Here is a 277792-nt window from a genome sequence, read left to right as displayed (position 1 = left end):
TTTCTCATCACTGAAATACATCCACAGGCCGGATCCTGGCCTGCAGGCCATATGTTGGACAACCCTGATTTAGACTCAAGTGGGGAGAGAAGGTTTATCTCTGCCATTAAAATGAACAGTTTACCAAATAGAAAATATTACTTGACTTATCCACAAAATTAGAAATGCTTTGAAACATTTTGCCTACAGTGGTATGTTCCTCTTGGGACCTTGGTGCTAGAGTTCGAAATTTCACCTGGGTCTGGGGTGCTGAGGATTTGCAGCTCCAGTTGACAAATTGTGGGAGGCATTGCAGGATTTGAAGATTTTTAAATGGCCCTTATGAAATTACAATGTCATGGCAACTTGGCAGATCATTCTCAAAGGGAATCAAAAATAAAAACAATTTTTTATTGATTTTATGTTGTTTAAATCATTAAATGTCTTAGCTAATGATGTTTGTAAGGAGTTCTCATTGTTTGTGCCCGATCCGAGGAGGGATTTTGAGCTGTATTGATGTGCAGCTTGGACGTTGGATGAAGTGAGTTGCTCAAGTGAATGTTCAAGATGTTTGTCATTGGAAAGTCGGTAATGGGAAACCCTTATGCAGTGTTATGTCAATGACTTCTTCAACAAGGAAAACAAAACCATTGCAGGAAGTAAGGGGGGGGGGGGGGGGGGTGGGGGGAGACAGTATATATTTGATCTTGTAAATAACAAATGGGTAAAGGAGGTTTTGGGGTGGCAAGAAAAGTTGTTTTTGTAAAGCAACAGTTAAACATATTTGAGATGCTTCTGTCAGTATCGCAAGTTGTGTAATATTTTTACTCTGGGTTATACATTGGTTGAGTAAGTTTGCTATATTCTGGCATTGGGTGGACTGCTTTTGCATTTAGATTGCAGCAGGACTGGTAAATATCAAATTGCACCCCAAGTCCCAAGCTTCCTGTAAACACCATGGGAAATGTATTAATCTTCACTATGATCCCTCTTCCCCCACCACCTCTCTCTACCCCCTGCCCCCCGCCCCTCGCAACAGCCCCAAAAACTCACCAGAAGTAAAAATAAAACCAGTTTTCTCCTAATCGGGATCTTCCTGGCAGTTTACCTTTGTGCATTTTATAAAATGTGTTACTGTAGCTGACCGTTAGCTTGTTAGTTGCCATTTGTGACATGATGGTGAAATGTGTGAATGAACTAGGAATGCCATGGAATATTCAGCAGCAGTGTGTACTTGGATACAAGACCATCTAATTTTTTTTAAAAATTAAGATTTTATTTAAATTTCATAAGTGTCTCTCTTCAGATACTGGTTTTGGTTTGAAAATGGTTGTGCAATAAGCCACCTGTGTGTCAAAAGGGAATTTATTATTAAACCATAACCACTACAGTTTTAGTTTTATTTGTATGTTCAACAGATTTTTTCCTCATGTCTTTTGAAAAAGACATGTTAAGAACCATCAATACATATGGAAATGTTCTGTATCCAAATGCTAACTTGCATCTAGTTTAGTGTGAGAACTGTTGTTGCACTGGACTGTTCCTTTTGATATCGCATACATAATCAACAGAAAAACACTAATCTTCCATTATATGTTCAGGTTTATATTTTCACAAGTCTTTTAGATTTGACTCCTCCTTAATGGACAATTAACTTGTTTAAATAGAACGGAATCACATGTAAAACACTTGAGCAAATTATTTTAAAGCATTTTAATTTTGAATTTTTGCATCTGTATGGCATTTTCCATACCCCATTGTAATTACTTTTTTTGGGGATGACATCATGCTGTTGTACATTGACATTTTCCTGCTATTAAATGGGTGCTGATCAATTGATTTCAGCATTGTACTGTTACGACCAGGTGAGAAAGGGGTCTAGGGGTTCCCTCTCAGCCTTTTCCTGGTTTGACCGTAACAGGGTTTAATTTTTAAAATATCATGTTTTAAGCTTCTCCTCAGTGAATCCTTGTTCACTGCTCTCCAATTGTAATGGCAACGAAATTAACCAGATAGATTTTCTTAGATTTAAACAAGAAAGGTGTAAGTTTATTGACCTTAAAACTCTAATTCTTTTAAAAGTACTAAAAATACACGACGCGACCACGCTAACATGCATAGCGATAACCACACACAGATAGAGACAGAAAAGGAGAAAGAATCAAGGGGAAAGGATTGAAGCAATAGCTGGAGTTCATTTACTGTCTTTTGAGTTCGATATAAAATCTTTGATTGCAGTTAAATCTTGCAGTTTTATTGGGGCCCAGGGCACTCTTTCAAACTTGTTTCGATGGTTTTCTGGCTTAGCTTAATTTCTTCCGTGGGTCCCTGTCTTTGCGTGAGAGGAAGAGAGGGATGCTGTCTTCTTGAAATCCAGTTGCAGTCTCTGCTTTCTGTGAGTGAGAGAGACAGGGAGAGATGCTCTCTCCAAGTTCAGTTGCAGTCTAACTTCAAACTTCTGTGAACACAATTCAAACCAAACCTGTGCCAGCAGGCCAGTCATGCAACTAGCTTTTTTAAACAAACTGCCTGGCGAGGTTTTGTGGATTCTTTCAATCTTAGACATCCTCAGTAGGGAGCTGGAGTGCTGGATTTCACACAGTCAATGTCTTGTGATCAAAATCCATTTGGTAATTGAGTCAGGGAGCAGTTCCATTGTCTTCTCCAGGCAACTGTCTCTTAGAATGCAAATGTTTCCAGCCACTGTCCTTTTAGAATGCAGGTGCAGCCATGTTTTCAGTCCAGTAAGAGTTTAAAATTAATGTTCCTTATGATGAAATTAACTTGCCTCATTCTTGGCAGGTATGGTTTTCATCACAGTACCCATTCTGATTTTTGTGTATGGTGCAAGAGAGTTTATGGAAAGGGAGTGGGGTACAAAATTTTAAACGCAAAGCCTTCAGAGATGTATGTCTTATTTAATGTCATGAACAGTGACTGCAGATGTTCAAAGAATTTCTCTTTCTTCCCCACCATTCTTGCTCGTAATCAAATGGTTTTACATGGATGGGGGAAAAACTCTTGAATCACAAAATCAGGATGTCTTGAAACAAGACTAGCCATTCACAGTGATCCATAGTTGCCTGTTTGTATGCCCACCTACCTGTGTATATTTTCAGGAAAGAAGCAATCTTTGGCTACAACTCCCAGAATGCAGTTTTGGTGTCACATGCATACTGGCAGTGGTGCATTGTGGGAATTGTGACCTGCAGAGTAACAATGCTGCATTCCAAGAGTTTGCAGAAGCTCTTCATTCGGGGCCTGGAGTGTTCCGGGTGGTGCATTAAGATGGCAAAAGCCTTTATTTGCATGCATTGACATCAGCAGTCATGTGTACAGCAAGCCAAAGTGTACAAAAATATTTATCCAAGGGTCCCCATTTCATAAAAAAATTGAATGCAAAATTGTTTGCAAATTAATCCACATACATGAGTTACTTTGAAAGTCAAATTTTGTAATTTCCTGTTTTTCAAAAAAATCAGCGATATATTTTGATTGCGATAAAATGGTCCAGAGTTTCTCTCAATCCTTAAAAGCGTTCTGGGATTTTTATGGCACGTTTGCGAGTTGTTGGTTGGTGCCTTGCTGTTTCCTTGGATCAAGTTGCTGCTGTGGTGAGTTTTGCTGCTGATCTGTTGTGCTTGTTGGAGTACTGTTGACCTCTGGGACTGATGGTCATTCAGTTCAGTGTTCAATTGGCAAAATCAGATCTGTCTCGTCCGATGTTTTGATGTGAAGGAGCAGCTTCTCCAGTTGAGTGTAGATGTTTGCGGTTGTGATGACAGATCTGGTCATTCACCTTAACCCTGCACGATCGATGTGACAACTTCCCCATGCAAGTCCCAAGTGGGCAGATTTTTCTTTAGTGTGTTGAATGTTTGCACTCTGACCGGCTCTCCAATTGTCAGCTCTGGCAATGTTTTGGCAGTTTTATCAAAGTGAAATTTGGCTATCTGTCTTTTTACTTTGATCTTGTTACTCACTCCTACTACTACTTCTGGCTTCAGTAGTTTTTTTGCTGTTGGAAGAATAGTCTGGGTGCAGCGTGACATTCGTTTCTGGACTGGAATACTTCCTATGCCTTCAGTAGGTGTGTTTCTCCACTCTAAGATTGCCTTGTACGCACCTGTGCTGAATCTAGTAGATTTTTTGATGATCCTTTTGGCATTTTTTACTGCGCCCTTCGCCTTTCCATTTGACTGGGAATAGTGTGATGTTGTGTAGTGCTGAATTTCCCAATCATTTGTGAAGTGTTTGAGCTCTTCACTTGTGAACTGAGGGCCATTGTCACTCATCACAATGCCAGGAATGCCATGACAAACTGAAGTGTGCTTCCAGGCATTCTATGATCTCAATAGTAGTTGTTGAAATCAGCTGCCCTTGCCCTGCGTAAAGTGGCGGCAGAGGCAGGAGCAGGTCAGGAAGGGCCCCCGAGCCTCCCAATCCATTTTATGGCACCCTCCCCCCACCCCCCCCACTACCACCTTCCCGCTCTTTGGGGCGGCGTAAAATTCAGCCCCATGTTCCATGTGGTGCATCAAAATGGCAAAAGCCTTTATTTGCATATATTGCCATCAGAGGTCACATGTATGGCAGGTCACATGTATGGCAAGCCAACGTGCACAACAGTATTTATCCAACATGGAGAATGCAATAAAACCCAAGCCTCATACCTCTGAAACAGAGACAGACAATCAGCCAACTGAAAAGTTCATAGAGACAATTAAAATACACAAAGAAACTGGGTGCAATTTTAATGCTATGAATAGTTTTTTTAAAGATTTTTTTTAGTACAATAATCTCTGGTTACTGAAAATAAGATGATGGTTAGATTGACAGATTTTTTTTAAAGATTCTGTGGCATCATTGGTTCCCCTTTTTGTAGCTGCTTTATTGGCAGCTAATAATTTTTGATAAATTTTTATACTTTGTTGATACTTTAGTTTTTATTCTTGCATGCAACTTTTTCACTGGCACATTTCCAACCTAAATTCTCTACCACAGAAAGCAGTTGAGGCCAAAACATTGCATGTTTTCAAGAAGGAGTTAGCTATAGCTCTCGGGTCTAAAGGGATCAAAGGGTATGGGGCAAAAGCGGGAACAGGTTACTGAGTTGGATGATCAGCCATGATCATAATGAATGGCGGAGCAGGCTCGTAGGGCCGAGTGGCCTACTCCTGCTCCTATTTTCTATGTTTCTATAGAAGTAAACAGCACAGAAGGCCAAGCAGCTCATCATACCCATGCCTGTACTCTGAAAAGAGTTATCCATATTGTTCTATTTCCTGCCTTTTTCCTATATCTTATATTTTTATTTAATATTTATCTACTCCTCTTTTTAAAAACTCTTCTGCATCCACTGTTGCTTCTGGTCGGTCATTCCATACCCTAACAACCTTCTCTAAGAAAAACAAAATTAGTCTTGACCTCTCCCTCCATTCTTTTAGCAGTTACCTTAAATTTGTGCCCTCTAGTTCCTGACTTACTGACCAGTTTTTACCTCATTTTCCTTTCGCAATTGAGAATTGATGAATACCTCAATCAGATTTCTTTTTAACTTTCTCTGTTCTACTATCTGCTCAGTTGTGACTTGGAGTGTTAGGAAAATTAAACTTGGCCCTGATTGGTTCAAATACATGTTATTTGCAGGACCTTTATGTATATCATTTACTAATGGGACCATGTGTTTCTCCCCTTGTCTGGGATATTGCACCAAGATAAGCTGGCCAGTTTTCCAGTGGCCAGTGGTTGAGCATAAACTTTTATTTTAAAATCTGATGCCAAAGTTTTACCAGAAAGAGGTATTGTCTTTGTGAAAGCATGCTTGGCGTATAATTTACAACTTTATAAACATGTTTCATTTTGTTCAATAATGCTCCTGTGAAGCACCTTGGGATGTTTTACTACATTAAAAGGTGCTTTGTAAATACAAGTTGTTAGTTCCTGATTCACCATCCAGAAGTGCAATGTAAACAAAGGTCCATCACTTCTCAAATTCATCCTCAGAAATTGGTTGCCTATTGTACTCACTACACTCAATCCAGGAGCCTACTCAAGACTTAACGAAACATTCTGTTGGTGTAAGCACATGGAATGACTGGCAGATCTGTCTATTTGAATCATGACTACCTCATTTAGAACAGAGCACTTGTACTCCTGCAACTAGCATAGTATAAATGAAGGTGCCATTTTAGAAATCTAATTTTCTCAATAATTTCTGCAACCTTTTTTTAAAAATCCCTTTTATTGGCTACATTTTATTGCTAATGGAAGAAATTATACTCCTAATGCACTGTGCTGTGGAGCAATAAGGATACCAATTTTACCCAAATAACAAATTCATGATCCTGGTAATGTTGCAATAAGGGAGGCACCAAGCAAAGACTTTATTCGAGGAAGTGAGGAGAAAGATCTGTCTCTTAATATTGTTGTACTTAACCTCAGCTCAAAAATATAATTACTTGCACATTTAATGCTGCATGTCACACAAAATGATGCTAAGAAAATTTTTGGGTGTAAGTAACATTACATTTAAATTAAAGTAGAAATTCACCCAATTCGCAGCAACTGCACTTTCAAAGCAATTCAATGTATGTGAAACGCTTTGGGGCTTTTCTGAGAGATCATAGAATCATAGTTATGATAAGGTTTTACAAAAATACATGTTCATTCTTTCTAACTCTTAAACTCAGTTGATCTTGTTTTAAAAAGTGATTCTGCAATATTATAAAAGGCCAAGATAAATATTAGCAGACAATGTGTAATTACTAGTTACTTGAATTGTGTTTCCTGTTATCTTGTTCTGCTCCCATTTTCCCCATTATAACTAACTGAAGTTTTAATTTTTGTTATGTTTTAGTTTCTTTGCTAATTTCCTCAGGCAATAACTTGACCATTTCCATAAACAGAACAAATCTCCTAGGAACTGAACCTTGAGTACTTATCCTCTTATTAGTTTAGTTTAGAGATACAGCACTGAAACAGGCCCTTCGGCCCACCGAGTCTGTGCTGACCATCAACCACCCGTTTACACTAATCCTACACTAATCCCATATTCCTATCACATCCCCACCTATCCCTATATATTTCCCTACCATCTACCTATACTAGGGGCAATTTCGAATGGCCAATTTACCTATCAACCTGCAAGTCTTTGGCATGTGGGAGGAAACCCACGCAGACACAGGGAGAACTTGCAAACTCCACACAGGCAGTACCCGGAATTGAACCCGGGTCGCTGGAGCTGTGAGGCTGCGGTGCTAACCACTGCGCCGTCTCTTATTCTGGCAGTTAACCCTGATTGTAGTAAATTATTTACTGGCAAATATATAGGGTGCCTACTATATCCTATCAATTCAGATGACAGAAAATGTCACACCATTAGCCCACTTTCTATAAGCTAATGTACTGCCCAGCTTTATTTACAACTACAAATAATTCCAGGAAGCAAAATAGAGATCATAGAACAGTTACAGCACAGAAGGAGGCCATTCAGCCTGTCGTGTCCGTGCTGGATCTCTGCAAGAGCAACTCCTAGTCCCACTCCCCCACCTTATCCCTGTACCCCTGAAAATTTATTCCCTTCAGATAATTATCCAATTCCCTTTTGAAAGGGATGATTGACTTTGCCTCCACCATATTCCCAGGCAATGCAATCCAGATCCTAACCACTCGCTGCATAAAAACAAGATTTTCCTCATGGCGTCGATGCTTCTTTTGCCAATTACCTTAAATCGGTGTCCTTTGGTTCTGGATCCTGCAGCCAATGGGAAGTTTCACCCTACTTACTCTGTCCAGACTCCTCATGATTTTAACATCTCTATCAAATCTCCTCTCCAAGGAGAACAGCCACAGTTTCTCCAATCTATCCACGTAACTGAAGTTCCTCACCCTGGAACCATTCTCGTGAATCTTTTCTGCACCCTCTCTAATGCCTTCACATCCTTCCTAAAGTGTGGAGCCCAGAACTGGACACACTATTCCAGTTGAGGCTGAACCAGTATTTTCTATGGATTTATCATAACTTCCTTGCTTTTGTACTCTATGCCCCTATTTATAAGGCCCAGGATCCCAAATGTTTTATTAACCACTTTCTCAACCTGCCCTGCCACCTTCAATGATTTGTGCACATATACCCCCAGGCCCCTCTACTCTTGCACCCCCTTTAGAATTGTTTCCTTTATTTTATATTGCCTCTCCTGGTTTCTCCTACCACACTGAATCACTTCACGCTTCTCTGTGTTAAATTTCATCTGCCACTTGTCTGCCCATTCCACCAGCCTGTCTATATCCTCTTGAAGTTTTTCATTCTCCTGCTCACAGTTCACAACACTTCCAAGTTTTGTGTCATCTGCAAATTTTGAAATTGTGCCCTGAACATCCAAGTCGAGGTCAGTAATATAAATCAGAAAAAGCAGGAGTCCTAATACTGACTTCTGGGGAACCCCACTGGACCTTCCTCCAGTCCAGAAAAAAACATTCACAACTACTCTTTCCTGTCACTCAGCCAATTTCGTCTCTATGCTGCTACCATTCCTTTTATTCCATGGATTCTATAGTGACTATTACATGGCACTTTATCAAATGCCGTTTGGAAGTTCATGTAAACCACATCAACCACATTACCCTCATCAACCCTCTCTGCTACCTCATTTTTGAAAAGAGTGTAATATTTGTAATTCTCTAATCCTCTGGTACCACACCTGTATCTAAGGAGGACTGGAAGATTATGGATAATGCCTCTGCAATTTCCACCCTTATTTCTCTCAGAATGCTTGAATGCATCTCATCCTGCCCTGGTGCCCTATCACCTTTAAATACAGCCAGTTTATCTAATACCTCATCCAGTGTTTCAACTACCTCCTCTTTCACTATGACTTGGGCAGCATTTTCTTCCTTGGTAAAGACAGATGCAAAGTACTCATTTCGTACCTCTGCCATGCTCCCTGCCTCCAAGCGTAAATCCCCTTTTCAGTCCCTAATCAGTCCCACTCCTCCTTTTACCACCCTTTTACTATTTATATGCCTATAGAAGACTTCTAGTTTCTCTTTTATGTTAGCTGCCAGTTTCTTCTCAAACTTTCTCTTTGCTTCTCTTATTTGTTCTTTCACCTACAATTGAGAACCAAGCTCAAAACAATTATCCACCTGACATCTGTCAAATACACCCTTTTTCAGCTTCATCTTATTGTCTATATTTTCTGTCATCCAGAGAGTTCTGGGTTTGTTTGCCCTACCTTTTCCACTCGTGGGAATGTACCTTGACTGTACTCTCCTCTTTAAGGGCAGCCCATTGTTCCATTATAGCTTTGCCTGCCAATCTTTGATTCCAACTTATCTGGGCCAGATCCATTCTCATTCCATTGACGTTGGACCTTCCCCAAATAATTATTTTTACTCTGGATTGTTCCTTGATCTTTTTTCATAGCCAACCTAAATCTTATGATACTATGATCATTGCCCCCTAAATGTTTCCCTACTGACAATTGATCCACTTGACCCACCTCATTTCCCAGAACCAGATCCAAAAATGCCTCCTTCCTCATTGGACTGGATACATGCTGATGCAGAAAATTCTCCTGAACACACTTTAGAAACTCTTGCTCCTCTCTGCCCTGTAAACTATTACTACCTTCTCAGTCTATATGAGGATAATTAAAGTTCACCCATTATAACTACTCTATAATTCTTGCACCTGTGTAATTTCCTTGCAAATTTGTACCTCTATATCTTTCCCACTAATTGGTAGCTTATAGAATACATCCAGTACAATCATTGCATAAGAGAACTGGAACCACCAGTCCACAAGGCATGCAGATTGCTTCCATGGAGCTGAACAGTTCTTTTAGATTGGAGGATGGAAAGAGCTTACAATTAAATAGCACCTCATCGTGTCCTGAGGATCTCTCACCACCTTCAGAGCTAATGAATTACATTTGAAGTGGAATCACAGTCATTATTTCGACCGATATATCAGATAGGTGCCTGTTATTCCTTGGTAAACAGTATCAAGTTTTGCAATGGAAATTTTTGAGGATGAAATGGTGAACGTTGAATACAGGAGCCTCAAATACCGACAGAGTTTAGTACATCCTTGCCATAAATGGTGACCACTGAAAAAATATCAGGTTTTAGACCATTTTTCTTTGAAAGACAGTGCTCAAAGGAACAATTGCTCAAATGTGACACCATCAAAACACAACCGTAATGATGATTACATGAAATGCCAATGAACAGCTAAAAACAGATTGTTTGAGACCAATCCAACATCTGCTATATTCCTTATAGTATACAATTCAGTCCGTGCCTAAATCAAAGCACCTTTCCCTTAACTGATTCCTGACCAAAACGAATCTGCCCTTTCAGCTTGAGGGTCTCCCATCTCCATTTTGCACTTAGCATTTCAAATGCTAAGTATTTGAAATCTATATTGTCAAAGACAGAAATGTCAATTTTAACACTGAGCTTGACACTTTTAGCTTGAGCTATAGCCTAGCTAGACCTAAAAAGTTAACATTTTTATTCTCCCTCATCAGTACCCACTTTATCCATATATCCCATTAAAATATCCTGACGTGTAACTCATTAGCAGATACAAAAATTGTTTTCTTCTGGATTATTGAGAAGTGTTTGGCAACACACAAACACTTACACTGTTGACCATGCTTGGCATATGTTATTTTTGTTCTTTCTGGCAAATAATGCATATGTTGCCTGTCTGTCTATTTGAGTAAGATCCAGTGTATGATTCCATCTGTTTAAGGTGATAAGCCATTCTGAGCAGGCATTTAAAAAAAAAATCTTTTCAATAGACCCATAAGTCTGTCCATTCAAATCATTCAGTGTTTGTGTTTCTAGCTAAGCTTATCAAATGCCTTTCAAATGGGACAGGAACTGAGTCACATCTTACTACAATTAATATTGAAGCTGTGAGGTGGGGGGAGGGTAATTACAGGTAAATTAACAAGAGTTTACACATCTAAATTAGAAATGAGCATCTGTCCTTTTCATTGTCATCTTGCCGTGTGATTTTTTTTTCACATTGAACTGCCATATCAGAAAACGTTTGCTCAGAAACATTTGTTGAGTGGCAAGTTCGGTGAAGGGGGAGGAAGTGCTCCTTATACCTACTTTTTTTCCTATTTTTTTTTTTTACCCTCCAGCATTTGGTTCTTGCTTCAGTGCTGTGGAAGGAGCTGGTTATCTATTCTACTTACAATAAATAGTCTGTAAAGTTAAGGTATAGCAGGGCAGCTCTGCTGAGTGGAATGTACAGCCTGTGGCATATGGGAAATCATGGACGCACCATGTGTCCTAGACAAAAACTTCTGCAGGGTGTGTCACCGGTTTTGGAACTTGAGCGGTGGCTGGAGTCACTGTTGTGCATCCGCAAAGCAGAGGACTATGTGGATAGCATGTTTAGGAAGGTAGTCACACTGCAGGTTCGGAGGATGCAGGCAGATAGGAAATGGGTGACTGCCAGGCAGTCTAAGAGAACCAGGCAGGTAGTGCATGAGTCCCCTGATATGATCTCAATCACTAACCGGTTTTCCATTTTGGATACTGGTGAGGGTGATGGCTCCTCAGAAGAGTGCAGTCAAAGCCAGGTGGCTCAGCTGCAGAGGAGGTAAGGAAGAAGAGTGGAAGAGCTGTAGTGATAGCGGATTCGTTAGTTAGGGGAACAGACAGGCGTTTCTGTGGCAGGAAATGTAAATCCAGGATGGTGTGTTGCCTCCCTGGTGCAAGGGTCAAGGATGTCACTGAGCACCTGCAGGATATTCTTCTGGGGGAGGGTGAACAGCCAGAGGTCGTGGCCCATGTTGGCACCAATGACATGGGGATGAAGTTGTGAAAGCAGATTTTAGGGAGCTAGGAAGGAGATTAAAAAGCAGGACCTCAAAAGCAGTAATCTCAGGATTACTCCCAGTCTCACGTGCAAGTAAGCATAGGAATAGGAGAATTGAGTGATTTAACATGTGGCTGGAGAACTGGTGTAGGAGGGAGGACATCAGATTTCTGGGGCAGGCGGGACTTGTACAAGATGGACGGGATTTCATCTTAGCAGGACGGGGACGAATATCCTTGCAGGGAGATTTGCTTGTGCTGTTGGGAGGGTTTAAACTAAATTGTCAGGGGGATGAGAACCTGAAAGGGAGCATAGATTGGAGGGAAGCAAAACTGGTAACTTGTCAGGAGTGTAGGAACCAGGAGCAAGTATCAGAAAGGAATACCAAGGTGCACAGAAAACTGGGGGAGATAGATAGCACTAGAGTAGGGAATAGTAAGTTATTAGGTGGGATCAGAGTAAGGGAGAAAGTAATAAAGTCTAAATCAGGGTTAATGTGCATGTATGTGAATGCATGCAGTGTGGTTAGTAAGACTGATAAGGTACAGGCGCAGATTGCCATGTGGAAATATGATGATGTGGCTATAACAGAGACCTGGCTCAAAGAAGGGCAGGACTGGGTGTTAAATATTCTTGGATACAAGGTGTTCATAAACATAGGAAAGGAAAAAAAGGGGGAGGTATTGATTAAGGAGAGCCTTGCCGTGCTGGAGAAAAAGGATGTACCGGAGGGGTAGAGGACAGAATTAATTTGACTAGAGCGAAGAAACAAAAAAGGTGCGGTTACATTGCTCGGCGTTGACTATTGGCTAGTGGGAAGGACGTGGAGGAACAAATTTACAAGGAAATTACAGAGAGGTGCAAAAATTATAGGGTAGTTATAATGGGGGACTTGATTTATCCAAATATAGACTGGGATAGTAGTAGTGTAAAGGGCAATGAGGGGCAAGAGTTCCTAGAGTGTGTTCAGGAAAATTTTCTACAACAGTATGTTTCTAGTCCAACGAGAAAGGAGACACTGCTGGACCTGGTTCTTGGGAATGAGGTGGGCCAAGTGGATTAAATATCAGTAGGAGAACATTTAGGGGATAGTGATCATTATATCATAAGGTTTAGGCTGACGATGGAAAAGGACAAAGAGAAATCCAGGGTAAGAATAATTAACTGGGGTAAGAATGGAGTTGCGGTGAATAAATTGGAGTCAAAAGCTGGCAGGAAAACTGGTCAATGAACAATGGGCTACCTTCAAAGAGGAGATAATTCGGGCACAGTCAAGGTATATTCCCTCGAAGGGGAAAAGTAGGGCAAACAAATTCAGAGCTCCCTGGATGACAAAAGAGGTAGAGAATGAAATAAAGAAGAAAAAGTGTGCTTATGACAGATGCCAGGTCAAAAATACTATTGAGAACCAGACTGAATATCGAAAGTCCAGAGGGGAAGTGAAAAAGCAAAGAAGAGAAGCAAAGAGAGAGCATGAAAATAGACTGGCAGCGAGCATTAAATGAAATCCAAAGTTTTCTATCGGCATATAAATAGTAAAAGGGCAGTAAAAGGAAGAATGGGGCCGATTAGGGACCAGAAAGGGGATTTACACATGGAGACAGAGGACATAGCTGAGGTATTAAATGAACACTTTGCATCTGTCTTTACCAAGGAAGAAGATGCAACCCAGGCAATGTTGAAAGAGGAGGTAAGTCAGACACTAGAGGGGTTTAAAATTGATAAAGAGGAAGTATTAGATGGGCTGTCTGCACTTACAGTGGATAAAGCATCAGGGCCAGATGAGATGCATCCAAGGATACTGAGGGAAGTGAGAGTGGAAATCGCAGAGGCACTGGCCAGAATCTTTCAGTCTTCCTCAGACTCGGGTGGTGCCAGAGGATTGGAGAATTGCAAGCATTTTACACCCTCGTTCAAAAAAGGGTGCAAGGATAAGCCCAGCAACCACAGGCCAGTCAGTTTAACTTCGGTGGTGAGAAAACTTCTGGAAAAAATAATTTGGGACAAAATCAACAGTCACATAGACAAATGCAAGTTAATTAAGGAAAGCCAGCATGGATTTCTTAAGGAAAAATCATGTTTAACTAACTTGCTGGAGTTTTTTGAATGGTTTCCATCCGAGGGTGTTAAAGGAAGTAGGGGAGCACATTGTAGATGCCCTAACTATAGTCTTTCAGAGTTCCCTAGATTCAGGAGTGGTCCCTCTGGATTGGAAAGTTGCACATGTCACTCCACTTTTTAAGAAGGGTGAAAGGGGGAACCAAGGAAATTACAGACCAGTAAGCCTGACATCAGTGGTGGGCAAGTTGCTGGAGTCTATAATCAAGGATAGGGTGACTGAACACCTAGAAAAATTTCAGTTAATCAGGGACAGCCAGCATGGATTCATGACGGGATGGTCATGCCTGACAAATAAAGAACAGTACAGCACAGGAACAGGCCATTCGGCCCTCCAAGCCTGCGCCAATCTTGATGCCTGCCTAAACTAATACCTTCTGCACTTCCGGGGACCGTATCCATCTATCTCCATCCTATTCATGTATTTGTCAAAATGCCTCTTAAACGTCGCTATCGTACCTGCTTCCACCACCTCCCCCGGCAGCAAGTTCCAGGCACTCACCACCCTCTGTGTAAAGAACTTGCCTCGCACATCCCGCACATGGAGAGTATATTTCCACTGGCAGGTGAAGCTAGGACAAGAGGGCATAGCCTCAAGATTAGAGGGAGCAGATTTAGGACTGAATTAAGAAGGAACTTCTTCACCCAGAGGGTTGTTAATCTATGGAATTCCTTGACCAGTGAAGTAGTTGACGCTTCTTCAGTAAACGTTTTTAAAGCTAAGGTAGATATCTTTTTGAATAATAAAGGAATTAAGGGATACGGTGAGAACGCGGGTAAGTGGATCTGAGTCCACGAAAAGATCAGCCATGATCTTATTGAATGGCGGAGCAGGCTCGAGGGGCCGGACGGCCTACTCCTGCTCCTACTTCTTATGATCCCCTCTAAACTTTGCCCCTCGCACCTTAAACCTACGTCCCCTAGTAACTGACTCTTCCACCCTGGGAAAAAGCTTCTGACTATCCACTCTGTCCATGCCGCTCATAACTTTGTAAACCTCTATCATGTCGCCCCTCCACCTCCGTCGTTCCAGTGAAAACAATCTGAGTTTATCCAACCTCTCCTCATAGCTAATGCCCTCCAGACCAGGCAACATCCTGGTAAACCTCTTCTGTACCCTCTCCAAAGCCTCCACGTCCTTCTGGTAGTGTGGCGACCAGAATGGCACGCAATATCCTAAGTGTGGCCTAACTAAAGTTCTGTACAGCTGCAGCATGACTTGCCAATTTTTATACTCTATGCCCCGACCGATGAAGGCAAGCATGCCGTATGCCTTCTTGACTACCTTATCCACCTGCGTTGCCACTTTGTGACCTGTGGACCTGTACGCCCAGATCTCTCTGCCTGTCAATACTCCTAAGAGTTCTGCCATTTACTGTATACTTCCCACCTGCATTAGACCTTCCAAAATGCATTACCTCACATTTGTCCGGATTAAACTCCATCTGCCATTTCTCCGCCCAAGTCTCCAACTGATCTATATCCTGCTGTATCCTCTGACAATCCTCATCACTGTCCACATCTCCACCAACCTTTGTCGTCCGCAAACTTACTAATCAGACCAGCTACATTTTCCTCCAAATATATACTACAAAGAGCAAAGATCCCAGCACTGATCCCTGTGGAACACCACTAGTCACATCCCTCCATTCAGAAAAGCACACTTCCACTGCTACCCTCTGTCTTCTACGACTGAGCCAGTTCTGTATCCATCTCACTGATTTTTTTGAAGAGGTGACTAAGGTAGTGGACAGGGGAATGTCTATGGATGTTATTTATGTGGACTTCCAGAAGGCATTTGATAAAATCCCACATAAGAGACTGTTGTAGAAGCCCATGGAGTTGAGGGCAAATTATTGACATGGTTAGGAAGTTGGTTGAGCGGTAGGGACAATGGGCAAGTACTCCGATTGGCAGGATGTGACGAGCGGTGTCCCGCGGGGATCGGTGTTGGGGCCTCAATTATTCACATTCATTAACGACTTGGATGATGGCATAGCAAGTCATATATCCAAATTTGCTGATGATACAAAGTTAATCTAGATGATAGCATAAAATTGCAAAGAGATATTGACAGACTAGGTGAGTGGGTAAAATTGTGGCAGATGGATTTCAATGCAGGCAAGTGTGAGCTTATCCATTTTGGACCAAAAAAGGATAGAGCAGGGTACTTTCCAAATGGGAAGAGGTTAAGTACAGTGGATGTCCAAAGAGACTTGGGGGTTCAGGTGCATAGACCTTTAAAGTGCCACGAGCAAGTACAGAAAATAATCAAAAAGGCTAATGGAATACTAGCCTTTATATCTAGAGGATTGGAGTATAAAGATACAGAGGTTATGCTGCAGCTGTATTAAACCTCGGTTAGACCCCACTTGGAGTACTGTGAGCAGTTCTGGGCACCACACCTTAGGAAGGATATATTGGCCTTGGAGGGAGTGCAACGTAGGTTTACAAGAATGATATCTGGACTACAGGGGTTAAGTTATGAGGAGCGATTACACAAATTAGGCCTGTTTTTGCTAGAATTTAGAAAGTTAAGGGGTGATCTGATCGAAGTCTTCAAGATATTAACAGGAAAAGACAGGCTAGATAAAGATAAACTATTTCCACTGGTTGGAGATTCTAAAACTCGGGGGCATAGTCTAAAAATTAGGACCAGACCGTTCAGGAGAGATGTTAGGAAGCACTTCTTCACGCAAAGGGTGGTAGAGGTTTGGAACTCTCTCCCACAAATAGCAGTTGAAGCTAGAACAGTTGTTAATTTAAAATCTGAGATAAATAGATTTTTGTTAAGTAAAGATATTAAGGGATATGGGCCAAAGGCCATATCAGCCATGATCTCATTGAATGGCGGGACAGGCTCGAGGGGCTGAATGGCCTACTCCTGTTCCTATCTTCCTATGTAATACAGAGGGCAATGCTGTTGAAATAGTGTACATGGACTTTCAAAAGGCATTTGATACAGTGCCACAGAACAGACCTGTGAGCAAACTTGTAGCTCATGGAATAAAAGGAATGGTAGCAACATGGATACAAAATTGGCTTTCCTGCTGAGTATTTCCAGCAGTTTCAGTTTTCCAGCATCTGCAGTATTTTGCTTTTATTATACTGTTGATTTTGTTTCGTTTGTCATAGTGACAGGAAACAAAGAGTAGTGGTTAATGGATGTTTTTCGGGCTGGAGTAAGGTTTATAGCGGAGTTCCCTAGGGATCAGCGTTGGTACCCTTGCTATATATATTAACGACCTAGATCTTGGTGTACAGGTCACAATTTCAAAGTTTGCAGATGATACGAAACTTGGAAGCAATGTGAATTGTGAGGAAGATAATGCAGAACTTCAAAAGGACATAGACAAGTTGGTGGAATGGGCAAACAGGTGGCAGATGAAGTTCAATGCAGAGAAATGTGAAGTGATTCATTTTGGTAGGAAGAACATGGAGAGACAATATAAAATAAAGGATACAATTCTAAAGGGGGTGCAGGAGCAGAGGGACCTAGGTGTATGTGTGCATAAGTCATTGAAGGTGACAAGACAGGTTGAGAGAGCGGTTAATAAAGCATATAGTATCTTGCCTTTATTAAGAGGGATGTAGAGTACAAGAGCAAGGAAATTATAAGACTCTAGTTCAGCCTCAGCTGGAGTATTGCATCCAATTCTGGGCACTGCACTTTAGGAAAGACTTGAGGGCATTGGAGAGATTCAGAAAAGATTCATGAGAATTATTCCAGGGATGAGGAACTTCAGTTATGGCAACAGATTGGAGAAGTTAGGACTGTTTTCCTTGGAGAGGAGAAGCTGAGAGGTGATTTGATGGAGTTAATCAAAATCATGAGGGGTCTGGACAGAGTAGACAGAGAAAACTGTTCCCATTTTTGAAAGGATCACGAACAAGAGGGCACAGATTTAAAGTATTTGGTAAGAGAAGCCAAAGTGAGATGAGGAAAACTTTTTCATGCAGCGAGTGGTTAAGGTCTGGAATGCGTTGCCTGAGAACATGGTGGAGGCAGGTTCAATTGAAGCATTCAAAAGGGAATTAGACAGTTATATGAAAAGGAAGCATGTGCAGGGTTACGGGGAGAAGGTGGGGGAATGGAACTGAGGGAGTTGCTCTTTTGGAGAGCCAGTGTGGACACGATGGGCCGAATGGCCTCCTGCACTGTAACAATTCTGTGATTCTGAAAGTCTTATGGGTGATAAAGTGACATACTGTTGATTTTAAAAATGAAGTGCTGGAAGAACTCAGCAGGTCAGGCAGCATTTGTGCAGAAAGAAACGGAGTTAACGTTTCAGGCCTGTGACCTTTCATCAGAACTGGCAAAGGTAAGAAAAGTATTAGGTTTTAAGCAAGTGAAGTGGGGGGTGGTGGTGGAATAATGAGCAGCTCTGCCATTCACACTGTCTCTGAACTAATGCTTTGTTTTTCACCACAACCATTAACACACTCTTTGCCTTTGAACCATGACAGCTTTTTTATTTAATCTCTCCTGTCCTCTGCACTACCACACAACTGCCTTTTTGTTCTCTTCCCCATCCTTTTCATTGCTTAAAGCCTAATACTTTTCTTATCTTTGCCAATTCTGATGAAAGGTCACAGACCCGAAATGATAACTCTGTTTCTCTCTCCACAGTTGCTCCCTGTCCTGCTGAGTATTTCCAGCACTTTCTGTTTTCCAGCATCTGCAGTATATTGCTTTTATTATGCTGTTGATTTTGTTTAGTTTGTAGAATTGTACCAATTTTGGGAATCCAATTTTAAGCTCTGGCAGGTGTGAAAGCTGCTGCCTTTGCTACTTAGCACTGAATAGTCCCACCACTCCCGCTTTCTGCCAATTTTCTACCTTCTTCTTTATCCCCTATCAAAACTAATTGACGATTTTTCATACTATGCTTCCACAATCACAAAGCACCTAGCCAGTTCCTTGCCTAACTGGGCATTCTTCATTTGTCAGCCAGGATCACCAGGTTATTACCAGGCTAAGCAACTACAGGGACACTACAGCAAAGCCTGATTCTGATCCCATCTACTCTCCACACATGTACACTTCCAGCAGAGGACAGTGGAAAGCTATCGAGTGGGAACCCTCTCTCCCCAACCTAAAAACACTGAAGTGCCTCTGCTGACCCGGCCACCTCTCCCCAAAAACAGACTAAATCAGCACAAATCAGGGATTGAATCTGAACCCATCTGATCCGTATGACTCAGCTATTCTTGATAGGTACCAATGGAGCCATTTAGGAAGTTTCACACAATCTTTACATATCATAATCGAATGTTGAAATTTGCTCCTTTTTTCCTACAGCTAAATGCCCTCCCTTATTGCATTCTCATGACAGTAACTCCTGTTAAGCCAAATATAAATTACTACTCAATTTATTTTCTAGTAGTCTGCTGCTGAAAAAAGTCTGGTAATAATATGTAAGTGACCTACCGTGATTATCTGCCTGTTCCACAACAATTGAAAATCATTATAATTTTTTAAAAATCTTTTGAAGAACAACAGCTGGCACCAAACTGCCTTTGCGGTTTATGATATTATCATGACTGTTCAAATGAGTTATTGCTTTGTACCTAACTGCCATCTATCTATTACCCTATATTTATTGCCCTAATATAGTTGAGCAAATACTGAATGTGGTACTGCACATTTAAGTCTTGGGACAAGACCAAACATAGCTTAACCACAGTAGGTTGCCAAGTGTTTTATACGTGTCGGGAAAATTTTTATTTGATTTCTTCGGGAATATTAACAGAAGATAGTTGTACAAACCACCTGCTGCAGTTAGTGTGCATGTGTTACTGATGGCACTCTTTGTCCTTATACAACAGGTGCTAGACAGTAATATCTTGGACAGTTCCCCTGCTTTGAAGGTAGTCTGTGGGAAGTGTACATGTTCACAACAACAGCAAGCCACTGTGACCTTTGTACTGTACAGATTTATTATCCTTCCATTTTATCACCTGATCCACACTGCAGAATTCCAAACCAATTTCTCTATGACATTCTATTTTCTGGCATAAAAGAACCATTTAGTGTTATAAATGCTTCGAGCTTAAAGCATAGCATATACAGCTATTGATGTATACTTTCCTTTCATTAAATAATTGCTTGGCATCACTTGGAAATGGTGGATATTGGCCTCCAGCAATGCATAATAAGTCTTTTTAAAAACTTAAATTTCTTACCCTCGCCTCCAGTTTCCCTCCTGTGCTAGAGGCACTAGTTCATCCTGCCTATGTTGAAATATGCATCTGGTGGCAGGTTATTGGGCTGTACACGGCATCTAAGCCGAGCTCTATTCTTTCTTTATCAGGCATCCATACATTTTTTTCCAACAAGGATCACTGATTTGTGATCTTAAACAGGAACCCTGGCTCAATTTTTCTCTTTCATATCCTCAGTATGCTAAAATCAGGTAATTAAGCAGATCCAGTCTGGTCTGTATTACCTGCTGTATTTACTAATTGAGCCACTGAGGAAAATGTTTAAGTGCTGAAATTTTAATATTAACAAAACCTCATGTGGCACTACTATATTCCCATTCTATCTCTGTCGATTCTTCTGCCTAGTTGGTCAATTCTTTCCCCATCAACAGAAATTTCACTGACAGCCAGAGGCTGTTGAATAAAATTCATTCTGTTCTCCTTTCCCAACAGTGATGGGAATGGACAGTATAACAGCAGCCACTGGCTGTGGAAAAATATATGAACCTTTTACACCTTGTCACGCTTACAAGAAGTGCAACGATGAAAAAATACAGACTCAAACTGCAGTCATAAAAAATTGACTTTACCTTTTTAAAAAATGGACAATTCTGTAAAAGACGGTCACGTGTATTTGAACATTGCTTAGAACATTGTTTAGAACAAAGAATGCCTAACCAGGTTGAGAAGTGTCAATTACACCCATCCTGAAACATTCCTGAATTGAATGGGTTCTACTGAAATAAAGATGATACGAAGTGGAAACATCATAATCGGGCCATTGTGTGATCACCACGGGGGAGAGACCAAGGCGTCACCTACCAGAATCTGATGCGACAGACTTTTTAGCTTAAAAAGGCAGTCCTCAAGGCAGAGAGAAAGAGACACCCAGAAAGAAGCATCACCAAAAGGCTTGTCCAGCTAAGAGCTGGGAAAAAATCCAGCAAACCAGAAGGGAAGGCACCCTGCTCTAAATTCTACATTTTCAACGTATGCAGCAGTGGATTGGAAGTGATCCTCTGTCTTCAAACTGAACTTGGAGCCAAGAGAGAAATCTACAAACACCTCAGGCCTGCAACAGAGAGAACTTGACTTCCAAGAGAATTCAACAGGTTTACCATGAACCCTGAAACCCTACTCCACCTATCCCATTTCCTCTTTATCTGTCTCTTCCTGTGTGTGCATGCGAGTGAATGCATGAGTGGATGCGGTTACGACAATTTTGGGATATGACATATCGCTCAACTGATAATGAATCTTCTGTTTTAGACCTACAAGAAAACCTGTCGCTGTCTGTTTATTTGACAAATAAAACACTGAGATTAAATCCTAATAACAAAAAACATTTTCTGCAGTCAGGTGGGGGTTGAACAGTGGGAATCACCCACACCCCTCACCATGTGGACGTAACAACAACAGGGGAACTGTTTAAGTACAAACCCCAGTAAAGCATTAGAATTGTCTTGACCACTAACAGTATTCCTTAACCTCTGTGTCCAGTTCTTGCAACCACAAAGTGAATAACTGTAACCAGTGTTTTCATCATGGGAGTACTCCTGGTGATCTACAGATATTGACAAGTTAGCATGCACCCCTGTCCTAAATTCCCAGAAGTAACCTCAAGTACCTAAAAGAAAACATTTATTAGCATATAGTAACAGAAATAAAGAACTGGTAAGTTAGCAAGTACAGAAAAGGCAGAAGTCAGATGGCAAAACAGACAGAAGTCTGACACTTCTACAGATCTGTGAAGACTTTTAGGAACATAAGAGCAGGACATTCAGCCCCTTGAACCTGCTCTGCCACTCAATTGGATCAGGGCTGATTTGTATTTATCTCCATTTTCCATCTTGGTTCCATATCTCTTCATATCCTTAACCTCACAAAAATCCATCAATTTCAGTTTTTGGAATTTTTAATTGACCTAGCCTCGACAACCTTTCGGGAGTGTTCCAGGCTTCCACAATCCTTTGTGTAAGAAGTTCTTCCTGATTTCACCTCTGAACAGCCTAATTCTAATTTTAAGGTTATACTCCCTTGTTCTGGACTCTCCAACTTTACTGTTTTTGGCAGAAAACAGTTCAGCATTGTGATGATTTGAAGCAGAGTGCTCTCATGTTGACTTCCTACCATTTCTGGTGGTATAGGTTATTTACTTTGGATGCTGTCACCATTGGAAACAACTTGGACACTTGCCCAAGGCAGCTTTCTCGTTGCCAGAATGCTTTTATCCTTTAACACATGTTATGCAACATTTGTGTAAGCATCTTTTTGTTTTCTTTTTCTTCCTTTCCAGTTAATTTTGGTATTCCACATTAGGTTCTTCCGAGACAAAGGAAAATGGTTTTGAGAGGGAGGAGGGAAGAATAAACAAATAAATACATTGCTTGGATCTTAAGTAAATGCTGCAAATCCACAGGGCCTGGTATCGGAAAAAAATGCAACTGGAAATAGGATGTTTGGGGAAAAGAACCATCCTTAATAAATGAATCATGAATTGTTTTTAAGTGGAAGTTAAATTGTATTACAAGTAATGTAATATCTTAGGGTTGTATCTTTCAGCGCCAGTAAGATGTATAATATTTTTAACCTATGCTAGTCATGGGATACATTGCTCTGATGAAACCCGAAACATTAACACTGTTTCTCTCTCCACAGATGCTGCCAGACCTGCTGAGTATTTCCAATATTCTTTGTTTTTATATTTGAGACATTGCTTCAGTAAATTTGCTTTACTCAAATAGGAAAATTTCTTAAGTTGTAGTGGAACTACAGTTAACATTAGAAACTGCATGGCATATCCTGGGCTACCCACCTGCAATGGCAGCAGAGATAAATTAGGAATGACCTATTAGACCATTTTGTTTTAGCTTGCTCCTGTCCCAATGCACTGATTTCCTTTCATCATGATACTTACTTTATTCCTTTGTCCAGTCTCTACCCACTTCCATCTGTAACTCCTAATGCCCTCTATCACTTCAGATGTCAGCTTTAGCTCAGTGATAGCACTCTCGCCTCCAAGTCAGAAGGCTGTGGGTTCAAGCCCACTTCACAGACTTAAGTGCATAACCTAGCCTGGCATTTTTGTGTAGTGCTGAGAGAGTGCTGAACTGTTGGAGGTGTTATCTTTCACACGAAATGTTAAACTAAATTCACAAATAGCTTCTCAGGAGGATGTACAAGATCCCATGGCACTATTTCAAGAAGAGCAGGGGAGTTGTTTCCAATGTCCTGGCCAAAAGTTATCCCTTAACAAAAACTTAAAACAGATTGTCTGGCCATTTACTACATTACTGTTTATCAGAATCACAGAATTGTTACAGCACAGATGGGCTCTCGCAGGGCACTGTTTCCTACATTATTGGTTGCCACATTTCCTACATTACAACATTGACTACGTTTTATTTCAGTGGCTGTAAAATGCCTTGGGACATCTTGAGTGTGTGAAAGGTGCTATATAAATGCAAGTCTTCCTTTCTCTTTCTCTGCCACTTTAATGATTTCAGACTCTCCACCCCTCACCAGGAAATCCTGGCAGCCTTTGCTTCTCCTTTGAATATGGCACAACCAATCCCCAAACACCAACACCATCTTCCTCTGTCTGGTTGAACTTGTTCTGCTCTTGAACAACTTCTCTTTTAACTTCCCTCACTTCTTCCAGATGATAGGTGTGACTATAGGTAACTTCATGAGTCCTAGCAATGCCTATCCTTTCATAAGATAAGTTGAACATTCTTTGTTCCAATCCTACCCAAGCCTCCTCCCAGACTACTACTTCTGTTACACTGTTAAATGAGTGGCTGCTGCTTCTTGCTCACACACCGATCTTGAGAACCTTGTTCACTTTGCTTCCAATTCTCATCATCTCACACCTTCTCATTGTCTATGACTCCGCCCTGCAATTTCTGGATTTCTCTTGCTCTTTCTCCAGTGAGATGGGATTTCCATGGACATCTATTACAAGCTCATTTACTCCCCCAACTAACTACAGTATGTTACTTCCCAACAAGCGTCCTGTAAGGTTCTGTTGTCCCAGTTTCTCTGTATCATGCAGGCCTCTGCCTACCAAGAATGAGGCACACATTATTTTGCCACATGAACATTAAAACTTAAAATTGCTGCTGGGAGGAAAAGAGGGCCTATCACAAGGAATTGCTAGGCCCCTTGCCAGAAAGACCTTTTTTTGCATACTAGCAGACATTGTTGGAACAAAGGACCCAGTCCCTGATTCCCCAATACACAGAAGACCTGGTCAGACCAGTTTAGTCACATGACTAACTAGCGGTTGGAGTTTTTTGAATTTGAACTTGCCCGGAGTTTTAAAACTCAAAGCCGTTTGCTCCTGGACTGAAAAGACCTCTCTCCTGTGTGCTCCCATCTCTTTCTCATGGAATTGAAGATGCATTGAGGACAGATGAATCCCAAGAGAGAAAAGTCTCCTACAATGAACAAGATTTAAGAAGAATACTGGGCCCCAATGAAAAGCAAGACTACCTACAAAAGGACTACAGTAAGCTCGAAGCACAGTAACAAGAAACTCTTCTGATATTGCCTCAAACCTCTCTATTTTTTCTCCTGTTCTTTTCTGTCTCTAATTTGCCCGTGCGTATTGTGTATGCATGCTAGGGTGGGGCGTGGTGTGTATCCGTAGGCATTAACTGAATTAGAGTTTAAGTTGTAATAAATTTCACTTTTCTTCTTTAACCCTGAGAAAACCTGCATGTGCTAATTTCTTTACCTTATAATTGGAAAGTAGTGAACAAAGATTCACCAAGTGGGAGTACAAAACATGGTGTGTTTACAAATTAAAACCCTGTTACAATAAGACCAGGTGAAGACAGTAAAAGATCGCTAGACACCTTTCTCATCTGGTTTAACACTCTTTCTGTAGAATCTGCACCGATGGCTGTAGCTTTCGCACCAGAGCTTCGGAATTTTTTTCTTTCATCTGTTATGGTCAACAGGACCCTTGACAAGATCTAAAATAAAAACAAGAAAGGCTGGAAATACTCAGCAGGTCTGGCAGCATCTGTGGAGAGAGAAGCAAGTTAACGTTTCAGGTCAGTGACCCTTCTTCAGAACAAGCAGATATTAGAAATGTGAAAGGTTTTAAGCAAGCATAGCAGGGGTGGGGCAAGAGATAATAAAGGAGAAGGTATAGATAGGACAAGGTCACAGATAATAACCGACCAGAAGGTCATGGAGCAAAGGCAAACAATATGTTAATGGTGTGTTGAAAGACAAAGCATTAGTACAGATAGGGTGTTAATGGACTGAAAACTGAACAGCCACAGCACAAACATGAAAAAAGTGGGTAGGCAAACTGAACAAACTAAGATAAAATAAACACAAAAAAAGAGAAAATAATAACTAAAAATAAAAGTAAAATGGGGGGCCCGTCATGCTCTGACATGATTGAACTCAATGTTCAGTCCGGCAGGCTGTAGTGCGCCTAATCGGTAAATGAGATGAAGTTCCTCGAGCTTGCGTTGATGTTCACTGGAACACTGCAGCAATCCCAGGATAGAGATGTGAGCATGAGAGCAGGGGGGAATGTTGAAATGGCAAGCAACCGGAAGCTTGGGGTCATGCTTTCGGACCGAGCAGAGGTGTTCCGCAAAGTGGTCACCCAGTCTATGTTTGGTCTCTCCAATGTAGAGGAGACCACATTGTGAGCAGCGAATACGGTATAATAAATTGAAAGAAGTACAAGTAAATCACTGCTTCCCCTGAAAGGAGTGTTTGGGGCCTGGGATAGTGAGGAGAGAGGAGGTAAATGGGCAGGTATTACACCTCCTGCGACTGCAGGGGAAGGTGCCATGGGAAGGGGATGAGGTGGTGGGGGTAATGGAGGAGTGGACCAGGGTGTTGCGGAGGGCACGATTCCTTCGGAATGCTGACGGGAAGGGAGGAGAAGATGTGGTTGGTAGTGGCATCACGCTGGAGGTGGCGGAAATGACAGAGGATGATCCTTTGGATATGGAGGCTGATGGGGTGGAAAGTGAGGACAAGGGGAACCCTGTCACGGTTCTGGGAGGGAGGGGAAGGGGTGAGGGTAGAGGTGTGGGAAATGGGCCGGACTGAGGGCCCTGTCAACCACAGTGGGGCGGGGGAAATCCTCGGTTGAGGAAAAAGGAAGACAAATCAGAAGCGCTGTCATGGAAGATAGCATCATCAGAGTAGATAAATTGGAGACTGAGAAACTGGGAGAATGGAATGGAATCCTTACAGGAGGCAGGGTGTGAAGAAGTGTAGTCGAGGTAGCTGTGGGATTCGGTGGGCTTATAATGGATATTAGTAGACAGCCTATCGCCAGAGATGGAGACAGAGAAGTCGAGGAAGGGAAGGGAAGTGTCGGAGATGGACCATGTAACGGTGCGAGATGGGTGGAAATTAGACAGGATCTATACCCTTTCCCATGCTACTGCCTTAATCCTTTCCCCTTCCTCTCAACTGTCATGTTGTCCCCAGGCCTCACCTTCCACCCAACCAGTCTCCACATTTACCAGACCTTTCTCATCGTTTCTGCCACCTACATGATTCCTCCATCCAACAGATCTTCTCTTCCACTTTCTGGTGGGACAGTTCTTTCTGTGACATCCTAGGCCACTCTTCCATCACCCTACTTCCAGCTGCCCTTCCCTGGAACCTACCCATGCAAGCACAGGTGAATCAACATTTGCTCGTTCACCTTCTCCCACACAGTTGTCTAAGGCCATAAATACTCTTTCTATGTAAAACAGAAATTTACATGTACTTCCTCTAATCTAGTATATGGTATTCATTGCTCACGCTGTGGTCAACACTACACTGGGAAAACCAAATGCAAATTAAGTGTAATAAAAAATAGAAAATGCTGGTAAACACTGCAGGATAGGCAGAATCTGCAGAGAGAGAAACATTTCAGGTCAATGACCTTTTGTCAGAATTGGATAAAGTTAGGGATGTAAAAGGTTTTAAGTGAATACAGAGGCAGGGAAGGTGGAGTGTGGGTGGGTGGGTGGGTGGGGGGGGGGGGGGGGGGGGGGTCAAAGATCAAAGAGAAGGCCTGTGATAGGGTGGAAAAGGGATGATGGTGCAAGGCAAAAGGAGATGGTATTGGGCAATGTTCCCTCTAACGTCTGTTTGCTGTGTGCAGCCAGCTTGTTGCACTTAGTGCACACCTTGAAGGGAACATTGCTTGTGTGCGGCCTATTTGTTTCCTTTGTGGCACGTTCCAGATTGCTGCATGGCCATGCCCTTGCACAGCTTAGAGGGAACATTGGTAATGGGGCAAGTAAAGAAACAAAAGTTGGGTCTAGAGGAGGCGTAAATGGGGATAGCAGAATCATTATTAACAGCTGTTGTCTGAAAAATGGGGGCAGAGGTTATGATCTGAAATTGTTGAACTCAGTATCGAGTCCGGAAGGCTGCAAAGTGCTGTTTCTCGAGTTTGTTGAGCTTTATTGGAATAATTTTGGAAGCTGAAGAGAGGGAGGTCCGAGTGGGAGTGGGTCAGAAAATTGAAATCATTCTTACAAGCAGGTGACTACATAGTGAACACTTATGTTCCATCTGCAATGTGACCTTCAAGCTACCTTTAACTTGCATTTCCACTCCCACTGTGATGGGGCTTCAAGAACACTATCTCATGGGATACATTCCTTTATTAGCTGAGACATTGAGTATAAGAACAGTGAGGTTATGCTAGAACTGTGTGAAACACTAGTTAGTTTGCAGCTAGAGTACTGCATACAGCTCTGGTCACTGCATTCCAGGAAGAATGCAATCGTAATAGAGAGGGCAGAGAGGAGATTTATGAGGATGTTGCCAGGAATGGAGAATTTTAGTTATGTGGAAAGACTGAATAGACTGGGGTTATTTTCTTTAGAATACAGGAGGCTGAGGGGAGATTTAATTGCGGTGTATAAAATTATGAGGGACCTAGATAGAGTGGATAGGAAGGACCTATTTCCGTCAGCAGAGAGGTAAATAACCGGGGGCAGAGATTTAATTGGTGGAAGGATTAGAAGAGAATGGATAATTTTTTTCACCTAGAGGGTGAATAGGAGTTTGGAACTCACTCCCTGAAAGGGTGGTCGTGGCAGAAACTCTCATCGAATCTTAAAAAATTACTTGGATATAGAGTTGGAGTGCCGTAACCTACAGGACTATGGACCAAGAGCTGCAAAGTGGGATTAGGCTGGATACTATTTTTTCAGTCAGCACAGACACGATGGGCTGAATGGCCTCCTTCTGTGCCGTAAATTGTCCATGTACCCTTGGTACCCTGCAACCCTCTGGTCTGAACACTGACTTCAGAGTTATTTTTAAACCTGTTTTAATTTCATAACTGACCCATGGGTTTTCCCATCTCCCATTTTCTCACACTTCCCTTAGCCTCCCACTTCTTTAACTGTTTACATACCTTTTTCTATAATGTCTTATTGCTTCTATCTGTATTACTTGACTGAGAGGGTTTGCTCCCTCATTTCATTCAAGATTCCTCTCTTTTATATACTCATCACTTTTTCTGACTGCATTACTACATCGGTTGGCCCTTTACTTTTCATTTCTGAGGCTCTGCACCCAATAAACATGAACTTTTATCTATTCTCTCCATAGAGTAATGGCCTGTGTGTTTCGAGCATGTTTCTGATTTTCAGCCTCTGCAGCATAAAATCATAACACAGAAGGTGGTCATTTGGCCAGTTGTGTCTGAGTTTGTTCTCTGAAGGAGCAAAGAACCTAGTGCTACACCCCACCTTCTCCCCTTGGTCCTGCACAGTCTTTCCTCTCAGATAATAATCCAATTCCCTCTTGAATGCTTTGATTGAACCTGTCTCCACACATTCTCAGGCAGTGCATTCCAGATCCTAACCACTCGTTGCGTGAAAAAGTTTTTCCTCATGTCTCCATTGCTTCTTTTGCCAATTACCTTAAATCTCTGCCTTAAATCTTGTTCTCAAACTTTCTACCAGTGGGAACAGTTTCTCTCTATCTACTCTGTCCAGACCCCTCATGATTTTGAATACCTCTATCAAATTTCCTCTCAACCTTCTCTTCTCCCAGGAAAACAGTCCCAACTTCTCCAATCTAATAACGTAACTAAAGTTTCATTCCCTGGAATGATTCTCGTGAATCTTTTCTGCACTCTCTCTAATGCCTTCACATCTTTCCTAAAGTGTGGTGCCCAGAACTGGACGCAATATGGAGAGAGAGCGAGAGTTCACTCAGCGAGTGGGAAACAGCAAGAGCGGAGCTGGAGCACAAAGAGACTGGGAGAGAGAGTTCACACAGCGAACGGGGAACAGCGAGAGCGGAGCCAGAGCACAAAGAGAGCGAGAGTTCACTCAGCAAGCCGGCTTACCTTCCGGGAGCAGTCCAGGCACGCCAGAGTTTGAAAACAAAGTGAGCAATGACAACACAGGAAAGCTGCAAGGTGATTGGTTGGTGAGTAACAGCTGTTAGGGAATAACTCTAAATAGCTCGGTAAGTAACTAAAGTAAAGAGAAAGGTCTACAGTTCTTTCTAATATAGTAGGTAGTGTTTTTTGGGGGGGAACCAAGGTACCTAGTGTAAATCTAATTTTTGGGTAATTTAAGGGAGTAAAACAGAGTGGAAAAAAAAGAGTGACATCACAGGAAAACCATAAGTTCATTGGTTGGTAAGTAACTACTAATTTGAATTACCTATTCTAAGTTGATTTCAGATTAAAGGTGAATAGGAGAAATATTTTACAGATTAAAAACTAAAGAATAGTCAGAAATTAAAAAAAACTAATTAAAATCTAATTAAATAAAATAGAGATGCAGGGCAAGGCGATGTGTTGTACCTGCATGATGTGGGAGCTGGTGGACCCCATTGTGGTTTGTAGTGACCACATCTGTAGCAAGCATTGGCTACTCAAGGAACCGCGGCTCAGAGTTGATGAGCTGGAGTCTGAGCTTCGGACACTGCGATACATCAGGGAGGGGGAGAGTTACCTGGACACTGTGTTTCAGGAGGCAGTCACACCCCTTAGATTAACTACCGTGAATTTGGCCAGTGGTCAGGGACAGGAGGGTGTGACTATGAGTGAGGCAGGTAGAGGGATCCAGGAGGTAGTGCTGCAGGAGCCTCAGCCATTGTCCTTGTCCAACAGGTTCGAGATTCTTACTCCCTGTGTGGACGAGAGCAGAGACTGTAGGGAGGATGAGCAAACTGACCACAGCACCGTGGTAGGGAGCCATTCAAGTGGGGGGAGAAAAGAGAAATGTAGTTGTAATCAGGGATAGTATAGTTAGGGGCATAGACACTGTTCTCTGTGGCAAGGATCGAGAGTCCCGAAGGCTCTGTTGCCTACCTGGTGCCAGGGTTCAGGATATCTCATCTGGGCTGCACAGGAACTTGGTGTGGGAAGGGAAAGATCCAGTTGTCATGGTCCACGTCGGTACCAACGATATAGGTAGAACAAGGTTTGAGGTTCTGCTGAGGGAATATGAGCAGCTGGGGGCTAAATTAAAAAGCAGAACCAAAAAGGTGGTAATCTCCGGATTACTACCTGAGCCACAAGCAAATTGGCAAAGAGTCAATTAGATTAAAGAGGTAAATGCGTGGCTCAAAGATTGATGTGGGAGAAATGGGTTCGAATTCGTGGGACATTGGCACCAGTACTGGGGAAGGAGGGAACTGTTCCGATGGGATGGGCTCCACCTGAATCATGCTGGGACCAGAGTCCTGGTGAATTGTATGACTAGGGCTGTAGATAGGGCTTTAAACTAAATAATGGGGGGTGGGGGGGGGAGTGTTCAATTGCATGGAAAAACAGGAAGTTAAAGGAGAAGGTAGGAGTGCAGGTTAGTGATGAGGATGATTGTTACCAAACTGCAAGAAGTATACTGGTTAAACCAGAAGAGAGAAATAATAAACAGGCGAATAAAGCATCAGTGCTGAGGGACAGGTTAGGGGGTATAGCCCAAATAAGAGTTCTATATACAAATGCATGGAGTGTAAGAAATAAACTAGATGAACTGCAGGTGCAAATTCAAATGGAAAATTATGATGTGGCCATTGCGGAGATGTGGCTGCAGGATGGTCGGGACTGGGAACTAAATATACCTGGTTATAAAGTTTACAGGAGGGACAGGGAAAATGGCAGAGGGGGTGGAGTAGCCTTACTTATTAGAAATACTATCACCTCATGGGTGAGGGAGGATATAATGAGGGGAAAGCATCCAATGGAGACCTTATGGGTGGAATTGAGGAACAGAAAAGGACCTAAAACTGTAATAGGTGTAGTGTATAGACCCCCTGGTAGCAGTTCTGAGGTGTTAGATTGTATAAATGCACAAATTAGGCAAGTGTGTAACAAAGGCAGAGTAGTATTAATGGAGGATTTTAACTTACACAAAGATTGTGAGAGGCAGACTAGCACCTGTCAGAAAGGTAGTGAATTTCTGGAATGTGTCCGGGATAGTTTCATTTTTATTTAGAGATACAGCACTGAAACAGGCCCTTCGGCCCACCGAGTCTGTGCCGACCAACAACCACCCATTTATACTAACCCTGCAGTAATCCCATATTCCCTACCACCTACCGACACACTAGGGGCAATTTACAATGGCCAATTTACCTATCAACCCGCAAGTCTTTGGCTGTGGGAGGAAACCGGAGCACCCAGCGAAAACCCATGCGGTCACAGGGAGAACTTGCAAACTCCGCACAGGCAGTACCCAGAATTGAACCCGGGTCCCTGGAGCTGTGAGGCTGCGGTGCTAACCACTGCGCCGCCCCTACAGCAATATGTCCTAGATGTAACAAGGGGACAGGCAATATTAGATTTAGTTATGAGTAATGAGCCAAATTTAATTAGTAGCCTAACTGTGCGTGAACATTTATCAAATAGTGATCACAACATGATCGAATTCAAGGTAGCGTTTGAAAGTGAAAAGCACGAATCAGCCATTAGAATTTTACACTTGGGTAAGGCTGACTTTACTGGGATCAGACAGACACTGTCCACGGTAAACTGGGAAGATCTGTTCATGGGTCAAATGACTGAAGAACAATGGAGAATATTTAAAGAAACATTTAATGAAATACAGAGCGAGTATATACCCCTGAGAGGAAAAAGCTCCACTTCACAGAAAAAACAGCCATGGACAACTAAAGAGATTAGGGATAGCATAAAACAAAAAGAAATAGCTTATAAAAATGCAAAACCCAGCACAGATCCGGCCGAATGGGATCGATACAAAGACCAGCAAAGGGTCACAAAGCAGCTTTATAAGAGCTACTAAAAGAGATTATGAAAGGAAACTTGCAAGGGACATCAAAATCAATAAGAAGAAATTTTATAGTTACATAAAGGGAAAACGGGTGGTCAAGAGCAATGTAGACCCACTAAAAGCTGAAACTGGAGATATTGTCATTGATAATGGGGAAATGGCAGACATGTTGAACAATTACTTTGCCTCAGTATTTACAGTTGAAAAGGAGGATAACTTGCCGGAAGTCCCGAAAAAATTAATAGCCGATAGGGGACAGGGATTTAATACAATTAACGTAAGTAAAACATCAGTAACAAGGAAATTAATGGAACTAAAGAGTGAGAAATCCCCAGGACCTGACGGTTTCCATCCGAGGATGTTAAAGGAAGTAGGGGAGAACATTGTAGATGCCCTAACTATAGTCTTTCAGAGTTCCCTAGATTCAGGAGTGGTCCCTCTGGATTGGAAAATTGCACGTCACTCCACTTTTTAAGAAGGGTGAAAGGGGGAACCAAGGAAATTACAGACCAGTAAGCCTGACATCTGTGGTGGGCAAGTTGCTGGAGTCTATAATCAAGGATAGGGTGACTGAACACCTAGAAAAATTTCAGTTAATCAGGGACAGCCAGCTTGGATTCATGACGGGAAGGTCATGCCTGACAAATCTCATTGAATTTTTTGAAGAGGTGACTAAGGTAGTGGACAGGGGAATGTATATGGATGTTATTTATGTGGACTTCCAGAAGGCATTTGATATAGGCCCACATAAGAGACTGTTAACTAAGGTAGAAGCCCATGGAGTTGAGGGCAAATTATTGACATGGTTAGAACATTGGTTGCGTGGTAGGCGACAGAGAGTGGGGATAATGGGTAAGTACTCCGATTGGCAGGATGTAACTAGTGGTGTCCTGCAGGGATCTGTGTTGGGGCCTCAATTATTCACATTATTCATTAACGACTTGGATGATGGCATAGTAAGTCATATATCCAAATTTGCTGATGATAGATGATAGCATAAAATTGCAAAGAGATATTGACAAACTAGGTGAGTGGGCAAAACTGTGGCAGATGGATTTCAATGCGGGCAAGTGTGAGCTTATCCATTTTGGACCAAAAAAAGAAATGGGAAGAGGTTAAGTACAGTGGATGTCCAAAGAGACTTGGGGGTTCAGCTGCATAGATCTTTAAAATGCCACGAACAAGTGCAGAAAATAATCAAAAAGGCTAATGGAATGCTCGCCTTTATATCCAGAGGATTGGAGTATAAAGACACAGAGGTTAAGCTGCAGCTGTACAAAACCTCGGTTAGACCCCACTTGGAGTACTGTGAGCAGTTCTGGGCACCACACCTTAGGAAGGATATATTGGCCTTGGAGGGAGTGCAACGTAGGTTTACAAGAATGATACCTGGACTACAGGGGTTAAGCTACGAGGAGAGATTACACAAATTAGGCCTGTTTTCGCTAGAATTTAGAAAGTTAAGGGGTGATCTGTTCCTATTTTCCTATAATACTCCAGTTGAGGCCAAACCAGTGTTGTATTGAACTTTAACATAACTTCCTTGCTTTTGTACTCTAAGCCCTCATTAATAAAGCCTAAGATGCTATATGCTTTATTAACTGCTCTCTCAACCTGTCCTGCCACCTTCAATGATTTATACACATTTACACCCAGGTCCCTCTGCTCCTGCACCCCCTTTAGAATTGTACCCTTTATTTTATATTGTCTCTCCACATCCTTCCGACCAAAATGAATCACTTTCCACTTCTCTGCAGAAGATTTCATTGGCCACTTGTCTGCCCATTTCACCAACTTGTCTAAGTCCTTTTGAAGTTCTACACTATCCTTCTCACAGTTCACAATGCTTCCAAGTTTCGTGCCATCTGCAAATTTTGAAATTGTGTCCTGTACACCAAGGTTTAGGACATTAATATATATCAGGAAGAACAAGGGTCCTAACACCAACCCCTGGGGAACTCCACCACAAACTTTCCTCCAGTCCAAAAAACATCCATTAACCACTACTCTTTGTTTCCTGCCACTTGGACAATTTCGCATCCATGTTGCTACCATCCCTTTTATTCCATGAGCTATAACTTTGCTCTCAAGTCTGTTGTGCGGCACTGCATCAAACGTCTTCTGGAAGTCCATGGTACACCACATCAACAGCATTGCCCTCATCAGCCTTCTCTGTTTTATTTTTTCAAAAACAGGAAATACCAAGTTCCAAGGCAAAGCTACACCTCCAAGCCACAGATGCCCCATTGCAAAATTCAAGGATTAAAGTGTGAGAAACATGAAGAATGGGCATGAGGCGATGAAAAAAAGGCGTCAAATTAAGACTGGACTCACCTGGAAAAAAACGAGACTGCAGGTAGGTGGAGGGGGGAGGGCGCGCATGCGCGCGCGGTACCATGGATCCAGGGAGCGCGCTGCCGTGCATGCGCAGGCAGGTGGCACGCGCTCTGGGTTTCGGTAGCAGCGCAACGCTGGAAACAATGGCACGGGGCTGCATCTGATAGCCAACAAGCGGAGCTACGCAGGACAAGGGGAAATATATATATATATATATAGAATCAACAACACCGTCCCAAAAAGTACTCTCCCAATTTCCAGTTTTTTTTGTAACCCTCCCATATTAAATTAGTACCTTTTTCAAACAAAAAAGGAGCAAATCCGAGGCAATGGATTAAACAGTTGTTAAAAATATATATTTCCCCCACCCTCTCCCTTATTTCTGAATGGCGTGTATTTGCCTTGGCGCCGTGTGAAAGGAAAAGATGTGAGAGAGAGAGAGAGGAGAAGAGGGGAGAGAGGGGGGGTGGAAGGGGGTGGGTTTGGGAAAAGCCTTGCCTGCATCCGAGAGAGAGGCGCGACACCTGCACTAGAAAAACCAGGCGTGGAAGGAGAGAAAAACTGGAGCTTGGACAGTGCCACAGGCCTTCCCCCTCCTCACAGATAGCCCCCCCTCTAAAAAAAAAAACACAGTGCACCCTGCTAAGTGGGAATGCTGCATTCGGATCTACAGGTATGGCAGTTCTCTTCTGGTTTGCAATGTCTGTGTAGCTATCAGCGAATCCTGTGTTTCCACCTTCCCTTCTGCATTTAACATTGTAGCAATCTTTGTTAAAGCGAGTGGATCATTCAATAAGGTTACATGTTCAGGCCTGAGGGAGTGACTGTGTGGAGATGCCAATTGTAGCAATCAGAGAGTGTTTTGCAACCGGATGAAAGGTGTCTTGTCCGCACGTTAAAATGCAGCAGATTTCCTTTTCGACATGCTTTCTCGTCTCGAAGCGATGAATTTGCAACTGCAGCGCGCGCGTGTGTGTGTGTGTTACGTTTGCTTTAGTTGTGTAGTGGATGGCCTGCAGCAGATATGAATGGGGTGTGAGAAGGGGGCAAAAAAAAAGAGGAAATGTTGGAGCATATCCTACAGTAAATTAGTGCAGTAGCCTGCAATGGAGTTTTAATGTGAGATCTGGGAATAGGCAATAAATCTGCATATCACTGATTTATTGGGCCATTAATGAATTTCAGTTTGCTATGAAAATATTTTCAGAAATAGTGACAGCCATTCTAATTAAATTAAAAACAGCCATTGTATTTTTCCCGTCTTATTCTGTTGCTGCAGGTTGGGGGAGGGGAGAGCCCAAGAATGACAGGTTACTGTAGTTACACAAAAAATCATGTGTTTTTTTTAATGTATGGTATGGCAGTCATTAATTCACAGATCTAGAAAAGATCATGTTGACTGCAGTGTGGAGACAAAGACCAAAAATATAGTAGATTTAGGAAATAGCATCCTTTCATTTTGCGTGGAATCATGCCAGATGTTCAAAGCCTGTTTACTATATCCTTAAGAAATACAGTAATATTTATCCTTAAAAAAATCTCTTGCTCCTGTTGAAAGGGATACCATTCCAACACTGACTCACTGCGCAGTATGAATATTGAAGTTGTACTTTTCTGGACAACAATAATATTTAATAGTTTTTTTGTTTCCATTCAAATCAAATCAACTGCAATTAACAGTATTTTTGAAAAGAAATACAAGAATTGTTAAAGGATACCCATTTTGTGTAAAACAACTGTGAATGCTATTATGTATTCTGTTGCAAAGTCAAGATTTATATGGTACACCTTAATTTTTAGGCTTGTTCTTTTGGAAAATGTAAAAGTTGCACCAGCCAAGTCATTTTCCTACATTTTCCCAGTTTTACCTCCTATGTACTTTGATTTATTTTTGTATGCGTTGATATTTTTACAGTTCTTAAAATACCAAGGTGGCATGTTGATTGATTTTTATTTCAAATGAAACTTTACCTTAAAAAAAAGTTGAAGATTCCTAGTTTTATTAAGTGTTTTAAGTGGAAAATAAAGTAGTGCAGTGGTTATACCAGCAGCATCTCGCAAGTGTTTTTTTCTTTATATTTGTGCAACACATCTGTGTTGAGAAATATAGTCTGAGGTTATTTATGGTTTTAAAATGTGTTTAAACTAGTGTTTTTTATTTGTGGCTTAACATATTTGTGAGGCAGTGCCTTGGGATTCAGTGGAACAATTGGGCTTTGAGGTGTGCTTGTTCATGTTGTGGAACTCTAGTGAGAGAAGAGGCCTAAATAGGGTGAGGTCGAACACATGGGTATAAGGGGGAGGGGGAAGGGGCAGGGAAGACGAGCCAGTAGAAAGTGGGGAGAAGCATAAATATGCTGTGTTGTAATAAATATTAATATTTTGGTCTGCATCAAACAATCACAAATCTCTAGTGCTGAGCATACTTTAAAAGCTGTAAAGCATCTGGGAGCAAGTCACCTGCTGTCATTCTCTTTCTAGGGGTCATAGAACTTATGCAATTTTGGCTCATGAAGTTCTCTGCACAAGCAGGTTGAATTAAAATCTTGTAGCTTTGGGTTTTTTTAATCGTGGAAAAGAAGCAAATTTATTTTGCTTACTTCTCTCCCCCTTCTCTCCTGAAGGTGTTGACTCTTGCTCTGAAATTTCATGGGTGGCTTGTACTCTCTGGTACCTCAGCAAAGTGGTCATTTTTCATGTGTCAGCATTGACAGTGAGTACTGGCAGACCTTTCAGCTGCAAGGAGCTTCACATCCAAGCTTTCTTCTGTTTTCGCTTAACATTGAGTGATATAATGGCAAGTTCAGAACTGGGAATACCACACATCGTATGTACAATTTATTTTCTAGAGCAGTGCTGACCAAATTATATATGCGCAGGACAATATTGACAATTCCAGGAGCACCTGTAAGTTTGGTTTACTTGGGACCCTTATCCTGCCTTCTGAAGGAAAGCAGTATCATTTGTTGAGAGCATTCTTTTATTAGTATATATGCAATAGAAGTTGGTCGCCAAACAGACAGATATGGAATGGAGAATTCTAGAAACATGTCTGGGAATAGACAAGTCTTGATGACCTCTTGGAATTCCTGGGATTCCCCCTCCTGGATTCTCTCTGAGCTATGGACCCCATATTGAGAAGTTGTGCTCTGGGGCATGTCCAATTCCCTTCCCAAGCAAGCTTTAATCTTTGATATTTATTTGGTGCATTTCAGAACAGACTTTTTGTATGTACTTAAATGTTTTTGGTTGTGTATGCTTCATATGAGAGAATATACCCCCTAATCTGGACAAAAACAACTGTATGCATGCTGACACAATCTGTTGTTATCTCTTATCTGTGTGCAAGCTACAAGCAGCTGATTGACATCCAGTGTATTACGCCATGCTGCTTTGTAACCAAACATCTATAAACATGTTGCTGTAGGCTAATACCAGGCTTTTTAATAATATAAGAGCAGGTAGCATTCATTCATTTATTTTATTAAAAGAGCACTCTTGCCTCTCCTTATCCTCCCAACATAAGAATGTAGAAATGAGAGAAGATTATGCAAGCTATTCTAGCACATCTTTTCTTTTACTTAACCCAGTCGCCCTCAGACCTCTTGTTTTGGCAAAATTTGCATATAATTTGTTCTATATTATATTCAAAGCTCAGGTCTTGCAATATGGGGTGAAAGCTGGGGAGTGGGGCTGATTTGGACAGCTTTTTCAAAGAGACGAAACAGGCTCGATGAGCTGAATGCCCTCTTTCTGTGCGGTAAGATTCTTTTTTAGCTGATTTATTAAAATGATAAACAAAGACCCAACAACACATTAGGTATTTCAGAAGTGTACTTGGGCCTGAATTGAAATCCTCAAAATGTGTCCTCCAAGGTAACAGGGACTTAATTTGAGGAACTTTTACCTTTCTGCAGCGCGAGTGGCTTCCAACATGCCGTTGTCCAAAATGACACATGCTTATCTTTGAAAATGAAGCGTATACTCTGTGTAACAACATATATCCTACATCCCTGTGGATGACTAAGTGCATCTAATTACAGGGGTCACTGGATAATGTTCAAGCGTGAGAACTCTGGCTAATTTTCTCTAACCAACCCAGAGGCACTAAGGCCAATTGCAGCATCCCTGCTGCCACACTAGCTGAATGCAGCTAACTTAGCGATAGTGGGGGTTGAACCTGGGAGTCTGTACTGCTCAGCCAGTCACCGGATAAGTTGCTGAGTCATCAAATTATGAAACAAGAAATGTTTTATTTTCTCATCTTTTTGCATTGCCCTGGCAAGGAAATCTTTGCAGGACTACGGGGAAAGAGCAGGGAAATTGGTCTAATTAGCAGCTCTCTCAGAGGGGAGGCACAGGCACAGTGGACCAAATGGCCTTCTGTGTTCTATTGTTCTAATTCAGAGGATGGTCAGCTAATGTGACCTTGGCGTCTGTCACTTCAGTTGTGCAGCAGAAGATATGTGACACTCTAGCTTTCATTTTTTCCTTCACTTAATGGACCTTGGACTCTGGTCTTACCTCCCCATAGCAGCTAGAAGGATCCTAGTGGGTTTGAGAAGGATCAAAGCTTGTTCCATGGCAGTCCAGATTGGTGTTCTGAAGAACAAGTAAGAGTTCGTTATCCTGCATTTATTTGTAATTATTATACTCTTAGAACTACAGTAACAAACTGCACCACAGCAACTTATTTATAGAATAAAAGCAAAATACCACGGATGCTGGAAATCTGAAATAAAAACAAGAATTGCTGGAAATACTCAGCAGGTCTGGCAGCATCTGTGGAGAGAGAAGCAGAGTTCACGTTTCATGTCAGTGACTTTTCATCAGAAGTGGCAAAGGTTAGAAATGTTTTAAGCAAATAAAACGGGGGTGGGACAAGAGATCACAAAAGAGAAGGTGTTGATAGGACAGGGTCACAGAGAATAACTGACCAGAAGGTCATGGAGCAAAGGCAAAGCGTTAGTGCAGAGAGGATGTTAATTGACAGAAAAATGAGTAGTCCTTAAAGCCTGGCTACCCGACCCGAACTCACCAAACCCGACTACATGTGTTGGGTTTGGGTCGGGTCTGTATTCTATGTCCAGCATTCAGGCTCGGGTTGGGTTGGGCTGGACTGTACTGTTCTGTTTCATAATGTTTTCATTTTAATCTACAATTTTTTTCTGTTTCAATAATATGTTTGTTATTTTCAGGTCGGTCGGGCCTTTAAAAAAATTAAAGGGGTTGGGATCGGGTTGGCTGTTGTCAGGTTGGGCCCAGGTCGGGTTTTAATTTTACAGCCGAGCCAGGCTTTAATAGCCCTGGCCCAAATCACAAACATGAAAAAAAAAACAGTGATTAAAAAAAATGAATGATGAAACAAACTAAAATAAAATAAACAAATAAAAAAGAAATAAGAAAAAATAACTCAAAATAAAAAAGGGGGCCTGTCATGTTCTGAAATTATTGAACTCAGTGTTCAGTCCGGCAGGCTGTAGTGTGCCTAATCAGTAAACGAGATGCTGTTCCTCGAGCTTGCATTGATGTTCACTGGAACACTGCAGCAAGCCCAGAACAGATATGTGGGCATGAGAGCAGGGGGGGGGTGTTGAAATGGCAAGCAACTGGAAGCTCGGGGTCATGCTTTCAGACTGAGCGGAGGTGTTCTGCAAAGCGATCACACAATCTGCATTTGGTCTCCCCAGTGTAGAGGAGACCACATTGTGAGCAGCAAACACAGTATACTAAATTGAGAAGTACAAGTAAATCGCTGCTTCACCTGAAAGGAGTGTTTGGGGCCTTGAATAGTGAGGAGAAAGGAGGTAAAAGGGCAGGTATTACACCTCCTGCGATTGTATGGGAAGGTGCCGTGGGAAGGGGATGAGGTGTTGGGGGTAATGGAGGAGTGGACCAGGGTGTCGTGGAGGGAGCAGTCTCTTCGGAATGCTGACGGGAGGGGAGGGGAAAATGCATTTGGTAGTGGCATCACGCTGGAGGTGGCGGAAATGGCGGAGGATGATCCTTTGGATGTGGAGGCTGGTGGGGTGGAAAATGAGGAACACGTGGAACCCTGTCACGGTTCTGGGAGGGAGGGGAAGGGGTGAGGGTCGAGGTGCGGGAAATGGGACGGACACGGTTGAGAGCCCTGTCAACTACAGTGGGGGGAATCTTTGGTTGAGGAAAAAGGAAGACACATCAGAAGCCCTGTTGTGGAAAGTTGCGTCATCAGAGCAGATGCGTCAGAGACGGAAAAACTGGGAGAATGGAATGGAGTCCTTGCAGGAGGCAGGGTGTGAAGAAGTGTAGTCGAGGTAGCTGTGGGAGCTGGTGGGCTTATAATGGATATTAGTAGATAGCCTATCCCCCAGAGCTGGAGACAGAGAAGTTGAGGAAGGCAAGGGAAGTTTTAGTTTTTAGTTTTAGAGATACAGCACTGAAACAGGCCCTTCGGCCCACCGAGTCTGTGCCGACCATCAACCACCCATTTATACTAATCCTACACTAATTCCATATTCCTACCACATCCCCACCTGTCCCTATGTATTTCCCTACCACCTACCTATACTAGGGGCAATTGCTAATGGCCAATTTACCTGCCAACCTGCAAGTCTTTGGCATGTGGGAGGAAACCGGAGGAAACCCACGCAGACACAGGGAGAACTTGCAAACTCCACACAGGCAGTACCCAGAATTGAACCCGGGTCGCTGGAGTTGTGAGGCTGCGGTGCTAACCACTGCGCCACTGTGCAAGTGTTGGAGATGGACCATGTAAAGGTGAGAGAAGGGTGGAAATTGAAAGCAAAGTTGATAATGTTTTCCAGTTCGGGGAGATATCTTATTTGTATAGCACCTTTAATGTGATAAAATGTCCCAAGGTGCTTCACAGGAATGTTATAAAACAGAATATGGCACCGAGCAATGTACCCTCTAATTTTTTTTGTAGTGTGTGGGCGATATGTTTCAGTGCGTGGCCCCTTTAAATTTTTTTCCTCACCTGTGCACGCGCAGTAATTTAAAAATTCTAATTTGTGCGCAGCCTGTCCGGGAGCTTTTGGATTGCTGCACAGCTGTAAGAGAACATTGACACCAAGTCACATAAGATGCTAGGTCAGATGACCAAAAGCTTATTAAAGAGGTCGATTTTAAGGCGTGTCTTCAAGGAGAAAAGTGAGTTAGAGAAGTGTAGGGACGGAATTCCAGAGCTTGGGCCTAGGCAACTGAAGGCACGGCCACCAATGGTGGAGAGATTAAAATCGGGGATGCTCAAAGGCCAGAATTGAGCACAAATGTCTTGGAGGGTTGTGGGATTGGAGATAACAGAAATAGAGAAGGTGAAGCCATGGAGGGATTTGAAAACAAGGATGAGAATTTTAAAATCAAGATGTTGCTTGACTGGGAGCCAATGTAGGTCAGCGAGCACAGGGTGATAGGTGAACAGGACTTAAGCGGGTTAAGACATGGGCAGCAGAGTTTTGGATGACCTCAAGTATACGGAGAGTAGAATGTGAGAGACCAGCCAGGAGTGTAGTGGAATAGGTCTGGGGGTAACAAAATCACATTGAAAAATAATTAATTTAATTTTGGACTTAGAGTTTTTTGCTCTCACTATACAGTGAATTGATGCCTGTGGTGTTCTTTCTAAATTCTTTCCAGAATTTTATTATTTTTAATTACAATAAGATTATAATATTACGTCATCCCACTTGTTTCTAAATCTAGAATACTCTTTAGATCTGGACTGTTCATATTCTAACTCTCAGTCAACCACAACCATTCTTCATTGGCAAGTTTTACTAGGTCTTGACCCAGTCTCTCTGTTAGACTACTGTGCACATAAGTGAAATGCTCAATGTATTTTAGTTTGGGGGAGGATGTCTGGGGAGGAAGACCTGCTGGACCAATGGGACGATTCTTAGCTAGCATTGCATCCAAGTTGATGGCAGCTGCAGAAAAATGCACGACCAAGACTCTGTGAAGCAAGGTGCTAGAAGGCACTGCAAAAGAGATCATGGAGAAATATGTCATGTAAAACTGATTTGTAAAGCTAAAGGACTTTAGGAACAGGAAAAGGCAATTAGGTTCAATAAGCTGCTGCCTTTTTCTATAGATTATTTATTTAGAGACACAGCACTGAAACAGGCCCTTCGGCCCACCGAGTCTGTGCTGACCATCAACCACCCATTTATACTAATCCTACACTAATCCCATATTCCTACCACATCCCCACCTGTCCCTATATTCCCCTACCACCTACCTATACTAGGGGCAATTTATAATGGCCAATTTACCTATAAACCTGCAAGTCTTTGGCTGTGGGAGGAAACCGGAATTCCCACCTACCCCCTTTTGTACCATGTTTCTCACGCCCTTCTCTCTCCAGGAACAAGTATGTCCCTTAATGCGTTTAAACTGTGGTCTTTCCTGGTAACTTCACCCAGAATACTATAGGTACTTCTATATTTTGAATGTTGTTAAATGGTAATGTCTCCTGCAGTTCTTGGCACGCCAGAGATAGAAGTGATAGGTCAAGACCCAGCAGCAGCATAGACTTTCAATTTTCAGAGGTTTAACTTCCTGCAGCCAAAACAAAGCCATGGTTGTGCTTCTGAACATACCAAGCTGATTCACCATGATTGTATTCTGATGTGATACCAGCAAGCATGTTACACTGAATCTGTGCCTAATCCTAGGCCAGCAATACCAATTTTTTTTTTTTTAAAGCACAAATTCAGTGCTACCTGTAGGGGAATTAGTGAGGAGCTTGTTGGCTCCTGGTATTGCAATACTTTCTCCCTTCAGTCCAAAGTGTACAGACTTGAAAGTATATGGCACATAACCTAACAGCATTATGAGAGCACCATCTCCACAAGGACTGCAGTGATTCAAATAGGTAGACCTATCACATTCTTGAGGGCAACTCAACAGGGGCAATAAATACTAGGCTTGCCAATGACACCCACATCCCAAGAATTTTAAAACAAAACTGGTCTGGTAATTCATTGCCAAATCTGGCTGGATCATGTCAAGCACAACTGGATCATGTTTTCACTACTCCAGGATTAACCTGGAATGCACAGATAACTCCCAGCTTCTTTTCTTTGCTACCAACCATCTCCTTGAACCCTTTTCCCTTGTCCACCTTTCCTCACCTCAAACAACTAGAGCGAGGAGCTCATGAAGGCCTTTGTCACTAAGTTTGAGATAATCTGTTCAGCTGAGTTGTCTGCATCCCTCCCTTCCCTGTGCTCACCAAGCCAAGCTTCCCCTCCTACCTGGGGAAGACCAAAGCCATTAGGCAGGATTTTATCCTGCCCTTGGAGACAGGAATGGAGGTGGGTGGGCACACAAAATGGCAAGGGGGACATCTGGCAGCATGCCCGACGTTGTCCTGATCCCCTGCTGTTTTGTCCGAGGTGGGGAAGGCCGAGAGCAGCCTTCCCGTCCCAGGCCAAATGTGGCCTGTCCACTTAAGGGCAGTTTCCTGCCCCCGCTCTGATTTTATTGAAGTCAGAGGGGTCTGCCGCTGCATGGAGGCATCGCCAGGTGAGATCTCACGGCGTCCTAGCAGGCTCGGTGGGGGGTGGTGTCCCTCCTCTGGGGACAATCCATGGCCCCTGGAGGGCACCTCCGCCCCCTCCTTCCCCCTCAGCAGTGTTGGTCACCCCTGCAGCAAGACCTTGCCAACCCCCCATTGACAGGATAAAATCCTAGTCATTTTCTTTGGCCCTGCCACCAATTCTGTTTCCTTGCCACGGATCTCCCCCTCGCCCCCCCCCCCCCCCCCCACCAAAACCCCCAACCCCTCTCCTCCCCAAAGGCACCTATCTCAGGCTGAACTGGACTGTTCGCAACCTTGAACTTCTGTTTGACCCTAATCCAAGTTTGATTCCCATATCCACGCTGTCATAAAGACCACCTACTTCCACCTCTAGCATTGTTCGTTTCTGCCCCACTTCAGCTCATCTGCTGCTGCAGCCTGCGTTCATGCTTTTATTACCTCCAGGCTTGATTATTCCAATGCTCTCCTGTTTCACTGTGAATTAGTTACGCATGAATTTCCTCAGAAAAAGGTGACAATGCCACACTGATGCTGTAGTCAATTTGAAAAGTTCCAGGAAATTCTGAACCCATTAAAATGCTTTACACCCAAATTACCTTGAAATTTCTTGGGTGAAAATTTTCCACCTGATTTTGCTTCTGTTTGTTTTCTACATATTAACAAAGTTTTTTCATTGGTATAAACCTCCATGTAACCAGTTTAAATGCAGAATTTTTGATCACCTGGGAAGAACCATGATGCGCTCTGTTCACATGATAGAGGTTCTTTCATATATGTAATCGCAGTCTAGCATTAAATACTATTTTAGAATTTCTTTCAGGTCATACATAGGGTCTATTGTCGTTTCAACAGGAACACCAAAGCTATAGGTTCCAGAATTCTGATACAAATGTGATTGATTGAAAGAGTTAAAAAGGCATACGATATGATCATTCCTTTTGTGCAATCTGTAGAATGCCACAAATAATGGTAAATTTAATGAATACAAAACTCTGTGCGAAATATGTCTTTGAATAAAAACTGACAAATTCAGGGAAAGTCATAAAGGCAACTGAATTTTAACCCCTTCTCTGTGTTTTCGGAGGCAATGCACACTGAAAGAAAGAACTCTCATTTCTGTGGTGCCCATCATAACCTCAATGTTTCACAGCCCATTACTTTTATGGTCTAGTCACTTTTTTTAATGCCAATTTGTGCACTGCCTACAAACTGCAATATGATGAATGATCAGTTAATCTGTTTTGGTGGTGTTGCTTGAAGGATTGTCCAAGATACCAGAAGAATTTTAAGGAGTCAGGAAGTGAGTCTGTTGTTGCAGAGAACCCAGCCCCAGGCCTGCTTGTGTTGCCATGATATTGATATGGCTGTTCCAGTTAAGCTTCCGGTCAGTGGTGACCACAAAGACGTTGATCGTATTAATCCCTCAGCGAAGGTGATGCTGTTGGGGATCGGGTCAAGGGGGTTGCGGGTGGGGAGGCTTTCTCTAGTTTGTGTTGGTCAATAGCTGGTAGTAAATGGTGCAAATGCTAGTTGTACATGCCTGGATGTTGTCAGCCTACCGCAGGATTTGGACATGAGCTGCTTTATTATTGCAGGAGTTGTCAGTGGAGTTGAACACTGGATTCATCAGCAAACAGCCCTACCCCTGACCTTGTGAAGGGGAAGCTATTGATGAAGCAGCTGAAGATGGTTTCGCCAAAGATGCTTCCAAGAAGAACTCTTCCAACGATGTCCTGGGGCTGTGATGATTGGCCTCTGACTAACATCTTCCTTTGTATTGGGTATGACACCAGCTAGCCAGGATATGCAGGTCTTCAACACCATCGCCTGAGCAGTGTCCAGTGCATTCTACTGTGTTACGTCAAGTGGAGTGAACCAAATTGACTGGACATTGGTAGCTATGATGTTGGGGACCTCAGGAAGAGGCCAAGTCCACAATATTTTTGGTTGAAAATGCAAAAATATTTCACATCTTTTGCATTTGCATGCTGGGCTCTACAGCGGTTAAGGACAGGAATGTTCCTGGAGCTGCCTCCTCCTCCTGTTAGTTTCTTAGTTGTCCACCATAATTCTTGACTGGATATGGAAGATTCTGATCCATTGGTTGTGAAACCTCCTAGCTATGTCTATAGCCTGCTGCTTTTTGTCTCTAGCAAGAAGGTACCCTTGTGTGGTAGTTGATATGTCATTTGTCCTCATCCTTATATTGCTCAAGACATGCCCTCTATACACCCCATCAATCCAGGATTGGTTTCCTGGTTTGATGATGATTGAGGAGTGAGGGAAATGCTGGGTCATGCAGTTACAGATTGTGATGGTATACAATTCTGTTACAGGCCCACTGTGCCCCAGGGATGCCAACTTAGCATGATGGTCGTGCCACATTACACAGTGGATGATGTCCTTTAGCGACACACTAAGTAAACCCTAGAAGATATAGTAACAGCTGTGATGTGGCAGTGTGACAAATTAATTAATATTCCTAATGTTTGCACCTTCAATTGCACCCTTGCTACTGAATTCCTAATCTTGGCCTTGCCACTGAGGGAAAATCCTAAACAGAAGATAAATAATCCCCACCTCCACTTACAACAGAGAAGGGTGAAGGGAAAACCTGAAGGGTATTCATAACCAAACTACTTTCTGGTAGCTGGTTCAAAGCAGCTACTGCTGGCAAATATTGAGGTGATCATGCTTTACATTGCTTTTGATCAAATTCGTTTTCACTATAACTGCTTATAATAATGGCAGTTTTTGGTTGCAGTAATTTTTTATTAATACAGCAGAGTGCAGGAGGGGGTAGATCTTACTAATAGCAAATGCATCCATGCTTTGTGAGTGGTCCGTACTTGCTGTCAATCATGAAAATCATTAACAAATGCTGAGATGTGTAGATTGTTAATCTGTTTAGTCTCCTGTTCCGGGAACCTGTGTGACAGGAAACATTGTTTGTATTTTCTGTTTTGGAAAAACTTCTTTTAGATGGTTAAATTTATTCAGTTTCTTGTAAATTTCATATTTTTTTAATGTTAGAAACTAACTGTAGAAAGTGCTCAATTTGATGAGCCCAAGATGTCAGTTGAAAAGGTTTTAAAAGGTGTTTAGAATTTTTATTTGCCTTCATTTTTATTACTGACTGTTGTTAACGATTCATTGGTGAGCTTCATGAATGGTAATTTTCATTCCAGCTTCTTACTTGCTGATTGCACGACCATTCTAACCAGTTGTGATTTGTTACTGTTCAGCTCAAATTTCATATTCAGAAGTCAGGTACAAATGACGCAGATTTTCATATAGACTAGTCTCATGGACAAAGCCCATGCTAGACACACCATTTCTAAATACTAGTGGATCTTCCTTCGCTTTGCAAAAGGTGACTTAGAGGTTATGCCGTTTCACAGGATGTGCCCGTCTCTCAAGTGAAGTAATTTTTAAAAATAAGTCTGTAAGACGTCTACTCAGGAACAGTGAAGCAAGCATTTTTAATTTAGTTCCTGGAAAATAAATAAATGTTTTCCTTATCCATACCTTATTAAATACGATATTAACAGGTAGCAGCACTTTATTATCCATCTATTTAGAGTGTGGCTTTTCAAATCAAAATAATTTTAATTTTCTTATTTGTATTTCTCAATGAATGTATCTGCAATAGTATTTAATGAATTTAAGCAAAATCTGTTTGTAAAAGATTTTCAATTAAAGACCTTAACTCCAAATTTGCTTCAAACTTGAATAATGGTACAGTTCTTCCATGTTTTGTTTTGTAACACATTAAATGACATGAAGTTGTTCTATTTGTATGGTAGATATGAACTAAACTTGTCACAGAAAGTTTAAATCTTGTCCATTCCATTCTAAGTACCCTTTTAAACATCTATGTGTTAGTTACTACCAATCAACTTCTCTGCTACTGAAAATTAGCAGTTAAAAGTATGGCATCTCAATTCTTCAGGTATTAATTGTTGTTGGAGATTTTAAAAATGTAAATTAAATTTTTTTACTTTTCCTTTGACTTTTTATTCTCTCAATCCAATTTTCTTTCCGTCTTTTTATTTCTCTTTCTGTACATGATTTGGCAATGAATTCACATTCTAATTTACATATCCTTCACAGTCCTTGCACTGTTAATTTCACAATCCTTCAATCTGATTGGTTAAGGTGATACACAGTTGCTTGCCCTGTTCATTCTGGTCCCAGATGCCCAGTTTTCTTCACACCATTATCAGTTTGCATTTACAGCATCTTGCATTTCAAAACATTATAAATCTAATCAAGTCTAACAGCAGACACCATGAAATGCCCTGCTACAGCAAAATTAGGCCCATTATAAAATTTGACATTCAAATGTAAGTAATCCTTGAATATAGTAACCTAAATTGTCTTTGTTTTCAGGAATGTTATCCCCGAATAAATTGAAGAGCTCGTGCTGTACTTTGTCTTGGAAACTTGAGCCATAAAAAACACTTTGGTTATTTTGTACTGTGCTAAAAATGGTTCCCTGGGAACCCTGTAAACAGTGTTTTCCATTGCAGGAACTTGGGCTTACAAACAGCAAGTCCTGGCACACATTGTAAATGGCTAATGTTAAAACATTCCAGCAGTTGTCTGCATGGATTCATGCTGGGAGCTGTAGCTCCAACTGACATCAATAGTTCTGGGAACCTGCATGAATTGACTCTAGCTTCATACATAGGCACAGGCCTCTGACAGAAAACATTATTACAATCATTTCAAATGCAGAAAATGCTATTTTATAGGTATATTTAATAATTTCATATATACTTGTAATTTATATCTATTACGTTACAAAAGATCTCCGCTTAGATGTATGGATTTTGAAAAATCAAAATTTAAATAATTTAATTGCACCAAACTGCCTCTAAGGTTTCCCCGCTCTAACCCTGAACTCTCAACTTTCACTAGTTTCTTTCCTATCTCCCCTCATGCCCTCTCTGAGCTCATTTTGTCCACGATGACTCTAGCTTCTTGCACAGGCCTCTGACAGAAAACATTATTACAATCATTTCAAATGCAGAAAATGCTATTTTATAGGTATATTTAATAATTTCAACTTGGGAGAGGTGGCATAGTGGTAATGTCACTAGACTAGTAACCCAGAACCCCAGGCTAATGCTCTGGGGACATGGGTTCAAATCCCACCATGGCAGATGGTGAAATTTGAATTCAATTAATCTTGAATTAAAAAGCTAGTCTGGTCATGAAACCATTTCAATTGTTGTAAAAACCCATCTCATTCACTAATGTCCTTTATGGAAGGAAATCTGCTATCCTTACCTGGTCTGGTCTACATGTGACTCCAGACCCACAGCAATGTGGTTGGACTCATAAATGCCCTCTGAAATGGCCTAGCAAACCACTTAGAAAAGGAATGAAACTGTACAGACCACCCAGCATCAACCTAGGCATTGGAAATGCCAACGGCAAACCCAGCCCTGTCGATCCTGCAAAGTCCTCCTTACTAACATCTGGGGGCTTGTACCAAAATTGGGAGAACTAACCCACAGACCAGTCAAGCAACAGGCTGACATAGTGGTACTCATGGAATCATAAATTGCAGACAATGTCCCAGACACCACCCCATCCCTGGGTATGTCCTGTCCCACAGGCAGGACAGACCCACCAGAGGTGGCGGCCAGTGGTATACAGTCGGAAGGGAGTTGCCCTGAGAGCCCTCAACATTGACTCTGGATCCCACAAAGTCTCATGGCATCAGGTCAGACATGGGCAAGGAAACCTCCTGCTGATTACCACCTACCGCTCCCCCTCGTCTGATGAATCAATGCTTCTCCATGTTGAACACCAATTGGAAGAAACACTGAGGGTAGCAAGGGCACAAAATGCACTCTGGGTGAGGGACTTCAATGTCCAAGAGTGGAACGGTAGCACCACTACTGACTGAGCTGGCCGAGTCCTAAAGGTCATAGCTGTTAGACTGGGTCTGTGGCAGGTGGTGAGGAAACCAACAAGAGAGAAAACCTACTTGACCTTGTCCTCACCAATCTATCAGATCCATCTGTCTAGTATTGGTAGGAGAGACCACCACACAGTCCTTGTGGAGATGAAGTCCCATCTTTAGGATCACAGAATCACGGAATAATACAGTGCAGAAGAGGCCCTTCGGCCCATCAAGTCTGCACCGATGCATTAAAGACACCTGACCTGTCTGCCTAATCCCATTTGCCAGCACTTGGCATGTTATGAATGTTATGATGTGCCAAGTGCTCATCCAGGTACTTTTTAAAGGATGTGAGGCAACCCGCCTCTACCCCCCTCCCAGGCAGTGCATTCCAGACTGTCACCGCCCTCTGGGTAAAAAAGTTCTTCCTCAAATCCCCCTTAAACCTCCTGCCCCTCACCTTAAACTTGTGACCCCTCGTAACTGACCCTTCAACTAAGGGGAACAGCTGCTCCCTATCCACCCTGTCCATGCCCCTCATAATCTTGTAGACCTCGATCAGGTCATCCCTCAGTCTTCTCTGCTCCAGCGAAGGGTACCCTACATTGTGTTGTGTGGCACTACCACAGTGCTAAATGGGATAGATTTTGAACAGATATAGCAACTCAAAACTGGGCATTCATGAGGTGGTGTGGGCCATCAGCAGCAGCAGAATTGTATTCAACCACAATCTGTAATCACATGGCATGGCCTAGCCCCCACTCTAACATTATAATCAAGTTGGGGGACCAGCACGGATCAGATCTAAGCTCTGCAGTTTTGCCACATCCGGTCATGACAGGTGGTGGACAATTAAACAACTGACAGGAGGAGGTGGTTCCACAAACATCCCCATCCTCAATGATGGGGGAGCCCAGCACATCAGTGCAAAAGAGAAGGCTGAAGCATTTGCATCCATCTTCAGCCAGAAGTGCAGAGTAGATGATCCATCTCAGCCTCCTCCTGAGGTCCCCAGCATCACAGATGCCAGTGGTCAGCCAATTTGATTCACTCCATGTGATATCAAGAAACGACTGAAGGCACTGGATACTGCAACATTCCGGCAGTAGTACTGAAGACTTATCTCCAGAACTAGCTGCGCTCCCTCACCAACTGTTCCAGTACAGCTACAACACTGGCATCTACCCGGCAATATGGAAAATTGCCCCAGTATGTCCTATGCACAAAAAGCAGGACAAATCCAACCCAGCCAATTAGCACCCTATCAGTCTACACTCAGCATCTTCCATCACTTTGCTGATGATTATCAGGCGGCACTTGCTTAGCAATAACCTGCTTACTGATGCTCGGTTTGGATCTGCCAGGGCCACTCAGCTCCTGACCTCATTACAGCTGAACTCCAGAGGTGAGGTGAGAGTGACTGCCCTTGACATCAAGGCAGCATTTGACCAAGTATGGCATCAAGGACCTCTAACAAAACTGGAGTCAATGGGAATCAGGAGGAAACTCTCTGCTGGTTGGAGTCATACGTAGCACAAAGGAAGATGGTTGTGGTTGTTGGAGGTCAATCATTTCAATCCCAGGACATTACTGCAGGAGTTCTTCAGGGTAGTGCCCTCGGCCCAACCATCTTCAGCTGCGTCATCAATGACCTTCCCTCCATAAGGTCAGAAGTGGGGTTGATTTTCGCTGATGATTGCACAATGTTCAGCACCATTTGCGACTCTTCAGATATTGAAGCAGTCTGTGTCCACATGCAGCAAGAACTGGACAACATCCAGACTTGGGCTGATAAGTGGCAAGTAACATGCGAGCCACACAATTGTCAGGCAATGACCATCTCGAACAAGATGTTCAATGGCATTACCATCACTGAATCTCCCACTATCCACCTCCTGTGGGTCACCATTGACCAGAAACTGAACTGGCTGTGGCTGCAAGAACAAGTCAGAGACTGTGAATTCTGCAGCGAGTAACTCACCTCCTGTAACCCCAAAGCCTGTCCACCATCTACAAGGCACAAATCAGGAGTGCGATAGAATACTCTCCACTTACCTGGATGGGTGCAGCTCCAACAACACTGAAGAAGCTCGACACCATCCAGGATAAAGCAGCCCACTTGATTGGCACCCCATTCACAACCTTCAACATTTACTCCCTCCACCACCATTGCACAGTGGCTGCAGTGTGTACCATCTACAAGATGCACTGCAGCAACTCACCAAGGCTCCTTTGACAGCACCTTCCAAACCTGCGACCTCTACTGCCTAGAAGGACAAGGGCAGCAGATGCATGGGAACATCACCACTAGCAAGTTCTCCTCCAAGCTACACACCATCCTGACTTGGAACTATATCGCCGTTCCTTCACTGTCGCTGGGTCAAAATCCTGGAACTCCCTACCAACACTGGTGTACCTACACCCCAAGGACTGCAGCTCACCACCACATTCTCAAGGGCAATTAGGGATGGGCAATAAATGCTGGCATAGCCAGCAAAGCCCACATGCCTCGAACAAATAAAAAAAAGACAGCGACTTCCTGCTCCCTTGACCCTATTCCCACTAAACTGCTGACCACCCAGTTTCTTTTCCTGACTTGCATCTCAGCTGATATTTGTTATCTTTCCTCTCTCCATAGGCAATGTCCCTCTCTCCTTTTAATCTGCCCTATCGCTCCTCTCCTCAAAAGACCAATCCATGACCCATCTGTCCGTGCAAACTACTGCCCATCTTCAACCTCCCTTTCCCAAGTTCCTTAAACATGTTGCCTCCCAAATCCTTTCCCAACTTTTCTGTAACTCCATGTTTGAATCCCTCCAATCAGGTTTCCACCCCTGCCATAGTAACAAAATGGCTCTTATCAAAGTCACAAAGAACATCTTGTGTGACTGTGACAAAGGTAAGCTATCCCTCCTTGTCCTTTTTGAGCTGTCTTCAACCTTTGACATAGTTGATCACGTCATCCTCCTCCAACGCCTTTCCACTATCGTCTGGCTAGGTGGAACTGCATTCATCTGGTTCCATTCTTACCCATCCAATCATAGCCAGAGAATCACCTGCAATGGCTTCTCTTCCCATTCCTGCACAGTTACCTTTGGTGTCCCCAAGGATCTGTCCTTGGCCCCCTCCTATTTCTCATCGACATGCTGCTTGTTGCTGCCATCATTCAAAAGCATAACGTTAGTTTCCACGCGTACAATGATGACACCCAGCTCTACCTCATCACCATCTCCTTCAACCCCTCCACCGTCGCTAAACTGTCAGACTGCTTGTCCGACATCCGAGAACTAGATGCGCAGGAATTTCCTCCAGCTAAATATTGGGAAGACCAAAGCCAATTTCTTCAGGCCTCGCCGCAAACTCCATTCTGTACTCACCTACTCCATCCCTTTCCCTAGCAACTGTCTGAGGCTGAATCAGAGAGTTCACAACCTTGGTGACCCTGAGTTGAGCTCTTGACCACCCATCTGCACCATTACTAAGACCTCCTATATACACCTCAATAATATTGTCCCTGCCTCAGCTCATCTGCTGCTGAAACCCTCATCCATGCCTTTGTTACCTCTAGACTTGACTGTTCCAATGCATTTCTAGCTGGCCTCCCACTTTCTACCCCTGTGTAAACGTGTAAAATTCAAGCTCTGCTGCCCGTGTCTGCAGTGGGTGGCGCAGTGGTTAGCACCGCAGCCTCACAGCTCCAGCGACCCGGGTTCAATTCTGGGTACTGCCTGTGCGGAATTTGCAAGTTCTCCCTGTGACCGCGTGGATTTTCGCCGGGTGCTCCGGTTTCCTCCCACAGCCAAAGACTTGCAGGTTGATAGGTAAATTGGCCATTATAAATTGCCCCTAGTATAGGTAGATGGTAGGGGAATGGAGGGAAGGTGGGGATGTGGTAGGAATATGGGATAAATGTAGGATTAGTATAAATGGGTGGTTGATGGTCGGCACAGACTTGGTGGGCCGAAGGGACTGTTTCAGTGCTGTATCTCTAAATAAATAAAAAAATAAATAAACTCACACCAAGTCCCTTTCCCCTGTCACTCCTGTGTTCGCTCACCTACATTGGCTCCCAGTTAAACACCTCGATTTTAAAATTCTTACTCTTATTTTAGCACTATGGGTGTACCTACCCAACATGGACTGCAGCAGTTCAGGAAGGCAGTTCACCACCACCTTCTCAAACGCAATTAGTGATGGGCAATAAATGCTGGCCTAGCCAGCGACGCCCACAACCCATGAACGAATAAAAGTAAAAGATCCTTCCAGGGCCTTGACCATCCTAACTTTGTAATCTTTTTCAGTCCCACAACCCTCACACATCTGCGCTGCTCCAATTCTGGTTTCTTGAGCATCCCTGACTTTAATCGCGCCACCATTTTGGCACCCCATTCGCCACCTTCAACATTCACTCCCTTCACCATCGACGCACAGTGGCAGCAGTGTGTACCATCTACAAGATGCACTGCAGCAACTCACCAAGGTTCCTTCAACATTACTTTCCAAACCTGCGACCTCTACCACCTAGAAGAACAGGGCAGCTGATGCATGGGAACACCACCACCTGAAAGTTCTCCTCCAAGCCACACACCATGCTGACTTGGAATTATATCACCGTTTCTTCACTCTTGCTGGGTCAAAATCCTGGAACTCCCTCCCTGACAGCACTGTGGGTGTACCTACAGCCCAAGGACTGCAGCAGTTCAAGAAGGCAGTTCACCACCACCTTCTGAAGGGCAATTAGGGATAGGCAATGAATGCTGACCCAACCAGTGATGTCCACATCCCATGAACAAATCAAAAAAAAAAAAATTGGAGGCCTTGCCTTCAGCTGCCAAGGCCTTAGGCTCTGGAGTTCCCTCTCTATCTTTGTTTCTTCCTTTTTTAGACACTCCTCAAAACCTCTCTCTCTGACCAAGATTTTGTCCCCTGTCCTGATATTTCCTTATGGGGTTAGGTATCAAATTTTGTTTGCTAACACTCCTGTGAAATGCCTTGTGATGTTTTATTATGTTAAAGGTGCTATGTAAGTACAAGTTATTACTGCTTTGTGTGCCGCCTTTTATTGGGAACTATCATTATTGCCTATTTTTGATTTGTAACTTATAAAATTAATGAATAGTAGTTTTCATTCCTGCTTGCTACTTGCCAATTGGTAGGTTTCCTACCTGTTGATTTGCGACTTCCTGCTTTTTTTTTAGTGAATACAAAATTAGAGCCAATCAGCTGGAAACAATTTGCATATGATACAGTAATACAGGTATGTTCAAAATGTGACAGACAGACATAAATGCATGCAGTTATACCATTTTGTTACATAGTGGAATAGGCATGGATTTGTAATAGCGTATTTTTTACTATCCAAAGTCAAAATAAAGCATGTTGGATCTTGCGATGAGCCTGTTTTAGGTTCTGTTGAGTATGCAGAAATTGGTTTTAAAACTGGTGTCAATGTAGCCACGAATGAAGACTTGGTCTACTCTACAATGTCATGCACAATACTATGCTCATTCATTCCTATTATGTATTGCCTACAGTTGGGAGATCTGTGCATCTGCTAATTTTTCTTTTTCAAGTACCTCTACATGCATAAGAGCAACTGGGTGTTGTCGCATTAGTGTCATAGTGTCATCGAATGATGAAACACAGAGGCTGCATTTCCAATTTCCACCCTTATTTCCCTCAGCAACCTAGGATGCAACCCATTTGGACCAGGTAACTTTTCTACTTTGAACGCTGCCACCCTTTTTATCTATTTCTATCCAATCCAATTACTCTACTACCACCTCCTTTACTGTCACATTGGCAACATTCTCGTCTTTAGTGAAAACAGACACAAATCACTCATTTAGTACCCTCCACAAGAAGATCTTCTTTTTGATTCTTAACTAGCCCCATCCTTTTACTATTTGTACATTTATGAAAGACTTCGGGTTCCCTTTTATTTTTCCTGCTAATCTATTCTCACTCTCTCTTTGCTCTTATTTCCTTTTTTCGTTCTCCCCGCACATTTATATATTCCGCCTTGTTCTCTACTCCACTATAAATCTGATATTTTTCATTAGCTTTCTTTTTCTGTTTCATTTTAATTTCTATATCTTCAGTCGTCCAGAGATCTCTAGCTATGGATTCCCTTCTTTTCATCCATATGTGCATGTGTCTAGTTTGCACTCTGTACTCTTTGAAGGCCTCCCATTGCTCAAATACTGTTTTACCTGTGAATCTTTGATTCCAATCCACCTGGGCCAGGTCCCTTTTCTCCTCCCTAATCGTCCTCCAGTTGAATATTTTCACATTTGATTTTTCCTTGTCCTTTTCCGTAACTACTCTAAACTTAATTATATTAGGATCATCGTTTTCCCAAATGCTGCCCCACTGAAATATGCTTCATTTGCTCCACTTCATTCTCAGAACTAGATCCTTCTTTATTAGGCTGGAAAAAATTCTCTAGTACCGATTTCAAGAATGTCTCTCCCTCTTGCCCTTGATAGTGCTATTTTCCCAGACATTGCATTTTGCCTGCAAATTTACTCCTCTGTCTCCTTCCCACTATTTGCTGGGCTATAGTATACACCCAGCAGCGCATCCTGATGGTATGCCCTGAAAAGTGTTGGGAAATAATTGCCTCCATTTTAGCCTGAAGATTTCCAGAGAGAACCTGTTGACCAGACCAGATCACGTGACCAGACCTGCCCACCACCACTGCTGCACAAAAAAGTTAATTCTCCACTTATGATCTGCACAGGATTTAAAAAACCATGAAGTGCTACAGATTGATGCTGTTTTCATCCTTGAGGACCCCAGCAGAGTTTTAAAACTTGAGCTTTGTATTGCACTGCATTAAAATCAAACTTTGGATGTGTGTTCTCGAATCCAGACTTGTCCCTTTACTGTAACTTGCTATTGTAATGGAGTAGGAACAAGAAAAGTATTGGTTTGAAGCAGAAATTGTTTTTAATTTCTGTTTAAAACATTTTCATTTCCTACCAAATTATTTTTTAAATTGATGAAGTACGTTAATCCTAGACCCGATTTAAATAGAGTGAAGTTTGCAGGTGCATAAATGATGATCTGATCCTTCTGTTATCCACAAGGTCATGATGATTAGAACAGTTTTATTCTCTACGCCTTTGTACATGGAAATTGCATGTTCATAATAGCGCTGCCTCACTAATCCTAAAACTGCTCATGTTCACCAATTCCTGCTAGTGTTATCTTACACATTTAATCACTTTCCTATAAGTAATTGAGTGTATTCCTTTCAGTATCTGAACAGACCATTGTGGATTCAACAAAGCAAATAGAAACTATACAGTTTGCATTAATGTGACTTTACATGTAACATGGAACCCCATAAGTAAAGCTGAATCAATATTGTGACAGAAACCACACCTGTCAAAATGAGACACATTAATTTCGTCATATGCAACATTATTATTTGAATGTTTACTGGACATTGAAATAACTTGTTTAAAAAGACCATAGAATAGTGGCTGAAAACATGGCTGCACATTTGCATTGTAAAGGACAGTTGCATGGAGAGACAATGGGAGTTCTCTCTGATCCAGTTAGCCTGATGGGTTTTGGCAATAGTGATGATCAAGAAACATTGAGGGTCATTGTCCAAGAGCCAGCATTCCACCCCCTACTGAGTGTGTTTGCTAAGCTTGGAGGAATCCACAAACCTTGCAGGAGAGCCTGGTTCAAACTGGGAGCTAGTCACATGACTAACCTGCTAACGAATCTGGAGTCAATTGAATTGTGCTCACAGAACAGTTTTGGAAGAGACTGCAATTAAACTTCAAGGAGGAAGGTCTCCCTCTCTCCGTCTCTCTCACGCAAAGTTTCAGGGACCCACGGAAGTAGCTTAAGCCTCAAGACAGAAGACCAGTGAAACAAGTTTGAAAGTGTGCACTGGGCCTCAATGAGAACCGCAAGACTTGACTTCAATTAAAGACTTTACATCAGACTCAAAACCAGTAATTGAACTCCATCTATTACTTCAAACCTTTCCCCTTTAATTCTTTCTTCTCCTCTGTCTCCATTTGCGTGTGTGTTTATCGCGTATGCATGCTAGTGTGGTCACATCGCGTATTTTTAATAGTTTTAATTGAATTAGAGTTTAAAGGTTAATAAACTTGCACCTTTCTTGTTTAAATTTGAGAAAATCTGTCTGGTTGATTTCTTTGCAATCACAATTAGAGAGCAGTGAGCAAGGACTCACTGAGGGGAAGCTAAAAACACTGTTTTAAAAGTTAAGCCCTGTTACAGCCAAACCAGGAAAAGGCTGATAGGGAGCCCTCGACCCATTCTTCACAAAATAATGAAATAATTAAAAATTGTGGTTCAGAATTGCTCATTGAATCTATTGCTAATGTCAGTGTGTTTTCGTGGAATTGCTTTTTTTTTTGCAATATTGCAGTTTGCTTTTTACTAGATAAGATGAATGTCACCTTTGATACCAGACTTAGCTGTGCTTTATGGTATAGCGAACCATTTAAACGCAATTTGCCAATTTTTCCTTTACCATTTTTTTCCTCTACTCTCTTAAGAGCATTGGTTTTTTGCTGGCATATGGTACCAGTCACGGAACTTCCCTTATTTGCATAAATGGCCATTATTTACATGTGAACCGTGGCAGCAAGCACCTTTAGGCTGTTTCCTGAGGGTAGAGAAACCCAATCAAGCTTGACCTTGTCTTTGCCTGACGTCCACATAAGCAGATACTTGTTTCCGCCTGTCATCCACCCTTCCTTTGACAGTAGCTGGGAGGACAAAATAAATGGTGGCCTAGTTGATTTTATTTCCCCTTTGCCCTCCCTGACAGGATTGCTGAGGTCTTCTGTTAATTGTATATCAATTTTTTAAAATTATATTGGTGGCGGGCATTAATTGGGATCTTTCTTCAGCACATATAAAGGAAACTCTCACTGAAACTGGTGGGTGGATTAGGATAGGATAGGAGGTATATGCTTGTAATTGTTCACTCTGTAAATAAATATAAGATTGAGTAAAGATTGGCTCCAGTATCATCCTTCACCAACTGCCTTTCTGGACTATAACACCAGCTGTGTTCTGCGACCACCCTGAAAAAGATGAGGAAAGCCATTTGCTCACTGGATGAAGCCATTATGCCATCAGCAGAGGAATATAAACCATTTGTATTCTGTATTTTGAAAATGTTCAAGTTGATTTTTAAAAAAATTGATTGTGATTGGAAATTATAAGATTATATATGGTGCCAATTGAATGTACAGTGCAAAAACAGGCCATTCAACCCAACTGGTCTGTGCTGCTCTTTATGCTATGCACAAGCCTTCTCCTATCTTACTTTACACCTCACCCCACCACTATATCCTTCAATTCCTTTCTCAGTCATGTACTTATCTAACTTCCCTGTTATCTCCCTCAGTCGCTCCAGGTGGTAGCAAGTTCCACAACCTCATCACTCTGTGTAAAGAAGTTTCTCTTAAATTCCTTACTTGATTTAGTAGGGGCTATCTTATATTCATGACCTCTAGTTTAGGACTCCCTCATAAGTGGAAACATTTTCTCTATATTTACCCTATTCAACTCCTTTATAATTTTAAAGACTTCTCTCTATTAAGTCACCCCTCAAACCTTTTTTCTGGAGGTAAGAGCCCCAACCTGTTTAGTACACGTTTGCTTAAATAAGTTGCAAAACTGTAAAACTATATTTTTTTTATGTTTTACCTCAATGCTGCTATACTTTCTCTTCTGAATTTAAAAAAAAGCCTGATTCAAATAACATTATGATGTGGTGAGAACAGAAAATTCAAAGCCATAGTGATCCTCTAGGTTACACATGTTGTTAATTACTATCAGCTGTACTGAGAATGATAAATTGTTGATCAAATATGATTTTTCTGAGCTGAGTGAGTGCACTGTAGACCTACAGCAAAGGTTTGAGATATCTATGTTAAAGTAATCTAAATTATCCCATTTCACAATATTTGATAGAGTTACCATTTAGTTTTTTAAATCAGTGCTATAACTTGTTATATGTCTCAGTATGCTAATAAAAATATGATCTATTTTAACCTCTAATTTGAAACTCCCAGCTATTATTAATTAATATTTTTAATATGCAACAATGAAGGGATCTGAGCAGCATTCTCTTTGTCAGCATAAGTGGTGTTGTCTGTTCTCCAAAGACTATACATGTTTCTTTGCAGAATTTCACTTAATGGTTTTAATCACTTTAAATTTGAAACTTGTTACTGTGCTGAAAAACTGTCACTATCTACTGAAATAGACTGGTCAGATACTACCTTGATGCCTTGGCCTGCAGTTACACAGCAGTACTTGTACAAAACAGCAGAAATAGAATGGACACCGAGTCAACACTCAACCTAGCAAACTGCACCTGTTTGCAGATGGTACTGCACCCATCAGCATACATTTGGGATACGTTGAGCTAAGTGCTGCTTCCAATACCTTGTTCTTGTATTTGAGTTTTTTTATATCTAAAACTTGATGTGTGGAGGGGAGATTGGTAATGCTGCACTTCTACAAAGACTTTCTCTTCTGCTTTCTTTCAATGAAAATATTCAAAATTAAAGTAAGAAAAGCTACTTGCTGATCAACATAGGTGCTCATTCATTCCCTGTAAGGTAGGTTTTTCTTCTTCCTCTCCTTTCTTGGACTTCCAGTCCTCATGCCTTGCCCTTCCCTATTCAACTTGTTTGTGACCAGGTGACTTTTCCCAGTACTCTGCCAAAGATGGTCAGACACCTTTGCATTATAGTGGTGCCATCAGTCCCCAATGTGCATGTGGCAGGCAGTCCACGACAGTGTCAAATATAAACTCTGAGCTCACATTTCGCTATAGTGGAGATCCAGGTCTTCCGAAGTGCTCTTCACTACCTTTTAAATGTGCTGAGCTACTTCAGCATGCTTGCATCACACTGCATTCACGCTGATGCACAGCACCAACTCAGTGGCAGGTTGGTTTGTGTTGTTGAGTTTAAAACATTTGCATATGCGCAGTACTTGAGCTGTGATTGCCAATTGAAGGTGCCAGTGCTTGCGCAAAATAGCAGGTTTCTGTTTCGGCAGCCAGCTTACAGGGAGGCCAGCTCCATTTTACAGCATAAATGTGTGAGAGTACAAGAAGAATGTTGCTTTCCCAAGGCCCAAGTGGGGACTGACAGACCAAATATAAAGTTAATATCTGCCTTAAGATGAGCCTAATGCTGTCTGGGGCTGCTTCCTATAATATCTTTTATTTTCACTCTGCTGTTTAGAAGTGCATTGCCTCAGCTTTATGCCTTGGTGCAACTGAGATTTAGCACTCAGCATCTGGAGGGATTGCAGGCAGGAATCAATCTTCAGCAGTAGCAGAGGATATACTGAGTATACCCACTTTTTATTTTTGGATGCAAAGGTAGGATTGAGGATTAAACATAGTCTTCAGAAACCTATGTTTCACCTTCATTCCTGATCCACATTATCGTTGCATATAATGTGCAATCCGTGTGTACGTGCATTTCCCATTGAATGCCATGCTTAATCTTCATTTAAATATATTCAGTTTTTTCATGACACAAAATATTTTCCCTTTGTAAACCTAATTGTTATTAATAAGGGCTGATAAGGAATCCCTATTCTACTATTAACTGGGTAGTTAGGAATTGTTTATGGCCCATAAGTTGATTTATGCCTATCTATTGCTCAAATGAGACATCTGAGCGATTATTTGGATACAGCTCTTCCTTGACTTCCAAGGAGGGCTGATGTGGTTAAGGCTCTGATTATTTGAGTTTTTCATATGAAACTATGTAGCATTACTCCGTGAACTCTTTGATCCTTTTTAATTTTGATCAAACCCAACTTTAAAAATTCTGCCGGTCCTACTCCTCCTATTTCCTATGTTCCTATTCTAGATAATACAGATATCAAGGGATAGTGCAGGAAAATGGCATTAAGGTAGAAGATCAGCCATGATCTAGTTGAATGGCAGAGCAGGCTGGAGGGGTTGAATGGCTTATTCCTATTTCCCATGTTCCTATAAAGGTGCAGAATTTTTATCTCTGGCTGTTAAGACAAATGAGTAGAAATTCATGGGCTGGTGAGCATAGGAGTAAAATAAATCCCCCATAATATTGCAAGCAATAATTCCTAGACTCAAGAACACTGTGTCTAGAAAGCAGTGTTTTTGTGTGAATAATAATATATGACTCTCCATTATAATTTTTGGACCAGCTGAGTGGAGTCTATTTTCTCCTACAAAATAATGCACAGATCAAAGGACTTCAAAATGCTGGAAAAAGCACTAAAAGAGGTATTAGAAATGAGAACTTTCTGGGGATCATGTCCCTGAATGCCTAGAAAATAAGTTCCAACGATAATGTACAGTTTACCCACTTTAACAATTTTGACTACACCACTTCCAGCTTCCCACCGTACTGTCCATAGTAGCACATTGTGTATTAAGTTCTGAGCTGTGCTCTTTTTTGTTTAACAAAAGGAAGTAAGCATGCGAGGTCTCAAAGTGATCAGGGAAAGGTGTGAAAAAAGGTATATGAGTGGCAATGTGTAATACATGATTGGTAGTTAATGTGAAAAAGTGACTTTTTTTATTTCAGCAATTTTTCAAGTGTAAAATCTAGTGTTTTCTAAGACTTTTACTGTTCTGTTTCTGCCAGTTTACTGCTTCGATTTTTTTTGTCCTCATTTTCAGTAGGGATATGTATGAATTTAAATTTGTAATCGGAATCATTTTCGGCTAATTTGGAAATATTTTAATTTGACCCAATACAGATCTATGTGCCCAACTTCTGTTAAAGACACATTTATATGCTGATGGACAGATGTTGCTTCCTGCATTTATAATGTGCACATCTTTGCCGTTTTGTAGTTTTGGCATTAATTTCTTGTAATCATTGCCAAAACTGCAATGCCAAATGATAAGTGATACATTTTAGACCCAAGGGAATTCAGTTCCTGGTAGCCTGGTGATGGAACATGTATCTGAGGCCATCTAGGGAGTGCTTATGAATCCAGTCGCTAGTACTCTTAGTGATGGTATTGCTTCAGCTTTATGCTTAGTCATGGTCTGAATTTTGGACTGCATGCTAACTCACTTCTGCATTATCCAGGATACTGGCCAGCATGTATTCCTGTACAACGTAGGATGATTTGAATTTGGTGCTTTCAAGATACTAGCATTGCTGCTGCTTTAGAATCATTGACAGCCACTGGAAGGAGCAAATTAATTGTGCCAGGGATGAGTATTTTCAGTCCAGTTTCCCATCTGTCTGTGGCCGGCACAGACACGATGGGCCGAAGGGCCTGTTTGTGTGCTGTATAACTCTATGACTCTATTCTCTTCCTTCAAACTAGAGTACTTTTGCTGGTTTGTGGTACTATGTTGATTAGATTATCATCGGCTATTATGGCAGACTTTTAAGAATTGCTCGTCACTGTGAGTGCTTTGACAGTAACTTTCAGCCAAATAAAATGACCGTGCAGTGAAATCTGAGAGGTTTCAGGGTGATTGCAGGCCTGAGCTTTGTTAGTGCGTGGACATACAATTATAAGTTAGCAGCTAGAAATGCTTGTGTAGGTTTGTCAATTGCACCTTGCCTCAGCTTAAAGTGTGTTGCTTTTAAGAGTCTGGTTCTAGTTTTGCACTGAGGCAAATTGATTAACTTGGCGGGTTGATTATTGTTATCACTATTATAGTTTAGAGGTTATCCTTATGGAATGCAGTCTTTTAAAATAAAAGATCACCATACATTCATTCATTCATCCTTCCCAGTGGGTGAAGATTTTCATTGCATTCACTGTTTAAAAAGCACTGTTCTCTTTCAAAATTCTGCTATTCCATGAAAAAACTCCCTTGACACAGTCCACATAAGATACTTGAAACTAATAAAGCAGCTTGTTCTGAATTGCAGTGATAGACACATTTGTGGTATGCAGCAATTTAATAAAGTCTTGCTTTAAATAAACTTCAATAATGTAGGATAAGTCGGCACGAAGGTTATACAGCCTTCACACTATCTCATACTCTTGATTTATTCTTTCCCGGGACCTCAATAGTGTGGAACTCCTTGCATCCATCAGTCTTCCCTTTTGCTCAAAGTCATTAGTATATATAGTGAAAACCTGAGGCCCCTAGTAAAGATTTCTGGAAGGATCTGTATTGGGGCCTCAGATTGTCACAAATCAGTGATTCTCAAACCTTTTTCGTTGAAGGACCCTTTTTCAAATAGATTAGTAATTATGGACCCCACATCTAAATTTCTTTTGGGCCTCCTTATCTCGAGAGACAATGGATACGCGCCTGGAGGTGGTCAGTGGTTTGTGAAGCAGCGCCTGGAGTGGCTATAAAGGCCAATTCTGGAGTAACAGGCTCTTCCACAGGTGCTGCAGAGAAATTTGTTTGTTGGGGCTGTTGCACAGTTGGCTCTCCCCTTGCGCCTCTGTCTTTTTTCCTGCCAACTACTAAGTCTCTTCGACTCGCCACAATTTAGCCCTGTCTTTATGGCTGCCCGCCAGCTCTGGCGAATGCTGGCAACTGACTCCCACGACTTGTGATCAATGTCACATGATTTCATGTCGCGTTTGCAGACGTCTTTATAACGGAGACATGGACGGCCGGTGGGTCTGATACCAGTGGCGAGCTCGCTGTACAATGTGTCTTTGGGGATCCTGCCATCTTCCATGCGGCTCACATGGCCAAGCCATCTCAAGCGCCGCTGACTCAGTAGTGTGTATAAGCTGGGGATGTTGGCCGCTTCAAGGACTTCTGTGTTGGAGATATAGTCCTGCCACCTGATGCCAAGTATTCTCCGAAGGCAGCGAAGATGGAATGAATTGAGACGTCGCTCTTGGCTGGCATACGTTGTCCAGGCCTCGCTGCCGTAGAGCAAGGTACTGAGGACACAGGCCTGATACACTCGGACTTTTGTGTTCCGTGTCAGTGCGCCATTTTCCCACACTCTCTTGGCCAGTCTGAACATAGCAGTGGAAGCCTTACCCATGCGCTTGTTGATTTCTGCATCTAGAGACAGGTTACTGGTGATAGTTGAGCCTAGGTAGGTGAACTCTTGAACCACTTCCAGAGCGTGGTCGCCAATATTGATGGATGGAGCATTTCTGACATCCTGCCCCATGATGTTCGTTTTCTTGAGGCTGATGGTTAGGCCAAATTCATTGCAGGCAGACGCAAACCTGTCGATGAGACTCTGCAGGCATTCTTCAGTGTGAGATGTTAAAGCAGCATCGTCAGCAAAGAGGAGTTCTCTGATGAGGACTTTCCGTACTTTGGACTTCGCTCTTAGACGGGCAAGGTTGAACAACCTGCCCCCTGATCTTGTGTGGAGGAAAATTCCTTCTTCAGAGGATTTGAACGCATGTGAAAGCAGCAGGGAGAAGAAAATCCCAAAAAGTGTGGGTGCGAGAACACAGCCCTGTTTCACACCACTCAGGATAGGAAAGGGCTCTGATGAGGAGCCACCATGTTGAATTGTGCCTTTCATATTGTCATGGAATGAGGTGATGATACTTAGTAGCTTTGGTGGACATCCGATCTTTTCTAGTAGTCTGAAGAGACCACGTCTGCTGACGAGGTCAAAGGCTTTGGTGAGATCAATGAAAGCAATGTAGAGGGGCATCTGTTGTTCACGGCATTTCTCCTGTATCTGACGAAGGGAGAACAGCATGTCAATAGTCGATCTCTCTGCACGAAAGCCACACTGTGCCTCAGGGTAGACGCGCTCGGCCAGCTTCTGGAGCCTGTTCAGAGCGACTCGAGCAAAGACTTTCCCCACTATGCTGAGCAGGGAGATTCCACGGTAGTTGTTGCAGTCACCGCGGTCACCTTTGTTTTTATAGAGGGTGATGATGTTGGCATCGCGCATGTCCTGGGGTACTGCTCCCTCGTCCCAGCACAGGCATAGCAGTTCATGTAGTGCTGAGAGTATAGCAGGCTTGGCACTCTTGATTATTTCAGGGGTAATGCTGTCCTTCCCAGGGGCTTTTCCGCTGGCTAGGGAATCAATGGCATCACTGAGTTCCGATTTGGTTGGCTGTATGTCCAGCTCATCCATGACTGGTAGAGGCTGGGCTGCATTGAGGGCAGTCTCAGTGACAGCATTCTCCCTGGAGTACAGTTCTAGGTAGTGCTCAACCCAGCGGTCCATCTGTTTGCGTTGGTCAGTGATTATGTCCCCCGATTTAGATTTGAGGGGGGTGATCTTCTTGATGGTTGGCCCAAGAGCTCTCTTCATGCCATCATACATTCCTCTGATGTTTCCGGTGTCTGAGGCCAGCTGAATATGACTGCATAGGTGTTGCCAGTAGTCGTTTGCGCAACGCCTAGCTGTTCTTTGTGCAGTACTTCTGGCTGCTTTAAGTGCTGGCTGCTTTAAGTAATTATGGACCCCACATCTAAATTATCACACTGAATAATACTTGTGATACGAGGGCAAACTTGTATAATGGCACCCTTTCTTATATTAAGAGAACACTCCTCTTCCTTGAACAAAGCTGAACTCACCTGGTGTCCACCACCAGCCTTGGTAACTGTGAGTCTACCTGCCGATCTTCCTGTTGTTCTCATTATTCTCCATGTGCACTCCCCTAGTGGGTGAGAGCCAGCCCACTGCCCCGAACATGTGGCAGCTGCACTCAATTCCTGCTTCCCGACTCTCACCAAGCCCGACTCCATCCACCGTTCATTCCTGTACTGTTCAGCTATTTCGCAGGCACGCTGGAAAGTCTCTGCGGACCCAGCTTGAGAAACACCGCATATACATATAGGTGTCAGTCATGGCTTAGTGGGTAGCTGTATTGCCTCTGAGTCAAAAGGTTGTGGGTTCATGTCCCACTTTAGAGGCTTGAGCACAAAATCTCGCCTGATGCACCAGTGCAGGAAGGAGGGAGTGGTGCACTCTTGAAGGTGCAGTCTTTCAGATGAGATGTTAAACTGAGGCCCTGTCTGCCTTTCAGGTGGATGTAAAAGGTCCCCTGGTGCTATTTTGAAGAAGAGCAGGGGAGTTTTCCCTGGTATCCTGGCCAATATTTATCCCTCAACCAACATCACTTAAAAAAACATTATCTGGTCATTATCACATTGCTGTTTGTAGGGCCTTGATGTGTGTAAATTGGCTGCTGTGTTTGCTACATTAGGGCCTCAAACACTTCTTGTGATAGTGAGTTCCACATTCTAACCACTCTCTGAATAAATAGATTTCTCCTTAGTTTCCTATAGGGTTTATTAGTAACTATCTTATACTGATGGTATAAAACTCTAGTTTTGGATTTTCCCAACAAGTGGAAATATTCTCTCCACATCTACCTTGCCCAAACCCATTCATAATTTTGAAGACCTCTATCAGGTCATCTCTAAATCTTCTCCTTTCTAAAGAAAAAAAACCCTCCATTCTGTTCAATTTTTCCCAATAGCTGTAATCTCTCAGTTTTGGCACCATCCTTGTAAATCCTTTTTGCACTTTCCTCATTGTCCTTTTTATATAGTATGGAGACCAGAGCTGTGCACAGTACTCTAAGTGGGGCCTGACCAGGGTCCTGTACAAGTTTAACGTAACTTCACTCCTTGTGAATTCTACACTCCAGTGCTTTGTCAGCATTTTAAATTGCTTTGCTAGCCTATGATGTTGCCTTTAATGATTTGTTCACCTGTATCCCTGGATCCTTTGGTTTTTCTCCAATTAGTTTCTTATATTCTGAAGTATAGGTGATATTTCTATTTTTCCTATCAAACCACATCACCTCATGTTTATCGGATTGGCGTAGGGTAAATAAAATTAGAGAGTTCAATGCATGGCTGAAAAATTAGTGTATGAGAAATTAGTTTCGATTCATGGGGCACTGGCACCAGTCCTGGGAAAAGTGGGAACTTTACCAATGGAACGATCTTAACCTGAACAGTGCTGGGACCAGTGTTCTGGTGAGTCATATAACTAGGGCGGTAGAGAGGGCTTTAAACTATATATAGGTGAGGGAGATGTGGCAAATTAAGTTGAAGGACAAGGCAATAGAGCAGGGTAGTGATTATGGGTAATGATAACCAGAGTGTGGCAGTAAAGGACAGAGTGTATAAACTGAAGAGTGCGCCAGCAGATATGGCCAGAGTTTGCAAGAATGGTAAGACAACAGAATTATAAGCTCTGGATCTAAATGTGCGCAGCATATGTAATGAATTTGATGAATTGCTAGCACAAATAGAAATAAATATGTATGGCCTGATAGCCATTTCAGAGATGTAGTTGAAGGTAACCACACTGGGACCCAAATATTAAGGTTATTTGACAATTCAGAAGGACAAGAAACTAGGGAAGGTGGTGGGGTAGTGCTGTTAATTAAGTATGACAGTACAGTAGTGAGAGATGACCTTAGTTCGGAAGATCAAGATGTAGAATCAGTTTGGGTAGAGATAAGAAATAGCAAAGTTAAGATAAAAGCAAAATACTGCGGATGCTGGAAATCTGAAATAAAAACAAGAAATGCTGGAACCACTCAGCAGGTCTGGCAGCATCTGTGGAAAGAGAAGCAGAGTTAACGTTTCGGGTCAGTGACCCTTCATCGGAACGGAAAGTTAAGAAGTCACTTGTGGGAGTAGATTATAGGCTCCTAATAGTAGCTACACTGTAGGACAGAGTATACAGGAATGAATAATGGGGGCTTGTAACAAAGGTACTGCATTAATCATGGATGATTTTAATCTTCATAGATTGGACGAAAAAGATTGGCAATGGTGGCCTGGAAGATGAGGTCATTGCGTGTATGCGGGGCATTTTCTTAGAGCAATACATTCTCATGTCAACCAGGGAACAGGCTATTTTAGACCTGGTAATGTGCAATGAGACTGGATTAATTAATAACCTCATAGTAAAGAAGCCTCTAGGAAATAATCACAACATGATAGAATTTCACATTCGGTTTGGGGGTGAGAAGTGTGGGCCTAAGACTAGTGTCTTAAACATAAATAAAGGAAATTACAAGGGTATGAGGATAGAGTTGGCTAAAGTGAACTGAGAAATAGATTAAAAGGTAGGACAGTAGAGAAGTTCAAGAAGCTCGACGCCATCCAGGACAAAGCAGCCCGCTTGATTGGTACCCCATCCAGAAACATTCACTCCCTCCACCATCGACGCACAGTGGCAGCAGTGTGTACCATCTACAAGATGCACTGCAGCAATGCAGCAAGGCTGCTTAGACAGCACCTTCCAAACTCATGACCTCTACCAACTAGAAGGACAAGAGCAGCAAATGCATGGGAACACCACCACCTGCAAAACCCCTCCAAGTCACACGTCATCCTGACTTGGAACTATATTGCCGTTTCTTCACTGTTGCTAGAACTCCCTTCCTAACAGCACTGTGGGTGTACCTACCTCACATGGACTTCAGCGGTTCAAGAAGGCAGCTCACCACCACCCTCTCAAGGGCAATTAGGGATGGGCAATAAATGCTGGCCTAGCCAGTGACGCCCACATCCCATGAATGAATAAAATAAAAGTAGTGGCAGACTTGAAAGAGATATTTCATAACTCTCAGCAAAGATATGTTCCATTGAGAAAGAAAGACTCTGAGAAGGATGCCCCAAGCGTGGCTAACTAAAGAAGTTGAGCATAGTATCAAATTGAAAGAAAAAGTGTAGAATACTGCAAAGATTAGTGGTAGATCAGAAGATTGGGCAGATTTTAGAAACCAGCAAGGAATGACTTAAAAAAAAAGGGAAATATTAGAGCGTGAGAGAAAGCTAGCTAGAAATATAAAAACAGGTAGTAACAGTTTCTACAAGTATTTAAAAAGGAAAAGAGTAACTAAAATGAGTGTTGGTCCCTTAGAGAGTGAGATGTGGAATTAATAATGGGAAACAAGGAAATGGCAGAAGAGTTGAACAGGAATTTGGTGTCTGTCTTCACTGTAGAAGACATCCCAAGAATACTTGAAAATCAAGAGGTAAAAAGGAGGGAAGAACTTAAAACAATCACAATCATTAGGGAAAAGGTACTAGGAAAACGATTAGAACTAAAGGCTGACAGGTGCCATGGACCTGATGGCTTGCATCCTAGGATCTTAAAAGAAGTGGCTGTAGGGATATTAGATGCATTTGTTGTGGGCTTCCAAAATTCCCTAGATTCTGGAAAGGTCCCAGCAGATTGGAAATTCGCAAATGTAACACCTGGATTCAAGAAAGGAGGGAGACAAAGCAGGAAACTATAGGCTAGTTAGCCTAACTTCAGTCATAGGAAAAATGCTAGAATCCATTATTAAGGAGGTAATAGCAGGATATTTGGAAAATCATAATACAATCTGGGAGAGCCAACATGGTTTTGTGAAAGGGAAATGGTGTTTGACTAATTAATTAGAGTTCTTTGAGGAAGTAAACATGTAAGGTGGATAAGGGGGAATCTGCAGATGTGTACTTGAACTTCCAAAAGACATTCAATAAGGTGCTACATCTCAGGAGGTTAAGCATAGTAAGGTACCACATGGCATGGTATTAATCAGGAGATTAGAGAAGCATGTAGCATGGGTAATACAGTAATCTTGGGTGACTTCACTTTGCATATAGACTGGGTAAACCTAATGAGCACTAATGTTGTGGAGGACGAGTTTCTGGATTGAGTTAGGGATGGTTTTCTAGAGCAGTATGTTGAGGAACCAACTAGAGAACAGGCTATTTTATATCTAGTATTATGTAATGAGAAAGGGCTAATTAATAATCTTATTGTAAAAGAAACTTAATGTGATAGAATTTTGCATTATGTTTGAAAGTGAGGTAGTGCAATCTGAAGCCAGGGTTTTAAATTTGAACAAAGGAAATTATGAAGGTATGAGGGCAAATTGGCTGAGGTAGATTGGGAAAATACATTGAAAGATATGACAGTACCTAGGAATGGATAGTCTTTGAAGAATTACTACATAGTTTACAGCAACTATACATTCCTTCAAGGCACAAAAACCCAAAAGAAAAGGCAGTCAACTGTGGCTGACAAAGGAAGTTAAGGATTATATAAGATTAAAAGGCCTATAAAGTTGCCATAAATAGTAGTAAACCCGAGGATTGGGAGGATTTTAGAATACAGCAAAGGAGGACCAAGAAACTGATAAAGAAAGGGAGAATAGAATATGAATGTAAACTAGCAAAAAACATAAAAATGTACTGGAAAAGCTTCTATAGGTAAGTAAAAAGGAAACCTTTGGCTAAGATAAACGTGGGTCCATTACAGGCAGAGTCAGGAGAATTTATAATGGGGAATAGAGAAATGGCAGAGAAGCTAAATGATTACTCTGTGTCTGTCTTCAATGAGGAAGATACAAGAAATGTCCCAGAATTAGAGATCTAAGGGACTAGGGAGAATGAGGAATTGAAGGAAATTAGTATTAGTAAGAAGGTTGTATTAGAGAAATTAATGGGGCTGAAGGTTGATCAGCCCCCGGGACCTGATATTCTACATCCCAGAGCGTTGAAAGAGGTAGCTGTGGAGATAGTGGATACATTGGTGATAATCTTCCAAAATTCTATAGATTCTGGAACGGTTCCTGCAGATTGGAAGGTAGCAAATGTCAGCCCACTATTTAAGAAGGGAGGGAAAGAGAAAACAGGGAATTACAGACCTGTCAGTCTTACATCAGTAGTAGGGAAAATGTTGGCATCTATTCTAAAGGATGTGATGAATGGACACTTGGATAATAATGATCTGATTGGGCATAGTCAACATGGATTTATGAATGAGAAATCATGTTTGATGAACCTGTTGCAGTTTTTGAGGATGTTACTAACAGAATTGATAAAGGGGAGTTGGTGGACGTAGTATACTTGGATTTTCAGAAGGCTTTTGATAAAGTTCCCCCACAGGGGTTGGTTGGCAAAATTAAAGCACATGGGATAGGAGGTAATATACTGGCATGGATTAGGATTGGTTAACAGGCAGAAAACAGAGAGTAGGAATAAATGGGTCTTTCTCACGTTGAGAGGCTGTGACTAGTGGGGTACTGCAAGGATCAGTAGGTGGGCCCCAGCTGTTCGCAATATATATCAACAATTTGAATGAGAGGACCAAATGTAATATTTCCAAGCCTGCTGATGACACAAAACTAGGTGGGAATGTGTGCTGTGAAGAAGGTGCATAGTGGCTTCAAGGTGATTTGGACAGACTTAGTGAGTGGGCAAGAGCATGGCAGATGGAATATAGTGTGGAAAAGTGTGAGGTTATCCACTTTGGTGGGAGGAATAGATGTGCAGAGTATTTCTTAAATTGTAAGAGATTAGAAAGTGTAGATGTACAAAGGGACCTTGGGTGTCGTTGTCAATAAGTCACTGAAAGGTAACATGCCAGTGCAGCAAGCAATTAAGAAGGCTAATGGTATGTTCGCCTTTATTGCAAGAGAATTTGAGTACAGGAGTAGCGAAGTCTTGCTTCGATTATATAGAACCTTGGTTAGACCTCACCTGGAGTACTGTGTGCAGTTTTTGTTGCCTTACCTTAAGAAGGATATTATTGCCATAGAGGGAGTGCAACGAAGGTTCACCATATTTGTTCCTGGTATGGCGGGATTGTCCTATGAAGAGAGATTGAGGAAACTGGGCCTGTATTCTCTAGAGTTTTGAAGAATGAGAGGTGCTCTCATTAAAACCTACAAAATACTTAAAGGGATAGACAGGGTAGATGCAGGTCAGATGTTTTCCCCTGGTTGGGGAGTCTAGAAACAGGGGACACAATTTCAAAATACGGGGGAAGCCACTTAGGATAGAGATAAGGAGAAATTTCTTTACTCAGAGGGTTGTGATTCTTTGGAATTGTTTACCCCAGAGGGCTGTGGAAGCTCAGTCATTGTTTATGTTTAAAGCAGTGATTGAAAGATTTCTAAATACCAATGACGTAAAGGGATATGGGGATAGTGTGGGGAAAAAGGCATTGAAGTGGAAGATCAGCCATGATCATATTGAATGGCAGAGTAGGCTCGATGGGCTGAATGGCCTACACCTGCTTCTATGTTACTATCAAAGGTTACTACATATAATAAGAGCTCATGGTGTGGGGCTAACATGAATAAAGGATTGGTTAGCTAACAGGAATCGGAGAAGGGCAAATGGGTCATTTTTGGGTTGGCAAGCCATTACTAGTAGAGTACTGCAGTGATCAGTGCTGGGGCCTCAACTATTTACAATCTATATCAATGACTTGGATGAAGGGACTGAATGAATGGTAGCTAAATTTGCTGATGACACAAAGATAGGTAGGAAAGTAAGCTGCAAGAGGACATAAAGAGTTTACAAAGGGATTTAGATAGGTTAGGTGAGTGGGCAAAAGTTTGTCAGATGCAGTATAATGTGGGAAAATGTGAACTTGTCCACTTTGGCAGGAAGAATAGAAAAGCAGTGTATTATTTGAATGGAGAGAGACTATAGAACGCTATGGTATAGAGGGATCTGGGTGTCCTGGTACATGAATCACAAAACGTTAGCATGCAGGTACAGCAAGTGATTAGGAAGGCAAATGGAATGTTGGCATTTATTGCAAGGGGAATCACGTATAAAAGTAGGCAAGTGTTGCTACAGCCATACAGGGCCTTGGTTAGACCGCATTTGGGGTACTGTGTACAGTTTTGGTCTCCTTACTTAAAGGATATAATTGCAATAGAAGCATTTCAGAGAAGGTTCAATCAACTGATTCCTGGGACGAAGGGGTTATCTTATGTGGAAAGGTTGAGCCTATACCCATTGGAGTTTGGAAGAATGAGAGGTGATCATATTGAAACATAAAAGATCCTGAAGGGACTTGAACGGGTGGATGCTCAGAGGATGTTTCCTCTTGTGGGGGAGTCTAGAACTAGGGGTTAAAAGACAGTTTATAAATTAGGGGTCTCCCATTTAAGATTGAGATGAGGAGAAATTTCTTCTCTCAGAGAGTCGTTAATCTTTGGAATTCTCTTCCCCAGAGAGCCTTGGAGGTTGGGTCATTGAATATATTAGGTTTTTGATCCACAAGGGAGTCCAGGGGGGGAGATAGGAAAATGGATTTGAGGCCACAATCGGATCAGCCATATTCTTATCGAATGGCGGAGTAGGCTCAGGGGACCAAATGGCCTATTCCTCCTCCTTGTTCTTGTGTTCTTGAGTTATCGATGTTAAGTTTAATTTGCCGCTTAATGGCCCAGTCACTTTTCTAATGTTGCCTTTTATTATGTTGCGTTCTTCCTCTGTTAGATTTGGTATCATCTGCAAATTGTGATAGAGTTACTTGTTCCGAAGTCCAAATCATTCATGTAAATTATGAATAACAGTGGTCTCAGCACTGATCCTTGTGGAACACCATTTTCTACAATCCACCAATCTGAATAACTTCCCTTTACTCATACTCTCTGCTTTCTATTTTTAGCTGATTTGCTATCCATTCAGCTATTTGTCCCTTAGCTTTGTCAAGAGCCTACCAAGTGACACCTCAGTGAAGGCATTTTGAAAATTATTTTATTAATGGAGAGAGGTGAGGAACTGTGGAGGAACAAAGGGTGTCAATGTACACATATCACTATAAACTAGTTCTGAATTTGTTCAAATATGTGTTTGGTAGTGAAGGCCTGCTCGAGTCTACAAATGAGACCCAACTCGAGCCCGACCCGGCTCAAGTCTTTCCATTTTTTTCCTGCACCCGACCCGACCATCAGTTAACCTACCTTCCATTTTTCACTTTGTTCCTTACCTGCACAAGCTTAAAATAACTGTAACAAAACCACCTTTAAAGTCCAAATAGTAAATTAACATTCGAATCACTTACCTGAGGTGGTGATAGAGTATGTCCGATCTGGCCCGACCCGACCTGAGCCCAAATGCCGGACCCGGAAATGCGACCTGACCCGACCCAAACCCGACATATCGTCAGGTCCCGTCTGGTTCGGGTCGGGTAGCAGGCCTTTATTTGGTAGCACTTTGCTGAATTTAGAAGACAGTTAAATAAATCTGCTCAATCCTAGTCATGTTTTAGAAGATACTTGTCAACCTGTCTTTCTCTCTTTGAAAGCTTCAGAGAAACTATTTGATTTGAACAAAACCAGCTAGCCTCCACAGACAGTGAGGGAAAACAATACTACTTATCACTTCGTGCACCAGTTGTGAGCTGTTCATTAGTTATTAAGCTTAACTAATTAAAGTAGTAAAAGTACTGTAAAACTATGTTGTGTTACTGCTAACATTCACTTTTTTCTTAACTATTTGACATTTGTTTGGTAGTTAAAGCACAAGTGCAGGTCTAGTGTTCAGTTTCTTTCTGAAGACTAAGGGAGTCACATGTTAAAACTTGTAGTTGAAAACTGAAGTGGCTTCTTTGTTCATTCAATAAGCAAACTATGAACTTACCTAGCTGTCTGGGCGAGTAAAAAAAAAAAACTTCAGATCTGAAATATGGAGGGCCAGGGCTCGCCTACAAGAGCAGTCTGAAAGACAGAAGTCAGATAAAATACAAGTTGAAAAAAAAGACTGAAAAATGGAAGTTGTGCATTATTTATTTGTATTCAAGGAGGTATAAGTTAGTAATTCTGTATCCAAGTGAAATTTGCTGTATTGAAGTTATGCTACTGTTTAGCTTTCAATAAAGTTGATTGGTAGCTTGTAGCCTCAGTCATATGATGGAATAGTATCTTTGTTCTTCTGCTATCTGAAGACTGGGGAATACCAGACAACGAGTGCCAATTTCAGAAATCGATTACAGTAACTGGAGTTTGGTTTGCTTCCTGGGCAATGCTACATTACCCAGATATTGTGCGTATAACCTGGCACTCAGAGGGATCAGAGACTGGGTTAGCTGGGAGAAGTATCTGGACCATAGCCTAAACACATGCCATCCATTTCCTAATTTTGTCAATGCCATCAGGACGATGATGTAGCAAGTCTCCTGGGAAAGAGAAGCTAGACAGAGAATCGTTTTGGATCCACTTTCTCACCCAGCACCTCAATAGCAGCATTGCCTGACATCTGGAATCAGGATATGTTTCTCATGCTTTTCCTGGGGCTGGTGATTGCATCATGAGGCCATAAATATGACAGAAAATTAATTGAAACTTCATCGGACAGGGGAAATTTAAAAAATAGCTATTTTGTTAGACGATAAAGTAGCTATTTAATTCATCTCTGGCAGATTTAGGTACTTTTCCACAATGTCAAAACTTTAGAATTCCTTTTAAAAGCAAGCTAGGTGCCACTTAATCGCTATTTTTTCTTTATCGTGTGGTCAGTAATATGCTTTTAAAACTAGGTGATATTCTGGACTGTGGATGGAACTTTACATTCACCTCTGTTTCTCAATTTTTAAAGAATATGCCATTTACTTGCTCCCCCAAGAAAGACATACAGTATGTTACCGTGTAGATATATTGACACTTGTGACAGTTAATAAGGCTAGACTAGGATAGATAGTTAGACTGCAGGTTGATTTTTGATCAGTCAGACTATTAACCCCACCTTAATACATGCGCAAATATGTTCTCATTTTATTGTACCTTCAGGCATTGATGAAAACTCCTCCTTTTGGTACAGAAACTGATTGTGGTTGCATGTTCAAAATGAAGTTGTCTTCCCCTCTGGCTAGAGCAAAGCAGAGCTCAGCATGTCTTGCAAGGGTATTCTCAAACATTTTGAGGTATCCCAGTTGGCTCAATACTATCCTTTCAAATTCAATCAGAACATGAGATTGTACTGATCAGAGAGGGATTTGATAAGACTTCAAGTGCTGCAGTTCTGTCAGGTCATCTTGCTTGAGGTCAACAAATTAGCATATGTCAATACTATATGATGAAATATGCATTGCTTGAAATAAAATTGCTATACTGCATACATTTATATAAAAATGTAATCAATATTAGACAGGACGTATTGAGTAGTCAAGTGGAACTGGAATTCAACAATGGAATTGAATTAGCGATATAATTTGTACTTTTTATTGTAATTTTCTATATGTAATACTTTGAAACAAATGATTCTTTTGAATGGATGGGCATGAGAGAGAAAATTTCAAGAAGTCAAAACAAAATGCAGTTTAAAAAAAAAATTCTTTGTTTCTGATGCAACTTTGCTGTTGTGTTGAATATTAACCATGTCTATTAAATAACAAAAAGACTATTAATATAGCTACAGCATCTCTTCTGTGAGTAAATCTGCTTGACAGTGCTAATCTAAAATGGGTCCATCATGGCAAATTAGCATGTTGAGAGCGGATCTGACTTTTAATCTTGAAATTATACCTGTGTGAACAAAGGCAAGTGATAATTCCAAAATTTCAATATTTACCTGAGGTTACAAATAGAGTGTTACAAATAAGATAGAATCATTGACCCCAATATTTACAGGATTGCATGTTCGGAGCGGGGGAGAGGGAGTTATGGACGGGAACCTGGAAGAATATCGCAGGGAGGGATGAGGGGAGCAGACGGATCACTGGGATATACAGGTTTACTTGTTGGGCTTGGAGGAAATCCTCCTAGCTCACAAGCAGTGCTGCAAAAGCCCTTACCTTATAGATCAGGGCCTTTTCGTCTCCTTCGCCCATGTGGGTTTCCTGATGCCAGTGAAACCTGACCGACAGCTGGAAATAAAGAGCTGGCTCAGATGGAGGCATGTAACCTTTTAAAAGATTTTACAGACTGACCTGCCTCCTGAGAGTGGATTGGTCACCCCCTGCCCCCCCCCCCTTGCCATCACATCTTCATTAACACTGGAGGTTGGTGGGTTTGAGGCGATTGGGGTCTGCTTTGAAATTTTTACAATTTTAACCTCTCACCCAATCCAAACCCACCTGTTTTTGAGATTAAAATTATGCCCCTTGCCACTGAACAACACAGACCAGATTGAATCCTTGGTCTCTGCTCAGTCACTAATCTCTAAAGGTAATAAGGGATTGGGGAAAGGAAAATCACCCCATGTTCTTGTTGACCCTAAGCCAGTGAGCTCAGCTAGAAAGTGTACATGTGGACATTGAATGATGACAGGAATGAGATATCTTCTAACGTTGAATACTCACACTTGACCAAGTTAGTGGAGGGTGGCCACTGCCTGTGGGACCATACCCCAGAAACGGGGTCATGGCCTTTGGGAGCAGAGCTGTGGGGAAAAAGTTGGAAGGATTCTTTTTCAAGAGTTACTATGACTTAAAGGAGTTGCCATTTATGTGAAGTGACTTGGAATATTTCCACATTTGTAAACTAAAATGTACAATGATGTCAATGTTTAATTGACTATATTAGCTGGTAAAGTTTTAGTTTATTAATTGCATGCAACTCCCTTTGGCTAGATAAGGGAAGAACCACCGAGTATTTGCATTTCTGATCCCTAGTTGATGCCTTCAGGGTAAGGATAGGATGGGACTCAGCTGTGATGCTCTACACAATAAAAGAGATTGTCTAGACAGAATATCTAGCCTCTTGAGAAGAATGGCCACTTGGGTGAGGCACCAGAGGGTTGCTGACACCAATGGAACATTGTCTCAGAAATGGTCTGGCTCTAGGAGAGAAGGGGGAAACATTGGGAAGGTAAGATATCGCACCTGCTACAACTCAGACCTTCTCCAACAGCCATCACTGTGGCTCTGAAATAGAGTTTCTCTCACGAAATGATTCAGCAGCCAAGTCTGTCGGAAGTTTTCCTCAAATTGTAATAGCGGATTTAAAATCTATTTAAGGGAATGAGCAGAGGCCATGAGGAGCCGGACAAGCTGTTGAAAGAGGGAAGAGGTGGGGAAGAAGGGCTCTCAGCAGGAAGACTATATTCACCCAGGGTATTCCAAGAACAATTCTCCTACTTGGACCTCAGCGAGAAACAACGTGCGAGACATCTGCACTTCGGAAAGGATGTCCTCACTGAGATCTACCACCTGTGCAGCCACAACAACAACTTCAAAAGGGCAAGGACTGCATTGCTAGTGACTGTGAAGGGAACTGTATGAACTTTTCAGCTCCAGCCTGGAAGGAGCCAGATGCATAAGATATTTGCAACATCTTGCAGTTTGCCAGCCATCAAAAAGAGCTAACTACATTTCATTCTCCCTTTCCAGAGGTGAGCAGGTGGATTGAGCATGCAACTTCGAGGATTTCAGGTTTCCAAATGATGCAAGGTGCCACTGACTGCACGTACGTTACTTTGTGGGCGCCGCATGCCAACTCTGCCCTATGCAGAAAGCAAAAGGGAATCCAATCACTCAACGTCCAACTGATGTTGGGCCATAGGCTGCGAATCATGCAGGTCAGTGCCCGGTATCCTGGCAGCAGGTATGATGTCTTCATCTGCCGCAGTCTGCTATGCCAATTGCATTTCAGGCACCACGACAAACCAAGGGGTAGCTACTGAACGACCAGGGCAATCCATAGATGACGTGACTGATGTCTCTGGTGTGCAACCCACACACACGTGTGCAGCAGGCATACGTTGAAAGCCATGCTGCCACACAAAGTGTGATGGGGCAGACCATTGGCACGCTGACACAATGCTTCCGCTGCCTTGACCACTCTGGAGGAGCCCTGCGATACTCAGCAGAATGGGTGTCACGATTCTTGATGATCTGTTGCATGCTGCACAACATCGCCATCGTGAGGGCACAGCTCTTTCCACCAGTTGTATGGTGAGGAGGAAGAGGTAGGGAGGAGGCAACCTGGAATGCCCCTTTCTGGTCAGACTGCCCATGAAGAACTCATCTGAGTGCGATACCAGTAGCCACAAACCCAATTCCCCATTCGCCAACAGTCTCACGTCTCATCTTTCACTATCACTGCATCTACTTGACCACAAAGCAAAAGTAAAGGCCACTACAAAATAAACATTCTAAACCAAATTTAGAAATCAAACAACCATGCCATATTGCAAACAAACATCAACTAATCACCCATGTGTATTCCCTTAGTGCCTATCTTCTGTGTGCCTTTGCCTGTCCTAGTGTTCCTAAAGAGTGCTGCCCAAGTGTCTGCAGCATAGCTGGTGGAAGGCTGCTGACTTTCAGAGGAAGAGATTGCAGATGGTTTTGGCGGATGAGCTTGAGCAGCTCTGGACCTAGAAAGCCCGGCTGCGGACTGCACCAATTTGGCATGGGCGGCTATGGTCTGGGCTGGCTGCTAGACAACAGCAAGGATACTGGCAAGTGGTGAATGCTGTCTTCCTGAGAGAGGACAACAGCTTTGTACTACATGGAGCCACTGGCAGTTCCCTGGGGTGGTGCCTCAACAATCCTAACAGTCAGTTGGAGGACAGATTGCTGAGCTGCTGTGACACCTTCAAGCCCCTTTCCACACTCTAATCCACAGCTATGATGGCAGCAGGCTGAGCTTGCATGAGCTTCCACTGCAGCACTCAGATGTTGTATGGCTGCTGCTTGGATTGCAATAGAAGCTGAGGCGTCGGCTATTGGACAGTGCATCATGGTTGGGTTCACAAGTATACGAATGGGTTTGGCCGCCACTTCCGCTTCCATGCTGGAAAGAATGGACTTCAAGCTCTGTGCCAAGTTGGTGCTGGAGACTCCCATGCACATTGACATTGATTCCAGGCTTTTGAGCAGGCTTCCCAAAGCACCAAGCATTTCGTTGTGTGTACCCATCAGCGTTTTTCTGTAGGCTGCCCCATCAAAATCTGAGTACTCTGCAATGGAACCTCTGTGCAACATCACACTGTGGCAAGCTGGCTCCTGCACTATCCTTTTCCCTGCCCTGGCTACAGTGCACTAATTCCCACTGTCTCACTCTACGCAGATTCTGCCTTTAATCTATCCTCTAAGATATGTGCAGTATCAGTATCTGAGCTGGTGGCTACGAGTGTGAAATCAAGTGACGGTGCTTGTCATCTTCTCTGTGTTCCTTGGTGACCCTCCACTGCCCAGCCAGGTTGCACCTCTTGGATATCAGAAAGGGTAAAAGGCACAAGGGTAAGGTTGTGGTGTGGGGATTAGGGGGGGAAGTAAGGTATACATGCTTACACCATCTGCAGCTTGTAAGTTAGATCTTGTAAGATTGTGGGATGAGAAGGAGGTTGGATGTGCTAAGGAGGATTAGGTATGAGGATGCCCTCATTGTCGATGATTTCTTCAGCATTAGCCATTCCAAAAATGGCCAGCAGTTTCGTCCATAGGGTTAGGACCTACAGGTGTGCCTGTTGCCTGCCAGTTAGCTCCAGATGCCTTTCCTTGTGCACCAACCTATCCTGCAAGAGATAAGGAAGTGTGTCAGTGAGTGTCGTGCAGTCTCTTTGGGTAATGTGGGTGTCATGGCTGAATAGCTGTCAGTGCGTGCAAGCTGTGAGATGTGGGTGTGAGGCTTACAGCAGTGCTATGCATGTGACGTGAAGCATATGAATGTTAGCTATGATTCATAATTAATAGAGATTGTTAGGTAATCATGGGGGTGTGGTGAATTGAGCAGTGTCTGAGGCTAGTGGTGCAGGTGGCAAGATATGACCTTTGAAGATGCATTCACTGATCTTGACCAGTCATGTGAGGTCATTGAACTACTTGTGGCACTCCATTCCAGGTCCTCGGGGCTTGACCCCTGACATTGACTTCCGTGGCTATCTTCTCCCATGCCTTTTGACTGTATGTGTCGAGAGGGCCTCCTGCCCCCCTGCTGATACAGGACATTGCTCCTCCTTTCCACCTCCTCCACTAAGACCTCCAGTTCAGCTTCTGAAAACTTGGTGCCCGTTCTCTCCCCTGTTATGCCATCCTCCACTAATTCCAACATCAGTTTCTTTTCAGCTGTGGCTCTCAACAATTGTTTATGCCACAATGCACCTCACCTTTAAGCAGTACAGGCTAGCTTTTAAGTGCTGCTAGCCACACACAATATTGACCCCCACTGATGCGTCCAGCCAATGAACAGCGCACTTAGTTTTTGTGTCCAGCCGGTGCTATTAAAATGAGCCCCAAATATGAAATTGGTGTGCTGCCTGTGTTTTAATCAACGGTTGCAGATTAATCACACACTGAGATCCCTGTGCCCGTTTTTAGGGGCTATCCAATTTAGCTGTCATAATCCTGGATGGCACTTGCTCAATATGAAGCTGTATTGTTAAAGATTCTGTTTTTCAGATGCAACATTAAAGTGATCACACATCTACCTGTTCACATCCCATTATATTATTCAAAGAAGAGCAGGGAAATTAGGTCCTCATTTATTTAATTGCTGTGTGCACATTGACTGCTGTGTTTTCCTATAGAACAACAATGACTACCACAACAAAATTAATTGGCTGTTAAGATTTTTGTTAGGTGTTCAGGGTTATGGAATTAATCTGTGGAGATGGAGTTAAGATCCAGATCAGCCATGATCTAATTGAATAGTGGAACAGGCTTGAGGGGCTGAATGGTGTACTCCTGTCCCTATGTTCCTTCCTAAGTGTTTTGGGACATCCTGAGGATGAGAAAGGTGATATATAAATGTAAGTTATTTCTTTTGTGCATAACACTTTTTACATCCTCAGATACATCAAAACACTTTTTCTTTGCACCTTGCTTATCTTGAGATATTATGTTAAAGATGTTACGTAAATGCAAGTTGTTGTAAGTTGGTTACTACGGTAAGTTTCTCCCTACCAGGATGATGAGATATATGGTTCTTTAAAAAGCACATTTACTGTGCATCTTTTTGTTTCCCTCATCTTACTGTTCATCGCAAAGGAATGATGTTAATACTTTTAATATAACATAATGCTGCTACTATAGTTCATGGTATTTCATTGGCAGATGCCTGTTGTTCTTGATAAACATGTGATTAGCCTTCAAAATGTCACTTTTGCGAGATAAGTAGGAATAGGGAGGGGAAATTGCAGATAAAGAAACTTGCCGATGATAATGGCTACTTAAAAGAGGAATTCTGACCACAAAGCTCATTGTTGTTTTTTGTCAAGGTTGGAGGGAATGATGTCGATGCTGTTATTGTGCAGTGCTAGTAACAGAACCAGTCTAGCAAAGTTGTGAACTAGCCAATCTTTCAGAGGAAATTTCATTAGAGCAAGACAAGGCATAGTGGTCCCCAAAGAACTTGAGGTTTGATTCCTTAAATCTCATTTTATATTGTAAGCTGTGAAATTTCCAGAACCCTTTGTTTATTGTACTGTGGTAGAAGTGTTTGAAATAGCTCTGTCAACCTTGTGCAAAGAACAAAATTGTTCCGTAATTGCTTTTGTGAAATAATTTAATGACCTATTTTATTTTTCATAAGCATGCTTCATTTTTTCTATGTATGTATAGAATATGATCAGTTAAAGATTTAATGTAAATTTTAGGAACCAGCAAACTGTTTTTGCATATAGAGTCCTGCAGGAAGGATAGACTGCACATAGTATAGAGTTGGCCAGGGTATGGTTCCAAGTGTGCCAGCAACACTCTAACACCCTGCTATAATGGTCATTTTTCACTTGGGCGGTAATTGTTAGCAGGCAATTAATCCATAGAACTAAACACAAACTGGGGACCAAATCAGGAACCTTCCTTGTCTGTATGGCTTATTACCGCAACAGGCAGTGCCATTGGAAAAGCCTATGGCTTCTTTCCTGATTTTTCTGCTTTTATGCCATGCATCATTCCCTAAGCAAGAGGATGGTTGGGCAGCCTAGTTTCATTGCTCTGCCAGTTAACCATCCATCAGCTGTGCACAAGAATAGCCAATGGTAGTTCATCTTTATTCCAACAATGTTGTCCCCTTTTTGAAAGGAAAGGACAAAATGTCACCCTTTTTGTATTTCCTGAGTTGATCCAGCTCTGATTGGAAAGTGACCAAAAAACCCAAAAGATTAACGCCTCAGCAGCTGCAGAATCTGCAGTAAAGGCTTGCGTATGGAGGTAGGGAAATCCTGGAGCATCATCAAGATTTAGCCACCTGGGAGTGAAGGTTACCCATTAACTCCCCAGTGCAGTCACATCAGTTCCGTAATCTTTAATTCTCAATACATCCACCAAATGTATCAAGCTGCAAGTCCTTGTTCAGTATCATTTTCTCAGCTTTTTTTTTGGCATAGATTATAACTACTTTCTTTTGGGCCTCCTTATCTCGAGAGACAATGGATACGCGCCTGGAGGTGGTCAGTGGTTTGTGAAGCAGCGCCTGGAGTGGCTATAAAGGCCAATTCTGGAGTGACAGGCTCTTCCACAGGTGCTGCAGAGAAATTTGTTTGTTGGGGCTGTTGCACAGTTGGCTCTCCCCTTGCGCCTCTGTCTTTTTTCCTGCCAACTACTAAGTCTCTTCGACTCGCCACAATTTAGCCCTGTCTTTATGGCTGCCCGCCAGCTCTGGCGAATGCTGGCAACTGACTCCCACGACTTGTGATCAATGTCACACGATTTCATGTCGCGTTTGCAGACGTCTTTATAACGGAGACATGGACGGCCGGTGGGTCTGATACCAGTGGCGAGCTCGCTGTACAATGTGTCTTTGGGGATCCTGCCATCTTCCATGCGGCTCACATGGCCAAGCCATCTCAAGCGCCGCTGACTCAGTAGTGTGTATAAGCTGGGGGTGTTGGCCGCTTCAAGGACTTCTGTGTTGGAGATATAGTCCTGCCACCTGATGCCAAGTATTCTCCGAAGGCAGCGAAGATGGAATGAATTGAGACGTCGCTCTTGGCTGGCATACGTTGTCCAGGCCTCGCTGCCGTAGAGCAAGGTACTGAGGACACAGGCCTGATACACTCGGACTTTTGTGTTCCGTGTCAGTGCGCCATTTTCCCACACTCTCTTGGCCAGTCTGGACATAGCAGTGGAAGCCTTACCCATGCGCTTGTTGATTTCTGCATCTAGAGACAGGTTACTGGTGATAGTTGAGCCTAGGTAGGTGAACTCTTGAACCACTTCCAGAGCGTGGTCGCCAATATTGATGGATGGAGCATTTCTGACATCCTGCCCCATGATGTTCGTTTTCTTGAGGCTGATGGTTAGGCCAAATTCATTGCAGGCAGACGCAAACCTGTCGATGAGACTCTGCAGGCATTCTTCAGTGTGAGATGTTAAAGCAGCATCGTCAGCAAAGAGGAGTTCTCTGATGAGGACTTTCCGTACTTTGGACTTCGCTCTTAGACGGGCAAGGTTGAACAACCTGCCCCCTGATCTTGTGTGGAGGAAAATTCCTTCTTCAGAGGATTTGAACGCATGTGAAAGCAGCAGGGAGAAGAAAATCCCAAAAAGTGTGGGTGCGAGAACACAGCCCTGTTTCACACCACTCAGGATAGGAAAGGGCTCTGATGAGGAGCCACCATGTTGAATTGTGCCTTTCATATTGTCATGGAATGAGGTGATGATACTTAGTAGCTTTGGTGGACATCCGATCTTTTCTAGTAGTCTGAAGAGACCACGTCTGCTGACGAGGTCAAAGGCTTTGGTGAGATCAATGAAAGCAATGTAGAGGGGCATCTGTTGTTCACGGCATTTCTCCTGTATCTGACGAATGGAGAACAGCATGTCAATAGTCGATCTCTCTGCACGAAAGCCACACTGTGCCTCAGGGTAGACGCGCTCGGCCAGCTTCTGGAGCCTGTTCAGAGCGACTCGAGCAAAGACTTTCCCCACTATGCTGAGCAGGGAGATTCCACGGTAGTTGTTGCAGTCACCGCGGTCACCTTTGTTTTTATAGAGGGTGATGATGTTGGCATCGCGCATGTCCTGGGGTACTGCTCCCTCGTCCCAGCACAGGCATAGCAGTTCATGTAGTGCTGAGAGTATAGCAGGCTTGGCACTCTTGATTATTTCAGGGGTAATGCTGTCCTTCCCAGGGGCTTTTCCGCTGGCTAGGGAATCAATGGCATCACTGAGTTCCGATTTGGTTGGCTGTATGTCCAGCTCATCCATGACTGGTAGAGGCTGGGCTGCATTGAGGGCAGTCTCAGTGACAGCATTCTCCCTGGAGTACAGTTCTAGGTAGTGCTCAACCCAGCGGTCCATCTGTTTGCGTTGGTCAGTGATTATGTCCCCCGATTTAGATTTAGATACTAATAATCTTAAATCATTTATAGTGCCACAAAATGAGCTCTCATTTAAGGTACTGTTACGACCAGGCGAGAAAGGTGTCTAGGGGTCCCACTCAGCCTTCACCTGATCTTACTGTAACAGGGATTAATTTTAAACACACTGTTTTTAGCTCCCGCTTGGTGAATCCTTGTTCACCGCTTTCCAATTATAAGGCAAAGAAACCAGCACAAACAGGTTTTCTTAGGTTTAAAGAAAAGAAGGTTGAAATTTGTAAAACTTAAACTCTAATTCAGTTGACGCCCACAGGTACATAACGTGCCCACGCTAGCATGCATATGCGGTACACACATGCAAATAGAAACAGAAAAGAGCAGAAGAAATAAAGTGGAAAAAGTTTGAGGCAATATCTGAAGAGTTTTTGTTACGGGTTCTTTGAGGTCACAGTAGTGTCCTTGATTGTAGGTAGATCTTGCTTTTCATTGGGGCCCAGTATTCTTCTTAAACCTTGTTCGCTGTAGGAGACTTTTCTCTCTTGGGGTTCATGTGTCTTCAGTGGATTCAGAGGCTTGTGAGAAAGAGATGTGAGCAGACAGGGGAGATCTCAGTCCAGGAGCAAACAGCCTTTGAGTTCAAACACTCTGTGGCTAGTTCAGAACCCTGGAACAGACAGTTATGATTGTATCACCTTAGCAGTCTTTGGAATGCTCCTCTTAACACAATACCTGATGATCAAGGTCCATTGTGGGTTGAATGTATCAGGGAATGGTCCTTTGTCCTTCCAAGCACAATCTGATAATATGCAAATTTATTTTCCAGCTGCAGTGGATCTGTTTAATGAGTCATTTCCTCGCTCCAACAACAGTTAAAAATCAATTTTCATTACAAAATTAATGTGCCTCATTTTTGACAGGTGGGGGCCTAGTACCGTGTGATTGTCCATCAATGAAAACATGTTCAGCAATGGAATGGGTAAATAACTGCTGGCTTTGCTGCAGTTACATGTAAAGTCCTGGTAGAATAAACAAATTGCTTAGTGTTATGTTGCTGCTTTACAGGGAGGGGTAGTATTCTCTGTTGCAGGCAGCAAAATTGGGGTGACGTTGAGCTGTGGAGGAGCAAAAGGATTTAGGTGTCCATGTATGCGAATTAGTCAATGCACAGGTATAAAAAGTTATTAAAAAAGTTAATGGAATCTTGGCCTTCATCTGAAAGGAATTGAAATGCAAAAGTGATGACATTATATGTGGTTGTACACAGCCTTGCTCAGACTTCATCTGGAGTACTGTGTTCAGTTTTGGGGATTGAACCTCAGGAAGGATATACTGGCCTTGCAGGGGGAGTAGTGCAGATTTGCCAGATACTGGGGCTTAAAGCGTTAATTTATAAGGACAAGTTGCATCAACTTGGTTTGTATTCCCTCGATGAAGTAAGTACAGAGCAGACATCCAGGCCCACAAAACTCAAACAAGGACATTGAGAAATATGAGGGAAGACGCAACAGAGTGACCTGGATTTCGAAATTTCCTGCACTAGACTGTGGGGTGGCAGTGGAGATAGGAATGGGGTAGATACAGGGTAACTATTTCCTCTGACAGGGGAATCAAGATCAAGGGGCATAATCTTAAAGTTAGAGCTAGGCCAGTTAGTGAAATCAGGAAGCATTCTTTTCACATAGGGTAATGAAAATCTGTAATCTGAAGGCCGTAGGTGTTGGGTTAGTTGAAATTTTCAAGACTGAAATGGATAGATTTTTGTTAGAGAAGGATATCAAGGAATGTGGGGAAAAGGCTGGTATAAAGTATTGTGGTACAGATTAGCCATGATCTCATAAAATGGTAGGGCAGGCTCGAGGGGCTGAATGACCTACTCCTGCTCCTATGTTCATCAGTAATTTACAGATGTTTTTAAAGCCTAAGCTCAGCACCACCTAATTACCTTATATTCTCTCCAATAGATTCTTGCAGCAACATTATACTGTACAGTTGGCCAGGGTATGATTACAAGGGACCCAGTGGCACTCTAATACCCTGCCTTAATGGTCATTTTACACATGTGAGCTTGGATGGTAAATGTTGGCAAGCTATTAATCCATGGAACTGAACACAAACTATGTATCAAACTGGGACTTTCCTTCTCTATAATGGCTTTTTACCACAACAGGTGGTGCCATTGGAGGAACCTATGACTTCTTTCCTGGTTCTTCTGCATATCTTTTACGTTATGCACCATTCCCTATATCCCGGTGGAATAAACAAATTGCTTTTTGTTACATTGCTGCTTTACAGGGAGGGTCAGTGCCTGCAGCTGCAGGCAGCGAATCAGGGAGGGGGGAGCTTTAAAAATCCTGAGTGCATCCGCGTCAATCTAGGCACAGTTACTATTTATTTTCTCATCAGGTGGCCTTGGCAAGAGATGGGTGGAAAAGCACAATACAAAGCGCACAATTTCAGTAGCACTAGGTATTGTTATGCAGCTCCCATGATGATTTTTCTAGTTAAAATTGGAGCCTTTTTTAAAAAAAAAGTGGAGTGTTATGCTCAGGCTCTTTAAAAAAAATTCCCATTTAGTGAGCTGGTAACCTTGATGTTGCATCACCTTACTTTCCACTTAGATTGTGTGTTTTGGGTCCTAGTGATGCTGGTTCAGTGGAAAGAAAATTGTCTTAACCTCTCTATGCAGTGCAGCATCAATCTAGCTTGTGAATTTCCACCTCAAATGGTGGGAGAGGACACTAATTTGGTTGTTGTTACCTATTGAAGCATCACATTATTAATTATATCATCGAATTATGTAATGATAAGTCCATTCTGCGCTGTCTCCCCTCCAAATGGGGGGAAAATTACAAAAATATACTTGTGGGGAAGGAGAAAGTCAAAACTTTAGTTTTCCTTAAAATGCCAGTTCAGTTCTATCCACCATCTCTTTTTATGTTTGCAATCCCAAGAGTTGGTACTTTTCCAGAAGTTGAAGATTATATTTTGAATTACTGGATACTTCAGTGAATACCTTTTCAGAACTCCATCAGGTACCTGGGGTTGAGAAAGGTTATTGGAGTTGATTGTTGTTGACCTACTGCTAGTAGCTTGTGACAACAGCTTTTGCACGAAAGATGAAATATCCTGAATGCACATTAATTAAATTGTAGGAAAATTGATTACCCTTCTCATTACTTGCTGTCTTTGACTGTTTACTAGCAACCCACTGCTGCTTATACTCAGCTGAAACATTGGGTACTAGTTTTAGCCTGTACTACCTTAAAGTAACATGGGGCTGACAGATCCAAGTGATATACTCCTCATAGTTCTGTTTGTGAATACACATATGAAGTGCTCTACATCCAAATTCCAATTAAATAATAACACCAAGGAGTCAACAGCAGGTCTTTACCATCATTAATATGAAAATGAAGTTTCAAAAAAAATTCCCTGGGTGGCTGGAAACTTTTTAAAAGTTTGCATCATACTGGTTTAGTTATATCTCCTTGACGTGGTCTTAAACCACTTCAACATTACCTAAATTCAACATAATTGGCATTGTACCACATATTCCTGTGAATCTGAATCCATTTCTATCGACACAAATTATACGACTAGCCTCTAATTTAATTGAATCAGCTCAAATCATAGAGCTTTTAAAGTTTAACATCCACAGAAAAGGCATCATTGTTTAACTCTATTTTTCCAGAACTATTTTTTTTAAAGTTCAAAAGTCGCCAAATTAACAAAGAAAAATCCATCAACTAACATCAAGGGAGAGGACGGGGGAAAATAATAACATTTTGCATGGTCCACTGGAATGCAAAGATGCTGTTGGTTAAGCACATTGTGCAACCTTCAGAACCTATCGCTAATTTTTATTTTTTATTTTCTCCCCCTTTTCTCTTGAAAGCCTTAATTCTTGCATTGTTAGTTTCCCTGGACACTATGGGCATCTGGCACTTTACTACAGTGGTTCTTCATGTGAGTCACACAGTAAGTACAGGCAGGCCATTTGCCTACAGGCGCATCAGAGTTCAGTGCAATCTGAAATGCACATTATATAGGTTGTAGAGAAGGTAATCAATTCTCGCTGTATATCGCGCAAACTTATGAACGGGCCTGTGCAGTCATTTTAGGCCCTGAAAAGTGCCCAGTCTACCTCAGATTACCCTGGAAGCGTAATATATCCCAAAAATTTGAGCAACCGATGTAACTAGCTGTTTCGTGCTGCTACTATGCAGTAGCAACATGTGTGGTGTTCGCCACTAACAGGATGCTGCCGTCAAGCCAGAAGGCATTCTGCCTATCTCACAAATGAGTAATGTGGTATATGAATTTCAATGCCAGTGCGATGCTAGGTATACAGCCCTGTTACAACCAGGTGAGAAAGAAGTCTAGGGTTCCCTTTCGGCCTTCACCTGGTCTTACTGTAACAGGGTTTAATTTTAAACACACCGTGTTTTTAACTCCCCCTTGGTGAATCCTTGTTCGCCGCTTTCCATATATAAGGCAAAGAAACCAGCACAAACAGGCTTTCTTAGGTTTAAAGAAGAAAGGTTGAAATTTATTAAACTTAAACCCTATTTCAGCTGATGCCTAAGGATACACGATGCGCCCACACTAGCATGCATACATGATGCACACATGCAAGTAGAGACAAAAAAGAGCAGAAGAAACAAATAAAGTGAAAAGTTTGAGGCAATATCTGAAGAGTTTTTTTTACGGTTCTTCGAGCTCACTGTAGAATCCTTGATTGTAGGTAGTTCTTGCTTTTCGTTGGGGCCCAGTATTCTTCTTAAACCTTGTTTTCTGTAGGAGGCTTTTCTCTCTTGAGGTCATATGTCTTCAGTGGATTCAGAGGCTTGTGAGAAAGAGATGAGAGCGATCTCAGTCCAGGAGCAAAAGTCTTTGAGTTCCAACTGTTTGTACAATTCAGAAAACCCCGGGTTGCCAAGCAGGTTAGTCATGTGACTAACTGGTCTGACCACGTCTTGGATTGTATCACCTTAGCAGTCTCTGGAATGCTGCTCTTACTCACAATACCTTGTGATCGAGATCCATTGTGAGTTGAATGTGTCAGGGAAAGGTCCTTTACCTTCCAAGCACTATCTGTTAATATGCAAATGTATTTTCCAGCCACGGTTAATCTGTTTAACAAGTCCTTTCTTCACTTCAGTAACAGTTTAAAATCAATGTTCATGACAAAATTAATTCTTGGCAGGTGGGGGCCAAGCATGACAGGCTGAACATCCCAAAGACTGGCCGATCATATCAAACAGCATGTCCCTTCCGCTGTTCGCAACGGGCAAGTTACAGACCGTACCCAACCAGCCCGTGCTTGCAAAACTCAAAACACAGTGTCCAACATCAGATGCGATTCCGCGATTGGACAACATTTGCTAAATAATCCTCAGTATGCCAAGAATTATGCTGACAACCAATTTAAGCTTGTCAATCGGGCTCGCAGTGTGGCGCATTTGCGCATACTGGAAGTTACATATATTTATACACAAGGCCCTATTCTTTACAGACAGAAAGAACATCTACAAACATTGTGCCTGGTTCAGCTAAACAAAATAAGTGACAACCATTCGCTGGTTCATTCTTCAGGGCAATGCCTTGACCAATCAGATTCAAACTGCCTGGTTTAAATTTCAAACAAAGCTTAGCAGTTAACTGTCAGTCACCATAAACTGGTGCATTTTCCATGGCAACATCTCTACCAATCAGTCCACTTGTACTCTTTTCTCATACAGTATAAATTTCTTGCTTTCCCTTACAAAGGTATTCTTGCGAATTGTCCTGATGCATGCAAGACGAAAAGCTTCGGCAAAATGTCTCTGTTTTTAGCAATACTCAGGTTCTGTACTACCACACGACTATTAACATATTTTTGTTGTTCTTTGTCCCTGTGTACTAACAAGCTCACTTCTACTCAAGGGTGCAGTTATGCAACATGCGCTGGTTTGAGCTGGTACCAATTACAGTAACATGAGGCCAGCTAACCTGAATGATAGGCTCCACAACATTCTGATACACTTCCACCAGTGAAAATTAGAGCATGTTGGCAGAGGCTTGCATCACCTCCATATTCTTATTAGTTCTGAGTAGTCTGTGGCGTGAAGAGGGCATTTCAGCGGTGCAGGAGAAAATATCACAAAAAGTGAATCTTGCTTAATAATTGTAACAGAAATAACCACTAGGTTAAAAAGGTGGGATGGAGATTAATGGTCAGTATAAGAGCATGGGTTATCTGTAGAACTGGCAAAATTACTGATTTTGACAGCATGGGAATTTTGTACATTAGTCCTTTCATTAGTTGCATTATTTTTCATATCAGGATACAAGCGACTAATATAGTTTAGTTGAGAGGTATGTTTTGAGGACAGTAACAATTTTAGATTGCTCCTTGGGGAAGTTTCAAATCAGCGAAGTGGAAGTTTGATCACTGACATTCTGCCACAGAATTATAGAGCACAGATTCAAACCATGTGATTTCCTAGTCTGAGCTGCTGCCTTCTGTTGACAGGAGGTTGGGGGAGATGGGGTGCGGGAACTCAGAGATAGAATCAACCTGTGTCACTTTCTCACACATTCAGCCTTTTGAATAATTCAGAAAAGCATAAACAGGGATTTAGAAGCTTTTTTTTTTACACAAGAAACTAGATGAAGGTCGAAAACTCAGTACAGGATACAAGAGTAATAGAGAAAAAGTAAAGAATCTCACAGTTTCGGAGGTTATGGAAAAGAATGATTGGAACAGGAGACAGTGCAGTGATCCTGTCCATTAGAGGGGGAAAATAATTGAGTAACTGGATGCAATATAAAAAAAGCTATGCATATTTTACACTTGACAGTTGTGCTTTAATCCTAGACTTTATTTTAAAACATACAATGGGAAAAATTCATTTGCATAGCACTACACAGACTTACACCAATTCCCCAGGAGCAGGCACCACTGCAGGCCGCTATCTGCACAACCAGTGTGGCTTTCTTCATTGATATCATTGAAGAACACTGAGCGGCTTGTGTAGGTAGTGGCCCGTGGCACTGTCTGCCACGGTGAATTGACGCAAGTTTGTGTAGCGCCACTTAGAAGAGGTACTACACAAACTAATTTCTCCCCCAGAGTCTATCCTGTGATCAAATTCATGTTGTTTTTGGGTCGGGGAAAATTCTATAAAGTTACATGCCTTTCACTTGACATCCCGCGAACAGTGTTAGAAAGAGGTTTCAGTTAATGTGACCTGGATGTGGTCAGCGGTGAAGGAACAGGGCTTGCTGTTCAGCTATTTGACGGCTGCCTACAAAGCTTTTGTGGCTTTAGAGAGCAAAGTTGCTCTAGACGGTTGCCCACCTTCTCCTGGAATGTGTCTTTGCAAAGCAGGTGTGGAAAAAGATGCAGTGGTTTTTGTCGAGGTTCATCCCAAGCAGCTCTGTAACACAGGAGTGTGTGCTCTACGGGCTGTTCCCAGGGACGCACACCGAGACAAACATCAACTGCTGCTGGAGGACTATCAATTCGGTGAAAGACGCCCTTTGGTCTGCCCGAAACTTGCTGGTCTTCCAGCGCAAAGAGTTGTCCACGACCGAATGTTGCAGACTGGCACATTCCAAGGTCCAGGACTATGTGCTGAGGGACGCACTAAAGCTTGGGGCAGCCACAGCAAAGGCTCAATGGGGAAAGACCACTGTGTAAGGTTCCCCCCACCAAGCTGAACTGAGGGGCTGGATTCATGGGAAACCCCTCGAACTGTATCGGGAAAATTTTTTGTGCTGTAAATGTAAAAATGTATATGGCTTGACAATGAAATGGAAGGGTTGTGAGGCAACTCAAAATTGTATAGAAGGAAACTGATCACCTTTGCACTGTTTGTATTTTTTGACTTAATGCTGTTTTAAACTGTTTGGGAATGTAATTTTTACAGATTTTTAAGAATAAAGTATATTTTGGAAATAAAAAAAAAAGTTGCTCTAGACTGTCACTTACAGGACGACCAGCGGGTTGGCAGGGGGATACGGAAGCTCAATGCTACATTGCTAACCCCAGAGATCGTTGAGGAACTCAAAAGGGATTACAAAGGTTGGAGGACCATGAAACCCCTCTTTGAGTCTCCAGCTCACTGGTGGGAGACGATCAAGGAGAACATCAAGAGGTTCTTTATCTTCAAAGGTGTTCAGAGGGCGAGAGAGAGACAGAGAAAAATGTCCCGACTCCAGAAAAGTATACAAAATCTGCTCCGGCTGCAGACGATGGGGGTCGAGGTCAAGGAGGACCTCCATGAGGTGAAGAGCCAGCAGGCTTCACTCTTTGCCACAGAGGCCTCTGAGATCATCTTCCGGTCCAGAGTCCGCTCCATTGAGCAGGATGAGAAGTGCTCGCGTTACTTCTTCCAAAAGGTACACAGAGAGAGCTCTGTTATCAGCAGCCTGAAGGAAGAGGATGGCTCGGTAACGTCTTCGTAGCCCGACATACTAAGGATCAGCAAATCCTTTTATGCTGGGCTGTATGACGCGAAGCCCACAGACAACAGAGCCTCCCAGTCCTTCCTGTCATCTTTCACAGAGGTCTTGGATGACAGCATGAGGGAGAGACTGGACAAGTCGCTAACTCTGGACGAGCTGACAAAGGCCGTCGAGTCCTTCGAGACGAGTAAAACTGCCGGAAGCGATGTCTTACCGGTTGAGTTGTACTCGGCCCTGTGGGACTGGGTCGGCCCGAACCTGCTGGAAGTATATGAGAGTATGCTCCTGGCCGGCAGCATGTCAGAATCCATGAGGAAAGGCATCATCACACTCGTCCACAAGCGGAAGGGGGAGAGGGCAGAAATCAGAAATTGGCAGCCCATCTCACTGCTTAATGCTGACTACAAGATTCTGTCCAAAGTCATAGCCAGTTGAGTCAAGTCTGCTCTGGAGTTGGTGATCCACCCTGATCAGACCAGTACTATACCCGGCAGGAAGATCTCTGATAATCTCGCGCTACTCAAGGATACGATCGCCTATGTATGGGACAGGAGGGTGGACACCTGCCTCATCAGCATGGACCAGGAGAAGGCTTTTGACAGGGTATCACACACCTACATGATGGACGTGCTTTCCAAAATGGGGTTTGGGGAGGGAATCTGCAATTGGATCAAACTGCTCTACACCAACATCAGTAGCGCAGTCTCAATCAATGGGTGGGAATCAGAAAGTTTCCCGATCCAATCTGGAGTCAGACAGGGCTCTCCTCTCTCCCCTGTCTTGTTTGTTTGCTGTATTGAACGCTTTGCTGAGTCTATTAGGAAGGATGCGAGCATAAGAGGGGTGACAATCCCAGGCAGTGGAGGCACTCAGGTTAAAACCTCCCTGTACATGGATGACGTCGCCATCTTCTGCTCAGACCCGCTGTCCGTTCACAGACTGATGAGCATCTGCGACCAGTTCAAACTGGCCTCGGGAGCCAAAGTTAACCACGGCAAGAACGAGGCCATGTTCTTTGGGAACTGGGCTGACCAATCCTTTGTCTCCTTCACCGTCAGGTCAGGCTACCTGAAGGTGCTGGGGATATTGTTTGGAAGGGCTGGGGCGTGCACCAAAACCTGGGAGGAGCGAGTAGCCAGGGTACAACACAAGCTGAGCATGTGGGAGCAGCGATCTCTCTCCATTATGGGTAAGAACCTGGTCATCATATGCAAGGCGCTTGCGTTGTTGCTGTACGTGGCGCAGGTCTGGCCCATACCCCACTCCTGCGCTGTGGCGGTCACCCAAGCTATTTTCCGCTTCATCTGGGGATCCAAAATGGACCAGGTCCGGAGGGACACGATGTTCAAACCTCTGGATAACGGCGGGAAAAATGTACCCAACATCGCCCTCATCCTGATGACTACCTTCGTGTGCGGCTGCATCAAGCTGTGTGTAGACCTCCAGTACGCAAACTCCAAGTATCACTACGTTCTGAGGTTCTATCTGTCCCTGGTGTTGCGAAGGATGGGCCTGGTCACATTGCCACGGAACGCTCCATCCAGTTGGACTGTGCCGTACCACCTATCCTTCGTGGAACAGTTTCTGCGGAAAAACACCTTTGACCTCCAATCCATCAGGCAGTGGTCTGCACGGAATGTCCTCAAGGCCCTACGGGAAAAGGAGGTGGTGGATCCTGTCTGATGGTTCCCCGAGCAGACAGCCAAAGTCATTTGGCAGAATGCCTCCTCACCAGAACTTTCAAACAAGCACCAAGATGTAGCTTGGCTGGTGGTGAGAAGAGCCCTCCCCGTCAGATCCTTCCTGCATGCCCGAAGTCTCACCCCATCGGCACAATGCCCTCGAGGTTGCTGTGGCAGGGAAGAGACGGTTGCCCACCTCCTTCTGGAATGTGTCTTTGCAAAGCAGGTGTGGAAAGAGATGCAGTGGTTTTTGTCGAGCTTCATCCCAAGCAGCTCTGTAACACAGGAGTGTGTGCTCTACGGGCTGTTTCCAGGGACGCACACCGAGATAAACATCTACTGCTGCTGGAGGACTATCAATTCGGTGAAAGACGCCTTTTGGTCTGCCCGAAACTTGCTGGTCTTCCAGTGCAAAGAGTTATCCTCAACCGAATGTTGCAGACTGGCACATTCCGAGGTCCAGGACTACGTGCTGAGGGACGCACTAAAGCTTGGGGCAGCTGCGGCAAAGGCTCAATGGGGAAAGACCACTCTGTAAGGTCCCCCCACCAAGCTGAACTGAGGGGCTGGATCCATGGAAAACCCCTCGAACTGTATCGGGAAATTTTTATTTTCTGTAAAATGTATATGGCATGAAAAATGAAATGGAAGAGTTGTGAGGCAACTCACTCCTATATTGAAGGAAACTGACCTCCTTTGCACTGTTTGTATGTTTTGACTTGGTGCTGTTTAGAACTGTTTTGTCATGTATTTTTTGCAGATTTATATGAATAAAGTATATTTTGGAAATAAAAAAAAGTTGCTTTAATCTGTTGTTTGTTTCAACATCATGCCCTCTACAGGGGACCTGTGGCATCTTTGAACAGGGCAAAAAAACAGCAAGACTTTTTAACTAATCAGATTGAAGAGACACTGGCCGGAATTTTATGTTCAGGCTGTGGCCCCACCCACTGGCTAAAAAGTCGGCGGAGAGCCTGCCTCCGCCAGGCCTGAAAGTCATGCAGCAAGTTTGCGTGGCCCAGGCCCTTAATTGGTCCCGGTCAAGGTTTCCGCTCCTCTGGGGCAGGAAGTCCCGCCTGCAAGAACTGTATCCTTCCGAAGATGCATTATACCAAGACCCTTCCTGCCTGTTCAAGTGAGCATTAACTATCCTGCGGGACTGTTTGAAGAGAAGCAAGTAGTGGTCCTGGCCAATTTTTTTCCTTCAAACTACCACCTCCAAAATTAGATTAACTGGTCATTCACCTTAGTGCTGTATGTGGGATCTTGCTGTGTGCACAATGGTTGTAACGTTCATCTACATAGCAATAGTGGCTGCACCTCAGAGTAATTTGTTGTATGTGAAGTGCTGAGTGGAGTGATAAAGCACTACATAAATATAAGTTCCTTTTACTTTCATCCACACACCCCCCCCCCCCAAAAATCTTGTCAGTCAAGTGCTTCTGCCATCAGCAACGTGTCCCAGCTGGGGTGAGCAAGAATTACAAAGTTAATAGCAGACGTCAGCGTGTCCTTCGCTCAAATGACACAGGCGCACAGTAATGTGAAATACTGATTGATACTGGTATATTTTCGACCTTATTTGGTTCAATGCAATTTGTGGAAAAGCTTAGATGCCAAGTTGGATTCATTGTCAATTGTACAGCCCTCCAATTCAGTTTCTGTAACATTCGTCCCAAAATATTTTAATAACATTTCAAAGCTAAACAGAAAATGCTGACAATACGGGACAGAGTTAACATTTCAAGTTGATGACGTTTTGTCAGAACTCTTGGAACTCTCAAAGCAGTTTGTAGCGTTCTGACAGAAGGTTATGACATGAAGTGTTAATTCAGTTTTCTCTCCATAGAAGCTGCCTGATCTTGCGATATTTCCAGCATTTTCTGTTTTTAATTTCAGATTTCTTACATTCGCAGTTTCAATTGTCCTCCCAATTTGTAATGTTTTTCTGTTCTTAGTTTCAGATGCTTTATTTTTGTTTTGCAATCATGCCCTACTAATTGGCAATGTCGGTGAGGGCTAAAATCTTGGCACAGGAGACCCTGACCGAGGGAATGCAAATGATCAGAGGAGGCTTCAGAAATTCTTTTTCATCTGTCGGTTTCAGGAGTGAAGGCACTTAGCAACCAGGATTTAAGATTGGTGTGAACCTCAGTTGATAGGTGAATCAAGGCCAGGTGGAGTACTGATATCTTTTCATTGCATTCCAGTCTTTCTGCATTCCATGTCGATCTCCATGAATGGTTTCATCTCCTAAGATAAAATAGTCACCTGTGTTATTCCCCAGGCCTCCATTTCCACTTCCCTCCTTGTCATCATCGCCATGCTACTCTTTCGTGACGTTATCTGCAAAACTAGGTATGCTGAGGAACATCCCCATCACTGACTCCTATCTCCCAGTGTATCAATTTCAAGGTCTTTTTTTCTGATTCTTGCTCACCCTTAACCCTTGTTACCTAAATGAAGTCCTTCTGCTAAGTGTCCAAACATATATCCTCTCTTTAGGATTGTCAACCTTCCAGCATTGCCCATGAGTCTCCGGGAATTGGATAATTTCTTTTGAAAGCTTCCATTTCATAGTAATAAAAATATTGGACATGGGGGGAAAAGGCTGTTTTACTGGGGAGGGCAATTGAAGGCAGAAAGAAGGTCATGTGATGAAACCTCCAGGAATATGTCCAACCACCTTTGTTCCTCCAACTCGGGCTTATGGCTTATTCCCCACTTTGTCTGTTTTATCGTAAGCCACTGTGCTTTTTTACTTCTCTTACTTTATTTGAAAGCAGTGTTTTTCATCCTAGACCCCTTAATTTCTTTCATTTCTGCTGTTTCCTTTTTCTTTCACTGTTAAACATCCTGACACGTTATCCCACAAGGATGTCACCATTTATGTTTAAGTTATTGTTATTGAAGACTCCAAATGCTCCAAATGGGTGTTGGATCTGACAGAACTAGCATTTGAATCCAGGTTAGTTTTGTAAACTAAATGGAAGCATCTCAGTGTTAGAAGGCTCAAATAATAGGGCCTATTTACAGAAGATTCTTCTTTACTGTGAACATGAGAAAGGATAGTTGGGAGAGATCCTGAGTTGTTACATCTGTTTTCAAAAAGGCCACAAAACATAAATACAAACCCTGCTGGTCTAGCATCGATAGAGAACATCGAATTACATTGCAGAGTGTTACAACATAGAAGCAGATTTTGTTCAACCCATCAAGTTTGTGCCAGTGTTTCTCTTCATATGCGCCACCTAGCCTTATCCCACTCTTCTGCTTTTTTTTCCCCATATCCTATTATTTAAGCAACCTTTCCATTTTGACAGTGTCCAAATTCTGACTTCCCTCTATGTAAAGATTTCTTTCCTAATCTCCCCTCGATTCTTTTTATGATTACCTTTGAATTGTGTTACTGTCTTAATACTTACTGTCTTACTGACTAACCTAATCACTATTTACCATATTGTAACTCTTCATAATCTCTAAGGTCAACCTTTAACTTTGTCAGCTCAAGTGGCAAAAGCCCTAACTTCTCAGAGAAATAGTGATATATTATTGAAATAATTCTTAATATTTTCTGAAGCTTGAGGGAGGCTGTGTAAAGTAAATTAAAATTAACTTTGAATTGTTGAAAGACTCCTGTATATAAAACCCCATCAAAGCCTGCGGGAGAGGGAAGCAACTGGAATTCTGACTTTGCACCGACACCCTTCATTGTGTATATTTGCTTTGTCTTCTATTACCTGAATAGGGATGTGCACACATCTATTAAAATTCAACATCCTACATCTTGTATGCAATCTTGGTTTAAAAAAAATCCATAGCTATAAAAGGCAGAGTTATGCACGTTCTTGCTAAACTTAATGGAGTGCATTATAAAAGCTTTGCAGCTGCTTTAAAAAGAATATATTTAATAAACAGTTACTAATGATAGGAATGATTTGTGGCAGGTTACATTTAATGTTAACTTGCATCAATTTTCAAGATTGATCACTGTGGGGCACAGTAACGGGTTATTGCCATAGGGTCCAAGCCTCCACTGCCTGCACCAATTGTCTGCTGTTGTGTAGTTGTCTACTACAAGAGTAAAACAGTGTCCACCCAGCAAATTAATTTTAGAACCTGCTTGCTGGAATCACTGTTTTAAGTATTTTTTGTGCTTCTAACAACAGCTAGGGCTAGCTTTGTGAGCCATCTGTACCACTACAGGCTGTACCCTGTTGTGGGTCTATTAAGATTTAAAAAATAATCACTGTAATTGCAGCATCCATTTTGTATGTAAAAGCAGTTTAGGCATTCAGTGTTGCGAAGATTAGTGGTAGGCCAGAACATTGGGAAAATTTTAGAAACTAGCAACGGATGATGAAAAAAAAATTAAAGAGAAAAAATAGATTGAGAGTAAACTAGCAAGAAATATAAAAACAGACAGTAAGAGCTTTTACACATTTCTAAAAAGGAAGAGAGTAGCTAAAGTAAATGTTGGTCCCTTAGAGGATGAGACTGGGGAATTAATAATGGGAAACAAAGAAATGGCAGAGATGTTGAACAAATAGTTTGTATCTGTCTTCACAGTAGAGGACAATAAAATCATCCTAGTAGAAAATCAGGAGGAGAAAAGGAGGAACTTAAAACAATCATTATCACTGGAGAAAAAGTACTAGGCAAATTAATGGGATAAAAGACTAGATCTGATGGCCTGGATCCTAGAATCTTAAAAGAAGTGACTGCAGAGATGGTGAATGCATTGAGTGTAATCTTTCAAAAGTCCCTTGATTCTGGAAAGGTCCCAGAAGATTGGAAATCTGCAAATGTAACACTCCTATTCAAGAAAGGAGGGAGGCAGAAAACAGGAAACTATAGGCCAGTTAGCCTAATATCTGTCGTTGGAAAAATGCTGGATGTTACTGGCAGGACATTTAGAAAATCAAAATACAATCAAGCAGAGTCAACATGGTTTTATGAAAGGAAAATCATGTTTAACAAATTTACTAGAGTTCCTTGAGGCTGTAATGAGTAGGGTGGATAAAGGGAAACTAGTAGATGCAGTGTATTTGGATTTCCAAAAGGCATTCGATAAGTTATCACATAAAAGGTTACTGCACAAGATAAGAGCTCATGGTGTTGGGTTAATATATTAGCAAGGATAGAGGATTTGCTAACAGAAAACAGTGCATTCGGTTGGGTCATTTTCAGGTTGGCAAGCTTGAAAAGAGACTGGCAACTAGCATTAAAGGAAATCCCAAAGTTTTCTATAGGCATATAAATAGTAAAAGGTTGGTAAAAGGATGAGTGGGGCTGATTAGGGACCAGAAAGGGGATTTCCACATGGAGGCAGAGGGAATAGCTGAGGTATTAAATGAATACTTGGCATCTGTCTTTACCAAGGAAGAAGGTGCAACCCAGGCAGTGTTGAAAGAGGAGGTAAGTCAGACACCAGAAAGGTTTAAAATTGATAGAGGATGTATTAGATAGGCTGTCTGTACTTAAAAGTGAATAAAGACCAGGACCAGATGAGATGCATTTGAGGGTACTGGGGGAAGTGAGGGTGGGAATCGCAGAGGCACTGGCCATAATTTTTCAGTCTTCCTTAGACTCGGGGGTTGTACCAGAGGACTGGAGAATTGCAAGCGTTACACCCCTGTTCAAAAAGGGTGTAAAGATAAGCCCAGCAACTATAGGCCAATCAGTTTAACTTCGGGTGGTGGGAAAACTTCTAGAAAAAATAATTTGGGACAAAATCAATAGTCACATGGACAAATGCGAATTAATTAAGGAAAGTCAGCATGGATTTCCCAAGGGAAAATCATGTTTAACTAACTTACTGGAGTTTTTTGAGGAGGAAACAGAAGGCTGATGAGGGCAATGCTGTTGATGTGATGTACATGGACTTTCAAAAGACATTTGATGCAGTGCCACACAACAGACTTGTGAGCAAACTTGTGGAATAAAAGGGACGGTAGCAACATGGATACAAAATTAGCTGTGTGACAGGAAAAAAAGAGTAGTGGTTAATGGATGATTTTTGGGCTGGAGGAAGGTGTGTAGTGGAGTTCCCCAGGGATCAGTGTTGGGACCCTTGCCTTTCCTGATGTATATTAATGACCTAGACCTTGGTGTACAGAGCATTATTTCAAAGTTTGCAGATGACACGAAACCTGGAAGCATTGTGAACTGTGAAGAGGATAGTGTAGAACTTCAAAAGGACATAGACAAGTTGGTGGAATGGGCAAACAGGTGGCAGATGAAGTTCAATGCAGAGAAATGTGAAGTGATTAATTTTGGTAGGAAGAACATGGAGAGACAATATAAAATAAAGGATACAATTCTAAAGGGGGTGCAGGAGCAGAGGGACCAAGGTGTATATGTGCATAAGTCATTGAAGGTAGCAGGACAGGTTGAGAGCGCGGTTAGTAAAGCGTAGAGTATCCTGGGCTTTCTTAATAGGGGCATAGAGTACAAGTGCAAGGAAGTTATGTTGAACTTGTATAAACACTAGTTCGTCCTCAGTTGGAGTATTGCGTCCTGTTCTGGGCGCCGCAGTTTAGGAAAGACGCGAGGGCATTGGCGAGAGTGCAGAAAAGATTCACGAGAATGGTTCCAGAGATGAGGAATTTCAGTTCTGAAGATAGATTGGAGAAGTTAGGACTGTTTTCCTTGGAGAAGAGAAGGCAGAGAGGTGATTTGATAGAGATATTCAAAATCTGGACAGAGTAGATGGAGAGAAACTGTTCCCACTCGTGAAAGGATCAAGAATGAGAGGGCACAGATTTAAAGTATTTGGTAAGAGAAGCAAAAGTGACATGAGGAAAAACTTTTTCACACAGCAGTTAGTTAAGGTCTGGAATGCGCTGCCTGACAATATGGTGGAGGCAGGTTCAATTGAAGCATTGAAAAGGGAATTGGACAGTTATGTGAAAAGGAAAAATGTGCAGTGTTAGAGGGCGAAGGCAGGGGAATGGAACTGAGGGAATTGCTCTTTCAGAGAGCTAGTGTAGACATGATGGACCGAGAGGCTTCCTTCTGTACTGTGATGGTTCTGTGAAGTTGTCACTAGTGGGGTGCCACAGGGATCAGTGGGTCCTCAACTATTTACAATCTGTATTAATGACTTGGATGAATGGACCGAGTGTATTGTGGCCAAATTTGATGACGTTGCACAGATTGGGAAAGCAAGAGGACACAGAGTTTGTAAAGGGATTATAGATAGGTTAAGTGAGTGGGCAAAAATTTGGCAGATGGAATATAATGTGGGAAAATGTGAGGTTATCCATTTTGGTTGGAAGAATAGAAAAGCAAAATATTGTTTACATGGAGAAAGACTACAGAATGTTGTGCAGAGGAATCTGGGTGTCTTCGTACATGAAACATAAAAAGTTAGCATGCAGGTACAGAAAGTAATTTGAAAGGCAAATGAAATGTTGGCCATTGTTGCAAGGGGGTGGAGTATAAGTGTAAGGAAGTCTTGCTACAGCTGTACAGGACGTTGGTAAGACCGTACCTAGAGTCCTGCATACAGTTTTGGTCTCCCTATTGAAGGAGGGATATACTTGCACTGGAGGCAATTCAGAGAAGTTTCACTAGATTGATTCCAGGGAAAAAGCGGTTGTCTTATTAGGAAAGGTTGAGCAAGTAGGGTCGTTACTCATTGGGGTTTAGAAGAATGAGAGGTGGTCTTATTGAAACATACAAGATTCTGAGAGGGCTTGACAGGGTAGATGCTGAGAGAATGTTTCACCCTGTGGGGGAATCTAGAACTAGGGAGCATTGTTTCAGAATAGGGGATGACCCATTTAAGATGGAGATGAGGAGAAATTTCTTCTGACGGTTGTGAATCTTTGGAATTTTCTACCTCAAATAGCTGTGGAGGCTAAATCATTGAATATATTCAAGGCTGAGATAGACAGATTTTTGAACTACAGAGGAGTCAGGGGTTATGGGGAACAGCCAGGAAAGTGGAGTTAAGGCCAAGATCACATCAGCCCTGATCTTATTGAATGGTGGAGCAAGCTCATGGGGCTGTATGATCTACTGCTGCTCCTCTTTCTTATGTTCTGATGAAAGGTCAGTGACCTGAAATATTACCTCTGTTTCTCTCTCCACAGATGCCGCCTGACTTGGAGAGTATTTCGAGCATTTTCTATTCTTATTTCAGATGATCAGCATCCAAAGTATTTTGTTTAGGTCATAGAGTTAGTGTTGTTATATTGTGAATGGTCAGCTGTGGCTCAATGGCAACATACTTGCCTCTGAGTCAGAAGGTTGTGAGTTCCAGTCCCCCTCCAGACACCTGAGAACAAATTCTAGGCTGACACTGCAGTGTAGTGCTAAGGGAGTCCTGTGCTGTTGTAGGTGTTTTTTCCCCATCCTTGTCTACCTTCTAGGGTGAATGTAAAAGATGCCTGATGTAAAAGAAGATCAGGGAGTTCTCCCTGTTTATCCCTCCACCGGCTTCACTAAAAAACAATTATTTGGTCATTTACTCATTGCTGTTTGTGAAACCTTGCTGTATACAAATTGACTGCCACGTTTCCTACATTGATGCAGTCACTACACTTCAAAAGTAATTCATTGGCTGTAAAGTGCTTTGACGTCCTGAGGTGGTGAAAGGTGCTATATTAATGCAAATCTTATTCCTTTGTTCTTTCATTTTAAATACATTTGTATCAAATATACTGCACAGGGTTGTGCAGAGCCATACAGATAATAAAGGTGTTTGACAAAGTTCCTGGTCTCACCAAAGTTAGGTAATCTCAGCTGGGTTGTGTCCTGCTTGCCATTGATTTCAGCATCCCTGTGCCAGGGTCTTGCACACTATCTGGTGGGCAAGATACTAGGGAATTAGGGATACTAGTAGAATTAGGGATACAAGGGATACTAGTAGAATTGTAGACTGGCATAAATTAGCAGCTTCAAAGAGAATTAGAAAAATAAATATCACTTATATTTACATGCCAGCAGTAAAGTAAATGTAAAGTAGATGCAACATTTTCAATTTATTTTTGAAAGAGCCTCCCTCCTGTCCAGAATGCAGGACACAAACTTGATGTGCATGTGTATTTGGTGTAAATTGCGATAACGCAAATTAAAACTTCAGTGAAATAATTTCAATATGTGTGGGTTTTGTAGAAGAAAATAATCTTTAGTTTTGAAAGTGGTTTCATTAAACCACTATTAAACTTCCTATTATGAATCCATGATGATTCCCATCCAAAGGGGAATACATTCTTCATTCACGAAGTTCTGTTAGGCATTCTGATGCAGGACTATCATGTTGCCATCTTGTTTGGGAGAATGAAAGACTTTTGACTTTATTGGTCATGGAAATGGCCACTCATCAGACCATGCTAGGCCTCACATACATTATAATAATGATGCTTAATAATATAATGCTTAATCTTCACTGTAATCGCTTTTGAAATTTACCAAGATTTTGTTAAATAAAAGTAATTAGTTGAAATTTGCTGTCATAATAAAATAAACATGTTTCTCAAATCTCACCACGGCATCTGGGAGAATTTAAATTCAGTTAATTAATCTAGAATAAAATAATAGTTTCATTAATAATGATCATGAAAATACCGGATTGACGCAAGAGCCCATCTGGTTCACTAATGTCCTTCAGGGGAGGAAATCTGCTGTCCTTACCTGGTCTGGCCTGTATGGTACTCCAGACCCACAGCAATGTGGTTGACTCTTAACTGCCCTCTGAAATGGCCTAGCAAGCCACTAAGTTGTATCAAACCGCTACAGAAAAGTCAAATAAGTATAAAACCGAATAGACCACCTGACATCGATCTAGGCACCGGAAACAACAAAACACATCCTGTCCAGTCGACCCTGCAAATACTCCCCACTAACATCTAGGGACTTGTGCCAAAGTTGGGAGAAATGTCCCACAGATGAGTCCAGCAACCGCCTGACATAGCTATATGTGCTGAATCTCACTTTCCAGCCAAAATCCCAGACTCCTCCATTACTAGAGATGGCAGCACAGTGGTATACAGTCAGGAGGGAGTAGCTCTGGGAGACCTCAACCTTGTCTCCAGACCCATGAAATCTCATGCCATCAGGTCAAACATGGGTAAGGAAACCCCTTGCTGATTACCACCTACTGCATTCCCTCAACTGATGAATCAGTACTCCTCCATGTTGAACACCACTTGGATGAAGCACTGAGGTTAGCAAGGGCACAGAATGCACTCTGGGTGGGAAACTTCAATGTCCATCACCAAGATTGGCACCACGATTGACTGACAACTGGCCAAATCCTGAAGGACGTGTCTGCCAGACTGGGTCTGCACCATGTGGCAAGGGGACCAACAAGCAGGAAAAACCTACTTGACCTTATTTTCACAAATCTACCTGTTGAAGATGCATCTGTTCATTACAGCTATGGTAGGAGTGACCACGGTATAATCCTTATGGAGATGAAGTCCCAACTTTACACTGAGGGCATCCTCCATCGTGTTGTGTGGTACTACCACCATGCGAAATGGGTTAGACTCGGAACAAATCTAGCAGCTCAAAACTGGTATCCATGAGATACTGTAGGCCATCAGTAGCAGCAGAATTGTATTCAACCACAATCTGTACCCACATGGCCAGGCATATCCCTCACTCTGCCATTACTATCAAGCCGGATGATTAATCCTGGTTCAATGAGGAGTGCAGGACAGTATGCCAGGAGCAGCAACAGGCATACCTAAAAATGAGTTGCCGACCTGGTGAATCTACAACACACGACTACATGCATGCCAAACAGTGGAAGCAGCATGCTACAGGCAGAGCTAATTGATCCCACAACAAATGGATCAGATCAAAGCTCTGCAGTCCTGCCACATCCAGTTAGAATGGTGGTGGACAATTAAACAACTAACAGAAGGAGGAGGCTCCAAGAACATTCCCATCCTCAATGATGGGGTAACCCAGCAAGTCAGTGCAAAAGACGAGGCTGAAGTGTTTACAACCATCTTCAGCCAGAAGTGCCGAGTGGATGATCCATCTCGGCCTCCTGAGGTCCCCAGCATCATAGATGCCAGTCTTCAGATACTTTGATTCATTCCACGTAATATCAGGAAATGGCTGAAGGCACTGGATACAGCAAAAGCTCTGAGCCCTGAAAACATACCAGCTGTAGTACTGAAGACTTTCCTCTAGAACTAGACCCCCCCCCCCCCCCCCCCCCCACCTCCACTCCTAGCCAAGCTGTTCCAGGGCATCAACAAAACAGGCATCTACCCAACAATGCGGAAAATGACCCAAGTATATCCCGTCCACAAAAAGCAGGATAAATCCAATCCAGCCAATTACTGCCCATCAGTCTGCTCTCAATCCTCAACAAAGTGATGGAAGATGTTGTCAACTGTGCTGTCAAGTGGCACTTACTCAGCAACAACCTGCTCACTGATGCTCAGTTGGCTAGGCATATCCCTCACTCTGCCATTACCATCATGGACAAAAGAGCTGAATTCCAGAGGTGAGGTGAGAGTGACTGCCCTTCACGTTAATGCAGCATTTGACTGAGTATGGCATCAAGGAGCCCTAGTAAATTTGAAATCAATGGGAATCATGGAGAAAATTCTCCACTGGTTGAAATCATATTGATTATCAAGCAATTTGGTTGTGGTTGTTGGAAGCCAGTCATCTCAGCTGTAGGATATCGCTGCAGGAGTTCCTCAGGGTAGTGTCCTAGGCCCAACCATCTTCAGCTGCTTCATCAATGATCTTCGCTCCAACGTAAGGTCCGAAGTGGGGATGTTTGGGCTTGACTACACAGTGCTTAGTGCCATTTGCAACTTCTCAGATACTGAAGCAGTCCATGCCTGCATGCAGCAAGTCCTGGACAACATGCAGGCTTGGGCTGATGAGTGGCAAGTAACATTCACGCCACACAAGTGCCAGGCAATGGCCATCTCCAACATTAGAGAATCTAATCCTCTTCCCTTGACATTCAACGGCATTATTGTCGCTGAATTTCCCACCATTAACATCCTGGGAGTTAAAATTGAACAGAAACTTAACCGGACAAGCCGTGTAAATACTGAGGTTACAAGATAAGGCATAGGCTGGGAATTCTGCGATGAGTAACTCACCTGACTCCCCAGAGGCTATCCCTCATCTACAAGGCACAAATCAGGAGTGTGATGGAATGCTTTCCACTTGCCAGGATGGGTGCAGCTCCAACAACACTCAAGAAGCTCCAAGACAAAGCAGCCCCCATTCACCACCTTAAACTTTCATACTGTGACGAACAGGTAAGCAATGTGTCTAGGGGTCTCTATCTGTCTTCATCTGGTCTTATTGTAACAGGGTTTAATTTTTAAACAGTGTTTTGAGCTCCCCCTTTGTGAATCATTGTTCACAGTTTCCAATTATAAGGTAAAGAACTGAGCACAAACAGGCTTTCTTTCGCTTAAAGCAGAAAGAGGAAATTTATTCAAACCTTAAACTAAACTCTAATATGGTTCACGCCTATGGATATACAATGTGCTCACACTATCATGCACCCGCAATATAAACATGGAAAAATAGGGACAGAAAAGAGCAGAAGAAAAGATAAGTAGAACAGTTTGAGGCAATATCTTGTTACTGTTTCTCGAGCTTGCTGTAGTCGTTGATTGAAGATATGGTTTTGCGATTCGTTGGGGCCCAGTAATCATCATAAAACTTTATTCACGTGGCAAACCCTTCCCTCTTTGAGTTTCACGTGTCTTCCATGGTTTCAGTTCCTTGAGAGATGAGCAGACAGGCAGGCGAGGAGATGTTCTTGCTTCAATTCCAGGAGCACACTGCATTCTGCCTCAAATCCCTTTGTCTGAGGTTCAAATTCAAAAAAATCTCCCAAGTTGCCCAGCAGGCTAGTCATGTGACTAGCTGCTTATATGGTCTGACCACTTCTGTGTATTGGGAAGCAACTGCTGGGGCCCCCTTTGTTTCAACATTGTCTGATAATATGCAAATAATTTTCCACTTGGGAGGGCTTGCAATTTTAAGTTTTTGTTCATGTGGTGAAATAATCTGTGCCTCAGTCTTGGCAGGTGGGGGTTTGCCTGACAATACCCTCCACTACCAGCACACAGTGACAGCAGTGTGTACCATCTACAAGATGCACTGCAGCAACTCGCCAAGACTCCTTCAGCACGTTCCAAACCTGCGATCTCTACCATGTAGAAGGACGTGGGAAAGATATACATGGCAGCACCAGCACTTGCAAGTTCCCCTCCATCCTGACTTGGAACTATATTGCCATTCCTTCGCTGTCACTAGGTCAAAATCCTGGAACTCCCTCACAGCCTGTGGGTATATCTACACCACATAGATTGCATTGGTTCCCCACCACCTTCTAAAGAGCAGTTAGGGGTGGGCAATAAGTGCTGACCTTGCCAACGACGCCCACACCCCAAGAACAAATAAAAAAGAAACAGCAATAATGTTGGTTGAGGGAGGAATGTTAGCTAAGCACCGATAGATGTCCCTGCACTTCAAATGGTACTATGGGATCTTTGCTGTCCATTTGAACTGCCAGAACTGGTCTTCATCCAAACAACACCATAATACTGCATAAAGTATTAGTCTACATTATGTGCTCAAGTCCTGGAATGGGCCTTGAACTCAAAATCTATGATTCGGAAACCAGGGTGCTGTCAACTGAGCCTAGAAGACACTTAAAGATCTAGTTAATAGGGGAATGATTACCTGGCAAATGATGTTTGAGAAATATTTGGCCAAAATCATCTTTTCTCCAGGAGAGCCTGAGGGAGAAGAGCTGTCCAGTATTTTTATCACGGTGACACCCGCAAGTGATATAATAAAGCACTTCAATGCAATTTACATTGTTTGTCTATAAATGTGCAAGAAAAGGTTTGCCAAACAATTTCCGTGAAGAAAGTCTCCTTTTAATTGTAATTTTTGGCTGTGAAGAGGTGCATCAAACAATTTGTTTATGAAATATAGCAAAAAGATCAATCTTTTAAAGGAATTTAGGTTACTTGAACATAATGCTTGGAATTGACTGGGAAGGATTATGTACTCGTGTTGTAATCATTCAGACTTCCATAGAAACATCGAAAATAGGAGCAGGAGTAGGCCATTTGGCCCTTCGAGCCTGCTCCTCCATTCATTATGATCATGGCTGATCATGCACTTCAGTAACCTGTTCCGGCTTTCCCCCCATACCTTTTGATCCCTTTAGACCCAAGAGCTATATCTAACTCCTTCTTGAAAACATTCAGTGTTTTGGCCTCAACTGGCTTACCACTCTGGGCGAAGAAATTTCTCCTCATCTCAGTCCTGAAAGGTTTACCCCTTATCCTTAGACTATGACCCCTGGTTCTGGACTCCCCCACCATCGGGAACATCCTTCCTGCATCTACCCTGTCAAGTCCTGTTAGAATTTTATAGGTTTCTATGAGATCCCCCCCTCACTCTTCTGAACTCCAGCGAATATAATCCTAACCGACTCAATCTCTCCTCATATGTCAGTCCCGCCATCCCAGGAATCAGTCTGGTAAACATGTACATATACTTCCATATGTTAGTAATGGCGCTTGTTGTGTGCGGTGAGGAATGTGCAAAATATGGCAGAATTGCTAACCTTTGTTATTTGATACTTGAAAAATTAAATTCAGTCTGTTAACCTGAAGATATGGTGATTTCATTTCTTTCCCTCCTATCCGAGCAATCTACTCCATTAAATTCCCATCATCTAACAGTGACAATGTTGAAAATGAATCCTTCCACAAAGTTATAAATATAAACTCTTGTCTTTTATGTAAAAAGTGATGAAAGTAACTGCATCTAGGAGTTCGTTCTTCCAGTTTCTGACTCCTTTTGAATAGTTAATGAAATTATTTTCTGATAATCTCCCAAACTCTCTATTTTTCAGCTATCTTTTTCATTTATTCACCTGTCACTCCTCCTTAAAGCTGCAGTCATAGCTTTCTTTGTACTGGTTTGAAAGTGAAGTAGTTAGAATGTGGAACCTGCTACCATGTGGAGTAATTGAGGCGAATAGCACAGATGCATTTTAGGGGAATCTAGGTAAGTACATTAGGGAAAAAGGAATAAAAGCTTATGCTGCTAGATTGAGATGAAGTAGGGTGGGAGGAGGCTGATGTGGAGCGTAACCACCTGCATAGACCTTTTGAACTGAATGGCCTGTTTCTGCTGTAATTTCTATGTAATTCTACATATGTAATAGCTTTAACAACAAAAAATGAGAGTGTCTTATTTATTTCACACCAGTCAGCCGGCCTATATGTTTGGCATGTGGTGTATTTTTTCCGCTGAGTTGTGTGAAGCTCTGGAAAGTTAATGAAGGGCCCATGATTTGTACAGAAATCTTCCAACTTCTATATGTAAAACTTGTGTATAAATCAGCATGTCCCCTGACTTTGTTGAGCTTCAGCTACTCTGGGTAAAATGCACAGCATGAAAAGCATACAGACCTGAACATTCAGTTGTTTTAACTGAAAACATTAATACCATAATCAGTTTTACAGTTCTGTCTGAATAAATTCAGATATTGTGATGCAGTGATTAGTTTGAAATACTGGAAATGAACCTGGCTGCAGAAGGATCTAAATCACAAAATCACTGATTCTTTGGCACAGAACATGATTGATGTACAGATGTCAAATGCAGACAGATTACCCCATAACAACAAACAGTGTCTATTGATTTTGGAGTCAGCACCCTAAAAATGATAAATGCTTTGTTGTGTAAGGACGCTGCTGCTTTAGTATAAGATTTTATTTTTACTTTCTTCCTTTTTCTGATGCAGCCTCTTTATATGTCTCTCTCTTTCTTGTCTGTGTGGTTTCTGTCTCCCTTCATCTTTTGCATGCTTTTCTTCCATCCTCTGTCTCTGCCTTGATCAGTCTGTCTCTATTTTACTTGGTGTGTGTCACCCTCTTACATAGATGCTTGTTTCTCTCAGGCTGCCTTTCTCTGTACATATCTTACTTAAACTCACGCTCTCTTGCCTTTACATGGGCCACATCTCCACGGATGGTACATGGGCAACTTGCCAGAAAGCATTTTTTAATTCGTTTTTCGGATGTGGGCATATCTGGCTAAGCCAGCATTTATTGCCCATCCTCATTGCTCTTGAGAAGGTGGTGAGCTGCCTTCTTGAACTGCTGCAGTCCTTGGGTTATAGATACACCCACAGTGCTGTTAGGAAGGGAGTTCCAGGATTTTGAACCTGCGACAGTGAAGGAGTGCTGATATATTTCCAAGTCAGGATGGTGTATGGCTTGGAGGGGAAATTGTAGGTGATGGTGTTCCCTTGCATTTGCTGCCCTTGTCCTTTTAGGTGGTAGAGGTCACGGGCTTGGATAGTGCTGTCAAAGGAGCCTTGGTGAGTTGCTGCAGTGCATATTGTAGATGGTACACACTGCTGCCACTGTGCACTGGTGGTGATGGTGGTGGATGGGTTGCCAATCAAGTGGGCTGCTTTGTCCTGGATGGTGTTGAGCTTCTTGAGTGTTATTGGAGCTGCACCCATCCAGGCAAGTGGAGAATATTCCATTACACTCCTGACTTGTGCCTTGTAGATTGTGGACAGGCATTGGGGAGACAGGAGATGAGTTACTTGCCGCAGTATTCCCAGCCTCTGACCTGCTTTTGTAGCCACAGCATTTATGTGGCTGGTCCAGTTCAGTTTCTGGTCAATGGTGACCCCCAGGATGTTGATAGTGGAGGATTCAACAATGGTAATGCCATTGCACATCAAGGGCAGATGGTTAGATTCTCCCTTGTTTGAGATGGTCATTGCCTGGCACTTGTGTGGTGCGAATGTTACTTGCCACTTTCAGCTCAAGCCTGGATGTTGTCCAGGTCTTGCTGCATATGGACACTGGCTGCTTCATTATCTGAGGAGTCGCAAATGGTGTTGAACATTGTGCAATCATCAGCGAACATCCCCACTTCTGACCTTATGATGGAGGGAAGGCCATTGATGAAGCAGCTGAAGATGGTTGGGACTATGACACTACCCTGAGGAACTCCTGTCGTGATGTCTTGGAGCTGAGATGATTGACCTCCAACAACCACAACCATCTTCCTTTGTGCTAGGTATGACTCCAGCCAGTGGAGAGTTTTCCCCTGATTCCCATTGACTCCAGTTTTGCTAGGGCTCCTTGATGCCATACTCGGTCTAATTCTGCCTTGATGTTAAGGACAGTCACTCTCACCTCACTTCACCTTGCTTGCTTGACTGATGTGGGAAATCTAACCCCCTTCCCCTTTTATCTCAAAAAATAACAAGGCACTGGGTCAAGGCTGGTGTGTTCACTCAGCTCTCCTACTTGGGAGTCAAACACTCCAGCAGAGCTGCCAGCTTTAAGATAAATATATTCACCTTTAGCTATTCACTTCACTGGAAACAACTAAGTTGTCTGCTAAATGCTTTGCCATTGCAAATGATTCCAGAAGCAACATAAGCAGTACATGAGCTCCTGCTGTTCCTGAGCCTCTGCAGTTTACTTACAGTATGTTGCTTTGCATTATTATTCAGAACAAATGGTAAGATATTTCATGCTGATGGACTGCAGGGCATTCTTTGCTCTTTTCTAACCTCTGTGGGAGGTCCCAGTCATTCAGGTTTGAAAAGAGACAAACCAGTAACAATATCTGTATTCTAACTGAGGGACACAGAAGGGTGTAGTGTTTGCAAAGGAACGTAAGCTTACTGTGGCAAGCCTACACATACCGTCTTGCTGCAGAGCTGGCCACAGACCTTTCCTGAAAGAGCTTATTGATTTGTATTTGATAAAAAGCCAAGTAGTAAGTGTTCTGTGTCAGTTGCTGAATGGTTGGCTGCTGCACTTGTAGTAGGTTGGAGGCTTTATCATTAACTTTGTGAAAGGAAATCGTGAGCTGTTCGAAACATGTACTTGATAAGTACCAGCAGCTGCTGCAGAGAAGGGAAAAAAGCTGCATTGGAAGGAGCTGTTGTCTTGATAGCAAGTGCTGCAGTATGGCCACTCCTACCATCTGAGACATTTAGCAAATATGCACTGTGACAGTGAATTTGTGCACAGTAGGTAGGCCAATGAGAGCCCTCAGCAGAAAGAATACTGTGGGTGTTTATTAGAACAGGTGTTGATGGAGTGCTTTAACATGAGAATTAATTGGGGTACATAACATAATTTTTTTGTTTCACAGGCAATTAGGTAATTGACATGGAGGGTTACATCCTTCCTTTGTTTCATGAATGTTGCTGCGTCTGTTTCAGCAGCCTTATTGTGTGGACTTTATTTAAAATCTATTTACAGTTAAATGTACCTTGGTGTCATTTGCACACAATTTGTACAGAATTTTCTGCATTGTTTTCTGAAACAAATGGAATGTACTGTATTCTGTACTGTGGATACAATATAAACTCGAATGTAAGTACAATATATCCTTACTGTGGCACTGCACAGTAATGTAATTGTTTCCATCCCTTGCGAACCCATGTACTCTCTTGCCTTTCTGTTCAGAATTGTTTCTATTTGATGCGTTTACATTTCAGGGCATCAGTAACAAAACAGAAAAAAAAAACTGCACACAAATTGATAACATTAATTTTCTGCCTGTGGACCTTCTTGGGGACAGACCAACAAAGCAATAAAATACTGCCAGTCTAGACTGACTGCACAACCCACCAATGGACAGAGAAATGTGGTCATAGGCATTTGTATTTACTGACAGCATCACTGCTGCCTCTGGAAGTGCTTTGGAATACCACTCCCTGAAGTGGTTTTTGGCTCCTCCAGGAGTAACACTGCCACCTTATTTGACAACAATCTAATAAACGGAAGTCAACATGGTTTTAAAGGGGAATATCCTGCCTTACTAATTTCCTTGACTTCTTTTGAGGAAGTGACAAACCAGGTGAACTGTGGTAAACCCTTCCAAAAGTCATTTGATAAAGTTTTTTTTAGATTTAGAGTTAGAGATACAGCACTGAAACAGGCCTACGGCCCACCGAGTCTGTTCCGACCATTAACCACCCATTTATACTAATCCTACACTAATCCCATATTCCTACCACATCCTCAACTGTCCCTATATTCCCCTACCACCTACCTATACTAGGGGCAATTTATAATGGCCAATTTACCTATCAACCTGCAAGTCTTTTGGCTGTGGGAGGAAACCGGAGCACCCGGAGGAAACCCACGCAGACACAGGGAGAACTTGCAAACTCCACACAGGCAGTACCCAGAATTGAACCAAGGTTGCTGGAGCTGTGAGGCTGCAGTGCTAACCACTGTGCCACTGTGCCGCATGAAAGATTTTTTTCTTCCATACACAAATATATAATATTTATTCATTCTTGGGATATGGGCGTCACTGCAGCATTCATTGCTTCTCTTTGGTGGACCTTCTTGAATCACTGATGCCGTGTGGTGAAAGTACTCCCAAAATGATCCAGGATTTTGACCCAGCAATGATGAAAGAACAGCGATATATGTCTAAGTCAGTGAGACTTGGAGGAGAACTTGTTGGTGATGGTGTTCGCACACACCTGCTGCCATTGCCCGTCCAGGTGGTGGAGGTTATGGATTTGGGAGGAACTGTTGAAGAAACATTGGAAAATTACCCCAGTGCATGCTTTATGTAGTGCAACTGAAGCCACGGTACGCTGGTGTGGATGTTTAGGCTAGTGGATGAGGGGCTGATAAAGCAGATAGCTTTGTCCTGTATGTGTTGAACTACTTGAGTGTTGTTGCAGCTGCATTCATTCAGGCAAGTGGAGAATATTCCATCACACTGCTGACTTGTGCTTTGTAAGTGATAGAGAGACTTTGGGGAATCAGGATATGAGCTATTTGCCACAGAATACCCAGCCTGTGACATGTTTGATAGCCATGGCATTTATGTAGTTGATCCAGTTGAGTTTCTGATCAGTGGTGACCCTCCCGATGTAGATGGTGGGGGACTTCGTGATGGTAATGTCATTTAATGTCAAAGGAATGTTATTATGGTCTCTCTTGTTGGAGCTGGTCATTGCCTGCCACTTGTGTGATGTGGATTTTACTTGCCATTTATCAGTCCAAGGCTGGATGTTGTCCAGATCTTGCTGCACATGGGCATGGGTTGAGACATTAGCTTTGAGGAGTTGCAAATGGAACTGTACACTCTATGATCATCAGCGAATGGCCCCACTCCTGACCTTTTGATGGGGGGAAGGTTTTTTTTAAATTCGTTCATGGGTTGTGGGGGTTGTTGGCTAGACCAGCATTTATTGCTCATTCCTAATTGCCCTCGAGAAGGTGGTGGTGAGCTGCCTTCTTGAACCACTGCAGTCCTTGGGGTGTAGGTACATCAACAGTGCTGTTAGGAAGGGAGTTCCAGGATCTGGACCCAGCAACAGTGAAGGAATGGCGGTATAGTTCCAAGTCAGGGTGGTGTGTAGCTTGGAGGGGAACTTGCAGGTGGTGATGTTCCCATGCATCTGCCCTTGTCCTTCTCGGTGGTAGAGGTTGCTGGTTTGGAAGGTGCTGTTGAAGGAGCCATTGGTGAGTTGCTGCAGTGCATCTTGCAGATGATATGCACTGCTGCAACTGTGCGTCGGTGGTGAAGGGAGTGATTGTTGAAGGTTGTGAATGGGATGCCAATCAAGCGGGGTGTTGAGCTTCTTATGTGTTATTGGAGCTGCACCCATCCAGGCAAGTGGAGAGCATTCTATCACACTCCTGACCTATGCCTTGTAGATGGTGGACAGGCTTTGGGGAGACAGGAGGCGAGTTACTCGATGCAGAATTCCTAGCCTCTGGCCTGCTTTTGCTGCCACAGCATTTATGCGGCTGGTCCATTTCAGTTTCTGGTCAATGGTGACCTCCAGGATGTTAGTGGGGGATTCAACATTGGTAATGCCATTGAACATCAAAGGGAGATGGTTAGATTCTCTCTTGTTTGAGATGGTTATTGCCTGGCACTTGTGTGGTGCGAATGTTACTTACCAATTACCAGTCAAAGCCTGGATGTTGTCCAGGTCTTGCTGCATGTGGACATGGGCTGCTGCAGTATCTGAGGAATCACGCATGGTGCTGAACATTGTGCAATCATCAGCGAACATCCCCACTTCTGACCTTATGATTGAAGGAAGGTCATTGATAAAGCAGCTGAATATGGTTGGTTCCAGGACACTACCCTGAGGAACTCCTGCAGTGATGTCCTGGGACTGAGATGACCGACCTCCAACAACCACAACCATCTTCCTTTGTGCTAGGTATGACTCCAACCAGCGGAGAGTTTTCCCCTGATTCCCATTGACTCCAGTTTTGCTAGGGCTCCTTGATGCCATACTCGGTCAAATGCTGCCTTGATGTCAAGGGTAGTCACTCTCACCTCACCTCTGAGTTGAGCTCTTTTGTCAATGTTTGGACCAAGGCTGTAATGAGGTCAGGAGCTGAGTGTGCTGGCCCAACCCAAACTGAGCATCAGTGAGCAGGTTATTGCTGAGCAAGTGCCGCTTGATAGCACTGTTGACAACCCCTCCATCACTTTGCTGATGATTGGGAGTAAACGAATAGGGCAGTAATTGGCTTGGTTGGAATTGACCTTCTTTTAGTTCCTAGGACATACCTGGGCAATTTTCCACATTGCTGGGTAGATGCCAGTGTTGTGGTTATACTGGAACAGCTTGGCTAGGGGCACGGCTAGTTCTGGAGCACAAGCCTTCAGTACTATTGCTGGATTGTTGTCAGACCCATAGCCTTTGCAGTATCCAGTGTCTTCAGCCATTTCTTGATATCACGTGGAGTGACTCGGACTGGCTGAAGACTGGCATCTGTGATGCTGGGGACCTCGGGAAGAGGCTGAGATGGATCATCCACTCGACACTTCTGCCTGAAGATGGATGCAAATGCTTCAACCTTGTCTTTTGCACAGATGTGTTGCTGCTTCTGCTGTTTGGCATGCAAGTAGTCCTGTGTTGTAACTTCAGCAGGCTGACATCGCATTTTTAGGTATTCCTGGTGCTGCTCCTGGCATGCCCTCCTGCTCATTGAATCAGGGTTGGTCCCCCCCACCTTGTGGTAATGGTAAAGTGGGGGTTCTGCCGGGCCATGAGGTTACAGATTGTGGTTGAATACAATTCTGCTGCTGCTGATGGCCACAGCGCCTCATGGATGCCCAGTTTTGAGTTGTTAGATCTGTTTGAAATTTATCCCATTTAGCACGGTGGTCGTGCCACACAATATGACACCCTCAGTGTGAAGACGGGACTTTGTCTTCACAAGGACTGTGCGGTGGTCACTCCTACCAATACTGTCATGGACAGATGCATCTGTGACAGGTAGATTGGTGAGGACCAGGTCAAGTCGGTTTTTCCCTCTTGTTGGTTCCCTCACCACCTGCCGCAGACCCAGCCAAGCAGCTATGTCCTTTCGGACTCGGCCAGCTGTGGTGCTACCAAGCCACTCTTGGTGATGAACATTGAACTCCCCCACCCAGAGAACACTTTGTGCCCTTGCTACCCTCAGTGCTTCTTCCAATTGGTGTTCAACTCATCAACCGAGGGTTGGGGGGGGGATGGTAATCAGCAGGAGCTTTCCTTGCCCATGTTTGACCTGATGCCATGAGATTTCATGGGGTCCAGAGTCAATGTTGAGGACTCCCAGGGCAACTCCCTCCTGACTGTATACCACTGTGCCAGTGGGACAGGACATACCCAGGGATGGTGAAGGTGGTGTCTGGAACATTGTCTGCAAGGTATGATTCCGTGAGTATGATGTATCAGACTGTTGCTTGACTAGTCTGTGGGACAGCTCTCCCAATTTTCGCACAATTTTCCAGATGTTGGTAAGAAAGACTTTTTATTTATTTATTTAGAGATACAGCACTGAAACAGGCTCTTCGGCCCACCGAGCCTGTGCCGATCATCAACCACCCATTTATACTAATCCTATACTCCTACCACATCCCCACCTGTCCCTATATTCCCCTACCACCTACCTACACTAGGGGCAATTTATAATGGCCAATTTACCTATCAACCTGCAAGTCTTTGGCTGTGGGAGGAAACCGGAGCACCCGGCGAAAACCCACGCGGCCACAGGGAGAACTTGCAAACTCTGCACAGGCAGTACCCAGAATTGAACCCTGGTCGCTGGAGCTGTGAGGCTGCGGTGCTAACCACTGCGCCACTGTGCTGCCCTGACTTTGCAGAGTCAACAGGGCTGGATTTGCCGTTGTTGTTTCCGGTGCCTAGATTGATGCCGAGTGGTGCATCCGGTTTCATTCCTTCTCTTAGACTTTGTAACGGTTAGTACAACTGAATGGTTTGCTAGGGCATTTAAGAGTCAACCACATTACTGTCGATCTGGAGTCGGATGTAAGGCAGACAAGGTAAGGATGGCAGATTTCCTTCCCTAAAGAACATTAGTGAACAAGATGAGTTTTTAGAACAATTGACAATGGTTTCATGACCACCACAACTAGCTTTTTAATTCCAGATTTATTAATTGAATTCAAGTTCCGCCATCTGTTGTGGTGTGATTCAAACCCATGTGCCCAGAGCATTAGCCTGGGGCTCTGGGTTACTTGTCTAGTGACATTACCACTACGCCACCGCCTCCCCATTCAGATAGCAGCTGAAGGTGCTTGGGCCTGGGATACTGCCCTTAGGACTTCCTGCAGCAATGTTTTGGGGCTGAGATGATTGCCTTCCAAAAACCACAACCATATTCAATTTATGTCAGGTATGATTCCAGCCAGTGCAAAGTTTTCCCCATTAACTTCTGTTTTACTAAAGCTCCTTGATTCCTCATTCTCTGTGAAATTCAGCTCTGTACCCTGGGGAAAGGCTTTGAAGAGGTCTGGAGTTGATGTCCTGGTGGAATGCAAAATGGGCATCAATGAGCATATTATTGGTAAGTGTTACTTGATAGTATTGTTGATGACTCCTTCCACCACTTTGCTGATGATTGGGAATAGGCTGATGGGACGATAATTTGTCCACCTCATTAGTGAAACAGGAGTGCTGGCATGACAGTAAGCACCAGGAATACTCTTAGAACAGATTCACTTCTTACCACTGCTGGGATCAGTGTAAGTGGTTTATTTTTGGACGAATTAACAGCCGGCAGCTTTTGCTTTATGTGCAAGTAGGTAAGACACCAGAGTAATCCTCTCGCCACTGCTCTCCATCCAGCTATTTGAAACTCAGGTAAACCCGCACCCCCCCCCCCGCCCCCCCCATCCCCACATATAGATTTATATATTGTGGCCTGGAACTCAAATACACCTTCCAGCAAGTGAGTTGTGGAGGTTCCCTGCCAGGTCACTAAGTGGAGGGTTGGTCAGTGGTAGATGCTGCACCTTGTGACTGATGTATTAAGTGTAATTTGTATACGTCTGTTATATTGGCTGATTTACAAAGTGCATTGATCTGATTCCTGGAATAGTCTGGATTTTATTTAAGCACAGCACAGAAAAGACAAGTCTCTTTACCGTGGAAAATTACTGAGGGCCATAAGTTCCTATTCTTAGCTGATGCCCACACAGCATACTTACCAGCAGGAGCCACTGGATGCAGTGTACGAACAGGACCTCCAACAGACTTTTCCTTGCCTTCACCTTAACTCGGGGCACCTTACACCTGAGCTAAAATCAATTGGTTCAGTACCTTGGATGTACCTGGGATCTTTCTTGTCTGTATGGCTCAGTTTGCACAAAAAGCAATCTATTTTTCAATGGAACGATTACAAGAGTCCTAATATATATCTATTTAACTGAAATTCAGTTTTCTCAATATAATTAATGTTTAAATTCTACAGTTAAACTGGTGGTTCAGAGACCTGAATTACTGCTGGACCACACTAATGTATACCAGATGATCCTGGAGCAGCACTTAATACTGTCAAACAAGGTGAAGTGGTGACAGGACCCTTTCTTTGATACTATTGTTGCTTGTATGGATGACACAAAATGATTACAAATAAAATCACTGCAATAATCAGAACATTTGAAAGGATTTCTTCAACCTTAACTATTAAGTATGTTGGGAAAGTGCTATACGGTGTTTTGAGAATTCTACTTCACATTGCTGTTACTTTTTATTTATAAGTTATTGGGTTTTAACGTTAATTTACATAGATTGTACATGTAGAATCATAGAGTCATAGTCATTTACGGCACAGAAGGAGGCCATTTGGCCCATCAAGTCCATGCTGGCTCTCCATGGAGCCATGCTGTCAGTCCCACTCCCCGGCTCGATCCCTGTAGCCCTGCAAGTCTGTTTCTCTCAGGTGGCCATCCATCTTCCTCTTGAAGTCATTGATCGTCTCCGCTTCCACCACCCTTATGGGCAGTGAGTTCCTGGTCATTAATACCTGCTGTGTAAAAAAAGTGCTTCCTCATATTCCCCCTTTTGCCACAAACTTTCAATCTGTGTCTCTTAGTCCAAAGTACCATTTTTCTAAGCTTGTCATAATCTTGTACACTTCTATTGAATCTCCCCTCAATCTCCTTTGTTCTAAGGAGAACAAATCCAGCTTTTCCAACCTAACCTAAATAAAATCCTCCATCCCTGGTTAGCACCGCAGCCTCACAGCTCCAGGGACCCAGGTTTGATTCTGGGTACTGCCTGTGTGGAGTTTGCAAGTTCTCCCTGTGACCGCGTGTGTTTTAGCTGGGTGCTCCGGTTTCCTCCCACCGCCAAAGACTTGCAGGTGATAGGTAAATTGGCTGTTGTAAATTGGCCCTAGTGTAGGTGGTAATGAATATGGGATTACTGTAGGGTTAGTATAAATGGGTGGTTGTTGGTCGGCCCAGACTCGGTGGGCCGAAGGGCCTGCTTCAGTGCTGTATCTCTAAATAAATAAATAAATCTCCTGCACCCTCTCAAGGACCCTCACATCCTTTCTGAAGTGTGGAGACCAGAATTGGACACAAGACTCCAGTTGGGGCCTAGCCAGAGCTTTTTAAAGGTTCAGCTTTTGTACTCACTGCCTCTATTTATGAAGGTCAAGATCGCATATGCTTTACTAACCACATTCTCAATATGTCCTCCACCTTCAAAGATCTATACACATGCACCCCCTGGTCCCTCTGTTCCTGCGCACGCTTTAGAACTGTGCCATTTAGTATATATTGCCTCTCCCTAGTCCTTCTGCCAAAATGCATCACCTCATGCTTGTCAGTACTAAATTCTATCTGCCACCTCTTTGCCTGTTTTGCTAACCTATCTGTGTCCTGTTGCAGGCAGTTCACATCATCCTCCGTGTTTGCCGCACTTCCAAGTTTGGAGTCGTCAGCAAATTTTGAGATGCTACTCTGTATCCCAAGATCCAAGTCATTTATATATAGAAAAAAAAACAGGTCCCAGCACTGACCCTTGGGGAACACCACTGTCTATCATCCTGCAGTCTGAAAAGCAACCCATTTACTGCGGCTTGCTGTTTTCTGTCCTTTAGCCAATTTTTTTTATCCATTTGGACACTGACCCTCCTATTCCATGAGCCTCAATTTTGTTACCCAGCCTTTTAAGTGGTACCTTATCAAATGCTTTCTTAAAATCCATATAAACAACATCCACTACATTCCCTTCATCAACATTTTCTGTTACTTCATCAAAAAATTCAATTAGATTAGTCAAGCATAATCTCCCTTTTACAATTCCATGTTGGCTCTCCTTAATTAACTCGAACCTTGCTAAGTGTCCGTTGATATTTTCCCTGATTATTGTTTCTAAAATCTTACCCACCACTAATGTTAAACTAACTGGCCTGTAATTGCAAGGACTCTTCTTACACCCTTTCTTGGATACAGGTGTCATATTTGCCACTCTGCAATCCTCTGGCATCTCCCCCATATCCAGGGAAAATTGGAAGATTATGACAAGCCCTTCCGCTATCTCCATCCCCATTTCCTTTAGCATCTTGGGATGGAAGCCATCCAGACCAGGTGACTTATCTACCCTAAGCATAGCCAACCTTTTAATACCAACCCCCTCTCAATTTTTATCCTACCCATTGCCTCCATTGTCTCTGCTTCTACTGATATTTTGTCAGCCTCCATTTCCTTAGTGAACACTGATACAAAGTACTCATTAAGTAAATTAGCCTTGCCCTGTGCCTCTACCCTCTGTGTACCTAATAGGCCTCATTCCTCCTCTTGCTACTCGCTTGCTTGAAGAACTTTGGGTTCCTTTTTATGCTGATTGCCATTCTATTTTTATATTCTCTCTTTGCCAGTCTTATTTTCCTCTTCACCTCTCCTCTCAACTTATTGTATATGGCCTGGTTTTCACTTGATGAGTTCATCTGACATGCATCATACACCCTCTTTTTTTTTTGTGTCATCATATTCTCTATTGCCTTCATCATCCAAGGAGCCCTGGCTTTGGTTCTCTTATCTTTTTGCCCTTGTTGGAATGTACCTAACCTGTACCTGAAACATATTTTCCTTAAAGGATCACTCATTGGTTCGTTAGTTATTCCTGTCAATCTTTGCTTCCACTTTACCTCGGCTAAATCCCCTTTCATCCCATTGAAGTTAGCTCTCTTCCAATTTAGAAGTTCTGCTTCAGATTGTTCCTTGCTCTTCATTACTAATCTAAACCTTATGATACAATGGTCACTCTTGCCCAGGTGTTCCCTCACAGATACTGGGTCCACTTGGCCCACCTCATTCCCCAGGACCAGATCCAGCAATACCTCCTTCCTGGCTGGACCAAGAATATACTGGTCAAAGAAGTTCTCCTGACACATTTCAGAAATTCCTCCCCCACCTTACCCTTTACTCTAACATTATCCCAATCGATATTTGGGTAATGAAGTCCCTCAATATCAGCACTCTGTAGTTCTTGCCCATCTCTGTGATTTCCCTGCAGATTTGCTCCTCTATTTGTCCCTATTAGGAGGCCTGTAGAATGTCCCCAGTAATGTGATCATCCCCTTTTTGCTTCACAAATCCAACCAAATGGATTCTGTCATTGCCCCCTCAAGAACATCCTTTCTTTCCAACACTACAATGTCTTCTCTAATCTTTATGGCCACTCCACCTCCCCTTTTTCTTCCCTACCTTTTCTGAACACTTTGATTTGGATAAGGTTGACAAAGAAAAGTGGTCCCCATTAGCTGCTGGTACCAGGACAAGGGGGCACAGATTTAAGGTTATGGGCAGGAGAAGAAATTTTACACGTAGTGAGTGGTAATAACCTGGAACTCACTGCCTACAAGGGTGGTGGAAGCGGAGAGGATGAAAGATCTCAAAATGAAATTGGATGGGCACTTGAGGGAAATAAACATACACAGGGCTTTGGGGATAGTGCCAGGAAATGGGACCAATTGAATTGCTCTATAGAGAGCCAATATGGACTTGATGGGCCAAATGATGTCCTCCTGTGCTGTTACGAGACTATGCCTCCATGCAGCACTCACTCAGTACTTCACTGAAATGAAGGTCAGGAAGTCTCTGTGTGGTGAAAGTAAGGTTGCAACCATCTGGTACATCTTGTTGGTAAACCCACCCCACTCCAAGTTCAGGCCATCAGCCATTTTTAGAAATTCAGTAACACACACTTTACACCATTTACGATTATATACTTGTTTAATGTGGAGCCAGTTTTTGAAGTCAGTCTGTCAACTTGCTTGTGATTCTCTAACCTTAATAAATAAGTTTATTCATTAACTGACTGTGGGATATGCCACAGGCACTTTGCCAGTATATAATAAAGTGAGAATTCGGATTAAATTTAGCATGTTGGCTAAAAAGTGTTGCTGTTAAAGACAGCAATAAGGATGGTATAAAAACAAGAAATGCTGGAACCACTCAGCAGGTCTGACAGCATCTGTGAAAACAGAAGCAGAGTTAACGTTTTGGGTCAGTGACCCTTCTTCGGAACTGACAAATATTAGAAAATTCACAGGTTATAAGCAAGTGAGGTGGGGGTGGGGCAAGAAATAACAAAGGAGGTGTAGATTGGACCATGCCACATAGCTGACCAAAAGGTCATGGAGCAAAGGCAAACAATATGTTAATGGTGTGTTGAAAGACAAAGCATTAGTACAGATTAGGTGTTAATGCACTGAATATTGAACAGCAGCAAGTGCAAACCTGAAAATAAAAAACAGTGGGCAAGCAAACTGAACAAACTAAGATGAAATAAATGCAAAAAAAAAGATTGTAAAAAATGTAAAAAAGAATGTAAAAAAAAAAAGAAGAAAAAATAACTAAAAATGAAAGTAAAATGGGGGGCTGTCATGCTCTGAAATTATTGAACTCAATGTTCAGTCCGGCAGGCTGTAGTGTGCCTAATCAGTAGATGAGATGCTGTTCCTCGAGCTTGCGTTGATGTTCACTGGAACACTGCAGCAATCCCAGGACAGAGATGTGAGCATGAGAGCAGGGGGGAGTGTTGAAATGGTAAGCAACCGGAAGCTCAGGGTCCTGCTTGCGGACTGAGCGGAGATGTTCCGCAAAGCGGTCACCCAGTCTGCGCTTGGTCTCCCCAATGTAGAGGAGACCACACTGTGAGCAGCGAATACAGTATACTACATTGAAAGAAGTACCAGTAAATCGCTGCTTCACCTGAAAGGAGTGTTCGGGGCCTGGGATAGTGAGGAGAGAGGAGGTAAATGGGCAGGTATTGCACCTCCTGCGATTGCAGGGGAAGGTGCCATGGGACGGGGACGAGGTGGTGGGGGTAATGGAGGAGTGGACCAGGGTGTCGCGGAGGGAACGATCCCTTCGGAATGCTGACAGGGGAAGGGAGGGGAAGATGCGACTGGTAGTGGCATCACGCTGGAGGTGGCGAAAATGGCGGAGGATGATCCTTTGGATATGGAGGCTGATGGGGTGGAAAGTGAGGACAAGGAGAACCCTGTCACTGTTCTGGGAGGGAGGGGAAGGGGTGAGGGTAGAGGTGCAGGGAATGGGCCGGACACGGTTGAGGGCCCTGTCAACCACAGTGGGGGGAAATCCTTGGTTGAGGAAAAAGGAGGTCATATCAGAAGCACCATCATGGAAGGTAGCATCATCAGAGCAGATGCGTCGGAGACGGAGAAACTGGGAGAATGGAATGGAGTCCTTACAGGAGGTAGGGTGTGAAGAAGTGTAGTCGAGGTAGCTGTGGGAGTCGGTGGGCTTATAATGGATATTAGTAGACAACCTATCCCCAGAGATGGAGACAGAGAAGTCGAGGAAGGGAAGGGAATAAGGATGGTATGCCAACCCATATAGCTCGGGTTCAATCTGTAGTATTTACTGAGTTATCTGACCTAAGCTGGAATGACAGTAGTGGCCCTGCAATTGATCCTGGGCTGAGGAAGGGATAGTGTCAGCCAAAGTGCAAATTCTGAATTTTCATCTCGTGACTCTTGCCAGAAAGTGCATGTGGAGATACAGGTGAGGTAAAAGACCAGCTCAGCTGTGATGACTGAAACTTGTAAATGAAGACTGTGAAAATTGAGTACCAAAGGACTGCTAGTGTCCATGGAATTCTACACATCCTTCAGGGGGAAAAGGGACAGAAATTTTGAAAAAAAAGAATAATGTACATTTTTGTAAAGCTCCCCAATGACCAAGTACAATAGTTAAAAATAGCCTGTTCAGAATGGTAATCTTATAACATGGGTAAGTAATTTTCTTTCTATTAAAGTAAATAAAATGGTGATTTAAGTCTTTTCCATATGCAGAGAACATAAAATGGTTTTTCTGACAACCAAATCATTAAGAATGCTCATGAGACCTTTTTAAAGAAGATTGAATAATAAGGTTAATTTTCCTTGAATATTTTGGCTTAAACTGGTTTTCCTACCCAATAATTGTATTACACTTTGAATCTCATTAACTCTTATCTGGTAGCTGCATTGGTTTCTCAGATCTAATCACTTTATTGGTCATTTGGCAGGTTGTGCAGGAATTTTGAAAATAAATTATTCTCAGGATATTGGTGTCATGTGCACTTCACTTCTTGTCTATTCCCGAGTGGCTTGTTAGGTATTAGTGCTCTAACTTTAACCTAACCTGTCCGTTAGGATCCGATGCTCATTTGCTACCCCAAGCAAGGAGAATAGGAAGTAAAATTGGGCATTCAACCCAAACCTGCTCCATTCCCAATGAATGGGTTAGGATAAAATCGGGACCTCAGAGTCAATGATGGGACTTGAGCCTTGCTTCGGCCAGATCTGGCTGGGGCAGTAGTTTCTCTTCTCTGAAGGGTATTGGTAAACCAGTTAGGTTTTGTGACAATCCAGCAGCTTTAATGGTCAACTTGCTGGTGCCAGTCCTCAAAATTACCCTATTTACTCAGTTACAGAACTTCTTGTGATGGGATTCAATCTCTGGGCCGATAATCCATGACTGCTACAATGCCGCCAGAGGAAAAATTAAACTGAACAATGTAACATAAGCGCATACCCTTCTCATGAAGAATCAGACAATTGACTGAGCTTCCAGTCGTCTTTGGCACAATACCAAGGTCCAAGATGTAACATTTTAGGCCCAGACTTCATGTCTGTAATGACAGCAAAGCTGTCAGTATTACTCTGTGAAACTGACAGCAACTTCTGGCATCCGCACCGGCAGCATTCAATGCAGAAATCCGGATGTCACTGTCAGGGATATCCTGTTCCTTCACAGGCTGCGTTGTTGCAGTCTTCACAGATGAACCAGTGATTTGTTGTGAACTTCAATTTTTTATGTCCTATTCTCAATGTAAAAACCATTGAGAATGTGAATGCCTTAATGAAGTGTAACTGAGTTTTTAACAGCATACTAAGCCATAATTATTGCTGAACAACCTCTCTGGCACTGAAAAACTAATTTTAGAAGTCGAGAGTGTTATTTTCTCCATTCTATGATGAAAATTCCATAGATTTTTAAAATGATGAAATTTTTTTAAAAAGTGTGTTTGATATTTCAGCTTCTACCTTAATTCCATGTGTATGTCCCAATCTTTATTTCACTCTTTGTAAAATGATTAAAAAGTGAGTGGTAATCATCAGTTTTTACTTCCTGGTTTGCTGTCTGAGAATTCTTCAACCTAATTGGCCGCTCAGCCTGTTTGATAACTTTACTGCTCCTGGATGCCATAGTTCCCCTGTAGCTGGAGCCAGAATTAAATTGGCGTCGTAGTAAGGGAAATCAACACCACAAAGCTTGCATAATCTTTGTGGCCAGCTTTCTTCAAAGCCAGCAGCAACACCGTTACTTCACTACTGACCTCAAAATCTGGGCCTTGCTCTTCTGAAGCTGTGCTTAATTTAACTTTAGTGAAGTGAGAGAGGCCTTGCAGAACCTTTCCTGAGGAGTTTGGAAATAAGCTGAATGGCCATTGATATAAATATTCAAAGCTCTTGTTGGTTGAGCAGCATAATTCTCAGGAAATTATAACATGCTACTGTTTCCAGCAAAGATATGTGATTTGAAAGGATAATGCTGTGAATATAGGTTTGTATTTTCCTCCTAATTTTTTGAGCTTGAGGTTTAAGCCTGGATCTTCCAGTGAGGCTTAAAGTATTGTAACCTTCAAGATATCTACATGTTCCCAGGAATGAAATGACATTCTCAGCCAAAACGACCTTTGTAGTAGGAGAACCTAGTGAGAGAAATGCAAGGCAGTGACTGTTTTTGCCAGAAACATGTGAATTGGACAGCTTGGCCTGCCTAAGGACTAATAGTCAAGTGTTGGCACTATTTGAGTGGGAACAAAAGAGAATTAGTTTAAGAAAATGAGAGAAAACTTGGAACACCCATGCTGTACATTAGTAGAGAAAACCTATTGGACAGTCACAGTCTGCATAATGTTGTTCTAAGATGCACAGAAAGCAGATCTATACAGATTCTATTATCTCATTACTTTCCATTAAATATTAAAACATTTTCTCAATTATTTCTAGTAACTGATTTTTTCTGCATTTTTTCAGTGATGTATATTTAATTAAATATTAAGTAATACTAGTAATATTAATATTAGTATATGTGAGCTCAGATCTCTTTTCATCACTCCCTCATTGTCCCTCCAGTCTGGTGGATGGAATTTGGATATTTGTGCAGATAGTGTCAAAATTGGCCCAGAATTTCCTGATGATTTGCGACATTGGAATGGTACAACTATTGTGTTGGTTTTGTTTTACATCATAGAAGTCTTCGGAACTTATGGCGTAAGTGAGTTGTGCCACTAATTACGTTACACCATAATTTTCTGGGACTTCTGTGCCGCTCTGTAAACACCCTCACTTGAAACAATGCCGAATTGATCATCATTAACTTCATCACCCCAGTTGCCAACCCCTACACAGGTCACTGGCAATTGCAAATTTTCTGATTTATGCCAATTCTCTAACTGCACCCAGTTAAACTGAAAAATAGGAACAACCTGGAGTGTGATTGGGGCCATGAGTTCCAGACCTTGGAACACATCACATCAGCCTGCCCACAGATCTGTTGTAGGAGGCACCTCATTTCTCCACTCGGCATCCAGGAGGCCATCAAACGGATAGCCAAACTTGATATCCCATTGTAAGCTTTTCCTGTCATATGCAAGAAAAAAGAAAAATAATTGTGCAGGTTGAATGTATTTAAATTCCTGAGTTCAAAATAAATGATCAAAGTAAAATAAAATTTCAGCTCTTTCTAGATAGATATTAGCTAATTAAAAGTATCAAAATGATTCTTCATTGTATGTTAGGCTTAGTATGTATTATGTGCATGGTGTGGAACGCTGAAGTGCCTGCATTGATGCAAATGAGAGTAGGGGATGAAGTTTGTTTAAGAAAATAAGAAATAGGAGCAAGAGCAGCCTATTTGGCGCCTGAAGCCTGCTTCCGCCATTCAGTACAATCATGACTGATCTTCTGCCTCAACTCCACTTGCCTGCCCACTCCCCATATCCCTTGATTTCCTGAGAGACCAAAAATGTATCAATCTCAGCCTTAAATATACTCAACACTGGAGCATTCACAACCATCTGGGGGAGAGAATTTCAAAGATTCACAATCCTTTGAGTGAAGAAGTTTCTTCTCATCTCAATCCTAAATGATCGATCCCTTATCCTGAGACTGTGCCCCCATGTTCTAGATCCCCCAGTCAGGGGAAGCAGCCTCTCAGTATCTACCCTATCAAGCCCCTTCAGAATCTTGTATGTTTCAATGAGATTACCTCTCATTCTTCTAAACTAGAGAGCGTATAGACCCAATTTACACAGCCACTCATCATAGGACAACCCTCTCATTCCAGGAACCAATCTAGTGAACCTTGGCTGTACCGCCTGCAAGGCAAGTATATCCTTTCTTAAATGTGGAGACCAAAACTGCACATAGTACTTCCGATGTGGTCTCACCAAAACCCTGTACAATTGTAGTAAGACTAACTTATTCTTGTACTCCAATCACCTTGCAATAAAAGCCCAACATACCATTTGGCTTCCTAATTGCTTGCTATACTTGCATGCTAATTTTGTGTTACTTGTACATGTACAATCAAGTCTCTCTGAACATCAACATTTACAAGTTTCACACCTTTTAAAAATATTCTGCTTTTCTGTTCTTACTACCAAAAATTATTACACACAACCCCACATTATACTCCATCTGCCCCCTTTTTGCCCATTCACTTAACCTGTGTATATCGCTCTTTAGAGCTATTCCCAGGCACAAAATGGTCAGTGTACTCCCACCTTATGCCAGAAGTTGAGCTCATTCAAAATGAAGCCTCAGGCTTCCTCTGAATAATCTTGGCGAATGAACCTTATTCCTGTTTAAGGCAGCGGCAAGGGATATATAAATATCACCTGAACCAATATTGTTGGATGTATTTCAGGAGTCCTTACATGTAATCCCTGAAATTGGATCTTTTTTTAGCTGATTTTGCATGTGATACAGGGTGGGTGGGGGGGGGGCAAAAGAAGACCTCGTTTTGCCCCCCTGTTCTGAGAATTTTTCAGTGGCTTAAATAACTAACATCATCTTTTGAATAAATCGCAAAAGAAACCTGTAATTTGGCACTTCCTGAAAACAGTACTGTTGTTGAGTGTCTAACTCAAACATGTGTTTTGGAAGTGATCATGTTCAGCATAATGAGCTGATTTGAAATTCAAAATTCAATGATCAGGTCATGACAGTATTGATCTGCTTAATTAGTTCATTGATGCAGTTGGAGTAAGCCATTGGCTGGGATGCTTCTGAGGCCCCTGATCTGTGGTGTATTCAAATTGCTTTTCCAGGAAATTTTGGAATAAATTTGCAACAGGAATCTCCAGACACGAAACTGTACTCTAAAGACCTCTTCCCACCCTTTCCCCATGTACCAACTCGAAACAGGTCATAAACCTACCGACTGTAGAGTAAGCAAAAAGTTAGATTTTTAACCTAAGCCTTCTGAATGAATGTATTGCTTTACCTCTGAAGCTACTGGACCATCTCATATTTCACAATAATGGTGCAATAGGACACTCGAGTCTCAACATGCTGGCCCATAAAACTGGTCAAGGTCCTGATTGTGGCTATACCATTTTAGATACAGGCCAGTTATTTCCTTAGTGTGAAGGAGGGACAATGAGTCACCTTGGCCAACTTGCATGCAACTCAGTAGTCAGTTTTGGAGCAGTTTTGGTACATGCTTGGAACTAGATCACTTCACTACCCTCTTACCTAGAACTGCTGTGTAGTAATGGGAGATCAAAGTAAGAGAAAAAGCAAAAAATACTTTTTTCTTACATGTTCTGCCCTTTTTTGAAAATTAAAACAATGGGTATTACAATAAATTTGTGATAATGGAGAGTTTGAAATATTTTGTCTGCTTTAGCAAATTCCTGCCATTGCTAGAATTTTACACCAGAAGTAGTACCAGATTGCATTGAGAATTGGAGTATGGGAAATATCTGACATTTTTTTTTAAATGTAGAAATTTAGGTGGAAGGAAAGGATCCATAGAGTAGAACATTACCAATAGCACCAGTGGTGGAGAAATATATGCACAACAAATTTGGTGGTTTCGTGGGCAAGTTTCAAAGCTGTTTGATTACCTCCCTCAGTTTCTTGGGAAAAGTGAAGTCGTTTCACATGCATTAAAGGAGTGCATGGTGCATCAGTCAAAATGATAGACTTATAACTCCTGCTCCTTAACTGGTGAAATGTGTAACCTTTATGGAGCTGCTTTAACTATACTAAGAAATATTGAATGGAAAGAAGCTTTATATAAGAGAAGTTGTGCTTTATACAAATAATTGCTGATTAAAAAAATACAAAATTTGCATGAAGATTATAATTTGTGCATGTTGCAATCCATGTTCCCATCAGCTCTTTAAGTTCCACCCAAGCCTGAATGGCGGGGCAGGCTTGAGGGGCCGAATGGCCTACTCCTGCTATTTCTTATGTACTTGTGTTCAAACGAAAAGCTGATGAAATTGCTGTTACTCCTGAAAATAAATTAAAATAAAATTATAGTAAGCAGTAGGTAGAAGCATTGAATATCCTAATTAGGAAATACCTAATAGAGGCTACAATATGAGCTCCATTATTCCAAGCTACCATAGACAGTGGAGAATCTATATCACAAAAGTCACTCTCAATACAAATGTCAGGCTTCTTTAAAGCTGAAGATGTATAATTCATTTTTTCCTACTTTTTTTTCAAAGCTGTTATTGGGCAATGCTGTTGTACATTAAACTGACAAGCGTGCTACCCAATCGCCAACTGCTGAGCTGCCAGAACACCTGCACAGATAATTAGGCACAAAATTCCTTTAATTAAAAAGACAAAGTAAGACTTGAAATCGCTCGGCTGAATGGAGGTTGAAAAAATTATGTTGCTGACAGCACTACTGATGTCTTTTGCAACCAGAGCTTTTACAGGTCCTGCTGATACCCCGTCACACTGATTGTTTGGAGCCTAGAGCATAATCTTTTTGGATTTTCTGAAGGCATTCAATAAGGTGTCACGCAAGTGGTTGTTATGCAATTGGGGCTCGTGGGGTTGGGGATGGTATATTACCATGGATTGAGGATTGGTTAATGGACAGAAAACAGAGAGTAGGAGTTAATGGGCCTTTTTCGGGGTGGCAGGGTTTAACTAGTGGAGTGCTGCAAGGATCAATGCTTGGGCCTCAGCTACTTGCAGTCTATATCAATGACTTAGATGAGAGGGACCGAGTGTAATATATCCAGGTTTGCAGATAATACAAAGCGAGCTGTGAAAGTCAGCTGTACAGAGGATGCAAAGGGACATGGACAGGTTAAGTTGATTGGACAGGAAGGTGGAAGATAAAATATAATGTGTGGAGCTGTGAATTGATTCACTTTGCTAGGAAGAATGGAAAAGCAGAATATTTTGTAAAAGGTCAGAGACCGTATTCAGAGGGTTTTGGGCCCTTGTTCACAAATCACAGAACATTAACATGCAGATACAGCAAGCAATTAAGAAGACAAAAATGGTATGTTAGCCTTTATTATAAGGAGGTTGAAGTACAAGAGTAAAGAGGTCTTGCTGCAACTATATAGGGTTTTGGTGAAGCCACACCTGAATAGTGTGCAGTTTCTGTGTACCTAAGGAAGGATATACTTGCCTTGGAGGGGGTGTAACAAAGGTTCATGAGATTGATTGCTGGGATGAGAGTACTTACTTAAGCGAAAAGATTAAATAAAGTGGACCAATATTCTCTGGAGTTTAGAAAAATGAGAGGTGATCACATTAAGTTGTATAAAATGCTTAAGAGGGTTTGACAGGGTAGATGCTGAAAGGCTGTTTCCCCTGGCTGGAGTATCTAGAACTAGGGGTCACAGTGTGAGGGTAAGGGATCAGTATTAAGAATGAGATGAGATATTACTTCAGTCAGAGGGTTGTGAATCTTTGGAATTCTCAACCCCAAAGGGCTGTGGATGCTCAGTCATTGAGCATGTACAAGACTGAGAATCGATAAATATTTGGGCACTAAGGAAATCAAGTGATGTGGGGATATGGTAGGAAGATGGAGTTGATGCAGAAGTTAAGCCATGATCTTATTGAATGACGGAGCAGACTTGAGGGGCCATATGGCCTACCCCTGCTCCTATTTCTTATGTTCTAATCAGGGAGTTCAGATGGTATTATGATGCATGGAACAGATTTCTTTAAGGATGCTGAACCCCACATCAGTCATATTTTAATCTGTCTTTACAGTATTCAAACTTTTGGTATTTACTTGGCAAAAATCAGTTGAAACAATCATCACTTTTTTTGATAAGTTTGGAATCTTTTTTCACTCACACACAGCCTTACTGATCTCAGTCATAAATATGCACTGCCTATCCAGTAAGTCACAGCGGTGATAGGCAGATAATACAAGTGTTGTTCCAAATCTTACCAAACTGTAGGTCTGCCAAAATCCACTGGCAGTCTGAATTATTTGTGATGTAACTGAAACTTCCTGCTGCTTGGAAACAAACATTTTATGTACTTTGCAAACATTGTTTTAAAATGATCTCTTCAGAAATGGGGAAGTGAGATTAAAATAGGTTATTTAAAATAAAATGAGCTTTTTCAGAGCACAGCATTATTAAGGTTATTTTTTTGGGGGGGAGGGGTTATTTGTGTTAATCATTGAAAACAGAAATAATCCCATTGGACATGAATGTTATGCTGCATTCCTACACCATCGTGCTGCATAGTAACAAAGTTCATATTCCTTTTTGTTGCTGCAAAAAAGGATGAAGTTCTCAGCCAGTTCTGGACCTAAAACTCTTGACAGTTTCATATTGAAGGCAAAAAATTATGATCATCTGTACCACCCTCGGAGATTTGGATAGTGGCGCAGTGGTTAGCACCGCAGCCTCACAGCTCCAGGGACCCGGGTTCAATTCTGGGTACTGCCTGTGTGGAGTTTGCAAGTTCTCCCTGTGTCTGCGTGGGTTTTCTCCGGGTGCTCCGGTTTCCTCCCACAAGCCAAAAGACTTGCAGGTTGATAGGTAAATTGGCCATTATAAATTGTCACTAGTATAGGTAGGTGGTAGGGAAATATAGGGACAGGTGGGGATGTTTGGTAGGAATATGAATATGGGATTAGTGTAGGATTAGTATAAATGGGTGGTTGATGTTCGGCACAGACTCGGTGGGCCGAAGGGCCTGTTTCAGTGCTGTATCTCTAATCTAATCTAATCTAAAGGGGCTGGTCATCAACCATGAAGATACTTATTCACATTTCACCATTAGAGAACAGCATTTCTGAGGCATAGTGTCCAATGAAAGAGCTCACAATACATAGCCTTCCCAATACTTTGCCCTTTTTTTTTAATGAGACCATTTGGCCCCTTGAGCCTGATGTACCATTCAATCAGATCATGACAGATCTTACAAGTCAGCTCCACTTTCTCACACAATTCCCTTAGTGTCTAATAATATGGCACCAATAATGTAGAAAAAATGCCCGATGGCACTTCAGATCTCTATCTAACCCATTTTTCCATTTTTCTTTTTTTTTCTAACCCCGTGCTGTACCTGTTCTGGGAGTGTTTGATGGGACAGTGCAGAGGGAGCTTTATTCTGTATCTAATCCATTTTTTTTTAGGGTGGCATCAGAGTTTTTTATATATATATTATAACTAATGCTGTAGCTGCTTTGGGAGTGTTTGATGGGACAGGGTAGAGGGATCTTTACTCTGTATCTAATCCGTTTTTTTTTTAGGTGGCCTTTATACCCCAGGCCCTTTTATATATTTTGTGTCGAGGGGGCCTTTATTCCTCAGGCCCCCTTTATATACATTTTAAAAATAGCTATTAAAATCAAATAAATAAACCAAAAACTCAAATTAAAATGGCATTCTTGGCATCAATGATGCACTCCAGTCCCTGCGGTGCCCACCAGTCACGGAAGGCCTCAAGCGTACCGGTGGACACCGCATGCTCCTTCTCCAGGGACACCCGGGCGCGAACGTAACTGCGGAAGAGGGGCAGGCAATCGGGGAGGACGGACCCCTTGACAGCCCGCAGCCTGGACCTGTGAATTGCCACCTTGGCCAGGCCCAGGTGCAGACCGACAAGGACATCCTCCTCCCGGCCCACGCCCCTCCTCACTGGGTTCCCAAAGATCAGGAGCGTGGGACTGAAGTGCAGCCAGAACTTGAGGAGCAGCCCCTTCAAATACTCAAATGGGGCTGCAACCTCGCACACTCCATATATACATGGAACACGGACTTGTCCAGGTCGCAGAAAGTACAGGCGGCCTGGGAGTCCGTGGACCTACTTAAAAGTCTATTGCACGGGACTGCCCTGTGCAACACCCTCCACCCCAGGTCCCCGATGTAAAGGGGGAGGACTCCCGCATAGAGAGACCTCCATCGGGGATTCCCCTCGCCGCCAGATGGCAACGCAGACCGCCAGGGCGTGTCCAGCCAGCTGACAAGGGCGAAGAAGTGGAGAGAGTGCAGGAACAGCCCATACAGGAAACCCCTCTGCGCCGATTGGAATGGCACGGAGGGCATTTCCAAGAGGCTGCTCGGGTTGTGCGGGACTGGCTCCCGAGGAGGGTTTCGTGGCCTGGGTCCGATGAGCAGTTCCGGCCGAGTGGGGGTCAGCTCGGCCGGGAGCACTCCGTTCTCCCGAGCCCCCTCGCCACCCGCAGTGAGAGGCGTCCTGGGGGCTTCGGCTACTCCTCCGCCCGCCGGTCCATCCCTGGAGTTGGCCGCCTGGACAGCCGAGGCGCTCTCCTCCGCTGGCGGGGGAGCGCCCTGACTGGAGGCGACCATGTTCTAGACTCGGAATAAATCCCAGAAAAAGACAGGCAACTCCCTCAGAGAGGCGTGGCTAATGGTCTCCGCCGGGAGCTGCATGTTGTCTTGAAAGCAGTGACACTGGCGGAAAAAATACGTTTCCAGCACACTTTGTCCTTGTTTACAGCAGTCTTTACTATGTACCTATCAGTGTCAGCAGCTGCACTATGATTGAGAAATTTTCTAGACAGCCTGTTTGAGGAGACCAGTTTTCTCATGAGCTGAACAAAGACCCAGGTGTAACCTTTGATGTCTCCAACCTTAAGGCTTTTGAGAATCATATGACAATTAACCTTCTCAAAACTGAAATCTAGGCAGATTATAATCTGAGGATTTCAAGGGTGATTTAACATATAAGATGGGTTTCAGTACCCGTGACCTCTACCACCTGGAAGAATCAGGGCAGCATGTACAGAGGAGTACACCACCACCTCCCAATTAACATACCATTCTGACTTCGAAATACATCGCCGTTCCTCTGCTGCTGCTGGGTCAAAATCTTGGAGCTCCCTCCCTAACAGTACTTGGGAGTATCTTCACTATACAGACTGCAGTGGTTCAAGAATTGGGCTCACCACCATCTTCTCAAGGGCAACTAGGATGGGCAATAAATGTTGGCCTTGCTAAAGATGTCCATATTCCAAGAATGAGTAAAACAAAAGTTAAGTCTTTTTGCTCATTAGTATCTTCCATTTATCTCTGTTTAGAAGGCACTGTTGGTTAACAAAGGTTTTAAAAGCAACAGTAGCACAGAATCCTAAATAGATTGAAGTCCAAACTGATGCCCTCTTTTTAATGTCAACATATCTGTAGCAGGATGGAGTACACTTTATCAAAGCAGCTGGCCACAGGGTCTGGCAACTGAATCGAAATTGCACATAAACAAATAAAGTAACTAGATCGTGTTTCCAATCCCTTTGTGTTGATTCTCATGACTTAAAGTAATGAATTCCATATTAATCTCCCATAATGCACCTAACGATAAATATGGTAAAGTGTGCTTCTAAATTGTTTTGTTTATTTTAACAAAACACTCGAGAAAAGGGGTCTGGGTAGTGCAGTATGTTAGCAGACTGTATATTCAGACTAATGAAATAAGGTCATCTCACTATTCTGGCTGTCAGTGCCCTAAACGAAATGAGTTTGGGCACAGACCCCAGTTCTTAGTGGCTGTGGGTGCACAACACTAAGATTGCCTCTGATTTTGACGCTGAATTGGCAATATCACTGAGAGGGCACATAGTGTGGGAGAAGGAAATGTCAAATGACACAATGGGGGTGCTGTTCCAGATTAGGCTCAGGTGCTGTTTGAAAAGAGTAGAGGGAGCATTGCTTTGCTGCTGACGCTATTGTGCCAGATCTAGGAGTGTTGCTTCGTTAATAGATGCCTGGAATGGGAACTTGCTACATTTTCCATACACTAAGTTCCATAATCCTGTTGAGCACAAAAAACTCAAGAAAAATTATTTTTCTTTTGAATTCAACTAGCTGTCTTTTCTAGTACAAGATCTAGAGAGCAAGCCAAGGTTGCTTTATGGAGGTGTTGTACGTGGGATCGTCATTTGTCCTAATAGTGACATCAAGAAACATGATTTTCTTCACTACCATAGTTGTGGATGATAACTTCATTCCATCAGTCCAGAATACTGTGCTGAGTTAGATGATGTGCCTCTGCTAAAGTTACCGAGAACAGGTATTAATTATATTTTTTTCCATTATGTAATATGCAGTGTCAGGTACTGACTTGTAGTGAAGTGATAGTTATTCCTTATTAAGTGCTACTGAGCTGCTGAATTTGAAGAAAATTTGTGTCTCTTGGGAAGAGCTTTCATAGAGAATAATTGGGGCTGCTGAAACACAAATGCGTATCATGCACAGGATAGGTGAGCATTAGGTCTGTCAATGTACAGTATTTTGTCTATTCTCTAAACAGCAGGAGATTGTTTTTTGGAATACATTACTGTTATTGTAAAACCTTTCCTTAAATAGGTAAAGAAATGTTATATCTGTTGATCGTGATTTTTCTGCCATAAGCAATGCTATGTAAACAGCTGGAAGCTCGGGCCAAATATTAAAGTTATACAGATGTTACATCATCTTTTGTTTTTTATCCCAGATGTAGATCTCACAGCCTATTGTATATCTGAAAAGGTATATGGACATGTGGTGCCCATTTAGTTTGAGCATGGGAGGAGAGAGGCAACTTGGGTAGGCAGCTGTAATGTATGCTGCTATAATTTGGGGTGGCGCAGTGGTTAGCACCGCAGCCTCACAGCTCCAGCGACCCGGGTTCGATTCTGGGTACTGCCTGTGCGGAGTTTGCAAGTTCTCCCTGTGACCGCGTGGGTTTTCGTCGGGTGCTCCGGTTTCCTCCCACAGCCAAAGACTTGCAGGTTAATAGGTAAATTGGCCATTGTAAATTGTCCCTAATGTAGGTAGGTGGTAGGGGAATTGAGGGAAGGTGGGGATGGGGTAGGAATATGGGATTAATGTAGGATTAGTATAAATGGGTGGTTGATGGTCGGCACAGACTCGGTGGGCCGAAGGACCTGTTTCAGTGCTGTATCTCTAAATAAAATAATAAATAAATAATAAAAATAAATAATTCTCACATAATTAAAAATGAATCAGTAGGCAGTAGAGGTGAGTAAGAGACAACAATTGAGGAACCCACATACCCAAGAAAAAACAATCTTAATACCTGTAAACTATGTCATGTGGTATATCTGTGATTTATATCAACCAATAAAGATTGTATCAGTCCATAAGAACTAATATTTTCTTCAGGGCATCATTCTTTCTGAGTTCAATACACTGGGATATGAGGTATGTACCGGGTGAGGAAATGTTACATTCTGCGACAGGCCGTAGATATTGCTTTTGCCTGGTCAAAAATGAGCTGAAGGTATGGTGAACAATCTGCAGTATATATTCCCTATCAGTCAGTCTCTGGATAGAACACTGTCAATTCAGGCAGATCAAAAACAATGGTCAGGCAGTTCTCGCATTCCATGTAGATCAGCAAATGACTCCCATCCACTTTACCCAGGTATCACTTGTGCTTTAAACAATACATAGCTGGACTTCTGTTTCAGAACAAAGCTAATATTGATAACTCAGCCATTAAAGAAAGTGGCCTTAACAATCTACGAAGGCTGCTTCATGCTGTAACTACTGGGATGTGCCCATCTACAGCTGTTGCCATTAACCACACCAAAGCTGGTGAAGCTGCAGTTGGGGATATATCTGGATGCACTCATTGACATAAGTGATTTGCTTATAGAGAGAGGGCACCTCTCTCCAAAAATAAATACAGCATCCCCATGTGGCTATTTTGATAAGGGAACCAATTTTAATTTAGTTGCCCTCTTGAGAGACTCGGGTCTTGAACCTGGTCTGGAACCCCAATGTGCTACCATCCATGCAATCAGGCAGGAGTAAGAACAATCACAATTTTGACTTGTGTGCTGTGGAGCTCAAGCCGCTTTCAGGCTTGTTAAAGTCTAAATCAAAATATCATCCTCACTAACACTAGGTTGAACAGTTTCTTTTTCCATCTCAGATCTCTATAGATTTCCTGGCCTTTCCGAAATGTTATACCTTTGAAGGTTTGCTGTTGATATTACTAGTAAATACCTGAAATTGCAACCTTTGCAGCTTGGTGATGTTCCAGAGAGTGTTGCAATGTTGTTGTGTTTCAAATGTTAAGACAAAATGGTGTTTGCCTTTGCACAATATGCTGGAAGCTAGGAAAAGAGATTCAGTGATATTGTACTTTACGTCTTTGCATTTCCCTAATTACATATTATGTTTCACTTCATGGGAGGCACAGGTTCAAAATAAGGGGGCTCCATTTTAAAGCTGAGCTGAGGAGGAATTTCTTCTCTCTGAGGGTCATTAATCTTTGGAATTCTCTTCCCCAGAGAGCAGTGGAGGCTGGGTCATTGAATATGTTCAAGCCTGAGTTCAACATATTTTTGATCTCCAAGGGAGTCGAGGGTTATGCAGGGCAGGCAGAAAGTGGAGTTAAGGCCACAATCAGATCAGCCATGATCTTATTGAATGGCAGAGCAGGCTCGAGGGGCCGAATGGCCTACTCCTGTTCCTACTTCTTATGATGTTATGTATTTCCATAATTTACCTGTTTGAATGTTACATTCTGGAAAGAAATTGCCTGGCTGCTCAGTTGTGCAATGGGATGAAAGGATGTAAAGAACAGTGGAAAAGACTAAAATACTGACATATAACACTTTAATTTTTAAGTAAGATTTAAAATTGAAGTTACTAAAATATGCAACTTTATGGCAGAAAACAACCCAATCTAAATTCAGTACGAGTAATATAAATGCCTAAAGATGGTTGTCTGTAAACCATTCAACACTGACCTTAGACTGTGTGTGTGATTGAGGTCTACCCTGCCAATACCAGTGTTACTATGTGTTAAATGGAAGACTGCAGAAAAATGATGGTTCATGAGATGGTAATGTATATTTGTGTGTTGTACTTGTCCAAACCACCTTTTAATCTTATGTGCAAGGAGGCAACTGATGCCTCAATATGCTGCTGCTGTAACAACTTTCATTCCTGATCCCACTGAGAGATCCCCTAATAGCAAAGAAGCACCTCGACCTGATTACCTCAGTGTCAATTTGTTCCTTGGTTCTACCTTCAAGAAATGGGTGCCATGTAGTTTAGGCACAATGAAAGTGTGTGTTTTTGTGTATAAAAGGACTGTGGTTGTGCACGGTGTTTGAAGTTGTACCTTCCAGAGGCGACAAGAGTTGCCAACTTGGGTGTTCACCATTTCAATGTACCAACGGGAAATGTACTCTCATGTTTAGCTTCGTTGCTGAAAGTTGCACATTTGCAGCCACGTGCGAGAGTTGGGTGGATTTATTAACTCAGTTGACAAACTCCTTCCATGCACCTGTGCTTTTACTGGAAGGTGGCTTTTAGTCCGAAGTAGCATTACCCATCTTTGGTGTACCCTGAGACCTCCAACATTTCAGCATCAGAGGGGGCAATGTTGTCCACAGGACTCTGCTGTGCCTTTGTGTACAATTAGTCAACTTTCTGGTGAGGAGAAATCTTTTGAGAGTCGCTCATTACCAGATATTTTGCTCCCTAGCCAAATGTTTTACAGGCCAAGCTCTGGACTCCTTTCCTTTTGGCCACCTTGTCTCAAGAGACAATAGGTAAACGCCTAGAGGTGGTCAGTGGAGCAGCGCCTGGAGTGGCTATAAAGGCCGATTCTAGAGTGACAGACTCTTCCACAGGCGCTGCAGGTAAAGTTGGTTGTTGGGGCTGTTACACAGTTGGCTCTCCTTACACTGCTATCACTTTTTCTGCCAACTGCTGAGTCTCTTCGACTCGCCTCTGTTCAGCCCCGCCTTTATAGTTGTCCACCACCTCTGGCAATCACTGGCAACTGGCTGCCACGACTTGTGGTCAATGTCGCAAGCCTTCATGTCGCGTTTGCAAGCTTCTTTAAAGCGGAGACATGGATGGCCGATGGGTCTGATACCAGTGACGAGCTCGCCGTACAATACATCCTTGGGGATCCGGCCATCTTCCATGCGGCTCACATGGCCAAGCCATCTCCAGCACTGCTGGCTCAGTAGGGCATACATGCTGGGGATGTTGGCTGCCTTGAGGACTTCTGCATTGGAGATATGGTCCTGCCACCTGATGCCAAGGATTCTCTGGAGACCATGAAGATGGAATGCGTTGAGATATCACTCTTGGCTGACATACGTTGTCCAGGCCTCACTGCCATAGAGCAAGGTATTGAGGACACAGGCTTGAAACACTCGGATTTTTGTGTTCCATTTCAGTGCGCCATTTTCCCACACCCTCTTGGCCCATCTGGACATAGCAGCAGATGCCTTTCCCATGCGCTTGTTGATTCTGCATCGAGAGACAGGTTGCTGGTAATGGTTGAGCCCAAGTAGGTGAACTCTTGAACCACTTCCAGAGTGTGGTTGCCAATATTGATGGATGGAGCATTTCTGATGTCCTATCCCATGATGTTTGTTTTCTTGAAACTGATGGTTAGGCCAGATTCGTTGCAGGTAGCCACAAGCCTGTCGATGAGTCTCTGCAGACACTCTTCCGTGTGGGATTTTAATGCAGCATCGTCAGCAAAGAGGAGTTCCCTAATGAGGACCTTCCGTACCTTGGTCTTTGCTCTATGACAGGCAAGGTTGAACAACCTGCCATCTGATCTTGTGTGGATGAAAATTCCTTCTTCTGAAGACTTAAACACGTGAGAGAGCAGCAGTGAGAAGAAGATCCCAAACAGTGTAGGTGTGAGAACACAGCCCTGTTTCATGCCACTCAGGATGGGAAAGGAGTCTGATGAGGCACCGCTATGCTGAATTGTGCCTTTCATATCGTCATGGAATGAGGTGATGATACTTAGTAGCTTTGGTGGACATCCGATCTTTGCTAGTAGTCTGAAGAGACCACGTCTGCTGACGAGGTCAAAGGCTTTGGTGAGAGCAATGCAGGCAACGTAGAGGGGCATCCGTTCGCAGCATTTCTCCTGTCTGAAGGGAGAACAGCATATCAAAAGTGGATCTCTCTGCTCAAAAGCCGCACTGTGCTTCAGGGTAGACACGCTCAGCCAGCTTCTGGAATCTGTTTAAAATTCCTCGAGCAAAGGCTTTCCCCACTGTGCTGAGCAGGGAGATTCCATGGTAATTGTTGCAGTCACCGCGGTCACCCTTGTTCTTATAGAGGATGATGATATTGGCATCGTGCATGTCCTGTGGTACTGCTCCCTCACCCCAGCACAGGCAAAGCAGTTCATGGAGTGCTGAGAGTATAGGAGGCTTGGCGCACTTGATTATTTCAGGGGGAATGCCATCCTTTCCAGGGGCTTTTCTGGTGGCTAGAGAATCGATGGCGTTACTGAGCTCCGATTTTGTTGGCTGTTCATCCAGCTCATCCATGACTGGCAGAGACTGGGCTGCATTGAGGGCGGTATCAGTGACATCATTTTCCCTGGAATACAGTTCTAGGTAGCGCTTCCCCCAGTGGTCTGTTTGCTTGCTTTTGTTAGTGATAGTTTCCCCTGATTTAGACTTGAGGGGGTGGGGGAGCGATCTTCTTGATGGTTGGCCCAAAAGCTCTCTTAATGCCATCATACATTCCTCTGGTGTTTCCAATGTTGGAAGCCAGCTGAATACGACTGCATAGGCATTGCCAGTAATCATTTGCACAGCGCCTGGCTGTTCTTTGCACGGTGCTTCTGGCGGCTTTAAGTGCTAAGGATGTTAACTCACTGGAGGCTTTCTTGTAGTTCAATAGTGCAGTGCGCTTAGCGGCTATGACAGGTTCCAGCTCTTCAATGTGAGATTGAAACCAGTCTACATTGTGCTTCTCATGTTTGCCAAAAGGTGGCCATTGCTGAGTCATAGATGGCGTCTCTGATGTGGACCCACTTGGTCTCTGCATCCCCTGCAGGTGTGTTTTGAAGGGCTTTTTCAAATGAATTTAGAAACTTATGTAACAGCTGTGGGTAAGAAATTCTGTTAGTGTTGCTGCACGGGTGCCATTCTGCTTGGAGTGATGTAACTTCTTTGGTCTCATTCTAACTTTGCTGCACACCAGGGAGTGTTCGGTGTCGCAGTTCGCACTGTGGAAGCTGCATGTGATTTGAACACTGTTTGTAGAGGCTGGCCTTGTAACGATGACACAGCTGGTGCCGACGACATGACCTTGGGTGTCTCCATGAAACCTGGTGACAGAGTTTAGTTTGAAAGAATGAGTTGGTAATGCAGAGGTTGTGATAGGTACACAACTCCAGCAGTCTCTATTCATTCATCCTTCCAGTGCCATAGTGCCCAAGGCAGGAGGGCCATGAGTCATGGTCGGCCCCAACCCTGGCGTTAAAGTCCCCCAGCAGGAACAAATGTTCAGTATTAGGAATGCTACTAATATTATGGAGTTCCTCATAGAACTGATCTTTAACTTCAGGTGAGGAGCAGAGTGTTGGAGCTTAGATGCTGAGTAGGTGTACTGGACCAGAGGCGGTGAGCAGTCGGATGGACAGTATGCGTTCTGAGCCATTTGTAGGTGGCTCTATCATGCTGAGCAAAGACTTTCTGATGGCGAAGCCCACTCCGTGCTGTCTTGGTTCTTCAGGATCCCTACCCTGCCAGTAGAAGGTATAGTCTTACTCCCTTAGTGATCTGCTCGCAGGGAGGCGTGTCTCCTGAAGTGCTGCAATGTCCACATTGAGTCTACTGAGCTTGTTGTTAACGATGGCAGTCTTCCGAGAGTCGTCGATTTATGTAAGATCTTCCGACAGGCCAGGACACATAGTTCTAACATTCCAGCTTGCAAAACGAAGGGCTGGTACCTTCTTTCCTTTTTTTGTCGTGCTGTTTGGTGCAGTATTACAGTCCACTTGTCGGGCAGTGACCCTGAGCTCCAAGCACCCATTGAAACAGGTGGACTGTGGTGGGACAGAAACTTTCTGACCAGGGGCTGCCCGGTTTGAGGCATGTGGTAGCTGTCCAATGAGATGCGACAACCTGTCCCACCGACAAAGGCAACCCGTGGTGCCCAATCTCGATGCCAATTGAACTGGGCTTAAAATCCGTAACTGCTGCCATCCGTGTTGTTTTGGTCGCTATGAGGCGACTATGGAGTGACCTCTCCATGGCGCATGCCATGTATGGAGTTTGTGAGTTGCCCAAGCGTCAAAATCCCCCTCTCGGCCTTCCTAGTGGGGTCCAAAGGAGTGCAGAGCACAACGATTGGCACCAGTTTGGCTGCAGGAACTGCCGGAAACATGCCAAAGGTGACACATGACCGACTTAGGTGCTCCACTCCAGATTTTCTGTTGGGATTTACTTCTTTAACCTTAGTCTCTCCAGGACGCCAACAAGGTAGTGAGGTTGTTGGCTCGTATCCCTGAGCAGGGGCCCTAACAAGTAGAGTACACACTTTATGTTGAGATAGAGTGAACTAGCTTTGTGTAAACTACTTGTTTTTTCCCCATGAGTTTGTAATCACAGGGTTTGTATGAGGCAGTGATTGCAAGGCTGCAGTCTTCATCTTGATATCCTGATAGTGGCCTGAGCTCTGAGTTTAATTTACAACCTTGCAATCACTCCATTGCATTGATTAGGATTTTGAATAATTACTGGATATTGCAGAAGGTTTTCCCATTTTTGCTGATGGCCTTGTGCATAGGTGCGTTGTAAGGAAATGATCTTGGGACACATATTATACAACTGCTGCTGTTTTAAAATTATTCTATGTATCTAGTCTGTGGATAAAATATCACTATCCTATAAAGCATTATTCTTTAGTTAGCCTGCTTGCAATTATACAGCACAATACTAATAATTATTGCTGTTCATTAATTAAGCTTCTGTTTGAGCCATTTCTTTGTTTCCAGATCCTTTTGAGCTGTCAAAATAAATGTTTCCATTGCTGAAGGATGTGGCCCTCAGTTGAGACTGAACATGGGGCTCATAAGTTTAGAATGTGTTATTTTTAGACATAAAATGCATACCTTTTGACCCATTTACAAAAAAATAAGAACCTCGATGAGGAACACTCTTTTCAAAGCACCCAGCATATTTCTCTTAAATTATCCTTTAGTTTTCTGCCTTCTGGAGAGCGGTCTGCTTGCCAGCTGAGCTGGTCCAGCTTTTTATCCTAGATCGTTTTCACTCGTTTTAATAGAGCATGGCCAGGAGCTGACCCAGAACTAACCATTGCAAAATAATGGGATTGTTTATCAGGAGTACATGTGAAGATTTTCTGTACAACAACACCCTTGTTAGAGCAGTCAGCATGGCTTTAGATGGGGAAGGTCCTGTCTGGCCAACTTAATTTCTTTGAAGAAGTGGCAAACTAGATTGGCAGTGGTTAACCTATAAATTGTGCACTTAGCACTTCCAAAAGGTATTGGACAAAGTTCTACATTAGCAATTATTAATGAAGCTCAATGCTGTAGTAATTCAGGGCAAAACTTCGGAAGAAATAGGAAATTGACTAAAGGATAGTCAATTAATGTCAGGGTTAATGTCAGGATGAGTGCCTCAGACCTCGGTGTACTGTTTCTAACTTAGATCAATGACATAGATTCTAAAACTCCATGCAAATTAGTTAATTTTGTACTAAACTAGAAAGGGAGGCGGTATCAAAGGAGACTGCCCATAAACTATAGAATGAGCCAAACAAGACAGAGTGGCCGAAAGATAGAAGATAAAATTTAATGTAGGTGAAAGTCTGGCTACCTAACCCGTACCTGACTAGACCCAACTACACCTGACTACATGTGTTGGGTTCGGGTCAGGTCGAAATTCCGAGTCCAGCATTCGGGCTCAGCTCGGATCGGGTCGGTCACTGCTTCCGGGAGGTCATGGGATCAGCCTTACCCATAATTCCCCACAACTCCAGCTGCAGGAATAGCCTGCTGCCGGAACAGATGAAGGATATTCTTGTCAGGTCAGGCGCGAAAACAAATTAAAGGGCTCGGGCTTTGGTCGGGTTCGGGTTGGCTGTGGTCGGTCGGGCCCGGCTCGGGTTTTAATTTTATATCCGAGCCAGGCTTGAATGCAGACCAGTATAATGCATTGTACATGGGAAGAAAAAATGGGCAACGTACATACTACAGGATGGTGTTGAAATAATGATAAAGTTGAATGAAAACTAGGAACCTTGGTAGACGCAACACTTCACATGTCCAATGAATGCAGAGCATAAATTGTTACGACTGCGGTGGGAGCAACGCACTGTCCATTCAGTCCCACCACTCCACAGGCTACAACATACTATTAAAGTTTTTTTTCCACCTAACCGGAAAACAGCCAAATTAAACACTCTAGTAACTCTCAGAATAAAACTGACCATACCAGGTATCTTTAATCAACAACAAATTAACTATTTATTTAAAAAACTAAATCTTAAACACTATCAAGATAAAAAGGGTTAGTTCCTCTTTAGGCAATTAATTTGGCCTTTAGCTCCTTGGAGAATTTCTGCTGAGGGAGAATGGACAGCTCTTTCTCTTCAGTACGCTTTGCTGGTGAGTCTGGTTTAGACTGGTATTCTGCTAGTTTTACGCACAGTCAAATCGAAATACCATACCATGTGACCTTTCCTGTTGCCGAGGATAACCAGTGCAGCTGGCACACTGTCTCAGAAAATCCAAACTTCTCTCCCTGTCTTAAAGGTGCACTGTTTTTAACAGTCTTAAAAGGCACACTGTTTTATTCCAAGGAGAAAAATTATACAAGTCCGTGACAAAATCAACAAAGCCAGTAAAATATTGAACTAAATAACTAAAACAGAATTTAGAGTTAGAGAAAGCCATGATCAAACTGTACAGACCAAACCTTGAGTACTGTGCAGGGGCAGAAGATATTGGTATGGTTCTTAATGAATACATTGCGTCTATCTTCACAAAAGAGGGGGACAATGCAGATATTGTAGTTAAGGAGGAAGAGTGTGAAGTATTGGACATGATAAACATAGGGAGAAAGGAGCTATTAATGGGATTAGCATCCTTGAAAGTTGAAAAATCACCAGGGACAGATGAAATGTATCCCAGGCTGTTGAAAGAAACGAGAGGAAATAGCAGCAGGTCTGACCATCATTTTCCAGTTCTCACTGGATGCAGGTCTGGTGCCAGACGATTGGAGAACTGCTAACGTTGCACCTCTGTTTAAAAAGGGAGCAAAGGATAGACCGAATAATTACAGGCCAGTCAGTCTAACCTCAGTAGTGGGCAAATTATTGGAATCTATTCTGAGACACAGGGTATACTGTCACTTAAAAGGGCACAGGTTAATCAAGGATAGTCAGCATGGATTTGTTAAGGGAAGATCTTGTTTGACCAACTTGATTGAATTTTTTGAAGAAGTAGCAAGGAAGATAGATGAGGGTAGTGCAGTTGATGTGGTCTACATAGATTTCAGCAAAGCTTTTGACAAGGTCCCACATGGCAGACTGGTTAAAAAAATTAAATCCCATGGGTTCCAGGGAAATGCAGCAAGATGGATACAAAATTTGTTTAGTGGCAGGAAACAAAGGGTAATTGTTGACAGGTGTTTTAGTGACTTGGAGGGCTGTTTCCAGTGACGTTCCAAGGGCTCAGTACTGGATCCCCTGCTTTTTGTGGTATATATTAACCATTTGGACGTAAATGTAGGGGGCATGATCAAGAAGTTTTCCGACAACACAAAGATTGGTCATGTGGTAGATCGCGAGGAGGATTGCTGTCAGCTGCAGGAAGATATTGATGGTCTGGTCAGATGGGCAGAAAAATGGCAAATGGAATTCAACTTGGAGAAGTGTGAGGTGATGCATTTGGGGAGGTCAAACAAGGCAAAGGAATACCCGATTAATGGGACAGCACTGAGAAGTATAGAGGAAGTAAGGGACCTTGGAGTGAATGTGCACAGATCTCTGAAGGTAGCAGGACAGGTTGATAAGGTGGTTAAGAAGGCATATGGAACCCTTTCATTTATTAGTGAGGTATAGAATATCTACAGGAAGAGCCTGTCACTCCAGAATTGGCCTGTATAGCCACTCCAGGCGCTGCTTCACAAACCACTGACCACCTCCAGGCGCGTATCCATTGTCTCTCGAGATAAGGAGGCCCAAAAGAAAGAAAGAATACAAGAGCAGGAAGGTTATTCTGGAACTATATAAATCATTGGTTAGGCCACAACTTGAGTACTGTGTGCAGTTCTGGTCACCTCATTACAGAAAGGATGTAATTGTACTAGAGAGGGTACAGAGGAGATTTATGAGTATGTTGCCAGGACTGGAAAAATGCAGCTATGAGGAAAAATTGGATAGGCTGGGGCTGTTTTCCTTGGAACAGAGAAGGCTGAGAGGAGATCTGATTGAAATGTACAAAATTTTGAGGGGCCTGGATAGAGTGGAGTTGAAGGGTCTATTCACCTTAGCAGAGAGGTCAGTGACGAGGGGGCATAGATTTAAAGTGATTGGTAGAAAAATTAGAGGGGAGATGTTTTACCCAGAGGGTGATGGGGGTCTGGAACTCCCTGCCTGAAGGGGTAGTTGAGGCAGAGACCCTCAACTCATTCAAAAGGAGTCTGGATATGCACCTCAAGTGCCGTAATCTGCAGGGCTACAGACCAAATGCTGGAAGGTGGGATCAGAATAGGTGGATCGTTTTTTGGCCGGCACAGACATGATGGGCCAAGTAGCCTCTTTCTGTGCTTTAAACTTTCCTTGATTCTACTGTCTCCAGTTCTGATCCCCGCAAAACAGATACTCAAGTGCTGGAGACAGAACGGAGAGGAGCATCAAGGCACAAAAAAAGCTGTCCTGGAAATATCAATAGAAGCTGCTGTACATAGCATCTTTAACATTATAAAATGTCCCAGGGTGCTTTAGGAGCATTATAAAGCAAAATTTGACACCATGCCATATAAGGAGATATTAAGGCAGTTGACCAATGGCTTGGTTAAAGAAACGGGTTTCAAGGCGTATCTTAAAGGAGGAAAGCGAGGTAGGAAAGTGGAGAGGTTTAGCGAGGGAATTCTAGAGTTTTAGAGCCTTGGCAGCTGAAAGGCGCAGCCACCAATGGTGGAGCAATTAAAATTGGAAATGCTGAAGAGGCCAAAATTAGGGGAGTGTAGATATCTGAGAGTTGTAGGGTTGGAGGAGATTACAGTTATAGGGATGGGCCAGGCCATGGAGGGATTTGAAACCAAAGATGAGAAGCTTAAAGTCGAGGCTTTGCTTAACTGGGAGCCAATGAGGGTCAGAGAGCATAGGGGTGATGGATGAATGGGACTTGTTGTGAGTTATGATATGGGCAGCAGAGTTTTGAATGACCTCAAGTTTATGGAAGGTAGAATGGCCAGGTGTGCATTGGAATAGTCAAGCCTACAGGTAACAAAGGCATGGATGAAGATTTCAGCACCAGATGAGTTGAGGCAGGGTGGAGTCGGGCAGTGTTACGGCAGTGGAAATAGGTGATCTTAGTGAGGGTGCAGTTATGTGTCGATAGCTCATTTCTGGATCAAATATGACACACAGACAATATAAGATAGTAAATGATGTGAAAGAGGTGAATCTAGAATACCACTTTAGATTAAACTGTAAAGTAAGGAAAGGAGACACAGGTTTAAACTAGTAAAAGATAACTTTGGAACTTAGAGGTTCTTCACACAGATGGCAAACAACACATGACATGGACTCTTGGATAGAGTGGTGAAGGTGAAAGACCTGGAATCATCTAAGAAACAATCAGATGCAGTATTGAGTGGGTGTTGAATGTAAATAGCTTGAATGACTTTCATGATCTGTAAGTATCTTGTGAATTCTTGCAGTAGCTCTTCAGGTGGCAGCAAATTTAGTAATATGGAAGTAGCCAGCTCATAGTCTGCCTGGATTAGCTCTCAGTTTTGCTTTTCCCTTTAATATTACCATAATATTGTTCGATATTTTACTACACAATGTACAGCAGCTGCATATGGAATAGTTTTGGTTGACGGTGACGTAGTGGTGATGTCACTGGACTAGTAATCCAAAGGCCCAGGCTAATGCCCTGGGGACACTGGTTCAAATTCCACCATCGCAACTGATGGAATTTAAATATAACTAATTAATAAAATTCAATTAATTAATGGAAATCTGGAATTGAAAGCCAGTCTCAGTAATGGTGCCATGAAACTATCATCGATCGAACCCATCTGGTTCCCCAATGTCCTTTAGGGAAGGAAGTCTGCTGTCCTTACTCAGTCTGGCCTGCTGTGAGTCCAGACCCACAGCAATGTGGTTGTCTCTTAACTGCCCTCTGAAATGGCCTAGCAAGCCACTGAGTTCAAGGGAAATTTGGGATGCGCAACAAATGCTGGCCTTGCCAGCGACACCCACATCATTGAGAGAATAAAAACGTTATACACATAAAAGCTAATGTATAGACAAGGGAATCAAGAATTATTGGGGGTAGATGGGAGTGTGGAAATCAAAACAAACAGATCAGCCATGGGCTTATTGAATGGCGGAGTGGGCTCGAGGGGCCGAATGCTCCTAATTCCTATGTTCGTTTGTTCGTATTAATATTTGGTAAGGTGTATAGATAATCCTACTTTTTTTTTTGCAAATGCAGCAAACGCCTTTCCCTTTGCATTTCAACCTCCCCAATCCCAGAGATTTAATGGTTCAGTTTGTAAGAGAAGTATAACCTGCTCAGGCTGAACTTTGTGCTACAAAATAATGCTTTTTAAGTTGTGGCATTTTTTCTTTTATTTGTATATTTCCTTTATTGGATAGCCTATAAATCGATCAGTAGTTTGAACATTTAGCATTGTGCATGATCTGTATTGAGATGGGGAAGTTTCTAATTAATGAATGATATTTCTGCTTACTTTATAATAGTAATGACAGGCTAAAGTAATGCTCAATCTCAGGTTTTTAAACATCCAGGAGACTAACACACCTCTGGTTAGAGATTTGATTACAGTGTAGATCAGCATCCAATAGAGGAAGTATGAAGCAGCTTCTAGGAAAAGCAACAGTTTGCCCAGAAGAAATGCTTGCAAGGAGTTAGTCCATGAATCAACACCAGCTCAATATTGGAAGCCAAAATTTTACCCAATATAAATTTCGTCTATTTAAATCCAAAAATATACTTACTGGAAAGCTCTGTTTCCTGTAATGACTCATGCCGCGTTGGTGTTTCACAATTGCTGGTAGCCTTCTGGTTGTCTCACCCAAATAGGCATTCTTCATGACATTCTGGACAGAGACTACTTGGCAGGGCCATTACAGTTGAGCCCAATCCTGTTATCACCCAATGTCCACATATATATATTTTTCAGTAGCATGGATCACCTGGATACCATTGGGGCGGGTTTTATATTCTCCCCCTCGAGACCAGTGGCACTGATGTCAATGATAACATTCCTACTAACACCTGGTTACCGGACTCGTAATCTAGAGAACATGAGTTCAAATTGGCAATTTGAGAATTTGAATTTAGTTTTTAAAAAATTTGGAAATAAAAAGCTGATATCAGGCACAAATATAGCCTTGATATCGGATTGTTGTAAAAACTCAACTGGTTCACTAATCATCTTTAGGAAAGGAAACCTGCCATCCTAATCCAGTCCCACATGCCAACATATTGGCAAGCTCATTGATAAATAACAACCTGCAGGTTATAACCTGCAGATTTGCTGAAGGGAGGCTCTTTAAAGCATTTGTCAAATGGGGTAGTGGGAAGAAGTGGTGGAAAAATCTAGAAACGAAAGGTTTGAATAATTGCCTTTAATTATCTGATAAAGGCTGGTGGGGCTGGGACAGGGGGGTGGTCTGAGGAGGAGAGCGAGAGAGAGGAAATGAAGGGGTGCATGAAAGTATTGCATTCACAAGGGGGGAATAAAGCTCTTCGCAAGTGCTTGTCATTTGATAACAAGATGCTTGGAAGACTGCCAAGGCTATTTTACTTAAGTACGTTTTAACATTTTGAATTTCCACTGAAAAATGATGTACCTCCATTTGGCAGAAACACAAGGGAGTTTCCAGTAAGATATTGTTAATAGAGAGGTGGTGAAAGAAATATCAAGGGACCAGAACTAATCTGTCAGGCCATTGTCATTCTTTCTGACAGGTGTGGTGAGCTGAATTGAATGGTGAACGCTGACCAACAGCAACATGAGTGGAAAGCTATCAATGCTGTTAGGGCAGAAAATTTGTTTGAAAACCAATTTATTGTTTAAATTTGTTTTGAGTACTGTGTCTGAGGAGAGCTGACATCTTGTTCTATTTGAAAGATGTGACAACACTCTAACTATTCCTACATTACAGGTAGTATAATAAATACCATTGGCCAGCAAGAAGCAATTAGTACAATTATATGTAATTGATTCTGCAAAGACTGATTACTTACTGCATTTTAAGTTAAGCCCTAATAAGTGGATCTGAGTGCTGACCAATCTATTTGTTTGCCTCAGCTATGATTTCTATTGGACTTGCAGCAAGTGGGAAATGTTTTTTTTTAAAAAAAGCAAATAATGAGTGGTGGAATGTGTTACAAAGTTGCAACACAACTAGGGAGGGATTCAACTGGTTAAAACTGTGATGTTCTCATGAAGGCACCTGAACCCTGAGATTGTGTCAAAGTCTTATTATATTGAGATTGTGTGTTGTTAAGCCACGGAAATAACCTGATATCGTGTGAGGTTCCATGTTACAAGTCACACCATGTTAAAGCTCTCATCCCTGAATAAATAAACTTTTTTTTTAAAAAACCAATCTACATGTAACTTAGTAATAATTGGATAGTGGTCAGTGAATTACAAATAATCTAATCTTGGAGTTCAGCTGGTCATCTCTACCTGTTGATTGGTTTTCAGCTATGTAGTTATGCAGTATAATAATTACTGATCATAGTATTTCCAATACAAAATAGAAGAGCTTGTGAATTTCATCATCTCTAAGATTGAAAAAAATTGCATGACAGAGGCAACTCGCCCTCCCCTCCCAAATCACTGACCAATCCCCCAGCTCAACTAAACCCCCTACCTCAGCCCCTCACCCTTTTCCTCCCTCTCACCCACTCCAATGCCCATCCCATTCTCCTTCAGTCATCTTCCCACCCAACACGTGACCATTCAGCTGCTTATCTCAATCCTTACACTCATCAATATCGTTAGCAATTCCTTTTGCTCAAGAACTGGCCTGCTCCCCTCAAAACTGCCATTGTTAGTTATCAAATGACAAGCACTTGTAAACAGCTTTATTCCCTGCTTGTGAATGCCATACTTTCATGCTCCCCTTCATTTCCTCTCTTCCTCCTCCTCACCTTTAATTTGACCATCCTCTTGACCCAATACCCACCTTTAAGCTGCCTTAACGTTCTTAAGTACGTCTTTGCTTCCCAACACCGTCTTTACCTCTTCCACAACCCCGTTTGAATTCTTTCAATCTGGCTTCCACAATAAGACTGCTCCATCAAAGTCACCAATGATAACCTCTGCATGTGTGCTCATGGCATAATGCTCCTTCTTGTCCTTGCCTCTCTACAGTGTTCGACACAGTTGACTGTGCTCTCATCTATCAATCTCAGTCTTATATATACTCACCAACTGAGCCTCTACAGCCCTCTGGAGTAGAGAATTCCAAAGATTCACAACCCTCTCAGTGAAGAAATTTCTCCTCATCTCAGTCCTAAATGGCCAACCACTTTTCTTGAAAAGAAGATCCCCTAGTTCTAGACTCTTCAGGGGAAATAATCTCTCAGCATCTACTCTGTCAAGCCCTCTAAGAATTTTATGCATTTCAGTGAGATCACCCCTCACTCATCCTTCTAAACTGCAGAAAATATCGGGCCATTCTGCTCAATTTCTCCTCATAGAATAACACCTCATCCCACAAATCAATCTAGTGAACCTTTGTTGCAACCCCTCTAAGGCAAGTATAAACTTCCTTAGGTAAGAAGACCAAAACTGTACATTGTTCTCCAAGTGTGGTCTCCAAAACCCTATATTGTTGCAGCAAGACCTCCTTATTATTATAGTCCAACCCCCTTACAATAAAGCCTAACATATTTACTATCCTAATTGCTTGCTGCACCTGCATGATAACTTTCTGTGATTCATGTTCAAGGACTCCCCAATCCCTCTGAACACTGACATTTAGTACAAAAAGTGCTGGAAATACTCAGCAGGTCTGGCAGCATCTGTGGAGAGAGAGAAGCAAAGTTAACGTTTCAGGTCTGTGACGTTTCATCAGACGTGAAACGTTAACTTTCCTTCTCTCTCCACAGATGCTGCTAGAACTACTGAGTATTTAGCACTTTGTTTTATTTCATATTTCCAGTATCTGCAGTATTTTGCTTTTATACCAACATTTAGTAGTCTCACCTTTTTTTAAAAAAAAGTTATATTTTTCTATTCTCACCAAAGTGGACAATTTCACAGGTTTTTTTATTTGTTTCATGGAATGTGGGCATTTCTGGCAAGGCCAGCTTTTGTTGCCCACCCCTATTTGCCCTTGAGAAGGTGGTGGTGAGCTGCCTTCTTGAACTGCTGCAGTCAATCTGTTGTAGGTACACCCACAGTGCTGTTAGGGAGAGAGTTCCAAGATTTCACTCCAGCAACAGTGAAGGAATGGCGATGTAGTTCCAGGTCAGGATGGCGGGTGGCTTGGAGGGGAACTTGCAGATGGCAAAGTTCCCGCACATCTGCTACCCTTGTCCTTCTAGGTGGAAGAGATCGCAGGTTTGGAAGGTACTGTCGAAGGAGGCGTAGTCAGTAGCTGCAGTGCATTTTGTACATGGTACACACTGCTGCCACTGTGCTTCGGGGTTGGAGGGAGTGAATATTGAAGGTGGTGGATGGGGTGCCAATCAAGTGGGCTGCTTTGTCCTGGATGGTGTTGAACTTCCTAAGTGGTGTTGGAGTTATACTCATCCAGGCAAGTGGAGAAAATTCCATCACACTCCTGACTTGGGCCTTGTAGATGGCTTTGGGGAATCAGGAGGTGGGTTACTCGCCACAGAATTCCCAGCCTCTGTCCTCCTCTTGTAGCCACAGTATTTATGTGTCTGCTCCAATTCAGATTCTGGTCAATGGTAAGCTCCAGGATATTGATGGTGGGGGATTCAGTGATGGTAATGCTATTGAATGTCAAGGGGCGATGGTTAGACTCTCTCTCGTTTGAGATGGTCATTCCCAGGCACGTGTGCAGTGGGAATGTTTATGCCACTTATCAGCCCTAGCTTGAATGTTGTTCCTGTCTTTCTGCATATGGACACGGACTGCTTCAGTATCTGAGGAGTTACAAATGGTACAGAACATTGTACGATCATCAGCGAATATCCTCACTTCTGATCATATGATGGAGGCAAGGTCATTGATGAAGTAACTGAAGATTGTTAGGTCCAGGACACTATGCTGATGAACTCCTGCAGCAATGTTCAGGGGCTGAGATGATTGGTCTCCAATGCAACTATCTTCCTTTGTTTTAGGTATGACTTCAATCAGTGAAGAGTTTTTCCCCCGGTTCCCATTGACATCAATTTGGCTAGGGCTCCTTGATGCTGCACTCAGTTAAATGCTGCCTTGATATCCAAGGCAATCGCTCTCACCTCACCTCTTGAGTTCAGCTCTTTTGTCGATGTTTGGATTAAGGCTGTAATGAGGTTAAGAGCCGAGTGTCCAATGCGGATCCCAAACTGAGCATCAGTAAGCAGGTTGTTGCTGTTTAAGTGGCGCTTGATAGCACTGTAGTCGACACTTTCCATCATATTGCTGATGATCAAGAGTCGAAGTTCCCTACATTGTACTCCATCAGCCAGTTTCTTGCCCATCACTTAACCTGTCTATATCCCTTTGCAGCCTCTTTGTGTACTCCTCATAGCTTGCTTCCCTATCTGACTGTGTACTGTCAGCAAACCTGGATATTTTGCACTTGGTTCCTTCATCAAAGTCATTGATATAGATTGTAAATAGCTGAGGTGCAAGAACTCCACAAATTACACCCTGCCATCCTGAAACTGACCCGTTTGTTCATACTCTGTTTTCTGTCCATTAACCAATCCTTAATCCATGCCAATGTATTACCTCCAATACCATGAACCCTAAACTTGTGTAACAACTTCTTTTATGGCACATTATGGAATACCCTACTGAAAAACCAAATATACTATGTCCACTGGTTCCCCATTATCTACCCTGCTAGCTACACCCTCAAAAACCCTAAAAGGTTTGACCAGCACAATCTCCCTTTCATAAAGTCATGTTGACTCGGCCTAATCATATTATGATTTTCCAAATGCCTTGTTATCATATCCTTAAACATGATTGAAAATTGTTCCATCTTGGATAATGTCAAGCAGCCAGTTTAAATATTTCAATGTAACAATTTCACACTTGCAAAATGGACAGCGCTGAATACATTCCGACTGTAGGAAAAAAAAATTTACAGCTCAAATCATCTGTTATAAATTGGTTTAACTGGATTTAAATTGTAGAGAATATGGTTTAGTTTGAGGTTTTATAGTATCTTGTGGTAGAACATATTATGATAGAAATATTCCTTCGCAAGTGTGCTTAGAATGGAAGAACACAGGTAGGTAGCCGATCGATTAAGGAGAATTTGCCTGATATAGTAATTCTATGAATGTTTCTTTCAGTGAATGACATTATTACCTACAGTAGTGGACCCAGGAAGCAGTCTGCACAATAACAGTCACCCTATTTCCAATCCTCTGTCACTGTGCTGATTACACCTAGCTCTATATCTGCACCACTTCCCTTGACCACCTCTATGCTTCTGAAAACCCATCTTTTTGACCAAGCTTTCAGTCAACTCTCCTACCATTGGTTAGGCATTTTTTAAAACTCCCTTTTTTCTTCCCTCCTTGTAAAGTGCATTGAATTTTTTCTGTGTGAAATGCATTATGTAGATGCAAGTTAGTGTCCTAAGGGCTCTTGTGTATCTGGCTTGTCACCTTGTCATGCTTTCAGGCTTCTTGTTACACTGATTTGCCTGCTTGCTGCTGTGGTCTCAAGACCCCTGTCACTCTGGCCTGCCCGCTTGTCACGCGTGCCAAGGCTTTCTGTCACACGTAGACTTCCTCTCTACCTATTGCTGCTGACCCAAAGGCTACTGTCGGTTGCTCGGTGCTTCGTATCAGTGTAGCCTGTCTACTACTGTTATTCCAGGACTTTCTGTAATTCTGGCCTTCCTGTGTGCCATTGTAGTCGCAGGCTTTTCTGCATTAATTCTTGCCAGCATGGCACTTAATGGAATTAGTTGAACATTTGTTTGTGATGAGTGCTTTGCTGTAGTGAAATCTGAAGAAGAGAAAACTCAAGTATGTGTCATTCTTTCAAGCTAGTCACAGCATTGTGTGGCAGATGATGAAGGTTGGCCTGAATGGGGTAGCCAACTGTTGAAAGGTTCCTGTAGGAAAGAGGGGAAAACTTCTTAAAAGGTGCTAAAAAGAATTTTCATAGTCACCTCTAAAGAATGTGAAATGTATAATAATGAGTGACCAGATGGCTTCAAGCAATATACTGGAATACCTATTTAAATAACTTCTTATAAAAACTAATTTATTATCATCAGTAACTGGAGCAGAGACAAGTATTGGCTCTTCAGGGTTGAACAGGTGCATTAACTTGCATTAAGTATAAGGTTTTCTAATCTATATACAAGACTCCTCATTTCAGCAACAAGCTGAAAAATAAAAGCGTGCATGGCCCATTGCTTCATTTAAAACGTGACAGTTACTCTGCCTCCACACTGCGCTTGGTTTTATGCCCATTTATGCTCCCTCCAGCCTTTCCTCCATCACAAACTCAATAAAATAATCCAAACTATAAAAGTCCTAGTAAATTCCATCAGTATGCTGTCCTTCTAATTCTTAAATGTGGGTTCAAATCTCATTGAAATTGATGAGATAAATTTGTAATACTGGCTCTGAGGTTTCATAATTCTGCACAAATTGTCACTCATTTGGCCTTCTCACTTAGAGACCATAAGGATGGCTGGTGCTCGAAATGTCACATTGGCACTTTGGGCTGAATTTTTAAAGCTCGCTGCCGATCTTGCCACCCAAATCTTCCTTTCCTTAACCTTCAACCCCTTCCCACCATTCCCTCAACCAGTCGCATTCGTTTTTGCTGTTCCCCCCCCCCCAGCCCTGTTAAATTCACTCCTCCCCCGTCCCCACCAGTGTCATGCCTCGGAGCTTCGAACAGATATCCGAGGGCGCGGGAGTTCCAGCCACCAGCCGGAATATCGGTGTGGGATGGCTGTTGGGACAAGCTAAGTGCTCATGCATTGATTAAAATTTATTTAAATATTTAAATGAAGGCTTCGCCGCCAAGTGGTGTGGGTGCCACCCCGGGGCCTCGCTGCTGCTGGTAAAATGGGGCGGGGCCTTCCTGGCATCAAGGCCTCTCCCAGAAGTATTTTCTGGGCCCCCCGCCACGATTCCCGATGTCGGGGAGCTGGTAAAATTCAGGCCTATAAGTGCTCTTCTGGGATATAAAGCTCGTATTGAGGAAACCTTTACAGTGCATCCTAATGTTACTATACCTGATCTGAGAGTGCTTGATTCTGAATTCTGGGAAAGTGCTCCAACGCTAACCATCTCATTTTGATCACAAAAATTACAAAATTGGCAGGGGAGGGGAGTGATTTTCTTGGCCTCAAAATATATTTCCTTAGAATCTCTTAATTTGTCTATTTACAAGTGGTGCCAGGGAATTTTTAAAAATTGTGATGTTCCACGATCACAAAAACGTTGGCGAGTTAGAGTACCACATTTTAGTATATTATGAGCTGATGGTGGGAAATTTTGTGACTTCTGCTTTTGCTGCAAATAGAATTGTGAATTTGTAGTACTGATTAGCTATTAATAGTTGATGCATTTTCTCATAGCTCTCCTGTCATGCCATTTCCAAATATATGTTTTTAAAATAGTGTAATAATCTCTTTGGCCTCCTTATCTCGAGAGACAATGGACAAGTGCCTGGAGGTGGTCAGTGGTTTGTGAAGCAGCGCCTGGAGTGGCTATAAAGGCCAATTCTAGAGTGACAGGCTCTTCCACAGGTGCTGCAGAGAAATTTGTTTGTCGGGGCTGTTACACAGTTGGCTGTCCCCTTGCGCCTTTGTCTTTTTTCCTGCCAACTACTAAGTCTCTTCGACTCGCCATACTTTAGCCCTGTCTTTATGGCTGCCCGCCAGCTCTGGCGAACGCTGGCAACTGACACCTACGACTTTATAATCACAGCATCTAAAATGTGCCATTTACATGTGAAAAAGATGGTTTCAAATGGTATCAGAAATAATTTAATTGATCAGGCATATAAGAACACATGGATGAATATCTTGGTGAGAATATTCATCAAGGACACCATGTGAGTCCTTGACCCCTAAAGGAACCGTCCAAAGTTTATTACCTTGGCTATGCTTAGGAAATAATGCCTAAATTTGATGTGCCAAACTGTCTAATATCAACCAATTTGGATTAAATTAGCATTTACAGTACCAGCCTCCCCTTAAGAATTGCATAAGGTACTGAATGAATAAATTAACTTTTTATAACCAATTATCAAAGCAGTCAAACAACAAAGTCTTGAACTAACATATTTTTATTCATCGTACAATCATAATTAGCAGCATTTAAATTTTGAGCATGCAAATAATTGGTAGATAGGGTTAATTGACAAAATATATAGCAGGTTACAAAGGTATGCTTTGTTATGTCACAGTCATTCAGCATTATTTGTTTGATTATAAATTTACAGTTGAATGTGTCTTGAGAATGATATAAATTGGTGAGATTAAATTGAGTAGACTCCTTATATAGCTGACAATTTAACAGATTTAGATATCCATTACATTGAATAGGTTCAAATCTACATACTTGAAGGTAGCAATGTTTCCATTCCACAAAAAGAAATTTTCGCAGGAACTGAAATTTCTTATATAAAGATCAAGTTTTAAACAGAATAAAAATATCAAAAAAACGTATTTCACAATAGCATTATATTTATATTTTGAATTGTTGAAGAATCTCTTCCTCTCATGCTAAGAGCACCTTTATTTGAAAATAGCAAAAGCTATTATCAAATCCTCAATGTTTATTCCAGAAAATGAGCTTGTGTGCCAGCATGTGCTTTACATATTGCCATATAGAGGGAAAAGATGAGATTTGCAAAGATATTACTGAGCGATGCAAAGACTATAGCGTAGTGATAATGGGATACTTCAACTACCTCAAGTATTGAATGGGGCAAGGATTATGTTAAGTGCAACGAAGGCAAACAATTTCTGAAGTGTGTTCAGGACAACTTGCTTGATCAGTATGTTTCCTGCCCAACGAGGGAGGTGACATTGATGGATCTAGTCTTGGGGAATGAAGGGGGTCAGGTGGAGCATCTCAGGCGTGGTGAGCATAGTATTGTAAGGATTAGATGAGTTGTGGAGAAGAACAAGAAGCAATCCAGACTAAATCTAGGAGCAGCCTAGACTGAAGATACTTAACTGGAGGAAGGCTAATTTCAGTGAATTGAGGAGTGATCTGACCTGTGTAAGTTGGACTCAAAGACTAGCAGGCAGAAATGTAATGGAGCAATGGGTAACCTTTAGACAGGAGATGGTTCATGTATTGTCTAGGCACATTGATTCCCACAAGGGGTAAAGGGAGGTCAACTTCAAGATGACATGAGAGGTAGGGTGAAGCAGAAAAAAGGGGTGTATGAGAGATGTCGGCTTGATAATATAAGAGAGGCTCAGGCTGAATATTAAAAGTGCAGAGAAGTGGAAAAGGAAATCCGAGGGGCAAAGGGACAATAAAAAACTAGATTGGCGGCTAACATGAAACGAAATCCAGAGGTCTTGTATGGACATATTCACAGTCAAAGAGTTGTCAGAGGAGCGTTGGGATCATTTAGGGACCAAAATGGAGATCTGTTGGTGGAGGCAGATGGCATGGCTGAGGTACTAAATGAGTAGCTTGCATCCGTGTTTACTAAGGAAGAGGACTTTGTCAAGGCTATGGCGAACGAGGAAGTTGCCGGGATACTGGATGAGATAAAAATAGATAAAGAGGAGGTACTAGAAAGGCTGGCAGTACTTAAGGTGGATAAGACACCCGGTCCAGATGTGATGCATCCAAGGTTGCTGAGGGAAGTAAGCATAGAAATTGCAGACGTGCTGACCACAATTTTCCAATCCTCCTTAGATACAGGGAATTGTGCCAAAGTACTGGGGGTTTGCCAATGTTACACCCTTGTTCAAAAAAGGGGAGAAGAATAAGCCTAGCAATTATAGACCAGTCAGTTTAACATCAGTGGTGGGGAAGTTTTTAGAAACAATAATGTGGAAGAAAACTAACAGCCATTTAGACAAGCATGGACTAAAAAAAGGTGAGCCATTTGTTGAGGGAAAATCATGTTTGACTAACTTGTTGGAGTTTTTGCTGAGGTAACAGAGAGGGTGGAAGAGGGCAGTGCAGTTGATGTGTTGGTATAGACTTTAAAAAGGCGTTTGATAAAGTACCGTATATTTCGCTTCACTTTTGCTAACAAGCCAATGGGATAAAAGGGGCAGTAGTGGCATGTGTACAAAATTGGCTAAGGGATAGAAAACAGACTGGGTGTTTTTCAGACTGGAGGGAGGTATACAGTGGTGTTCTCCATGGCTCAGTACGAGGACCAGTGCTGTTTTTAATTTACATTACAGCTTGGACTTGTGGGGTACAGGGCACAATTTCAAAATTTGCAGATCACATGAAATTTGAAAGTGTCGTAAACAGTGAGGAAGATAGTAAGAGAGTTCAAGAGGACATAGGCTGGTGGAATGGGCGGGCACATGTCAAATGTAATTTAACACAGAAAAGTGTGAGGTGATATATTTTGGTAGGAAGAATGAGGAGAGACAATACAAGCTAAACAGCACAATTTTAAAGGGTTGCATGAAGAGAACAACCTGGAGGTGCTTGTGCAAAAGTTTTTGAAGGTGGCAGGACAGGTTAGAAAAAAAGCAGTTAATATATACACACCAGCTGGAATATTCTGGGCACCACATTTTAGGAAGTACATGAAGGTTTTGAAGCAGGTACAGAGGGATTTACTAGTGTGGTTCCAAGGATGAGGGATCACAGTTACGTGGAGAGACTGGGGAAACTGAGGTTGTTCTCCTTAGAGCAGAGAAGGCTAAGGGGAGATTTAATAGAGGTGTTTAAAATCATGAAGAATTTAAATAAAGTAAATAAGGGAAACTGTTTCCAATGGTTAAATGGTCAACAAAGATAGGACACAGATTTAAGGTGATTGGCAAAAGAGCCAGAGGTGACGCAAGGAAAATCTTTTTTATGCAATGAGTGCTTATGATTTGGAAATCATTGCTTGGTGGATACATATTCAATAGTAGCTTTCAAAAGGGACTTGTTTAAGTATCTGTAGGACAAAAAATTGCAGGGATTTGGTGAAAGAGTGGGAGAATGGAACTAACTGGATTACTCTTTGAAAGAGCTGGTGCAGACTTGGGCTGAATGACCTCCTTCTGTGCTGTACTATTCTATGATTTTGCGAAGTAATTTTTTTTCTCTCTATGGAAACCCAATAATGTGAACTATTAACTTTAGGACTTTTACCTGAGGAAAACTTTGGAAACTGCTACTATCGACAGCTAGTTTGCCCATTCAGAGTTAGATTGGCCATTTAGAGCATTCCTCAAACAAGCTATAAAAGACATTTAAAAAGATTTATCCACTAAGGAGTGAAGGAATGATTGTTCCACCTCCTTCAGTTTATATTTAGAAATAGTAAGTAGTACTGTTCATAGAAAAAAATATCTCTCTTTCTTGGTACAAATTATGTTGTGCACATGAGCAGGCAGGTGAAGAACACCTGGTCGATCAATCCTGCCCCACACTCATGCCTGATCATGACTAGACCCTTCATATTTTGCAAGTGTATAATTTCCTGGGAGAGGTAAAATACGAGAAAAACCCCAGGGCCAATAAGGGGGAAAATAAATCTGGAAAATTCAACACTGATTCAACTATACATTCCTTCAAGTCACACAAAACCCAAATGAAAAGCCAGTCAACTGTAGCTAACAAACGAAGTTGAGGATTATATAAGATTAAAAGAAAAGGCTTATAAAGTTGCCAGAAATAGTAGTAAACCTGGGGATTGGGAGGATTTTAGAATACAGCAAAGGAGGACAAAGGAACTGATAAAGGGAGTAGAATATGAATGTAAACTAGCAAAAAACATAAAAATGTACTATAAAAGCTTCTTTAGGTGTGTAAAAAGGAAAAATTTGGCTAAGACAAATGTGGGTCCATTACAGGCAGAGTCAGGAGAATTTATGTTGGAGACTAGAGAAATGGCAGAGAAGCTAAATGATTACTTTGTGTCTGTCTTCACTGAGGAAGACACAAGAAATCTCCCAGAATTAGAGATCCAAGGGACTAGGGAGAATGAGGAATTGAAGGAAATTAGTATTAGTAAAAAGGTTGTATTGAAGAAATTAATGGAGCTGAAAGTTGATCAGTCCCTGGGACCTGATATTCTACACCCCAGAGTGCCGAAAAAGGTAGCGATGGAGATAGTGGATGCATTGGTGATAATCTTCCAAAATTCTATATTCTGGAATGGTTCCTGCAGATTGGAAGGTAGCAAATGTTACTCCACTATTTAAGAAGGGAGGGAGAGGGAAAACTGGGAATTACAGACTTGTTAGCCATACATCAGTAGTCGGTAAAATGCTAGAATCTATTCTGAAGGATGTGACACTTGGATAATAATGATCTGATTGGGCATAGTCAACATGGATTTATGAATGGGAAATCATGTTTGATGAACCTGTTGGAGTTTTTTGAGGATGTTACTAACAGAATTGATAAAGGTGGACGTAGTATACTTGGATTTTCAAAAGGCTTTTGATAAATTCCCCCACAGGGGGTTGGTTAGGAAAATTAAAGCACATGGGATAGGAGGTATTATACTGGCATTGATTAGGATTGGTTAACAGGCAGAAAACAGAGTAGGAATAAATGGGTCATTCTCGCATTAGCAGGCTGTAACTAGTGGGGTACCGCAAGGATCAGTACTTGGGCCCCAGCTGTTCACAATATATATCAATGATTTGGATGTGAGGACCAAATGTAATATTTCCATGTTCGCAGATGACACAAAATTAGGTGGGAATGTGTGCTGTGAGGAAGATGCAAAGTGGCTTCAAGGGGATTTGGACAGACTTAGTGAGTGGGCAAGAACATGGCAGATGGAATATAGTGTGGAAAAATGTGAGGTTATCCTCTTTGGTAGGAGGAATAGATGTGCAGAGTATTTCTTAAATGGTAAGTGTAGATGTACAAAAGGACATGGGTGTCCTCGTCAGTAGGTCACTGAAAGCTAACATGCAGGTGCAGCAAGCAATTAGGAAGACTAATGGTATGTTAGCCTTCATCGCAAGAGAATTTGAGTACGGGAGTAGCGAAGTCTTGTTTCAATTGTATAGAACCTTGGTTAGACAGCACTACTGTGTGCAGTTTTGGTCCCCTCACCTTGGGATGGATGTTATTGCCATAGAGGGAGTGCAACGAAGGTTCACCAGCCTTGTTCCCAGTATGGTGGGACTATCCTATGAAGAGAGATTGAGGAAACTGGGCCTGCATCCTCTAGAGTTTCGAAGAATGAGAGGTGATGTCACTGAAACCTACAAAATACTTAAAGGGGTAGGCAGGGTAGATGCAGGTAAGATGTTCCCCCTTTTTGGTGAGTCTAGAACCAGGGGACACAATTTCAAAATAAGGGGGAAGCTACTTAGGACAGAGATGAGGAAAACATTTTTTACTCAGAGGGTTGTGAACCTTTGGAACTCTCTACCCCAGAGGGCTGTGGAAGCTCAGTCATAGAGTATGTTTAAAGTAGAGATTGACAGATTTCTAAACACCAACGACATGAGGGGATATGGGGATAGTATGGGAAAAAGGCATTGAAGTGGATGATCAGCCATTTTGAATGGTGGAGCAGGCTCAATGGGCTGAATGGCCTACTCCTGCTCCTCTCTTCTTCTCAGCTGATCAAAACCAGTCCAGGAGATCCCGGGACTATGTGTGTGTTAATTGTACATGGTGCAAATATGTGGATTATTTTCAAAATATATGAAAATATGATGACTCTGAAAATCCACAGGCCTTCCAGTACACTCCCAGCAATTGGCACAAAGTGCAACTGAAGTCTCACTGTCAGTTTCCAGAAGAACCTACCTCCACCCCAAACGTGTTTCCCACATCAGCAAGGGAATGATTTAGAGGGACGGGCATTCCAGGCTGGGAGATTCTTTAGCCTGGGCCAGGATTGTGCTGGTTGATTGGGATAAAGGGAGAAAGAAGATGTACCAGCCTCCTGGCTGATGGAAGTGTAGCTCATCTGGGTATTCATGTCTGGATCTTGGCCTGAGTCCCTGAAGCCTTTGGTTTTCCAAGTAAAATTGGTCCCCTTTTTAAAAAAAAATCAGTTTGGCCAGCATAGTGCCACAAGCAACTGTTGCTCCAGCACTTTTGCAGACTGCTTGAGCTCCTGGTGGTATGGTGCCTGCCAGCAAAACGCTATCTAAAGAATCTCCCCTGAACCCAAATACTCTGGGTCAGTTATAGCAGCTCCCAGCCCTTACTCCAGAATCACCACTCAACAGGACTTTTGGCGCCAATGAATTTAGGAACCTTTTTATTAAAAAAAACTTGTGTTTTCTATGAAAGCTATGAACTTTTTTTTTCCTGTCAAGAAAAGAATCTATCTAAGAGTGAAAGAACACCAGTTTGTTTTAGAATGCTCAAGTATGCACAATCACTGCTCATATAAAGGATATTTGTATAGCTGTGGTTGTTAAGGGCAACACTAATTATTTTCCAAATTCTTTCAGTGGAGATATGCACCCCTCCCCAACTTACGCACTACAGCACCCACATAGAACAATGTACATTGTAAGCTTTTGAATGATTAATGAGGTAATTTTGGACATGCGAATAATATATGTACTGGAGGTTCTGTATATATGTGTAGTTCATGTTTATTAGAGCAGCCATGTGTTCATTAACTGTTAGTGCCTGAAAACATTCATTTATATTCCAAGAACCAATTTAAAAATACTCTTATCATTTGGGAGATCTTCCACAAACATCGTTTCAGTTTCTTCCCCTCACTACCCCATACCCCAACAATGTTGCTGGACCATAGAACATCTGTCATCGAGAAAATGCTGGAATGCATTCTTAAGTAGTAGCAGGACATTTAATCAATTTTTTTTTGATATATAAAATATCATCAACCAGAGTCAACATGGTTTTGTGGAAGGGAAATCTTGTTTGACAAATTTATTAGAGTTCTTTGAGGGTGTAACAAGCAAGATGAATAAAGGGGAGCCAGTAGATGTAGAGTATTTGGATTTCCAAAAGACATTCGATAAGAGGCCACATAAAGGCTTACGCACAAGATAAGAGTTCATGTGTTGGAGGTGATATATTAGCATGGATAGAGGACTGGCTAACTAATAGAAAACAGAGAGTTTGGATAAATGGGTCATTTTCAGGTTGGAAAACTGTAGCTAGTGGAGTGCCACAGGGATCAATTGAGGCCTCATCTGTTTACGATCTATATGAATGACTGATGAAGGGATCAAGTCTTTGTAGACAAATTTGCTGACAATACAAAGCGAGGTAAGAAAGCAAATTGTGACAAAGGGTTGACTTTATTCCGGTGACAGGGGTCCCGGCAGTGGGCTGGAAGGCGAGGGGACACCCCACCTCAGCCCTCTGTCAGATCTCCGTTACAATTCCATGGCCCGCAGCCAATTAACTGCCCGCTGTTGGGAACACCGTCCCTTTAAGGGATATGCTCATGCCTCCAGAGCTGCCAGACAATCGGAGGGCCAGACCTCTGCACCAATTGGCCAGCAGCTCTGCAGTACTGGCATCGCCATCGGAGCAGTGGTCACTGCCGGTATTGCAAGAGGCCTGCAGTGCCATAGAAGCAGGGGACCCTGGGACACAGGTAAGTGCGTCACCAGGGCCTGCCTGACTAGCCCCAGTGATGATGGATGGGGTGGGGGCCATAGATTGCCTCCAAAGGAGGGAGCCCCTACCTCTGAGCTCGCTAGGAGGCCACCATCTCCAAGCGCCAGCAGGCCCTTCCGCCTTCAATAAAATTGGAGCGGAGACCCTTAAGTGGCCAGGGGCGGGGAGGACGTTCTCGATCTTCCCCACCCCGGACAAAACGGCAGGGGGCCAGGACAACGTCGGGCATGACACCCCTTGCCGATTTGTGAGTCCCCGCCCACCCCACCCTGCCTCCTGCCCAAACAATCTGCAAAGGGATTATGGATAGGTTCAGTGAGTGGGCAAAAATTTGGCAGATGGAGTATATTGTGGGAATTGTGAGGTTATCCACTTTGAGTTACAGAGTCATTATGGCACAGAAGGAGACCATTTGGACTATCGAGTCCATGCCGCTCTCTAGTGCAATCCAGTCAGTCCCACTCATCCAGCCTATTTCCATAGCCCTGCATGTTTATTTCCCTCAAGAGCCTATCCAGTTTCCTTTTGAAATCATAGATTGTCTCCACTTCCATCATCCTTGTAGGCAACAAGTTCCAGGTCATTACCACGGTGCATAAAAAAGATTTTCCTTCGATCTCCCCTGCATCTCTTGCCCAAATTGGGTCCCCTACTGCTTGTACCATCAGCTAGTGGGAACAGCTTTTCTTTGGTAGGAAGAATAGAAAAGCAAAATATTATTGAAATAAAGAAAGACTACAGAATGCTGTGGTAGAGGGATCCTGGTGTCCTCCTACATGAAACACAAGAAGTTAGCATGAAGGTATAGCAAGTGATTAGGAAGGCAAATGGAATGTTGACCTTTATTGCAAGGGGGATGGAGTATAAAAGTAGGGAAGTCTTGTTACTACTGTACAGGCCGTTGGTGAGGCCACACCTAGAGTACTGCATACAGTTTTTGTCTCCTTATTTAAGAAGGCATATACTTGCATTGGAGGCAGTTCAGAGAAGATTCACTAGGTTGATTTCTGGTGTGAAGTGGTTGCCTTATGAGCAAAGGTTGTTTGGGCCTATACTCATTGCAGTTTGGAAGAATGAGAGGTGATCTTGTTGAAACATATGAGATTCTGAGGGGACTTGATATGGTAGATGCTGAAAGGAGATGTTTGGCCTCGTGGGGGAATTTATAACTGGGGGCATAGTTTCAAATAAGGGAGATGCAGAAGAATTTTTTCTCCGTGGGTCCTGAATCTTTGGAATTCTCTTCCCAGAGAGCTGTGATGGCCGAATCATTGAATATATTCAAGGCTGCGATAGACAGATGCTTGAACTTTAGGGGAGTCAAGAGTATGGGAAACCAGCAGCAAAGAGGAGTTGAGGCCAAGATCAAATCTGCTATTTCTTACATTCTTATCTTCTTAGAGCCTCAGCCTATCTGCTGCTAGATCTCATATCCATCGCAAGTTCTGCCAAATCTCAGCTTCCCCATCACAGTGCTGCTAAATCACAGGAGCCCCTTGCAGAGTTCCCAATATTACCCCATCCACTACTAATCCCTGTTCATATTTGCTATCAATGACTGGACCATCATCTCTGTGCTGCTCAGCTTTAGGATCCCACCTCCTGTGCTACTGAACTTTAAGGTTCCAAACTCCACAGCCCGATCAGAATGCTGCTAAACCCCAGGATGCCTCCGCATCTACTGCTGTGAAACTGCAAGATCACTCCTCAGTTCTGCAAAACACAAGAACCCCTTCTTGAGTGCTGTTAAACCGAAGAACACCCCACTCTCAGTGCTGTTGAACCCAGGACCTTCCATATGCTGCTGAGCTTCAAAGACCCATCTAGTATGGCCAGACCTGAGGATCAACTTAAACCTATGAACCTTTATTGCAGAAGCCAAATCCTAGGGTCCTCTGCTCTGAGCAGTGCAAATCCCAGGATCTCTCCTCACATGCTGCAAATCCCAGGATCTCTCCTCACATGCTGCAAACTCCAGCATCTCTACCCAAGTTCTGCCAAGGCCAAGGATCTTCTGTCTTGCACTACCAAAGCCCAGATCAGCCCCTGTGCTATACTCACTTCTTTATTGTTTGTTTTGTAAATTTGCTGAATGATTTGAAACTAGAAGGTCTGATCTAATTGGTGCTTAACGAGGACTGGAGATAAATTCTCTGGAAACATAATAGTTACAGTAATTATTAGACTGGCATTTTACATTTTACATTTCGCAACACAAGAAACATTCAGCCCAGCACATCCATGCTAGTGTTTATGTTCTACATCAGCCTCCTTCCAGTATTCTTCTAACCTCATCAACATATCCTTCTATTCCTTTCTCTCTCGTATATTTATCTAGCTTGCCTTTTAATATGACCCCTCTGTCTTCTTTCTCTAAAGAAAAAGCCTCAGCCTGTTCGATCTTTCCTGATAGCTATAACTTGTCAGTTCCAGTATCATTCTAGTAAATCTTTACACACTTTCTCTAGTGCCTGTATATCCTATTTATAATATGGAGACCACTCCAAGTATGGTTTAACCAAGATTCTATACAAATTTAACATAACTTTTCTGCTTTTCAAGTCTCTCCCTCTAGAAATGAGCTCCAGTGCTCTGTTTGCTGTTTTTTTTTAATGGCTTTATTACTTTTAGTGATTTACGTATTTGTACGTAAAAAAGACAGAGGCGCAAGGGGAGAGCCAACTGTGCAACAGCCCCAACAAACAAATTTCTCTGCAGCACCTGTGGAAAAGCCTGTCACTCTAGAATTGGCCTTTATAGCCACTCCAGGCGCTGCTTCACCAACCACTGACCACCTCCAGGCGCGTATCCATTGTCTCTCGAGATAAGGAGGCCCAAAAGAACTCTCAGATCATTCTGTTCTTTTACTCCATTTAGACACTTATTTTCCGATGAGTATGTGGTCCCCTTAATCTTCCTGCCAAAATGCACTACCTCACATTTATCTGTATTGAAGTTCATTTGCCGATTATATACCCATTCCACAGGTTTATCAGTGTCTTCCTGTATTTTGTCATAGTCCTCCTCTATGTAAACACAATGACCCAATTTGGTGTCTTCCTCAAATTTTCTAATTGTATTTCCATCTCCCAAGTCCAAATTATTTATGTAATTGTAAACAACAGTGGTCCCAGCACCGATCCTTGTGGAACATCACTTCCCACCTTTACTATTGTTATTTAATATTTTTGCCATTTCTTTGATACTAGCTGTGAATTTATCATGTGTATCCCTTATAAACCTATACCTGTTCTGATTTTTGTTTTATTATTTGTAGCTGTAGAATACTTTACTATTTCATTTTATATTCCTTGATAATTTGATTTCATAGTTTCTCTTGCTTTCCTAATTGTTTTTTTGACTTCTTTCCTAACATTTTCGTGATCCCTTTTGTGATCCTCACCTTTGTTGTCTATGTACTTAATGTATTACTTTTGCTGTAGTTTCCATTTTGCCCTTATTCCTTTGTTCATTCATGGTGTGTCATTACTGGCTAGTTTGTTCTTTTTAATGGGAAATATTCCTCATGCTCTCTCTTGATCACCATTTTAAATGTTTCCCACTACTGTTCTTGAATGGTCTCCTTCTGTAGTGTAACCATTCAGCCTGTCAAGTCTGCACCAGCTCTCTGCAAAAGAAATTCAGCTAGTCGCATTCTCTCCCTGTTTTTGTCAGTAAAGTTTTCCAATTTATTTTCCCTAGTTCTATTCTTATCCTCAGTTTTTTCTTTGTTTTTGCTTTTGTGTCTGTATTACTTATATGCTTCACAATCTTTATCTTAAACCTTCTTATGTTGTGACTGCTATTGCCTAGATGTTCCCCCATCTCTTAACTGTTTTGGTTTATTTCCCATTACCAGATCTTGCCATGCTCCCTAGGTTCCTGGGCATCTTACTGAACATTTGTCTAAATAGTGAGGCTAATACTCAGGAAGACATAGATGGTTGGGGCTTGCCTATAAAAGTGATCTAGAGTACAAGAGCTGCAACATCTAGAGTAAAGAAGGGGAGAAAAGACCACAAATGTAGAAGTCCAGTCAGAAAGTATACATTTGTTTCTTGCACTCATCAAACTAGTTGCCAGTTTGTAAGTGTAACTAAGAGATATCAGGAGTTGCATTGATCTGTTTTCTCTTCCTAACAGCACATGCCTGTCCCCTCTTCCATGATGTGCTGCAACAAAAGACTTGCCCCAGGTTTGAAAAACACTTAAAATCCATCACAACAGGAAATGAGATGCTATGTTGCTTTGCTGTACTAGCTGTTATTTTGAAGTGTGACTATTTTTAAATTAAACATGTAGCTGACAGCTCATCCAAGCCCTGCTGAAAAATATTAACATCATCAGGGCCACCCAGTTCTGATGTTGATTTTACTACTGTCAATTACTTAGACACACTTTCCCTGTGAAGCCTAATGAGGAGGAAAGAAAGATCAATTGGAGTTAGTTTATGGGGTCACAGCAGTTTCCTTTACTATACTATATTTATATAAAGCTTAACCAGGTTTCTATCTCATTTACAACTCCGTAGTCTGGTCGAAAATCTATTTTTTTCAATAATTGGACACAGCAGTCCATCATAACTTTCAAACTCCATTGACGTTTCTAAAAAAAAATGAACTCGTTGGTGTTGCTAATATCTTTCAGTTTTAGTGAATTTAAAGGGGCTATGTCATCATTACTGTGAGAGTAGGAAGGTGAACACAAAGGTGGTGGTGATTCAGAACCTTTAATGCCTAGTTTTCACTAACACCCTGTGCCTTATAGTGGCTGTAGAGTAAAAATTGACAATGTCAGATTGAGTGGAGATAATCTGTTAATACATCTTAGCTGGCTAGCTCTACCTACATAAATAAATCCATTCTTTTTTAATTATGTATTTGTAAAAGGCGTTGCAAAAATACACAAACATTTTTAGATAAATAAGAGTTTTGTGGCTAGCATCTTCTGAAGCAATCTTTGGAAGCGCAAATTATCATGATAAACAATAACTTATGCTTATATAGAATTTTTCACATAACATCCGGAGAGACTTTGAACTCCAGACAAGATCTAGGTGGAGGATAGGGAGTTGTGTAAATCCTGGTCAAAGAGGTAAGTTTTGAGGAAACTTTTGAATACGGAGAGAAAAGTGTGGGGGCCGGGGAAAGTGGGAAGAAAATTCCACAGGTTATTGGCAATATGGTGGAGCAGAGGAAAGGAGATGCATAAAAAACTAGCTTGCTAGGTAAGGTGAAACAAAGGTCATGGAGCAGGTTAAAAACAAGAACCAAGATTTTGAAGGCAACCTGCTTTGAAAATGAGACTGTTATTGCAGAGTTTAAATGATTTTACATTCATTTAGCAGCAATTGCTTCAACTTAGAACAAATAGTGGAAAATATTCACATTTAGAATGTGCTACATAACTTAAAACTTGTAGTTCTCAATGGAATGATAATAGCCTTAAAGGAATATGCTGTTCATGAAAAACATGTGCCAACCCTTTTTTATATGGCAACCTAAAGTGTGTAAAACAAATTGCTCCATAAGTTGTCATTATATGCTGAAGATGTCACATGACACTTTTATTTTCCCCCTTTATACACAAAATGTGCCCACTATCCCTTCATGAATATAGAACAGTATGAAAATGTTAAGTTTTCAACTGTACTTTACTTCCCATGCAAGTACCAAACACTAAATACTTAGGTGATAGACTCTTTGTAATAACATCACTGCTGTCTCTCGGTTCAGTGTACAAGATGCACACATCCTGTTGGTAAAGCTATAGTTAACCATATCAAAGCAACACAATCTGATTATTGAAGAATAAATACTGTGCAGCATCAGCAAACTAGCTTGATTGTTAGGCTACAAAAGAACTAGAAACGATGTAGCAATTACAGATGTTAGTGAAAGCACAGTTTTCAAGTGTTTAGTGAACCATTTTAACCTAACCCGCCTATCGGGAACCGAAATTTGAGTGGGATATAAAATGAGCGGCTGATCCAATCCTGTCAGTTTCCCACCAGCCAGGTTAGATTAAAATCACCTCCTTACTGTTATGCACTTTTCTGATCAATGGTCATTATAAAATAAGTAATACCAACCAGCCAGCATTTAAACACGACAATCCGTTTTACTCTGATACATATATAATTGTATCATGTGTATCGGATACACTTTCTGTAAGTGTCATTTTAGCATATTCTCTGATTCACCATGAACATTGTCAGAGGAGATCTGTAGTATAAAGAACATATGTATACAATAAAAATCTTATCTACAATATATTAAAAATGTTATAACTGCCAGCATTTTCTGCTTGACTATTTTTCATTATAAATTGCTATGCCTACATTTATAACAGAAACTGCTATTGTAAACTTGTCACTCTGTATTGACACCTTCGTGACAGTGGTAGTGCAGTCATACCTCTGTTTTGTATCTTCCAGTTCCTTAGCCTGAACTGCAAAGAAACTATGTACCAAATAATTCTCCTTTTTTTACGAAATTGTCATAAGTTTTGCTATTTAACCATTTAAAAAAATATTAAATCTAAGTATTACATAAAAGTAGAGACATATGAGGACTACATTGAAATAAAAACGGAAAGTGCTGGAAATACTCAGCAGGTCAGGCAACATCTGTGGAGAGACAAGTAGAGTTAAAGTTTCAGGTCTGTGACCTTTCATCAGACCCCGTTCTGCTTCTCTCCCCACAGATGCTGCCTGACCTGCACTTTATTTCCAGCACTTTTTGTTTTAATTTCAGATTTCCAGAATCTGCAGTATTTTGTTTTTATTTGAGGACTACATTGTATCTGCACATCCCATCCAATCATGCCCTGCTTTCTAAGCCCACTTCACCTGAAGACATGTGGTGTCGAGTTCCCCATGTGCGCTGTCTCCACTGGCAGGAGGGTGTAATTACAGTGTGACAGGTTTACCCAAGAAGATTGCATTATAAATGGAGCCGTAGGAGCTTATAATGAAAACCATTGATGGGAAGTGCCTGCAGATATGTGTGTATTTTATTAGCAGATTTCACATGGTCTTGTTCATGTTGAGTCAGACATTGGTGTTTTCTACAATATATTATCAGGGCACTGATTTATGGTGTTTGAAAAAGTGAAATTGCATCTTTATTACAGTGTGTTACGACCAGGTGAGAAGAGGGTCTAGCGTTCCCTCTCAGCCTTCACCTGGTCTTACTGTAACAGGGTTTTATTTTAAACACACCATTTTTTTTTAGCTCCCCCTTAGTGAATCCTTGTTCACTGCTTTCCAATTATAAGGCAAAGAAACCAGCCAAACAGGTTTTCTTAGGCTTAAAGAAGAAAGGTTGCAATTTATTAAACTTAAACTCTAATTTGGTTAATGCCTACAGATACACGACGTGCCCACACTAGCATGCGTACACGATACACACATGCAGATATAGACAGAAAAGAGCGGAAGAAATAAAGTGGAAAAGTTTGAGGCAATATCTGAAGATAGTTTTGGTTACTGCTCTTCGAGCTCGCTGTAGAGTCCTTGATTGTAGGTAGGTCTTGCTTTTCATTGGGGCCCAGTATTCTTAAACTTTGTTCGATGTAGGAGATTTTTCTCTCTTGAGGTTCACACGTCTTCAGTGGATTTGGAGTTCCGTGAGAAAGAGATGGGAGCAGACAGGAGAGGTTATTTCAGTCCAGGAGCAAACAGTTTTTCCCCCTGAGTTCAAACTGTCTATGCCTAGTTCAAAAAAACCTGAACCAGCCAGTTAGTCATGTGACCAGCTAGTTTGACCACGTCTGTTTGTGGATTTGGCCATCTTAGCAGTCAGCCTGGAAGCTTCCTCACCTTCAGTGTCTGGTGATTGAAGTCCATTGTGGGTTGAATGTGTCAGGAAATGGTTCTTTGTCTCCAAAAGCACTGTCTGTTAGTATGTAAATGTTTTTTCCAGTCACGGCTGATCTGTTTAACAAGTCATTTCCTTGCTCCAGCAACAGTTTAAAATCAATGTTCATATGAAATTTATGCCTCATTCTTGGCAGGTGGAGGTCTGCATGACACAGTGTTACAGGGGTGTTAGCTAACTGTGCGGTTATTTCTGTGAAGATCAGCAGATGGGCATTACCCTACACACAAAAAAGATTTAGCAGAATTCCTGATCATTATTACCATTTTTTTGTATTAGCCATGTTACAGTAATAGGTCACTGACAGTCTCTCTGCGTCTACTTTCTGTTCATCAGCTGGGCTGTCTAGGTGGAGTCTCACTGATGCAATAGAAGAAGTGACTAGTTTTGTTGAAAATTTTAGGGAGGATGTCATATTGCAAGGAACTAGCAGTGGGATCATCAGCATCTTGTTTTTCCCATGAGTTTGATGGTAACAGATGCTGTGTGATTTCCATGAACCAACAAGAAACATCAACAATCATGGATTACAAACATCTCTGCTCATAGCATTTGTGTCTGATTTGGGTGAATGCGATTTATATGGTTTACCTGATTGCGCAGAGAAACTGTGTCTGCTGTAGGTACAATGTAATCATTTTTGATGAAATGATCAGGGCAACAATCAGTGCTGATAAATGGATTAATTCCTACTTTGTAACCACTGATATGAATTAAACCTCCCCAAATCAAATATTGTGTAGGTTTGTCATTATAATACGGGTATCTATATTATTCTGCTTCCTCCTTCCCTATGAACATATCATGGGCTAGTAATATATCTTAACCCAGGATACACTCTAACACAGTGCACGCCTATCAAACTGGTGTTTGTACTTTCTATATTCTGTCCATGAGTACTTTCTAGTGAAACTCATAAATGTATTCTAATTAATAACATTTGGATCATTTTATACTGCAGACTCTCTCCTGAGATTTGATTTGTGACACTGCCGACTGTTCTACAAGTTGTGACCTTTAGCAGTTGTCTGCAGCAGGCCTTCATTGTCTTTGTTTGGAGGAAAAGCACACATGAAATCTGTTGTCTCTGAAAGATTCTCCAACTCTTTGTGAAATGCAGAAACACCCTATTTATCCTTTTGAGAGGCCCAGTTCACAGGTGTTCCCCTTGCTGCTTTGTAACAACAGGTTGCTGGGAGGTGTGCAATAGCAACCTAGGAAAACTTGGCATAACTCTCCTATTTGACTGTTCCCTTTCTCCCTGTGGAGAAGCACCTGGCCCTTTTGGATCCTGCCTCTGATGGTGAGGTTGGTATCAGTAACGTGCCATATGGAGAATCACAGTCATATAGTACCAATGTATAATGCAGTGCACTGCATCTCTGACGTTCTTCGCCACCAAGTTGCTACTGATGCTTTAGCACCTTTATTGTCAAGTCCTATTTGGCTCATGAAGTTGAATGCAGTGGAATTGTAGGCATTCAGTTGTAAAACTGCCAACCACTATCCATTAGCTGTGAGCAGAAAAAGTATCAATATTTTTCCATTTTTCATATTTAAGTATTTATAATTGGGACATTGCTTTGAAAGGCTAGCCATCTTGAAGTGCATTTACATTTACTCTTGTCTACTTCAGATCACAAGAGAGGGGCAACTATATGCCATCTTTCCTTGTTCACTTTGCTGACACAGGCTCCCTTAATCTGGCAGTGGGATTATACGCCCATGATTCTCCTACTGACACAAGAGAACTGGGTTTAGCAATGTAAATACACAATGCCATTCTTTTCTGATTTAAGTTGAATCACTACCAGCACCTTTTGGAGATGAGCTGGTATTGCTTCATTAGTCCTCTCCCACTTCCACACTACCGCTCATTAAAGCTACACCTTTAAAATTGGATCTGTCAATAATGGTGCATTGGTATGAACCATTAAGGGTGCCCAGTGGTTCAGTGGGAGAAAGTATCACCTGGAATGGTACTATGCAGAGCAAATGAAGAAGGTCCTAGGTTCGGTCACTGGTCTATGAGTTAGTTTATATCAGCCAGAGCAGCCATCAAGAGCGAAGTCTACAACCACCTTCACCATCACGGAAATATCAGTTAGGTTCTTCACTACTCATCGGTCCTGTTACAAATTGTAAGTGTATAAGAAATCTTTGGATAAGGACAGGATCGAGTGTGGCTGTAATATTTCCCATAGTCAAAATAATTCATTAATCCTCTGTATCAGCTCACAGGTAGAAAATGGGTACTTGAATGAAGTAACAGGATCTTGGCATAAGGCAGCACCTTTTGGAGAGAAAGATAAAAACAATTAGGGAGTGTAGGAAGGAATATAGATCATTACATTTTACCAAGGAAACATTCTGGTTACATACAGGGAGATCCTTTTGAAAATAAATTACGAATTGGTGTCATTTTTCCATTAGCCAAGAGGTGTGGCTGGAAAAGAATCTCCTGTCAATGGCACTGTGACTATCCCAATGGGAGGTGCACTTTACAGTTCTTTGGGAGGTACTAAGCTTGTCTGTTATTTCTCTCCTTTAGCTGGAGTGCTTGAACTAGTGGTCTAGCACATCCTTTTCCCAGTAAGATTTATGAAGAGCACAGAGCAAGACTGGAGAAATGTGACAAACGACACAATGGCATTTATCAAATGTTCCTTTTAATGTTTTTTATTTGTTCGGAAGATGTGGCTGTCGCTGGCTAGGTCAACATTTATTGCCCATCCCTAATTGCTCTTGAGAAGGTGGTGATGAGCTGCCTTCTTGAACTGCTGCAGTAAGGAAGGGAGGTCCAGGATTTTGACCTAGCGACAGTGAAGGAACGGCGATGTAGTTCCAAGTCAGGATGGTGTGGGGCTTGGAGGAGAACTGAGTGGTGTTCCCACGCATCTACTGCCCTTGTCCTTCTAGGTAGAAGAGGTCATGGGTTTAGAAGGTTCTGTCGAAAGAGCTTTAGTGAGTTGCTGCAGTGCATCTTGTAGATGTTACACACTGCTGCCACTGTGCGTCGATGGTGGATGGGGTAGCAATCAAGCAGGCTGCTTTGGCCTGGATGGTGTTGAGCTTCTTGAGTGTTTTTGGAGCTGCACGCATCCAAGCAAGTGGAGAGTATTGCATCACATTTCTGACTTGTGCCTTGTAGATGGTGGACAGGCATTGGGGAGTCGGGAGATGAGTTACTCGCCACAGAATTCCCAGCCTCTGACCTGCTATTGTAGCCACTGCATTTATGTGGCTGATCCAGTTCAATTTCTGGTAAATGGTAACCCCCAGGATGTTGATAGTGGGGGATTCAGCGATGGTAATGCCATTGAACATTAAGGGGAGATGGTTAGATTCTCTCTTGTTTGAGATGGTCATTGCCTGGCACTTGTGTGGCACGAATGTTATTTGTCACTCATCAGCCCAAGCCTGGATGTTGTCCAGGCCTTGCTGCATCTGGATACGGGCTGCTTCAATATGTGAGGAGTCGTGAATGGTGCTGAACGTGTGCAGTCATCAGCGAACATCCCCACTTCTGACCTTACGATGAAGGGAAGGTCATTGATGAAGCAGCTGAAGATGGTTGGGCCTAGGACTGTACCCTGAGGAACTCCTGCAGTGATGTCCTGGGACTGAGATGATTGACCTCCAGCAACCGCAACCATCTTCCTTTTGTGCTAGGTATGACTCCGACCAGTGGCGGGTTGCCCCCCGATTCTCATTGACTCTAGTTTTGCTAGGGCTCCATGATGCCATACACCGTGAAATGCTGCCTTGATATCAAGGGCAATCACTCTCACCTCAACTCTGGAGTTCAGCTCTTTTGTCCATGTTTGGACCAAAGCTGTAATGAGGTCAGGAGCTGAGTGGCCTTGGCGGAACCCAAACTGAGCATCTTTGAGTAGGTTATTGCTGAGCAGGTGCCACCTGATAGCACTGTTGACGACCCCTTCCATCACTTTGCTGGTGATCGGGAGTAGACTAATAGGGCGGTAATTGGCAGGGTCGGATTTGTCCTTTTTGTGCACAGGATATACTTGGGCAATTATCCACATTGCCAGGTAGTGTTGTAGCTGTACTGGAACAGCTCGGGGAAGGGGCGCGGCAAGTTCTGGAGCATATGTCTTCAGTACTATTGCCAGAATGTTGTCAGGGCCCATAGCCTTTGCAGTATCCAGTGCCTTCAGCCATTTCTTGCTAACACGTGGAGTGAATGTAACTGGCTGAAGACTGCCATCTATGACGCTGGGGTCCTCAGGAGGAGGCCGAGATGGATCATCCACTCAGCACTGCTGGCTGAAGATGGATGCAAATGCTTCAGCAGTATCTTTGCACTGATGTGCTGGACTCTCCCATCATTGAAGATGGGGATGTTTGTGGAGCCTCCTCCTCCTGTCAGTTGCTTAATTGTTCACCACCATTCACGACTAGATGTGGCAGGACTACAGAGCTTAGATCTGATCCGTCAGTTGTGAGATTGCTTAGCCCTATCTATTGCATGCTGCTTCCGCTGTTTGGCGTGCAAATATTCCTGTATTGTAACTTCAAGCTGGCACCTCATTTTTAGGTATGCCTGGTGTTGATCCTGGTATGCCCTCCTGCGCTCTTCTTTGAACCAGGGTTAGTCCCCTGGATTGACGGTAATGGTAGAGTAGGGATATGCCAGGCCATGAGGTATAGATTGTGGTTAAATACAATCTGCTGCTGATGGCGCACAGCGCCTCATGGATGTTTGAAGTCTATCCTATTTAGAATGGTGATAGTGCCACACAACATGATGGCGGATACCCTCAGTTTGAAGATGGGACTTCGTCTCCACAATGACTATGTGGTGGTCACTCCTACCAATACTGTCATGGACAGATGCATCTGGTAGATTGGTGAGGACAAGGTCAAGTAGATTTTTCCCTCCTGTTAGTTCCCTCAACACCAGTTTAGCGGCTACATCCTTTAGGACTTGGTCAGCTCAGTCAGTTGTGGTACTACTGAGCCAGTTGGACATTGAAGTCCACCACCCAGAGTACATTTTGTGCCTTTGCTACCCTCCGTGTTTCTTCCAGTTGGTGTTCAACATGGAGAAGCACTGATTCATCAGCTGATGGGGCAGTAGGTGGTAATCAGCAGGGGGTTTCTATGCTCATGTTTGATCTGATGCCATGAGACTTCATGGGGTCTGGAGTCAATGTTGAGGGCAACTCCCTCCTGACTGTACACCACTGTGCCGCCACCTCTCATGGGGCTGTCCTGCCGGGTAGGACAGGACATACCCAGGGATGGTGATGGTGGTGTATGGGACATTGTCTGCAAGGTATGATTCCGTGAATATGACTGTGTCAGGCTGTTGCTTGAGTAGTCTGTGGGACAGCTTTCCCGATTATAACATAGAAGAAATCTTACAAATATTTTGTTAAAGATGCCATATTTAACTGTTCGCAAATGTTATTTCAAACACTTGTGGCCCTATATCGAGTGAATAGTTCCTGGTAATTACTTTTAATTTTTTTTTTAATTTGAGAGATTTCGCTATTAAATCTACCTCTCTTGTTATTTGCATTTTTCTGTCTGCATAACAAATATTTAAGAGGTTTAATGGTTAAAAATGATTTACAAATCCCACTCAGTAGCTAACTGTGTTGCCTGCTGTGCTATTGAACTGTCCAGATTAGAATTGTATTCCGGTCGATGCCAAATTAGCAGCTCTCAAGTCATGGTGACAGTACCATATTTGGCTTCAGTAACCCTGGATGAATGGGTGAAAGTCAGCTAGCATTCCTGCATTTGTGATTAACAGGGAAAAGACAGGATCAGCTCTACTGCAATGGCCTCAGTGGTTTAAAAACCCTCTGAAGTTTGTGGTCTAAGTCAAGACCGACCACTAGAGTCACCAGTGATCATAGCGTGACACTCCAGCGTGAGCTATCACTCGAAGATAATGGAGGAAACTTGAAAGTTTAAAAAAAGAGTGTCGGTCACTTTTATCACTCTGTAATTATCAGGCACAGGATGGTGCTTACCTGCATATCCATTAACCTGGCAAATCTGAGTTCAACTTACATTGCATAGATTTATATAGAATATAGAGCACAGGAGTAGGCCATTTGGCCCAACTAGTCTGTGCTTATACTCACGAGTTTCCTCTCATTTCTACCTCATCTCAGCCTTTCAGCATATCTTTAAAATCCCCCACCTGTTCAATGTTTCCTGATAGCTGTAATCAGCATCTCAGTGGATAACTTCAGTTACCCGGTTTGTTTACTGTTTTATGAGATGAATTTCTTGTTGATGTTGCACATGACACTAATCCACTTCAAGTTGATGTGGTTACTTTTTACATCACTTGTCAAGAGAGTGAGTTTGATGAGAGTGGTGCTTGATCAGTGCTGTTGTAGTGTCGGCTGACAGTCTTGTAGTGGTGTCTGCTGACAGAGCATTTTATTGAGAACTACTGAGAGTGATATAAAGCACAGTCTTGTGCAAAATGTCCCTACTGTAAAATTGTGATTTAGCTATTGAAACAGCTCTAAGCAGAGATAAATTAACTATTTCAATGTTATCATTAGGATCTCATTAACATGCTAGCAAGTATCTTATGCTATTGCTCACAGTTATTTGGAGATTACACTGTTGCAAGCATAACTCTAGCTCTTCCATTTGGACAGAGGAGCCATGTAGGTCTGGCTAAAATAACCACTTTTAAGGTGCCCTCCTCCTGACCCCACATACTCTGACAAGATTAGTGCTGGAGGGCACCGAAAGAAAGAACTTTCATTTATATTGCACTTTTCACTACCTTATAATAAAAATAAGAGCAGGTGCAAGCCACTCGATGGCCACTCGATCCAGCTCCACCATTCAGTAAGATCATAACTCAGCTTCTACCTCAGCTCCACTTGTCCACCCTATCCCATATCCCTTGATTTCCCTGTGTCCAAAAATCTATTGATTGCAGTCTTGAGCATCCACAGCCCTCTGAGATAGAGAATTGCAAAGGTTCACAATCTCAATGTCCCAACGTGCTTTTACAGCCAGTTAAATAATTTTGAAGTGTAGTCACTGCTGTAATGTGGTAGCCAATTTGCGCACAGCAAGACGCTAAAAACATCAATGAGATAAATAGCCAGATCATCTGATTTAGTAAGTAATTTAATTCTAAAGGGAAAAGAAAGGGGTTTCAGGCCTTCAGGCTACCATGGCATAGCCCAGATGGTACCTAAATCTGTGGAATTGTGGCAGAAACTTGGATCCTGATAGTCCATGAAACATTGCATTGGAATATCAACATCCTACTTTCATTGGTTCACCCTTGGGTGCTAATTCAGCTTACAATTCAAATCACAGGTTAGCCAGTGTCTGAAGGAGAAAGGTTAGCCATTCAGATGAATCTTTAGTATATTGATTTGGATTTAGAGTCATCTCTACGGATTTTACGTGTGATGATTAATTTGGCTCTCAAGTAGTCCTACATAATCTGACTCAATTAAAAGGATCCAACTAGCAAAAAATAAGCACTTTGCTAGTGAAATCTGTTTAACTCCTGACTCACTCTTAAAATAGCAAGGATTGGATGTGACACAGTTTTATGTACCTTTAATAACTACTTTATTCCACTACTTCAGCAATACAATACAATGCTCAATGTAATCATCGCAAATAGAACAATTATAATAATATAGTCTCAACTGGTTCAGTTGAACATATCCGATCAGTCATACTCAATGGTAGCAATTCTGCCTTTGAGTTTTAAGGTTTTGAATTCAAGCCCCACTTCAGTACTTGATCATATAACCTACGCTGACGCTTGACTGCAGTATTGAGGGAGTGTTGCACTGCCGGAGATGATGTCCTTCCGTTGAGACATTATTGAATCATAGAATGGTTACAGCACAGAAGGAGGCCATTCAGCCCATAGTGTCCATGCCAGCTCTCTGCAACAGCAACTCATCTAGCCCCACTCCCCTGCCTTTTCCCTGTAGGCCTGCAATTTTTATTCTATTCAGATAACTATCCAATTCCCTTTAGAAAGCAACAATTAAATCTGCCTTCATCACATTGTCAGACAGTGCATTCCAGATCCTAACCACTTGCTGTCTAAAAACATTTTTCATCATGTTGCATTTGGTTCTTTTGCCATTCACCTTAATTGGTGTCCTCTGCTTCTTGATGCTTCTGCCAATGGGAACAGATTCTCTCTATCTACTGTGTCTAGAGTCCTGAAAACCTCGACCAAATCTTCTCTCAACCTTCTCTTCTATAAGGAGAGCAGCCCCAGCTTCTCCGATCTATCCATGTAACTGAAGTCCCTCATCCAAGGAACCATTCGTGTGAATCTTTCCTGCACCCCCTCTAATGCCTAATGCCTTCACAACCTTCCCAAAATGTGGTGCCCAGAATTGGACACAATCAATACTCCAGTTGAGGCTGAACAAGTGTTTTATAAAGTTTCCCCATAACTTCCTTGCTTTTGCATTCTATGCCTTTATTTATAAAGCCCAGGATCCCGTATGCCTTACCCCTTGCTCAGCCTATTCTACTATCTTGAATGATTTGTGCACATATACCTCTGTGTACCTCTGCTCCTACATCCCTTTTAGAATTGTATCCTTTATTTCATATTGCCTTTCCTCATTCTTCCTATGAATATGTTTCACCACATTTCTCTGTATTTAATTTTATCTGCCATGTGTCCTCCTACTCCAGCCTACGTATGCCTTCTTGAAGTCTATCACTATCCTCCACACAGTTCACAAATCTGCCAAGTTTTGTGACATCTGCCAATTTTGAAATTGTTCCCTGCACACCCAAGTCAGGGTCATTAATATATATCTAGAAAAGCAGTGATCCTAATACCGACCACGAGCGAACCTCACTATATACCTTCCTCCAGTCCGAAAAACAACCATTCACAACTACTCTGTTTCCTGTCACTCAGCCAACTTCGTATCCATGCTGCTGCTGTTCTTCTCATTCCATGGGTTTTAACTTTGCTGACAAGCCTGGTATGTGGCACTTTATCAAATGCCTTTTGGTAGTCCATATATGCCACATCAACTGCATTACCCTCATCAATCCTCTCTGTTACCTCATCAAAAAAACGCAATCAAGTTAGTTAAACATGATTTGCCTTTAACAAGTCCATGCTGACTTTCCTTAGTTAATTCACATTTATTCAAGTCGCTATTAATTTTGTCCCCGATTATCATTTCTAAAAGCTTTCTAAAAGCTTTCCCACCACCGAGGTTAAACTGACTGGCCTGTACTTGCTGGGCTTATTCTTGCACCTTTTTGAACAGAGACGTAACATTTGCAATTCTCAAGTCATCTGGCAGCACCCCTGTACCTAAGGCAGATTGGAAGATTATGGCCAGTGTCTCCGCAATTTCCACCCTTACTTCCCTCGGCATCCTCGGATACATCTGATTTGGTCCTGGTGATTATCAACTTTAAGTACAGCCAGCCTTTCTAATTTCTTTATCAATTTTTGGCCCATCCAGTGTCTCAACTGCCTCTTCCACTATGACTTGGGCAGCATCTTCTTCCTTGGTAAAGGCAGATGCAAAGTACTCATTTAGTACCACAGCCATGCCCTCTGCCTCCATGTGTAAGTCGATTGGCCCCCCTCTTTTTACTACCCTTTTACTATTTTTATGCCTATAGAAGACTTTGGATTCCCTTTTATGTTAGCTGCCAGTCTCTTCTCATACTCTCTTTTTGCTTCTGTTATTTCTTTTTTAACTTTCCCGAGTTAACCTGACACATTAAACTGAATCCGTCTGCATACTGAGGTGAATGTACAGGATTCCTCCTGCACTATTTGAAGAGGAGCAGGGGAGTTTTCCTTATGTCCTGATCAACATTTACTCCTCAGTCACCATCACTAATGAGATTAATTGTTCGTTTCTCTTAGTGCATAAATTGAAGTGATCACACTACAAAAAGAAAATTGTCTATAAATCTCTTTGGGACATCCTTGCATATAAGTTATTAGGTTTCTTTTGTGCAGTACAAGAATGCAGTGTACAATTTATAAAACAAAAATAATATGCAACCATCATGTTCCTCCGATTTAAGTTTGTGTTTTGGACAACAATGTAAAAAGAAACACACAACCTTGTTACATTTCATGATTTTATAGAGTTTTACAGCACAGAAGCAGGCCCTTTGGCCCATCGTGTCTGTGCCGGCCATCCAGCACCCAACTATTCTAAACCCATATTCCTGCACTTGGCCCGTAGCCTTGTATGCTATGGCGTTTCAAGTGCTCATCTAAATACTTATTAAATGTTGTGAGGGTTCCTGCCTCTACCACCTCTTCAGGCAGTGCATTCCAGATTCCAACCAGCCGCTGGATGAAGACTCTTTTCCTCAAATCCCCTCTACACCTCCTATCCCTTACCCTAAATCTATGCCCCCTGGTTCTTGACCCCTCTGCTAAGGGAAAAAGTTCCTTCCCATCTAACCTATCAATGCCCCTCATAATTTTGTATGCCTCAATCATGTCCCCCCTCAGCCTTCTCTGCTGTCAGGAAAACAACCCTAGCCTTTTCAATCTCTCTTCATAGCTGAAATTCTCCAGCCCAGGCAACATCCTGGTGATACTCCTCTGCACCCTCTCCAGTGCAATCACATCCTTCCAATAGTGTGGTGACCGGAACTGTACACAATACTGCAGCTGTGGCCTAACTCGCGTTTTATACAGCTCCATCATAACCTCCCTGCTCTTGTATTCTGTGCCTCGGCTAATAAAGGCAAGTATCCCATATGCCATCCTAACCACCTTATCTACCTGTGCTGCTGCCTTTAGTGATCTATGGACAAGTACACCAAGGTCCCTCTGACCTTCTGTACTTCCTAGGGTCCTACCATCCATTATATATTCCCTTGCCTTCCTCCCAAAATGCATTATCTCACACTTCTCAGGATTATATTCCATTTGCCACTGCTCTGCCCATCTTACCAGCCCATCTATATCTCCCTGTAATCTAAGGATTTCCTCCTCACTATTTACAACGCCCCCAATTTTCGTGTCATCTGTGAACTTACTGATCATACCTCCTATATTCACGTCTAAATCATTAAAGTACACTACAAACAGCAAGGGTCCCAGCACCGATCCCTGTGGTACACCACTGGTCACAGGCTTCCAATCGCAAAAACAGCCCTCGACCATTACCCTCTGCCTCCTGCCACCAAGCCAATTTAGGATCCAATTTGCCAAGTTGCCCTGGATCCCATGGGCTCTTACCTTCTTGACCAATCTCCCATATGGGACCTTATCAAAAGCCTTACTGAAATCCACATCAGCTGCTTTACCCTCATCTACACATCTAGTTACTGACTCGAAAAATTCAATCAAGTTAGTTAGACACGATCTCCCCCTGACAAAGCCATGCTGACTATCCCTGATTAATCCCTGCCTCTCCAAGTGGAGATTAATCCTGTCCCTCAGAATTTTTCCAATATTTTCCCAACCACTGATGTTAGACTCACCGGCCTGTAATTGCCTGGTTTATCCCTGCTACCCTTCTTGAATAATGGTACCACATTTGCTGTCCTTCAGTCCTCTGGTACCTCTCCTGTGGCCAGAGAGGATTTGAAAATTTGTGTCAAAGCCCTTGCTATCTCCTCCCTTGCCTCGCTGATGTTTGCACAATGTTCAGCACCATTCGCAACTCCTCAGATACTGAAGCAGTCCGTGTAGAAAGACAGCAAGACCTGGACAATATCCAGGCTTGGGCTGATAAGTGGCAAGTAACATTCGTGCCATACAAGTGCCAGGCAATGACCATCTCCAACAAGAGAGAATCTAACCATCTCCCCTTGACATTCAATGGCATTACCATCGCTGAATCCCCCACTATCAACATCCTAGGGGCTCCATTGACCAGAAACTAAACTGGAGTAGCCATATAAATACCGTGGCTGCAAGAGCAGGTCAGAGGCTTGGAATCCTGTGGGGAGTAACTCGCCTCCTGACTCCCCAAAGCCTGTCCACCATCTACAAGGCACAAGTCAGGAGTGTGATGGAATACTCTCCACTTGCTTGGATGGGTGCAGCTCCAACAACACTCAAGAAGCTCGACACCATCCAGGACAAAGCGGCCCGCTTGACTGGCACTCTGTCTACAAACATTCACTCCCTCCACCACTGATGCACAGTGGCAGCAGTGTGTACCATCTACAAGATGCACTGCAGCAACGCACCAGGGCTCCTAAGACAGCACCTCCAAACCTGTGAGCTCTACCAACGAGAAGGACAAGGGCAGCAAATGCATGGGAACACCACCACCTGCAGGTTCCCGTCCAAGTCACACACCATCCTGACTTGGAACTATATTGCCGTTCCTTCACTGTCGCTGGGTCAAAATGCTGGAACTCCCTTCCTAACAGCACTGTGGGTGTACCTATCTCACATGGACTGCAGCAGTTCAAGAAGGCAGCTCACCACCACCTTCTCAAGGGCAATTAGGGATGGGCAATAAATGCTGGCCTGGCCAACGACGTCCACATCCCATGAATGAATTAAAAAAACATAGCCTGGGATCCATCTCATCTGGGCCTGAGGATTTATCCACTTTTAAGCCCGCTAAAGCAGCTAATACTTCCTCCTTTCAATGCTAATATGTTCAAGTATATCACAATCCTCCTCCCTGATCTCTACACCTACATCGTCCTTCTCCATAGTGAACACCGATGAAAAATAATCATTTAAAACCTCACCTATGTCCTCCGGCACCACACAAAGATTGCCACGTTGGTCCCTAATTGGCCCTACTCTTTCCCTGGTTATCCTCTTACCCTTAATATACTTATAAAACGCCTTAGGATTTTCCTTTATCTTGCCCACCAGTCCCCTCTTCGCTCTCCTAAATACTTTTTAAGTGCCACCCTACATTTGTTATACTCCTCTAGTGCCTCCGCTGTTTTCAGCGCTTGGGATCTGCAGTAAGCCTCCCTTTTTTTCCTTATCCAATCCTCTATATCCCTTGACATCCAGGGTTCCCTGGACCTGTTGGTCCTACCCTTCACCTTAACAGGTACATGTTGGCTCTGAACTCTTACAATTTCCTCCTTGACTCCCACTGATGTGATGTAGACTTTCCTATAAGTAGCTGCTCCCAGTCCACTTTGGCCAGATCCTGTTTTTTCATGTTGAAATTGGCCTTCCCAATTCAGTACGTTTATTTCTGGTCCATCTTTGTCCTTTTCCACAACTACCTTAAATCTCTTAAATGAGTTTTGATTTATTGATTTAGAAATACAGCACTGAAACAGGCCCTTCGGCCCACCGAGTCTGTGCCGACCATTAACCACCCATTTATACTAATCTTGCATTAATCCCATATTCCTACCACATCCTCACCTGTCCCTATATTCCCCTACCACCTACCTATACTCGGGGCAATTTATAATGGCCAATTTACCTATCAACCTGCAAGTCTTTTTGGCTGTGGGAGGAAACCAGAGCACCCGGAGGAAACCCACGCAGACACAGGGAGAACTTGCAAACTCCACACAGGCAGTACCCAGAATTGAACCCGGGTCGCTGGAGCTGTGAGGCTGCGGTGCTAACCACTGCGCCACTGTGCCGAGTTATGGTCACTATCCCGAAATGCTCCCCCACTGACACTTATACCACTTGTCCGGCTTCATTCCCTAGGATTAGGTCCAGTACTGCCCCTTCTCTTATAGAATTTTCTATGTACTGGCTCAAAAAGCTCTCCTGTATGCATTTTAAGAATTCCGCCCCCCTTTAAGCCTTTTGCACTAAGACTATCTCAGTTAATATTGGGGAAGTTGAAATCCCCTACTATTGTTACCCTATTATTTTTACACCTGTCTGAGATTTGTCTACATATCTTCTCCTCTATCTCTTCCTGACTGTTTGGAGGCCTGTAGTACACATCCAGCCAAGTGACTGCCCCCTATTTGTTTTTATGACCTCATTTGAGGAACCTTCTAAGATATCATCCCTCCTTACTGCAGTAATTGACTCCTTGATCAACAGTGCAATGCCACTTGCTCTTTTATCCCCTCCCCTGTCGTGCCTGAAGATTCTATACTCTGGATTATTGAGCTGCCAGTCATACCCCTCCCTCAACCATGTCTCTGTGATAGCAATAATATTATAATCCCATGTGCTAATCAATGCCCTCAATTCATCTGCCTTACTAGTAAGACTCCTTGCGTTAAAATAGATGCAATCCAGCCTTGCATTTTTCACTTGTGCCTTACCAGGTCTATATTTGCTCTGCCTTCCAGACAGATTCAGTTTCTGTTCTATATTACACCCTACTGTACCTCCACTCTGTATCCCATCCCCCTGCCAAATTAGTTTAAAACCCCCCACCTCACAACAGCACTAGCAAACCTCCCAGCAAAGATGCTTGTCCCATTCCGATTCAGGTGCAACCTGAAGGTCCCACCTTTGCCAGAAACAGACCCAGTGATCCAGGAAACTAAAGCCCTCCTTCCTTGCACCATCTCCTCAGCCACATATTCATCTGCTCTATCCTCCTATTTCTAAACTCATTAGCACTTGGCACCGAGGGTAATCCAGAGATTACAACCTTCGAGGTCCTGCTTTTTAATCTGCTACTTAGCTCCCTAAATTCTTGTTGCTGGACCTCATCCGTTTTTCTACCTATGTCGTTGGTACTAATGTGTACTATGACCTCTGACTGCTCACCCTCCCCCTTCAAAATGTCCTGCAGCCGCTCCGTGACATCCTTGACCCTAGCACCAGGGAGGCAACATACCATCCTGGAGTCACGTTTGCGGCCACAGAAATCCCTATCTGTGCCTCTTACGATAGAATCCCCTTTCACTAAAGCTCTTCGACTCCTTTTTCTCCCCTGCTGTGCAGCAAAGCCATCCAGGTGCCACTGACCTGGCTGTTGCTGCTTTCCCCTGGGAGGCGATCCCCCCAACAGTATCCAAAGCGGTATATCTGTTTGAGAGGGGGATGGCCACAGGGGACTCCTGCACTAACTGCCTGTGCCTACTACTCTGCCTGGTGGTCACCCATCACTTTTCTGCCTGTGCTGCCATTACCTGCAGTGTGACCACCTCTCTAAACATGCTATCCACGACATCCTCAGCATCACAGATACTTCACAGTGAATCCACCCACAGCTCTAGCTCAGTAATGCGGGTAGTCAGTAGCTGCAGATGGATACACTTCCTGAACACATGGTTGTCAGGGACACTGGAAGCGTCCCTGAATTCCCACATAGTGCAGGAGGAGCATACCATGGGTGTGAGCTCTTCTACCATGACTTACCTTTAAATTAAATAGTTACTCCCTTTAAAAAATACTAATTACACTAGGGGCCTTGTTCTACTCCAAACACTACCCAGTACAATCTAAAGTCCTTAATAAATTACACTAATTAAAAAGATAAATACAAAAACACCCTTTAGTACTATTCATCTTATCACTCGAGGTTTTTTTAAACAAACTTTCCCTTTTTTTAAGCTATTTAAATGCACTAACAGCTGTTACTTACCCAATGAGGGCACATTGATATATGTTAAAAAGTGACTTGTGCTAAACTTGGCTCTGGGGGGTTAAATTCACAGGACAGTAGGGCTGGGAAATATAGCTTGGCATTTCAAATGGGATGTATGAACCAGCATGCTAGAGCCAATGAGAGATCATTTATAATTCGGGTGATTGTTCACTCTCATTGCTATGATAACTCTAGCCATTTGAACTCAGCAGGGGTCATTGCCAAGTTAGGCTGTTGGAGTTCACTCTTCAGTAAGGGATTGTCAGTTTTGGCTAAAAGCTGACACTGGACACAGGCTTCATGAAGCAAAGAATGTGTGAACATTCATGTTTGTTCAAGGGGAAACTGAGAGATTTTGCTGAGGTAAACACATTCGAAATGCTGAACGATAATTAGAATACCTCCTGTTGAAGTCAAGTAAGATAGCCCACTGATGTGGGGAGCTTTGTATAATCTTTGCAAAGATAAGTTATATTGGTTGGTCTAGTGAATCTGATCATAACTTTCTTTGTATGTTCACTTTACTGTAAAATACAACTATTGCTCTTAAGCCTCACGTCAACTAGTGTTAAATGGGTCAGAGAGATTAAAGAAGTACATATGTGAATGAGACAAGTTTCTGATTCAAGTCACATGGGGGTTATTATGAGTAGACATAGGGCAGTGTGAGTTAACTTCCATAGGACATAAGATGCTTAGATCACTTACAAGAGCAACTGACACCACTATATCAAGGAACTATCTACATCAGACCAGAATTTGTAATCCTGAGCTGAGAATAGAACTTGGGAAAAGAAAATAGTCAACAATATTGGCAAACAATGATGTTGGAGATCAATGGGAAACATTTAAAACCGTGTTCAACAGAGTGCAGGAAACTATGTTCTGCTAAAAGGAAAGAACAAACTAAACACGAGTGAGACACCATGGATGAATAAGGGAACAAAAGAGTGTTTGGAAAGAGGCATATATTAATTGGCATAGACAGCAGAGGAGTGCATGATAGAGAATATGAGGAGGTTAGGAGAGAAGTCAAAAAACAGGAAGGCAAAGAAGAACAATGAAATTGAATTATCAAGGAAGATAAAACAAAAGGGTAAAATATTTTACAGGCACATCAATAAAAAAGGACGGTTGTGATGGGAAGAGGATGATTAAGGGATAAACTGAATAACACCACAGGTAACGATATGGCAGAAATATTAAATAATTATTTTGCTTCAATATTTACCAGGAAGATAGAACAGGTAGACATGGCATTGAATGATGAGATGAGTAATGTGATATGTTCCTTTCAAATAAAAAGGGGATGTATTGAATAAAGTGATCAAACTCAAAAAGATAAAGTCCCTGTCCGGATGGATTGTATCCATGCATTTTAAAATAATCTAGTAAAGAGATAGCTGAGGCATTACATATTTAATAATTCATTAAAAAAAGGTGTTGTACCAGAGGACGGACAAATAGCTAACAATTTCTTTATTTAAGAAGGGTGACAGAACGTGCCCAGGGAATTATAGACCAGTAAGCTTAATATCAGTAGTTGGAAAAATAATGGAATCCCTAATAAAGGAGAGAATTTAATAGCATCTAGAAAAGAAAAATATAAAAATGAATAGTCAGCATGGATTTCAAAAGGGAAGATCTTGCTTGACCAAACTTATTGAATTTTTTGAGAAGGTAACAGAGAGTAGACAGTGGTAATGCAGTAGATGTAATTTATCTGGATTTTCAAAAGTCCTTCGATGAGGTGCTCCATAATAGACTAATGATAAGGTCAGAGACTCTGGAGTCAGGGGACAAGTGGCAGAATGGATTACTAGCTGGCTTCAAGACAGAAAGCAGAGAGTGGAAGTAAAGGGTGGCAGAAGGTGGGAAGTGCTGTTCCACAAGGATCAGTGCTGGGACCACCGCTGTTCCCAATTTACAGAAAAGATTTGGAGTTTGGAATCAAAAACACAATTTCTAAATTTGAAGATGACATCAAATTGTAACTCCCAATAGTCAATTCTGAGGAGTACTGCAACAAATTACAGGAGGACATTAATAAACTTTCAAAATGGGCAAATAATTGGCAAATGAAGTTCAACACAGATAAATGTGAGTACATTTTTCTAGGAAGAATAGGCAGGTCACTTTATTCCTTGGAAGGTGAGAGTCTAGGTGGGTATAGGAACAAAGGGATCTCAGAGTACAAATACACTGAAAGTTGTGCCACAGGTTAGCAAGTCCATTAGAAAAGCAAACCAAGCACTAGACATTATTCTTTTCCAGGGATAGAATTGAAAAGTAGGGAAGCTGTGCTCAACCTGTATCGAACCTTGGTTAGACCACACTTAGAGTACTGTGTGCAGTTCTGGTTGCCATGTTATAAAAAGGATATAAATGCACTGGAGAGGGTGCAGAGAAGATTTAAAAGAGTGAAACCAGAAATGCATGGTTATACATATATGGAAAGGATGAACAGGCAAAAGCAGGCTGAGGGGTGACCTAATAGAGGTCTTTGAAATTATGAAAGGTTTTGATAAAGTGGATGCAGAGCAAATGTTTCCACTTGTGGGAAAGAGCATAACTGGAGGCCCTCAATATAAGATAGTCGCCAAAAAGTCCAATAGGGAATTCAGAAGAAACTTCTTTGCAATGAGTGGTGTGAATCTGGAACTTGCTACCCCAGAAAGTTTCTTTCTTTCTTTTCTTTTGGGCCTCCTTATCTCGAGAGACAATGGATACGCGCCTGGAGGTGGTCAGTGGTTTGTGAAGCAGCGCCTGGAGTGGCTATAAAGGCCAATTCTGGAGTGACAGGCTCTTCCACAGGTGCTGCAGAGAAATTTGTTTGTTGGGGCTGTTGCACAGTTGGCTCTCCCCTTGCGCCTCTGTCTTTTTTCCTGCCAACTACTAAGTCTCTTCGACTCGCCACAATTTAGCCCTGTCTTTATGGCTGCCCGCCAGCTCTGGCGAATGCTGGCAACTGACTCCCACGACTTGTGATCAATGTCACACGATTTCATGTCGCGTTTGCAGACGTCTTTATAACGGAGACATGGACGGCCGGTGGGTCTGATACCAGTGGCGAGCTCGCTGTACAATGTGTCTTTGGGGATCCTGCCATCTTCCATGCGGCTCACATGGCCAAGCCATCTCAAGCGCCGCTGACTCAGTAGTGTGTATAAGCTGGGGGTGTTGGCCGCTTCAAGGACTTCTGTGTTGGAGATATAGTCCTGCCACCTGATGCCAAGTATTCTCCGAAGGCAGCGAAGATGGAATGAATTGAGACGTCGCTCTTGGCTGGCATACGTTGTCCAGGCCTCGCTGCCGTAGAGCAAGGTACTGAGGACACAGGCCTGATACACTCGGACTTTTGTGTTCCGTGTCAGTGCGCCATTTTCCCACACTCTCTTGGCCAGTCTGGACATAGCAGTGGAAGCCTTACCCATGCGCTTGTTGATTTCTGCATCTAGAGACAGGTTACTGGTGATAGTTGAGCCTAGGTAGGTGAACTCTTGAACCACTTCCAGAGCGTGGTCGCCAATATTGATGGATGGAGCATTTCTGACATCCTGCCCCATGATGTTCGTTTTCTTGAGGCTGATGGTTAGGCCAAATTCATTGCAGGCAGACGCAAACCTGTCGATGAGACTCTGCAGGCATTCTTCAGTGTGAGATGTTAAAGCAGCATCGTCAGCAAAGAGGAGTTCTCTGATGAGGACTTTCCGTACTTTGGACTTCGCTCTTAGACGGGCAAGGTTGAACAACCTGCCCCCTGATCTTGTGTGGAGGAAAATTCCTTCTTCAGAGGATTTGAACGCATGTGAAAGCAGCAGGGAGAAGAAAATCCCAAAAAGTGTGGGTGCGAGAACACAGCCCTGTTTCACACCACTCAGGATAGGAAAGGGCTCTGATGAGGAGCCACCATGTTGAATTGTGCCTTTCATATTGTCATGGAATGAGGTGATGATACTTAGTAGCTTTGGTGGACATCCGATCTTTTCTAGTAGTCTGAAGAGACCACGTCTGCTGACGAGGTCAAAGGCTTTGGTGAGATCAATGAAAGCAATGTAGAGGGGCATCTGTTGTTCACGGCATTTCTCCTGTATCTGACGAAGGGAGAACAGCATATCAATAGTCGATCTCTCTGCACGAAAGCCACACTGTGCCTCAGGGTAGACGCGCTCGGCCAGCTTCTGGAGCCTGTTCAGAGCGACTCGAGCAAAGACTTTCCCCACTATGCTGAGCAGGGAGATTCCACGGTAGTTGTTGCAGTCACCGTGGTCACCTTTGTTTTTATAGAGGGTGATGATGTTGGCATCGCGCATGTCCTGGGGTACTGCTCCCTCGTCCCAGCACAGGCATAGCAGTTCATGTAGTGCTGAGAGTATAGCAGGCTTGGCACTCTTGATTATTTCAGGGGTAATGCTGTCCTTCCCAGGGGCTTTTCCGCTGGCTAGGGAATCAATGGCATCACTGAGTTCCGATTTGGTTGGCTGTATGTCCAGCTCATCCATGACTGGCAGAGACTGGGCTGCATTGAGGGCAGTCTCAGTGACAGCATTCTCCCTGGAGTACAGTTCTAGGTAGTGCTCAACCCAGCGGTCCATCTGTTTGCGTTGGTCAGTGATTATGACCCCCGATTTAGATTTGAGGGGGGTGATCTTCTTGATGGTTGGCCCAAGAGCTCTCTTCATGCCATCATACATTCCTCTGATGTTTCCGGTGTCTGAGGCCAGCTGAATATGACTGCATAGGTGTTGCCAGTAGTCGTTTGCGCAACGCCTAGCTGTTCTTTGTGCAGTACTTCTGGCTGCTTTAAGTGCTGCGGATGTTAAATCGCTGGGGGCTTTCTTGTAGTTCAAAAGTGCAATGCGCTTAGCGGCTATGACAGGTTCCAGCTCTTCATTATGAGATTGAAACCAGTCTGCATTTCTCTTTGCACTTTTGCCGTAGGTGGTCAAAGCTGACTCATAGATGGCGTCTCTGATGTGGGCCCACTTGGTCTCAGCATCCCCTGTGGGAGTGTTTTGAAGGGCTGTTACAAGTGAATTTAGAAATTTTTGTAACAGCTGTGGGTGAGAAATTCTGCTCGTGTTGATGCGCGGGCGGCCCTTCTGCTTGGAATGATGCAACTTCTTTGGTCTGAGTCTAACCTTGCTGCACACCAGGGAGTGGTCGGTGTCGCAGTCCGCACTGTGGAAGCTGCGTGTGATTTGAACACTGTTTAAGGCGGCTCGCCTTGTGACAATGAGGTCTAGCTGGTGCCAACGACGTGATCTTGGGTGCCTCCATGAAACCTGGTGACAGGGTTTAGTGTGAAAGAACGAGTTGGTGATGCAGAGGTTATGATAGGTACACAACTCAAGCAGTCTCTGCCCGTTCTCATTCATCCTTCCAACGCCATAGCGCCCAAGGCAGGAGGGCCATGAGTCATGGTCGGCCCCAACCCTGGCATTAAAGTCCCCCAGCAGGAATAGGTGTTCGGTGTTGGGGATGCTGCTAATGATGTTATGGAGTTGTTCATAGAACTGGTCTTTAGCTTCAGGTGCGGAACAGAGTGTTGGAGCATAGATGCTGAGTAGGTGTACTGGACCAGAGGTGGTGAGCAGTCGGATGGACAGTATGCGTTCCGAGCCATTTGAGGGAGGCTCTATCATGCTGAGCAAGGAGTTTCTGATGGCGAAGCCCACTCCATGCTGTCTTGGTTCTTCAGGATCCCTGCCCTGCCAGAAGAAGGTGTAGTCTTGCTCTGCTAGAGAGCCACTCGCGGGGAGGCGAGTCTCCTGAAGTGCTGCAATGTCCACATTGAGTCTACTGAGCTCGTTGTTAATGATGGCGGTCTTCCGAGAATCGTTGATTTGTGTAAGGTCTTCCGACAGGCCAGGACACATAGTTCTGACGTTCCAGCTTGCAAAGCGAAGGGCTGGTACCTTCTTTCCTTTTTTCATGTTGTTTGGTGCGGTGTATCAGTCCACCTTTCGGGCAATGACCCTGAGCTCCAAGCACCCATTGAAGCAGGCAGACTGTGGCGGGACAGAACCTTATTGACCGGGGGCTGCCCGGTTTGAGGCGGGCGGTAGCTGTCCAGTGAGGTGCAATGACCTCTCCCACCGACAAAGGCAACCCGTGGCGCCCAGTTTCTACGCCAATTTATCTGGACTTATAACCCGTAACTGCTGCCTTCCGTGTTGTTTCAGTCGCTGTGAGGCAACTATGGAGTGACCTCTCCATGGCGCATGCCTGGGCAAATTTATGGAGGTTGAGAGTTGCCCAGTCGTCAAAACCCCCCTCTCGGCCTTTCTGGTGGGGTCCAAAGGAGTGCAGGACACGACGTTTGGCACCAGTATGGCTGCAGGAACTGCCGGAAACATGCCAAAGGTGACACATGACCGCCTACGGGGTTCCGCTCCGGATTTTCTGTTAGGGTTTACTCCCTTAGCCTTGGTCTCTCCCGAGACGCCCACAAGGCAGTGGGGTTGTTGGGGCCCCTACACAGGTGTAGGATGGTGCCGGTGGGAGGAGGGGATGCAAGGGGGAGGGGTAGAGGGAGGGGGTGGGGGGGGGTGCAGGGGAAGGGGGTGCGGGGTGAAGATGGTGCGAGGGGGGGGCGGGCTGGGACGGGGTTGTGAGGGGGTGAGCTGAGAGGGTGGAGCAGGGAAGGGGACGGGGGTGGGGGGGGGGGGTGGAAGGGGGGTAAAGGGGGGGGGAGGGGGGGTGGAATCTGGTGCAGGTAATAAGCCATTTCCTCAGTGCCCACCATCGACGTCCGGAAAGCTCATCCACGTCCTTCGGGAGGTGAAGCATCATTTGGCAGACTTAGAGGTGATTACATTTGCTAAGGGTTTTTTTTTTTGCAGTGGTTTAAATAAAGGCATGCAGCATTGCCGACAGTGCGCTGCAGATGCTCTCCGAGCCATCTCCCGCGGGCGCTTTGAAGTTGCGGCCGGGGGGTCCGTTCGTGGATGTTTTGGGTGTTCGGGGCACCTTTTCTCAGGACTTCTCTCGGGTCCCGCAGCTCCTTCTTCACCTCAATGGACTTACCGTTGAAGCAAATAGTATAGATGCATTTAAGGGGAAACTAGACGAGCATATGAAGGAGAAGGGAATAGAAAGTTACGATGATATATCTGGAAAAGGAAAGATGGTAAGAGGCTCGAATGGAGCATAAAAGCCGGCATGGACTGGTTGGTCCGAATGGCATGTTTCTGTTCTGTATCTCCTATCTAATCCAATAGCAGCTGAACCTTCAATATTAAAATAGTAACACCCTTCTCTAAAGTAAGCTGTTTCTGATCGTTTTCGTCTTTATTTCTGATGAAGAGTTTTTCAGAAAAGCTGCAGTAAACCTGATACTGAAGGATTTGCTTTTCTACATACATGTCGATAGTGGGTCTTAAAGTTTTTTTTTTACTTGCTATCTTTTGTAACTGAATAGCTTGCCAGGCTCCTTAGGATATTAAGGGCTCCCTTGGAAGTTTGGGTTTTTGCAAAAGTTGGTAGTTTTTATAAACCAAATTTATTATTTTCACTTACACAACTTGCCATGGTAGGATTTAAACTCGTGATGATGCAGTTGCTGGTCCAATACTGCAACCATTATACCTCAGTACCCGTGAAAGCCCCTCACTTCTGATGATGGGTCACACCTGTAATGTTAACAATGCTTTCCGTTTTAGCTGCCTTGCAGATTTCCAACATCATCTACTTTTATTTGAGTACTTTGGCATAAAAATAAACATAACTATTTTACTTCTAAACAAAAAGAAACCTTGTTTGGAATCAAGCCAAGGCAGATGAAATGAAGTAAAAACAGAAAATGGTAGAAATACTCAGGAGGTCAGGCAGCATCTGGAGAAAGAGAAACAGATAATGTTTCAGGTCAATGACCTTTCATTTGAAAAGGTTTCTGCCTCCACAGATGCTGCCTGACCTGCTGAGTATTTTGTACCATTTTCAGTTTTTCTTTCAGATTTCCAGCATCAGCAGTATTTTGCTCTTGTTACTGATGAAACGAAGGTTGCCTACTCTGTATGCTGGGTGGGAGGGAAGGAGGGTCCCACTTTAAATTAGTATTGGTAGTCTAATCCCAGGTGGATGAGGGCCCACAGCTCACATCTGCCCCTCATTTGCCACTAAATTGGCAGTCACATCGGGAATGTAGAGGGGATGGGGCCGTGTTAACAGAAATTAGGTTGTCGCAAATGGATGCAGTGGAATTATCCTGAAGATGCAATTTAGAGGCAAAATAGAAGCGGTTTTACTCCATAGTGGACTGTGGTGTATCTAATTTAGGAGTGTGTGTGGCACTGGATACTTAAATAGGACAATGTTCCATTCCCCAACACAAGTTTTTTTTTTCATCCAAAGCACAAGATTTCATCATTTATTTTTAAGATCCTGCCTGTACAAACATTATTGTTTTATTTGCACAGTAGTTTAGGATTTCCGTGGTCCTAATCCTAAAACTGCAACCAGACTCTCAAGTCTCTGAACACTGTGCCGTGCACCTTTTAAAACATCTGTTTGGTTTTGTTAAAATTGTACTAATATATGTCTCTCAGCTGTCAAGTGTTTACGATAGGATATAGTAATTAACAGTCTGTTTAATTCAACCATGGACAAATTTTCAATTTTGTCGCCAAATGGAGGAAGTAAACTGTCTTAAAATTTTAAATAAGTACTCATTTTCTCAGTAGGTTAGTGCATTAGACTTTTTTTAAATGGAAAGTGGGAGGAGGAACTGGGTGGTCTGGTGGGTTAGTAATTAAAACACTTCTGTATGTTGAATTTGAGTCTACTTCAGAGAGATGGAATTAAACCTCTGTCTTCATTCCTTGTCTCCTCAGTTTAGTCCCCAGTAAACATTGGCTTATTGTGCAATATTGTGCACTGCTAGTTCTAATTCAGCAACCTCACTTAGAAGGGAGATGGTCAATTTAAAAAAAAATTGGAACTATTGTATTTGTGAAATGCCATGTTTCAGGTATTGTGAGGGAGCTCTGCATTCTATCAGACCTGGCTGTTTCCCACCCTGGAACAGTTAATGCTGCCATTGGTTGCAACTGGTAAATTTTGAAACATGGAAGATGAAACAAACGGGGGGAGGGGTGGGAACTGAAAGCTTCAGCTGAATACATTGAAGTGTCCTTGGGTGTAATTTGAGACTGTTAAATTGAATAGAAGGTGCTTTAAATTACGATGACCTATCAGGATCTGCCGTATACACTTTGTTTTGGGATGGCAGGCATTGCAAAAACATCAAAGTATCTTTGAATGATATCTTAATCAGTTTTGTCTCTTTCCTCTCTCTCCTCCTCCTCAAGAAGATATTAACTCCTTGGTGGACAATGCCATTATGATGCCTGCTGCCCTCTTGTGCCCTTTTTATCAATTGGGTGTTGTTGCCTTTACTATCAGCAGATTTTTCACCAATTTTGGGCCATCATTTGTTTTTGAACCCCCTCCCCTTTCCTCTGAAGCATGTTATAGCCAAGTGTGGCCATTCTTCAGTAGTGACCTGAATATGTGAAGGTCGCATTCTGTTCGACTATGTACGATATGGCATTCACACCCCCTGTCCTACCTCAGCAAACAAACACATACTTATCAGGTATAATCAGAATTGGAGTGGGATTCCCAGCTGATTTCTCTTCCCCCGCCACCCCCTTCCCCAAGAGTGCTGAAGTGAATTGCAGTCCTCCTAGCTGAGGTAATCTAACTTTGCTGTTACGACCGAGGTGGGAGGAGTTCACTGTCTTTTCTAGTTCTACTTCTCCACAGGTCACAACATATATTTAAATGTTTACCCAGTTACTGATGTGGTCAATCATATACTGTACTCTTTATCCCAGAATAAATTACACCCACCAGGCTTCTGTAATAAACAACAAAATTATCAGTTTATTATCAAACATGACGTATCCAGCATTATCATACAGATTGAAATACGAAAGTTCCCTTTTAAAATTCCCCACGCACACAGTCACTCTCACTGAAAAAATATAGAAACTCTCTCTGTTAGAGGTCTGTTACAAAAAGAGACAAAAAAAAAACTTTGGCCAAATACTTGTGAATTCTTGAAGAAAAAAGCGAAGATATGGAAGGAAGTTAGTTGTCCCTTTTGGTCTGGTGTCCAGGTAAATGGAGATGAGTCACTGGGATCTTTTCTAAAGCAGTTCTTTTCAGGCGGCGTTGAGAATTAATCTGGCAGGTTTTTCCAGCTTCTCAGGAGAGATGTAGTGCCAGGGATTTTGGTTCTCCCACACTGGATCTTTGCTGGGTTTCTTCAAAGAGGTAGAGAAAGTGGTGAGTTGGGTGGTTTCTTTTTTCTTGGCAGGCAAAACACCAACTGTCTTCAAAACAGTTCACACCTCAACTGAACTGAAAACAATATCTTCCCCAAACAGAAGGTCAACCTCCTGACCTCCATAAACCTTGACATGTGGCTTCTCTGTAAACATCTTCCCCAGGTCACCAAGGTTTTTGTTGTTTATTGAACTTAAAGCACATGATTTCCAGCACAGGTTGTTTTCAAACAACATTTCAGTATCTTTTCAGTGAACTGTTAACAACAAAGCGAAGTCCAGCATTTATGAAATCTTCAGTCTTCCAATGAATCCATCTCCACAATTTACGTATGAGTCCTCAAAAAAAAAATACTTAACAAAAATATAGAAGCTTCTTCAAAACTTAGCGAAGACTGTAATTGAATCTGCATCCTTCCTGGTCTTGCATGGCTCAATGCTACACAAAGTGGTACATTTATTCACCATTTTAAAAAAAATTAAATGTAATTGCATTGCAAAATTTTTTTTTATTATCTTGATATATTGGTAGATTGGGATATGACATTTGGCTTCATCACTTCAGGCATCCAGCTTAATCTACATTTTGCATGACAACACATTATTGCTAATTAAAGCATTGTGTAGCTCTCATCTTGGTGAACAAAATGTCAGCACTTCTGTTCTTAAAAAATATATACTTTTATTAAATGCCACCCGCTAATTTCACCCCTTCAGGTCTGTCGGAGCCACATGCTTTCCAAGGGTGTGAAGGACAGGAAGGTGACACCTCCTGGACTTCTGCCAGTGTCACGGTGTACCAGCTGTTAGGAGGTGCATATGAATGACTCGGTTCTTGTGTATGTGTGTGTGTCTCTATCTGCATTTGTCAGGATCTTTCTCTCTAGCTCTCGGTTCTTTTCCCCAGCTACCACTCATTGACTTCTCACAGCAATGTAGATGAAATTGATAGACCAGTATGCCTTAACAAAATTGACTTTGTGTTTTTATCTCTCAATCGTTCTGTTACACAATTTATATTTTAACGTATTTGCAGCAAGAGGAATATTAATGTACAAAAGAATGTTCTCATCTGTAAATATGTTGTTGAAAATATTTTATGCTGATGAATATATTGGAGGGTTGCGATATGAAAAAAATATGCACAAACAAAAAAAATCCAGATTGGAAAGCAACTAATAGCAATGGCTTTACTGCAGCTGAATAACTGCGTGACCTCGCCCTCATCTTCACAAGAATAAGCCAGCTGTTACTGATGGTGTTGCAATCAGCAGCTGCAACGTATTTAAATATATCACCGTAGTAAATTGTGATAAACAGTAAAATACAGGAAAGTTGCAAACATCTCATCGCAATTACATCAAAAAATTATAACTCTCGTCATCACAATTATTATAGCAAAAAAAACCAATTTGCTACAAACCCCTACATTCAAGGCTGTGGTGTTTTTACACCATAATCAGAAATTTCCCTTGAAAGTATTCTGACTAAAGAAGATTCTGAAATTTTCATTCTCACCTAACTTGGAAAAAAATAAATGTAATAAAATTTCATCCTCAAACTGTATACTGATATTAGGATTTAGATGTGTTTTTAACTGTCAACAATTTCCTGTTCAAAAGGTGTATTCTATTAATCACTTCAACGTACCTTATACACATGTGCTTATACTGCATTCAGTTTCAGGAGAGCTATGACCATATGCCACTCTCCACAATGGATTGGGGAGATGTTCCCTATGGACACACCAGCCTCCGCTTTCATGTAGAGACCCACTGTGAATGAAAGCACAGGATTTGGCTACCTTATCGGAATGAGAGAATCAAAATTTGATTGGGCAGGTGATGTCATCGAGACGGACACCAAGGAGTGTAGCTGGTGGAGGGAGACAGATGCTTTTGTAGCTCTGTGTACTCCTATGTAGGGTAAAAGCTCCTTCAGGCGATCTGGAGAAAGATTCTTGCTGACTGCTATGTGTGGCATATGCACCTCCTAACAGCTGGTACGCTGTGACATAGCTGATGTGTGGCATCATAAGATTCATAAAACTTTCTTGTCTATATCTTACAAGAATATGTTTACAATTTAATTAGAAATGCTGACCAGATAAAAACCCTTCAAACGCTACATCTACATATCATTACACATACTGAACAGAGTAATTCTGCCCTAATGGCAGTTCCTGTGATAAGATCTTGGAAACTCAAGGTCTTAATTTGAGTTTTCTCACCCAAGGGTCAAATTTTATAATTGTTCTGTTGGCCCATTATATAATGAATTTCACATGATAACAGAATATCTGGCCTTTGGAAGGAAAAATAAAACTATTTTGATTATGTCTAAAAGAATGAGCTAACACCTGTGCTGATGTCAGTCAATTCCATGACCAGTTGACTTAATGTGGGAAATTGGCTGCAATAAACTAAAACGTCATCCAAACAAAGCCATGGCCAGCTGGTGCCAGCTTAATAATTAAGTATCTAATTCATTACTTGGACATTGTTTGACCTCCAGGAGCAATACATACTCCCAATATTATTTCTAGCACATTTTTGAGATGGTACTACTTTCCCACAAACTACACTGTTCATGTATCATAGCTGCTGCCACTAAACTTGCTGTTCAAAAACTCTGTTCAAAATATCTAATGTACTCACTTGACGACCCAGTGGGTAAAGATATGAAGTTGGACAGATCAAAAGGTACCAAATTCAGTCTCCATTTTGTAAGGTGACATCTGTGACACTTCGTAGCACTCTTGCATCTGAATGAGAAGGTTCTGGGTTCAAGCTCCACTCTAGTGACAAGAGCGTATAATGTATTAAGGAAGTCTGAACAATGCACTTAGGAAATCATGGTATGATCAGGCAAAGTCAACATGGTTTTATGAAAGGAAAATCACGTTTGACAAATTTATTAGAGTTTTTGAGGATGTAACTAGTCGGGTAGATAAAGGAGAACCAGTAGATTTAACATACCTGGATTTCAAAAGGCATTTGATAAGGTCGTCTACTCCTATTTCTTTTGTTCTTATGTATGCTGACACTTCCATTCAGTACTGTGGGAGTTGCCACACTTGGATGAGATGTTAAACTGAGACCCCAACTGCCCTCTCAGATGGCACAATTTGAAGAAGAGCCCCCCTGGCCAATACCTACTGCTCAACCAACTAAAACAAATTAGCTGGTCATTCATCTCATTTCCGTTTGTAGGATTTGTAGAGAGAAAGACTTGCTTTTATGTAGAACCTTTCACATTCCAAGAACATCCCAAAGTACTTTAAGTTAGTGAAGTACTTTTGAAGTGGTCACTGCTGTAAGAAACACCAATTGTTAATCAGCCAATTTGCACACAACAAAGTACCACAAATATAAATGACCAGATAACTTTTTTTTTTAAGTAATGATGGTTGAGGGTGAAATATTAGTTAGGGGTTGTTGATTTAAAGTCTCATCTGAAAGATAGCACTTCCAACTGCACTGCACTGGCATGTCAGCCTTGATTTTTGTGTTCAAGTCTCTGGAGTGGGATTTCATCCCACAACCTTCTGACTCAGTTAGTGCTATCAAACAAAGGCTGGCACTTCAAATTGCAAATTGGCTATCACGTTATGTCATTTGACTATGCTTCAAAAGTACTTGTAACTTTGGGATATCCTAAGAACATGAAAGGTGCTATATAAATGCAAGTTATTTATGTCTTTACTGAGTTACCTGATCTCAGCTGGGACCACATCTTGGATATTACCAGTGGCCTCACAAATTAAGAAGGGGAAAAAGTTGGCTAAAGTTCCTATTCCTGATCAGTCTGGAAAGTGAGTGTGTTTGGGTGCTGGAAGAAAATCTATACAGTCAACAAACCCACTGAAGTTCATTAGAAGGGGTATCAAATGTTGAGTGGCTGCTCATTTGAGATTCCAGGGCATTGTGGGCAAACACAGAACTGGACAGGTGGGGATGTTTGGTAGGAATAGGGGATTAGTGTAGGATTAGTATAAATGGGTGGTTGATGGTCGGCACAGACTCGGTGGGCCGAAGGGCCTGTTTCAGTGCTGTATTTCTAAACTAAACTAAACTAAACTAAAACTCTGCACAAGCGAGAGTCACCGTCTCAGGGCTGGGGCAGGGGGAAAGGAGAAAATTGAGGTAAAGGCACAAAACCACTGTAAGGTTTGATTAGTATTGTGCAACCTCAGTGGAATAACTGATGGGTTGAGAAAAAGAGGAGTTTCATTATCACACTAAAAAATTTCTCTTGAATCCAAGTTTCCTAACTAGGACAGTAACAAAAATAGCTTTGAGAGGTTTTAACATATCTTGCTGTGAAGTTGTAGCAGCCTGTACACATGGAGCTGGAAGGAGCTAAAAAATGTGCCTTGAAGCACTGAAGTTTGCTCATACGAGACATAAACCTGCAACTATTTCAGTAGCAAAAATGAGCGAAATGTATAGCCCGTTGCCTTATTTAATGCCCTGGTTGTAATTTATGATTGTGTGCTATTTAAAGTGAAAAATCCAGCCCTAACTTAAAGAAAACCTTTCACATTGATGAAGATTACAGAAGACTGAAAAAACACCTCAGTTTTGTATCAGATTTTGTCCAAACTGAAGTGTCAGTATTATCAGTGCCTCTACTCTGAAATAAGCCCTTCTGGAGTCTTGACATGCCCACGTACAACAATGGAAAAGCATAAAACAAATGGTCACTGTAATATAAGGGTTTGAAAGGGTTAATCTTGAGAGAGTGTAAAGAATACCGTCCACCATGATGATGTAAGAGATCATGTGGGAGAGACTCGGGAACAGATACAGCGTGGCTGGAGACACACAGGCTAGTGTGGAGTGTATATAGTTGTGATGAAATAAATATTGTTACGATCAAATGAGGAGGGGTCGAAGGGTTTCCCCTTTTTTGCCCCTCCTTGTTTGGCCACAACAGGTTTAATTCTTTCTTAAAGTGGATGTACTGGCCAATTCTTGCGTCTTTCTGTGATCATAACCAGAACCAATCGGACAGGTTTTCTTGACTTTAACTTTATTGTACTGAAACCGAATTAATGAAAATAAAAAAATTATGCCCCAACTTTCACTCACATGCACGCTGGAGGTTTACACACACAAATAGGTTACAGAGTGAGGAAAGGTAAATTGGTTTAGTTACAGTCCATAGAAAAAGGGATTTACAGTCTGTGGCGTTCGGTGATTTGGTTGGATTCTAGCTGAATTTGGTGGTCCTGAGGCTTTTAGTTTGAAGAGGTAGATGACTGGTTTGGTGGGCCTCTTGAGACAGTGCTGCGGAGGATTTCGTCCAAAGGGATTTCTGATTGTAGCCGCAGAATGCAAAGGTGGTCAGTCCACAGATGGAGTTCAAAGCTTGTGAGCTGAAATGGAGAGAGAGAGGGACCCCCATTTAGGGTCTGCATGTGTCAGAGTCCAGAAGCTTCTCCACTGCTGCAGAGAAACACAAGCTTAAAACCACAGATGGAGAGGGGCTTGTCACATGACAGTCAATCAGTGATACAAACATAGCAGTATTTCTCTCTTGCTAAAAAGACCAGGTAGTTCCCTTAAACCTCCTGGCTCTTGGTTCTTGCTGGGATATGAGTAGACATTTTGTGTTCCTACTCACAGTCCTTGCAATGTAGGACACAGTGTTGCAAATTAGATGGCCATTCAAAGCTGCCAGCAAAGTCATCCTTTTAGCTGTTCTTTTTTAAATGTCTTTAAAAATATATATATAACTTCAGATCTCCAGTCAGTGGATTAAAGAAAATGATCATTCAACAAAGCACATTGGTGTGACAATATTAATGTTTAAATACTACAGTCTAAAAACTTCTCTGGCGAGAATCAATATGGTGCCAGCATACAGAAACAAACAGATAACAGCGTAACAAAGCGGGGATTATCAGAAAGTATAAGGCAAAGGAAAGTCATTTGAAAGAAACAAACCTATAACTATAATGGGAGGTACTGTACCAGAAACTACTGAAGTTGTCAGAAGGACAAAAGGTATGGGTACGAGACCAAAATAGAGGAATAATTCCCCAGAAAGAGGAGAATCAACAGCCATCTTGTATACTACGAACTCAAGAAGGTACTATACGGAGAAATAGAAGGAATCTCACTGTTTTACAGCAAAGACATCAATTGGTCATATATTTAGATGACACAGATGTTGAACCATAAATTTAGAAAACACCAAATACTACAAAGCTCAGCAAAGGCCGCCCAAGTCAAGACACGAGATCAGAGAAAGACTGATGATGATGAGATCAGGGAGAGTTGTGACGCCTCCTGACAGGTTGACTCTATGAAATCAGAGACTTGGGGGAAGATGGAGTAGTATGTAAATAAAAAAGTGAATGTACGTAAATACATATTTGGATTAAGACTTGTGGAGAGATGTAGTATAAAGGTCTGAAAGGGTTAATCTTGAGCGCATGTAAAGAATACCGTCCACCAGCATGTACACAAAAAGCAGGAAAAATCCAACTCCAACGAATCCAAACATTACCTGTTTACCTGAAAATCCAACCAGCAAACTTACCTTCAAACTGGCAATTTCTTTATATGAGCATTGTGGGCACTCCCTGAAACCTGTGCATTGATATGTAGAATTCTTCGGCAGTGGTTATATTTGCACATTTATAAATGACATACTTCTATGTTGGTGACTCCCATGGAATGTTGCACAGGTACATATAGGTTAGATCGGTGCAGAATGTTTACCCTCAGCATGCCACATCTAACATAAAACCTGACCATATCTCTTGCTGTTGCATACCAAAACTGATTTTAACGTATTGGCCAGCATGTCAGAACAGGGGACCTGTGATCAGTGCAGTGTAGCCCTGAAATGCAAACTAACTCATCTTTGCTAAACCTCCTGCCATAGCTTGGCAAATGCATGTGGCAAAACGGTTTAGTCTTGTCACTTTTCTCATCTGGCAGTATGGTGCTGATGTTGCTCATAGTTCCTGATCTGGTTCCAGCAGATGGCATGATGCATGTGAGAGTTATTTAGTGCAGTGTAGGCTTTTCACAGATTTTGTCTTCAGTGAGGTTGAGGTAGTAAGAAGGAAAGAACTTGCATTTATATATCCGCCTTCCACCAGACACCCCAAAGCACATCACGGGCAGTGAAGTACTTTTGATTTATAGACTCCGTTATAATATAGGAAACATGGACACTGCTTTATGCATGGTAATGTCCTACAAATGGTATGAGTTAACTGGCCATGTGATCTATTTTAGTAGCATAAACAGAAAATACTGGAAATATTCTGCAGGTCATGCAGCATCTGTGCGGAGAGGAACAGATTTAGCATTTCAGGTCTGTGTCCCTTTGTCAAAACTGGAAATGTTACAGATGTGACAGTTTTTAAGCAAGTTCAGGTGACAGGAAAATGGGTGCAGGGACAGGTTGTTGGGGGAGGGGTGGGGGGGAGGGGAAGAAAAGGATCCAAGAGCAAAAGGGAAGGTCTGTGTTGGGGTGAAAGGTAGGAATGATTAAATGACAAAAAGGGATGACACTCCTTCCAGTTCAAATAGTGATTTACTTGTACTTAGAGTCATAATAGCACAGAAGGAGGCCATTCACCCCATCAAGTCCATGCTGGCTCTCTGTAGAGTGATCCAGTCAGTTCCATTCCCCTGCCCCTCTATCCCTGTAGTCCTGTAAATTTAATTTCCTCACGTACCCATCCAATTTTGAAATCATTCATCATCTCTACTTTCACCACTCTCCTAGGCAGCGAGTTCCAGGTCATTATCACTCGCTGCATTGAGAAGTTCTTCCGCCCCCCCACCCCACACACCTGTTACCCAATACCTTAAATCTGTGTCCCCTAGTCCTTGTACCGTCAATTTAATGTACTGTATTTGCTGTTCACAATGTGGTTTCTTCCACTTTTGGGAGACAAAATGGAGACTGGGTATTTGCTTTGCTGAACATGTCCATTCAGTCCACAATCATGACCCTGAGCTTCCAGTTGCTTGCCATTTTAATTATCTGCTCCACTCTGATTCTGGCCTCTGTCCTCGCCCTCCTACACTGTAAAAAGATAAGAAATAGGTGCAGGAGTAGGCCGTACGGCCCCTTGAGCCTGCTCTGCCATTTAATAAGATCATGGGTTGATTGTCAACCTCAACTGCACTTACCCACCCAATCTCCACATGTCTTGATTCCCTTATTGTCCAAAAATCTATCAGTCTCAGCCTTGAATATACTCAACGAATGAGCGCCCAAATCCTCCAAAAATTTACAGTCCTCTGGTTGGTGAAATTTCTCTTCATCCCAGTCCGGAATGGCCATTCTCTTATCCTGAGACTGTGCCCCCTAGTTCTAGACTGTCCAGCGAGGAGAAACAGTCGCAGTATTTACCCTGTCAAGCCCTCTCAGAACACCTCTCATTCTTATAAACTCTAGAGAGTACAGGTATATTCTACTCAATCTCTCCTCATTGGGCAATCCTCTTATCCCAGAAATCTATCTAGTGAACCCTTGCCAGCTTCTCAAACCAGGTGTTTTCATTTCTCTTGCATTTAAAAAAAAATTCTATTCCAAATTAAAAGGTGCCTCTAGAAAATTAATACAAACCATCAACCAGATGATTGTAACATTAACCAATCCTCTATCCATAAGATATTAACCCCAACCCCATGAGCCCTTATCTTGTACAGCAACCTTTCGGGTGACATCTTATTGAATACCTTTTAAAAATCCAAATGTACCATATCCACTGGTTCACCATTATTACCTTGTTAGCTACATCCTCAAAAAACTTTAATAGATTTGTCAAACACAATTTTCCTTTCATAAAACAATGTTGAGTCTGCTTAATCATATTGTGATTTTGTAAGTGCCCTGTAACCACTTACTTCATAAGGGATTCCAGCATTTTCCCAACAGCTGATGTCAGACTAACTGACCTGTACTTACCTTGCACCATCATCCCTTTTGCCATTTAAATCACTCCTGCCCTCCACTGTATCACAGATCTTCCCTTTGTTCTTCTCTCTTCACCTCCCCTGCACCTTCCCTGCCTCTGCTTGTTTAAAACCAGTAACATCTGTAACATTTTCCAGTTCTGATAAAAGGTCATCTACCTGAAACGATAACTCTTGTTCACAGTTGCTGCCCAACTTGCTGAGTGTTTCCAACATCTTTTGTTTACATTTCGTATTTCCAGCATCCCAGTAATTTGCCTTATCTATTTCAGTGGAGTTGGTTGAGGGATAGAGCAAAATCCCCTGCTCTTTTTTTTTTTGAAATAGTGCCACAGAATCTTTTACATGAGAGGGCAAATGGTTTAATGTCTCATTCAAAAGGTGGCACTTCCAACCGTGCAGCAGTTCCTTAGTACTGCACTGAACTTGCAGCCTAGATTATGAGCTCAAGTCGTTGGAGTGGGGCTTGACCCACAACCTTCTGATTCGGAAGTGAGAGTCAAGGCTGATATCTTATAGAGATTGATGGAGGGTCCCTTTGTCCATCGAGGGAGTTGCCTCAGAGATTGAGAGTGCTACCACTGAGCCTAGGTTGACACAGTAGTGAAATTCCTATCTGCTTGGATGTGGCCTCCTTCTGATGCTCATTTTCACCCCCACCTGCTCGTTTTCTCCTCCTCTCCTCCATCAAAGTAAGATTTTGCACCCATGCTGTTGAATATACTGGAAAATTGGAGTAATTGTGCCTGCTGAGCATGGCCACCCCCTGGGACAATCGGCAACCACCTAGTTTTCCTAGGCGGCTTTTCCCAGCTCCAGGACACCCGCTTGCCATGCGTAAAATCCGTGTGGAGGAAGGGGAAGGCCCTTAAGTGGCCGTTAGGTGTCCACTTAAGGACCTTGATCGGCCTGGGGCGGGCGGGCCATTTTTCACTTTCCCCCCCCCCCCTCCCCCTCCCTGCCCTATGTAAAGGGCGGCAGAGGCGGGAGTGGGTCGGGAAAGCCTCCTGGAGTCTCCCGCTCCATTTTACGCCACCCCCTCCCGCTACCATCCTGCTCGTTGAGGTGGCGTAAAATTCCAGCCAGAGTTAATGTTTCAGGTCTGTGACCTTTCATCAGAACTGACCATGGTTAATAATGTAATAGGCTTTGAGCAAGTGAAAGTGGGGGAGGGGGAAGAGGAACAAAAGGGAAGGTCTGTAATATGGTGAAGGGCAGGAGAGATTAAATGACAAAGATGTCATGGAGCAAAAGGCAAAGGGAGTAGTAATAGCCATAGTCATAGACAAAACATTTGTCCAGAGAGAGTGTTAATGGCAGAATAATGAACAGTGCTGTCTGAAAGCAAAAACAAGTTTAAGACTGGTACATAGTAAAAAAAAATCAAAATGCGTTCATGGTCTGAAGTTGTCGAACTCAATGTTGAGTCCAGTGGGCTGTAGAGTACCTAATCGGAAGATAAGGTGCTGTTCCTCGAGCTTGAGTTGAGCTTCACTGGAACTCTGCAGCAGGCTGAGGACAGAAATGTGGGCATGAGAGCAGGATGGTGAATTAAAGTGGCAAACAACTGGAATCTCGGGGTCATGCTTGTCATTTCACCACAACAATATTTATGCTGTAATCACTTAGGTGAGCATGATAACCCTTCAGGTTGTCATTAGCAATCAAACCCTTCTTGAATTTTTCTGAAGCAACCTGGAGATCAGGCAACTATTAATTGGGTTTTCTCTGCTTCCCTGAGTCTGTTATATCATACTATTATCCTAACTGCTTCAAGATATTTCTCTTTATATTTACAGCTTGTTTCAGACTCTTCAAACCCACTTTCTCAACAGATGTCTCTTAACAATTCTTTTAATTTTTTTCCTGCTTGCATGTTCTACATTTTGGCCATTTGCATTTAATGCACTGGAGTTTACGTCCTCCTTTTGTGTGTAATCTACACGATAACAAGAACATGGTCAGGTGATGAAGGCTGTTAGTTAATCTTGTAAGGAGACTGTGTAAACTGATTTTTCTGTTGCTTCAATTTATTGCTCGAAATTACCTAGTATTGCTTCAGATATATTCTGCAACAATAGGTATTCAGGTTCTGTGTTATAGCATTAATCAATTGGAATAGAGAGGACTTTAAATCAATGATGTTTCCTTCTTAGAAAGAAAAATATTAAAAGGATTGAAGGAAATAATATACACAGACAATCAAATGCTTTACAGACTTAGGGTTCACAATGGTTCCTGTGCTCCTGGGACCTGGGAAATGTCATCTATGAAATTAAACCGGCCAGGGTTGAATAATGTGGCTTATAATCTTAGATTGATATCCTGGAATTTTCTTTGATTACTTTTGGGAGCAGGGAGCTTTGTCATCTTGTAAGTTTTCCCTCTGGTATGCTACTACCCACAGAAAAAAATGGGCTGAATGGCTTTTTCTCATTTCATGTTTTCTTAAAGTCTTGCATCGTATGGCACCACCTTCATCTTCAGACATCTGAAAATCTTCTCATCAAGCAAGCAACATGCTTCAGTGATTTATATTATGCAAACCTTTATGATTGGTTTGCAGCTTTATAATTACCTTCATGTTATCTATTATTCAGCCTGTCTAATTAATGTGAAGGTTCGATGTGGTCATTGTGAGATGCCATTTGAATGTGAAAGTAGTCCCATGTGATGGAAGAACCTAAGAAAGTGTGTGAATCATAAACTTGTGGGCTTAATTCCATGATTATCACCAGAAGATCAAAGATTTATAATTTTTCACAGAGCTATTAGAACATAGAATGTTTTACCATAGGCCACTGAGGCAGGGGCTATAACATAATTTGAAAGCGTTTGGATAGGTATTTTAAAAGGAAAAATATAAAAGGATACAGGATAATGGGATTGAAATAGATTGTTCGATTTGAAGAACTAACACTGGCAGAATTGGCTGAGATTTCTGTGATTTTATATCAGAATACAAAAAACAAATATTTATTAAGGAACATGGGAATGACTGGAGATTCATCATGTTCAATGTCTAGATAATGTGATGAGGTATTTGTTGAAGCTACTAGAATGTTTGGACACGTACCTAGAACTATAGACTACAAGTCAATAGAGGTTATTCTAAGCCTTTCCAATGCATGTTCAGACCACATTTACAATATATTAAATTCTCGCTGCAACAAAAATATTCATATATTGCACAGAGCATATAGAAGAGCAACCAGACATCATAAAAGTATAAAGGAATTGAGCTCTGAGGAAAGATTAGGAAATTGCCATTGTGGCAAAAGCAGGAGCCTCATCAAAGTATGTTAAATATTAAATGGTTCATATAAACTAGACTATACTTTCAAAGTACAGCAAGGATGTAAGTTATAAACTGGTGAAAAGAAAATTTTAAATGTAAAAAGTTAAACCTCTCTGCAGCTTTTGACACGGTCGACCACGCCATCCTCCTCCAATGCTTTTCCTCCATTGTCCAGCTCACTGGAATGCCCCCTCTCAATTCTGTTTTCACCAGTCCATTCATAGTCATAGCATCTCCAGCAATAGTTCTTCCTTCTGCCGCCACACTGTTATCTCCAGAATCTAGCATTGCACCCCTCCTCCTTTGCCTCTTCTACATGCTGCCCATTGGTGACGCTAAGTTCCTCATAGTGATACCCAGCCCTACCTTCCACCACCTCTCTCAACCCCTTCTGTGTTGACAGACTGCCTGTCTGACATCTGATCTTGGATGAGCCACAATGTCATCTAGTTAAACACTGGGAAGATCAAGGCCAATGCAGTCCCTGCTACAAACTCCATTCTGCCATTTGGCTTGCTTAGCTGAACTTGAAAGTTTTCATCCCTGAAGTGCTGTTTGATGCCGAGTTGAGCTTCTAGCCCCATATCCTGTCCATCACAAAGCCTGCTTATTTCCAGCTTTGTAATGTTGCCCTGTCTCTGACATATTTACAGCCAACATTCTCATCTATGCCCTTGTCACCTCCAGACCCTAAGCCATTGAGGCAGGGGCTATAGCATAACATAACATGATGTTCTCATGGCTGGCCTTCCACCTTGCACCTTCAGATCTTCCAAACTTCTGCTGCCCATATCCTGTTTTTCAGTACCATACAGTCTTGTCTTTTCGCCTTAGGTATACACCAGTGGTGTGAAAAGCACCAGAGATTCAGCTATTGCAAAGTAGCATAGTGTTTACTGAACTTACTGTTTGAGTACTGCCATATACGTTACATCAACATGCATCATTTGGTTGGGGCAAAATGATGCTGTAAGCATGTAGCTCCTCAAATGTTAGACTTTGTAAGTACTTTTTTTTAGGAAGACAAAACCCTGTTTAGAAATATTTTTGGAACAGTTTTCATTATTTCAACTGGCCATGTTATCAATCTGTATTGTATGACTCATTGGATATTTCCTGTCCTTTTTGTTATTTTACTTGTTTTAAAAAACAATCCAGTGTAGAATAAAGTGGTGATAATGTGGTGAAAGCAATCAGTTTCATTTGGAGTTTTGATTAAAAGGCTCTCAATTCTGGCAGAACATTGGAAGTTACGCACTATTGAAGATCAGTGGGGAAAGGGTCCTCAATACTCAACTCTGGCATCACTATTACATCTTTATTTACCTCATCTTATCTTCTACTCTTTTTCAACTTTGGTAGTGTGCCACACTACAAGCCATGGTATGTCACCTACATGGATAAATTTTGAACACCCCACTCCAACTCTGAAATCACTGGGCTATGTACGCCCACACACCAGTCTGCAATGAAGAATGGAATGTGCTTCAGAGAGACTGTGGTAAAGTTCAAGAATTCAGTAGCTTAAGTATCTACCACACAATAAAATGATTTTTAAAGTTTTCATGAATTTCATACACTCATATTCCATTTCCTGCCCTTCAGGGCTACTGCCATGAAATACAACTGCTTTGACCTTGTATTCACCTGGCGATGTACTATACTGTGTAATTGCATCTCCAGTACATAGAAACTGAAAAGGTTATCAGAGAAATAACTATGGCACCATTGCTGAAGACTGTATCTGTACTGGACATCAGGATCTTTTGCCCATTTGAGGTGACTTTTGCTGAATTCTCAGCCATTCTTCCTGAATAACAGTGCTGGCATTTTCTGTAGATCTGTTCTTGATAAACCAATTCTAGTCTGTGATAATGCCACTGTTCAGTTGATTTTTGTGAGTGTTGATATTTCACAGTTTTCTAATTATTTTGTTGCTATAATTAGAAATGCAAGATTTCTCACATAATATTCTGCCTATATTGTGAGCAATAACAACAACTTATTTTTCTATAGCACCTTTAATGTAATAAGGCATCTCCAGGTGCTTCACAGGAGCGTTATAAAATAAAATGTGACATTGAGCCACACAAGGAGATATTAGGTCAAATGACTAAAAGCTTGGTCAAAGAGGTAGGTTTTAAGGAATGCCTTAAAGGAGGAAAGTGAGGTAGAGAGGTGGAGAGAAGGAATTCCAGAGCTTTGGGCCTAGGCAACTGAAGGTGTGGCCACCAATGGTGGAGCGATTAAGACCGGAGATGCTCGTGAGGCCAGAATTAGATGATCGCAGATATCTTGGAGGGTTGTGGAGTTGGAGAAGATTACAGTGATAGGGAGGGGTGAGGCCATTGGAGAGATTTGATAGCAAAGATAAGAATTTTAAAATCAAGACATTGCTTGGCCGGGAGCCAATGTAGGTCAGCGAGCACAGGAGCGATAGGTGAACAGGATTTGGTGCAAGTTAAGACATGGACAGCAGAGTTTTGGATGACCTCAAGTTTATGCAGGGTAGTATGTGGGAGACCAGCCAGGAGTGCTTTGGAATAGTCAAGTCTAGAGGTAACAAAGGCATGAATGAGGGTTTCAGCAGCAAATGAGCTGAGGCAGGGGTGAAATTGGGCGATGTTACGGAGGTGGAAATAGGCGGTCTTAGTGGTGGTGCGAATGTGTGGTCAGAAGCTCATGGGGTCAAATGTGACACCAAGGGCTGGATTTTCAATCGCCCATGGGGACGAGGTCAGGTGCGGGCATGAAAATAGTGCACTCAGATGGCGTGTCAGTCTTCTGACGCCTCGTGATGCACTGGAATTTTTAAAGGAAGGGCGGAGGTGGGGTTGGGGGCGGTGGGGGTAGCTTGCAACCATATGCCTCCAATTAACTTGCTGTTAAGCTCATTGATGAGCTTGTTAACAGGATGGAGAGGAAGAGAATCAAATTTTCAAAGGTAATAATGGGAAGAGCGAACAGTCTAAAATGGAGTCAGTAGCTAGGGAGTGGGGACTGAAAGCAATGGCTGTAGTCTTCCCAATGTTCAGTTGGAGGAAATTTCTGCTCATCCAGTACTGGATGTCAGATAAACCGTCTGATAATTTAGCAACAGCGGAGGGTGCAAGAAAGATGCTGGTGAGGTAGAGATGAGTGTCATCAGCGTACATATGAAAACCAATGCTGTGCTTTTGGATGATATCACTGAGAGACAGCATGCAGATGAGAAATAAGAGATGGCCAAGAATAGGTCCTTGGGGGGCACAGGAGGTAACTGTGCAGGAGCAGGAAGAGAAGCCATTGCGAGTGACACTTTGAATATGATTAGGTAGATAAGAATGGAACTCGGTGAGAGCAGTCCCACCCAGCTGGATGGCAGTGGAGAGGCATTGGGTGAGGATGGTGTAGTCAACCATGTAAAAGGCTGCAGATAGGTCGAGAAGGACGAGGGAAGTTTATTTTTGTCAGTCACATAAGAAGTCATTTGTTACTTTTAAGAGTTGATTCGGTACTGTGGCGGGGGGGGAAACCTGTTTGGAGGAATTCAAACGTGGAGTTCTGGGAAAGATGGGCATGGATTTGGGAGGTGAGCACTGAGATGTGGCCATTTTGCTTTGTTAGTAAAGAACGCAGCACCACGACCGAAGAAAAAAAGGAACGAGGTAGGCCATTCAGTCCCTGAAGCCTCTTCTGCTATTCAGTTAGATCATAACTGATCTGCATCTCAAGTCCATTTACATGTCTTGGTTCCATATCCCTTACTATCTTCACATAATAAAAATCTATCAATCTCAGTTTTGAAATTTTCGATTGACCCCTAGCCTCAACAGCTTTTTGGGGGTAAGAGAGTTCCAGATTTGCACTACCCTTAGTGTGAAGAAGTGTTCTCTGACTTCACCCCTAAATGACCTAGCTCTAATTTTAAAATTATATTCTAGGCTCCCCCACCAGAGGAAATGGTGGCTCTGTCTCTGTCCAATCAATTCCTTTAATCATCTTCAATACTTCAGTTAGTTCACAGCTTAATCTTCTAAACTCAAGGGAATCTAAGCTTCGTCAATGTAACCTGTTCTCATATAATTAACCCTTTTAGCCCCAGTATCATTCTGGTGAATCTACGCTGCAACCCCTTTAAGGCAAATATATCCTCCCTGAGAAATGGCACTTAGAACTGAACACAATGCTCCAGATATGATCTAACCAAAACTCTTTCCAACTTTAGCATAAGTTCCATCCCTTTGTACTCCAGTCCCTCTTAAGATAAAGGCTAACATTCCATTAGCCTTTTAAATTGTTTTTGTATCTATCCACTAGTCTTCAGCAATTTCTGTACATGCACTCCTAAATGAGCAATTTTTTCCCATTTTCTTTAAATGCGTTTGTTTAAATTTCTAAAAATATTGGAGATGCTGGAGGGATAAAGAGCCTGCTTGGATGAATCTTGACTGTCAGCCAAGCTGGTGAGCAAGTCTGTTTGCTTTCTGCTTGAAATTGGAAGGCAGTGCATTGCAAGCTTGAACATGCTGGGTGACCATTGGCAGGAGGGGTGGGGACAGAGCAGTTGGAGGCAGGAGGGGTGGGAGCAGAACAGTTGGACGCAGGAGGTCATATGATGAAAACTCCAGGAATACGTCCAGAGTTAGGCCAATTGTGGTGCTCTTAATTTCACCCAACTGAGAAGTGCTAACTAGACATAGCATAGGGATTGACACAAATGGGCGACTCAGCTACTTACTGTGCAAAACCACTGAGCCATTGGTAAAGCTGTAATATGAAGTTGCACAACTCCAGACTTATTTGATAGTAAATTGCCATCACATTCTTTTACAGCTAAAGTAAAATTGGAGGCCCACTTCATATTGAAAAATCAGACAATTATTTCAATTTGTGCTGTTTGCATCCTAGGCCCTGCTGATGGCAAAGGATCTTGCAAAATTTGTCTTATAGATTTCAGGTTTGCATTTTCTATATTTTTAAAAATTCTTTCTTGGGATGCAGGTGCCGTTGCCCTCGAGAAGGTGGTGGTGAGCCTTCATCTTGTAGCACTCCAGTTCTGGTGGTGAAGATGCTCACGCAATACTGTTAGTGGGGGGTTTGATCCAGCAACAGTGAAAGTCAGATCAGGATGATTTGTCACTTGGAGAGAAGCTTGGAGGCGCTGGTGTTGCCATGCAACTGCTACCCTTGTCCTTCAGGGTGGTGGAGGTCGCAGGTTTGGAAGGCATGCCAAAGAAACCTTTGTGAGTTGCTGCAGTGCATCCTGTAGATGTAGCCACGGTACACAGATGGTGAAGGGAGTGGATGTTTAAGCCAGTGGATGGGCTACCGATCAAGCTGCCTGCTTTGCCATGGATGGTTGACTATTGGTAACCTGAAATAAAAGTAAAATATGCTTAAAAAGGACATCTGATCAATCAGCATCTGAATGAGATGTTCAGGTTAACATTTCAGCTGGGATATTTATGTAAACTCTTGATTCAGATACAGTTCCTGCCTGTATTGTTAGCCTATCTTTCCTGTTCAGTTGCTAATCAAATTGCTCATGTTTCCAGCATTTTCTCTATCTGTATGAAAATAATTAGGTGTTTTAAATTATCGTAACCTCTTGACTTTATAATAGGTTCATATAATGATTAGAGTGCCTCATTTGTGTCATCCTAATGCTAAAATACTCACCTAGCACTACAGCATGCTAAAACTATTCACATCATGGCCCTTGAACACTGCACACATTATATCTTCAATATTTCTCACATACTGCAATTAAGTAGTGGTAATATGCTTGTGATTTTACAGCAATGTGGAACTGAAGGATTAGGCTGTTGGATTGATGGATGAGACCTACCAATCTTTCTGTCAAGGAGCTTATCTTGAGTTCTACACTATTGTACACCCACACACCCTTTATAGTTTAAGCATTGGGAGTGGCAGTCCTGTCACTCATTTTGCTTCTTCTGAAGTTACTTAAGATGAGCTTTAAAAGCAGATATTATGCATAGAGCTGTTAATTTTCAAAGGGACAACACTTGGGCAAATAACACATCACAAAGCAGAAGAGTGCAGGCACTTTTACTTTTTCTCAGTTTTTTGGGAGACGAATGCCAAATGATCCTCTTTATGCTTCTCTCCAGTTTTTCTACACCATCCACTGCTTACATTCCTTTTGAGGCTGATTTGAAAAATAGAGGCAACAGATTGGATACTCTTTGTTTGTTTAAAAAAATTAAAAGCCCTTTTATGCCTTTTTTTTATTTGCTCATGGGATGCGAACGTCGCAGGCAAGGCCAGCATTTGTTGCTGGCATAACTTAAGCATACTGATGATTGGCTGAAGATGACCAGGTAGTTCCCAATGTTGGCTGCAGATTGGAAAATCCAGGAAAATCTGATGATCTTTGTAGTTGAAACAACACAAACTGGTAGACTTGTATTTTGTGATGCCAAAAATGGAACAACAAAACTCCAGAAGCTTGATACCATCCGGTGCAGATCAGTTTCCTTGATCAGCCCTCCCATTGGACTCAGTCTGCCTTCTGCATCACCAGCACACTGTAGTTGAAGTATCTATAAGATGCACTGTAGCCACTCATCAAGCTTACTTTGACAGCAATTCCCTCCCCCGTGGCTTTAACAATCAAGAAGGATAAGAATGACAATGTCACAGGAAGACTTGCCGGTTGATAGGTAAATTGGCCATTATAAATTGCCCCTAGTATAGGTAGGTGGTAGGGGAATATAGGGACAGGGGATGTGGTAGGAATATGGGATTAGTGTAGGATTAGTATAAATGGATGGTTGATGGTCGGCACAGACTCGGTGGGCCGAAGGGCCTGTTTCAGTGCTGTATCTCTAAATAAAAATAAATAAATAAATAAATAAAATAACACCACGATCTCCAAGTTTCCCTCCAAGTCGCAAAACACCCTAATTTAGACCTAATCGCCATTTTTCCATCATTCCTGGAGAGAACACTCGAATTCTGTACTTACCACATTTATGAGAGTGCCATTCCCGCAAGGTGTGCAGTACTTAAAGGATAAGGCCCTGCACCTCTTTCTCAGGGGAGCTAGGGAAGGACCTAACCCATATCCTAAGAGTATAGTTTTTTTGAAAATTCTATCATGGACTTCTCTCCTACGCCTCCTGTTGGTTCCCTATTTAGGGACATTAAACTCCAGTCCATGTGGTTCAACAGGGATTTAAAGTCAAAACCCCGGAACCCTAAGTAAAATTGTACCCCAAGATACATATGGAAGATCTTGCATTTGAGTAGCTTAGCTATAGATAGTATGTGATGCAAGAGGCGAAGGTTAGCTGACTAAAGCAGCAAAAGAGGGATCATACCCGTTCCGAGGGAGAAAAGTGAAGGCTGAATTGCATAAACAATACTGTTTGGTTGCTGGGAAATGGCTTTGGTGTATTAATGCAACCTGGCAGGTGCTGGACGAAACTGGTTATGTCAGTGTCTCATATTGTTTTTGCCAGTGGGCAGATGTGCATCTAATCCCACAATGTGCACAATGTATGTGTGTTACCATGTAATGTGAGGTGGATTTGGGCTGAACTTTCCCCCAGGTCACTAGCAGCCTATTTTTAATAGACAGCAGAGCATGTAACTAAGATTAAGACAGATAATTGGGATCGAACATAAGTCTATTTAATCTACCTTTAGAAAGGACATTGTGAATACAAGTTTAGTCACTGAAGCACCAGTCAGATGGCAGTTGAAAGTTAACCCTTTAGTTGGCAAAATTGCTTTATTTCCCTGTTGAGGACAGTGTTTTGGCTTGTTTTAAAGCACTAATGCCTCAGTAGGTAGGCAGTGTGGAAAATAATGCTAGAACATGCAGGTAAAAGCAGCAGGTTTGGTACAGAGGTGGCTGGTCCAAGATAGGACAGCAATATGGGCATCACATTGTCTGCAAGGAAAGGGAAAATCACCTAGGGTTCCTGTTCTTCATTCTTCAATGTCAGTTGTGGCTCAGTTAGTAGCATTCTCGCATTTGAATGAGAAGGATGTAGGTTCAAGTCCCACTCCAAAGACTTGAGCACAAAAATCTAGGCTGACACTCCAGTGCAGTATTGAGGGAGTGCTGCACTGTCTGAGGTGCTGTCTTTCAGATGAGATGTTAAACCGAGGCCCTGTCTGCTCTCCCATGTGAACGTAAATGATTATTTTGAAAAAGAGCAGGGGAGTTATCTCTGGTGACCTGGCAAATATTTATCCCTTATTCAACATCACGAAAAACAAATTATCTGGTTGTTATCACATTGCTGTTTGTGGGAGTTTGCTGTGCGCAAATTGGCTGATGTGTTTCCTACATTACAACAGTGCTTACTCTTCAAAATAAAAATTACTTAGTTGTCTGTAAAGCACTTTGGAATGTCCTGAGGTCTTGAAAGGCGCTATATAAATGCAAGTCTTTCTTCCTACTTTATAAAATTCTTGTGTGTGGAAACTGAATGACCCGTCTAAGCTGCAATGTCTCACATCAAATAGCCAATCAACACCCACTATGTGGATACACTTGTGAATAGTAACTACTTGGTTAACGTGCAGCATACCTACTAGTGTCTGTAAGTCTGTACTCCAACATGAATTGAGGAAAATCTCAACAAAATTAAAAATTCTGTGGTTATCCTCATTATCTTCCTACAGGTAGAAGAATAAAGGAAAAAAGTGTAGTAAAGGCCTTTATGGTGATCAATTGAATGCATTGACAGTTAAAATACTTGCTTTTAGAAGAATGTGAAATCAGAAGAACTGAAAAATACTAATCATTTAAAAAAAAAACCCACCTGTTCCATGATTACTGAGATTGAGCCGCCTATGACACAGTGATATATTCCAAACGGCTGCAGCGATGATGTCAATAAATCCATTCATTTCAGAGATCAGTGCATTCTGAGTGGTTCATGTCTGCTAGAGACCGAATGATAGTAATTACACCGTCATTGTTTTGTATAACAATGGAGACATTAACCTTGTGCCCCTCTACTCTCCATTTATATATATATATAAAAAAAACTCACAAACAGCCCCTGCAATCCAAGTAACTATTGTAGCAAGCGAACTAATGGTATAAAATGTATGTCCCTGTGAAGACAATAGACAAGCTTCTATTGTTCAACACAGCAAAATGCTGGATGAGCTGCTTTTTTGTCTGCAGTTATAGTTGTGTAGCTGTTGTGCAGTTTAATTGGACTATATTTAATGTACTTACAGAGTGGCTGAAAACAGTGATTCATGGAATAAAGAATAACGAGAAAAATTGATGGATAAACAAGAAAAAGACTTTGTTGCACAGCACCACGATAGAGCACAGCTTAACGGCTTCAATATACATGGTAAGGAATTAATTACAGCTATAAAATGATTCATCAATGACATATCCAAAATGAGAATTTATATTTTTAATGGATTTAGCCTTTGAAACATGTCATAAAAGGGTTTTGCATTTCATACTTTTTTGAAGTAAACTTAAGTTACAAACAATATGCCAAATCTAATTAAAGGGCTTACGATAAGGCTGGGGTAGGTAGCCTGCATCACGGATTATAACATTAGTGTAGGTGATTTTCCTAAAAGAACTTGAAATAATTAAAAGAAAAGTTTGTTTCCAGTGATCTTGGGGGAAGCAGGGTAGTACTAAGTTATAAGCCACACTTTAATGAAGAAACATTGGCATCAACCTCCTATTAAAATAATTAAAATTAAAATCTTTGGCATTTCGATGTTTGCTTCTCAAACTCCATGAATTTAATTTCAATTATTATTAGATTGATCAGTTAGAAATAGTCTCTGGTATTGATAGGAAAGGGAGCAGAGGTTCTAACTTATATCAGCAATGAACTAAATCAGGAAAATCCGCCACTCAAAGAATACGGTTTGGAAACCTTCTCTTCCAGGATGCTGATCCATTGTGGACCCTCGGCTCAGTACAAGTTGACTGCACTATACGTTCTTTTAGTTGAGGCACTCACTGACTCACCTTCCCTTGGGTTTCCTGCCAACACTGATTTGGATGCCCAGGAGCATATAATTGTCGGCAAACCTGTGACTAACACCACCCCTCTGCCCCTTTTCTCTCTTCATTACAACTAGTACATCCTCACAGGGTACTACCTGGTGCATTCTTTATTGACCAGAAACTTAACTGGACCAGCCACATAAATACAAAAGCAAAATACTGTAGATACTGGAAATCTGAAATTAAAACAGAAAATGCTGGAAATACCACGGCTAGAAGAGCAGGTCAGAGGTTGAGTATTTTGCAGCGAGTAATTCACCTCCTGACTCCCCAAAGCCTTTCCACCATCTACAAGGCAGAAGTCAGGAGTGTAATGGAATATTCTTCCCATGTCTGGATGAGTGCAGCTCCAACAACACTCAAGAAGCTCAACATCATTTAGGACAAAGCAGCTCATTTGATTGGCACCCCATTGACCACCTTAAACGTTCACTCCCTCCACTACTGGCACAAGGTGGCTGCAGTGTGTACCATCTCTAAGAAGAACTGGCAACTCCCCAATGTTTCTTCACCTTCCAAACCCGCAACCTCTACTGCCTAGAACAACAAGGGCAATAGGTGCTTGGGAGCACCACCACCTGCAAAAAATATTTATAGTACTGGTTTCCAGAAACTATAAATTTTCCCATATCTGATCTAATGATGCAAATTAATTTCAGAGAGCAATGCTATTATTCAAGATCTTTGTTCTCAGTGTTGTTCTTCTGCATCATGTGCCGCCAACCTGACTGTTCGTTTGTCACATTTTGAAAACCCTCTGATCCGATTGTGCTTGCTCAGCAAACACAGCAATTACCATTCCATTACCATGTGTTTCCCAGCACATTCTCCCTGCACGTCCCCTCAAAGTCATACACCATCGAGACTTGGAAATATATTATCATTCCCTCGCTGTCATTGAATCAAAATCCTGAGACTTCCTACCTAACATTACTGTGGAAGTACCTACATCACACAGGCTGCAGCAGTGCGAGAAAGCAGCTCACTACCACCTTCTGAAGGACAATTAGAGATGGGCAATAAATGCTGGCCTTGCCAGCGATGCCCATATTCCATGAATAAATAAAATATATACAGAACCTAGGAATATTGGTGTTTATTGCAAGGGGACTAGATTATAAAAGTAGGGCAGTTTTACTGCAGCTGTACAGAGCCCTTGGTGAGACTATATCTGGAGTACTGTGTATATCTTTGGTCTCCTTATTTGAAAAAGGATATAATTGCGTTAGAAGCAGCTCAGAGAAGGTTCACTCGACTAATTCTGGGCTGAAGGTGTTATCTTATGGGGAAAGGTTGAGCAGGTTGGGCCTGTACCCATTGGAGTTGAGAAGAATGAGAGGTGATCTCATTGAAACATATAAGATCCTGAGGGTACTTGATAGAGTGGATACCGGGAGGATGTTTCCTCTTGTGGGGGAGACTAGAATTAGGGGACACAGTTTAAGAATAAGAGGTCTTCCTTTTAAGATGGAAATGAGGATAAATTTTTTCTCTGAGGGTCATTAGTCTGTGGATTTCTCTTCCCCAGAAAGCAGCGAAGGCTGGGTCATTGAATTTATTCAAGGCTGAGTTAAATAGATTTTTGATAGACAAGAGAGTCAAGGGTTATGGCGGGCAGACAGGAAAGTGGAGTTGAGACCACAGCCAGATCAGCCATGATTTTATTGAATGGCCTACTCCTGCTCCTAAGTCCGATGTTCCTAACCTAAATGCATGCATGTTTTGAGTGATTCGATTAAATTAAGCACTTAATTTTCTATCAATTAATTATCCATAAAGCCCATCCCATATCTGGAGAGAATCACCTATCACCTTTGTAGAATCAGGAACAAACTTGTCAACTAATATGTGATTCCACTCTTATTTCCAGCCTCCAACCAATATGTCGCAACCTTCTTTGTTTTTCTTTACGAATAATGCCATGCTCCTCTGAGAATTTCCTGTCTTGTTATTTTCAAATTGTAGATATGTGTGTTCTCTCCTTCCTGCATCCTTCTGGACTCATTGCAGAGATGCCTGCTCTGACTCATTCTTTCAGAACTGGAGCTCCTTGCCCCTCTCAATCTTCCTTCCTCCTACAATCCTCAGGCTTGTACAAGATCACAAAATAATTATGGAAGAGAGAGGCCATTCAGCTCATTATAATTCATTCATCCAGAAGCACCTAACTCCCATTACAGCACCCACGCTTGGTGCTGCCTAATTACTATTCCCTGGTTTATCTCATCTGTTCTACTCTTTTCAACCTTGGTGGTGCCCTGCACTTAGTGACCTTGGTCCTTTACATTAGTTTCTCAGTAATGACCAATTGCATTACTCTAACCTGTTGTATGCAACCCTGTGCAAATATCATTTGTGCAAAAAAAATTCTTGTGAAAAGAAATTCTGACTCTGGTATCAGGAAATGCAGCCTTTTTCTTCACAAGTTACAGAAAAGAGAGTAGTCCCCTGAAGTTTCACACCTTTTGATTGCTCCTCTCACTCTACCCTTTGTGGTGACAAGCAAAACACTGATTGCTGTGTAACAGGAGAATAGATGTAGCTGCTTTCTGTGTGAAGTCTGATTTCTACATCTCTCAGATGAAGCAGTAAACCCCAGTGACAGCAAACGGTATCTGGAATTCTAAGATTCTAGGTAGAGCGGTCTATCAGGGACTTTAGAATTGCAGAGATTCCACCTTGGTATTGATTGAAGTTTCCTTGATGGAAGCTGTCACAGACTTTATTGTTTCCAATTTCTTGTTTAAATTCATCTGGACCCTGGGCAGCAATAATGGCATCTTCCCTGTTAATTCTTGTTTAGCAAAAAGTTTGCTGTTTGTGGTATATATTAATGATTTGGACTTAAATGTCGGAGACATAATTAGGAAGTTTGCTGATAACACAAAAATCGGCTGTGTAGTTGATAGTGAAGAGGATAGCTGTAGACTCCAGAGTGATATCAATGGTTTGGTTGAGTGGGTGGAAAAGTGGCAAATGGAATTCAATCCGGGGAAGTGAGAGGTAATGCATTTTGGGAGGGCAAACAAAGCAAGGGAATACACAATAAGTGGGAGGATATTGAGAGTAAAGGCCTGCTACCCGACCCAAACCCAATGCGACCCGACGACATGTCGGGTCGCTGTTCCGGGTCTGGCTTTCGGGGTCGGGTTGCTCTTCTGGGTCCGGGTCGGACACACACCGTATTAATTGGACTTGAAAGGTTGTTTAAAAAGATGAAGATTGAAGCTACGAAGTCAGTGTGTAGACTAGAGTCCTGACAGTGATCATTTTATATTTTTATATGAATACTGTATGATTTATAATTAATCACTCAGGACCTTCATGGTCTCTGCATCTCAGCTGCTTGCTGATGAACTTGCAGCAAGTATTTCAACCTGTAAAGTAGGAGTCCAGGTAATGTATAATATTTTCTGAGCCTTTGGGCAATTGCTGTGTTTATTTTAAGCAATACAGATACTGGTACAGTGTGGCACAGCCTGTCTGGGCACAACTCCATGGTTTTCTGTTTAACTCGTGACCAAACAATAACTGACTTCGTGGCTCCAATTTTCATCTTTTTAAACAACCTTTCAAGTCCAATTACTGTTTTTGTTGCTTATCTGCACAAACTGAAAAAGTGAAAAATGGATTCAGAATTGGAAGGTAGGTAAAGTGAGCATTCCAGTGGTCGGGTCAGGCGTAGGAAAAAATGGAAGGACTCAGGCCGGGTCGCTCTCATGTCCGATGTGGTTCTGTTGGGTTCAGGTCGGGTTTTTTTCCCAGACCCAAGCAAGCCTTTAATTGAGAGGGGTAGAAAATGTGAGACCTTGGAGTGTATGTCCACGTGTCCCTGAAGGTGGCAGGACAGGTAGATAAAGTGGTAAAGAAAACATATGGAATGCTTTCCTTTATTGGCTGAGGTATAGAATACAAAAGCAAGGGTGTAATGCTGGAAATGTATAAAACGCTGGTTAGGCCACAGCTGGGGTATTGCGTACAGGGCGGCACAGTGGCGCATTGGTTAGCACCGCAGCCTCACAGCTCCAGCGACCCGGGTTCAATTCTGGGTACTGCCTGTGTGGAGTTTGCAAGTTCTCCCTGTGTCTGCGTGGGTTTCCTCCAGGTGCTCTGGTTTCCTCCCACATGCCAAAAGACTTGCAGGTTGATAGGTAAATTGGCCATTATAAATTGCCCCTAGTATAGGTAGGTGGTAGGGAAATATAGGGACAGGTGGGGATGTGGTAGGAATATGGGATTAGTGTAGGATTAGTATAAATGGGTGGTTGATTGTCGGCACAGACTCGGTGGGCCGAAGGGCCTGTTTCTGTGCTGTATCTCTAACTCTAACTAAGTTCTGGTCATCCCACTATAGGAAGGACATAATTGCTCAGGAGAGAGTACAGAGGAGATTTACAAGAATGTTGTCAGGGCTTGAAAGTTTCCCTTGAGGGAAGATTGGATAGGCTGGGGTTGGTTTCCTTAGAACAGAGGAGTCTGAGGGGTGTCTTAATAGAGGTGTACAAAATTATGAGGGGCCTAGATAGAGGAGACAGGAAAGACCTGTATCCCCTAGCAGAGAGGTCAATTACCAGGGGACACAGATTTAAGGTGATTGGTAGAAAGATTAGAGGGGACATGAGGGGAAAACCTTTTCATCCAAAGGGTGGTGCGTGCCTAGATCGGTGGTGGAGGCAGAAACCCTCAACTCATTTAAAAGGTACCTGGACATGCACCTGCTGTAACTTGCAAGGCTATGGTCCAGGTGCTGCAAGGTGGGATTAGATTGGGAGGCTAGTTTTTCAGCTGGCACAGACACGATCAGCTGAATGGCCTGTTTCTGTGCCGTAACTTTTCTGTGGTTCTATAGTTCTATAACTGCTTTCCTTCTGCAATACGAAAAAGCCATTAACAAGATTACACCATGTTGGCAGATGTCTTTAATTTGATTCAATATAACTGTCTTTGACTTATTTAGGTTATTAAAAACAATAAAAAGTAAGGTGGACTGCTTTTTTCCTATCTCCCTGACCTGGGCAAAAAGAGGTATAAACCTTTGTTTTAAGAGTAATGAGCAGCTGTCAGTGAGTTGCATTAATCCTGTCACAGGTGTGATAACATTGCATCCATGAGTAAGATTTTATGCTCCTTAGCAAAGGACAAGACTACTTAAAATTTGCAGTCATGGAATTTGTAAGAAGCCTTCCCATGTTAGCTGTCACTCAACCATGAATTTAGTCAATCATTCCAGCAGTGGTTGAAAAGAATATTAGCTTGAATGATTGGAAGAGGCTATTAAATCCAAGCATAGTGAAGCAAGCTGTAACAAGCCTCAGGTAGGTGATTGCACAGCACCAATGCAGTCTTCCCCTTCCTCTTCACAAGACCATTCCCACTTGACTAAGTTATCCAAGCATTAGGGAGATCTGGTTGCATTTTTTGAGTTCTGCTTCAGAGGTACGGTGAGTGCAAGCAGGAAACCAAAATGGTGCGAAGGCATAACCCATTCTTGATGAAGATTGAGGTTTCCACATTGTCCAGTTAAATTGGTCTGGTCAGGAGGTGGGAAAAGGTTTGGGGGTCTTGATTTCTACCCTGGGTTCTTGTGAATTGAGAGCTTATCCTGTAATCTTATTGATAGACATTGAATATCTTAATGTTTGGCTTTAACTATATATTTACATATACAAATCTAAAAAGAGTAGGGAAATGAATGTTTGGAATATTAATACATTATCCTTTTATTGTTTCTTTGGCCAAACAATGCTTTAATTTTGTTTTTGCAGGAGAACCTTTCTGAAAACTGTTGGTGTCAGTGATTATACACAGTGCATGTGCACCAGCGTGATGCAGGCTCACAATACTTTGGCTAACTTTACAGGGAGAATTTAAACCTGGCCAATATTTCATGTTTGTCGAAGCACAGAACATGGAAACAGCAGGTATGTCAATGAGTTCATAAATTATTCAATCCCTGTTGCAGAATTTAAAAAATGTGCCAAAACTTTGACATATGTTGCTGTTTCCATGATGTACATTTCAACAAAAGTCTTATAAATGGCCTCACTCGAGAATAGGAGGTTGAACAATGCATCAAAGGCATCTGAGAATTTTTGGATAATTTTGTCAACCATTTTAGTTGCTTGCTGATGTCCTCCCACATCTATACTTTTGGGCAAGATACCTAACGAGGCAGAAAGACTACAAGTGGTGAAGTCCTTCTCCAGGACCTAGCATCAGGCAGAAAAGCTCTTCCATTTACTGTTGTAAACAGCTTTGGTGGTAAGTTTTCCAGATGCCATCATAGAAAGAAAAAAACTTACACTTATATAATGCATTTCATGACCTCAGGAAGTCACATAGCCAATTCTGAAGTGTAGACACTATCTTAATGTAGAAAATCATTGTCTCTATTGCCTCCTGTTGCAAACTGGGTGTCTCCCAGTTGACAGCTAAGCTATGTGTTGTAAAAAGACTTGCTTGTAGACTTGAATTTTCCTGCCACCTGAGTCCAAAAAATTGCTATCCAGGCAAGTCAGAGTTTTCAAAGGGGAGAGCATATCAGAGAATATGGCCCATCAGGCTTATTCTGAGTCTTTCCACTCTGACTTCTTAACAGTTCAATGAAAGGAAAAGGAATGCTGAGAGGAAAATATTTAACAGCCTGCATCTAAAAAATCTTGTTAGTCGAACACTATGTTTATTTGGAAAACACTGGTGAGATGGCATGAAAATACAATAAAGAGCTTCAAAAGTGGGTGAGTCACATAATGGTATGGCACAATATATCTGTAAAAATGGTAATGCTAGCTCATTGGGAATGTTCGCTTTGGATCATTGCCCATAATATGTGTAAGCGTTTTGGGTAATCTATTCTTTAAAGTAGTAATCTATACTAAATGTTGTACAAATGAGATTGGGAGACTGAGTGGTACAATGGGGTTAGTACCTTTAAATTCTGAGAACAGGTTTTGAATCTCATGCTGATAAGGTAAAAGTCTCTCGTTCACAGCTATACAGATCTTACATGAGATGGGTTTGTTCAGTCTTAACCCAGAGCCTTGTGGGCATGATACTGCCTCCAATCTTTCATTCATTGACACTTTCATAGTAGGCATCCTTGTGGCTTCTCTGGGAAATGAAAACGTCTGAGATTGTCATTAAAGGTATGTTGTAAGAGCAGAAGAGAAGGAACTTTACCTTCAATCCATACTACAAGTGATTTTGGGAATGTTTGATGTCAACACTGGATATCAAATGTAGAAAAGTACCAGTTTCGCAGCACTGATAACTTGCACCTTGTTGAGCAGAAAAAAAACAAACACCCATAAAAATAGATTGATAAAATGTAAACTAGAATACAGTAAAAAAAAATGGCCAAGGGAGTATTTCTGCTTTTCCCTTATTTTAATTTTTTTGCACCAATCTTAGCATAGAATGCTTCCTAAGCCTCTGCAATTCTGCTCCATAACCAGCTGCGAGGAGATACAGTCGAGTGATGGCCTGGTCACCAACTTTTCATCCTCTCTCTGTAGGTATTTTTGTACTGTCTGCTCACTAACGCTCCTAGTGGCATGACTGTCAGCAGGATCTCGTGGATGTGAAACTTTGTTCTACTGCTCTGAGCCGTAACTTGGTGGCTTTTTAATGGACTATGCTATTGCCTTATCTTTAAAAAAAATTGTTAAATTGTTTAAAGTTGTTTTGACCTAATTCAAAAGTGAAGACCTCCTTGGGTTGCTGTCAAAGATGTGCAATGGATTTGGAGCCTTTCATTGGCGGGGGTCGGTCACCATTGTAGCATTAGGGACAAAGAATAATGTTTAAATCTTTCGCATATTTAAACATTCCTGAAAAATTATAAGCTTTAAAATTCTGGTTAAAAGCAGGGGCATTTGGTTTGTCAGTATATTTTAATAAGTTCCAGCAGTTGGCTGTTATTTCTGGTTGACCACATAGATGTACCTGTTGAAAATCAATGGTTTTCATTAAGATTCACTGCTTTTCTTGCTGCTAGGGAAATTGCAAGAGATGCTGAGAATTGTTTTTAATTATATCTATCTATAGCATATCAAAACTCTCATGTCTGCAAGCTCCTCCTGTAAACACATTCCATTATAAATTCCTATGTCCACATGTATAATGGAATCTGTCTCTGAATCTTGTTATGTTCTAATTGCACCTGCCCCCATTGAAACTGTTGCAGTGACCACAGTTGGGATGGTGCAATTACTGTATGACAAGTTTACATAGGGAGGTTGCACTAAACATCTGGATGCAGGAATTTATAATAATATTTAAAAAGCAGAATGTTTGACTTTAAAATGGGGATTGAATTATGTTCATGCGCCCTTGTCCAATTGCTGAATGGCCTCAAACCCCACTTCACTCAAATACTATACTTGATCTCAACGCCTAGGTGCAATACTGTAGGGTAACGACCAGTAAATATTAAAAATCTCATGTCTGCGCACCTTTCATGTCAACTTTTTCCATGGTAAATAGTTTTGATCACAATTTCAAGCAAATGGCCTGTTTAAACCTGTCATGCTGAATTAAATCCCTACCCCACCCCCCTACTATACAGCTTCACTGGCAAGCGGGTGTAATAAGAGTGATAAGTTTACACATGCAACTTCCATTAAAAGTATGGAATTAAGAATTAATACTGTAAATATAACAAGTGCAGAATGTATAATTTTTAAGTGTCTGCACACCCAATTATTTCTTCTCTTGTAATCTTGTCTCACCTGAAGACTTCCCTTGGGCTTGAGTTTTGGTGTGCAATGACACAGGCAATCAACTAGTGTGTATGTGTGTGCGTATAGGTAGTATATATATAATATATGCAAATAATGTATATGGATCAAAATGATCGAAACATAAAGGTCAGCAGAATTAGCATTCCACCCTTCTATTTCTTGTTGTGGTTGTAAAAGCAAATTCTACTCTGTTAAAATTTCACAGTTTACATCCGTAGTTATTTAGGTGATTAGTCTTTGAAAACTGTGATCATTTCTTTTTTGCCCCAATGACACATTTTAATAAAAGATTAATTAACAAATTAAATGAATGAATAATTCTCAGAATAACACTGAATTGGAGCCTAGATGGAAACTGAGCTATAAACCATAACCATAATGAGATTTTAACAAGTTCTGCTGTATCCTTTCAGCTTCTATTGAGATAATTGTAATTTGATAGCAATAATAAATTCTGTATGGTGGCTACTTCAGTTCCCTTATGCCAAAATTATTCCTCTTGGTTCGAGATTGAAGGCATTTATGTGTAATTTTTCTTATCTCTCCTTAGTAATGTACTTTAAATTGTTTATCTGCATAGCCGAAAATGGGAACTACATTACTGTATATTGAAATTATTTAACTTTCTTCCTTCCATGTAGAATCATGTGGTGCAGGGAAAATTATGAAGTCTTACAGTGCAGCAGATGCTGCCGTTACCTTATCATCTTTCATTTCACCAAAAGAAAATGAACTGGGGCACAGGGTGTTATCTTTACCAACTTCAAAAGAGGCCTGCCTGTTGGACCCACCCTCTCCTCTAAGACTAGCTGATGTGCCTGAACATACTTCAAATGATTCCTCCACACATGCTATTTCTCTTACATCTTGTGTTACAAAGGGTGTGAGTTATTTGTCCGTACCAGAGGATTCTGACAAAGCTCCATTCAGGTATATGGAGCCCAAAGGCATTTCGTCGCTGTCTGACGATTGTTTGATGCAACAGAGCAGAACCTGTTTGGGCTGCTTCATTGAGTCAAAAGAAAGCATTGATGCAGAACCTGGAATAAGCATGAAAATAGGTGACATGAACAAGGATTGTGACACCTATTCAGTCTCCGATATAGGGATTCAGTGCATGAGTACAGGAGAAAGTGCAAGATATGGGGATCAGCTGCTTTCAGACCAACTGTTAAGCTTTACTGTGCACAAATCAAGGACTACAGACAAAAGAGATGTAGAGAAATCTGACAGTGAGTCTGAAGATATTACTCAAAAACATTACTATGAAGGATTACTGCTGGACAAATGCAATGGAGAGGAAGCTTTACTATCGAATCCTAGCCAGGATTGGGCTTATTTTGAGTCTTTTATTAGTGAAAGCAAAATAGAACTGCTTGACCTATGCTCAAAAAATGAGCTTTCAGTCAATCTTTTTGCAGAGGAAGAAGTGGACAATTACATGTTTGATGATGAATCGACTCTCAGCAGCGATGTCTGCTCTTTAAAGATTAGGTATGAATCCTTTCAAGACAATGTCAGAGAAAAGACAAATGTGCTTCAGGAAGAAGCACAGTTAAGCTTTTTTCCTAATGTCATCTCAAACTGCACAAAAAAGGAAGGCAAAGCCTCTGTGAAAATGAATTTAGATGCATCACAAATCAATTCTGATGAGATTGACATCTGGGAGGACGACGACCACTTGGAAGAGAGGGCGGGAATGCAGAAATACGGTAGCACTGTAGATGTAAAGCTATATACAACTTCTAAAAGAAATCATTTCTTTGAAACAAATAATTCAGTAGAAGATTCAGGAGAGTACAGTGATGACAGCTATGGAACCGATTCCTCGTATGATACCGTAAAAGGCAGCATGGATAGTATTAGGTATCTTTCGAGACAAAATGCAAATTGCTCTGGCCAACTAAATTATGCATTGCGTGCCAAAAGGAAAGTACGGTATAGTGATGACTATTTGTACGATGTTGACTCCATAGAAAATGAAAAGATTTCAGGAAAGAAGGAATGGCCGGCGGATGGTCCTAAGAAGGAAGATGATGATGAATGGTGCCCACGAAAGCGCCGAAAGTCAGCTCGGAGAGGACCTCCAGTTATTATTAAATATATAATTATTAATAGGTTCAAAGGCCAAAAGGATATGCGAGTGAAAGTAAGTAAAATTGATGCCACCCAGACAAGTGTGAATTTGACTGATGAAGCATTAGGTAAATATGAAAAGCTTGCACCTTTAAAGGAATTTTGGTGCCAAAAACAATCTGAGCATGTGTTTTCAGTGCCTACTCAAAGAAGGAAAAGGCTGCATTTAAGTAGTGCAGTGTCGAATATGTTTCTTTCTCATCCTGCCAAGAGGAAAGGCAAACAAATTGCAAACAGACACAGGGCACGTAGAGTTCGGCTTGAGCTGGGGCCCAACAAGCAGATTGCATGCTCTTTTGATCCATTTGAAACTCAAAGGCTGACCTGTGCTGACAGAGAAGAGATGGAGTTTGTAGATGCCCAGACAGTTGCAATAGAAATTCCTAGCTGTGCAAATGGATTGTGTTCCACCAACATGACATCAGTGAGAAGCAAATCACAAGGAAAGTTTGACAACAGAGGAAAGGAGAAAGGCAGACTAAAGAGACTGAAATTAAAAGCAGAAGCCAAAATGAAAAACACCAGCAAAAAGATCAAGATGGCAGTAAATGATATTGAGACAATGACAAATGGAAGTGAGATGATTTCAGCTGTAACGAGGCAGTGTAGTTCAGATAGTCTTCTGACTGATGCCATTCATTGTGTCCCAGACAACACCCATTTATCTAAATCGTGCCATGCAAAGGCTGCGGCTAAGAACTCTACTTTTTCACCAGCCACCTGCTCTTCTGACAAGCCTGTGCCATCTGCTAATGCTGCATCTACTGTGCAAGTAATCCCTGGGGGGTATTTACAGACGCTGCTGGATGCATCCGATTCCATAAGTCACACTGGGCTCTCCTACTTCCCACATCATTCTGTTATTGCTTCCAAGCCACAGAATCATTTCAACCCTTCAAACCTCACGCAAAGTTGTGTAATGTCCCCTCCCTCTGAATCTGAACAGCAGCAGTCCCCTCTTTATCAAGAGGAAAAACAAAGCTTTGAAAAGTTGTGGCATGCAAAACAGGAATATTCAGCTATTGACAGAGCACCTGCCATTCTGTCGACTGGTCTGGTTGGTGTAGTTTCGCTACCAGCGGAAGGCACTAACCTTTCAAGAACCATTAATGACAATTATCAACAAATAGAAATACACAGTGATGAACTTGTACTTGGCAAGAATTATTCCCATAACCAGCCACTGCAGTCAAATACCAGCTATCAATCATGCATAATAGAAGACGGTGATGGCAATTTTCAGCTCCATCGAGATTCAGTAGCTCCAGATGACACCAGACTCATCAGTTTTGATTCAGTGAGTTCTTTGTCAGCAAGCACCAATAATTTTAGCTCTTTAAGTTTGAAGTCATGTGAAAATGATGGCGAGGATGATATGAGTGATGACTTTTTGGCCCATTGCAGCCCCAAGCTAGTAATTCAGCAAAGCATTGATGAAGTTGCACCTCTAAAGGAATCTGCTGACCTCCTTGACATCTCAAACTTTACTCCCGATCGGTTCAGGCAGGTGACACTGTCTGAGATTTCCCCACCAAGTACACCTGACCTTTCACCTGAAATAGTGGGACCAGAGGTCAAGACATCAGGCAAACCCAAAGACTTTCAGGAGCATGCTCAAGCAATGCTTGGAGATCCAAATGAAATGAAATGGGGTACGGTACCCCAGACGCATGATCAATCAACTGAGACATTTATTTTGAATAATCATCAATTTCAGTTTCATACATTTAATAATGAAGATGCCAGTGAAATGACTGAAACAAACCCATTTGAAAAGCAAGCTGGTATGCTGAAATTAAATAACAGTAATAGGGGACAAAAAGCTAAGAAGAAAAGCACCTCCAGCAAGCATGTGGGCCCAAACCAAAGCTCAACCTCAAAAGGTGCAAAAAAACCAAGGAAACCAAAATCCGCTAAAGCGACTGAGAAAACTCAAAACAAAAGTAATTCGCGTCAGAATCCTGGCACTTCTAAAAACTCAAAAAAATCAGTCAGTGCAGCACACGCTAAAAAGAGTGATCAGGTGCAGCTGCCTACAGCTAACAGCAAGTCACTGGATGCACTTGTTAATAAAAACAGCATATCACCTTGTGTTCAGCTTCTTAATGAGACCCTTCCACATCGTGGTTCTGCTGCTGTACGGGGTAGAAAACAAAATGGGGGAAACAGTACCTGGCCTTTGAGCAAAAGGACCAGTGCTGGTTGGTCTGGGCACAGTGATGTAAACAGTAATAATCTGTTAGTTGATGATCAGAGAGAATTTGAAGAACCCAGTAATATACTTTCTAATATTGCCTCTGGAATGGCTGAAGTCCAACGTTTTATGATGGCTTCTATTGAACCAATCTGGAGCCCTGGGGGACATAACATGGCCTTAGGTACATGCCAGTCACTTGAGGTAAACAGCCTGAAATGGAAAACTTTGAACATTCTGGGTGGTACAATGTCAGAATCCAAAAAGAAATCAAATAGTTCTTTGCCTGCTAAAAACCGGAGAGCAACAGCCAAGGCCTTAAGTAACAAAAATCCTGCAAAATCCACAGTTCCTCATATTGCTGCACCAACCGGTCCTAACAATGAATTTCATTTCAGTTCTGGCATACGAGGTGGCATTTTTGACAGAAGCTCTGATACTTCAAGTATTCCTGCCAGTAACGGTCCCATCCACAAAAAAATGTACCGTCACAAAGCAACATTAAAATTGTCAGGGGATGAAAAGAGTAAGGTAAAGAGAGCAGAGCGTGAACAGCAGCACAAGAACCCATCTGTGACAGCCTCTCTTGAAAAACTGAGGTAATACAGCACTACAGTGGCTGTAATGCACCCTTTGCTTTCCCAGCACCTTCTAAGCCCAGGCACTGTCCCCTTACTTTCCCCCTTTTTTGACGCACGAATTGCATGCTAGAGGCAGTTTTTTTCCCCCCTTTTTGAAAGGAATGACTTGCATGAGAACTCCTAGAATGGCAAACTAATTTGTGGGAGAACCTTTGTTCTGGCTTGGCTATGGTACAATTAACATGGTTGCCATTAGTACTGCTATTTCACTTCTTCAGTTTTTTCTTAATCCTTGACAACATTTTAGTAGACTCTTAACATTTTCTACAGCTTCTGCAAAAAAAAAAGAAACCCTTTGAACCATGGAATAAATTATTTGGTTTTCCTGCAGCAAAAATGACTGCAGTTTGCTCTCAGTAAAAATTGGGGCCTTTTGAGTTTTACCTATGTTTGAAGAAGATTAATTTTTTTCCGGCAAAACAATTGCGCTTATATTTAGTGTTCTTCGGGATAATGTTTCACAAGAAGAATTATTCAGAGGCCTTGTCAATGATCAAACAAAAAAGGAAGTGCTGGAATTACAAGAGATGTAATTGTTGTGTATCTTGAAAAATTAAATATCTTAGTAAGACTGCAGGTTCTATGCTCTAAAGAGCGATAGAGCTTTTTTTCTTCACCGGTGATGATGTACAATAACACATGCACTACTTGCAAAAATCTGTGCCAAACCATGAACAAGTGTAAAGATAATTTTATGACAATAGGAACATAACAACTTTGATGTTAATTTTTTCTTTATATATGTTTTTAAAAAAGAGGGAAATAAAGACAAATTGAACTTATTATTCCAGTAATATTATGGCAAGTCCCTTGAAGCACCTGCAGCTCATTGTGGATTATGGCACCTCAAACATTACCAAAACACTGACGACTAACAAATTCAGCACTGGTTCCAGTTTGCCAAATTTGCTTACCTCATCTGCTTGGCAACATGCAAGCTCACTCTGGGGAGTCTAGATGGAATTAACTGGTTTGTGTTCAGTCTGAGCTTTATCGAAAGTTCAAGCAAGAGATATATTCTGTGTTTGGAACAAGTCTGCAAAAACAGGAAGTGCTGTCGATGTACTGAATTAAGACCTTTTTTCCATTCAAACTTATGACGCGGTCACGATGGACAATTGGAGAATGGCTAAGGTAAGTGTATGTTTTGATATAGTTCAGAAATGTTTGTTTAAAAAGAAATAAAGCTGCACTATAATATTTCCAATGGTTCTTGTTGATCGGATTTACAAATTCAAAATAAGCTTAGTTCTGGAGTTAGCATTTTGGAGGCCAGTTCAGAGATTCTGAATAAGCCAGTGATCATTGATCATACCCTGAAGGAGTTCAGTCAATGTAAAGTGGTTATGAATCAGACAAATCTAGTATTGGAATGCATCTAGAGGTATTGGATTGCAAGTCAGAACAATTTAGACTGGCATTTCTAGATCTGTGGTGAGGGCAATCTTGGAAAATGCTATGCAGTTTGGTTCATTCTACCCCAAATGGCATGTAGGTGAGATAGGGTTTAGGGAAATGTGGTCAGCATGATTTCATGCTTTAGAGGGGTGAAATTATGAAGAAAAGCTTAAACAATTAAATTCACTTTCACTGGAGAAAAGATGGAGGGGAGACATAGTGAAAGATAAATAGATAAAGTTGAAATAAGTAGATTTTTATTTATTTTTTATTTAAAGATACTGCACTGAAACAGGCCCTTCAGCCCACCGAGTCTGTGCCAACCATCAACCACCCATTTATACTAATCCTACATTAATCCCATATTCCTACCACATCCCCACCTTCCCTCAATTCTCCTACCACCTACCAGGGGCAATTTACAATGGCCAATTTACCTATTAACCTGCAAGTCTTGGACAGTAAGATAAGACTAGAAGATGTAAGTACCAATTTCACAGACTCTAAGCTGAATGACCCCATGTTCTCATGTTCCTATATTTAAAAGGGAGTTGAATTAATATTTATTGAGAAGTATTGAGGAATTTTAAGATAATTAGCCCTTTATGGACTCATCCCTCATTATCTTTGTAATCTTCTCCCCCAACACACCCCTTCCCCTCCCACAGAACAATCTTGGCCTCTGACTCTGACCTTGTGTGCAACTCCCTTCCGATGATCAGCATTGGTGGTGATGATTTCAGCCATTTAGGTTCCATGCCTTGGAATTGCCTCCCCAAACCCCTCTGCCTCTCCACCTCTCTGTCAACCTTTAAACCACATAACTTTGACCAACTTTTGGTTTGTCTATCTTAATATGTTCTTTGCCTCTGCGTTCATTGTTTTTCTTCTGTGAAGTCCCTTGGGGTTATTCATTCTACATTAAGGGTGCAATATTGCTGATGTTGCTGCTCGCTTTTTCTCCCTGGGAAAGGGAAGTTAGGGAACCTGGTGGGGAGCAGGAAGTCTGTGATAGAATAATCATTTTTGGACACTGGAGATAACCAATCTTTCTTTTCTAGCTCCTGGCTTTGTCTTTATGCAGTTGCCCTTACAACAACAACACATGTAAATATAGCACCTTTAATGTAATAAAATGTGCCAAGGTACTTTACAAAAGCGTTATAAAACAAAGTTTGACAGCAGGCAACAAAAGGAGATATTAGGTAAGATGACCAAAGGCTTGGTCAAAAAAGTAAGTTTTAAGGAGTGTCTTAAAGGAGGAAAGCAAGGTGGAGAGGTGCAGGGAGGGTATTCCAGAGCTTGAGGCCTAGGCAACTCAAGACGTGGCCACCAATGGTGGAGAGATTAAAATCAGATGCCAGAATTAGAGGAGCGCAGATATCTTGGAGGGTTATGGGACTGGAGGAGAATACAGAGATGGGGAGAGGCGAGGCCATGGAGGGATTTGAAAATAAGGACGAGAATTTTTAAAATGAAGACGTTGCTTGACTGGAAGACAATGTCAGTCAGTGAGCAAAGGGTGTTAGGGGAGTCGGATTTGGTGCGAGTTGAGACATGGGCAGCAGAGTTTTAGATGACCTCAAGTTTACGAAGAGTAGAATGTGGGAGACCAGCCAGGAGTGCATTGGAATAGTCATGTCTAGAGGCGACAAAGGCATGAATGAAGATTTCAGCAGCAGATGAGCTGAGACAGGAACGGTCGGACGATGTTACGGAGGTGGAAATAGGCGGTGTTAGTGATTGCATGAATATGTGGTTGGAAGCTCATTTCGGATCAAATGTGCCACCAAGGTTGTGAACAGACTGGCTTAATCTTAGACTGTTACCAGGGAGAGGACTAGAGTTGGTAGTTAAGGAAAGGAGTTTCACATTGTGAACTGTCTTTTGAACTTGGTTCGATGCAGTGAGCTCTGTGTTGTACCACTGCACAGTACTGGAATGCATCATCTCAGGAAGAATAAGCTAATGGAAACTAGTGTTAGCATTTAGAAAAACACCTTCTTTCAGTGATGGAACAGCCATGTTAAAGGCTGTGGTGGTGGCGTAGATTCTGCTTCCCAATCTACTCCATCCTCAGATCGAATGGAAAGTGTGTGGAGGTTGGAGATCTAACATGAGAACCAATTTGGTGATGAATTGCAAAAATAACTCGCTACTTTTGTTTTACTTGTGCATTGACTGTATTTATGATTGCAGTGGGGGCGGACTAAAGGGTTGTAGGTTCATAACTATATACATTTTGAGAGACAAAATCAGTTATCTCAAATGATGAATCTTCTTTAACCCTTTTATAAGATTATACTGACATTTATTACATTTATTTATGATTACCTTAATTATTTGCCCAAAGTATTAAAAAGGCTATTCAAGTGAGTCGAATACATGGAATGTAGTTTTTATTAAAACAAAGGGGGCAAACAGAAGAGAGAGAATAATTCCCCTGGCTATTCTTATTGACTGTAGATGGTGAATGTCTGAAGGCTATTCAACCACTGGGATCATCACAGCTGAGCTTGATCTTTTCCTGACCTGACTTCCGCATGCATAACACGCTTTGCAGCAAGAGTCACAGGATAGTGATCAGATGCAAGAATCCTGGTTTATTATTTCCCCCCTTCATGGTTCAGCAGGGTTGAAGACAATTAAAGCACTCCAGGCGTTGCTCCAGATGAGTTCAGCTACATCTACACAGACCAGCATCTTTTTGGTCTGCATGCTTGCTTCTACACACAAAAACATAGTAGTTTTGACTTTCACCATGGTAATCTGGCACTGTGGATCACCCATCCATTGTAGAATCTTCCTGATTTTTGTCCCATTGATTTCAATAGGATCAAAATCAGGCCAGTTCTGTGACAGGTGGGTGATGCATTCTGACAGATTACTGACCAGGTGGTGCAGATGAAGATTACCCCTGTGGTCTTGGCAAGTATGTCATTGAATACAAGTGTCTGAAAACTTAACATATTCATATAAATTCCTTCCTAAAATGAGAGAGTTTCCACTTCAGGAAAGAACTTCAAGCAAATGCATTAAGCCTTCATATGGTAGTAATGCACAGTCCAGTTTCCAGGTCCATATTTTCCAGTCACCTTGGGTAAAATTCTGTGCATAAGAATCTGAAGGTTTTGTGGGGATTAGTTTGAATACAACTGCCTTAAAATCTGCTTACACTTTTATTTGATGCATATTAGGTTGTTTTTTGGTCAGATAGATTTCAGTGCGGTTGTTAGATCTGATGGACTGACTCCCAACATTTGTCTTCCTTCAGCTTCATCCCACCAAAACAAATACCTTAAATGCTACTTAATTGCAGTTTACATGGTAGAAATTGCAACACCCTGCTCGCAGCCTTAAGCATTGCTGGCCACAGTGCAAGGCGTGGAGCTGAACTCTGATGCATTTGCCTCACAAACAGAACCTCACAACTTCTGTCACACGTTTCACTAGTCAATTTCCAAAATGAAATTGATGGATATGTAGTGCATGTCAAAAATAAATTTTGCTACAGGCAATAAATTTCAAAGACTGAGATACCCATTTGAGTTTCAAAAGGTGTATCACGAAGGAATTTTTTTTAAAATTTGAGATTGAGATTTCTAGTGCAAACACTTCACTGTTTTTATCAAGTTTCCTGATAAGAATATTGCTTCTGTCTGATCTGACGTTTTGAACTTTTCAAGAAGATATGGTGTACTAGAGTTTAAAATAAAAATCAGGTAGTCTTAATTAGCTTTTTGATTTAATTGTTAACTGGCTTTATTGGCTGCCAACCAATTGTTTACCCAATTGTCCACAGTGTTCTATTGTGGATGAATAGTGCCACTGAACATCTCGAGTTCAAGTCTGAGCAGTCTGTGTGAGAGAGGTGATGCAGTAACTAAACACTAATCTGATTAATTACATTTCAACTTTGGAGACCTGTGCTTCAGCTGGTTCCTAGGAGAGAAGATAAAGATGAGGATCTCTGCTTATAGATCGATTATTTTTGGGAGTTATAAGTTAATTGAATGAAGGAATCTCCATGGATCCAATCCAGGGTTCAAATTTAATAATTTTCAGAAGTAGCAAATATTTCCTCATGGTTATACCTGTCACTCATAAATTTTCATTTCCACTAAGAAAGCACATTTGAATCAAAGTAAGAATGATGACTGAATACTAGCAGACTGATACCTTGGTTATTTTATTCGTTGTAAACAGGAGCAGCTCTGAAATGAAGTTGAAATGCAATTCCCAGGACAACCATGCTTTATTTGTAAACTGGTACGGAGAGAGCCAGCACATTGATTTCTGTCCAGTTTATCCAATGTCCAGCTGCAGTTTATTTTCTAGCTTAAATTTGGAATTGGAAAAATTCGATAGTACAGAATCACATTATTAAATAATGCATCCTGAGTGATGCATGAATGTGCTGGAATTGTTTTATAAAGTTTATTACAAAACCAGCACAACTGCTCTCAGTTGAGCAAATTTGCTTCGATGCAACAGATTGAAATTTAGTTGAGTTGGATTTTGGTGTCCGTTGGTTTCCCAATGGGTGAGCTGCCAATAGATTGTGAGAATCACACTCAGCTCTTCCTTAATACTAAAATGAGGTCCAATCACAAAAATGGTTTTAGCCTTATGGTAAAGCCATCAGGCAGGCATCACAGGCATTCTACCCACTGACTGGTTTGCCATGTATATGAGGCAAAGTCAGCCCCATAGAGTTAAGCAAAATACTGCGGATGCTGGAAGTCTGAAATAAAAACAAAGTGCTGGAAATGCTCAGCAGGTCTGACAGCATCTGTGGACAGAGAAGCAGAGTTAACATTTCAGATCAGTGACCTTTCATTAGAACTGGTAAAGCTTAGAAATGTGATAGGTTTTAAGCAAATAAAGCAGGGGTGGGGGAAAAGAGAACAAAAGGGAAGGACAGAGGGCCAGAGAGATTAACTGACAAGGAGGTCAGAGGGTAAAGGCAAAGAGAGTATGCTAATGGAGTGGTGAAAGACAAAGCATTAGTGCAGAGGGAGTGTTAATGACAGAATAATGAGCAGTCCTAGCCAAAATCACAAACATGAAAAAAAACATTGGGCAGGCACATGGTAAAAAAACAAAAAAAAGATGGAATAAAATAAAAATTAAAAAGGGCCCGTCATGCTCTGAAATTATTGAGCTCAATGTTCAATCTGGTAAACTGGAATGTGCCCAATCAGAAGATGAGGTACTGTTCTTTGAGCTTGCGTTGAACACCGCAGAAGGCCCAGGACAGATATGGGCATGAGAGCAGGGGTGTGTGTTGAAATGGCAAGCTACCGGAAGCTTGGGGTCATGTTTTAGGACTGAATGGAGGTGTTCCACAAAACGGTCACCCAATCTGCGTTTGGTCTCCCCAATGTAGAGGAGACTGCATTGTGAGCAGCGAATACAGTATACTAATTTGAAAGAAGTACAAGTAAATTGCTGCTTCGCCTGAAAGGAGAATTTGGGGCCTTGGATAGTGAGGAGAGAAGAGGTAAAAGAGCAGTTGTTACACCTCCTGGTGTGGTGAAAGACAAAGCATTAGTGCAGAAGGAGTGTTAATGACAGAATGATGAGCAGTTCTAGCCAAAAGCACAAACAGGAAAAAAACCAGTGGGCAGGCACATGGTAAAAAACAAAAAAAAGATGGAACCAAATAAAATAAAAAAGGGCCCGTCATGCTCTGAAATATGGGAAGGTGTCAGGGGCAGTGGAGACCAGGGTGTCGCGGAGGGAATGATCCCTTTGGAATGCTGACCGGGTAGGGGAGGAGAAAATGCATTGGGGGTGGCATCACGCTGGAGGTGGCGGAAATGGCAGAGGTTAATCCTTTGGATGTGTAGGCTGGTAGGATGGAAAGTGAGGACAAGGAAAACCGTGTCATGCTTCTGGGAGGGAGGGGAAGAGGTGAGGGCAGAAGTGCGGGAAATGAGTCGAACATGGTTGAGGGTCCTGTCAACCACAGTGAGGGGGAATCCAGCATTGAGGAATAAGGAAGATGTGTCAGAAGCACTGTTGTGGAAGGTTCCATCATCAGAGCAGATGTGTCAGAGATGGAGAAATGGGGAGAATGGAATGGAGTCCGTACAGGAAGCAAGGTGTGAGGAAGTGTATTCAAGGTAGCTGTGGGAGTCGGTGGGCTTATAATAAATATTAGTGGACAGTCTATCCCCAGGGATGGAGACAGAGAAGTCGAGGAAGGGAAAGAAAGTGTCAGAGATGGACAATGTAAAGGTGAGAGAAGGGTGGAAATTGGAAGCAAAATTGATGACATTTTCAAGCTTGGGGCGGGAGCAGGAAACGGCACTGATACAGTCATCAATGTACCGGAAAAAGAGTTTGGGAAGGGGGACTGAGTAGGGGTGGAACAAAAATGGAGTCCAACAGAGGCCTACAAGACTATTGCTTGAACAACGGGCGCAATCGTGATTATCAATCCCGGGAAATTACTCTCTGAAGAAGTATCAGAAAAAATAGGGGACTTGATTAAGACTTTCACAAGAATGTTGAATTTGGGCACAGGGCAGTTTTTTGAGCCAAAGAATTGAGCACTGGGGACACATTTTAAAGTTTAGTGACAGGAAATGAGAAATTTAGACAACAATTTTTAAGTGAGGCGTGAAAGTCTTTTGGAACAGCTTGCCAGAGGAGATGATGCAACAGAACACCACAGCAATTTTTTTTTAAAAAGGACTGGATAAATTCCTTTTAGGGAAAATTATAAGTTGTATAGTTATCACGGTAAGGAAACTGATGAGAGTTTTGGAAGAGTAGGCTAAATGAACCAATGTTGTCACCTGCCCAAAACATTATTACTAATATCTAGTTTAATGCAGTGGTTTAAAAGAGGAGCATAAAAGCAAAATACTGCGGATGCTGGAAATCTGAAACAAAAACAAGAAATGCTGGATTCACTCAGCAGGTCTGGCAGCGTCTGTGGAAAGAGAAGCAGAGTTAACGTTTCGGGTCAGTGACCCTTCTTCGGTTCCGAAGAAGGGTCACTGACCCGAAACGTTAACTCTGCTTCTCTTTCCACAGATGCTGCCAGACCTGCTGAGTGAATCCAGCATTTCTTGTTTTGGTTTAAAAGAGGAGTTTATCCACATCTGCTTCCATTTTAAAAATCAGCTAGTTAAAGAGATTGTTCAGTCATTTGCCTTTTTAAAAAAAAAATGCTGATACAATAAGTAAACCCTAATTAACTGCTTAATAAGTAGAGTAACTAAACCAGAGGGATGAGATGACTGTATTTAGTTAGCATTTCATATTTATAGTAGGAATCTAGCACAAGGGACCATAGAGTTAATTGTAACATAATTTAGTAAGGATTTAATAAGTATTTATTTTTAATTAATTTATTAATTAGTACTAGAAATGTCAGTTAGAGGGGTAAAGTGCTTCACCTGTGAGATGTGGGAGGTCCGTGATGCTTCCAGCGTTCCGGACGACTACATCTGCAGGACGTGTACCCAGTTGCAGCTCCTCACAGACCGCTTGGATCGGTTGGAGCAGCAACTGGATGCACTTAGGAGCATGCAGGTGGCAGAAAGTGTCATAGACAGGAGTTTTAGAGAAGTGGTTATATCCAAGGTGCAGGCAGATAGATGGGTGACCGCTAGAAGGGGCAGGCAGTCAGTGCAGGAATCCCCTGTGGCTATCCCCCTCTCGAACACGTATACCGTTTTGGATACTGTTGGGGGGGATGGCCTATCAGGGGAAAACAACAGCAGTAGCAGCCAGAGCAGTGGCACCACGGCTGACACTGTTGTTCAGCAGGGAGGGACAAAGCGCAGAAGAGCAATAGTTATAGGGGACTCTATAGTCAGAGGCACAGATAGGCACTTCTGTGGACGTGAAAGAGACTCCAGGATGGTATGTTGCCTCTCTGGTGCCAGGGTCAAGGATGTCTCTGAACGGACAGGGGGCATTCTGAAGGGGGAGGGTGAACAGACAGAGGTTGTGGTACACATCGGTACCAACGACATAGGCAGGAAGAGTGACGAGGTCCTGCACGGGGAGTTTAGGGAGTTAGGTAGAAAGTTGAAAGACAGGACCTCTAGGGTTGTAATCTCGGGATTACTCCCTGTGCCACATGCCAGTGAGGCTAGAAATAGGAAGATAGTGCAGCTAAACAAGTGGCTGAACAGCTGGTGTAGAAGGGAGGGTTTCAGATATCTGGATCATTGGGATCTCTTCAGGGACAGGTGGGACTTGTACAAGAAGGACGGGTTGCATCTAAACTGGAGGGGCACAAATATCCTGGCTGCGAGGTTTGCTAGCGTCACTCAGGAGGGTTTAAACTAGTGTGGCAGGGGGGTGGGAACCAGAGCAGTAGGACAGCAGGTGAAATAAATGAGGGGGAACTAGTAAATAGGCCAGTAAGACTAAGAGGAAGAGCAGGCAGGGAGATGTTGCTGAGCATAGCGGGACTGGTGGTCTGAAGTGCATTTGTTTCAATGCGAGAAGTATAACAGGTAAGGCAGATGAACTTAGAGCTTGGATTAGTACTTGGAACTATGATGTTGTTGCTATTACGGAGACTTGGTGGAGGGAAGGACAGGATTGGCAGCTAAATGTTCCGGGATTTAGAAGCTTCAGGCGGGATAGAGGGGGATGTAAAACGGTTGGGGGAGTTGCATTACTAGTTAAGGAGAATATCACAGCTGTACTGCGGGCGGACACCTCGGAGGGGTCATGAAGCGAGGCAATATAGGTGGAGCTCAGGAATAGGAAGGGTGCAGTCACTATGTTGGGGGTTTACTACAGGCCTCCCAACAGCCAGCGGGAGGTAGAGAAGCAGATATGTAGACAGATTTTGGAAAGATGTAAAAGCAACAGGGTTGTAGTGGTGGGTGATTTTAACTTCCCCTATATTGACTGGGACTCACTTAGTGCTAGGGGCTTGGATGGGGCAGAATTTGTGAGGAGCATCCAGGAGGGCTTCTTGAAACAATATGTAGATAGTCCAACTAGGGATGGGGCCGTACTGGACCTGGTATTGGGGAATGAGCCCGGCCAGGTGGTCGAAGTTTCAGTAGGGAAGCATTTCGGGAACAGTGACCATAATTCCATAAGTTTTAAGGTACTTGTGGACAAGGATAAGAGTAGTCCTCGGGTGAAGGTGCTAAATTGGGGGAAGGCTAATTATAACAATATTAGGCAGGAACTGAAGAATTTAGATTGGGGGTGGCTGTTTGAGGGTAAATCAACATCTGACATGTGGGAGTCTTTCAAATGTCAGTTGATTAGAATCCAGGACAAGCATGTTCCTGTGAGGAAGAAGGATAAGTTTGGCAAGTTTCGGGAACCTTGGATAACGCGGGATATTGTGAGCCTAGTCAAGAAGAAAAAGGAAGCATTCGTAAGGGCTGGAAGGCTAGGAACAGACGAATCCCTTGAGGAATATAAAGACAGTAGGAAAGAACTTAAGCAAGGAGTCAGGAGGGCTAAAAGGGGTCATGAAAAGTTATTGGCAAACAGGATTAAGGAAAATCCCAAGGCTTTTTATACGTATATAAGGAGCAAGAGGGTAACCAGGGAAAAGGTTGGCCCACTCAAGGACAGAGAAGGGAATCTACGTGTGGAGCCAGAGGAAATGGGCGAGGTACTAAATGAGTACTTTGCATCAGTATTTACCAAAGAGAAGAACTTGGTGGATGATGAGCCGAGGGAAGAAATTGTTGGGGCCTTGACATAAATTTTTGTATCCTCATTGGCTACAGGTGAGGTCCCAGAGGACTGGAGAATAGCCAGTGTTGTTCCTTTGTTTAAGAAGGGTAGCAAGGATAATCCAGGAAATTATAGGCCGGTGAGCCTTACGTCAGTGGTAGGGAAATTATTGGAGAGGATTCTTCGGGACAGGATTTACTGCCATTTGGAAACAAACGAACATTAGCGAGCGGCAGCATGGTTTTGTGAAGGGGAGGTCGTGTCTCACTAATTTGATTGAGTTTTTTGAGGAAGTGATGAAGATGATCGATGAAGGAAGGGCAGTGGATGTTGTCTATATGGACTTCAGTAAAGCCTTTGACAAGGTCCCTCATGGCAGACTGGTACAAAAGGTGAAGTCACACGGGATCAAAGGGGAGCTGGCAAGATGGATACAGAACTGGCTCGGTCATAGAAGACAGAGGGTAGCAGTGGAAGGGTGCTTTTCTGAATGGAGGGCTGTGACTAGTGGTGTTCCGCAGGGATCAGTGCTGGGACCTTTGCTCTTTGTAGTATATATAAATGATTTGGAGGAAAATGTAGCTGGTCTGATTAGTAAGTTTGCGGACGACACAAAGGTTGGTGGAGTTGCGGATAGTGATGAGGATTGTCAGAGGATACAGCAGGATATAGATCGGTTGGAGACTTGGTCGGAGAAATGGCAGATGGAGTTTAATCCGGACAAATGTGAGGTAATGCATTTTGGAAAGTCTAATGCAGGTGGGAAGTATACAGTAAATGGCAGAACCCTTAGGAGTATTGACAGGCAGAGAGATCTGGGCGTACAGGTCCACAGGTCACTGAAAGTGGCGACGCAGGTGGATAAGGTAGTCAAGAAGGCATACGGCATGCTTGCCTTCATCGGTCGGGGCAGAGAATATAAAAACTGGCAAGTCATGCTGCAACTGTACAGAACCTTAGTTATGCCACACTTGGAATATTGCGTGCAATTCTGGTTGCCACACTACCAGAAGGACGTGGAGGCTTTGGAGAGGGTACAGAAGAGGTTTACCAGGATGTTTCCTGGTCTGGAGGGCATTAGCTATGAGGAGAGGTTGGATAAACTCAGATTGTTTTCACTGGAATGACGGAGGTGGAGGGGCGACATGATAGAGGTTTACAAAGTTATGAGCAGCATAGACAGAGTGGATAGTCTGAAGCTTTTTCCCAGGGTGGAAGAGTCAGTTACTCGGGGACATAGGTTTAAGGTGCGAGGGGCAAAGTTTAGAGGGGATGTGCGAGGCAAGTTCTTTACACAGAGGGTGGAGAGTGCCTGGAACTTGCTGCCGGGGGAGGTGGTGGAAGCAGGTACGATAGCGACGTTTAAGAGGCATCTTGACAAATACATGAATAGGATGGGAATAGAGGGATACGGTCCCTGGAAGTGCAGAAGTTTTTAGTTTCGGCAGGCATCAAGATCGACGCAGGCTTGGAGGGCCGAATGGCCTGTTCCTGTGCTGTACTGTTCTTTGTTCTTTGTTTTGTTTGTAAAGTGGGCTTCCTTTAATAGCTCAATTGGTGTGTTCACTACTCCAGTGTAATGCTGAACCTGACAAACAAGGGATGTCCTAAGTTTGATCCCTGGTTTCACCAGAGTCAGCTAATCATAGCCAATTAACGTTATAATTGGCTACATCTCCCCTGGAGAATGGAAGGGGAAAAATCAGGGTACCAGGTTCTTGCTTCTACTACTATCCAGTGTCTCCTGCTGGAGAGCGTATAAGTGCACACATTTGATGAGGACATCATCATTCTTCTTGAGGGCCTATGAAAATCTATAGTTAAGCCAGTGTATGAAAGTGCACTTGCCATGACATTCTTTATATATAACCTGGCTTCTGACACTAGGTCAACATTAAAATATCCTCTTCTCCAAAACCCCTAAAGTGCATCTTAATTATAATGAAAATACTCGCTGAATGCTAGTTCTTACTGAACTACTTTATCCTGAAAGAAAATCTATATAGAAGGCAATTATAAATAACACAAAAAACCTGGTAAGTGAAGGTAATAATAATGATAATGGTTGCTGACAGCACAGCTGTCTCTACATCTTTACATCTGGTACCTGTTTCCATTCCTATCCACACCAGAATGTTGAGCATTATTTGTTGCAAATTAAAGAAATAAAAGTGAGTTCTTTTTAACCAAGGTTCTAGTGGATTGGGGATGTTAACCACTGCTATATCTCCAGTTCTGAAACCAAGAGCCTAGTCATGCTCATAGAACTGATAAAGAAACGAAAATTTGTTTATTTAGTGCCCTTCACAAACTCAGGGCATCCCGAAGCACTTCAAAGCCAATGAAGTACTTTTGAAGTGTACTACTTGTTAAATGTAGAAAACACAGCAGCCAATTTGCACACAGCAAGCTCCCACTAACTGCAATGAATTAAATGATCAGTTCATCTGTTTTAGGTGTCGGTTGAGAGATAAATATTGGCCAAGCCATCAGGGAGCAATCTCCTCCTCCTCATTGAACAGTGCCATGAGATCATTTACGTCCCATACAAAGGACAAATGGGGCCTCGATTTAATGTCTCATCTGTAAGACAGTTCCTCTGACAGTGCAGCATTCCCTCAGTAAGTGGACTGAAGTGTCAGCCCAAATTATGTGTTCAATTCTCGAGTGGGGCTTGAACCACAGCTTTCTGACTCGGGTGAAATTTCTGTCATGGCTAACATATACAAAAGTCTATCCTTGGGTTCAGGGAGGAAGAGTGAAGAAAAAGTGGTTCAGTAATAATGTCCATTTATATTACAGGTCTACTACCAATGTTTGGTGAAACACCATAGAAGTCGGAGTAATTAATGGAGTTCAGGTACATATTAGCCTTGATCTAGTAGATGGCAGAGCAAGATTGAGGGACTGAGTGGCCTATTTGTGTTCATACATAGCACCACATTGTTGGTAGTTTCTTGATGCACCTGTAAATGTGAATAAGGTCATCGAGCTGATGTATGTAGAGCTGTATTGGAATCAAAGGTGCTGTTTGTACAGTGATAGGTAAGGATTGGCTTGAAATTGACTTGTACAGTGATAGGTTGGGGTTGGACTCCCGACTGATGTATTTAGTAATGGTTTGGTTTGGACTTGTAACTGATCTGTACAGCAACAAGTGAATGTTCCAGTCTGACTCAGTTTTGACAACGAATATAAATTTTATGCTAAATGGTGACAGCAATGATGAGCGAATCCTGAATTGAAAGGCTGGAATTTAAAAATAGTTTCTTGATTGCCACGGTTTGTTGGAATCTTGGGTGCACGTTCGGAGGTCTTTGCTATGTGTTTGCCTTGGATCCTTGGTGTGCCTGTGGTCCTTGCAGTGGGCATTGTCCAATAATAAAGCTGCCATTGTTATGAGAAACTCAGTGGTGATTGGAGTTGGGTGTGATGATCTGGGACAGCAGAACTAGATTAAGATGAAATTCTGAATATTATAATGGGCAGTATTATTAAATGTGTTGGAACTCCTTGTAGCATAAATCTTTTCACAGAGCAACACCTTGCATTTCAGATTAGGAAATTGTTTCTCCAGTTTAATTTTAAAAGCTCTTAAAGAGATTGAGTGACTGGAGAGCAATGATGTTGGAATGATTGGTAACAAAGTAGTAGGATGTTACTGACACATAATTAGGATTTGATGAAGAATAAACTTGCTTATTAGCACATTTCTCACAAACATCCCAATATGCTTCAAATACGGAAATTACCTGGTGCAGTTACAGTTGTTTTGTGGATAAATGTGGCAGTCATATTCTTAATACAGCAAGGTTCCACAAAGACCAGTGAGATGAATTTCCAGTTAATCTATTTTTTGGTGGTTCAAGGAGGAATATTGACTGAGATATTGGCAGAATTCACTTTTGATCCTTAAGTTTGGTCAAGAGGTACAGGTGGGATGAGAGGAAGAATTTATGCAGCAAGTGAGAATGACCTGGAACCTGCTGCCTATGAAGGTGGTAGAAGCGGAGACGATCAATAATTTCAAAAGGAATTTGGATGGGCACTAGAGGGAAATAAACTTGCAGGGCTGCGGGGATAGACCGGGGGGATGGGACTGACTCGTTTGCTCTACGAAGAGCTGACATGAACTCAGTGGGTCAAATGGCCTCCTTCTGTGCTGTTATGGCCCTATAATAATGTTCTGTCTTGAGTGTCTTTGGAGTAATATGTCAGCTTGATGTAGTTATTTACGTAATGACCAAACATCAGTACTGTAATAACAGAGATAAAAGGAAAAACTACAATTGTTGGAAACCTAAAATAAAAATAAAGCTATATGTGAACGCCTTTTTGAAAAAAGGATAGCTTAACATTTTGATTGGAGGTCATTTGTCAGGACAGAGCACAAATTCTGAAGAAGGATCTCCACCTAAAACTCTAAACTTATTTTTTTTTCAGGTCCTGATGAATGTGCTATTTGTATAATATTTTCTGTTTCTAGTACTGTACCAGCATGCACTTCCCAGTAAACTGATGGGGTATCCAATTTACACATAACTCGGCCTTGATCATCCTGACCAGTTGCAATTTCAACCATCCATTAAACACATGGCTCAAACACTAACCCTGTCCCAAAGTTGTCAATTTCATTGTGAAATTTCCAGAATACGTTAAGGTTGAACCTTTGTGATTATTTTTGAGGGACAGCCATATTGCCAATCAGGTTATTTATAAAACATTGCTAAATGTTTTGTCAAATAATTCACTGCTTTCTTTAGTTGACTTTAATTCTCTGTTAATATGGCAACAATTGGAATAAGTTATCTAAAATAGTCGACACACATACTTCGTGAATGGTGTTGAAATAGCTGCAGATGAAGCTGAAAGAGACCTTGGAGTTTTAATAATCAGCGCTAAACATGTCCAACCAATGTAGAGCGGCAATCCACAAATGATCAACTATATGTCCAAAAGAGTAGAATATAGATCAAATGAGATATTGATCAAACTGTAATGTGCTCTGGTGAGACAGCATCTTGAATACTGTGTCCACTCCTGCTGTCCAGGAAGCAAAAGGGACATTCAGGCGCTGAAGGCAATGTTGAGAAGAGCCATGATGCTGATCTCCAATGTCGGGTCTGATTTATGAGGAAAGACTGTAGAGACTTAGGTTTTTCAACCTGGAACCGAGACATTCGAGTGGTGATGATATAGACATATTTGATAGTTAAGAGGATAGAAATACTTAATATGCAATATTATTTTAAATCAAACTGCAGGGCTAGCACAAGGGTCCCAACCACTAAAAGGTAATTTTAGCACCTCAGATTGCAGGCAATATTTCTTTACAGAGTGATCAATGTGAAGAACAGACTTCCAGATAGATCAGTGGAGACGGAAACTTTGGAATCATTTATGAAATAATTAGACTTTGCAATAGTGTTGGGGGTTAGGTGTTAGGATCTCGCTGCGTGAATGAATTAAGATGAGCTGAATGGCCTTCCTCATCTTTCTTTACTTTGTGTTCTGGCCCTTTAAGCCCTAACAAAGCTGGAACATAGTGTGTTTGGATTTATAGGATCATGTCTCAAAGCAGGTGCTATTGCAAGCTTAATAGTACTGGATACCATCCTGGTTAAAAAGAAGTGAAGTAAAATAAAAAAGGCAGTGGTAATCGGGTACAAGAGATGGAAAATAGAGTTACTAAATAAATATTTCTAAATTATGAATTTTTAAAACAAATGGCACATTTTCTCCATCCAAACCCACATGCCCATCATAATGATTTCCTGTTTATAAAAGCGAGAATGGTAATGTTGCTAAAGCTGTGGAGACCCACGGTAATGAGCGTTCACCCATAGCAACTCTCAAGTCACTCTGAGAAATAATCAAAGGCACTCTTGCCTCTCAGCTCTTCAAAGTACCTTAACTAAACCAACAGTGAACAATTTCATTCTAGAATCTGGGACATTACATCCTGAGCTTCATTTTTCATTGTGAATAGCTACATGTGCTCTGTGTAGTTCCTCTGGGAGATACATTTGAGTTATGTATAGACCTGTAAGACTATCAGGCCACAAATGGAAAATGGTCACCAGCATCATGCTGTTTCGAGCACAGAACCACCAACATGACAATAGCCTATGAAAGTTTATCATTCCCTCAATGACACTGAGGCCAATCTGTCTGAACATTTTCTTTTATAATAAAGTTTGGAAAGGACACTTGTGATTCAGTGTCATCACCTGAATCCATCTGCCTACCAAAAAGGATATACTGTATTGTTGACTGTTTCTATGGGTCAAATGTTCAATATCTTTTTAACTTTGGCTTTAACATTTTTTTGTTTTTCTGGCTTCTTCAGTCACACCAGGAACCAGGGTGAAACTCAATGGGTTGCTACACTGAACTCAGCTGCCTGCAGTTCTGGCTATTATTTTGCTTATTGCCTTTCAAACTTCTACCTACTGAGATTTGAATGTACATACAGAGCTTAAAGAGAAGTAGAGGTACCACTGAGCTGCTAGTGTTTCATGGTGCTAAAAGAGATGCATTTCCGAAATGAAGGAGAGAAAAAAAACTCACAGGAATGTAAAAATAAAATGTTTTGAGATGTATCAAATACAATACTAAAACATTTTAGTATTGTTTGCCTTTCTTTAGAATGAGCTTTATAAATATTGATCTGTAGAGTTAAAAAAATATTCTAAATGAACTTTGACGTCTATAAATTCTTGTATATTTTTCAGTGTGCCAATTTGTAAAATATTTTGTAAGTGTATATTTTTCTTAGAAGTGATGTGATGTGTTTGGATGTGTGCGTAACCCTTTTATTCCTCAGGGTGTTAATAAAAGGACGTAGAGTTACATTAACCGCTCTGGAAAACCAAAATACCGAAGAGAGAGAGAAAAAAAGACAAGCATTTTGTTGGAGGTTTTGTAATAAGTTAAATTATGTTGTGAAAGAGTATAGTGAAACAGTGAAAAAAAGACAAAAAATGCAAAAAATTTGTGGGCTCTTTGCTGTTTTATAGACCGTTTCTTTCTCTTGTAAATTATTCTGACATTCAGTTTTTGTTGTAATTGTTGCAAAGGTTTTAAATATTTGTGCTTTCAAATGCTGTACGGTACATGTAAATGTCATTCTTGTTAACTTGATGAGTTTTTGTAATACTGTCATTTATCGAATAAATGTAAAACATGAGAATTAACATTTTGAAAGAATGACTCTACGAAGACTGCTTAAGCTACTGTTTAGAAACAGACCTGCATCAAAAAATTTAGCTAATTGACTTTTTTGGTGTACATTACTTTTTTAAATAAAAGTTGTTGAAAGTCAAACATATTACATTTTTACAGTACTTGGAAATACGTTTTGTTGTTTTTATGGTGTTGATGCTGATCGAACTCTAATTTTTAAGCTCCTGTTTTTGCTACTGAATATCATTCCCTAAAAGGCAGCTTTAATCTCATTATTTAAAGCTGCAGTATGTTATATAATATACAAAATACACATGTAAAATATAGTTTAAAAGGCAAATGTTGCAAATTTGTTACCCAACCAATGCAAGTTGTTTCGCTAATATAATATATAGTAATGGTAATTTTGCGATAGTAAAAATGTTCCTGTTTCATGGGCCCTTTCTCTTACCTGAGGACTTTCATGACAACTTGTTTTGTGTCCTGTTGCATGACAAAATTACCCCTTTTTTTTCAAAATACTGTTGTAGATAGTTGCGAGGTCAGTAGATTGAGTGGTGTGTTTTAATGCATGCTAATCTCACTCAGCATTTGTTTTTAATAAAAAGAAACTATATATTATATAAACTAACAATTTTGTTGGAGTGAGTTAGAGATTGTAACAGAGGATTCATACAGCACTCACAAACTACTTGAAATCTGTTTTTGTGGGACTTAATGCAAATTTCATAATATATAGTACAACCTTTGTAACATGTTCCAACTCTGCAAATTTAACCATATTTTACAGTAAATATATAGTAAAATATGGAGATATATATATATGTTCTAAAACTGCAGTAAGAAAGTGTGATTATATACTTCAGGTGACATGCAGAGTATGTAAAACTGAATGAAAAGTTAGATATGTGTTTTATTTCTGCTGTCTTTTTTAAACATTACATTCATATCAAGTAATTTAATTCTGAATTATATAATATATTGCAGTTTTAAATCTACTTTGAAGGGAAATTCAGAAGAATACAGGAAATGCTAGAGCACTGTCTCTGTAAGCTTTTAAATGAACCCATTGGGTTTAATTTTCAGTAGTTGTTTGAGTGTGTGTTTGAAGGAACAGTTTTCTGCAAGTATTGTTAAATATCTATTTTGTATAAAGTTTGTGAAATGGTTGCAATCATTAGTGATTTTTTTTATTGTCTGCACCTTACCTAATGCCTGCAATCACAGTTTGATGGAATGATCGCAAATGTTAAATACAACATTTTTGTTAAATGGCATCAACAATTTTTCCCCTTAAGCTCACAAAGAGAAACCGTATCATTGTGCTGAAGTATGTCATGTTTCTTTAAAGGTATATCAAATAAAAATGCAAAAAGTACAAATCACATGCATATATGCCTGAGGTATTTAGAAGTTCAGAGACATCCAACAGTCCATTCAGCAACGCCACATTGTATATTGGTAGTTTTTGTAATGCCGGGGTTGTGTATCTATGAATTCTATGGGAAAGGCAGTTTTAAAAGTTATTTTTGAAAAAAAAATCACAGTTCCAGAAACAAGTCAAAAGGAAGGTGCCTTTATAGTGTGTGATATTGGTTTACCATTGTTCTGTTCCACAGCAATGGTTGGATACAGGACTGTACAGAACCATAGAGGTTTACAGCACAAGAAGGAGGCCATCATGTGTGCAGCAGCTCTTTGGTAGATCTGTGAGTCTCTCTGCTATTCGTTCCAGATCTCAGCTGGGCAATTGAGTGGAAGCTGAAATGAGCCACACAAAGTGCTTTTCTAAAGGAGGGCAGGGCAAGTTGGCAGGTAACTCAGTTTGCATCTCCTTCCGGTTGAATAATGTCAGCAGAATAAGTGGACTGTTCATCCCCTCTGTTTAGTGAGAAAAAGAATACTACAGATGGAGATGTGAGAACGGAACAACGGATGTTTTAAAATGCGAATATTTTCTCTCTCTTCCCCCCCCCCATTTCCTTTTGCCACAAATCATCTGTCATGAAAATCGTGGCCAGACAATCTTTCATCGGGTCTCTATCCACGGTGAAACTGACCTCCACTAGGTGTATGAGTATTACCCAGCAATGACTCTCCCTTTGTTTGCCCGCCCTGTGACTTCTCAGCAGTATAGATGCGATTTTTGAACATTGTGTATGTTAGCGAATAGAAGCAGCAATCCAAGGCCTCCCAGTCTACTGAGCCACAAAAATGTTTTAAACACCTGCAAATTAGGATCACATCCAGCAAGATCCAAGCTTGAGATCTTTCATTTATGCTACATAAAATTCATATGTATGTAGAATTAATTTTGAAATCATTTTATGCCATTCAAAGGTCATAAATATAAAGGGGAGGGCACTGACACAATTGGATATGAAATGGGATAACCAAATGTGAGACATTCAAATGGATTCAGACCATTGGTGAGGCTGCATAAGTTGGATAATTAAATGACTTTGTTGCTGGAGATGCCAAGCTAAAAGGGACCACCCTTCGACAAATGATGTAGCCCTTTCCATATGACATTGGAATTTGATACAGAATGAATGTGCAACTCCGGATACAATCTTGCTGCACTTCTCATGCCAGGTAATGCCAATTTATAGAAAAATACTAACTATAGATAGAAATTTTATTAGTTCTAAAGTATTAGTCTGCAACATTGAAAGATGCAGACAAGAATTCCTAAATAATATGACTGAACCTACTAATGAAATTCTAAATGTGGAAAGAACAGCTCACCAGAGGTAGTTGTAGCATATTCATTTCAGCAGTTCTGAGGTGTTCTAAATCTTCTTTGAAGTTCATTTAAATACTTATGCCCACTATAATCCAACAAAAATCTACAACTGGATGAATTACGTTGCTGCCTTAGGAGGGCGATCATCTCCTTGGGCAGAATAAGTAGGTTACGTCATAATACCTGAGAATGTTTGGCTTCCTGCATACAACATGGCTGAGATTTCATGAAACCTGGTGATGCCTTTGTTACCCTGATTCAATTGAGTAAGAAATGGCACTGTCAAATGTGAAAAGTTCCAGTATATCCAGACCTGCATAAGTTAGATATAAGGAGCTATTTCACATGATGCAGTTGCTGTTATGGACAAATTGTTTTGAACTCGTTGCCTTCAGGGTTTGCATAAATGAATTTCAATACGTACACTGTCAGGCAAATTACCTGAAATGTGTAAATGGATTTAAAAACCCATTTAGGATTGCCCCTCCCAAAATAAGGAGAAAGTACAAATACATAGCACAATTGTGTAAATATATGTTACATTGAAATCAGTGTAGAATGAATATTTTATGGTTTTGGCAGGGCATGAAGTGCTTATGAAGTGAAGTATCTGAAATTGTTGTGGCTCACAGCAGTAAAAACTTTGTGTTTATTGTAAGAGTTTTTAAAGAGTGCAATAGGGCAGATAAGCAGCTAATCACAGAATCGTTACAGTGCAGAAGGTGGTCATTCGGCCCATCATGTCCACACTGACTCTTTGAAAGAGCAATTCCCTCAGTTCCACCTCCCCCCCCCCACCCCCCGCATTCTTCCCGTAACCCTGCACCTTCTTCCTTTTCATAAAACAGTCTAATTCCCTTTTGAATGCTTCACATAAGATGGATACAGCATATCTTTAAGATTGTGCAAATGCCATTGTATGAAGGAGAACTGCTTGGAGGAGGCAAGTGAGATTGCAGTCAGTGGAAAATATTTGCCCCTATTATATAATGTGTGTGTATATTGTTACGACTGACCGCTCCAGTCAAAGCCCCCAATCAAAATATATGATTCTGATTGCGGTGGGAGAGACGCACTGATAATTCAATCCCGTCACTCCACAGATCGCCTTACATATCATTTTAAACTTTCCAAATTAAAGAAAGACCCAGCCAAATTGTACCATCTATTTAACCCCCGAATAATGCTAACCAAACCAGGTGTCTTTAAATTAACAAATTAATTATTTAATTAGAAGAACTAAATTCTTAAACACTATGAAGATATAAACAACATTTAAAATAGAAAAAATTAGTCCTTGCAAATTTACAGTCCAATGTTGCTTGAAGTCCTCACAGAATGTTACTTGAAATCCTCACAGCCATCCAATGTGGGGAAAAAAGGTTCTTCCACAGTAGAACAGTACGTAGTCTAACTGCAACAGTAGGTGATGCTTTCCTTCTCCAGTGAATTTCAACAATTAACGACTTGCGAACACTTTCAATAGAATCAAACTGACTAGAGTTTTTGAGGGATAAAAGATTGTCACACTTTCTTCAATTTAAATTACCAGAGATCTCTGTTTTAGCTTTACTTTCTTAGAATTTTGAGAGATAATAATAAACAGACTAAAATCCTATTCCTTCAGTTTAAGTGATTGAGAGCTCTTTCTTCAGTGCCAACACCAGCTGTGTCTGTATGTCTCTGTGTCTGTTAGAAAAAACTGTCTTCAACTAAAAGCCAGTTCAAAACTGAATTGTAACAAATGTATCACATGAGACTCACTCCCAGTGGCTGTATCTATGGTAATGAGAAAGCACCCTTTGAATCGCAAATGGTTGTATCCAATGGCAACCGGAAATGTACCTTTTTATAACTCCTGAGGCTTGCTGGTTCTTAAAGCAATACTGATCCCTTGCAAGCCTTAAAGGCAAACCGCATATTCCCGAAAAAAACTACAGGACCATGACAATATATATTGGCAGCCATGCCTTCAGCTCGCTAGGCACTAAGCTATGGAATTCCCTCGGCAAACATCCCTTCCTCTCCACCATAGAGGATACAAGTAACATCCTAGAAATAGGTGTAAATCAGAAAATGGAAGGGAGGGACGAACTCAAGAAAATTACAATCACCAGGGAAATAGTACTGAGCAAATTGTTGGAGCTGCGGGCTGACAAGTCCCCGGGTCCTGATGGACCTCATCCTAGGGTCTTAGAAGAAGTGGCTAATGAGATAGTTGATGCAGTAGTTTTGATTATCCAAAATTCCCTAGATTCGGGGAAGGTTCCAATAGATTGGAAAATAACCAATGTAACTCCTTTATTTAAAAAGGGAGGGAGACAGAAAGCAGGAAACTACAGGCCAGTAAGCTTAACATCTGTCTTAGGGAAAATATTAGAAGCTATTATTAAAGATGTTATAGCAGGGCACTTGGCAAAATTCAAGGTAATCAGGCAGAGTTAACATGGTTTTATGAAAGGGGAATCATGTTTAACCAATTTATTGGAGTTCTTTGAAGAAGTAACATGCGCTGTGGATAAAGGGGAACCGGTGAATGTACTGTACTTGGATTTCCAGAAGGCATTTGATAAAGCGCCACATCAAAGGTTATTGCGGAAAATAAAAGCTCTTGGATGTAGGGGATAACATATTGTCTTGGATAGAAGATTGACTAGCTAACAGGAAACCGAGAGTAGGCATAAATGGGTCATTTTCTGGTTGGCAAGATGAATAAGCGGTGTGCCGCAGGGATCAGTGCTGACTTGGATGAAGGAGCCGAAGGTATGCTTGCTAAATTTGCTGATGACACAAAGATAGGTAGGAAAGTAAATTGTGAAGAGGACAGAAGGAGGCTACATAGGGATATAGATAGGTTAAGTGAGTGGGCAAAGACCTGGCAAATGGAGTATAATGTGGGAAAGTGGGAAATTGTCCATTTTGGCAGGAAGAATAAAAAGTATATTATCAATGGCGAGAGATTGCAGAGTTGTGAGATGCAGATGGATCTGGGTGTCCTAGCGCATGAATCGCAAAAGGTTAGTATGCAGGTTCAGCAAGTAATTAGGAAAGCTAATGGAATTTTATTGTTTATTGTGAGGGGAATTGAATACAAACGTAGGGAGGTTATGCTTCAGCTATACAGTGCATTGGTGAGACCACATCTGTACAGTATTGGTCTCCTTATTTAAGGAAGGATGTAAATGTGTTGGAAGCAGTTCAGAGAAGGTTTACTAGACTAATACCTGGAATTGTCAGGTTGTCTTACGAGGAAAGGTTGGACAGGCTAGGCTTCTATCCACTGGAGTTTAGAAGAGCTGACTTGATTGAAACATATAAGATTCTGCGGGGTCTTGACAGGGTGGATGTGGAAAGGATGTTTCCTCTTGTGGGAGAATCTAGAACTAGGGGTCGCTGTTTAAAAATAAGGGGTCACCCATTTAAGACAGATGAGGAGAAATTTATTCTCTCAGAGGGTTATGAATCTTTGGAACTCTCTTCCTCAAAAGGCAGTGGAAGCAGAGTCTTTGAATATCTTTAAGGCAGAGGATTCTTGATAAGCAAGGGGGTGAAAGGTTATTGGGGGTATGCGGGAATGTGGAGTTGAGGTTGCAATCAGATCAGCCATGATCTTGTTGAATGGTGGAGCAGGCTTGAGGGGCCACGTGGCCTAATTCGTATGTTCGTATGTACCCCTCTCATCTTTAAAACAGTTCTTCAAAGCTACTTCTTTGACTAAGCTTTTAAACACCCATCCTCAAGTTTCCTTCTTTGGCTTGGTGTCAATTTTTTTTGTCTGATTACTTTTCCTGTGAAGTTTTTAGGGACATTTTGCTGAGTTAATGGCACTATGTAAATGTATGTTGTTAACTAGTTGTCTTAGTTCTGCAATGTTTGATTGAATATGTTAAGAGACAAGCAGGTAATTAATTTAAAGTTCAGTACTTATAACCAAGCAGGCTTAGTTGGAAGACCAATGTATCTGAAGTTATAATTCTTGAACTCAGTCTTTTTGAGTTAAAACTAAATTCAAGTGACAATTGGCTCTCTTATATACTGTCGCAGTTTAAACTCTTGTTGGTTGGGACAACACCTATCTCTTTCCTATTCGTTCAGTAACGGAAATGGTTGCTCTTTTAAAGCCAGCTCAGCATGACCAGACCATGCCTTGTTCATATACAACTTTACATTTATAGTTCCTGTTTTTGCCAGTTGGAATATTGGGTTCACTGGCTTCTTTCGGTCATTAACAACTCTGGCTGCTTTCGGGTTTGAGGTGGAGGTGCTGAGTCCAAGGCAATTATGGATTAAGGATTTCTTGAGAGCTTGTGCAAACAAGAACTCCTGCCCCTTCTGATCCACATAGAAACCTCAAAGAACGTTTTAAAACTCATCTGCTATTCTTCACAGAATGATACAGAGAAGGAGGTCATTCGGTTCATCGGGCCTGTACCACTCTTTGAAGAGCTGTCCAATTTGTCCCATTCTCCTACTCTTTCCCCACAGCTTTGTAATTTTTTTTTAGCTTCAAGTATTTATCTAATTCCTTTGTGAAATTTATTATTGAATCTGCTTTCACTGTCCCTTCAGGCAGTGTATTCTGGATCACAACAACTTGCTATGTAAAGGTTTTTCCACAAATCGCCTCTGGTTCTTTTACCAATGATATTTGAAATTATGCTCAGTATGCCCAAGTTATTGATATATAATCAAAAATATGTACTGGCCCAGGATCTGCCGCCTGGCAAGTCTGGTCTGACAGGAAAGCTGTCACTGTTTCCCTGTTCAGGAATTCATCTACAATTGCAAATCAGTGCTACTGATATTTGAAGGAAGACCCTGCTGCCTTCCTGGGTCCCACTTGCCTACTCAGAGCAGGTTAAGATCGGGCCACAGCAGGAAGGCAGTGAGTTCAGAGGCTGTGAGTATCTGGCCTCATTTTAACTGCCTGCCACCATCTGATTTCTGCAAGCCATTGGGGTGGGGGGAGTTAAATCAGGGCCAGTGTGTTTGCTGTTCTTTACTGTTGGTAAACAAAAGGTTGACTTTTTAGCAGATTTATTTAAATATATTGTAAGTCTCAATGGATTTGCTGGAAAAAAACTGGGTTTTATTCTATCCTGTACATTTCTTCCACAGTACCCTACGACAACCACCATTTCTAAATTGTATAAAATCATGGTGATCTATAGCCATTACTGTTTTTATCAAAGCTTTTTCTTCTTTCTCTAATTAACCCTCCCCACCAAACATACACACATCCTCATTATTGCTAGCACAAAATTGTTCCAGGAGTACGATAGCAAGCCATTGCCCTAAAAAAACTGTTTCTATGAACGGACCAATAACATGACAATGAAAGCCAACAAGCCTATAAACTCCTGGATGATCCCTTGCCAGTGCTGATGTAATATGACTGCTTCATTTCCTGCTGAATGAAATACTGGTCTCAAAGGAGAAATTCATAAACTAGAAATTGTTCTGGGGGGAAAGACAACATAAAAACTGGCTTTGAGGCAGAGATTAAAATATAATTGGCATAAGCATTGGGCTGATAAGTGGCAAGTAACATTCACACCACACAAATGCCAGGCAATGACCATTTCAAGCAAGACAGAATCTAACCATCTCTCCTTGACATTCAATGGCATTACCATCGCTGAATCCCCCACTATCAACATCCTGGAGGATACCATTGACCAGAAATTGAACTGGACCAGCCATATAAATACTGTGGCCAAAAGAGGAGATCATAGGCTAGGAATTCTGCGATGAGTAACTCACCTCCAGTGTCCCTAATGCCTGTCCACCATCTGCAAGGCACAAGTCAGGAGTGTGATAGAATACTCTCCACTTGCCTGGTTGGGTGCAGCTCCTACAACACTCAAGAAGCTCGACACCATCCAGGACAAAGCAGCCCGCTTGATTGGCACCCCATCTACAAACATTCACTCCCTCCACCACCGACGCACAGTGGCAGCAGTGTGTACCATCTACAAGGTGCACTGCAGCAACACACCAAGGGTCCTTTGACAGCACATACCACACTCACGACCTCAACCACCAAGAAGGACAAGTGCAGCAGATGCATGGGAACACCACCACCTGCAAGTTCCTCTCCAAGCCACACACGATCCTGACTAGGAACTAAATCGCCATTCCTTCACTGTCTCTGGGTCAAAATCCTGGAACTGCCTTCCCAAAAGCACTGTGGGTGTACCTGCGCCCCAAGGACAGCAGCACTTCAAGAAGGCAGCTCACCTTTTCAAGGGCAATTAGGATGGACAATAAATCCTCACCCAGCCAGCAATGCTCACATCCCATGAACGAATAAAAAAAAAGAAAGGCAGTATTTACCCTGTTTTTTTTAAAATAAAGGATCTCTATTACTCATCGTATGGTGGTGCTCCAGCAAGACTTAGTTCTTTGAATGCCATCTCTTTATTGAAATAGGTCGCACCACCGAAATAATGAACTGTTTTACACAGTAAAAGCAATTTTGAAAAACTTGTAAGTTTTAAGGAATGTAATAAGGATTGTGGGGTAGTTGCTGAAAAAACAACACTTGGAAATTGTATGATCAATTTTAGAACATAAAATTGTGCCTAAGGGCACAATCTTTGTCTTACTAACACCCCATTTGTTGGCATAAACGGGGCGATTACAGGATGAAAAATAATGGCAACTTACAATGGGTGGTCCACACTTACCAATTTTTGGGTATATTTCAATTTAGGTAGCTAACACTCCTGCCAGAAACATGCAGGGACCTAATTAAAAAATTCAATCCAGGGATTAACTGACGGTATCAAGGCTCCAATGCCATTTTTGTGTCAATCAATACTGTCACCCTTATTTTCTTTTATTCTTTCATGGGATGTGAGTGTCGCTGGCAAGACCAGCATTTGTTACCCATTCCCTAATTGCCCTTGAGATGATGGTGGTCAGCTGCCTTTTTGAACTGCTGCAGTCCATGTGATGTTAGGAAGAGGGTTCCAGGTTTTTGACCCAGCAACAGTGAAGGAGCGGTGATATAGTTCCAAGTCAGGATGATGTGTGGCTTGGAGGGGAACTTACAGATGGTGGTGTTCCCATGCATCTGCTGTCCTTCTAGGTGGTAGAGGTTGTGGGTTTGGAAGGTGCTGTCGAACGAGGCTTGACAAGTTGCTGTAGTACATCTTGTATATGGTATACACTGCTGCTACTGCACGCCAGTGGTGAAGGGAGTGAATGTTTAAGCTGGTGGGTAGGGTGCCAATCAAACAGGCTGCTTTGTCCTGGATGGTGTCAAGCTTCTTGTGTGTTGTTGGAACTGCATTCATTTAGGCACATAGAGAGTGTTCCATTACATTCCTGACTTGTGCCTTGTAGATGGTGATAGGCTATGGGGAGTCAGGAGGTGAGTTACTCGCTGTAGAATTCCCAGCCTCCGACCTGCTTTTGTAGCCACAGTATTTATATGGCTGCTCCACTTCAGTTTCTGGTCAATGATAACCCCCCAGGATGTTGACAGTGGGCGATTCAGCAATGGCAATGTGATTGAATGTCAAGGGAGATGGTTAGATTCTCCCTTGCTGGAGCTGGTCATTGCCTGGCACTTGTGTGATGTGAATGTTACTTGCCATTTATCAGCCCAAGCCTGAATATTGTCCAGGTCTTGCTGCATATGGACACAGACTGCTTCAGTACCTGAGGAGTTACGAATGGTACTGAACATTGTGCAATCATCAGCAAATATCCCCACTTCTGGCCTTATGATACAGGGAAGATCATTGATGAAGCAGCTGAAGATGATTGGGTCCAGGACACTACCCTGAGGAACTCCTGCAGCAATGTCTTGGGGCTAAGATGATTGGCCTCCAACAACCACAACAGTCTTTCTTTGCTCTAGGTATGACTCCAACCAGTGGAGAGTTTTCGCCCTGATTCCCATTGACTTCAATTTGGCTGGGGCTCCTTGATGCCATACTCGGTCAAATGCTGCCTTGATGTCAAGGGCAATCACACTCTTCTCACTTCAAGTTCAGCTCTTTTGTCCATGTTTGGACCAAGGCTGTAATGAGGTCAGGAGCCAAGTGGCCCAAACTGAGCATACGTGAGCAGGTTGTTGCTCTTTAAGTTGTGCTTGATAGCACTGTTGACAACACCTTGCATCACTTTGCTGATGATCAAGAGTAGACTGATGGGACAGTAATTGGGCCAGATTGGATTTGTCCTGCTTTTTCCTACATTACAACAGTGACTTCATTTCAAAAGTACTTCATTGGCTGTAAAGCACTTTGGGATATCCTGAGGTCTTGAAAAATGCTATAGAAATGTAAGTCTTCCTTTACCTAAAGGATTCATTTGCGCTGGAATGCTGAAAGCAGTTCTGGCACTCATTTTTCAGCTTTCTTTTATGAGTTTTGAGCCTTAAATTCATTTCTTTGCTTCTGGGTGTTCTCATTAAATGTCCCTGATGCTGAAATATGCTGTTCTGTTTAACTGCTGACGTTTTCAGCCCTCCTCTTGAGGGTATTGCTGCAGGTTCATGATGAGCATTTGCTCCACCAGATTTCCCACCCTCCCAAATGGCTACTCCTTGCAAATAAGACTCCACAATCAAAAACTGTTGCACTTCCTGTTCACATTATTGGAGGTATGGGAAGTGGGGAAGAATGGTCATCCTGCCCAACCACCTGCCTGATGTGCATGCCACACCAAAATCACTCCCTTGTTTGTTAAAATGTTAAAAGGATTCAATGGGGTAAATACAAAGTAATTATTCTGGTAGGGGAATAAAGAATGAAGGGACGTAATTAGCAGCAACAACTTGCATTTATATAGCGCATTTAACATCGTAAAAACATTCCAGTGTGTTTCAGTGAAGATTATCAGATGAAATTTGATACTGAACCACATAAAGCGGTATTAGCACAGGTGACCAAAAGCTTCGTCAAAGAGCTAGTTTTCAAGGAGCATCTCAAAGGAGGAGAGGGCGCTAGAGAGGCAGAGAGGGTTAGGGAGGGAATTCAAGACCTTCGGACCTAGGCAGCTGAAGGTACAGCCACCATTGAATTTGGGGGATGTGCAAGAGGCCAGAATAGGAGGAGTGCAGAGATCTTGGAGGTTGTTGGGCTGGAAGAGGTTACAGAGATTTGGAGGGACCATCCCTTTAGGAAATCCAGAAGCATTTTTTTCCACACAATTGATAGTAGAAATCTGGAATTCTCTGCTTCTAAAGGCCTGTGGTTGCTGGCATAATTGGAGCTTTCAAGACTGAGATGGATAGATTTTGGTATGGGTATCAAGGGTTGTGGAGCTCAGGAAGCAAATGGTGTTGAGGCGCAGATCAGCCATGATCTTATTGAATTGTGAGGCAGGCTCCAGTAATCATGAGCTTTTTCTCTATTTGGATGTAAAGTTTTCCATTTTAAAACAAAAAGCACTTCAAAAATTCTAACCCAAACATTAACCATTTTAACTTTCAATTTAACGTGTTATTCTCTATCAAATGCATTGCGCAGCATGTGTTCACCAGTAGTTCTTGTCTTGTTACCCATTTGCCTTCAATAAAGGACCTCAATTGGACAATTCTTAAAAAATACCAGTGGTATTCTCCAATATCAGTGACTTTTTAACATGCCAACACGTGGGTTAGGGCTACAATACTATAATAATAGAGCCAAGCCGGAAATAATGGTTGAAATTTTGTGCTGATGGCGGGGGTCTTGACGTCGGGGGAAAACGACACTGAGATCCCTGCGTCACCTCTTGTACAGAAGGCCCGCCGAATTTAGTGCCAGTCAGGCACTTAACTGAACAGTGGCAGGCCTTCCGTACAATTTAGGACCCCACCACTGGAAGTCCCAGCCTTGCAGAGCTGCTGGCCAATTAGAGGCCAGCAGCTGCAGTGCCACTGCAGAGGCAGTGGCTGCTATTGTAAATGCAACGAGGAGAGGCACTGGAACCAGGCTCAACATAGGTCAGGGAAGGAGGGGTCTCACTGGGTGGGAATCAGAGGAGGGTCAGCAGCAATGGTGGGGGCGTGGCCGTCAGTGTGCTAAATTTCAGCGATTTTATGCTCTCCCTGCCTCCAAAAAATTCCAACCAATGAGCGGGCAGATAGAAGGTGAATGAAAGAAAGATTGTAACATGGAAGGGTGCCCTATGAAAAGAAATGTCAGGATTAGTACTTGTAAAAAAATGAAATGGATGAGTCACGTTGTCTGAGCTTCACTGGGTGTTTTGGAAAGAATCAGTAACAGGATCATACATTCTGAAGAAACAAGCTACCAGCAGCTCACCTTGTGTGAAAAGTAAAGGTTACCTGTTTAATTCTGTTTTGTGAACTAAGCAGACTGAATGCAAGTGGGGCCAAACACACAAAGCATTTTTTTAATGTGTGTCTATAAAAAGGAACAAAATAGAATGGACCTGAAGGTCAAAGTCTTTTAGAGACAATGGATGATTAAACACTGATGTATACATCTGGATGAAAATCCTTTGCAGATAAAATAAGTCTCCATTTGGCTTTAGCCTCCTTTCCAGGTTAACATCTAGAGTGTTATGCAACTCGCTAAATAGATTTTTTTCCTCTTTATTTTGAGTGGCATGGTTCCATATTTAAACGAATGAATCAGTACAAAAGGAAAAAGAAATCTCAGCTGTTTGCGTCATTTGGATGTGTGGTCAGCAACCAGCCTCATATTTTAAACAAAAGATTAACTAATATTACAAAGCGACATTGAACTAAAGAACCTGCAATGTCGGAGATTGTGTCATGTTGGTTTGTGCTGTTTCTATTTTGTCTCTTGCACAATGTTGTGTCTGTTAGCTGCCCTTGGCAGGGTCCCATTGTGAATAAAAAAAACCTTAAGTGATTTATCCTGTATAAACATCTAATAATCCAAGTTGAATCTAAGTTTCAATGGCATTTGCATTTAGATTTTCCCTAAGAGACAAGGTTTACTTGTCTCATCTAAATTATCTGTCTGTTGGAGGGATAGATCACTCAACTGTACCTCAGTTGGAGAGTGGAATTGGCACCTTCTGTGGGCCATACAATTCCCATGGAGGAAGATAGTGTGTAGTGTGTGAATGCAGGAAGTTGATTAATTATGGTGGGGGTGAGGGGAGAATAAAGATAAAAATCGTGAGAGAAATGCAACTATTAAGCACATTGGCCCATACCTTACTCGTCATAAAACTTGTGTTTGTATCCATGACTTGGGTGTTAACAATATCCAAAGTGGCAGGGTTTTTATTTTGCCTCTTTTCTGCTATTCAGGCTCATGGATTAGAAATTCTTAATGCACACAGCCAAAAGCAACAAGCCACCATTAGGACACCTACCGTTATCCAGGCTGTACACTCCTGAGCGGTTGTATTTCGAGCAGAGAAGCAAGAAAAATCGTAGAGGATTGTAGTCAGCAAAATTAAAGGAATAAACAGAAGTAGTAGGAGAGTTTCCAGGACATTCCCTGGTCTGTGTCTATATTTTTATATATAAAGTGTTGCACCTAGCACATGTTTTGTTCAGCATGTGTCACTTCCAACATCACAAGACTATATCAGCAAATTAATCTCAGTTGATTGGAATCTCAAAAGTATCAACAAGAAAAGCTACCAATGAGTAAATGGGAATCCAAGAAATGAATAAGCAAATCTACTAATAAAAATGGAGAAACTCAATTTTTAGTTTACAGGATGTGGCCATCAATGGCAAGGCCAGCATTTAATGCCCTTGGGAAAGTGGTGGTTAGCCGCCTTCTTGAACACAACTGAGTCGCTTGCTAGGCCATTTCAGAGGGCAGTTAAGAATTACCTACATTGCTGTGGGTCTGGAGTCACATATAGGCCATATGCTTTAGGATGTCAGATTTCCTTCCCGAAAGGACATGAGTGAATCAGATGGGTTTTGCAACAATCTGTTCTGATGAAAGGTCACAGACCTGAAACGTTAACTCTGCTTCTCTCTCCACAGATGCTGCCAGACCTGCTGAGTATTTCCAGCACTTACTGTTTTTATTTCAGACTTCCAGCATCTGCAGTATTTTGCTTTTATTTTGCAGCAATCCGGTAGTGTCATTGTCTTCATTACTGATGCCAACTTTTTATTCTATTTTTATTTAGTTAATTGAATTTAAATTCCCAGCTGCCGTAATGAGATCTGAGCTCATGGGCTGAATTTTACCTTAGGCGGACGGGAATTCGCCACTGACGTGAACCCGCTTCTGCCTAGTCCAGGGATCCGTCCCATATTTTACAGGACCCAGGGCTTTAATTGTCCCGAGGCGGAACTTCCACCCGCTTGAGGGAGGAGGTCCCGCCTCCGTGAGCTGCCGGCTAATCAGCGGGAGCGGTGGCCACTGCTGGGACTACAGCCCAGCTGACGCCAAGAAGCCTGGAGGGAAGGTAAGTTAAGGTTGCCTCACCAGGAGGATCAGTCCTTCTCTGGTGAGGCTGGAGTGGTTGTTTGAGGGGAGGGGGGCGTCTTAGGTCCTGGGAGTGGGTTGGGAGGCGGTTGGGCCTTGATTGGCTTTGGGCAGGCGGGCAGGCCGTTTCCCACCCCCCGCCCAACGCCGTAAACTTGGCTGGAGGCGGAAGCGGGGTGGGGAGGCCTCCTGGAGCCTCCCACTCAATTTTACACCGCCCCCATGCCACCATCCGACCCGCTGGGGCGGCGTAAAATTCAGCCCCATGTCTCTGGATCATTAGTCCAGGATTAGCCTCTGGGAAGGCAAATTATAACAATATTAGGCAGGAACTGAAGAATTTAGATTGGGGGCGGCTGTTTGAGGGTAAATCAACATCTGACATGTGGGAGTCTTTCAAACGTCAATTGATTAGAATCCAGGACCAGTATGTTCCTGTGAGGAAGAAGGATAAGTTTGGCAAGTTTCGGGAACCCTGGAAAAAAGAAAAAGGAAGCATTCGTAAGGGCTGGAAGGCTAGGAACAGACGAATCCCTTGAGGAATATAAAGACAGTAGGAAGGAACTTAAGCAAGGAGTCAGGAGGGCTAAAAGGGGCCATGAAAATTCATTGGCAAACAGGATTAAGGAAAATCCCAAGGCTTTTTATACGTATATAAAAAGCAAGAGGGTAACCAGGGAAAGGGTTGGCCCACTCAAGGACAGAGAAGGGAATCTACGTGTGGAGCCAGAGGAAATAGGCGAGGTACTAAATGAGTACTTTGCATCAGTATTTACCAAAGAGAAGAACTTGGTGGATGATGAGCCTAGGGAAGGGAGTGTAGATAGTCTCAGTCATCTCATTATCAAAAAGGAGGAGGTGTTGGGTGTCTTGCAAAGCATTAAGGTAGATAAGTCCTCAGGGCCTGATGGGATCTACCCCAGAATACTGAAGGAGGCAAGGGAAGAAATTGCTGGGGCCTTGACAGAAATCTTTGCATCCTCATTGGCTACAGGTGAGGTCCCAGAGGACTGGAGAATAGCCAATGTTGTTCCTTTGTTTAAGAAGGGTAGCAAGGATAATCCAGGAAATTATAGGCCGGTGAGCCTTACGTCAGTGGTAGGGAAATTATTAAAGAGGATTCTTCGGGACAGGATTTACTCCCATTTGGAAACAAATGGGCTTATTAGCGAGAGGCAGCATGGTTTTGTGAAGGGGAGGTCATGTCTCACTAATTTGATTGAGTTTTTTGAGGAAGTGACGAAGATGATTGATGAAGGAAGGGCAGTGGATGTTATCTATATGGATTTCAGTAAAGCCTTTGACAAGGTCCCTCATGGCAGACTGGTACAAAAGGTGAAGTCACACGGGATCAGAGGTGAGCTGGCAAGATGGATACAGAACTGGCTCGGTCATAGAAGACAGAGGGTAGCAGTGGAAGGGTGCTTTTTTGAATGGGGCGATGTGACTAGTCGTGTTCCGCATGGATCAGTGCTGGGACCTTTGCTCTTTGTAGTATATATAAATGATTTGGAGGAAAATGTAGCTGGTCTGATTAGTAAGTTTGCGGACGACACAAAGGTTGGTGGAGTTGCGGATAGTGTTGAGGATTGTCAGAGGATACAGCAGGATATAGATCGGTTGGAGACTTGGGCGGAGAAATGGCAGATGGAGTTTAATGCGGACAAATGTGAGGTAATGCAATTTGGAAGGTCTAATGCAGGTAGGAAATATACAGTAAATGGCAGAACCCTTAGGAGTATTGACAGGCAGAGAGATCTGGGCGTACAGGTCCACAGGTCACTGAAAGTGGCAACGCAGGTAGATAAGGTAGTCAAGAAGGCATACGGCATGCTTGCCTTCATCGGTCGTGGCATAGAGTGTAAAAATTGGTAAGTCATGCTGCAGCTGTACAGAACTTTAGTTAGGCCACACTTAGAATATTGCGTGCAATTCTGGTTGCCACACTACCAGAAGGACGTGGATGCTTTGGAGAGGGTACAGACGGGGTTTACCAGGATGTTGCCTGGTCTGGAGGGCATTTCATATGAAGAGAGGTTGGATAAACTCGGATTGTTTTCACTGGAACGATGGAGGTGGAGGGGCAACATGATAGAGGTTTACAAAGTTACGAGTGGAATGGACAGAGTGGATAGTCAGAAGCTTTTTCCCAGGGTTGAAGAGTCAGTTACTAGGGGACATAGGTTTAAGGTGAGAGGGGCAAAATTTAGAGGGGATGTGCGAGGCAAGTTCTTTACACAGAGGGTGGTGAATGCCTGGAACTTGCTGCCGGGGGAGGTGGTGGAACCAGGTACAATAGCGACGTTTAAGAGGCATCTTGACAAATACATGAATAGGATGGGAATAGAGGGATACGGTCCCCGGAAGTATAGAAGGTTTTAGTTTAGGCAGGCATCAAGATTGCAGGCTTGGAGGGCCGAATGGCCTGTTCCTGTGCTGTACTGTTCTTTGTTCTTTGTATTCGTCCAGCAACATAGCCACTCTGCGAATGGATCTCTAATCTCCATCAGACTGGGTACTTATCATTGGAAATACAGTTTGTAATATAACAAAGAAAAATTAAAGTTACACGAAACTGGTTAAACCTGTTGGTATAATGGCACTTGAAAGTGACATCCTTGAAAGTGGATAAATTGCCAGGGCCAGATGGATTGCATCCTAGGTTGTTAAAGGAAGCCAGGGAGGAAATAGCAGATGCGCTGAGGATCATCTTCAAATCCTCACTAGATAGAGGAGAGATACCAGACGATTGCAGGTCTGCAAACATTGTACCATTGTTTAAAAAGGGGGCGAAGGATAGGCCAAATAATTATAGGATGGTCAGTCTGACCTCGGTGGTGGGTAAATTGTTAGAATCTATTCAGAGGGACAGGATAAACTGCCAGTTAGAAAGGCACGGATTAATCAGGGATAGTCAGCATGGATTTGTTAAGGGAAGGTCATGTCTTACTAACTTAATTGAGTTTTTTGAGGAAGTAATGAGAAGGATTGATTAGGGTAGTGCAGTGGATGTGGTCTACATGGATTTTAGTTAGGCATTTGATAAGATCCCACATGGCAGACTGGTCAGCAAAATGAAAGCCCACGGGATGCAGGGGAATGTGGCAGGTTGGATCCAGTATTGGCTCAGGGCTAGGAAACAAAGGGTAGTAGTTGACGGATGTTTTTGTGACTGGAAAGCTGTTTCCAGTGGCGTTCCAGAGGGATCAGTGTTGGGTCCCTTGCTGATTTAATATATATTAATGATTTGGACCAAAATGTGAGAGGCATGATTGGGAAATTTGCTAATGACACAAAAATTGATTATAATTGATAGTGAAGAGGATAGCTGTAGACTCCAGAAAGATAACAATGGTTTGGTTGAGTGGGCGGAAAAGTGGCAAATGGAATTCAATCCAGAGAAGTGTGAGGTAATGCATTTGGGAAGGGCAAATAAAGCGAGGGAATACACAATAAACGGAAAGATATTGAGTCGGGTAGAAGAAGTGAGAGACCTTGGAGTGCATATCCATAGGTCCCTGAAGGTGGCAGGACAGATAGATAGAGTGATGAAGAAGGCATATGGAATGCTTTATTGGCTGAGGTATTGAATTCAAAAGCAGGGATGTAATGCTGGAACTCTATAAAATGCTGGTTAGGCCACAGTTGGTGTATTGCGTGCAGTTCTGGTCATCACATTACAGGAAGGACATAATTGCTCTGGAGAGAGTACAGAGGAGATTTACAAGAATGTTGCCAGGGTTCGAAAGTTGCAGCTATGAGAAATGATTGGATCGGCTCGGGTTGTTTTCCTTAGAACAGAGGAGGCTGAGGGGTGACCAAATTATGTACAAAATTATTAGGGGCCGAGATAGAGTAGACATGAAGGCCGTGTTGCCCCTAACGGAGTGGTCAATTACCAGGGGGCACAGATTTAAGGTGATTGGTAGAAGGATTAGAGGGGACATGAGGAAAAACTTTTTCACCCAAAGGGTGGTAGGTGTCACTGCCAGGAATGGTGGTGGAGGCAGAAACCCTCAATTATTTTAAAAGGTACCTTGACATGCACCTGAAGTGCTGTAACCTGAAAGGCCATGGACTGGGTGCTGGAAAGTGGGATTAGATTGGGCGGCTAGTCTTTTCAGCCGGCACAGATACAACGGGCTGAATGGCCTCCATCTGTGCCTTAATCTTTCTATGGTTCTATGTTTGAGAAGCTTGTAGCAATGTTTTCTGTGCCTATGTGAGAAGCCTGAGTCTGAGGGAGTTCTTACATGTTTCCAGACACATCACTATTGGCTGATGAGACTTGAACTAGCAGGATACAGCTCACAGCATGCATCTGACTACAGTCTGTGCTAGAAATTTTTATTATTGACACCTAGCCTGACAATTCACAGATCATGACCAGACATGACCTAGAAATTGGTTTCTGCCGGCATGAACTAGGCAGAGGTAAGAATCATTGACATGAATCCAGCAAGCTGCAAACAACTGCTGGGCATCACTAACCAGCTCACTGACAAAGAGGATTTTGCTTTCAGACCATTGTGTCACCAGCAGCAACCCATGGGTTATCCTGGGGAGGGGTGGGGGGGTGGGGGTGGTAAAGGGAGGGGCACAATTGGGCGGGCACCGAGGTGGGATCAACAATGGCCTTTGCTACTGTAGTGGAGTCGGGAGTACCATTCCTGCGTATCCAGGCTCCACATTTAGGTGGCGGCCTCCAGTGGTCACTTTTAAGGACAGCTGCTTAAGACACATGTTAAACACATTTTAAACAGAAACTCCGTTTTCCAAAGCAGGCCTCATATACAAATAATTGCACGTGCAAATAGCGGGGCCTAATACTGATTTCAGATGTGGGCCCTGGCCATCTCTTTTTCCTGCCTTTACCCATATGGTAGCGAGCACAGTTGCAGCTCATAATGCAGCTCATAGTGTTGCCTGCCAGCCATATTGGATGCAAAATGCTTATTTCTCACCTGAAAAAGAAGGGTTCACCACCATCGAGTTTCTAGGCAGCTGCTCTATCATCTTCAATAAAAAAATTACTTAATAAAAAAATCGCAGGGAAGTCATTTGCAGGAATAACAAGAATCATTTCTATAAATCATTAGAATAAGGTAAAATATAATTTCTTCTACTTTTTCTGAGGTCACTTTGAACGCAAAAATGTATATACTATACATTAGCTGATATCCTTAAACTAGCCGGCAAGTACAGAGAGAGCCCAACACGGTTCTGTCTGAGGAGCAATCCAACAATTAGAAAAGGAAAGGTTTTTTTTTGTAATATATTCTAAATTAGGGCTGTTCAAACTATAGGCTGTATGCAACTGCAGAAGTTGCCCTCAAAACTCAGGCAACTCAGTTTCATTTCTGCTAATATTTCTTCTTAGTTGTCTTTTTTAATGTTTGAATTATGTAAATCCGCAGTTTTGGCAAGGATTGTTTTCAGTGCTATTGCCTTGTTGGTGGATAAATCCTAATTCAGGGCACTAGGATTTATTAGTATCAGCAACTTGAGATATATACAAAATGAATGTCAACATGGATTTAAACCTTATACAGGATCCCTGGAGCCCCAAGGTATGCACTTAAATAATCCACAAATAAAAATGTTTGGATACTGCTGAACTATGTGGTGATAGCAACTGTAATTTTTATATTTGTTTATATGAGCAATGATCACTTTTGAGTTCTGAGTACAAACAATAGTAACATTCATGTTTGAAGGAATGCGAGACATAAGTGTCCTGAATTTAAATAATAACGTTTTTATTTTGAAGTACGACTGTTCTACAGATATGTAATATAGGAAGAGAGATGCAAATTAATTAGAATTTTTCCTAAGTTTTATGTACTTCTTTACCTTTGCTATAAAAGTACACACCCTAAACAAAAATCTAAGTTAATCAGTCATGAATATGCATGCAGAGATGTATTTATATGGTATGTAAGTAAACACATTTATTTCTTTATCAATCTGAAGTTGTTAAGGAAAATACTATTTTCTCAGAACCATTGAAAGCACACTTCATTGAGAAGACCTCTTTTGCTCCAAATTCTTTCAGTGCCAATGCGCAAACCCCACCCTTAATGAAAAAAAGATTTGCATTTATATAGTGCCTTTCATAACCTCCTAAAGTACTTTACAGCCAATGAAGTACTTTTGAAACGTAGTGATTGTTGTAATGCAGTAATGTGCGACCTCTGACCTCAGCCTGTGACATTATTTAACAACAACTTGCATTTAAATGGAAGCTTCAACTTAGCAAAA

At 42.3% G+C, this 277792-nt stretch overlaps 1 protein-coding gene across 3 annotated transcripts; it reads left to right on the top strand.

The window, feature by feature from the left end:
- The first annotated feature begins 35209 nt into the window (after positions 1–35209).
- nexmifb (neurite extension and migration factor b) lies at positions 35210–256278 on the top strand. Of its 3 annotated transcripts, none has more exons than XM_068047267.1 (5): positions 35210–35404; positions 223613–223734; positions 230183–230338; positions 233800–239263; positions 255555–256278. In XM_068047267.1, exons 3-4 carry the CDS (start codon positions 230305–230307, stop codon positions 238089–238091), a joined length of 4326 nt encoding a protein of 1441 aa, XP_067903368.1. In that variant the 5' UTR covers positions 35210–35404; positions 223613–223734; positions 230183–230304; the 3' UTR covers positions 238092–239263; positions 255555–256278. The 3 variants fall into 3 exon arrangements, with proteins under 3 accessions (XP_067903368.1, XP_067903369.1, XP_067903370.1); XM_068047268.1 differs by lacking the exon at positions 255555–256278 and adding an exon at positions 252008–252048; XM_068047269.1 differs by lacking the exons at positions 35210–35404; positions 223613–223734; positions 230183–230338 and adding an exon at positions 230611–230678.
- Positions 256279–277792: the final 21514 nt, after the last annotated feature.

Source organism: Heterodontus francisci, chromosome 15, assembly GCF_036365525.1.
Source record: "Heterodontus francisci isolate sHetFra1 chromosome 15, sHetFra1.hap1, whole genome shotgun sequence".
NCBI lineage: Eukaryota > Metazoa > Chordata > Chondrichthyes > Heterodontiformes > Heterodontidae > Heterodontus > Heterodontus francisci.
The sequence above is the reverse complement of the archived record's forward strand: the minus strand, read 5'-3'. Positions and strand labels throughout refer to the sequence as shown.

Excerpts from the sequence above, each read along its gene's own strand:
- nexmifb (XM_068047267.1), top strand. The coding sequence starts at position 230,305 with ATGTTTGTCGAAGCACAGAACATGGAAACAGCAG. Across the intron at positions 230,339-233,799 it reads ACAGAACATGGAAACAGCAG|AATCATGTGGTGCAGGGAAA; the intron begins GTATGTCAATGA and ends CCTTCCATGTAG.